This window comes from Schistosoma haematobium, chromosome 1, assembly GCF_000699445.3.
Source record: "Schistosoma haematobium chromosome 1, whole genome shotgun sequence".
In the NCBI taxonomy this organism is placed as follows: domain Eukaryota; kingdom Metazoa; phylum Platyhelminthes; class Trematoda; order Strigeidida; family Schistosomatidae; genus Schistosoma; species Schistosoma haematobium.
The window spans coordinates 75,716,017-76,004,374 of NC_067196.1; the positions used below are offsets into that span (position 1 = coordinate 75,716,017).

The following is a 288,358-nucleotide window of genomic DNA, read 5'->3' on the forward strand; positions in this document are numbered from 1 at the left end:
TGGTTGGAGGTAGTCGACAGGAAACCCTGGACCCGGGTTTTGTGCTACCTGGCACTCGTCAGCAAGGTGTACCTGTAATCTTGAGGGAACTGGTGCTCCCCGGCGGATTCGATCCCGCGTCGCCCAGTGGTAACGTCTCTGACTGTGAAGGTGGGTGACACGGGATCGGATCCGCCTGGGAGCACCAGTTCCGTCAAGATTACAGGTACACCTTGCTGACGAGTACCGAGTAGCACGAAACCCGGGTCCAGGGTTTGCTGTCGACTACCTCCAACCACCATCTAATACTCGAGTAGTTCACTTTGGTTATTTAAGTTTGATCTCACTGAATCGATTATAAAAAGATAGCTATCACTATAGAGGTTGTGGAGATCACTACGTTTTTAATTGAGATCATGAACTGATTGATGTTAGACCACCAGTGAAAACGTAGAAGCATTGGACGGCCATTTCGTCCTATTGTGGGACTCCTCAGCAGTGCAGTGGGTTCGAATTGCGCGAGCGGGATCATGCAAAATGTTAAATGAGTGTGTAGTTGCATTTTAAGTTAATCTATGAAATGTAAAGCTCAAATTATTTAACATAGCTTAATTTAAATGTTCTAAATCAAGTCAAGTGAAAAAACGCCTATGAGTTAATTTCTCTGTTGATTATATATAAAAAAGAACGTTAATTAGGAAATATTTTATAATTTAACAAACTGTGTGGGATTTTTCAACAATTTCGGTAATTGCTAATTCCACTTATTCCATAGTGGGGAGTCAATCTATACATTTTAATTTTTATTGGAAGAAGATTTAATTTTCAATCTTATTAGCAGTTTGAAATTATTAAATTCAGGTACATGAAGTATAATTTCACCGATTGAAATCATGAGTCAATTGAATCTAGACCACCATGGAAAACCTGAAAGCACTGAACGGCCGTTTCGTCCCAGTATGGGAATCCTCAGCAGTGCACATCCACGATCCCGCACCCCACGAGATTCGAAACCGGGACCTATCAGTCTCGCACTAGGCGCTTAACCAACCAGACCATTGAGCCGGCTGGCATCCAACCGTGTTAATGTCTTACTTCAATCAATCCACGAAGTTGCGCCACCATACACCATTGTCTTTAGTGAGCTGATATCTCACAACAGACCTGGTTGAACTCCATTGGTAACGGCTTCTCACCAGAACTCCAGGAGTATCTCTTGAAGTCAGTCATTAGTGAGCAGATGATTATTATCAGAATGGGTTTTTTGGAGATTTTAGAAATTCCACAGATTGAAATCATGAGTTGTTTGAATCTAGACCACCATGGAAAACCTGAAAGCACTGGACGGCCGTTTCGTCTTAGTATGGGATTCCTCAGCAGTGTGCATCCACGATCCCACATGAAGTATAACCCATAATCTCTGTTATGTAAAAGAACTTTTCATTAGTACGTAACCTCATTTGTTATTTATTCTCGAATCCATTTCTTTATGCGATCTTTTCTATTCTCCTATAGACATATATTTTCCATATAACTATATATATATATACGAATGTACAGCTTAAGTAAATGATTTCTTCGAAAAGAAAATTTTCTTCGATGAATTCTCTTTTTCTTATTCAATGACACTGTGGGTTATTCTAATCATCGAAAGTACTTTTCATTATTATAAACACATCATAACTTGAGATAATTAATAATTTATAACATAGGTGTCATCAACATATCTTACAGATGATTTTTTTGTCTACATTCTTATATTTACACTGCTTTCAGTTGAAGAAATGTTAATTTGTGTGTAATTGTTCTTAGCTTTAAAAACAAGTTTACTAATGAATAGATCCAATAATGAAAACTGATCAAATAAAAAAATATTAGGCATATGGCCAAAATCAATATTTTGAACTATCTCTTACAATAGAATAGAATTAGAACCCTGTCTATTGTAATTAAAAACATAATTTTATGACAAGTTAGGAGAAAAAAATTCATGTTTTGTTATGGTCAAGAATGAACATGTAAAGTGTACAAACTACCATAAAACATATCAACACTCTAGACTATAAATTTATAATTATTTTATGGATGATAAAATAGTTTGGTAGAATTTATTAGCTAGTGAATTCATTGCGTGAGAACAACTAATCAATAAATGATTACTGAATTTTCTAGATAAAAAAATCCCAAAAATATATCAAGTCAGGAAATTACATTCACTGATGAATTTCTTAAATATAACATAGACTGTTAACCATTACATGTGTGTTGTTTGGCATTCCTGAAAAGTACTAATTTAGTCAAAAACCTATTTTGAATAGTCAGAAGGAAAACTAAGAAGATCAATGGTTAAGAACTTTTAAACGTTTAAAGATTATTCCCGTTTAATTTGTCTACAAACCTTATCAATGGGGTGATAGAAATAAATGGATTAATTAGCTTTAAAAAAATCACTCTTGATTTAAGAAGAAAAGATAAATACTAAAACAGAGATTTTGTTTGATGATCATCAGTTTTAAATACTTCCTAAAGATGTAAGACCTCAAATCTGACTACGTATATGTTCAAGGAAATCAGTTGAAAAATATTTACGGAGGAAATAAAAGACCAGACCTTGAGGAAAAAAGGTTTTGAGTGTTATATCCCGGCGAAAATTATGAATGATAACTTTTGAGAACTATTTATGGACCAATACGATATATATATTTTTATTATATAATTGTTAAGTACTTAAACTATGCATATTCATGTTATTTTGACCCATAGACTATTATTATTAAATGATTTACTGTTCTTGGGTTATGATCAGTCTATTAATTGCAGTCTCACACATTCATAGCCACTTTTGTCTAAATCTTGTACAAATGCTATGTACTATTTTATGATACGATATGGTCTGTTTGGTTTGTATATAAATCCCGTATGCTTGAAATAAATGATTCATATTGCAGAGGCTGAGATTGGTGTTCTGGACTCAATAGTCAGGGCTAGGCTGGAAGCATGGCCGGCAAAAACTGTAGACTGCTCTTACGGGTTTTACGTGTCATTAGTCCGGTCGATAAATCACTGTTCTCTAATTGGCAGTGTCATTATTTTATAGATGAATATGGCACAAGGCCACAATGTATAACATCGAGAAGTAAAGCTTGAGTGACTGTAGCACTAGTTAGATAGATAAATAATAGGAAACTTTTGCTGAGACAGTGCACGAAATATAATCAGACGAATTTCGAAAAAAACTACTTATTATAAATTTGATAATTCATTAACTATTCAGAAAGATTTCATTAAAGAGCGTTCAATTGTAAAGCAAATATATGTGCTGTAAATTATACAGTGAAGGACATTCTCTTTCAGTTTTTTTCTTCACTATTTTTCGAAAATTCAACGATTACTAGCAAAATGAATAAGTGTATTGACATTTACACACTTAAAAGTTTTATTTTCCGGAAACAAATTTGTAGATTAGTATCAGAAGGGGTTTTGTGGAGACCGTAATAATTCCAGTAGTTAAGATCATGAGTCAATTGAAGCTAGACAACTATGGAAAACCTGGAAGCACTGGACGGCCGTTTCGTCTCATTGTGGGACTCCTCGACAGTGTGCATCCACTATCCCACCTCACAGGATTCGAACCCAGTCTCGCGCGCGAGCGCCTGACCACTAGACCACTGAACGGATCGGCATCCAACGGTGTTAATATCTAAATTCAACTAATCCACGAAATTGAGCGACACATTCACCATTGTCATAAGTGAGTTACTATCTCACAACTGACCCGCTTGAACTCCACTGGTCACTGCTTCTCGCTAGAACTCCAGGATACACATCTTGAAGCCAGTCATTAGTGAGCACATACTGATTAGTACCAGAAGGGGTTTTGTGGATATTGTAGTAATTTGTAGATGTCATTTGTATCAAATTATTACTAAGTAAATAAGATCATCACATTATGTTTTATTTAAAATGATAAGTGAAACTATTCTATTAAAACACTGTGTATCTTGCGTTAAGGTAGTACAGTTTGTAATGGAAATATCACTTTTCGATAGAAGTTAGCGAGGTATCTAAATTTTTAAGATCATGATTTTAACAGTAGTTCAATTCAAAATATACTTATGAGTTCAAAAGTGTTATATATATATATAAACCTGATCAAGATAAGTACGAAATGAAACAAGAATGATTCAATAAATTGGTAACTTTCTAATGAATTGATCTTCATAAGGTACCATCCTTATATACAATAATTTAGCTGAGAAATACTAAGGTTTACCGTAAATATTTAAGAAATTCAGTCAGTCAGTAACAACATGGAACTTTGTACGTACGTACATCAGTTCGAGTTGCCATTCCACATTAGCACAGAGATGCAGTTATCGATTCGAATCCCGTAGTGGTAGAGGTAAACCATGATTTTATTCATATATATATATGCGGATCTACAAAATTACCATATTCAATATCTTTTTGTTGTTAGAATTAGTTTTGATATTAATCGATAAATGGGGATGTATAACAGTTAAAAACGTAATAAAATCTGTTTGTACTAAAATCTCGACAAGAAAAAAAATAAAAACAATCAAATATTTTACACCATATATAATCAGTAGGTATGTATTTGTGAGATATTTCCCTTTTGCTAATAATAATAATAATTATTATTATTATTACTATTATTATTATTATTATTATTATTATAACGATACAAGTCTGATCACATATGTAATACATTGTATCTGTAAAAATAGTCAAGAGTTTATCTAACAAAATATAATAAGAAATCCATAAATAATTAGGATATTAAAACTAAATACAGAGAATGTTGCATCATCCTACTTTTGGTATAGAGAAAAGAGATTTTGTTATTGAATATTTCTATTTCGTGACCAGAGTACAGCAGCATCTCTCCAGAATTTATCCTTTTATGTCCAGTTTGGTTCCAACGGATTTCATTTATTCTGAGCAGCGCCAAATTGTATCGCCTGGTTTATGTAACTATTTGATTGATCCTCTCGGTCTTACACATTGTCCGGATATTCCATATATCTACATTAATTGTTGATCTGGTTGTTAGAAGGGGCATCGATCTTATGACTTCCGAAGAATCTCGACTTTCATCATGAGGCTTCATAATTCTTTCTTGAACTCCTTGGACAGAATATAAATGGTTTAAATTGTTTATTCCGGTTAGCGTTTTTTAGCAATGTTGTTTTCTACGACTGGAAATGCTGAACAAAAACAAAAATGAGGAAGACGAAGGAATACATTGCATCGGGAATTGGAAGCAGACATCAAAAGAATGAATAGCAGCTGCAAACAATTGGAAAGGATTATCAAGGACAGAGTTCGATAAAGAATGATGGTGGGTGGCCCATACTCCTCCACGAGAGATAACTGGAGTAAGTAAGTATGTAAGTTATATATTATTTCTGGAAATATAAGGGTAACTAACTACAGTTTCAACAATAAATTTAAAAGCCGATTATTGGTTTATGCTATGGTCAATTTCTGGTTTTAGAAGAATGTTTACTACCTTAACCTGAGGAAATACTAGACTTAAGATTGTTTTAAAACCAATTATGTGCTTGTTCCATATTCTTAATATAAATATATAAATTACTTTTCAGCAGATATGTATAACAAGTTCATGTTAGCCATAACATTCATCAATATGTTACACAAATCATTGATCCGTAATAACTTTCCCTATCAAACAAAGAATTTTACAAACTCTATCCTGTTTAAAGTTCTCTCATAAAACCAAATTATGTTGATTCTTCATTATATTATTATACAACTAATTTTAGTGGTAAATAATAATTGGTTTGTTTAATCTGATCTTTAAGCTTGGGGTTATTTAATTTTCTATACTGGATGAATCTTCCCCAATACCTTTCGGTTTATCTCTCTTTTCTTTATTTTTTCTTTTTTTTTGAACATAAATTTATGTTTATCTTTTCATTTTATTTAGGCGGAATTACAATGCTTTCCCAGTATAATTCACTTATGAAATTAACCATATACATTGATTGATATACGACAGAAAATATCTTATGATCTTTAAACACCAGTAAATCATTCCAAAAATCAATGTTTTTATTGTTATATACACTAAACCTTGGGAACTATTCTTTACATCCAGTCAAGTAATTCAGTATGCAAAAACTTCTAATTGCGATATCCGTAACTCTTTGTTACTAGTGAAACAAACCTATTCTAAATCATCCCTCTATATGAATTACTTTACCTGTAAAGTTTCCAGACTCTGAAATAATCTATCACAATCTATCTGTACAATAAAATCACTCCTATTCTTTGTTCTCTGCATTGATGCATATTGATCCTCTAAAAATACATTAAATGTTCTAGCACCTGTAAGTGTATCTTCTTTCACAAGTGTGATTATAGGAACTTTAAATGCTTAACCATTCTTGTTACTGAATTCAGTAAGTATGCCACCTACTCGCTGTTACTTTACGTTAACACCGTCCCTGGCAACCCTAACTAATTTAAATAATATCTATCACAAACAGTATATCACTGAGTCACATAACACATGCATTCTGGTAGACCAAATTGACATATTTTCGTAATTGTTACTTTGTTGTTTCGTGCTCTCCATTTTCATTTTTCTTTCTCTAGTTGTAGTTAATTATCATTAATTCGTTCTGGTACAAGAAATAATCTTAAATACACTTTTCATAAATCAACAGTCTTTCCACCTAAGAAAGATTAAAAGTTCCCGGCCGATGCATTGGATAATACATGTCATAAATGTACTACCTAAACAATTATTGCATTAGTGAACTTAAAACAATCTTCTATCAAATGTTTGTCCTCTACATCTAATGTTACCATTTATATCAAATTGATCATGCCTGTAAACTGGCAATTATTATTTTCAGAATATATATATATTCAATGTTTATTATTGAATGGTGTTCAACAGAATGTTTAGGTGTTGAACAAACATTTTACTTTCAATGTTTGAACATTTTTTATATTAACAAAGTTTATTATACTTGGAACTGTCCTATTTACCTGTCAGTTAGTTTCTAAAATTAGCTCTAAATATCCGGAAATTACGCATATAAACAAATAAAATATACAAAGTACTTTTGAAGAAATCTAATAGCTGAAATCATTGTTGCATGGAACTAATATTTTAGTGTTGAAAAGCAGATAGACAATATTATTAGTGGTTAATTGATAAGAAGTTAATGATCCAAGTTTACGAACTTAAATAAAAAGGAGATGAATAAAGGATTATTCGTCAGGAATAAGATGTATAACCTCTATCCTTTGCTCTCCAAAATTTTATTCGATTATAAATTAAAATGATACATATCAAACTTTTCTTGTAATTCCTCATTACTAAATACTAAATATTTGTCTAAATGATGAATATGCTTTTCAAGGAATTGATGAAACTGGCAGTTTTAAGAATTAACAAATATGCTGGACAAAAGTTTGACAGTCAAAACAATTTATGAGGATGATTATTTTTCTGAATTTGCTTCGTTTTTTTCCATAAAAATTAGTAAACAGAGTTGCCTTAAGAATGAAACTATTAAATTACTATTTAACTTTAATATTTAAGATCATGAGACAATTGAAGCTAGACCATTATGGAAAACCTGGAAGCACTGGACGGCCGTTTCGTCTTACTGTAGGACTCCTCAGCAATAATCATCCACGATCTCGCCTCGCGAGATTCGAAATCAGGACCTATCAGTCTCGTACGCGTGCGCTTAACTTCTGGACCAATGAGCCGGCATCCAACGAAACGGCTGTCCAGTGCTTTCAGATTTTCCATGGTGATCCAGCCTCAGTTGACTCATGATCTTAACTATTAAAATTATTATAGTATCCACAAAACCCCTTCTGATACTAGTTAACGTTCAAAGATTTGTGGATTTCTCTGAAAGTATAATTTTTTCTCACTAATTAAAATAATCTTTTAAAATTCACGATTATATCAGAAAGTTTAATCTAGGAATAGAATAACATTTTCATCAGTTTTGTATCAGTTTTGCAGCTCTTTAGCATTATATACTTATGTATGCAGTTAGAGGTCAAACTCATGGCCTTCGAATAAAAATACCACCATATAATTGTTTGACTAGAGTTAAAACCTTATGGTTTATATTTCTAGCTTGATTCAATTAGAGATCTGGATGACTAATTATTATATACTGAAGAATCAAATCTATTGCTTGAGAAACTTTGCTTATCAAACTCAATATATATATATATATATATATATATATATATATATATTTGTTTTAGGAATCACTAGTGTTGTAATTACTCTCACGACTTCAGAATAAATTATATTGACATGCTAAACTCCTGTTGTAGAAGCTATAATGTCCAGGAGCCCAGAATAGGTTCATTCACTGTACTTTGGGTCCTAGTTCTGGTGTGTGTTGTGTGTTTTGGTGTTTTTTTTACCAAGATTCACTTTTATGGGATGGGATAGCCAACACTGTTATAATAAGCACGTGATTTGCTCAAAAAATCTTTTATCGTTTCATTTTTCAACTATTTTGTACATGTATTTCAGTATTTCAGACCTCTATTTTATATCAGTGAACTTACTCCTGTTACCTCTTATGCAGTAGAATAGGCAACTCACCAGCATTTTCCATCTAACTCTATCCTCGACAATCGTTTTCATTAGTTTTCAGTTCCTACTCATCCTCCTGATATCTGCTTCCAATTCTCAGCACAGTGTGTTCTTTGGTTTTTCTCTTTTCTGTTTCTATTCTGCATTCCAAGTTACTTCAATTATACCATCAAAGTCAAATATCATGAAAAATTGTTGGAAATTTATTACTCAAGGGATTCAATTTTTAAAAAAGTGTAATAAAACAATGAATTTATTTTCTAAAAGTATCCTTCAACTCTAAACACCAACGAATTATTCGGAGGGAAGAGATTTTCTGAATTTTTCAGACAAAAAAAGGAGCATACACAACTTGTCAATATTGAAATTTCGCTCTATTACACGATGTGAATATTTTTTTTCCGCATCATTAATTTAACATACATTTTGAAAGAAAATCAATTGATACCTATGAATTATAACGCCTGTCATTCTCTTCCATTTTTGTGGTCAACCTGTCAAAACAACCACTAACAAACATAGAAGAACACCTACTTCGAAAAGTATTAAACTACAACACAAGCGACGTCTCAAACCTGAAATTCTTCCCAACGCCTGTCATTGAAATATTAAACTGATCATTAGCAATAGGTGTAAGTAGTTCAAATTCAGATAATCATTTTAGGAAGTCACGTAATATTATTAAATAAATAAAATACAGGAAAATACTGTTTTCGTATTAACTAGTGAAAGATGAATGTATAAATATTAAACTGTTGTAATGTTTGTTGCTAATATACTTGAAAAAAAATTAGATGAAACACACAAAAAAAATCAGTCAAGTAGCTGTAAAACCTTGCGAATTTTCATGCAGAAATATAACTAAACCTGTTCTTCATAAATGTATAATGAATCTTTTCTAGACATCAGATATACATTGAGAGGTTATTAAAGTTAACTTGATCACATATCAGTGTTCGAAAACCACATTATTCATCACAGATTGATCATGATTAAGCGACCATAGAGAACTAAGAAGCACTGGACAGTAGTTTTATTCGATCACGAGACTCCTAAGCAGTGTGAATCCGCAACTGCATAAAAGGTCGAATCCAAGCCCAATCTCTAGACCACCGAGCCAATATCCAATAGTGTATATCATTAACTTTAATCAATTCATAATATCATGGAACCATTTGTCGATATACCTGTTGCTTTACTGCCTCACACTCAAAGGGGTTGAAGTTTGCTTATCATGGCTTCGTACCAGAATGTATTATGGAAGTTTCATGAAACGTAATTAGTACCTCTGAAGTAACAGAGTAAGAAAACATCAAGCGTGCGCAGAAATATTTAGAAAATATCTGCTATCAATTAACAGTTTGTTCACTAAAGGCTTTACCTTACAAGAGTTCAATATAATCTCAATTGAATGTTAACTACATATTACAGTATAGTAATGTATAACTAATTCATGTCACGTTGAAACGGCCAACTGAAATATGATTAAGATTTCAAATACTGCCTACTGTTCAAAAGTGAACAAATAAACAGTAAATAAAAATAATAAATTTAATATAGTTAAGACATATGAATTGTATATAGGGACCATTATATTTTGGATATCGTAGCCTAAGCACAAGTGTAGTGTATGCTACTGATGTCTATAGATATAAGTAGTATGTATCATCAATGGAAAGTGAAATGCTTAGAGGCAGAATGTTAAGAAGATCGAAGAAAAAAGAACGAGAACAGAGAATAATTGGTGTGAAAATGAAGGAACAATGAAATCTGAGACGGCTGATTGAAATTTTGCAATTGAAGTATTTATTGTATGGTTCCCGGATTTTAGTAAGAAATTCTGTTATTTTGTATTTACATACATTTAATTGTCCCCACCATTGTTTTCGTTCACTATACAAGTATTAACAAAGTATTACTCCATAGAATATGACCAGTTAACGGTTTTACTAAAAATAAATTGCAATAATTTCATCCATCAATTTTACTTTTAACAGTAGATGGTTCTCAAATCACTTTGATATCACTATTCATTATTAACAGCAAAAGGATAAGCTATTTGTTAGTATCTTAGTATGAAATCTTAAAATACTACTCTTAAATGCTACTAATTGAAATAATATAACAAGCAGTTAGTAGTATTATCAACGTTGACAGAATTAAAGTTAATAACTTGAACGATTTATACAGTTTAGTTCAAATGAATGAATACTTTCATCGTAGATTACAATTTAACGGAATCCAAATAATTCGTGAAGACTATAAAATATCTTTATTAAAGCGATTATTAAAATCTCATAATTAAACTAAAGATAATATCATCAAAGAAATAAAAATTCTCATATAATTCAATAGATCCTATCAACGTTCACTGAATTTTGTTTAGATATTGTTTAAAAGTGTATCGATTGATCATTGAAACTTAAAAAATGCACTTTTTAAATTGTTAACTCGTGTGTATATATGAACTCCAGGATTATTTATTCCATTCGTATATTCATTTATCAAGCATATATGTACATACATTAACATCGGAAAGATCACATAAATAGCTTCTCAATATACTTCTGTAAAAATACACTATAGCTTGTATTACAACGCTTTGATGAGAATAAATTATTCGATTTTACAAATATTTGTACTCAATTTCCTTTTTTTTTATATTTAATTTATAGCAGCTCACGTGGAATTGAGTTTGTTCACATTTAATTTGGTTAAGCTCTTTTGTTAACTTATTTAACGGATAGAGTCATTCAAACAATAACAACTTATCTATATTATTGTACCTTTATTATTGTTACACTTGTATGAATATGTATGCTTGAGCATTGCTTACTGCCTACGCATATATTCATTCTGATAGCTTTACTGTTAGTTGTTTAATTGACTCTATGATTCACTCATTTCCCTATGTATATATATGTACATTTTAATCCTGTTCATCTACTCGCTCATTCGCCTGGCTGCTAGCTTTTCGTCACTACTATTTCATGCTTCTTTATAGTACTTGTAATTTTGGTTATCTATGCGTGGTGCAATAATAAACTTAATCAACACTTCGTATTCGCTTTCCGATTAATACACCGTTTGGAGAGTCATCTAGTGACGGTTATCAGGACGAACTGTGTACAAAGTTTAAGGATTATATTGAATACCGACTAGCACAAATTTTACTAACGAATAATAACAAATGCAATAAGCTTTTTTCAGATATAACCTATGTCATTATGATTTTACAATGAAGATGGTTCAATGACTGAAATTTTCTTTTTGATGATATCATTTACTTGAACTATAAAATCGTAATCACAATGAATATAGTAAATATAGTAAACAGTCTAATGGAAAATAGGAGGGTTGTGTCGTTCAACAAAGAGACCAACAATTATTTAATATTGGATAGAAGTTATGTAATAAGAAATCGTAAATCTTAGGAAAAAAATATTAAAGATAATTGTTCACTTATTGATTAGAATAAGTATAAATAACAAGAGAATAGTTGACAATTATAATCCCTAATAATCGAAAAGATGATAAATTAAGATACTGAACACGTCAATTTTATACACAAATGTCAAGTTGAATTGATGAACTGTTACTTTTACGATGTTTAAATGGACTAGATAAATCAGACGTTACTGATTTGTTTTTTTCCCATTAATGAAAGCATTTATTTACTTAACTTATCATAAAGTTAGTTCATTTCCATAATCGTTATTCTCAGTTTGTATTTGATAACCGTTGTTTATTTACATGTGATTTAAAACAAGTGTATTTTATTTACTAATTTTGGTTCAAGTCAGTTTCCCTTCTAATTCACTTTCTCTGTTTACCGTGAATTATTTTTATCGGGTTGCATTTATGATGTATTATTGTTTGTGTAAACATCATTTCCTGACCTTATAATTGACTTGAGAAAAAGATATATCCGCAAGTTTTTTTAAATAACTTTACAGGACAGAGATTTAACTATCTAGTGAGAAATATGGCTAGATTTGATAAATGTTAAAGTTTCTACGAAGCATTTCACATAAATGTGTATTTAGAAATTGTGTATAATTTATCAAGACCTGACTTATTTGGTTAGTCGGTAATATTGATCTGAAACTCATGAATAAACAGATGGAGCTATGTTGATTTTTGAAATCGTAAAGAAATTCTAAACTTCACATTTACCGTGTAAACCAATGAGATGAAGATGATAAGACAATATGTTATCTAACAAATGTCTTCGTCTTTCTGTCGTCTGTGGTTGGGGAAAAATGGTTTAAGGCAACATAACTGAAGATACTGAATAAAAAATAATTATATAAATAAATTAAATAAGGCTCTACTTATCACAATTGATGTGCTTAGAAGAAGTATGAGGGTTGAGATTGAATCGCTCCATCACTTATATATATATATGTTCTCTATGAACAACAGTTTTTAGTTTTAAGAGAATTAACAACACAGTTAGATGCAGCAAAGTCTGTATAACAATTTGAAATTTTTCGAAAAATGTTGGTGTTGGTTTTCACTTCTAACTAGGATAAAAATACAATGGACATTGATGTAATGTTACCATAATTTACTTTATTTCAGAATCACTTATGCAACTGATTTTTGTAATGTCTCTGGGTTTTCATAGACTTGTTTAAATAGACAAAACATTAATTAAAATTCCCCACATATATTGAACATCAGTTTTTAGTGTGACTCATGATTCGGATGCGAAGCAGGAATACTAGAAGTAAATAAGAGAAATGTAAATAAACTACAGGGATCTGTTGTCCATTTTCAAGTTATTTTAAAAAATTCTAAAGAGGACTAGAACAAAATGAGATGAATCATTAATACTATTTAATGTGGATTTAAATATGGAAATCACTTAAAGTCAGTTAATATGAATCACTATTCTTAGATGTTTATTTTTCTCCCTAATTACTAAAATGTATTCTTACATAGCTTATTTTACGTTGTTTAATGTTAACTCGGAGACTTGGATATCTTAACTAAGCTTCACAAATAGGAGTACTAATAATCACTTATGAGCCAACAATTAATATCACTAAGCAATGATAAAGCATTAATTCCTGGGGAGAATACTTACAGAATGAATCCTTATAGAATGGCTTTCATAAATGGCTTTCATGTATGATATATTTCCTTAAATACAATGATTTAACTTTCAATAAAACATTTTAAAATATCAGATGGGTTTCGTGGATATTATAGTAATTTCAATGGTTAAGATCACGAGTCAGTTTAATTCTATATTGTACCAAAATATAATATTGAATAAATTTACTTACTTACGCCTGTTACTACTCGTGAAGGAGCATAAACCGCTCACCAGCATTCTCCATTCAACCCCGTCCTGGACAATCCTTTCCAGCTCCTTCCAGTTCTTATTCATTCTTTTAATATCTGCTTCTATTATCCGACGTAATGTGTTCTTTGGCCTTCCTCTTTTCCGCTTCCCTTCAGGATTCCAAGTTAGGGCTTGTCTCGTGATGCAGTTTGACGATTTGCGTAATGTATGTCCTATCCATTTCCATCGTCTTTTCCTAATTTCCTCTTCAGCTGGAAGCTAGTTTGTTCTCTCTCACAGTAGGCTGTTGCTGATGGTATCCGACCAATGTATGTTGAGTATGTTGCGCAGACAACTATTTATAAATACTTGTATCTTCTTGATGATGATTGTAGACGTTCTCGTAGTTTCATCTCCGTAAAGTAGAACTGACTGTCATGACGTTCGAATTGAAGATTGTGAATTTGATATTGGTTGGCAGACAGTTGACTTTGAGTTCCATATGTTCTTCAATTGCAAGAATGTGGCCCTTGCTTTTCCAACCCTCGCCTTTACGTCTGCATCTGAACCTCCATGTCTATCGACGATGCTTCCCAGATATGTGAAGGATTCTACATCTTCCAGAGTTTCGCCATCAAGGGTGATTGGATTGCTGTTCTCCGCTTTGAATTTGAGGACCTTGGTTTTCCCTTTGTGTATGCTGAGGCCTACTGATGCAGAGACTGCTGCTACATTGGCTGTCTTCATCTGAATCTGTTCACGTGTACGTGATAGGAGGGCTAGGTCATCTGCGAAGTCCAGATCGTCTAATTGATTCTGAGCTGTCCATTGTATTCCGTGTTTTCCTTCAGATGTCGAGGTCCTCATAATCCAGTCGACCACCAGAAGAAAGAGGAAGGGAGAGAGTAAACAGCTTTGTCTGACTCCGGTAGTTACCTGGAATGCATTTGTCAGCTGTCCTCCATGCACTACTTTGCACTGTAGTCCGTCGTATGAGTTCCGGATAATATTGACAATCTTCTCAGGAACTCCGTAGTGTCGAAGAAGTTTCCATAACGTTCTCCTATCTACACTGTCGAATGCCTTTTCATAATCAATGAAGTTGATGTATAGTGAAGAGTTCCACTCAACTGATTGTTCGACAATGATCCGTAGTGTTGCAATTTGGTCTGTGCACGATCGATCCTTTCGGAATCCAGCTTGTTGATCTCGAAGTTGGGCATCTACTGCATCCTTCATCCGGTTCAGCAACACTCTGTTGAAGACTTTCCCTGTTATTGACAGTAGTGTAATGCCTCTGTAGTTTTCACATTTGCTCAGATCTCCTTTCTTTGGAATCTTGATGAGGTGTCCTTCTTTCCAGTCCATTGGCACTTGTTCCTCCTCCCAAATCTTTTTGAATAGAAGGTAAAGCATGCTTGTGGTTACTTCGACGTCTGATTTCAGTGCTTTAGCTGGTATGTTGTCGGGTCCTGCTGCTTTCCCGTTCTTGATTTGTCTGACGGCCATTCTAATTTCTTCCGTCGTTGGTGGGTTGACATCTATAGGAAGATCTGTGTGTGCTGCTTCGATGTTCGGTGGATTCATTGGAGCCGGCCTATTCAGGAGTTCCTCGAAGTATTCTACCCATCTGTTTCGCTGTTGTTGAATTTCAGTGATTGGCCTGCCTTCTTTGTCCTTGACCGGTCTCTCTGGTTTACTATATTTCCCTGATAGTTTCTTCGTTGTGTCGTAAAGCTGTTCCATATTTCCTTCTCTAGCAGCTTTTTCCGCCGACGTTGCTAGTTCTTCCACGTATTTCTTCTTGTCGGCTCTAGTGCTCTTCTTCACTTGCTTGTTTGCTTCTATGTACTCAGCTTGTGCTTGAACTTTCTCTGCTCGTGTTCGGTTGTTGTTAATTGCTGTCTTCTAGTTCTTCCTTTCTTCGATCCTGTCCAGTGTTTCTTTAGAGATCCATTCCTTATGATAATGCTTCTTGAGACCCAGAACCTCTTGACACGTTGAAGTTAATGCTTCTTTGATACCTTTCCAGTTGTCCTTCATAGTAGTTTCTTCTTCCTGCAGTAGATCTTGTAAGTCTCGGAACCTGTTGTTGAGTGCTATCTTGAATTCATTGAGTTTGTCAGTATCTCGAAGGAAGGCTGTATTGAACCTTTGTAGTTCTGTTTGTCCACTTGTCCAGTCCTTTTTCAGCTTTAGTTTTAAATTAGCCACAACTAGGTGATGATCTGAAGCTATGTCGACTCCTCTCCTGGTTCTCACATCTTCAATTGTCCTTCGGAACTTTTATTGATGCAAATATAATCTATCTGATTCTCTATGGTGTGGTTCGGTGAGATCCATGTAGCCTTGTGTATACGTTTTTGTGGAAATATTGTGCCTCCTATGACCAATTTGTTGAATGCACACAGATTTGTAAATCTTCCCCCATTTTTGTTTCTCTCCCCCAGTCAATCCATGTCGTCCCATGATATATCCATATCCAGTGTTGTCTATTCCAACTTTGGCGTTTAGATCTCCCATCAGAATGGTGAGGTCTTTTCTTCTCTATGATTGATTGCAGCCTCTCATAGAATTGATCTTGAGTGTCGTCATTGGTATCATTGTTGGGTGCATAACATTGGATAATATTCATTGTGATCCCCTCCTTCTTTGTTTTGAATGATGCTTTGATGATTCTGGATCCGTGAGATTCCCATCCTACAAGTGCGTTTCGTGCTACTTTGGGCAGTATTAGAGCAACTCCCTGAGTGTGTGAAGCAATTTCCTCTTCGTGACCGGAGTATAGCAGCATCTCTCCCGTAGCTAGCCTTTTCTGTCCAGCTTGGGTCCAGTGGGTTTCGCTGATTCCCAGTACTGCCAAATTGTATCTCCTCATTTCCGTTGCTATTTGACTGGTCTTCCCGGTTTCCCACATTGTTCTAACGTTCCATGTACCTATAAAAATTTTTGCTCTGGTTGTTAGAAGGGGCATCGGCCTCGTGGCTTCCGAAGGAATTCGGCTTTCACCATGAAGCGTCATAATTCTTCTAAATGAAGACCTTCTAACTCTCAGGGCAGAGTTAAAATGGTTTGAATTATTTTTTCTGGTAAGCGTTTTTTTAGCGAGTTAGTTTTCTACGGGATGGGGACGCTAACCCCATGCACAACCCTCATCCTTTACCCGGGCTTGGGTTCGGCAGTAACTCTAGAAGAGCTACAGGCGGAGTTAATATTGAATAAAGCCATTAATAATTATAATAGTAATAAGCTAGACCACCATGGAAAACCTGGAAGTACTGGACGGTCAGTTCGTCTTATCGTTGGACTCCTCAGCAGTGTGCAGCCACGACCTTGCCTCCTGCGAGATGGTGGGGGTCATGGATGTACACTGCTGAGGAGTCCCACAATAAGGTTTTCCATGGTGGTCTAGCTTCAACGGACTCATGATCTCAACCATTTTAAAATAATTAATTCATTAGATTTTTATAATAAAAATAGTTGACGTCATTTATTCACTCCTTTTCATTCACTTAATTACCAGCTTTATAACAAGATCGACATCGAATAAAAGTGTACCAAGAAATAGTTCAGAAATACAAATCAATATTCGGATAAACAAAATTGTCAGTTAGGCAATAACAACAGTTGATTTTTATAATGATAATAATAATAATTACTATTACTATTATCATTATTGAACTTTGAATGACAGGATGTTATTCTAATAGAGTTTCTTCTGAAATTTAAGAAGTAATTTATTAAATGTATTTGTGTTCACGGTAAGATAAAAAAAATCTGAAAGTGAATGAATAGATTATTTTAATGTAAAACTACATTTATTATGTAACAACTTTATAATGATCAGTTTAATACACTTATTATAAAGCCGATTAGTCCCTTTACTAAATTTCGATAGTGTAATAAGACAAAGATTATCAGAACTATGTGATATATTAGCGTAATACATTTCGAACAATCTGATCATACATTGCTTACTTGTGAAGAACATTTATATTTAAAAATAAAAGGTCAACTAGACTAGAAATGGTGGGTAAGAAGAGATAAGGATAATAAAGAAGAAAACCCAAAACATACCCATTAAGGAAATTAGGGCCAACGAAAGATGAGAGGTTGGACGAATAGTTTCTGAACACAAAGTTCAGGTTTCAGTTCGTGAATTGCCAATGCTTCAGCAGTGCATAAAATATTGATTCGACAGACCTTCGATCCAATCCCTTTGACTCTGTAGATTACATTAAAAAAAGAATCCTTTGGAGTGATGTGTCCACAGTTGATTAAATGCCGAAGACAATTTGAAACCTTATCATTCTGGATAATAAGCTAATATTACCAGGGTAGGTTTAAGGTGAGAACAAAGTGTTTTTGAATACACAAAGGGGGTTTGAATTTTCATATTGCTAAGGCTTCAATAAACCTTAGTATACACCCTTTTATACTTTTATACAACACCACAAAAGCCGAGTTAACTCCGCCTGTAGCTCTTCTAGAGTTACTGCCGAACCCAAGCCCGGGTAAAGGAGGAGGGTTGGGCATGGGGTTAGCGTCCCCATCCCGTAGAAAACTAACTCGCTAAAAAACGCTTACCAGAAAAAATAATTCAAACCATTTTAACTCTGCCCTGAGAGTTAGAAGGTCTTCATTTAGAAGAATTATGACGCTTCATGGTGAAAGCCGAATTCCTTCGGAAGCCACGAGGCCGATGCCCCTTCTAACAACCAGAGCAAAAATTTTTATAGGTACATGGAACGTTAGAACAATGTGGGAGACCGGAAAGACCAGTCAAATAGCAACGGAAATGAGGAGATACAACTTGGCAGTACTGGGAATCAGCGAAACCCACTGGACCCAAGCTGGACAGAAAAGGCTAGCTACGGGAGAGATGCTGCTATACTCCGGTCACGAAGAGGAAATTGCTCCACACACTCAGGGAGTTGCTCTAATGCTGTCCAAAGTAGCACGAAATGCACTTGTAGGATGGGAATCTCACGGATCCAGAATCATCAAAGCATCATTCAAAACAAAGAAGGAGGGATCACAATGAATATTATCCAATGTTATGCACCCAACAATGATACCAATGACGACACTCAAGATCAATTCTACGAGCGGCTGCAGTCAATCATAGAGAAATGCTCAAGAAAGGACCTCACCATTCTGATGGGAGATCTAAACGCCAAAGTTGGAATAGACAACACTGGATATGGATATATCATGGGACGACATGGATTGACTGGGGGAGAGAAACAAAAATGGGGGAAGATTTACAAATCTGTGTGCATTCAACAAATTGGTCATAGGAGGCACAATATTTCCACAAAAACGTATACACAAGGCTACATGGATCTCACCGAACCACACCATAGAGAATCAGATAGATTATATTTGCATCAATAAAAGTTCCGAAGGACAATTGAAGATGTGAGAACCAGGAGAGGAGTCGACATAGCTTCAGATCATCACCTAGTTGTGGCTAATTTAAAACTAAAGCTGAAAAAGGACTGGACAAGTGGACAAACAGAACTACAAAGGTTCAATACAGCCTTCCTTCGAGATACTGACAAACTCAATGAATTCAAGATAGCACTCAACAACAGGTTCCGAGACTTACAAGATCTACTGCAGGAAGAAGAAACTACTATGAAGGACAACTGGAAAGGTATCAAAGAAGCATTAACTTCAACGTGTCAAGAGGTTCTGGGTCTCAAGAAGCATTATCATAAGGAATGGATCTCTAAAGAAACACTGGACAGGATCGAAGAAAGGAAGAACTAGAAGACAGCAATTAACAACAACCGAACACGAGCAGAGAAAGTTCAAGCACAAGCCGAGTACATAGAAGCAAACAAGCAAGTGAAGAAGAGCACTAGAGCCGACAAGAAGAAATACGTGGAAGAACTAGCAACGTCGGCGGAAAAAGCTGCTAGAGAAGGAAATATGGAACAGCTTTACGACACAACGAAGAAACTATCAGGGAAATATAGTAAACCAGAGAGACCGGTCAAGGACAAAGAAGGCAGGCCAATCACTGAAATTCAACAACAGCGAAACAGATGGGTAGAATACTTCGAGGAACTCCTGAATAGGCCGGCTCCAATGAATCCACCGAACATCGAAGCAGCACACACAGATCTTCCTATAGATGTCAACCCACCAACGACGGAAGAAATTAGAATGGCCGTCAGACAAATCAAGAACGGGAAAGCAGCAGGACCCGACAACATACCAGCTAAAGCACTGAAATCAGACGTCGAAGTAACCACAAGCATGCTTTACCTTCTATTCAAAAAGATTTGGGAGGAGGAACAAGTGCCAATGGACTGGAAAGAAGGACACCTCATCAAGATTCCAAAGAAAGGAGATCTGAGCAAATGTGAAAACTACAGAGGCATTACACTACTGTCAATAACAGGGAAAGTCTTCAACAGAGTGTTGCTGAACCGGATGAAGGATGCAGTAGATGCCCAACTTCGAGATCAACAAGCTGGATTCCGAAAGGATCGATCGTGCACAGACCAAATTGCAACACTACGGATCATTGTCGAACAATCAGTTGAGTGGAACTCTTCACTGTACATCAACTCCATTGATTATGAAAAGGCATTCGACAGTGTAGATGGGAGAACGTTATGGAAACTTCTTCGACACTACGGAGTTCCTGAGAAGATTGTCAATATTATCCGGAACTCATACGACGGACTACAGTGCAAAGTAGTGCATGGAGGACAGCTGACAAATGCATTCCAGGTAACTACCGGAGTCAGACAAAGCTGTTTACTCTCTCCCTTCCTCTTTCTTCTGGTGGTCGACTGGATTATGAAGACCTCGACATCTGAAGGAAAACACGGAATACAATGGACAGCTCAGAATCAATTAGACGATCTGGACTTCGCAGATGACCTAGCCCTCCTATCACGTACACGTGAACAGATTCAGATGAAGACAGCCAATGTAGCAGCAGTCTCTGCATCAGTAGGCCTCAGCATACACAAAGGGAAAACCAAGGTCCTCAAATTCAAAGCGGAGAACAGCAATCCAATCACCCTTGATGGCGAAACTCTGGAAGATGTAGAATCCTTCACATATCTGGGAAGCATCGTCGATAGACATGGAGGTTCAGATGCAGACGTAAAGGCGAGGGTTGGAAAAGCAAGGGCCGTATTCCTACAATTGAAGAACATATGGAACTCAAAACAACTTTCAACCAATATCAAAGTGAGAATCTTCAATACGAACGTCAAGGCAATTCTACTGTATGGAGCTGAAACTTGGAGAACTACAACAACCACAATCAAGAAAGTACAAGTATTTATAAATAGCTGTCTACGCAAGATACTCAACATCCATTGGCCGGATACCATCAGCAATAGCCTTCTGTGGGAGAGAACAAACCAACTTCCAGCTGAAGAGGAAATTAGGAAAAGACGATGGAAATGGATAGGACATACATTACGCAAATCGTCAAACTGCATCACGAGGCAAGCTCTAACTTGGAATCCTGAAGGGAAGCGGAAAAGAGGAAGGCCAAAGAACACATTACGTCGGATAATAGAAGCAGATATGAAAAGGATGAATTACAACTGGAAGGAGCTGGAAAGGATTGCCCAGGACAGGGTTGGATGGAGAATGCTGGTGAGCGACCTATGCTCCTTCACGAGGAGTAACAGGTGTAAGTAAGTACAAAAGCCGAGTTAACATCAATCTTATGCCCTGTTTCAATCATGTGTTTGGCAATAATGATGGATCTTTATCGTCTACTCTTATTAGGCCATTTGATTCTGTTTGTTTCTGCAACCACTTAGGTACATGTTCACACACCCTAATTTTTAGATCACGATTAATCCTCTCTATGTATATGTGACCACACATACACTTAAATTGGTAAACACAGTGAAATGTGATGCAATCGTTTTCTTGTCTTTTAGGTTTTCGATGAAGCATAAACCTTGTTGTTTCCTTGTTAATAAACTTTTCTGCGCAATACGTTTTGTTGATGACTGATTCAAGCCTTTGTTTCAATAAAAGGCTATTTAAATCACTTATAAATGGTAAGGTGATGTAGACAAGCTTTTTCTCTGCTAAAGCTATACTAGGTCTCACTGTACTATCTATTTATGAACTTAAGATGATAGCCATTTGTCATTAATGTTTTATTTAACCGCCTAACACCATCATTTGTAGGTACGAAATTGAAAGATTACATATATACTTCTATGAAATTCTTGTGTTTATTGTTATTAAGTAAATTTCATAGATTTAAATAAACAATTTTGTTTCCAATGATTTACTTTTATTCCGTTTTCATCAATATCGACTATTTCTTAGTTAGTTATCATGTCCTCATTATAATTAGGACTTGATTAGAAATTAGAAACTATTTATTTAAAACACAGTTGTATGAACGAAGAATATTCTTTTTAATTTCACTAGGCGTTTATGGAGTGGTTTCGAAACGGTTACTAACCACTTTGCTACAGTATGATATGGGGAATCGTATATGTCCAAAATTGGCCTTAATAGGATATCCGGTTCATGTATCTTCGGCAGTTCATATAACCTAGGTAAACAGTTTATATCGAATTTTCATAGTTAAGAATTTCATGAGTGCCATGTAATGAATTATATAATCATATAAATAATTAAACTGGTCAAAGCATGTTAACTGTTTATGTCAAATTATCTAATCAGTAATGTATTTAATGTACTGTGCACCAGTCTAAATATTAGCTATGGTACTGTGACAGTTCTAAAAATCAATATATTTAGATTCCATAAGGGGAGAGAAATGAAGTTATCTGTTCAGTCACATATTTTGATATTTTATGCCATAATTATTATATCAAAACAATTTGCACAGAATGCACATATGCCAACGAAGAATGATTGATTTTAGATCAAAATCATAACAACGGGACCATTCAAATTATTTTAAAGTGGAGGTAAAATTCATACCTGTTGCACAGGTCGGTGTCTGTCTGGACTCAATAACCAAGTGAGTAACTTATCGGTGATTGTAGCAAAAAATACAAGGTTTTAATTCTGAAGGGAACATCAACTCTGTGTTACAGGTACACTCAACTGATGAGTTCTAAATATGACGAAAAGCTTGTCCTGGATTTCACTACAAGTCAAATTCCATCTGTTTTACGTAAATTAATAATAATGACTAATTTACTTTGTGCTAAAGTGTGATTTCTCACCATACACGTGATTTCTATCCAAAATAAAAAAATACCAATAAAGACTATCTGATAAATTATCATCCATTCAGTTTCTGTGTAGCCGTTTTTATATAAGCACATTATGAAGTAGTTAAAGGTAACACAAAAATCAGTTTTATTATTATTTGCTAATCCAAATAGTGAACGACTCTGATTAAAATAAATTCATACTGGAAAATTTCTGGGAAGTTTGATACTCAATATGTAAGTTTGTTTCAAAAGACGTTTACAATAATTATTATTAACAAATTGCCAAACATCAGTTACATTTTGCATATATTTCGATCGCTGTATCATTGATAACATGGTGTCATGAAAACTTCTTACAAATTTGTCGTATTACATTAACATGAAAGATACATTACTACAAATATTACCTTAATGTTTTATCTACATTTGTAACCCTTCAAAGATTAGTGAAAGCCCAAGTGTTCAGTGTTATCAAGTGTATTCAGAATAATTGATGGCAGTGTTAATTAAACTGTAAATGTAATATTATATTAGAATACAAAAATGAATAGTAATAAAGCATGATAACTGAATTAATTTATTCATAAGATTGTGGTTATTACTAGTGAAATGTTACTTCTTAAAGGAAAATAGTCGAAAGAATCACCTGGAAAAGCAGAACGTTATCCATAGTATCACTGGAATCTTCCATTTCGGAAGCCAAATCAAAAGATAGAATTGGATTACTGGAATAACACACATTCACCATATAAGAACATATCACGCTTCAATTAACTCGAACGCGTCAGATTTTATCGTCCTTGTAATATCAAGACTAAGAAAATTGACTATGTACAAGGATGATAACATGAGTGGAAAACTATGATTTCATGAGCTATACTTAATCATATCAAATTTTGTACTAGCTGAACTATTCATCAACACTAAAAAATAATCATACATTATTCATAGAAATGTTAACTTTTGTTTTAGAATTACCATTATAATCTTTTTACACACTTTTTTGTCAGGGTTGAAGTTAAGATATGTAGTGTAATAGATGTTTGGTATAGTTATACTCATCAGACTACCCAACTTAATATGGTAAGAATTTAATGTATATCCCTGCATTAGGGCATATATAATGAATTTAAAGAAGAATACAGACGTAACTGGCACTTCTTACGAGCGGTTTTTGATGGACAATATATTAAATAAAAAATAAGAACAGAATGTTTATTATTGATTGTTTTTTTATCGAATCCATTTCTAATACATTTGATCAATATGACTCATTCGCGTTGCCTCGTTGAATAAATGTTTAGTTGGCAAATAAATCCTGGGTTCAAGTTTCACTTGCGGAATGATGGTTTAAGACAAAATGACCTTCTAGTGCTTCTATGTTTTCAATGGTGGTCTAACATTGATCGGTTCATGATCTCAAAAAAATAAATGAATAATAATTCCTGTTTAAATCATTTTTAGACATTGTTGAAATCATGAACTAACCAATGTTACTAATTGCTGATCCCATTTTTAAATTAACATGTAAATGTGAATATCATGCCTCTATAGTATAAATTCAATCGAAAGATTCTAGCTTATGGTATTGATTGCAAATGATAAATGTTGAAAGCTTATTATCAATTTATCCATACGACTATAAATACTTTCTTTTCTCTTTGTTATAAGTTTATACTACTAGCAAGATTGTTACGAGAAACAAGTTGAGTATTATATTAAGGTCTAAGTAACCTTTTTTCTTCGAGAGTCTCTTGGGACTTTACAGGTTTTTCAGTACCGGTAATGATAGAGGAACATTTTTCGTTTCTAATATTTATCGTTGTGTTTAGAATTAATCCCTTAGAATTACAAGAATAATTACGTTCCAGGCATGTTCCATAAGTTAAAGCCGAATTGTACTGTGTATATGCAATAAGATAAAGAGTTATCTCCGAAGCCCAACAATTCTTTAACATATCATTGGATGTTTTAATTTTTAAGTTGAGAATCCCACCATTTTTTTATCAATTTGACGAGATATTCTTGAACATAGTCAAGTGTGAAAAACTAGTTGTTCAGTATAACGTAATGTAACTAAAGCTAAATCTTTCTTACTCTGCTTCTAGACTTACTTCTGGTAGTAACATAAAATACTTTTTTGACAAATGAAATATAATAATTAACGCAAGTAAACGATCGTATGCATCAGCGGTTCATGAGTAAGGCTTTCACTTTATTTCTAAATTGCGTTGTTGAGTCTAACTGTGCTTTTGTGGTACCGTGCTTACCAAAGCTTAAACGTCATTCCACTAGACTAAAATTTAATATCATCTAAAATACATTGAATTAATATCGCATTTCTCCTCTTAAGTGGTTATTTGAAATAATTACAATGGAAAATGTTCCATAGAACATATACATTGTGAATCACATTACTGGGCACTAAGCAATATCATCAAACATAGTAATAAAATAATTAATCAGAACTAAATACGTTCAGATTGTAAATGGAATAGAATAGAATATATTAAGCATTTGTTCGACAGATAAAAATACTTTGATGACAATGATGAGAATTATATCAGGTACCATTAAATAATACGCTTTAGCAAGTCAATAATAACCTATGAGTCAAGTATTATCAAACAAAATATTTATACGAAAAGTTCACATTTCTAAACTTTTCATAAATATAATCAGAGAGGGGTTTTGTGGATATTATAGTCATTTAATAGTTGAATTCACGAATCAATTGAAGCTAGACAACCATAGAAAATCTGGAAGCACTGGACGGCGGTTTTGCCATATCGTGGGACTCCTCATCAGTGCACATCTATGATCCCACCGCGCGAGATTCGAACACAGGACTTATCGGTCTCACATGAGAACCCTTAACTTCTAGACCACTGAGCCGGCTGGCATCCAATCGTGTTAATGTCTAACTTCGACCAATTCACAAAATTGCGCCACTGTCCACCATTGTCTTCAGTGAGTTACTATCTCACGACAGACCCTGTTGAACCCTACCGATCTCTACTTCTCACTAGAACTCCAGGAAATACCTTTTGGAGACCGTCACTAGCGAATTTATGATGATGAGTTCTAGTGAGAAGCCATGACCAATGGAGCCCATGGTGGTCTAGCTTTAGTTAACTCATGAATTCAACTATTAAATTTTCATAAATACTTCACGGGTGAACTATCTGCCCTCGTATATCAAAGTGGCAAAATAAAGAATCCTTAAACACATTACTTAGTAAACATGTCATTCTTGTTGAGAAACAAGTAACGGATATTATTCTTTTCCTGTTTACTTGTCTATTCATATATTAATAAATTTTCATTTTCTGGAAATGTTGATATCTTTACATTTTTTTATATATGAAGCATCATCCTTGGAAGTATACCAGAAAATGGTTTACACCCAAACAAGAGGAAAAAAATAAACAGAAAATAAAATGAATGCAATGAGTGTGACAAGAATCTTAATTAGTGAATAGATACTTTGTAATTGCTATGATACGATTTTTTTTCAATCATCAATACAATTGATAAAAACTCATGATAAATAATGATTTATTTATTCAGATTAAATGACCCTATCACATAAGAGTAGCAAAATGTATGTCATAAATTAGTTAGTATTGTGATGTGTACTACTAATGTCGATAGATATGAGTAGTATGTATCATCGATAGAAAGTGAAATACCTGCAGACAGAAGATCAAGAAGAGCAAAGAAAAGAGAACGAGAACAGAGAATGATTGGTGTGGAAATAAAAGGAAAATAAAGTCTGAAACGATAGACTGACATTTTGCAAGTGAAGTATTTATTATATGATTCTCAAATTTTAGTAAGTAATGTTGTATTAAAATACGATCGATTGCCCCCACTTATGTTCTCGTTTATTACAGTATAGCATATGACATAGTATATCTAACATTATGATCAATCTTTAAATGTATAGCATTCTAGTGATAATTTTAACAAGATTTCAATGTGTATCTAGTCAATGAAAAGCATTTGAATGTGCTATGAACAGATTTAAAATGTTGATAAACTTACATTCTTAATATGTTAATAATTAAAGGGAATTCCCTTATCCAATTTTACCATAATTTTAATGCTTGTTAAAAAATGAACTCAATTTTCTATTCACTTAAGACATATTTTTAATACAATGCTATCAAACTGATCGTATGTCATTTACTTGACTATGTTTATTAAGATAGAAAAAGTGTTTTTGTAGTTGAATTCACATGCCGATCTAAGCTAGATCACCATTAAAAACCTGGAAGTACTGGATGGCCGTTTCGTCCTAGTATGGAACTCCTCAGCATATGTTGAATTATTATATATTTATTATGTTTGTTAATTTATTTCTTCTATATCTTCGTTAGGACACTTATATATGATTACATGGTATAATTGTTAACCAATCAGATAATTTCTTAATTACTGAAAGCCAATCAAAATTTAATAAAATGTCTAATTATTACTTTGTTTTATGACTTGTCAAATTATGAACTGTATACACAGAATAATACTTTACATGATGTTATTCAATAATGAATTTGATGAGTTATGGGTTTATAAGAGAATATATCAATAAATTAATAGAACAATAGTTATTATCATTGTGAATATCATTTTTAAAAATCGAAATATGAATATGAAATATGTCCCAGCATAAAGGATTATCTACACCACAGAATAAGTTTCTTGAAACTATAGTTGCACGCTCAGATGCATTACGTAAGTAATTTTTAAAACAATATTGATAAGTAATGCCACTTTTATTATAAAATATAACTGTTTTATAGGTTTTCTTTATGTTATATGAATAGATGGATGTAGAAATTAGATGCTACGAATTCAATATTAGTTACTTCATGATTAGTCAACAGATTTATTTAATATTTTTTTAAACAGCCCGTTTTTCCAAGGCATAACAAAATATATTAACCATACATTTATTGCTGTATTCATGATGGTGACAAAAGAATTACATAAATGATCCAACTTTTATATTGTTACTGTGTTATCCATAAGGAAAATTGTGAATCGGTTAATTTTATAAAATTTAGATTATGATAAAATTATACAGTGAAGAAGTTGCTCAACATTTGAATCGATCAGTGAAAGTGAGTAGAAAACGTGGATTTGGTAGTTTTAGCATTCAGTTTATTTAGCCTAAAACTAAATACACCTTGCTACGATCTATGCGAAAACAGTGACTATAAACCCTTTCTTTTTAATTAGTCAAGTTTCCTTTGACAACAAAATGTACTCCTACTTAGTGTTTTAATTTTGTATTACAAGTAGACTTTTTACATTTGCAATGAATATTTTCTCATTTTGTTTGAACAAAGATCTCAAATATTAACATATCAGGGTGCCTAAATGTGATTGCATTCATTCATGACTTTGCTCATATCAAAGTGATCATTTCGTTATTGAATAAAATTTCTCCTCTGTATCATAGAAAATTTAACTATACATGAAACTCAACCAATTTGAAAATCCGCAACCTTTGTTGCTCCAGTTTTGGTCATGGTAACATTCTAGATTGAGTGACTTTATTCGAATAGAATATATAACATTTTATAAAATTTATTCTTGAAGAATAAACTATTCTAAATATTCGGAAGTGTGCATAATATAGTTTATTGTGTTTAAATGTATTTTAAATCTACTTTCATTATCTTCCACTCTCATATTCAACTCGATAGGTCTGTATTTTTATTTTGTATTAGATATACCATGTGGTTTGATCATTTTAATTTGAGTACCCTGAAAACAAAAAGGATATACTAATATCTTTTGTGTTCAAAAAAAATTAGTAACAGTTATTACGTAAGATTTAATTAGACATTAAGATGATCAGTTATGCCAATTGTTGGGTTTTGAAGACTTGACAAATCAAACCATATATCAAAAAGCTAACACATGTTACATTTAGAGCACGTTTTAGTGGAAAATCCCCCACTCACCTAAGCCCTACTGATTGTTTTGAGAAGTATAGCTGCTGGGAGAATGCGATCTTCATAGATTACCTTTTGGCTTGAGCTGAAATTTCTACTTATTTTGTAAACGCTGCCTTTAAATGATTAAATTCTTATAAGCAACATAATTATTTCACATGCTCAAAAAGATATAAAATATATTTTAGTCATGCATTTTTCCAAATAACTGAATCTAGGGTCAGTAATGGACCTGGAAATGCTCCCCGGCTGTTGTCTTTGAGGTAAATTCATCAAATTACAATTCAAAACTAATCTAGTCTAAACACATTAGTAGTGAAACATCAAATCTTCTACAGCATTGTATGATCATCTTTCGACATTGCGATTTGCATAGATTATTACTTTATGGTTTAGAAATAATTATCTGACTAGACTTCAAGGATCTATGTTTAGTATATGTGGTACTGTATATGCTCATTTGGACAAATTCTTAAACTATGAGAACACAAATCTTTAATGTTTCTTGTTATTTTGTGATAAAGATATACTAAACTATATTACTCGTCTTCACCTTTAAGTCATATATAAACCTATTTATAAAAGAAACGTTCTGATATTTTCATCATGAGATTTCTTTCAAATCTACAAAACATGACAACTTAATCGGTTGTTTCTATGTTAATTCACCGATTAACAATTTATATTCAATTCTCATTTTCATTTCGATCTTAGCTGATTTTAAGTTTTACTAGATTGTTCTGTTGATTCGAAACACCCCTTTCAATCAAAACAGTAAAACAAAAAAACAACAACAATCACTCAAATCTTTCTTCAGAAATTTAATTTTTATAGAATCTACTGTTCAATTTAATTTTTGTTTTGTTTAAATTTAAATTAAATTTCAGCTGTTACCATATTGTTTTAACATTAAGAAAACAATTTGTTTTATTTATTTTTTTTTTGAAAAAAAAACAACATTTGAAGCTATTTAAGGCGTACCTTTTAAGTATTTTGTTATATAACTAAGTACTTTGTTTCATTATAAATAATCAATCAGTAAAAATTTTAATCACCATGGTGACAGTTCCTAGAAATCAATCCATTTGTAATACATTAAAATATTTTTAAGAAATAAATAAACGAAATTGTTAAATTAGTATTTATATCAGATGGATTTTGTGGATATTACAGTAATTTCAATGGTTAAGATCATGAGTCAGGTGGTCTAGCTTCAACTGACTCATGATCTTAACCATTGAAATTACTGTAATATCCACAAAATCCATCTGATATGAATCAATATATGCTCACTAGTGACTGGCTTCAAGAGGTTTATCCTGGAGTTCTAGTGAGAAGTAGTGACCAGTGAAGTTCAACCAGGTCCGTTATGAGATAGTAACTCACTGAAGACAATGGTGGATATGTCGCGCAATTTTGTGAATTAGTTGAAGTTTGACATTAACACCGTTGGATGATAGCCGGCTCAGTGGTCCAGTGGTTGAGTGCTCGCACGCGAAACCAAGTGGTCCTGGGTTCGAATTTAGCAGGGGACGAGGTCGTGGATGTGCACTGGCGAGGAGTCCCACAATAGGACGAAACGGCCGTCCAGTTCTTCCAGGTTCTCCATGATGGTCTGGCTTCAACTGACTCATGATCTTAACCATTAAAATTGGTGTTCGTTTTTGTCATAAGTGGTCTAATAAAAACTCTTTCAAATTCTTTGATCTGTTTAGATAATATCAAATCACTTGAACTCGTATTTTTATATTAAAACTTGACCAGTTTACTTTGTTCAACATTTGAGGGACTAGATAAACATGACATTAGTTACTATTCAATCATCAGTCAATTGTAAATATGTATATGAAAATAGGAATAATTTCTTTTTCTGATTAGCGTTTTCTTTGGCGAGTTAGTTTTCTACGGGATAGGGTCGCTAATCCCATGCCCAACCCTCCTCGTTTATCCAGGCTTGCGTCCAGCAGAAGCCCCCGGAGGGACTCCAGGCGGAGTTATATAAAAATAACTACAGTATTAATAAATTTAAAACATTATAATCTTTCAAAGAGGAAGAATGTATTTGTAAAATCTCAGCGAATGAATTTGAAGTAAATCTAACGTTTCGCTTAGCAATCTGGTTCAAGCTTTCTCAAAGGAAATACAATCAAACATCTAAATTATCAAATATAAATAGGTACATGCTTCTCTGTATACTGAATAGGTCATCCAATCAACGTTAACAATGTTTAAAGTAGTTATTTGCATTATTGTACCATGTACCTATTTATATTCGATAATTTTGATGCTTGATTATATTTCCTTGAAAACGTTTGATCCAGATTGCCAGGCAAAACGTTAGATTTACTTCATATTCATTCTCCGAGATTTTACAAATCCATTTTTCCTCTTTAATGTCTCACATCAACTCGGTGCCCAAATACTGTGAAACTATTCGATCGAATTAGGCGAAAGTTCTTATTTATTATAATGTTTCGTACACACCTAGCACTTAGTCATATATCTTCTTTATTTTTGACATAGACTTAAATTTAATCAAATAAAATGATTTATTTAAGTACGATAAACTATGCTTTTATCACATAATGGTTATAGCTGATTAAAACACATTATTATCGAATGACAACTGGCTCATTTGACAATGTTATTGTTATGAATCCCATTATCAGTCCATCATGAAAAATCATCATACAGATTATCAACAATCTATTGGTTAAAAATTATCTATTTAGGTTCTTCATTATTTTTAGAGATTTTTTATTGGATCACATTCGCTACTCATATATGATATGTACATATAACGTTGAATAGGTAATGAATATTTTATTATTATGTTTTCATTTTATAATAACTGGCATCGAAATATTTTATTTACATAACTTGGTGGATTTTTTTGTTGTTGATTTATTCTAGTCGAGATTTCTCAAATATATTTTGATAGTGGGGGGGGAGGTGAGTAAGAGGAGAAAGTAGGATTTATTTCCCTTTCTAATTGATAAATTTCCTTAAAAGTGAACTATGAATTATCATTTTAATGAGAATAAAATCAGTTTAATCCATCATGAGATAAATCGTCTAATTTATTTTTGTGAAAATATGTAGTTGCATCTTTCTAACTAAAAATAAATAAACCAAAGTTAATGATATGGATGGTTTGTTATTACCTTTAAGACCCCAATAAATCAAGTGCTGATCTCAAAAAAGGATTAATATTTTTTTTAAAAAATAACAACTAGTATTTGGAGTTTTGAGAGGTAATTTAAATAGAACTTAAATCTTCTAAATACATTGCCAACAAATTTTTCATCACGTGTAAAGCACCAGTGACAATTTATATTGAATAAATTAAAAATTTCTTACATAATTCATTTACAAAGTGGTTGATAGAAAATATTCAAGAGGAATACTATTATAGGTCATAACTGAATACTTCACAAATCGTCATTGAGAATTTACTTTTAATCATAATGAGTTCGTGTAAAACTTGAAGGTGAAGGTCATTTGAACTCGAGGGAATAGTTCTTTATTTATTACTCAGTTTCTCTTGAATGGTTCCTAATCCCTATTGTGATGATTATCATAAGTATTCCGAAAAAATTTATTACATCACAAATTTTAAGCGGTTATACAAAGCATTCTACTATGTTTGATGGCTTATAGTTTGAGGTAAAATGACAAATTTATTTTGAAAGGGAAAAGGATATTTATTTTATTCATCTTGTATTGGTTGTTTGAATGTTCCCATTGATGTTTAAGACTGAAATCGATTAGTCTCTTATTGGCATATGTACGTCCCGTGAGGATCACCTAGATATTGTTCCAAGTCATATTCATTATAAGCAGAGGTGGATAGTGGTTAGTGTGGTGTGTGCTACTTATATCGACATAAGTAGCATAAAACGCTAGTCAGGAATATAATGTCTAGCAGTAGAAGCTCGAGAAGATCAAGGAGGAAAGAATGGGAACAAAAAGCAATTGGTATGGAAGTGCAGGAACATTGAAGTCTGAGACGATTGACTGATATTTGTAAAAAGAACAGTCAAGCTTGAAACAGTTGATTGACATTTAGCAAACTAAGTATTTACTGTATGGTTCTTGGATTTTACCAACATGTTCTGTAACTTTGTGTTCGAATACATTCAACTGTCCTCAATTGTGTTCTCGTTCACTACATTAGCAGTGGTATTCAGCCATCTCGAGTTTGTCCTATTTGGAATTCGTCACCCCATTAAACAAGCTAATGGCTGTCTGGACTCGGCAACTAAGTGGATGAAGCGATGGCGTTCAAGGCGAACGGTACTGGCTTCGAGTTCTAAAATAAACATCAACTCTGGAATGCAGGTATACCGGGCTGAAGAGTGCAAATCAGGACGAAACTAGCGTCATAAATTCTAGTGCCAGCTGCCATTCATCTCTGCTTACTTGTTCTAATTTTTATTCGGAATGAACTGGGATTTCTGAAAAAAAAACAATAATTATTTCTTTAGCTTCTAAGTAACAATGACAGTAAGAAATCTCAGTTACATAAACTTGATGATTTCTCTAGTACCAGTTCATGAATATTCTTTTGAAGAAATGGCGTATTCATAGGTAACAAGTTGGACTGTTGTCAATTTAAAGCTGAAAGTTAGTGTGATTCTATCTCGATGAAGACGTTTATTGAATTCAGAGTTCTTTGGACGCCTTAATGTATAATATTTGGATGTGCAATGTGATTCTAAAATGATTCATAGTTTTACAATAAAAATAAACATAGTTATCTACTTATTACCTAATAATATATCCCATTTGCATGAAAAAATCTCGCTGTAAATACAAAAAGATATATGTGATTCGCAAATAACGACTATTTAAATTACATAGACGTCTGCATGCAGGTCTCTTAGGGTACCCTGTCGGTGCGAAGCCCGGGTAACGAAGAAGGGCTGGACATTGAGTTAGCAGCCTGATCTTGTGAAAGAAAACCCTGATTAAAAACGCTTACCAGAAAAAGTAATTTATACCACTTGAACGCTCCCCTCAGAATCGAAGAGTCTTCATTTAGAAGAAATATGACAACTAATGGTAAAAACTGAGATTCTTAAGAAGGTACGTGAACGATGATTCTTCAGACAACCAGAGAGACAGTTAACATAGGTAAATGCATTCGATTATGAGTAACTATGAAGTAATACATTCACATGTTAGAAACATAGGTTGAGCAATACTAACGAAACGTGAAAAATACCAAAATAATATATTTTTATTCAGTTGATAAAGCCATATGTTCAAACATCTAGAGTTTATTTATATGTGTATTACACAACATTCACTGGTCAACCAGGTATGACATATTAGCTTGACTAAAAGCATAAGTGATAATGAAGTTAAGAACAAAACGTTATCTAGTAGGGTCCGTTGATGAAGTCATCAAAGGTTATTTTGAATAATTCAAACATGTGTAAACATCTTGAGTTACTAATTGTAATACTTACTTACTTAGTTACGCCTGTTACCCCTCATGGAGGAACATAGGCCGCTCACCAGCATTCTCCATCCAATTCTGTCCCACACAATCCTTTCCAGCACCTTCTAGTTGTTATTCATCCTTTTCATATCTAACTCTATTTCCCGATGTAATGTGTTTTTGGGACTTCCACTTTTCCACTTCCCTTCACGATTCCCAGTTACGGCTTACGTCGTGATGCAGTTTGATGATTTCCTCAATGTATGTCCTATCCACCAACTCCATCGTCTCTCCCTAATTTCCTCTTCAACTGGAAGATGGTTTGTTCTCTCTCACAGAAGGCTGTTTCCGATTATATCCGACCAATGTATGTTGAGTATGTTGCGCAGACAACTATTTATAAATACTTGTATCTTCTTGATGATGATTGTAGACGTTCTCGTAGTTTCATCTCCGTACAGTAGAACTGACTGTCATGACGTTCGAATTGAAGATTATGACTTTGATATTGGTTGATAGACAATCGTTTTTGAGTTCCATATGTTTTCCAATTGTAGGAATGCGGCCCTTTCGAACTGTATGACTGAATCTATTTGATGAAATAACTTGAAGTTAATGATAAAAGTTTTATATAACAGCTTGAATGAACTATTATTTTATTCATTCTTTTCTTCTTTCTGATTGATAACAAGTTTTTTCTTGTTATAGTTTTATACAACTATGAATATGATTTAGTCTATTCATACATTTTTCTTATGTTTGTTTTTACTTCCTTAACTAAAGTAAACTATTTTGATTTGAACCAATACATATTTATGCTAATTACTTTATCATTAAATGATAATATTATTCTCACCTTCTTTTCATCCATTTTATAATTGACCTAACTATTCCGAATGTTTTTACCACTAAATATTCGTTTTATAGTTAACTAACAGTTAGCATAACTATAATATGAACTATACATATATCTTATTTATCTAGACAATATAAGATTAGGCTAATAAGTAACGTATAAACAAACAATTTATAACTTTTAAGACTAAACATTCATAATCTGTGAATATACATTAGAATTTAATGTATCCAATTGGTGAAAGTTATAAACATTATAGACATATGTAGATTGTGTTCCTGAATAAATACTTCATTAAAAAAAATGGTTAGCTACATTAAATACCAATGAAAATATTTGGCTTAATTTTATTGAATTGTGTGTCAATGAATAATAAAATACTTTTATGGTGATTTAGTATCATGTGTTCTGATTACTGAAATCTCAAAGTATATTGATTTATTCTACCTTAAAAGAAATTACAAGAATTGAATATATTCCCCCATCAATAGTAAAAGAGTATCATTTATACCACTGATGTTTATAGAAAAAATCATTTTACGATCATGTTCTTAAATAATATTATAGTTATCATAATATTTTCTTCCCATTATTGTTTTAAATGTTATAAATGAAAAAAAGCTGATTGATTTCCCATCAAAATATAATTAATGTTGTTACATTTTTTTTTCGAAATTTTGAATGGGGGTGTTTTTGTTTACAAAATCTAATTACATCGTTTTAATGTACTTGGTAACAAAAAAAGTCATTGAAATTATTTAATGTAACAGTGTTAACTATTATTTGAAACAAAAAAAACGCAGTTTATAGTTGATAAGTTCATCTGAATTGTTCTTCTCTGAGATTAAGATGCATTATAGAATTGATCCCTTAAGTACTGTTAACCTTCACTTATGTCCATTTTGAAATGACTTGATGGTAATAGTAAATCTTTGATTGATTTCAAGATATCTATATACTTTTTTCTAATTTAGAAAATAAATTATAATTCTTAGATATGGATTATCGATGTAGAATATTGACCCAATGATTTTATACGTCCAGTGCTTCCAGGTTTTCCATGGTGGTCTAGCTTCAAATGACTAATAATCTTAACCATTGAAATATATATATATATATCACAAATATGTACCGAACGATTAGGTTGCATGATTATAAAGATGGTTTAATTTTAAAAGATGGATGGATTTCTTTTTTAGTGAGTCGCGTTTATAAAACACGTTGATGTATACAGTTTTAATGTCCAGATTAACGTCCACTCTGAATTATATTGTTTTATTCTTATACAGTTAATCTAAAAGTAACCGAACATTTGAAAAAAGAAAGTATTTTCTTAGTGTGCGACTCCACTTTTCTTTTGGTTTCATTGTTTTTTTAATATGCATTTTCATTGGTTATTCATACATGACAGATATATTTCATCATCGAATGACAACAATAAGAAAAACCTTTAAAACGAGATAGTTTTAGACAGCTAATTAAAATTTTCATATCACATTGGATTATTATTATTATTATCATTATTATTATTTGAACACACAAATATTGTTACAAGAGTGCTTCAAATATATATGCGCCACACAAAACAATGAGAATTTAAAGAGAAGGAAAAAGAAAAAAGGTAAGGAGCGTAAAAAATACCCTGGTATGGCCGAGAGTGGGGTGGGTTTGCCCACCCTCTCGAAATACTCTCACATGATCACGCGTATATAGCCTCTGCCAGGAAATTCCTACTCACTGCCTTATCGTGGCGGGGGTGTTGGTTACGAAAATGAGAGGACGAAAAGCGAATGTTCGGCGCTTTAACCGGATCCCAAACCAATGGTGCACATGGGCTCCAGTATCCTGAAGGAACAAATGGCGTATGAACCAATCGTTGGTCACAGGCTACCATGGGACTGCATCTCCTCACGATGCTCCATTGCCTTGTGGGTTAGACCTTTAGGTCAAAGGCTTGGGGTGTGGCCCCCTAAGATAACCACCTGCTTCGGTCTGGGCACCCGGGCAGTATCACAGCTCACACACAAATGATGAACTGTTTATATTTATGGAAACTACTTTTCTTGAACAGTGGATTAATGACTATAGAAAGTATTTAACCATGAAAATTTAGTTAATACAAAAACCATGTAGCCATTAAATTATATTTTAACTGCAATTAATCTGTGCTAAAATATGATACTTAATTTACGTGATCAATGAGTAAACTTTTTTGATTTGAATCATTATGGTATCTCACTAGAATTTTGAGGTGAGACTATAGTTTATGAACGAACCAATTAGATATAAGATAATGAGTCTTGGATTTTGACACCAAATTTATACATACATTTGGCAAAATATCATTTTGGCATTATAACTGATGTCAGTTGGTGATGAAAATCATGAATATTATTCCTAACCCTAACCATCAACTGTAAATCCTAATTCTAGTTCCTCACCCTAGTTTATAACCCTCATTTGGTCCTAGTTAGTAGGTGGACATTATCAAGGTCACTTTGGCGTCGCTCAAAAGTCATTCATAAATTGTAGCCTCATCAATGTTTGCTTAAAAGACTTCGAATTTATTCGTCATTGAGAGAAAGATTATTTTATTTTAGCTGTTTTTTTATAAGCACATATTTACAATTTGCAGATGAATTATGAAACAAACTGACCAACCAGAGAATGTGTTGATTGAAGTTAGTTTACGAAAAATCTACCTTTAATTGTTTGATGTTAGTTGTCATAAGCACCTAGGTTCTTATCTGTTCTAATGGGAACACTTATTTAAAATTTATTACCCAAATATCCGATAAAGTATTAGTGACAGTAAATATTGTAATCCCTTAAAATATAATCAAATTAAATCAAAACATGAGACTATTTTATTGTTATTTGTTAGCATACAAATACCTAAGAATAGTTGCTATCAGAAAGCTTAGAGTTAGTTGCAGATTAATACACTTTGACAATATGTACTCAATTTTTACTTTGTCGTCTTACTACAAGCAAAAATTAAAGATTAAATACTATTTATTCAATCATGGTGTTTGTTTTTAATGCAACTATGAGCTTGTTTCACTTTGAAAGATTGAAAAACTATGTTTTACAGTTTTTTGTAAAACAATCACATTTAATAGTTGAATTCATCAGTTAATTGAAGCTAGGCCACTATGAAAAATCCTGGAAGTACTGAACAGCCGTTTTGTTCTAGTATGGGGTTCCTCAGCAGTGCGCATACTAGGATAAAACGGCTGTCCAGTACTTCCAGGTTTTTCATGTTGGTCCAGCTTTAATTGACGCATGAAGTCAATTATTTACTTACTAAAATCTCCACAAAACCCTCTTCTGATAACAATCACATTTATTTCTAAAAAAAATAAATATTTCAAGTTATATAAAACTGTCTGAATGGTTGTTATGAGTTCTCCACCTTAAGAAATAGTGGCTCCTTAAGAAAAAATTCGTGGTCTCTAATATCTAACTGAATATATATATATATATATATATATATATATATATATCAGTTGATGAAGCTACCATGGTAGTTCGATTCAGTCATTAGATTGAAAATGACGTACAATTATCTGCTTCCAAAAGCTAGGTTCCAATTCTTCTCACATTTTTCCTATATAAAATAAATAGGAAAACGATGATAACAAGTTTACAAATATTCCAGTAACTTTTTTCTTGGTAACATTTATCAAAACCAGTTACTTTTTTTTACCTCGGTTTAACTATGTCATGAAAATTCAATTTGGTATCTAACGTACAGTGTACACCATTTAACTTTGTTGGCAGTTCATATTTATTGATTATTTCATGAACAATAATGAAAATACTTACTACTTACTTTCGCCTATTACTCCTCGTGGAGGAGCATAGGCCGCTCACCAGCATTCTCCATCCAATTCTGTCCCACACACTCCTTTCCAGCACCTTCTAGTTGTTATTCATCCTTTTCATATCTAACTCTATTTCCCGATGTAATGTGTTTTTGGGACTTCCACTTTTCCACTTCCCTTCACGATTCCCAGTTACGGCTTACGTCGTGATGCAGTTTGATGATTTCCTCAATGTATGTCCTATCCACCAACTCCATCGTCTCTTCACAATTTCCTCTTCAACTGGAAGATGGTTTGTTCTCTCTCACAGAAGGCTGTTTCCGATTATATCCGACCAATGTATGTTGAGTATGTTGCGCAGACAACTATTTATAAATACTTGTATCTTCTTGATGATGATTGTAGACGTTCTCGTAGTTTCATCTCCGTACAGTAGAACTGACTGTCATGACGTTCAAATTGAAGATTGTGACTTTGATATTGGTCGACAGGCAATTGTTTTTTAGTTCCATATGCTCTTCAATTGGAAGAATGTAGCCCTTGCTTTTCCAATCCTCCCATTTACGTCTGCATCTAATCCTCCTTGTTCATCGATGATGCTTCTCAGGTATGTGAAGGATTCTCCATCTTCCAGAGTTTCTCCATCAAGTGAGATTTGGTTATTGCTCTGTGTTGTATTTGAGGATCTTGTTTCTTCCCTTGTGCATGTTGAGGCCTACTGATTCACAGGCTTCACCTATACTAGTTGTATTCATCTGCATTTGTTCGCGTGTATGAGATAGAAGGGCTAGGTCATCTGCGAAGTCCAGATCGTCTAATCGGTTCTGAGCTATCGATTGTATTCCGTGTTTTCCCTCAAATGTCGAGGTCTTCATAATCTAGTTGACCACCAGAAGACAGTTGAAGAGGGAGAGTAGACAGCGTTGTCTGACTCCGGTCCTTACTTGGAATGCATCTGTCAGCTGTCATCCATGCACCACTTTGCATTGTAGTCCGTCGTATGAGTTCCGGATAATGTTGACAATCTTCTCAGGAACTTAAAACAATGATGAAGACAGATATGATAATAGCAGCATGATACATTTAATAACATGATAATTATTTTCTAATTGAACTAACACAAATACTTTCTAACCTTTAATATACTTCAAATATTTGATTATTTGTGTAAAACACTATCAAGTATATATTTAAATCTAATACACAATCCCATGATCCACACTGTATATCTTGTTATTCACCTTAACAATAATAGTCTGGATAAAATGATAGGTTTATTGATAAAGTTAGTATTTAGTTAACCGTATGTATTAAACAACTTGATTTGGATACAACTTAATATGTAACTATAATAATAGAAAACATTATTGGGTAAATGTTTTACTCGAGTTTATGTATAGTAAATGTTTATTGTACTTAACATTAATAAATGGTAAATACTCTCATGAGAGTGTCTTTTTATTCACTTTCTGGTTGTTGTTGTCTGACTGATATTTCTAGTTTTAGATTAATAGTCAAATCATGTCACGATATCAACAATACTTAATAACTTAGTAATATGATGAGGTGAAAAGACAAAGTTACATTCCTTTACTTATTGTGTTATTTGTCCAATATGATTTCCGTTTTTAATTCAATGTAATTATTACTATTAAGAGTAGTATTTGTCTTCTTTATTTTGTTATTCAGTGTAATATTTAATGTATGATATACTTTGTATTAAACTGACATTGTCAACATAATATGCAACATGTGATTTGTTATAATTCTGGGCAATGCTGATATATGTGACTTTTCTAATATGTAATTAAACAAGTGTACAAATTGATAGGTGAAACTATAATTTATGGACGACCTTTGAGCGACACCAAAATGACCTTGAGAGTGTACACCTGATAACTAGGACCAAATGAGGGTTAAAAACCTGTGTGAGGACTTTGAAATGTAATTTACAGTTGACATTTAAGGTTAAGAATAATATTTATGGTTTTCATCGCGAACTGACATCAGTTATAATGCGAAAACTCTATTTTGGCAAATTAATGAATGAGACCTGTTATCTTATACCTAATTGGTTCGTCCATAAATTATAGTCTCGTCAATCGATATAAATGAATACATTTTCCACTAGACTCAATTTCGTGTTTTTGGGGTTAATAAATCTTCACTTGTACCAGTAATGGTGTTTGTACTTCACATTGTGGAAATCGCAGTGGTTATTCCTGTTTTCAATTATTAATAATAAGCTAAACAGATACGAAACTTCTTTGTTATAGTCCACCTTTATAATGCAATGACTGTATTTTGAAAAATGTAAAAAAAGAAATCGTAGTTCATGCCATCTTCATTGACTACCAAATCAATATTAAAAACGTCAAAACAATTCTTAAAGGCTTTTCCAAGTATAAATAAAGGTGAACCGTGTTGCCTTTCACATATTTCATAGTTGATGTCAGAGAATGATCCTAGCTTAACAGCCAATTAAAACTATGAATCATTTGACATCTGTTTCGTCCTGCAGGGATTGATCCCAAACGCCTTACTTCAATATCTCTGGACTGCCAACTTATGGTATACAAGTTTAATTTCAATGAATTTTTAATACAATGGGATTATCTTCCTATGTACTTGGTGAGTAATTGCCTCATGTAAATAGGTATACTCCATTGGTCACGTCCTCTCACTAGGACTCCGGAATCACTTCTCATAGTTGGTCACGAATAATCATATAGACAGCCATTATAGTACTTAATGGAGACTCTTCATATATTTTTCATATACTCCTAAATTCTGCTTCCTTCAGTAGAAAAGACAGTACCTAACTAGCACCACTAATCGAAGATTCCATACTTATTTGCATTTACATCTCACGCCATTAACACACTCAAACTCAACTTCAATTTTCACATTAAAAATATAACTTTATTCATACCTAGTAGCATTCACATAAATGCCAAAAAATTATCTCACAAAAATTGTTTTTACACTAATAACATCAAAACAACTTGATTAGATTTGCTTTTGATTGTACCGATTATAATTCTGTTTTGTTTCATAGATCTATTCAATTTAATTCATTTACACTAAATTGTAAAATGTTAGAAATTTGTAATCATTTTTGTTATCACCAACCTACTTTGTGTTTTTTGACTAAGATTATGAACCGATTAATGTTAGATCCCCATTGAAAACCTGTAAGCACTGAACGACCGTTTCGTCCTATTACGGGGCTCCTCAGCACTGTGCATCCACAATCTACTTAATGAACAACTTATTTGAAATTATCAAGTCAAACCTTATTGAAATATCTGTAATCTTGACTCGTTTTTTACAAGTACAAATAGCCGTATATAATAGTTAAACTTTCATTGCTGATCCTATTTAATCATAAACAGGAATAAAATGGAAAAATATAAGTTGATCTTAGGGATTGTTTTATAAAACAACTTGTTTAGAAACTTAAACAAAAAAATGATTATGGATTAATCAATATCATAATATTTACCATTGCGACCAACATATTCGAATAAAGCCAGAACAATAATTGAGTTAGAATAACATGAATTCATTATATATCTCGGTTTCTCATCAGCTGCTTACAATCAAACATATATTGAAAGGAAACATTCAGATATGATGTAAAACTATTGACACACAGGATTGTCAATAATAATTATATTTATAGATGGTAAGTTATTTGTCTGCTAATAATTTTGAAGGATTGTGGAATCCCAATTGTCAGCAGTCGAGAAACGGTTAAATTACAAGGAATACTAAACAGTCAGTTTGTTTTAAAATAGATCTATTGAGTATTGTCAAATGTGGATCACATGAAGTTTTGTACATTAGGCCTTCATTACAAAATTTAACTTTTCATTATCATTTCAATAGTCAACATTTTCTCACTTGAAATAATTTGTGAAGCTTAAGTTTAATCATTTCATCATCTTTCAAAGGAGGGGGAATATCTAATTCTCTTTTTAACTGGGCCAATTCTGAATTATAATTGATTTCATTCAGACAACAATCATAAAATAAATTTGACGTTGATGGATGTATAGACATATTCAGGATTGAATTTCGTCAAGAATAAATGGTTGAGATGGTAAAGATAGAATTACCAGTTTGTATCAATATTTTGGAACGTGAAATAGTTTTGTCAGTCAGCCATGGTTAATTACAATTAAAATTGGTCTTTAAAAATTCTATACTTTACATTAAACTTGTGGTTTTTGAGAATGATAATGGTTGCAAGTTTTTAATGAGGAAATTTATTTAGCATCAAATGAAAAGGAAAAATTCATGATATAATCAACCAGAAAAAAACATTTATTAATTTCAACTGATTTTCAAGTGATGATCTTCGTCTTAAACTAACATCAATTTAGAAGTAGTCGGCAACCAAGGGGCATGAACAGTTAGCTTCTATTTTGGAGAGTCTATAATATTTATTTAAAATCACATCAAAAATTAAACTTACGATAAAGAAGTTTCATAGAAGACAGATGGAATCTTGTGGTTCATACTTCAAACTTTGGTTTGTTTTGAGATATGTTACGATGACCGTCCAGTTTCAGTGACCCCATCTCGAGCACTAATCGAAGACTAAACCAACTATCATTCAAGTTGATCTCTGCAAACCACCAAACCAAAATTTAGCAGTTATTGGGTGTGATTACTTCTACTTTAATTTAGGTTCTCAATACACCGACCAATGTTTTAATTAGTCAAATATAACTTAATAATAATATGTTCTGTTTAGTATTAGAATTAATAGGTTACCTTGATTTCAATAAAAACTAAATTATATATAGCTGCTTTCGGTTCTACAACTCCACTGAATAAGTTATCATCACTGCATTACCTAGTATAGGTTCTGGGTTTATATGCCACACCTATTCTAAAATGTATTAGTAATCTTGTTATAACTGTCAACATGTCCTTCATAAATGGTAGGAGTTTCTATTCGTTAGTTCCCATGTTTTTATTACATGAAGGCTTGTATTTTGGACGGTTTGTATCATTAGTAAAGAACAGGGATAAGCTATTCTTTATCGGATTTGGTTTGATTGAGGTGAATAAGGCGCTTCTATCGATATATTATTTTAGTTCATCGTCGTTAATTCAAACATCCTCAATCTAACCCAAGAACTATATCAGAGATCTAATGGAGTAAGCGGATAAATCTACCAAATATTTCAATGGCTTCGAGATTCCTCTCGACAGATTGCATTTGGGAGTTCCTGGGAGTGACCGTGAAAATCTAGGGACAATTGGTTTATTAAAATTTAATTCAACATTGATGATAGTGGATTAAAACCTAATAAAGTCAGTGTTTTTATAATAACACAAATTATTTTTTTAGAAATAATTACACATTCAATAAAGCGAAATTTCCTAGTCACTCTAAATGTTATATAATAATAAAATTATCTTTTTCTTCTAATCAAAATCAGTATTTATTCACTAATTAATGAGCCAAAAATAAAACATTATTCAAATAAAACATGGAATCAAGGATGGTGGCTAGCAGTGGAATTCAGGACACGAGTTTCGTCTTATTCGAATGTAAGTGCATCCCAGAGTTTATGTTCACTCCAGGAATCTAATCCGGCCCCCTTCGTTCCAAATGCCATCACGTTATCCACTTAGCTACCGGGTCATGAAGATCAACTCTGGGAATCAGGTACACACAGCTGACGAGTCCCAAATAGGACGAAATGCACATCTTGCATTCCATTGCTAGCCCCATCTATCTTGGACCATAATACTTGTGAATTAAGACAATATCGATGCACATATACCATTAAGAGACTAATCAATTTCACTTCCAAACACTAATGAGAAGAATCAAATAAACCAAACAAAATCAATTTAAAACTTAATATCAGTTTGTCATAGAAAAAGTATAATATTATTTTAATATTATGGCATGGACATATATAGACATATTAGGGAAACATATTCAATTTCTTCATTTATTATTTATTGATCTCAGGGAAAGGAAAATAAAAATACACAAATTTATCCATATCGTGAATTTGACGTATATTTATGAAGAGAACAAAAAAAAAGAGAAGTGAATACACAATTTAATATTCAATAATGAATAACCTTTATCATTAAGAGTTTATCAATTTCCCATAATGATTTGTCTGGTCTCTTTGTTAAAAAGCTAAACAATATATGTATGTAGGTATGTGTGTATATCGTAAGTGAGTGAAGAACATTTATGTAAATATCTGATCCCACATGAATTATTTCAGTATTAAGTCATATGTCATCATTTATTTATTTAATCAGATAGTTAAACGTTAGTCAATATATAAATATTGGAAAGTGACAGAAAAGTGATCATTTATTTATTATATATATTTGGACAAGGAAAATATTTTTCTATACATTTTAGTCGGAAGGGGTTTTGTGGAGACTGTGGTAATTTCAACAGTTGAGATCATGAGTCAATTGAATTCAGGACTGATAAGTTCTGGGTTAGAATCCCACGAGCGGAATCGTGGTTGAGCACTGGTGATGTGTCCCACAATAGGACGAAACGGCCGTCCGGTGTTTCCAGGGTTTCCATAGTGGTCTCGCTTCAATTGACTAATGATCTCAACTATTGACATTTTAATCACTTTATAACTAATTTTCAATAATCGTTTAGACGTATAAGAACTTTCGTCTAAATTTGAACGAATAGTTTCACAGTATTTGGGCGTCGAGTTAATGTGAGACGTTAAAGAGGAAGAATGTATTTGTCAAATCTCAACGAAAGAAAAAGCTTGGACCAGATTGCCAGACGAAACGTTGGATTTACTTCAAATTTTTTTCGCTGAGATTTTACAAATACATTCTTCCTCTTCATTGTCTTATTTAGACTAATAATTGGCGAAATTATAATTTGCTGATGAGCCGATCAGAGGCGTCTGAGGGATTTCAAGGTCATGGCGCCAGTCTCGGTACCTGATACTAACTTACGATCGGTTCACAACGGATTTTAGACAAAAATTGATAACTGAGCGGTTACAACAAATGAGACTACTAAGAAGTTCCTTTATTTGTGATTGTGGTAATCTAATAACTTGTGGACCTTGTAGAGACAACCGTGATGATGTCTTTTGGTGTAATATGTATTGAAGGAAGAAGACTGCTAGAATATAATTTTTTCGCTCGATTGGAATTGAGACTAAGGCAAATTATGACAATTGTTGCAAACTGGATAATAAAAGCATCAGTAATACTGGCTGCAGCCAGGTACTACAATATATACAGATGATTGGAGAGCGTACAGACGCCTACATCGTGTCGTCGTACATAAGTGGAATTTTGTGAATCCAACAATCGGAGTGCACACAAACAATACTGAAGCTATGTAGTTGGGACTGAAAGAGGTTTTGAGATCTTATCATGGCTCCAGAGGCCGACTATTATAGATGATCTCCTCTACCGTATGCATTACGATTTTAGAACCTCTGAACCTTGACAAGTTTTTGAACCATGTAAAAGAAATGCATTCACTTTATTTCTTTGGTTTTGTATAATATGTATTTACTCTATACTGATTATTTTCTGATTGGTTAATATTTCACAAGATCACTGGTCGTCCATAAATTATAGTTTCGCCTTTCACTCTAACAGCTTCAATTGTCTAACAATCCTGTGACTAGAAAATGATTAAATATAACTAATATACATATGTCATTACATTCTGAATTTGTCGAATCTATATTCCTATAACTCACTTATTTAATTCCTATACATTTAAGCAATTTACTCAGTGTTCACGCGATTATTTTCTATCTCTTACTTTATTGATATTAGTTCATTCATCAGTAAATATTTGACTTATTAATTATATGACTTTTCCTCTCTTTCTATGTCATAGGTATTTATTCTCTTAATCTACAATCTGATTCAAGTGTATACTGACTGATAGTTATTCTCATACTTACAAAAATCCTTAAATTCCTGAAATTATTGATTGAAAATATATGCCTCATAAAATTGGCTATTTTTCCCAATTATTAATTTTGACCTATAATTGTAGAAAGTGATGATAACTAATTGTAATATATATATAATGGAAATTTGTAAACAAATAATATGTAGGGAGACATTTGTTTTGGGTTCGAACCCTGTGCGCGAAATTGTGAATGTGCTCTTCTGAAGAGTTCTGTACTAGGACGAAACGACCGTCCAGTGCTCTAGCTCAGATAGACTCGAGAATTCAACTATAAAAAGTATCATGTAAATTAAAATTATAATTTACTGTTCATTAGAGTATTACAAATAGATAATTATTAGCATATTGCCTAATTTATTTCAAATGAAAAGAGATGGATGGACCAAACCATCCAACCCAGAGAATAAATCTCTATCAGAATCATTTACCTGAGCTACAAAACTCCACCATCTCAAAATCATATGAGCGTAGTACGCTTTTCGTTGTTCGAAAATGGGGGAATTTCTCTAAGATGCAGGCTTCCACTCGAGAATAACTGTATTTTCTACATGAGTGTCTTCGTCAGCATATTCTACCAAAAAGTGTAAGATACAGACCTCCAATCAACTGCTCATTGGGATGGAGAATAGCTGAACAAAGTGGAAGAAAATTGGTACACCTAATGATAACAGATGCAGATTACAGGATCCGCAAATCCTGTTGTTTCACGTGTATTCTTATTTCAAACTAGAAAAAAGATCTCACAGTACACACTAATATTTGTCTGGTAATATAAATAATTCATTTTGACATTTATTTAAAATATAAAGACGCACAGTTAACTGATCTTCTTGAAGCATTTCAATCTGATTGTTTAGAAATTAATGACATTAGATGTTGCCGAGTGACATGTGCTATGAGAAATTGCATAGTTAAACTAAATTCAGTGATTCATTTGTTCATAAAAAGCAGAGAATGATGATATTCACTAGGGTCGATTTGAACGTTACTTTCATTTGTCGTCATTGTCAATGTACTTATTAAGATCGTATTTAATATATGAAATGTTTATTAAAAATAACAAAAATTTTGCTTAAATAATATGCTTAATAAATGTAAATTAACGTTGAAAAATTCATTACCATTCTAGCTAGGTGTGAACTAAAGGTATCAAATAGTTAATCACGACGACCATTTAATCCGAAAGAGTTGATTATCACTTGAGTGGACTCTAAACAACCATAAAAGGATATTTATTGAACATGAACTCTTTCGACCTAGTTGACAAATAGTAAGTACAAAACATAACTTTCAGTACAAATAAGGCATGAATTTAATACACTCTCAACAAACAGACTAGGGGACGTGTTCATGATAATAAACTAGAGATGTTATTTGTCTTCATAGTCAGTTATGTAATTAGAAGTATTCATTTAGTGAAGGTCATCAAAAGTGTACAAGATATTTGTTAAACAATATAAACCATCTTTGATCTCGATGTCTGATATTTGATTCGAACAACAGAAATGAATACATTAATTATTACGTTACCGATGTTTAAATCATTGATTTTTAAAAAAAATAAATTATACTACTTTTGCTGAGTGTATTTGTAATGAAAGGCAATACAGAACTACCAAATAATTTGTAAATATTTATTCACTTGGGGGAGGGGGTTGTTCTAACTTTGGTAAGTTATTAGGTCAAGATCGGTTTTGTTGGGAAAGTAACAATTTGAGTTAATCAAATATACCAATGTTGAACTAGAAAATATGTTAAGACTGTAATAATCAATGATAATGAAGAAAAACTATTCAGAAAGATACGATCAGGAAGTGTTTTTATATTAATTACGTTGTTGATACACTAGTCACTCTTTTAATGAATAAATATAATGAAAAACCCAAATACTTTGCTTGAATTCTTCACTAGACAAACGTTAGCCCAAGTATTTCTTCTTTTCGTGTTCTTCTAAGATGCTTAGAATGGTTTGTGAAAAACTATGATCTCTGCTCTTTAAATAAGTTGTCCAGTTTAAAAATTGCTGTATACTTTACGATAAGTATATCATTTCCAAGAGAGGGTGTAGTAAACGAAAGTAGCGACAGAATTGAAATCAAATAAATGTAAGTTCAGTCATTATTAAGCTAATCGATGTGAATTATTCTTCAGTAAAGTACGGTTACTATTTACGCAAACAAATAGGAATTTCAATTTAATACTTAATAATGAGTGGTATACTAAGTTACAAATTCTGTTCATAATTCGCAAGCCAATAACTCTACCTTACGCTAAAGTGGATCAATAATCCACTGTTGACAACTACATGGTAAGATTAGCATTTTTAGTGAACTTAGTTGTACTGCAGTAAACGCGAACACAACTGGGGACAGTCGAACATTTTCTAATACATCATTACAGAATATCCTTGTAAAATCTGAGAACCATACAGTAAATACTTAATTTGCAAAATGCAAATCAATCGTCTCAGAACTGATTTTTCTTTCATTTCCACACCAATCATTCCTTGTTCTCATTCTCTTTTCGTTGATCTTCTTCACCTTCTGACTCCAAGAATTTCACTTTCAATTGATGATACATACTACTCATGTCTACCGACATCGGTAGCACACACCACAATACACTTTTGAAAATATCTACAGAACATGCTTTGGTTTCAAATATTTTATTATTTTAAACAGTGAATGCTTTCAATCACTTTCAAGAGTATAATTTGATAAAATTATCATTAAAATGTGTTTATATATGTACAATAATCAAAGGGAGACAATTTTCAGTCATGAACATTTGTAATAAACAGAAACATGCAAAGTATTATTATCAGTATGGTGGTTGTGGGGATTGCTAAGTTTTTGATTGAGATCATGAACCGATTGATGTTAGACCACCATTGAAAACCTGGAAGCACTAGACGGCCATTTCGTCCAATCCTTTTTAGCTACTTCCAGTTGTTATTCATCCTTTTCATATCTAATTCTATTTTCCAACGTAATGTGTTCATTACCCATCCACTTTTCCACTTCCCTTCACGATTCCCAGTTAGGGCTTACGTCGTGAGGCAGTTTGATGATTTCCTCAATGTATGTCCTATCCACCAACTTACCAATCTCCACAACCACTATACTGATAATTACCATGTGCTCACTAGTGACTAGCTTCGTGATAAAAGTCTCGGAGTTCTGATGGGAAGCTGTGACCAGTGGAGCTAATCCGTGTCGGGTAGAAACAGGTGTCTACCTCAGTACAATGGAAGATGGTCGCGCAATTTCGTGGATTGATTGAGGTTAGACATTAACACCATTGGTTGCCGGCTCAGTGGTTCAGTAGGTTAAGCGTTCGCGCGCGAGACTGGAGGCCCCGGGTTCGAATCCCGCGGGTGGGGCCGTCGGTGCGCACTGCTGAGGAGTCCCACGGTGGGACGAAACGGCCGTCCAGTGCTTCCAGGTTTTCAATGGTGGTCTAACATCAATCGGTTCATGATCTCAATCAAGAGATATTATTATGTTTACGTTCCATTTTTCAACTAAGTAGTCATAGTTTCTAAAAACTTGAAATGAATAAAATTTTACAATTGGACCTAGAACTAACTTATTCATCGGTTCACAACCACTAAAAAAGGAATTTATAACATAGTATTGTTCATTACTGCGTGACCAGTAATTTTAACCATAACAGTATTACCGAATACCACATATGTTTCAAATAGCTCAGCCCTAATGAAGTTAACTATTGTAACAGGTGATATGGAAATAGATCACCATAGGAACATAAATTACTTCACATATTCTGATCAATTAAAAGACCTTGACCCAAACTTCCTACTGATTATAACCATCCATCTAGTGACAAAAAATATTTATTTCATGTCGAGATTACTGAGTATACATAATATATGTTATTCATAAAGTTACATCGATACTTAAATTTGGAAAGCATATAATTGATAGCTGATATATAATCAACAATCATAGATTATGTGCACTTGCTTCCATAAGGATGTAATCAGTTATTTAAATAGTACCACATGTAGATACTAATTAGCTTCAAATAAAAAACATCGTACTAGCAATAAATACCATATTGTCAAGGGAATCTATATTCCATGGAAATGGCATACTTTTACTATTCGGACTAAAGTTCCTATATTATTTGATTACTTCACAATCTATTCGATTATCTAACTGAAATTATTCTAAAGACATTTAAAACTGATCAGCTATTAACGAATTCAACACCATTTAGTTGCTTACCTTTGTAACTTTTAATGTCAATTTTTCATTTCAATCTGATGATCTGAATACCATTTCATAGCCCAATGTAAGAAGTATAAAGTGTTATTTTGCATAGATTTCATATTAAATCTTACTGCACAATATAAATCTATTTAGTCTAATCATTTAAATCTCTTGAGAATAATCAAATCGGTGACTGTGTCATTGTTTCAATGAATCCATATATTCTGTACGCTGTTGTAGTTTTGGTATTTTCCGACGGCATTATGCTACATTTTGTTTGTTACATAAATATACGAAAAGACGTTATGCCTCTGCTTGTATACTGATTGATATTTTTCAAATTAATTATATTTTCTGAAGCGTAAATAAAGAAAAATCTAATTTGTGCCTTAGAAATTGACATTGCGAATACAAAAAAGGAAAAAGAAGCGACCATAATTTGTAGACATTTTCTTTTACAAGTCGATTTGTTCAGAAAACTCAAAGAAAAACCATAGATTAGTGAATAGTAACTAATTTAGATAATTTTCAGTGATCACTAATCAGTGAATAGAATATTTTATGAATTAAATATTTAGTACTTACGTACTTACGCTTGTTGCCTCCAATAGAGCATAGGCCGCCAACCAGCAATCTCCAATCCATTCTGTCCTGGATCGTCTTTTCTAGTTTTATCCACGTTTTGATCATCCTTCTCGTGTCTGTCTCCATTCCTCAGCGTAATGTGTCCTTTAGTCTTCCTCATCTCCTCTGGCCTCTAGGACTCCATGTGAGGGCTTGCCTCCTGACACAGTTCGGTGATTTCCTCAATGTATTTCCTATCCACTTCCAGCGCTTCTTCCTGATTTCTTCCTCCACTGGAATCTCGTTTGTTCTCTCCCACAATAGGCTGTTTCTGATAGTGTCTGGCCAACGGATCCGAAGTATTTTGTGAAGACAATTGTTAATAACCATCTGTATATTCTGGATGATGGATTTCGTAGTTCTCCAAGTTTCCGCCCCATACAGTAGAACTGTCTTGACATTTGTATTAAAAATTCTGACCTTGGTGTTGGCTTGTGTACAGTTGTTTTGAGTTCCAGATATTCTTCAATTATAGATATGCCGCTCTTGCTTTTCTGATTCGCGCTTTCACATCTGCATCAAACTCACCATATTCATCAATGATGCTGCCCAGATATGTGAAGGATTTTACATCCTGTTAAGCACTTTCGTCAGTTGTGATTCCATTGGTGTATGTTGTGTTGCATCGGAGAATCTTGCTTTTCCCTCTGTGTATATTGCGACCTACTGCTGCTGAGGCTGCCGCTACACTGGTCGTCTTCTCCTGCATTTGTTGTTGCGATTGCGATAGAGCCAGATCATCTGCGAATTCCAGATCATCCAGCTGCATCCTAGATGTCCACTGTATCCCGTGTTTCCCTTGAGATTTTGACGTCTTCATGATCCAGTCGATGACCAGGAGAAAGAGAAAGTGTGAGAGTAAGCAACCTTGCCTGACACCGGTCTTTAATTCGAACGAGTCCGTGGCCTTTTCGCCATGCACGATTTTGTTTTCCTTCAGATGTCGAGGTCTTCATGATCTAGCCAACCACCAGAAGAAAAAGGAAGGGGAAGAGTAGACAGCCTTGTCTAACTCCGGTAGTTACTTGGAATGCATCTGTCATCTGTCTTCCATGCACGACTTTGCACTGTAGTTCATCGTATAAGTTCCGGACAATGTTGACAATCTTTTCAGGAACTCCGTAGTGTCGAAGAAGTTTCCATAACGTTCTCCCATCTACACTGTCGAATGCCTTTTCATAATCAATGGAGTTGATGTACAGTGAAGAGTTCCACTCAACTGATTGTTCGACAATGATCCGTAGTGTCGCAATTTGGTCTGTTCACGACCGATCCTTACGGAATCCAGCTTGTTGACCTCGAAGTTGGGCGTCTACTGTATCTTTCATCCGGTTCAGCAACACTCTGTTGAAGACTTTCCCTGGTACTGACAGTAGTGTAATGCCTCTGTAGTTTTCACATTTGCTCAGGTCTCCTTTCTTTGGAATCTTGACGAGGTGTCCTTCTTTCCAGTCCATCGGCACTTGTTCCTCCTCCCAAATCTTTTTGAATAGAAGGTAAAGCATGTTTGTAGTTACTTCGATGTCTGACTTCAGTGCTTCAGCTGGTATGTTGTCGGGTCCTGCTGCTTTCCCGTTCTTGATTTGTCTGACGGCCATTCTGATTTCTTCCGTCGTTGGTGGGTTGACATCTATAGTAAGATCTGTGTGTGCTGCTTCGATGTCCGTTGGATTCATTGGAGCCGGCCTATTCAGGAGTTCCTCGAAGTATTCTACCCATCTGTTTCGCTGTTGTTGAATTTCAGTGATTGGCCTGCCTTCTTTGTCCTTGACCGGTCTCTCTGGTTTACTATATTTCCCTGATAGTTTCTTCGTTGTGTCGTAAAGCTGTTCCATATTTCCTTCTCTAGCAGCTTTTTCCGCCGACGTTGCTAGTTCTTCCACGTATTTCTTCTTGTCGGCTCTAGTGCTCTTCTTCACTTGCTTGTTTGCTTCTATGTACTCAGCTTGTGCTTGAACTTTCTCTGCTCGTGTTCGGTTGTTGTTAATTGCTGTCTTCTAGTTCTTCCTTTCTTCGATCCTGTCCAGTGTTTCTTTAGAGATCCATTCCTTATGATAATGCTTCTTGAGACCCAGAACCTCTTGACACGTTGAAGTTAATGCTTCTTTGATACCTTTCCAGTTGTCCTTCATAGTAGTTTCTTCTTCCTGCAGTAGATCTTGTAAGTCTCGGAACCTGTTGTTGAGTGCTATCTTGAATTCATTGAGTTTGTCAGTATCTCGAAGGAAGGCTGTATTGAACCTTTGTAGTTCTGTTTGTCCACTTGTCCAGTCCTTTTTCAGCTTTAGTTTTAAATTAGCCACAACTAGGTGATGATCTGAAGCTATGTCGACTCCTCTCCTGGTTCTCACATCTTCAATTGTCCTTCGGAACTTTTATTGATGCAAATATAATCTATCTGATTCTCTATGGTGTGGTTCGGTGAGATCCATGTAGCCTTGTGTATACGTTTTTGTGGAAATATTGTGCCTCCTATGACCAATTTGTTGAATGCACACAGATTTGTAAATCTTCCCCCATTTTTGTTTCTCTCCCCCAGTCAATCCATGTCGTCCCATGATATATCCATATCCGGTGTTGTCTATTCCAACTTTGGCGTTTAGATCTCCCATCAGAATGGTGAGGTCTTTTCTTGGGCACTTCGCTATGACTGATTGCAGCCTCTCATAGAGTTGATCTTGAATGTCGTCATTGATATCATTGTTGGGTGCATAACATTGGATAATATTCATTGTGATCCCCTTCTTCTTTGTTTTGAATGATGCTTTGATGATTCTGGATCCGTGAGATTCCCATCCTATAAGTGCATTTTGTGCTATTTTGGATAGCATTAGAACAACTTCCTGAGTGTGTGGAGCATTTTCCTCCTTGTGGCCGAAGTATAGCAGCATCTCTCCCGTATTTAGCCTTTGTTGTCCACCTTGAGTACAATGGGTTTTGCTGATTTCCAGTACTGCCAAATTGTATCTCCTCATTTCCGTTGCTATTTGACTGGTCTTCTCGGTTTCCCACATTGTGCGGACGTTCCATGTACCTATAAAAATTGTTGCTCTGGTTGTTCCGATAAAAGATGACATTGTATGTATTAAAGCAGAAACAGATTGATATATTCCAGATAATCTTATTATAGATCATTTAACTGTTTAACATTATGACTCTTAATCATATAAAATTAAACACTACCACTGAGATATAATAAAAGAGATTAATAGTCCATATTCTGTATGATAACAATTTAGTTAAAATGAATAATAATTATTCTCTTTACAAACAACTAATTTATTTACTTTTGTATCCCCTGATTTCAATAAAATTTGATAAGAACATAGAAATTAAATAAACGAAAGAATTTACCATTTCAGGTACTATGAAAAATAAGTTACATTCATGTAAAGATATACAACTTAAATCACTAAAATATTGATCAAGTACATCGAATTTAAAAGTGTTAGAATAAACTATGTTTTAAAAAAAAATGAAATTAAGCATTTGATTTTGTCTGTTTTCATATCCACAAGGCAAGAAAGAAGTAGAAGGTTTAGTCTATGAAAGTTGTGAAATCTTTTGTATGAACGTTGAGCAAGTTAAACTTTAAATACAAGGGCCTATTGTCTTTTACGAGCTAGGACTCAATGTTTTCCAATAAATAGAACGCATTTTACTTTATGTGCACTTAAACTTCACAAATATTATGATTTTATAATGAGTAAGTGGTAAAAAGGAAAATGTAATCTAGTTTATTATGTATACTAATTTGAGAGGTTGTAATAGTTGTAGTGCCCAGTTTTTCTTATCAAGTTACGAAAGATTATCTTAAATCAATGCTTAATAAATTAAAAAAACACAATATAAATGGAAATGCTGGTAAATGACAGTATACAATTCAGTATAGTTTAATGTCTGTCCACTCATCGTTCACATTCACTCAATAGATTTAGTCAGTTTTCCTCATTGAAAGTAACGAGATAAAGTATTTAATCGGTTTAGGAAAACTGATGTACTTCTAGGTTTTGAAAAAGAAAGATTTTAGACTTTTGAGGGTACAATGCAGTATCTGTTTTCCAACGTACATTTAAAATTAAAAAAATCTCACTCTACCTTTTATCAGAAACATAGGTAACAAACGTAACTCGTTGTATAAGATACTTCATACACTCAAAGAATATACACAAGACTCGACCTATGATATGATATACTATAACTGAGTTAAAAATACGTATAATGTAATATTCACTTTGATGTCTGGGCAATACATTATACATAATTGTTCAATATGCTCTTATATATAAGTTTTAATGTAAATATATTTATATAGATGAGTTTTATTTTAATTCCTTAACAGACATTTAGTTATTAAGTGAAATATGTTATTAGGAAATAAAAAAGATAAATTATTGTTATTTGAGAGAACGAAATCTCAAGATGTCATCAATATGTAAGTAAATATTATCATTACAGCATGAGTGAATAGAAACTTAATAATTCACTTTAAATATTGACAGATAACTCTAAAGTTACTCATTAGTTCTAATGTAATAACGTCTGATAATATCGCCTGTAATTATTTTTGAAGGTCATTATATGTAATCATTGATATTTAGTAAAAACATTTATTACTGGATCCTCTGGTTTTTCGAGATCTAATAAACAAATGAATGTTCAATTTGAGATGGTGGAGATTTTTAGCTCAGGTGGATGATTTGGATAGTTTTGTTCTCTGAGCTGGATGGTTTGGTCGTGGAGCTTTCATCGTTCTTCTGAACGATGAAAGCTCCACGACCAAACCATCCAGCTCAGAGAACAAAACTCCATCCGAATGTTCAATTTACTTGTATTGAGGATCCGTTAAAAATGAATCATTTTACAAAATAGACTTTTAAATAATTAATGTTGATTTTTTCCTAAATCATTTGTATACTGCCATAATAGTAACCTGATATATAATCTTATAAAATAAATTGTATCCAAGAGATTTAAAATGTAAAAGCAAATACGTATCAATCTTTTTGTTTGGGTTTGTATAAGAATGAGATTAAACCTATGAAACTAATATATTTAATCGAATTAGTAGATGAAATGTTAGTGAAAACATAGTTAATTGAATTCATTGAATATATCCTATAGTAGTATATATTATTTTACGTAATTCCAAATATTCCTAAGCACAAATTTTGAATTGTTATAAATTCCTCTTTTGAGATGTTTTTTGGCGTATGTTAAATGCCTGAGTTTTTATGAAATTACATCTCCTTTATATGCAAAGATGGATTGCGGCTAACAGTGGAATCAGGAACGTGCGTTTCGTCTCATTTGAGACTCATCAGCTGGATGTACCTGCATCCCAGAGTTGATATTTACTCCAGGAATCAAACTCAGAACCATTCGTTCCAAATGCCATGATGTTATTCACTTAGCTACTGAATCCTGTTAGCCACATGCTTGTGCAATGAAGTGGACTTTTAAATTCACTTGGTGTTGTTTACTTGAATTTTTCTGTTGTTGTTTAGAACTGTATCCCATTTAACTTCAATAATAGGTTGTTAACTTTAATAAAAAATATAAGCACAGTATATAGAAAACATAATTTATTGATTAAAACAAATCGAAAACAATCTAAAATTCGTAACAATATTTTCATGGTTGGAAAATACATTCCTAAGACTTTTCAAATAAACTATTAAATGATTACATTGAAACATGTTTTGATAACTTTCTAAAATCGTTACACAATTGATAAATTTCATAAATAAATATGGGTTAATCATTTGTAACTAAGCGTATAAAAAGTACACATTTAAGAGTTTTACTTTATATCAATAAGATTATTTTTTTATATGTTCATTCCACAATGAAAAAAAAGGTACAATAGCAACCATACTCGTCTTTTATTTGCCTATAGGCGGCTTGTTCAAACTTAATAGTATCTTATCTCATTTTTTACTTTATTATAGTAACAAAAAGTACAGTAACTATATTTCCAACTAAATAAAGTTTATGACATAACATACAATTATATGTAAAAAGTTTTCTTTACAAATCACAAATTATAACTTTCGTATCCAATGGCTAAATATTAAAGTATCAAAGTCCATCCATTAAAGAAAACATCATGTTATACAAATTATTTTATGATAATTTATATATAAACAAATTCTACGTTTCACTTGGCAACTTGATTCAAGCTTTTTTCAAAGAAATATGATCAAACATCAAAATTATTGAATATAAATAGATACATGATTCTCTAGTAACTGTGTATTAAACTGATTATTCAATCATGTTAACAATATTGAAAGTAAGAATTTGCTGTAGTATGTATGAGACAACTGGTGTGCAATGGAAAACGAGTTAATATAACAGATTGTATGTATGTGTAAGTGGATCTCAGTTGTGAGAAGAAATTTCATTGACAATCTATCCCTTCTGATCGGTGAACTTTTGAAGAAAATAGACATTTTTTTAGATGATATGAGTCAAACATGTCACAGACTGCAAAAATGAAAGTAAATGAACAAAATGAAGATAAGTGTTTGTGTTATTATGACGATCAAGTTGGAAGTAATGGTTGTTCAGACAATATGTGATAGATGAAATGAAATAAAGAGTTTAGGTTTACTTAATAATTATTAGCTGCCATGAGACAGTTTGAATAATTTCTTCTGGTTAGCGTTTTTTAGCGAGTTAGTTTTCTAAAGGATGTGGCCACTAACCCCATGACAATCCCTTCCCCTTTATCCGGGCTTGGGACTGGCAGTAGCCCCCGGAGGGACTCCATGCGGAACCAACTGTGGGAAAGATCCCAGCGGAGGAAGAAATTAGGAAGAAGAGCTGGAAGTGGATAGGACATACATTGAGGAAATCACCAAACCGCGTCACGAGGCAAGCCCTCACATGGAATCCTCAAGGCCAAAGGAGGAGTAGAGGAAGACCAAAGAACACATTACGCCAGGAAATGGAAATAGACATGAGAAAAATGAACAAGAATTGAATGGAATTAGAAAGGAAGGCCCAAGACAGAGTGGGTTGGAGAATGCTGGTCGGTGGCCTATGCTCCATCAGGAGTAACAGGCGTAATTAAGTAAGTAAATAAGCCATGAGACAGATAAATGTATTCTATCTGTCCTATTAGTATTGTTTGTATTTGCCTGTATGTGTAGGGCTTCGGCTGTCAGTCCCTTTTTGTATTAACTAGATTTTCTTTTGAGATTCTTTTGCCATTGAAGTCAATTGCATGGTCCGACTTTACGTAGTGTAATGCTATCGTTTACCTGTTTTTGACTTTTTCATATGATCTTAGGATTTAGGGATGTGTTTCAAACTAAGTTTGTGTTCCTTCATCCCCACATCCAGTTGTCATAATGTCTCATTTACATATATAATATTAGTCTGGAATAATAAACTGTTTCGGACGTTTTTCCTAAGAACTCTACTGAACTGGAAAAGATAAGAAAAACAATTTAGCTAAGGTAATGAACAAAACCATACTATATCTACAAATAGACTAAAAAGAATTTCTTTAATCACGTACATGTACTTCATATTGTCATTTTTTGATTGTCCTTTAAATGTTTTCTTTAGGCAAAAACAAAATTCTCTGCTGTTTTACTTCAGTTTGGCTATGAAATGAATAGTTCGATAGTTTTAATCCGTGGGTATTACATAATGAGAAATCTTAGTAAAAAAACTGGATTTCTCTTTGTATCTATTTGGTTACAGGTCATGAATACACAGATGTATGGTTTAGAAGTGAAATACCAAAACACCATAATTATCACTTCTTTCCGGATATACCACTAACATTTATGATCTTAAGTTAATCACTGATAAAACAACATTATTGATTGAAATTTTCCAATGTCATCAACAGTCAGTATTTTGAAATCCTTTTTGCTGAATATTATTTCCACGGGATATAGCAATTAATAGTTAAGTATGTTCAAATCACGAATGGATAGGACAGATGATGATAGAACCTTCGATAAAGAAGTTTTACATTTTAAAAAAAATACTTATTCCACGTTTGTCCATGTAGTCAAAATCTTCATGAAATATACTTCACACGACTAACAAAAAATAAAAACTACATTTTGTTGAAATCAAAAACAAATATACTGTGAGAATCACTTTTATTATTTAGAAGTGAGAATACTTATAAAAAGTCTAAACTACAAATTGTATATGTTCAGAGGTAGCTAAGTCTGTTGATGTACGTAACTACATGGGATCGAATCCTTCAAGGAGCATCAGTTCCTTCAAGATTACAGGTACATCTTACTGACAAGTGCCAAGTAGCACAAAACCTAGGTTCAGGGTTTCCTGTTGACTAACTCCAACCACAATTTTATCTAAGCAGTATATTATTACGACCAGCCTAGATATGAAGTTGAATAGTGTAATTGTTTTAATAAAATGTATATGATCAAAAACAGAGTAGTACATAGATAGAAGAAATCTCAGATGTATTCGAATGTACCTTGGTTTAATAATCAACGTCTAGACAATCAGTTTATGCAAATCATTCAATTAAACAATCAATTTGAACTTATAATTCAATATTTAAAAATTCTCTAATCTCAAATTTATTTCATCATATTGAATTTCACTTGTACTTTGGTTATACGCTACATAATATACCGTTACTGCTATTAATACACATGATCTCAGTATAATGTTGTTTTTATATTTATAACCGGAAGGAAATACTTATGCTTAAATTACATAATGTATGAGAATAAAGAGGATATTATTTATTTGTGCAAAACTAACCAATCAATTAATCATTAATCTCGATGATTTTCAAAGTAAAAGCTTCATTTTTTCGGGAACAAAACTGAACATAGACTTATGAATACAAGACTATTTAGTTAATTATTTATCTAATTTCAATCATTGAAATTTCTAAAATCTCCACAAAACCCCTTCTGATAATAATCATCTCATTAGTGACTAACTTCAAGAGATACTCCTGGAGTTCTAGTGAGAAGCCAAAACCAGTGGAGTTCAACCAGGTCTGTTGTGAGATATCAACTCACTGAAGACAATGGTGTACAGTGGCGTAACTTCGTGGATTGGTTAAAGTTAAACATTAACACCATTGGATGCCGGCCAGCTCAGTGGTCTAAATGTTAAGGGCCTGACGCGAGACTGATAGGTCCTGGGTTCGAATCTCGTGGGGTGCGGGATCGTGGATGTGCACTACTGAAGAGTTCCATACTAAGACGAAACGGCCATTCAGTGCTTCCAGGTTTTTCATGGTGATCTAGCTTCAATTGACTCATGATTTCAATCAGTGTAATTTGAAAATGTTTATTATATACTAATAGACGAATAATATTTCTGTCCCATAATTGACTTTTCATTTAGATACCTAATTGAATAGAATAAACGAGTGACTGACTACTTAATTCAATGAATTAATTCTTTATTGAATAACTTTAATTGATTCGTAATAAAATATGAATTATGCTACAAAAAATATTGTTTATTTGTCACAAATTAATAAACTTCCGAAACTGTATAAAAACATTTCTATAAATAGAAATTGATAGGATACTGATGACATTGTTATGTTCTATGATAAAGCCATATACATTAAAATACATCAATTCAATGTCATAATAAATGAGCATTATTATAATTTATCTAAAAGAATAAACTTTTAATAGTCTATTTGCTATGTAATCATTTATATATTACATCATTATATCTAATATTTAAAAGATAGCTTCTTACTTAATTCATTAGCTGTCATTTTTTTTCGAAACTTATACGAAGTCAATGATTAACGCATTTTAGTATCAACACTATAGGTGTAGTTCAAATAGTTATAATGTTAGCATGGATATACACAGTTGATTTCTGATGTAAAAGCCTGAAATGACTATGTTTTCTATAAAAAAGCTATGAAATGTGTATTACGTAAACATTTAATAATTAGTCGAACATTTTCTCGTTTCTTCTGTTTTTCTTTCTTATCTTTCAACAATTGTGAAAAAAACGGATTAAAATATATATATATATATATATATATATATATATATATATATATATATATATATCATTAAATATAGTATACTACACTATAGAAAGTGATTGTTATCCTAGTGATTATATTATTTTCTTCATATTAGGTATAAAGTAATAATACTTACTTAGTTACTTATTTACGCCTGTTACTTCTAATGGAGCATAGGCCACCGACCAGCATTCTCCAACCCACTCTGTCCTGGGCCTTCCTTTCTAATTCCATTCAATTCTTGTTCATTTTTCTCATGTCTATTTCCATTTCCTGGCGTAATGTGTTCTTTGATCTTCCTCTTCTCTTCCTTTGGTCTTGAGGATTCCATGTGAGGGCTTGCCTCGTGACGCGGTTTGGTGATTTCCTCAATGTATGTCCTATCCACTTCCAGCTCTTCTTCCTAATTTCTTCCTCCACTGGAATCTCGTTTGTTCTCCCCCACAGTTGGTTGTTGCTAATAGTGTCCGGCCAACGGATCCGAAGTATTTCGCCTAGACAACTGGTAATACACACTTGTATCTTCTGGATGATGGGTTTCGTAGTTCTCCAAGTTTCCTCCCTATACAGTAGAACTGTGTTGACATTTGTATTAAAAATCCTGACCTTGATGTAAAGTAATCATAGGTAATTGAAAATAATGATATTTTTATCTGAAATTAAGATCTATTGAATAAATCTGTAAACCAAATCATAATATCATTATAAGCAAAGATGGTTGCTTGTGAATTAAAGTAATATCGAAGCAATACGTATATTATGCACATATGCCAATAAGAGAATGATCAATTGCAGTCCTAAAGATCAATAGGAAGATTTAAGTAAACAGTATCAAGTGTATTTAATAGTATCATTAATTTTGTAATCTTCATATAATGAAAGGAATTTTAAAGTAAACGTTAGATTTATTTAACTATACAATCGACTTAAGTATTTGATTCCAAATTCACTTTCCAATTATTTGTTTAATTAGGGTAACTCACGTAGTTATCTTTCATATCCCACGTCAAACGTGAGCACTTACGTTAAATATATGAAAAAAACCTAATCCTCTTATATAATAGAATAATGGTGTGCGATGAATTCAGTTCGACTAAGCCAGATACTAATTTTTAAGCTGATTACTTATCTTTTTCTAGCAACTCAAGATTTTCAATAGTTGAGATCATGAGTCAATTGAAGTTAGACCACCATGGAAAACCTGGAGGCACTGGAAGTTTGTTTCATCCTATTGTGGGACCCCTGAAAAATGCGCATCCACGATCCCACCTCGCGAGATTCGAACACGGGACCTATCGGTCTCGCGTGCAAACGCTCAACCTCTGGGTGACCTCTAGACTTTCTGAGGAGTCCCTCAATAATAAGAAACGAACGTCCAGTGCTTCCAGGTTTTCCATGATGTTCTAGCTTCAATAGACTCATGATCTCAACTATTGAAATTGCTATAGTATCCACAAAACCCCTTGTGATACTAATTCAAGTTTCATTAAGCGTGAAATTTATAATATCTGGTCTACTGCTGTATTATGTGAAACAAGTGGTAATTTAGTTAGATCTATGAATAAATGGCTACTAGTATAGGGGTTGTGGAGATTATTAAGTTTTTGATTGAGATCATGAACCGATTGATGTTAGACCATCACAATTGAAAACCTGTAGGCACTGGACGGCCGTTTCGTCCTATTGTGGGACTCCTCAGCAGTGCGCATCCACGATCCCGCGAGCGGGATTCGAACCCAGGGACTTCGGTCTCGCGCGCGAACGCTTAACCAACTGGACCACTGATATTCTTTCCGTCTTGATCTTTATCTCTGAGTTACAATTTATCTTTTGTATTGCTTCTTATATAGACAAACGTATTTTTAATGAAGACAGAATGAAATATTATATATGAATACGAATCATATGTAAAATGTCTTTTAATCAATATTAGCCTAGTTTTGTAGACAATAACACAGAATCAAAATATTCTGTTAAAGAAACCAGACACTTGAAAATGTTTTAGTTTGAATAAAAAGATTAAATCTTTTTTATGTCGATACAAAACTACATTTGTAATTTGAGATGTGTCAATTGTGAAGCATCGTATCTAAAAGTTTCCAAATGAAATATTCACCTGTGTTGGGGAATTTGTTAGGTGCCCAACAATAATTGACAATTATGTACAACTTAAAAATAACCAAATCAAACCAGCGACAGTATTATACGTTATACTTAATAACTACTAAGCTTTAAAAAAATGAAAAGTATTCGAAATATTTTACATAACCGATAATGTAATCAATGTAAGGCAACGCCTCACTATTCAATCATTTGAGAGAATATTTTAAACTGTTAGACTGAACCTAAACAAAAATGTCATTCGATTTTTATGGTTTTAACTATTGGATCCACTGAATTCATAATTTTTTTGATTGATTAAAAAAATGAAACGATATTGTCTAAAGGAATACTGTAATAACGTATCCGAATAAAATTCAAATCATAAAAGGTATAATTTATTCAAGTAAACATAAATAGATAAACGGAAATAACTTTAGGGTGAGATGTGAAATAGATGAACAATTCATCTGACATAGATTTCTATCTACTTGAGCGTCTTCCAAGTTAACAAAGTAGCTTTCAAAAATATTTTTTTTGAAAATTTTTACACTCATGGTCTACTAAACGTTTTCTTATGGTTACAATTTTGCCAACAGATTATTGAAATTAAAACTGAGATAATTTTGCTTTAAGTAGAAGGATTCCCTGAGTACTTACTTACCTACTTACTTATTTACTTACGCTGATTATCCCTCGTGGATTAGAGACTTGAAGAATATTGTTCTATATTAAATATAATTATCTTGAATATTCGCTTAATTTATTGACCATACATTTTGAAAAACAACATTAAAATAATACACAAGCAATACATTATCTAGTAATATATTCAAGCTTATTTTCTTTGTAAACATTTAAATTCTACTATGTATAAATATTTTCATAAATACAGGTGTCAGTAGAACATGTAAATGTATATCTTCTAGAAAACTTCACCAAATTTAGTACGACAAGTACAAACATCCATCTGACGAGTCCTAAATAGGACGATACGCACGTCCTGAATTCCACTGTTAGCCATTATCCATCTTTGCTTAAAAAGCTTATGACATAAGGCTGTATCGAAACAATCGGCACAGGATGCACATATGCCAACAAGAGACTGATAAATTGACGTCTTAAATAACAATAGGAAGATACAAGTAAAACAACATCAAGTGAAGATACAAGCATTACTTCAGTATAATAGGTAAAGAAGTATTTGATAGAAATGCCTATAAAACTAGTCCATATTAAACTATAGTCATAAGTTTAATCTAATTTCACTTCCATGCAAGATTTATTTTAAGCTTTTTTCTGAATTAAAACTATCAACAACAATGCTTGAGAACAATTGACTATTTTTAAAATTGTTAAGGATATGATTATGAATAAGGTAAGCATAACAATAGTAGGTCATTTATATGCATTTATCCTGCTTGAATATCTGGGTTATCTGTTCCTGCCATCTAATATTTCAACAAGTTATTTGTTTCCTTGTTTTTTTTAACAGATCATCATGTTTATTAAGCGCATAATTTATTCAGGTGTTTTTGTGAAACGTTTACGACTTTTCGCTGTACAAAATACAAAAATATACAATCGGAGACATCGTGATGGCTGGCAATGTGCATTGAAAAAAAATTAATAATATTCAAATGTCGACTTTTGAAATGCTTATATCTAACCGGCGATCACTCAGTATTTATTGTCAATAACGGTCAAGTAATAAGAAACGCAATCGCGCTGAAATGCTTTGTGCTAAGAATTTTATATTGTATCAAAAATATAATACTGAATATAGCTAATAATAATAATGAGTGATCACACGATTTTAAAGCATATTGAAATGGTCGCCACTGATATATTTACTAGGGAACAATATTTAGGATCTAGAAATAGACTTTCCCTAGATTTCACACACTGAAATCACACTAAATTAATAAGACATGAAGTCATTTTTGTTGATCAAATACAAATGACTCTCAAAATTACACTTTATTTATCAATAGCAGATGTGTTATATCTAGAAGGTTGTTCTTGACATACCGTGTATAACGTGAGCACTAGAATGCCAGAACCCTTCCAAGTCGCAATGAGAAGACTAATGAAAGGAATATTATTCCCAGGTAGTGTCAATTATAGTACAAAACTGAGCCTCTTACAGCTTCCTCTAGTTCACCCGTGGTCCGTCGTCACAAGATGAGTCTTGAAGTTTTCGTTGATAAAAGTCAATTTACATTAAAGAAAAGCATCCTAGTGCTATCTAGTTGATATTGTTCACCAGACAAATACAGATACTTATCCTAGCCAAAAATTCATAAAACTAAATCGCATAGATTTTAAATTTCAAGTCGATTTCGTATCTAATTACCGTTTTATTGATTCAAACGCATTCTACGTCTTGACTTTTTTAAAACTCAATAACCTGTATTTTTGTCATATTTCAGAATACCTTAACGAAAGACTGTGACTAAAGATTAATATTTTAGAAGTCTTTCAAGTAGTTTATATAATATGCATCTACATATAAAAAGTCCCTTTTACATAAGAAAAATCTTTGTCTTAATCCATATGTATTTGACGACTGATTCATTTTAGGGTTATAAATATGGTTAGGACACCTCTTTTCTGCTCTTTTTCATTTAACATTTCTGCTACTAATTTTGACATACTACTGAAATAATTTTTAAATATTGATTATCGACACAAATTATTTAGTTTACAAACTTAAATACTGGTAGCATGTATATGAGTTTATTTCTCTAAATGCATAAAGCTGCTTATTTTGTAGTGAACAAAATGTTGGTGAAAAAAACTAACTTATCATTTAGAACGAAATTACAGTTTCTTCGTAAATTATGGGAACCATATATTATATACTTTATTTGCATATCTTCCATCAATTGTCCTTTACATCCTTCATGATTTTTTTCGAATGCTCAATTCTTTTACGTTTCCTTCTCACTTTTTTTGCAGTTCAATCTTCTCAACCTTCTTTTTGCAGGCATCCTTTTTCTGATCGGTTTCACATACTACTCATATCTATAGTATGCACCATAGTTTTATCAACAAATACATCAATTTTATCTACATCGTAATAGTGATATTTATTGACAATGTTTTTCACTTTAAGATATATTTATGATGAAGAAGTAACAATAACTTAATAAACTCTCTATCTAACGTTTTAGATTCTTTTTAAAAGTAAAAATGTAGATTTAGTTTGTACCACAGATATTCTATAACTAAACGTCAAAATTAAATTACTTGCATGAAATTGAATAATCAAAGAGTATAAATTTGTGATTGAGATTATGAGACGTTAGACCACTATTGAAAACCTCGAAGCACTGGAAGGCCGTTTCATCCTATTGTGGGACTCCTCACCAGTGCGTATCCATGATCCCGCTCGCGGGATTCAAACACAGGACCTAACATCTAGACCACTGAGACGGCTATCATCCAACGGTGTTAATGTCTAACTTCAAATAGTCCATGAAGTTTCGCCACTGTCCACCATTGTCATCAGTGAGTTACTATCTCACAACAGATCCAGCTGAACTCCACTGGTCACTATTTCTCTCTAGAACTTTAGGAAATACCTCTTGAAGCCAGTCACTAGTGAGCATATAATGAATATTATCAGAAGGGGCTTTGTGAATGTCATAGTAAATCCGATAGTTGAGATCATGAGTTAATTGAAGCTAGTGATTGTAATTGGGCACTGTTGAGAAATCACACAATAGAACGTAACGCTCGTCCAGTGCTTCCAGTTTTTCCATGGTGGTATAGCTTCAATCGACTCATGAATTCACCTATTAAAAAACTACAAAAATCTCCACAAAACCTCTTCTGATATAAACCTTCAATCTTAAATTAAAATCGATTGTTTGATTTTCATTAGTTACTGTCTGTGAGTGGACGAGTTTTAGTTTGCATTTAACATTATTAATTAATTCTAAAATAATGTTTTAATCAAACACTGAATTTGAAATTTGAAATATTTTCAAATTATTTCAGTCAAGAGATGCATCCATGAAAACGAAAAATGTTTCTAATGGCTTATTTAACCCCTTAATAACTATAGAGGAAAAACCTTATAACATTTTAAACACTGAAATTGGAAAATATTATACAATTTTCCGAATATATATTCACTGATCTCTATTAAACACTCATTCCCATATTTAATAATCCATTCATTATATATTGAAATACTATGTGAAATAACGTATGATTCTCGGTTGATTGTATAAGAATATTTATAAAACTGTATATTTTATAGGCATATTATGTCATTCTATGATTCATTTTAAAAACAATTTATTTATTTACTTATTTCAACACATAAATATTTGATACAAGAGGGCACCGGATATATATGCGCCACACAAAACAATCAGAATGGGAAGAGAAAAAAGAAGGCAAGGTGCGTACAAGGAAAAAAGAACAATAACGACAAATTAGTGTAAGGTAGTGTATTAATAATAATAATAATAATCGGGGAAACGGAAAGGTACAACCAGAAGAATTCTTTCGGTTAAGGAAGATACAACCACTTTTTATGAAGAAATTAAGAAAAGGTTACAGCAGGATCGCCACTGGCTTCTATTCTGAGCCATATCTGATAACGTCTCTAGCCACTGTGTTGCACCACCTCTCGGACCCCAGCCAGGGAGTCGTGAAGGACCGACAGAAGCCAGCTCTTTTTAGCTTTCTTTCATACCAAGACACTGAGCATTTCTCCGCTTTTTTCAACCAGTCCCAGCGTCCGCAAATAATGCACGACGAGGAATTCTCTGGGACGACATTCGTAGAACAAGTCTAAGCCACCGAAGATAGTGACAACGATTGGATTATCGTCGCTGTGTCCGAACACACAATGCCGAACCTCTGCATTACTAACATGGTGTTGCCACCGGATGTCAGCAATCCTACGGAGACAACGATGATCAAACACAGAGAGTCGTCTCACATCTTAAAAACAAAAAATTACAGTTTCGTAATTATACTATATAGATTATCAATTTGTTCTTTTGATATTATGAGCATTATTACGTAATCATCCGACCTTGAAATGGTGGTATTTTCAAGAGTTTGTAGTGTCGGTTTATTATATCAAGCCCATATACCTTATTCTGGCTTTCGGAAAGGTCAATCTACTCATTCTGATTGAGTCAGATTTTGACCTTGTTAATTAGTCACCTATCGATCTTGGCTGTTTTTATATGAGCGTATGTGTTTGTGCACTTCTTATCACATGTCTGTAACTTTTGTTTAACTACAAATATTGATTGACTCTTGGGTAAATGGGAGTTGGCTTACCCGCCAACTTCACTGCGCGTCGTTTAGCTTCTCCCTATTCCATTCGGTTCATATACAAAATAAATGTATTCAAAAGTCCATTCTCGTTATTTGACTTATTTAATTCCATTATTGACTAACGCGATTTAAGTGGATGATTATATACGAGGATAGGCGACATATATATTTCAATGACGATCATTCATACGATCTAAATGGAGTCAGATCGTGGGCGAGTAAAGTGGAGAGCCCGTCAAGAAACATCGTCCCATCTAAATGACGACAAAATAAAAGGCCCCACTAAAAGTTTTCCGTGTAAAATGTATATTTAAATTTTCTACAATCCAAACGTTATATAAAGCTAATTGTATTTTATAGTGCTGGTTTCTTCATTTAAAAAACAACTTTTTTTATCAAAATAAACTTTGTTATGAAAATTACAAAATTGTTACATGAAATGGTCTTGTAAACATTTTGTATTGTTACCAACTTGAAGATATTGTGTATTGCAAAACGATTAGATTACAAATAAGATGCTTGTGAACTATTGAAAATTTCCCAATCACAATGAAGTAATTCAATACGGTTTGATTTTAAACACTTTCTTGGAATTCACTCAATTTGTTAACAAACAATAGTTATTTTTAATTCATTTGATATTGTTTTACTTGAATCTTCCCATTGATGTTTTAGGACTGAAATTGATCAGTCTCTTATTGACATATGTGCATACTGTGCGTATGCCAGAGTGAACATCAACTCTGAGATTCAGGTACATCCAGCTGACGAGTCCCAAACAGGACGAAACGCGCGTCCTGGATTCCACTGCTAGCCACTATCCATCTTTGCTTATAATAGTTATTTTTGTTTTATGATAGGAATATATTATCATTTAAATTGTGTCAGAAACATGGATATAGTTAAATATAATTAAAATGTTAAGTATAATCTGCATTTTATGTATTTACATGGGTTTGGATTATCATGTTGTTGATATTAAGGATGGCATTCCATTAGAGGGACTCAAGATTATAATTATGTATGTATAACTTCATGCTAATTAAATAAGTTTGTGACTTTCTGTATTTGGTAGCCTCGATTTGAAAATCAACACTACAAGTATGTCCGACTGGTGAGTCCAAAATAAATCAAAAAATCCTTTTCCTGTAATCCACCACAGTCATAATTCAACGTTTTTCCCTATCATCCTCATTCTAATCATGAAAACACTATCATTGAACTTTTGCACTTCTGATACACTTGATATTTACATGACATTATAAATTACGCCTGTCACTCCCAATAGAGCATAGGCCACTCTCCAACCCACTCTGTCCTGGGCCTTCCTTTCTAGTTTTATCCAAGTGTTGTTCATTCTTCTTATGTCTTTCTCCATTTCTCGGCGTAATGTGCTCTTTGATCTTCCTCTCCTCCGTCTTCGGCCTCTAGGATTCAAAGTGAGCGCTTGCCTTGTAACACAGTTGGGTGATTTCCTAAATATGTGTCCCATCCATTTCCAGCACTTCTTCATGATTTCTCCCTCAATTGTCTCATGTTTCCTTCTTTTGCAGCCTTTTCCGCCGTCATTTCTAAATCTTCCACATAATTACGTTTGTCAGTTCTGATGCCCCTCTTCACTTGCTTGTTTGCTTCTGTGTATTCAGCTTGTGCCTTGGTTTTCTCTGCAATTGTTCAGCTGATATTGATTGTTGTCTTCTTGTTTCTCCTTTTTTAGATTTTATCCAATGTATCAACAGTGATCCATTCTTTGTGATGGTGTTTCTTGTGACCCAGAACCTCATGACATGTTGAAGTGATTGCTTCTTTGATCTCATTTCAATTGTTCTCCAAAGTAGTTCTCTCTTCATTGAGTAGATCGTGAAAGGCCTGAAATCTTTTGCTGAGGGCTATCTTGAATTCGTTGAGTTTGCCAGTACCCCGAAGTAAGGACATATTAAACTTTTATGATGTTGTCCACCCTGTTGTTCAGTGCTTCTTGAGTTTCAACTTCATGTTGGTCACCAGCAAGTGATGATCTGAGGCTATAACAACTCTCTTTATTCTCACATCTTCCATCGTCCTCCCGAACTTTTTGTTGATGCAGATATAGTCAATTTGGTTTTGCGTATTGAGATCCGGTGAAGTCCATGTGGTTCTGTGAATGCGTATATGTGGAAATATAGTGCCGCCTATGATCACTTTATTGAAGGCACATAGGTTTGCAAATATCTCACCATTTTCGTTTCTTTCTCCCAGTCCGTGTCGTCCCACGATGTCTTCATATCCAGTGTTGTCCATCCCAACCTTGGCATTTAAATCTCCCATCAGAATGGTCAGGTCCTTTGTTGAGTACTTCTCGGCGATTGACTGCAGCCTATCGTACAACTGGTCTTTAACGTTTTTATTGTAGTCGTTGGTAGGCGCATGGCATTGGATGACGTCCATTGAAATGCCCTGTTTCTTCATTTTGAAGGATGCTTTGATGATCCTTGGTCCATAAAATTCCCATCCTATAAGTGCTTTTTGTGCTTGTTTGGAAAGCATCAATGCAACTCCTTGTTTAAGTGGGGCATTTTTTCTTCATGACTGGAGTTTATCAGGAGCTAGTCGTTGTTGTCCAACTTGCGTCCAGTGTGTTTCAGTGGTTCTAAGTACCTCCATTTTGAATCTTTTTATTTCTTCATCACCTTAGATTACTTCCTCAGTTTCCCACATTTTACAAACATTTCATGTACCTAAATTAACTGTTGCTGTGGTTGTCAGAAGGAGCACCAGCCTAGTGACTTGCAAAAGAACTCGGCTTTCATCATGAGTCGTCATAACTCTTCTAAATGAAGACCTTCTAACTCCCAGAGTAGAGTTTAAATGGTTTTAATTACGTTTCATGGTTAGCGTTTTTTCAGGGAGTTAGTTTTCTACGGGATGGGGTCTCTAATCCCATGCCGAACTTTCCTCCTTTATCCGGGCTTGGGACCGGCAGTAGCCCCCAGAGGGGCTCCAGGCGGAGTTATATATTTGATATACAAAGCGACATTTAATGTATATAATTTTTGAAACTGCAAATATAATCAATCTATGAATATACTGTTCTATGTATCTGAACAGTTCTTCCTTGACAATAACGTATGACTAATATACATACTGGTAATGAAATCTGTCTAAACTATCGTATTACATATTAGGGTTCTAGTTTATTTTATCATTTAGAGAAATTCCACAATCTTTTGAACTGAATAAATATGAAGTGTTTGAAAAATGTGGAAAAATTATGCAAAATATGAATACACAAAGGGGACTTTGTTGTTCTTGTTTGAATAGGTAAACTTTAAACTCATAAGCTGAATTTCATGATTCAGTCTTACTAAAACGTTTTTTTTAACGACAAAATCTAAGCTGACGTTTGACATTTACAACATACTAAAGTATGTTTAAATGGAAAATACGTAAAATCAATTTAAATTATCTGAAAAATCTACATAATGTGAAGTATAAAGTATGTCGCCTCACAGTTTACTTAAAATTACTATTGTCGGTTATTTTTTCAAGGAAATTCAACGGACATTCCACAAACCGCAAGTAATAATAAACACGGTAGTAAGAAACAATATGATATAATGAAATTTTTTCTTGATCACAGTGATAGATTAAAAGTTAGTCACATTTTTATATTGTCAAATGAAATTACGTAAACGTCTTAAAGAAACAATATATATGTACACTGTTCAAATCGGAAACGCTTCTTTGATGAAATTTTTTTTTCTTACTAGTACAAAAATCATTATAAGCAAAGATGGATGGCAGTTAGCAGTATAATCCAAGGTGCGCGTTTCATTGCATTTCGGAATCGTCAGCCAGATGTACCTGCATTCGATGTTCACTCCGGGTCCTGGATTCCACTGCTAATCACCAACCATCTTTGCTCATAATGCTTGTGACTTAAAGCAATATCAAGGTAATCTGCACAGGACACATATATGTCAATAAGAGACTAATCAGTTGTAATCTTAAACATCAATGGAAACATTCAAACAAGTAACACCAAATGAATTTAATACATAAATCTTCCATTGTTTTATTCCGACCAGTTTATTTTTATTTACTCAGTTACGTAACTGCTCAGGGTCGGTTCAGCAGTCTTTTGTATCAGTTTATTTTACATCCAATATGTCATTGTTAAAAAAAAGAAAAAAATGCGCATAAATCCCTCTGAGGAAATATCAAAAAACCATGCAACTATGTTCATTTAATTAAAAGTATACTTGAAAATTTTCAAGATTCAGTTCAATTGATTATCAATAAACGCAAGTACAAATCTGTTTAATTATTTCACTAATCATACGAATAAAAACAATATTCATCCCTACTTAGATGACTTAATAAGTTTACATAAACCAAGAATGACTATTCACTTGGTATTATTTACTTGAATTTTCCCATTGATGTTTAGGATTACAGTTGATCAGTCACTTATTGGCATCTGTACATACTATGCGAACTGCCTCGATATTGCTTTATTACACAAGCATTATAAGCAAAGATAGATGCAGGTACATCCAACTGACAAGTCCCAAATAGGACGAAACGCACGTCGTGGATTTCACTGCTAGCCACTATCCATCAAAAATGACAATATTTTAAGAATTCAGTGAACTTCTTGTATTCAGTTAGTTTTTCGTCAACTTAGTACTGACGAATAAGTTTAGTTATTTCAAACTTTTAATACAATTTGAATTTCGAAGAAATTAATTAATAAAGAATAAATTGGAAAAAGTACGAATAAAAAGATTGAACAAAATAGCATAAATTCATTTTGTTTCATTAAGTTCTTATCATCTGCTTAAAACCTACAATGTGGAAATGTACTGACACAAAAGAGGGACGATTCAGATAAATATAATCAAATTGAAAAGATCGAAAATGTTGTGAATGCTCTACGACCAAATCATCCAGCTCAGAGAACAAAACTCCATCAACATTAGGGAAGATTCTATATTGTCATACATAATAATAAGAGAGCATAAAGATAGGAAGTTAACTAATTTCAAAATTGTTATATTCCTATGAGTATAATGAATGGTAACTTTTGGGATCCATTTATGAACCAATACTATGCGTATATTTTTTATCCTATAATCGTTGAATAACTAAATTATGCATATTCATGTCCCTCTTATTATGAGCTTTATTTTGACCTATTAACTATTATTATACGATTTACCATTCTTGCGTTACTCCCAGTCTATCAATTACTACCTCCCACATTTGACCAAATCTCGTACAACCGTTTTTTCCTATTTTATGATACGATGTGATCTGTTTGGTTGGTATATAAACCCAGTGTGTTTGGAATAAATGATTCATATAGCAGATGCTGAGATTGGTGTTCTGGACCTAACAGGCAGGGTTAGGCAGGAATTAGGTCCGATAAGGACTCTAGACTGCAATTACGGGTTTTATGCGTCATTGGTCCGATCGATAATTCACTATTCTCTAACTGGCGTTATCATTATATATGAATAGGACACAGGGCACAAGTTATAATATTGATGAAGTAAATAAAAATAAATTATGAGTAACCTAAGTTGAGATCAGTCAATTGCAAAAAGATTATGAATTTGAGAAAAGTGATCTAATCAACGTGAAAGTTGTTCAGAATGTAAATCAATTTAAGAATAAAACTTTTCATTATTGAAGATCATGAGTCAATTATAGTTAGAACACTGTGGAAAACCTGGAAGCACTGGAGAGTCGGTTCGTCCTATTATGGGACTCCTTACCAGTGCGCATCCACGACCCGCCTCGCGGGATTCGAACACAGGACCTATCAGTCTCGCGCGCGAGAGCTTAACCACTAGACCACTGAGCCGGTATCCAACAGTGTTAATGTCTGTCTTCAACTAATCCACTAAATCGAGCGACATATTCACCATTGTCATCAATGAGTTACTATCTCATAACTCACCCAGTTGAACTCCACTGGTCACTGCTTTTCACTAAAACTCCAGGATATATATCTTGAAGCCAGTCACTAGTGATTAGTGTCAACAGTCTCGCATGCGGGACTGATATGTCCTCGGTTCGAATTCCGCGGGGCGGGGTCGTGGATACGCACTGCTGAAGAGTCCCACAATAGGACGAAGTGGCCGTCTAGTGCTTCCAGGTTTTCCATGGTGGTCTAGCTTCAAGTGACTCATGTTTTTAACTATTGAAACTACTAAAATCTCCACAAAACCCCTAGTGATGCTAATAAAAATTTTGACAGTTTTTTTACTACTTAAAACGATAATATGATAAACACGTAAGAGATCTAAGGAGAACAAGACTCATAAGTTCAACATTAGATTATAATTCTGATCAGTTAAAAAACAAAACCCGGAAAATGTGTAAATGGTCAAAGTGGTTCATTTGTTTTTGGATAACGACTTAGATGAAAATTAACCGACTGATGTTTAAGCTTTCTAATTGCTGAGGTTCGGGGAATTTTTCTTGGCCAGAATTAGATCCTTTGTTCATCACTTTGGATCCTTTCTCTCCATTTACCTTGGATTCCATTTTTAGCAGGTAGCATGCTATTGAACTACGAAGACTATCTTGTCCTCAGTGACTGAGATTCTTGAGAATATACTTGATAAAGAAATTATGAGTCATATCGTCAATCGGACAATGCAGGGGAATTGAAAATTTTAAGAAAGAAAATGCAAAAGATCGAATTTACACTGTTGGAAATTACAAACACGATCATAATAAAAAATATATCAAGATCGCTCGTCACTTTATGGTATGCACCATGAGAAGAGTGGTCCTAGTTTACACAAAGATGTCTAGATAACATTTTTGCCATGATTTTACTGGAAGAAATATAAGGTTAATTTTACTTTCGGGTAACATGAAATTACTGTTGACGTATAAGCTTCGGAATATTTTTAACATTTTCCTTTCTTTAAGCCTATCAATCTGTAAGATGTATTCAATTGTCCCATTTGACATTCGGGTTGTCAATGGCGTAAGAAAACCTTTTTTTCAGAATATTACAGGTGTGAGTGAAAAGTCAAATTCTGGGTATTTTTATTTAAAAATTATTCTTATTATTATGCATAATGTGTCAAATTCTATGCCAGTTATTTTCTTGGTTGGTTCTTTCTTGTCTAAAAGATAATTTAGATCAACAGAAGTTTACCTATGACATGTATCTGACTAAAAGTTTTACATATAGGAGCAGTAAATAAGAATAAATAATTCTCAGCATATTTCTAGAGAGTTTTCAACGGCTGATATAAAATCATGGCAATGGCTTAGACTAGTATCATATATCAACTAATTACCAGAGAATGCTCAATAACCTAACACACAGAGAGATTTTTGAAAACGGAAACTGTAGAATTGTACAATTTTAACTTTTAAAAATGTCATCTCAGGCTCAGCACTAAACAGATATATTTAATGTGATTATTTATTAGATAATGTGGAAATTTTGTCCAAAAGGATCATGTATATAATTAGAAGACCTGCATACAAGGTTCATAATAGTGCAAAGCAATAAATAACCTTTAACACTGAGATCAATAACTTTTATGGTAACTCTATTACTTTCAGAGTTTGTACTCAGTAATTAAAGATTAACCTTTCGTATACATTTGCTACATAATGGTTATCAGAACTATCATGACGTAATATGTACAATGAATAAATTTAAAATTCGATAGTATTATTTTATGGAATGATATCAGTAATCTTGAATGGCTAATAGAGATTAGTGTGATTTTTTGTTGAATAAATACAAATAATTTAATTTTGCTTAACTCTTGAAGAGATCTTGAAATTACGCAAGAATTTTATATGTTTGTCAGAGTCAAAGAATCAACTAACTCAGTAGGCATCCATAAGAACACAAAAACAATGTCATTTCCGCTCTTTTTAAATTTTTATTTCTATTGTTAGAGACTTTATTGAATATACAATATTTGGCACAATATAGGATTCTCAGTACAAAGTATTTAAAGAAGTTGCCTTTCCTAATTTCTTGATCGAACTTGAAAACTAATATTGGGTGATTGCCCGTTAAATGTTAACAGTTTAAGAATTAACTTCTAAATAATGTTCATTCCTTTCAATAAATATTACTAACCATCTGTGATTGAACATTTTCATAGATTGTACTGCGAAAGATCATAAACATTTCAAAAACACACTTGAATAAATTATGCATTTATTAGATATAATGATCTGTGAAAACAAACAAGGTAACATATAACTTATTGAAATATCTAGATGGTAAGAACATGTAGCCCAGATATTCAGTCAAACCGCTAGGTATTTAACTGTTCATTGACACAGAGATGATAAACAAAGATTATATCCACAAGAATATTTTATATTTTTTGTTTTAGTTTCCCATATTAGAATTCGTTGAATTCCTTTATTTTAAATTTCAACTTTATGAGAAGCAACAATTTCGATTTTTTTTGTTTGGTTTCTAGTTTACAATTTTCATTTGTCCTAGTCAAATCATACTAGCTTTTGGAACTGTTATCAACGTGCTTTAATTAGTCTTTTAAAGTTCTGGATTCAGTTCTCAACGAATTGTTGGCAAAAAATTACTGTGGAGTTCAGTGCTAAAATGAAAACGATCGTCAGCGCTTCCTGGTCTTTAATACATTTTTAACCAAAATGAGTTATAATTTAAATTATCTTCAGAAAAAATATTTCACATATATCGATACAAATTCATGGTTAAATAGCTGAGAACTGTGAATATAGTCCTATCGACTTCAGTCAAACATTAGCCATCTAAATCATCCTGATGAATCCCGAGGATTATTTAATATTGTGACGTAACCAATCGTCTTGATGTTTTAGAAAAAAAATAACTCTGGTTTTTAATAAAATAATTTTTTTATATGACTAACTTCAGTTTGGATTAATTGAATGTGATTAGTTGGCTTATTGAAGGATTATGTTGTTTCTCATGGCTGTTAATACACAAGAACAAAATATAAAGTTTACTTTCATTATTTCTCAATATTGCCTATCATTTGCCATTTTACTAACCTCTTTTTTTATTTTTTTTGGGGGGGAGATTATACGTTTGTATGGTATATTGAGAAAAAAATGCGTAGTTCGAAAGTATTTATCACTATTCATTTAATGCATAACATAAAACTTGACAAACTGACAATTTATAAGCGCTGCCTACTATATAATTCTAGTTGTTTGCGGCTTACATTATTTATTTGGATAGAGCTTATGCGATTAAAGTCATTACACTTGGATACACATTTTAACATTAATACGTTTGAGATACTTAGATCTTGTTAATACTTTATTTTTTTGTCTAGCTGATAAAATATCTAATTGGTATTGGGAAAATACAGGATTTTATGTATTTGCAATTAAGAAACTGAAACCGGACTTATGCATCCAAAAAGGGACTTTAATAAACTTATCACTACCCTGGTAATCTTTTTGTTTCTGTTTGTTTTGCGTTTTGGTTATTTTATTCATTTACTTATTCTAAGATAATTTATACTCCCCCCCTATTACCTAATTCTTAAAGTAAATTTTATTCACACATTTCCGTCACCTGATCCTCTTAAATCATCTTAACTTTCCAAACCCTATTTAATTATTATTACGTAGTCTACCTTATCATTATTTAATTCCATTAATCTCTACAATTATCACACAATTTATGAACTTCACTAAATTATTACACCACCCACCCTGGATTAACCCCCCTCTTTTGACCTCTGACCTGTTTCTAGCATATATATATATAGTTATTATTGTAATCACGTTATTTACACTCATGTCAATTGTTTCACACTATCTCCATGTAAAAATTCTATCACAATTTTGGTTTGTAAGCAGCTGACGAGAAACCTCGAAATAATATGAATTCATACTATTCTGCATCAATGTTTGTTCTTGCTCTATTTAAATTTTATGTAATTGTTCTGCATTAGTGTGATAAAACAAAACTCGGTATTTATCTTTGTAACTAGATCTTATCATGTTATGTATGTCGGTTAATTACTAAGAGTTATTGTCGTAAACATCTTCATATGTGTAAAACAGTTGGTTAAGTGACAGTTAAATTTAATTAAATATAAATGACAAAGATGTATCAATCCAGCCATATATGTTCTGGTTAGTAGGAAATAAATATTGAAAATCATTCCGATCAGTCCAATTCTCCTTAAATATTTGTTGATATAATACAATGTTTCACTTTCATCCATAATTATCTGTTATCTATTCTAATTTATTTATTGTTTCAGATGCAAACTTTGTACTTGGTAATGCACAAAGAAAGTATTATCCTATTGTTTATTGTTCTGATGGATTTTTACTGTTAACTCATTATTCAAGAGCGAATGTTATGTCACGTAGTAGTATATGCCAATTTTTATGGGGTTCTGAAACAACACCAACAGTTCGTATGGAAATCAATCAAGCATTTCATAATCATTATGAATATAGAAATAGAGCTGTATTTTATACACGTACTGGTAAGCGAATCAACCTATATATGGTTATACATTTTTTGTAGATAAAATGTTAGTAATGCATTGATACTATATTCATATAATATTAAGAACAAAGTTGATTGCGTGTATTTTTCAAACAGTGAACAAAAACAATAAAATCAATGTATTTTCTGTGGAACTGCCTCTCTGATGTATTGAAGAGATTCATAATGCTGCTGAAAATAACATATTTTTATTCCAGGTTGAAAATAATTAGACGACAGCAAACGAATGATCAGATTATTACATCGTCCTTGTGGGATTTTGAATTAAAATTTTCTTTGTTATTAATCAAAAGAATGGAATCAAATGTTTAGTTAAACGAAATCAAGATTTACTGAATAATAAAACAAATGAGAAGCAATCAATCATAAGAAAAACGTATACTATCATTCTCACAATCTAAAAGGATATAAGTCAAACATTCGCTTCAACGTTAAGTGAATACGATTTGCTTGACATTAATAAAACATACACAAGAGATAAAACTGCTGATTGAATACCCTTTATATATAAAATATTTTTACATGCAGAAGACATGAAGTTTTGAAGATTAGACTGTAATTTATAGACGACCTTTGAACTACTCTAGACTGACTTTGAGAGTGTCCACCTAATAACCAGGACCAAAAGAAGGTTATAAACAAGTGTGTGGAATTAAAACTGTGATTTACAGCTGATGATTAAGGTAAGGAATTATATTTCGGGTTTTCATCACAAACTGATGGATGAGTGAATTTTGCACCAAAACCCGAGACCTTTTATCTTATACGTGACTGGTTTGTTCATAAATTACAGTCTCGCTGTTTTGAGTCAAACGGAAAATATATTTTTCATTGAAGTCATACAGACAAGGCAAGTGTACAAAATTGACCGCTGTACATAGGTGATTGAATCTAAATGTTTGCTCTTACATTGGCTGAAGTTATTGCAAGAACTCTAGGAGATGTTCAATGACATCTGATTCCCTTACAGTTCAATAAATCAAAGAAGTCGGTATTAGGTTAAAAACAATTCAAAGTCTAAAAAGTCTCATTGTAAAAGTCTTCAGAATACAAATTAAGACTGTTTCTGTGAGAGGGTTATTCTAAAAATAAAACAGATTGGAATAACAACTTTCAGAGAAATATCTGGAGGTACCTATTTTGAAAAATATAGGTCAATTCTCAATGTACAACCTAAAACATGTCTAGCAATTCATCATAATCTACCACCGTTTAGGAATTTAAATTATTCATTGTCTTGAACAAAATATAATAATAATAACACAATAAAAAGTTAATAATATTTGTTATGACTTTGAACATTGACCATTTACTTAGTGACATCTGACTGCCTGCTCAGATCAACGAGTGTATAAAATATATGTATTCGTAAATCCATTCTCGAATTTGACTTATATAATCCCGCTATTCACCAACGCAGATTATTACATACGATGATAGACGACGTGTGTACTTCAATAATATCCATACGATATAACTGGAGTCCGATCACGGACCACGAAAGTTTACAAGATTTTTTCTGTTTTCTTTTCGTGAGCATTTGAATTTAATCATTTAGATAGGTCAATAACTCATCCTGCCAATACCATCAGTATCATCGATATATAAAGCCGAAATTATTCTTTCAAATCTATACAACTAAAAGTTCAAATGGAAGTCAACATCAAATGTATCACTTGGAAATATAAATAAATTAGATGGGAAACAAAATGTTTTCAAATGGATATAAATAATTAAAGTTAAACTGGGATAATTCTCGTTTATGAGGTCAAATAAATCGATAGTTACTCACTGATGACAATGGTGGATGTGTCGCTCAATTTCGTGGATTAGTCGAAGTTAGAAATTAACACCATTGGATACAGGCTCAGTGGTCTAGTGGTTATGCTCTCGCGCGCAGGACTGATCGGTTCTTTGTCCGGCGGAGTCGTGGGTGCGCACTGCCGAGGAGTCCCAGTGCTTACAGGTTTTCCATGGTGTTCTAGCTTCAACTGACTCATGATCTCAACTATTGAAATATTCACTAAAATGTCGCTTGAAATCAATAGCGATGAGCAAATAATATTAATAATATTGTTCACCATTTTTGGAAAGGACTGTTGTTTACTGTGACACTAATGACTAAGTACACGTATCTTCAGAGTGTACATTACAAAGTCATACCTAATATAATAAAAAAAAACTCCTGGAGAGCAAAATTAAAATGCATATTTAATAAATTTGTGATGTTGCATTGTTTTAGTTTTTGAAATTTCCAAGGTTATATTTATACCACATATGTACATAAGTGAAGATGTATGGTAACACTTGATTCAAATCGAAGATGTGCAGTATGTGACGCCTGACTGTCTTACATTTAATCCCTAGTAAGGACGTGAGTGAATATGTCTTATTGACTCATTCAATACTCTATCGAAATAGCTGTCCTGTGTATCCTAATTTTCGATAGTTGTTTAGCAAAGATTCTGTAAACTATAACATTTCGAAATCTTCAGGACACAATTTCTCATTTCATTTTCAGATTATCTCCGTTTTCTTATTGCGCTGTCAAATTTATAAAAAAGGATTAATTGTTTCAAAATTAATTAATTCAATTTGCCTTTACAAATGTATACAGCTATTAAAGTATACTCTTACTGCTCAATTTTCTGCACGCAAACCTATTACTGAATAGCATTAAAAATTGTTTATTGCATATATATATTTAAGGTTAACATTAATTTAAACTGTCAGTAACCCAAATGAACAAAAATATATTTTTACTATCATTATATAAGACACTGGGATTGTTATTACATTAACTTATATAAGTAATATTAATAGTAATATGATGTTATAGCAACTCTCCTACAATGTCAATTATGGTTTATTCAGGCTAAGCCCTTTTATTAACTTAATAGACAATGTTATTCTAACACTAACAACTCTCATATTTCTTTGTACTATTATGATCACTACCATATCTGTTTAAACATGTACGCTTCGTGACATGACAGACTCTAGCTAAAATGTCAATCGCTCAAATAACGCCCGATGATTCATTCTCTTGCCCGTGTACTCGAATCCTAATATTAGCCTTTGCTTCACTGTGCCTTGATTCGATTTCACAATAAATTCACATCTGTTTTTGCTCGCACCTTTGAACATTCGCCTCTCGGCTTCAAATTTTCTCGGTGTGCCTGTAGCTTTGTTATCCGTCCTATACTCTAATAAACTGATATCTCGAGTCTATTTTATTTATTATCCTATCTTATTAACGTTCTCTGAAAATTTTTTCTTAAGTGTTGAGAATGGGTTTTATGAACTTGAGTCATTACATTAACAGTGTAAAATGTATCTATGATACTGCTAAACACTTAATCACATTTTAATGTCAGATAGCTAGCTTGAACTAATGGATTAAGACACTTGTTAACTATATATTTATTTGTCTTGATCAATGGTAAATCTGTAGTGTTAGTCATTAATTTTAGCCCATAATATATCTTATTCTAGTTTTCGGACATTCCATTCTATTCATTCTACTCGAGTCATATTTTGACCTTGTTAATTATTCGCTTATTAACCTTGGCTGTTTTCACATGAGCGTATATGTGTGTACACTTATGTCCCATGACTCATTGTATGTCTGTAGCTTATTTTGTTTGCCTATAAATACTGAGTAACGCTTGATTAAAATGGAGTTGGCTTCCCAGCCATCTTCCATACGTGTCATTTTGCTTTGCTGTGCTTCATTCACTTCATGTACGAAATATATGTATTCTCAAGTCAATTCTCGTTATTCGACTTATTTAATTCCGTTATTGGATAACGCGATTTAAGTCGACGATTATATACGAGAATCAGCGATAACAATCATTCGTACATTCTAAATTGGAGTCAGATTAATGGGCCGCCACAAATCTTAGAATAAAGTTAATATTCTGAAGTTTTTTGTAGGAAAAAGTAGCATTCATGTCTATATGAAGAAACCTAGATCCTTTTATCTGTTAATCTGTTCAGTAAGACATAAAATTACTGCATTGAAATTCTATCCAGGAAGCCATTAAGTTTAAATAACCGCTACAAATTTGATGAATAATGATATGCAGAAAATAGTCAAAACATTGTATAAAATGTTTCTTTTGTTTTTTACGATTTATTTGTTTGTAATGTAAGAATTTTTTGTAGATTATTGAATGCTGTTGATATTACAAAATTACTTAAGTTAGACGTTCGGTGTAAATCAGGGACCATTAGATAGCTGTTTCGTCCTAGTAGGAAGCATCATAACAATGAGCATCCACAACCCACCAGGCATTGAACCCAAAACATTCAGCTATTTCTGCGAATGACTTTAATTTTGACCAATAATACTATGCATACTTGACATCAATAAACTTAGGACATCGAGCAACCATCGTAGATTATCTTTAGTGGATGTTTACCTTGCAGTTCATATGGTTTTAACCCATTTATCGTGACTTCGATACTAAAAGTTGGTTAGAAACAGATTTGTAACGGTTTACCTGTCGAAATTATAGGCACTCGCTGAAAAGTTTGAATATCTTGGGTTCGACACCTGATTTGTTGTGGACGCCCATTTTGTGAAGCATCATATTAAGACGAAATAAATGCTTATTGTTTTCTGATCGTCAACAAGTGTCTAACTTTGGTTGATTCATAACATACTGAGAATTTATTATTATATAAACAATCAGATAATGTTTGATTTCATCATGTATTTTGACATTTCACATTTGTTTTCCTTTTGTCTTTTTTATAGGTGAGCCATTTACTTGTGATTTTACAGTTACACCAATAAGAAATGAAAGATCTGAAGTTGTTCTTTTTCTCTGTTCATATCAACAAGTAAGACAAGATTTAATACATCCCAATGTGTATCAATCAGGCTTCAAAATGAATCATTCAAAAACTCATTCTATACTTTCATGGGCATCAGAATTACCATTTTCTAAAAGTTATCTACATCTGAGAAATAATATTTTTAGTAAGTCACAATTAATGCTTTAGAAATTTAGTCTATTTTACAATACATTTAATATATTAAGATTAAAATAAGAAAACAATAGGTGAGGCTATAATTTATGGACGAACCAATCACGTGTAGGATAACAGGTCTCGGATTTTGGCGCGAAATTCACTCATCCATTTGGATAAATACAGTTTTGACATAATAACTTATGTCAGTTTGTGATGAAAACGTTAAATCTAATTCCTAACCTTCGTCATCAACTGATGACTGAAACATTTGGTCCTAGTTGTTAGGTGGATAGTCGCAAGGTCAGTCTAGAGTCGTTCAAAGGTCGTCTATAAATTATAGTCTCGTCGAACAATATACTGTTTATTATTTTAACTTTTTATCTGTATTATGGATGAATAATTGATAGTTGTGTTATTACTTACGCGTGATATGTCGAATATTTTATTGAGTGTTAAAATAGAAATTAGTTATAATCCTTTCAAGTGAATATTTGACCTGATTATAACTAGTGGAATATGGGAATATTTAAGGTACATTGAATTTACGTTACTCAATACGGACATATGACGTAAAGTATTTTATTTGGTTGGTAAAAACATTAAAATGTCTTCGATTTAAATCAACTGATATTATAGCAACTATCCTATAACTAATTTCGAGTATGATTAATTCAGGTTATGTACTTTTATTTATTAACTTAATCAACAGACAATCTTATTGGAAAAGTAACAATTCGCATATTTCTTTAAACCGTTATGATCACTAGATCACATGACAGACTCCAGTTAAAATGTTCATTGCTTAAATATCATCACTCAATGATTCATCCTACTCTCCATATATGTATGCACTCAAATTCTATTATTAATCCTTGCTTTACCTTGCTGTGTTGTGCCCTTATACCATTTCACCATTAAATTTTCCTATGTAATTGCTCGTATATATTTACTTGTTTGCCTCTCTGCTTTAAATGCGATCGATGTGCTTATAGCTTTGTGACCTGCTCTACTAATACACTGTAGTTGTCGCTTCTCATTACGTTTTGATTTGAAACACCGTTGAGATTTATATGATAGTGTTTATCGAGATGATTGATAAACGAAGCAAAAGCACTATATTATTATCTTTCGAAAAAATTTAAGGGTACATCTAAATAATGTAACTGTCCTCAATTTCATATACTGGTTAACATTTTTTTAGTAAGTTATTTTTCTACAGGATAGGGTCTCTAACCCCATGCCCAACCCTCCTCCTTTATCCGGGCTTGCGATCGGCAGTAACCCAGAGGGGCTCCAGGCGGAGTTCCGTCTCATATAGATTGTACTTAAATCTGAGTTCTTTAAATTATAAACATATCCTAATGAGCTTAATTTATAAAAGAGCTACAACATTATTCCTCCTATATGCGTATCAAACCAAATTGATTGTTTAACTACTCGGAATCGTCGAAAAGAAAAGTTCCAATTGTCTCTTCTAATTGATAATGTACTTCTTTTTGTGGATTTGTGAGAATTTTTTTAATTGAACAAAATCATTGCATATTTTAATAAGATATACAGTCGTGAAACTGAAACGACAATTTTTTTTAAAATGGAAAATTACATTTTTTCACATGGTTAACACACAGTAAAAGAAACCCTAGTGAAATTTATACATTTAACAATAAACATGTGAAATCTTTTGGAAAAAAAGATACAAACTAAAAACCCAAATAAGCAAAGATGGATAGTGGCCAGCAGTGGAATCCAGGATGCTCATTTCTTCCTATTTACGACTCATCAGATAGGTATACCTATATCTAAAGGTTGATGTTCACCCTGGGACTCGAACCCAGTACCGTCCGCCCCAAACGCCATCACTTTTACTAATTTACTGAAAGTAATTCAGATAAGAATGATATTGATAAGTTACAATCGATAGACTTAATTATGAATAAATTGATTATGATACTAATATAAATGGTCTTATTCTAAAGGAATTGTAAAATAAAGTTAGACGACTAGATTACTTATAAAATATATTCGTCAATAAATGATGTTTACTGAAGTTGTTTAACTGTGAATATTCCGTTATTTAAATTCAGCTGAAACTGCTGAAAATGATGATGCACATCTACAACGTTCCTATTCCAAAGTCAACCTTACTCAAACAAGTATTTTAAGTGGTTTTCCAGAAGAAAACGATCCATATGAGGAATCACCTACATCAACAACTACTTCACAGTCAATAAGCAAACATTACCTTAATATCACTGGAGCCGTCAGTGCAACCCCATTATCTACATCTTACAGTAATCAGGATCTTCTAAAAGAATCCCAGATCAATATTAAAAGAAATTCGTATGATTTGCCATCAGATTTTTATAGTGAAACCAAACTACATTATCCTAAAGAGTACTACCTACCTTCATATTGTCAGTCAACAACATTTGTAGATGTCCTACATAATCCTTCGTGCACTACAATACCCCAAAACATCCCTCGTAAATTTAATGCATGTATTCATAGAAATTTGAGTATATTGTCATTACCTCAAATAAAATCACAACTGAGAAAATTCAGTCGAAGAAAAAGTATAACGAAAACTTCTGAAGAAATCAATAATAAAAGAATTCATGAGTTCACATTAACTTCACCTGCAAAATCTCCAGTTGTCAGTTACGCTAAATTACAATCTACTACTTGTAATTATTCACCTATCAAAACAGACAAAATTATAACGGTAAATGAAGTAAGTTAGTAGTTAGATAACAGTTAGACTTATTATTAAACCCTATGACTTAAATAAATTTTGAAATTACGACCGATGAATACCATCTCAATGGTCTTGAAAAAGTGAAAGGTTCTATGCTACGATTTGTTTTAAAGTAGTGAATAGAAACTATTGACGAGATTTATGTCCGGACGAAATAGGTATTTAGATTTCACTGGTTTCTTTGTTGGCTGGAATGTCTGTTAGTAACTTTTGAACTAAATCAGTCGAACATTTATCATACAGTACCTCCAACAACTGCCTGAATCCATAACATTAAGTTCTACTCATTCATTAATTAGTTCTCTTGGAAATTTGAATCTGTTTAATGAAACCAGATGACACATATATATTCCATTGTAACAGCGAGTAATTGTCAGTAGTTTACATAGTTGTAGAACATTTTGAATGTGTTTCCAAATATTAAGTTTATTCAGACCGTCTTTCCAAACAACTATAGAAATTTGAACAAGTATCGTTCAGTATTTCAGGTAGGTTACGTTCAAGCCATTATAATGAGTACTGAATAAACGTCAATTTTTATGATCCACTGGTGTTTAAATGAAAGAAACAGTTTATGACGGTTTACTGTCATTCATTTTTGTAACCATATTACAAGTAATTATAGACGGAAAATTAAATGGAAAGAAACACTTTTGACAGTCATTACTTCATTTCTGTATATAAAATCCAATTACTGCTGAAATTCTAAAGTTGGAATTCAATAATTAATTGAATTTCAAAAGTTTATACTCCAACTTCTTTAAGTTCATTTTAAAAAGATATTTTTTTATAAAATCTTCAAAGAAAACGTTTGATGTGTTAACTTTCATCAGTGTTAGTGTTAGATAACTCGAACAACAGATAACCAACATAAGTCATTCGACATACTCATTGGTCTTTATTACCTTGATTACTTACTTCCAGGAGGAACTCCTCCTGGAGTCCCTCCGGGGGCTACTGCCGGTCCCAAGCCCGGATAAAGGAGGAGGGTTGGGCATGGGGTTAGTGTCTCCATCCCGTAGAAAACTAACTCGCTAAAAAAACGTTAACCAGAAAAAAAATTTATTACCTAGATAACTACTTTTTATTTAATCGTATATTCATTTTGAATAGTCATTATTGTGATTCGTATACTCTATAATCATGATTATTATTTAAATAAAATGGTATTATACAAGTTTTTATAAACTTTGATTTCGCTTATAAACTGATCCAAGTTAACACTTTATATTAGTCAGCCTCTACATTACCGATCTGATTTGATTGTATATAACAAACTTGGATTTAAATAAAGATTTCTGTATACTTTAAGATTACATTATGATATGATCATTTTCAAATGCTTGAGAACGATTAAAATTTTTATGTTACATTAATGCAACCTACAACGTTAGTTCATGCACAATAGATGAAGTTTATTAATTAGTCATTCAACTGTATAATAATTTGCAATATGGATAATTTTAAATAAATGAATCATAGCTAAGGAGAAAGGTTTGTTGTCATGTCCTTTAAATGAAGTGATTTTTACCTAATTCAAAAGAAAGGGTTTCTGTTTATTGATAGGTAATGATTTCATAATGAAGTTGGTTGTTAAGAAAATTGGCACGCTTTGTCACTGTAATGAATGTTGAAACAATTCATGATCTCAATCCTGATGAAATAGGGTTGTTGTGGTGAAAAGGCACTCGTGGTCAAATGTTTTGCAGAGAAAGAGTTTACATCACGACTACATTTTTAGTACTACACTGTAGAAGATAAAATACATTTAACTAATTTTCATTGATACCTCACAAAAGTCAGTCAGTCAGTAACAACATAGAACTTTGTACGTACGTACATCAGTTCGAGTTGCCACAACACATTAGCACAGAGATGCAGTGGTCGATTCAAATCCCGTAGTGGTAGAGGCGGTAAGAGTATAAGCAGTAATCGGAAAGATTAGGGTTTGAAGATGTTATTTAAAGAGTATAATCCAGTGAAATAAATTTGGAAAGAGAAAAAAAGAGACAATGAGGATTCAGGAGATTAGAATTTGGGAGAACACAAAGAGTGGATGCACTTGCGCCATCGCAAACGATTTTGAGCCATGTCATTCAGGGTCTCTAACCATCGGTTGCTATGATCTCGCGTTCCCCAACCTGGTAGTCTACACCTACCAACATGGCCACAAAATCCGAATACTGTATTTAAATCCTATGAAGAAAACTGACGCTTTGACTTTTCCTTATGCAATAAATGTTACAGATGACTCATTACAAAATATATATGCAAATTAGCCCTGGTAAATTATCATAAGACCATAAGTATCAGAAATAGCCAGTACTTACTTTGTTTGACCCAGATACATTAAAAGGTACTGTGATAAACACAATTATTAACTTGTTGGACTTAAAAAAATACTTTTACTGAATCTGAAGGTATTAAATGACTATTTCAAGTTTTGCTTTGTAGATTAAGTTGTATAAGAGAATTAAAAATATTCGAATAGAGTCAATTGTTGAAGAATACAAACTGCATGATAAGTTGATATAGTCGTCATAATTAACTAAAAATGTGAACTTGGTAATTTTAAGTAACCTGGTTTTATAAAAGTTTCACTCTGACTGTGAAGCTGGGTGACACGGGATCGAATCCGTCAGGGGGCACCAGTCCTCTCAAGATTATAGGTACATCTTGCTAACGAGTGTCAAGTAGCACGAAACCCGGGTCCAGGGCTTCCTGTTGACTACCTCCAACCACCATCTAATCTCAACGTAGTGCACGTAATGTCGAGTCACCTAGACTAGCGGACACATTGCAACTTGGTTGATAGCATTTGATTTGCGCTAAGAAGGACTTGACACACATCACATTGATCACCACCAAGTGATAAATCAATTGTGCGTACACTTCATACATTTAACCTGTATGTGAAAATCTCCAGACTACGATGAAGCAACTATCTAGTATTTTATCTTCATTTCTACATAAGATTCTCAACTAATATAGATTTTTATGCAAAATATATTTAAAAGTTCGCCACAATTTATTCACATCATCTCCTTCTTTACATCACCGTTAGTTATCATTATTAGTTATATTTTATTTTCAATTCATAAAGTTTATGATGTCAATGTCTATTCAACAGAGAATTAGAAATTTTCTATCATTTAGTCTACTGTCTAGATATTATGTAGTTTATATTACAAAAATATTTATTACATCAAAAGACTAATTAAATGTGTTCAGGTGAATTAGATTTGTGCCTTTACAAACATCCATTTTACAAAACAATATAAATGTCTTTGTGTACATTTATCAATTTAGAGAATAGAATGGATAATTACATTACATGAATAAATTAAATTGACTAATTTACTAGACTGATAAAATCAAGATTTTCGTTTATCTCATCTCATTAGGACTTACGATAGGACGTTTACAATTTTATGTTGATGCATCCTTTTGAGATTTAACTTCAATTTGGAAAAAAAAATACCAAAATCTATAAGTAAACAATGTTGAAACTTTGTCACAAAGATACTTCTATGTTTATTAAGCTTTTTGATTATTCATTAGAAAAGGTAAATAGAATTTATCTTGAGAAATAAGAATAGAATATACACTAGTGAACCTGTTACATTTGTATGTTCGTATATAAATAAGTTTCGTAACCCATTCATCTGTTTACATTCATAAGATTAAAAAATAAATGAAACCATCAAAAGGTTATGATAGTAAAAAAACGCTGATTTATATATATACTTACTTACTTACTTGCTTACTTACTTACGCCTATTACTCCCAATGGAGCATGGGCCGTCAATCAGCAATCTCCAGTCCATTCTGTCCTGGATCTTCCTTTATAGTTTATACAAGTGCTGTTCATTCTTCTCATGTCTGTCTCCATTCCTCAGCGTAATGTGTTCTTTGATCTTCCTCATCTCCTTTGGCCTCGAGGATTCGAAGTGAGGGCTTGCCTAGTGACACAGTTCGGTGATTTCCTCAATATGTACCCTATCCACTTCCAGCGCTTCTTCATGATTTCTTCCTCCACTGGAATCTCGTTTGTTCTCTCCCACAGTTGGTTGTTGCTAATAGTGTCTGGCCAACGGATCTGGAGTATTTCGCCTAGACAACTGTTAATAAACACTTGTATATACTGGATGATGGCTTTCGTAATTCTCCAAGTTTCCGCCCCATACAGTAGAACTGTGTTGACATTTGTATTGAAAATCCTGACCTTGATGTTGGTTGACAGTTGCTTTGAGTTCCAGATGTCCTCCAATCGTAAATATGCTGCTCTTGCTTTGCTGGTTCGCGCTTTCACATCTGCATCAGACCCACCATGTTCATCAATGATCCTGCCCAAATATGTAAAGGTTTTTACATCCTCCAAAGCTTCTTCGTCAATTGTGATTGGATTGGTGCATGTTGTGTTATGTTGGAGAATCTTGCTGTTCCCTTTGTGTCTATTGAGACCTACTTCTACTCAGGCTGATGCTACACTAGTCGTCTTCTCCTTCATTTGTTTTTGCGTGTGCGATAGAAGGACCAGATCATCTGCGAAGTCTAGATCGTCCAGTTGCATCCTAGCTGTCCACTGTATCCTGTGTTTCCCTTCGGATGTTGACGTCTTCATGATCCAGTCGATGACCAAGAGAAAGAGAAAGAGTGAGAGTAAGCAAACTTGCCTGACACCGGTCTTTACTTCGAACGAGTCCGTCAGATGTCCGTCATGCACGACTTTTCAGTAACCCCAGGGGGTCTCCAGGCGGAGTTTTATTCGGATCCCAGTATATGTTTAACTCTATGCTTTTTACTATAATATCTGTCAAATATTAAAAACCCGTTTCTAACGAGTGATGTACCTCCCATATCAATAAACCAATACGTAAACCTTTTGATGAGTTATTTATCAAAGAATCTAATATGCTCAAACCTGAAGTGCTGTTAAACAAACTTTTATCAAGCCGGGACTTTTTTAGCATTTTGGTTTTCAGAAACACTACAAATTTTCAACGTTTAACCGAACAATGTTGTATTATAAACGGTACTCCCGACTGTGGATAATAAATTTATGTGACAATAAATGACATTAATTTCTATCAGTTCGATTATGTATGAAATTACTGAGTCTATGGTTGTGAAGGGACGCTTTCAAGTAGAAAGTTACATAAGGAGTTTTTGTGAAAATATTATCTGTAGGAGTTCAAAATACGATCTAGTTGTCAATGGTTAACCGAATGACATCTGTTTACGATTTAAGTGATCATCAACATACAGAAAGTTCTCACGAGCTGATCATGATAAATGTCTTCATAAAACTCCAAACAATAATCAAGCATATAGTAGTGAATAACTTTGTCATGATCGAAACGATTTCAATACATTTGCAACGTTATATAACGATCCAAAACAGTCATTTTGTTGACCCGATTGTTCGTCTAAAGCCAGTATATTCGAATATAAACCAACATAAATGTTGTTTTTTTGTTGAAAATAGTTGATTTTCAAACCAATTGATGAAGTATATAGTTGTGAAGAATCATATAATCAAATCAAAATCTTATCAATAATAATGGCAAAGCCCAAGTGCAGACAAGCTTTACATTAATGGTGAATTTCAATATATTTCAGATAACACACAATATGAAGTACTTTATAATTAAATAAACCTATTTTCTTATAAAAACAGTTTTCATGAATTCAATTGTCATTTATTTTAAATGTAACTCATAAGGTATCATGTTCAATGTAAGACTTAGTATATCGAAAGCTTTATTCAAACTTATTGATGAGTATATGCTTTCATTTATGATTATTCAATGGATGCTCTTCAAAGTTTGCTTTATCTAAATCAATTTGGAAATCAATCAGTGGAAACATGGAGGTTTTTGACAATGACAGTTATATTTATAAGTCGTGACATTTTTTTTCAATCATTAAACTTTTTAGTCTACAAACTAAATCTCACTCATTTATCTGAAGTAAGCATTCATGTGATTCTTACGTACCAGCATAAATGTTCGTTTTAGTTAAACCATCCTTTGTAAATGGAAGAAAACATCAGTGTATTTATTTATGTAATAATATTGTTAGTAATCCGAACAAAAAACTCCGCCTGGAGTCCCTCCGGGGGCTCCTGCCGGTCCCAAGCCCGGATAAAGGAGGAGGGTTGGGCATGGGGTTAGCGTCCCCATCCCGTAGAAAACTAACTCGCTAAAAAAAACGCTAACCAGAAAAAAATTATTCAAACCAACTTTGAATATACACTTCTTTATTCTTAATTCTCTTTATAATGCAGAATAACAAGAAAACTCATTTTTGGGAAAATTCTAATTATCTACCCTATTCAACTATTCTATCTAATCAATCAAAACGTGATCAACCTAAAACAGATAAAATAATACATTCTGATGAAATAAATTCACAACAAAGTAATTCAACTAATATAAATCAATTATCAAGTGCCTTGAAAACAGAATCAAGAAACAATAGCACACAATTAGATAATGTACTTATTGAAAATAAAATGAATAAAACTACCAATTGTTTCTCATTTATTTCACAACGTTTATCCGATAATCGATCATATTCATATGAAAATATTTCAAAAAGAATTTGTGAACCAGATCCAAAAAAATATTCTTATAAACGTCGAAAATCATTAGCTTTAATACATGGATTTGGATTTCGTGGGCGCAAAATTCAAAATAGCAATTCATCAAAACTTAATCAAGTAAGTTTTTATTAATTTATCAAATTAAATTATGAATTTGTTTTTTTTTCCTTTCATTAGTCAAGCATTTCTAATTAATATCAGTTTACATAAATAATTTCTGCACTAATGTTTAGGATGAAAGTTTTAGTATTTTATTATTATATTTATGGTGTTCAATAAATTAGCAGCTAGTATGTAGTAGCTCTGCTTCGTTAATCAATCATCTCGATAACCGTTATAAGATAATTCTCAACGGTGTTTCAGATCAAAACGTAATGAGAAGCGGTAACTGCAGTGTATTAGTGGATAGAACATATCACAAAGCTGTAAGTACATCGATCGCATTTAAAGCAGAGAGGCAAACAAGTAAATATATACGAGCAATTACATAGGGAAATTTAATGGTGAAATGGTATAAGGGCACAACACAGCAAGGTAAAGCAAGGATTAATAATAGAATTTGAGTACATACATATATGGAGAGTAGGATGAATCATTGAGTGATGATATTTAAGCAATGAACATTTTAACTGGAGTCTGTCATGTGATCTAGTGATCATAACGGTTTAAAGAAATATGCGAATTGTTACTTTTCCAATAAGATTGTCTGTTGATTAAGTTAATTAATCATAATCGACATTGGTTGCTGGATTGTTGCTATAGTTATTTGTTGACAAGATGGTATGAAAAATAAAGTTATATGAATAAATAATTATGCAGACCAATACTGTTATGAATTTTCTCAGCGTTCAAGCTTACGTAGACTGATTTTGACATAAATACTAGTTTGTAATACAATTTTGAATTTTAACCTAGTTGAATGATCTGATCATCTAAAAAAAATTTTTTCTTTAAATTCATATGAACTGGAATAAAGTATGACAGTTCATCATAATCTATTTCTGATCTTTATTGGGCATTTATATGTTTTCTTGAAGTTCATCAACTAGAGATAAAATTCAGTGAATGGAATCTCTTCTCACTTACGTATACATACATTATGTTATATTAACACTTCGTTTCACATCACCCCAACCGTTGTTGCTACCTTGACGTGGTGGTCGTGCTTGCCTAACGTGATGAAGCAACTGCTATAACTGTGAAAAATAATGCTGCTGATTAAGGGGTAGAGAATTATTGATCGGACCAAAGACGCACAAACACGTAGAACGACCTAGGGTTCTGATTGGTCTCGCTTCCCTGTCTAACCCAGCCAGTTGAGTCCAGAACACAAGTTTCAGCCTCGGATTTTATGAATCATTCTATTTCAAACATACTTTGTTTATATACCAGTCAAGCAGACCACAACGTACCATAAAATAGAAAATAACATTGTACAATAATGGCCAGTAGGAAAATGACACGTTAAACAAATATTGACCAATAAGATGATACCATTCCATGTCCAAGGATAGCATTAGGCTTAACAGGATAATTTTTGGGATATTTTCCTAAATATCCCAACAGCAACCGAGCTATACTGGCTGGGACAACCGTTCCTTAAGGTCCTACCATGTCAGACAGGTCGGTTGAAGAGCGGTAAGACTAAAAGCAACAAACCCAAGGTCCGAAGGCGGAGTCGTACTGCTGACTGTAGAGAGGTGTGACAGCAGTAAGGTGTTTCCTTCAGACAACCAGCATGACAGCGATGCTGCCTTCCCACAAGGAGGAGTGGGGTTAGAAAAGGTCGACCCTAAAAATGCACACCTCGCCTTATCCCACGGATATCCGTCTCCAGCGGTAGGGTCTCAACAAGTACGGAGCTAACACAAAAATTACCCATATAAAGGTCGTGTGTGACCGACCTCAAGCGGTTGTCCCTTGGGCATTTCGGTCACGCTCCCATGTCACTAAGACCACCTCTAATACGATTTTTGTTTCAAATACGTCTAGAACAACCCTTCCATGGTGTGGGCAACCGGGAAGTGATAACCGCCCTCATACTTCTGACAGCACTCAAGACCACTGTATTCATAATCAACCTCCGTCTTCACTTCCTATTATTCCTCTTACATCGAATTTCACCTCTAAACTTCCTCGTTCAGGTTCCCCCTCAAGTGTCACCATAGCCAACGATTCTAGTGCTCAAAACACTGTCCCAGGTCTACTGAAACCTCGCTCCAAACTACACATTGGAGCCTTCAACGTACGCACACTATGTCAAATCGGTCAACAGGCTTCCTTGGCTAGAACCCTAGAATCTCGTACCATTGATGTATGCTGTGTCTCTGAAACACGCATACAGGATCCCAGTGTGGTCATTCACTTGACCTCACCTCGGCAAAACGGATAGCCAACGAGATACACCCTCCGTGTATCTGGTGACTCGACGGCCAGCTCTCGTGGACTGGCAGGAGTAGGGATAGCACTAAACAGGAAGGCGGAACAAGCACAGTTAGAGTGGATCCCCGTTAACAGTCGTTTATGTGCTGTTCGGCTAAACGGCTCCGTAAGAACTTGGAAGGATAGGGACACACGTCGTTGCCTTTTCGTCGTTTCTGCCTACGCTGCCACCGACTGAAGCTCAGATGAAGTGAAAGATGAATTTTACAAATAGCCATCTGAACTTCTTGAGAAAGTTAAACGTTCAGACATGGTACTCGTAGCAGGTGACTTTAATGCCGAGATAGGTAGTTTAAACCAAACAGAAAGGCATTTAGGTGGGTATTTTAGTATTCCGGCACAACGAACAGATAATGGTGATCGTCTGCTGCAACTGTGCTCAGACAATCGTTTATTTTTAGCAAACACAAATTTTAAGCATAAGGAGAGACATCGTCTAACATGGCGATCCTCTACACCAAACCAACGATGGACTCAAATAGACCATATTGCCATCAGTCATCGTTGGAGAGGGTCGGTAGAAGATTGTCGCTCATTCTGGAGTACCTGCTTGGACTCCGACCACGCCCTAATACGGGCATGCATCTGCTTGCGCCTCACTGGACGCAGAAAGTCACAGTAAAAAAAGCCATTAGAATTGAATTGAGTAGCGAGAAAACCAAAAGTAGGTCCCAGGAACAACTGAGGTCACCATTAGATAGTTCTGAAAACGAGGTTGACCCAGATGTTGCTTGGAAAGATATACAAACAGCTGTGGAAACAGCAGTGACATCTATCAGTGATTTAAACCACAAGGTTACAAATAACCAGTGGATTTCCTCAAGGTCTATTGCAATGATGGATTCTCGTAAACTCATCCCATCAGGCTCTGAACACGATGAAGAGCGACAACAAATCAGATCTAGATTAAGCAAAAGTCTAAGGAACGACCGTGAGCAGTGGTGGGCAACGAAAGCAAAAGAGATGGAAAAGGCGGCGACTATAGGAAACACAAGACAGCTCTAAAGACTAATAAAAGAAACTGGAATTAATAAGTCAAGCGTAAGTCAGACTATTTTGGAAAAAGACGACACCCTCATCTGCTGTCAGTCCAGACGTTTAGAACGATGGGCGGAACATTTCAGAGAACAGTTCAGCTGGCCTTCAGCTACTCTACAACTACCCTCCATTCCCAGACAGTGTGAATGGAACATTAAAGTAGGTCCCCCAACTCTAGCAGAAGTCCAAAAGGCTATAGTTAATCTGAAACGAGGAAGGGCAGCTGGTCCAGATGGATTGGCTCCAGAGGTCTTTAAGAATGGTGGTCCAATTTTAGCGATTAGGTTGACTAATATTTTAGCTAAGATCTGGGAGTTAGAAGTTATTCTATCTGACTGGTCACAATCACTTATCGTTCCAATATATAAGAGAGGGTTAAAATCATCCTGTGACAACCACAGAGGGATTAGTTTAACTAATATAGTATCTAAAATACTAGCCTCGATAATTATCAGACGCCTAACTAAGACTCGTGAACTGCGAACACGAGAGAACCAAGCTGGCTTCAGATCTGGTCGTGGCTGCATCGACTACATCTTCACCATTCGTCAGGTTCTAGAACACAGGCATACTTATCGGCGTCCGACAATGGTGGTCTTTCTTGACTTAAAAGCAGCATTTGACTCGGTAGACCGCGAGATTCTGTGGCAGTGTCTGTCATTGAAAGGCGAACCCCAGAAGTACATAAACCTTGTGAAGGCTCTTTACTCGAACACTAATAGTCGAGTCAGAGCTTATGGCGAACTGTCATCTACTTTTGCAACCTCAAGTGGTGTTCGTCAAGGCTGTCCACTTTCCCCATTTTTGTTTAACTCCATCATAGATCTACTGATGGAAATAACTTTCTCGTCGACTGAATTCTCGGGTATTGATCTCCTTCCAGGAGGTCCACTTTTCGACTTAGAATACGCAGATGACATAGTCCTGTTTGGTGAAGACGCTGACAAAATGCAGAGTCTTTTGGTAGCACTAAGCAACAATGCCAGAATGTTTGGAATGCGCTTCTCTCCCTCGAAATGCAAGCTGCTGCTTCAGGACTGGTCTGCGTCAACACCTGAACTAAGGATAGGGGGTGAAGTAGTTGAACGCGTTGACAACTTCACTTATCTTGGAAGTCTGATCAGCCCTAATGGGTTGGTATCGGACGAAATCTCAGCACGGATTCGAAAAGCTCGTTTGGCTTTTGCCAACTTACGTCACCTTTGGCGAAGGCGAGATATCCGTCTATCAATAAATGGATGAGTATACTGCGCGGCAGTCCGTTCTGTTTTACTTTACGGCAGCGAAACATGGCCTTTGAGAGTAGAAGACACTCGTACGCTATTAGTATTTGACCACAGATACCTTAGAAATATTGCTGGCGTCTGCTGGAATCACCGGGTAAGTAATGGTGAGGTTAAACGCAGGGTATTAGGGAATGATGGTTAATCAGTTGATGAGGTTGTGAATCTTCATCGACTGAGATGGTTGGGAAACGTGTTACGTATGCATGAATACCGATTACCACGACGTGCAATGCTAACCGGTGTTGGGGATGGTTGGAAGAAAGTTAGGGGCGGCCAAACCAAAACATGGCATCAGTGTTTGAAGTCACTGACTTGTGATGTGAGCCATGTTGGTAGATGCAGACTATTTAGTTGGGGTCCGCGTGACTATCGTAATCAATGGATGGAGACTCTGGGTGACATGGCTCATAATCGGTCACAATGGCGTCGGTGTATACACACTCTGTCTTCTCTTAAACCAAGAGATTAAAATTACATCATATCTTTCCTTCTACGAACTAATTATTTCGTCCTGTACTATATCCTTATTGCAATCTTTCTTTTATATATAACCACCTCTGAATTAGCTACTTTTATGAATCCGGTGTCAATGAGGTTTGGCAACTTGGACCGATGCATGCATGTGTTTACGTTGATTGTATGACCTATTCAGTATAAAGTGAAACGGAGAATAATGTACCTAGTTATACTCGATAATTTTGATGTTTGATTATATTTCCTTTGAAAAAGCTTGAAGCAGATTGCTGGGCGAAACGTTGGATTTACTTTAGATTCATTCGTTGAGATTTTACAAAAACATTATTCTTCTTTAGTGTCTCATTTCAACTCAGTGCCCAAATACTGTGAAGCTAGTCAGTCAAATTCAGACGAAAGTTCGTACATACGCATTTGTCTTTGTTGTAAAGATTCATTGTAAAAAAACAAACAAAGCAAACTAAGCAAATTACATGTACACACAAAATACTTGACAATGAGTAACAATCCACTAAACTGTACATGGAATTTACTATATTCTTCATAAATTAATAAATTAAAACAGTTTCTTCTAAATGTTTATTATTTATCATTTTTTCCATAAAATAACATGAAAATCTCAATTACGTACTTACTTACTCCTGTTACTCCTCGTGGAGGAGCATAGGCCGCCCACCAGCACTCTCTATCCCACCCCGTCCTAAGCAATCTTTCCAGCTCCTTCCAGTTGTTATTCATCCTTTTCATATCTGCTTCTATTTCCCGACGTAATGTGTTCTTTGGGATCATCTCAGCTAAGACTAAAAAACTGTTAGTGTTAGCTTACTATTGAATAAACATTATGTATTGTTTTAAATTTTGTACAATTAAAACAAGAGATTGTTTAATAACATAATCAAAATTCACTTGGTGTTCATTTTTTATTGAGGAAAAAACTTGCTGTTATGTACACAACATCTGTTAATTTGAAGTGGTATACCTATCCCTTAAATTACCAGGTTGAAAATGCATATTGTTTTGATGGAAAACACTAGATAAATGTATATTATCTTAGATGTTATGTTTTTAGAAAAAATTCAAATGATCTTTAGTTATATATTCAAAAAATTACCGAAATCAATATAAACAATTTCGATGGAGGAAAGATGGATGGTGGCTAGCACTGGAATCCAGGACATGCGTGTTGTCCTGTTTTGAACTTGTCAGCTGGATGTGCCTGTATGTTTACTCCGAGACTCCAGCCTAACACCGTTCGTTTCAAACGCCATCGCGATATCCACTTACCTACTGAGTCCTGATAGCCACATGCTTGTGCAATGGGATGAAGTTTAAATCCACTTGTATCGTGACATTGTTGTTTAAGATTGCATCTGATCAGTCACTTGTTAGCGTATGTGGATTTTGCCTTAAGTTACAAACTATTCACCATCCATCTTTGCTGATAATGATTGTGAATTAAAGCAATGTTGGGATATTCCGTACAGGATGCACATATACCAACAAGAAACTGATCATTTGCAGTCCTAAACAACAATGGGAAGTTACATGTAAACAACACCACGTGAATTTCGATGTAGAATAGATGTATTATAAATAATATAAAAAATTAACGACTTATTAAAAACAGTTTCTTTTATGTAATTGTCTTGTAGTTACCATTATTTTTATTATCAAAATGATGAACTTGTACTTTTTTATTAAAACTACTAATTACCAAGAATGAAATAATCTATTTGAATCCCAAATGAAGTCATGTTGCAAAGTGGAAATAGTCTTTTAATGGATATTACTAACAAGTACAACCACTACGTTAAATTTCATACACATAGGTCCCTTTATCATTTTGGAAAGAGCAACAACAAAGATTCTAGCAGAATAGCATGAATTCATTTTATTTCTTAGGTTCTCGTCAGCTGCTTACAACCTGTGATATTACATAATGGGTTTAAATTACTTACATGCGAGGGTTTGGTTGGAAGTTATATGGAAGACATAGCAGTATAGTATAGTAGGGGTGTCGATAAATTTAATAGACTGAATATTGTAAATTTACACCTTATGTAAAAGAACATTCTACAACATAGGTTGTAACAACAGTTCAAACGGCCAGAAGCAAGTGATTACATAATAAGTAAGCATTGATAGGAATAATGTGAGTAGAGTTCAGTTGATAAAATAAAATAATTAATTTGGAAGATAGTTGAAATAAAAACTCAGTGATGTAATAAACGCAAGAAAGAGTTTAAAGAAAAAGAAAAAGAAATTAAGGTGCAGCGAAGGGATATTTGTCACCAAGGCAAGGAGAAATTAATAACCTTCTCTTTTTGAACACATAAATCAGGTTTTTGGCGTCTGATAGCGTTCTAATAGATGATAGTTTCTTACTTACCTACGCCTGTTACTCCCAATGGAGCATAGGCCTCCGACCAGCACTCTCCAACCCACTCTGTCCTGGGCCTTCGTTTCCAATTCTGACCATTTTTTGTTCATTTTTCTCATGTCTGTCTCCATTTTTCGGCGTAATGTGTCCTTTAGTCTTCCTCTCCCCTCCTTTGACCTCGAGGATTCAAAGTGAGGGCTTGGGTAGTGACGCAGTTCGATGATTTCCTCAATGTATGTCCTATCCACTTCCAACGCTTCTTCCTAATTTCTTCCTCCGCTGGGATCTGGTTTGTTCCTTCCCACAGTAGGTTGTTGCTTATAGTGTCCGGCCAACGGATCCAAAGTATTTCGCCTAGACAACTGGCAATACACACTTTCATATTCCGGATGATGGCTTTCGTAGTTCTCCAAGTTTCCTCCCCATACAGTAGAACTGTGTTGACATTTGTATTGAAAATTCTGATGTTGGTGTTGGTTGACAGTTGCTTTGAGTTCCAGATGTCCTCCAATAGTAAATATGCTGCTCTTGCTTTACCGATCCGCGCTTTCACATCTGCATCAGACCCACCATGTTCATCAATGATCCTGCCCAAATATGTAATGGTTTTTACATCTTCCAAATCTTCTCCGTCGACTGTGACTGGATTGTTGCATGCTGTGTTGTATCGGAGAATCTTGCTTTCCCCTTTGTGTATATTGAGACTTACTGCTGCTTATGCTGATGCTAGACAGGTCGTTTTCTCCTTCATTTGTTTTTGCGTGTGCGATAGAAGGGCCAGATCATCTGCGAAGTCTAGATGGTCCAGCTGCATCCTAGATGTCCACTATATCCTGTGTTTCCCTTCGGATGTTGACGTCTTCATGATCCAGTCGATGACCAGGAGAAAGAGAAAGAGTGAGAGTAAGCAACCTTGCCTGACACCGGTCTTTATAATCTTATAATAGATTATAGTTAATTATTGAATATAATCTACATTATTTTAACAGATATACATACATTACTCGTGATACTGGTGGTTTTTCAAGATACCACACGTGTGTTAACCATATATGTTTACAACCCTTATCAGGAAAGTTATGTACATTCTATCTAAAGTATTAAATATTGAACAGAATCTGTAAAACTCATGGAATCCCCGTATTACACTTTGTTAATATCATGACCTGATAAGTCTACCATCTACAATATAAATTGCATTGAACCACTATATGATGTTGATATATGTATTCATGTGTAGTTTATCAATCAGTAATATAATGCAACACATATGTAAAACGTTTTTCTTTCCTTTCTTTTTTTTTCATTTTTTTTTCAAAGCAAATTAAAAATTTCAGCGTTAAAAATGTCCCAGAATATAAAATACAAAAATTAACGAAATCAAACTTTGTTCTTCTACATTATGGTCTTTTTCATATAATATGGGACTGGTTACTTTTGATATTAACATTCTACATAGCATTTATTGTACCATATAATGTAACATTTGAAAGCCATTCAACACATTCTGGTCGATGTAGAATTATTGATTTAATGGTAGAAATTTTTCTAATTGTTGGTAAGTTTGAAGAAAAAAATTTATGATGGATTGTCTACTTCTTCATATGATGTAATATATTATCCTACACATTACATTTGAAATTGTAGATATTTCTTTAAAGCAAACGTTTGAATGATGACTTACATAATATTAACTGAGAGTTAAAGATTTTCCTTATTCCAGATGGCAATCATAGAATAAACCCATTTACATATATATATATATATATATATATATATATATATATATATATATATATATATATATAGTGTAAGCTCTTTCCTACATGAATGTTAAACACTTATCAATGAATCTCTTAATTAGTTATTCCTCCTTTACGACATATCCGTAACATAGTTAATGCTTTTTCATTACTGTATGTATATTAGACTAAGAGTAAAAATTGTTTTATTATTACTTGTCAAGATTTGTATCTTCTCATTATTGATAATAACAACTTTAGTTTGCTAATCGCATTCCAGGTGTCATTCAGGGGATCCATATATACTGTATGTGACTAAAACTCAATGAGATATTTAAATAATTTCTAGGATTGAAATAAAAGAACTGTGTTTTACTCTATTTTAGATACATATAAACCCAACTGCTAATTTCGAAACAATAAAAAAACGTGTCTTACATTCCATAACAATCCATCATTTAAATATTTATTCTGTCTATTTGTTTAATATCACGAATACGTTTATAGTTGAGACATTCCAACATACAGTTTAGCTTTAAAACGTAATTACAATTGTTAATTCCTCTCTCATGTATTGATTTTCATGGAAATGGGATTATGTTAAATGTGTTTTTTTTTACTTTGTTAACCGTCATGTAAGTTGTGTAAATAACATGTTGGTCTCTTGATGTATTCGATTTGATGTAATTCGAAAAAAAGAAACAAGCTAAGTGATAAAATGTTTCTTTTCAATTATTTCTTCATCAGGGCTCTATACTAATATATATGTATTACAAATGCGTAGCAAGTCGATATTAATTAGATGGTGTTGAGTCAATGTAATCATATAATAATCACTTATTTATACAACGTTTGAAAAATTAAAAGTAGGATGAAATTTTATAATCAATAGATGATTATAAGTGGTTACATAAGAGTAGGAGTTGGAATCGATATTGGATGTAAATATAAACCATGAATCGATCAATGTTAGACAACCATTGAAAACCTGTAAGCACTGAACAGCCGTTTCATCTTAGTACGGAAGACCTCAGCAATGCACATCAACGATCCTACAAGTAAAACCCTAAAGGTTTTAAAACATGTAATATTGTCAGAGTACAATTTTGTTTAGTAAACATGGGTTACGTTATTTTAGTCGTATTCCTATGGCTTCTGATATGGGTAGGAGTCCGATTTCTGAAATATAAAGTAAATTTGATGAGATATTGTAAATAACTTTAAATGGTGACGTTATACCTATGGAATGACCAGTATTGATTAGATGAACCCATATAAAGATTCTTATTTAAATTTTACATTTACATTGTGCACCGTCAGGAGTACTTGATAAAATACCAAAAAAAAACTATGAAACTAGTGACCATAGTACTTATTTAATTCGATGCCACAATTGTGATTACAGTAAGAAGTTCTCAGCTCAAAATATGCAATACATTTCTAAAAATCCAAATCCAAACTTCATAAACGGTGGTTAATTACCATTAATATTTATCTGTAAATGTTTATGATCAGTTTTATCTTCTGTTATCACTTTTCATTGATCAATACATTTCATGCATGAATTTATGGGATTTAACTCGAGTTTCTCTAAAGGACCAAAAGAGAAGAGATGTATAACAGTTTACTTTGTACTATTTATAGTTGTGTTGGTTTTATTTCAGTTATTTATTTACTCTGAAAAAGTGGCTTACATTAAGTCACGAAACGTCAGAAATATAATTTTCTAATCCTTGGGATATAACAAAAAATATATTTATTATAGCACTGATAGTTATGATTTATCTTCGATCTTTAATAGGATTCATTGAACAAGTATGTGTATATGTTGTTGACTTTGAACAATATATCTTATTCTAATAAGTACTGATCATAATATATAAATGTACTAAAAATCATAATCCCATAACTGAAAGATAAACACCAGTTACTCTGTATTTACTGTATTGAAATAAGTACACCTCAGCAACCATGTACAACTTTATTCATTTGGTATTGATGGTTGATGTAACCAACTAGCTCTTTTTTTACGCTAAATCAGTAGATTAAGCTTTAAATTTGTATTTTGGTCCTGGCAAAATTAATTTTAGTTACCGTAACATGAGTTCTCTTTATTATTCGCAAAAATATGATGGAAATATAGTTTTCAGTGTCCAAGCTTTTATTTAGTAACCATGTAATTATGAGCTTTCAAGCGCTAAAATATTCTTTCGTCAGTTAATCACTTTCAGTCTTCACAATTTAACGAGATTTTAAGGTATTATATATATAGAGCTAATATATAAATTAGCCGATTATAGGTTGGTTATTTTATTGCTTGTTTACTTCATGAATCAACTAAATTTCACGATCTATAGAATCCCAATAAAGTCTCAAAATATATCAATTTACACAAGAGGATAAATACTTGTCTTCCATATAAGCAAACAATAATTTGTGCCAAATTATGGTCGTTAATTTCGAATCATAAAATTTCTTTGTTTCCCTGTGAGTTTTTTGTAATGGCATATAACAGAAGTAAAAATTTGGAAAGAAAAATCACTATGAAATGAAATATATTCAAAATAAATTGATATACATTTAGTGAACGAAAACTCAGGTGGGGGGAACCAATTTTATTATTTTAGGTATAGTCGAACAGTAGCTTTGTTAAATATAAAAATCATACATTGAATAGATCATTTACATGTCTTCCTTCGGTTGTCCTTTACATACTTCATCATTCCTCCTATCCTGTTGTTATTCGGATTGCTCTTCGTTTGGTTTCGTCTTATTTTTGTTTCACTCTGTTTCTGGTAAGCATTCTACTTCCGTTTCTTGCTACCTACTACTTTTACCTGTCCACATACTACATGCCTATGTTTATTATCTGTTAATACAATGAGCTGAAGTTTATTGCAATTCAAGTCTTTACTTTGTATGCATATAGATGGAAGCTAGCTTAAAGTGATTTACAGAGAATCTTTTATTGTGATGAATAGTAAGGACCATGACACGTGTTATATAAAAATCTTGATCATTCAAAACTTACATCTTTCACACCAATGTTAGATGAATGCTAATGACGTTGGCTGATGCTTTTCATTTTTCTTTTTCACTTACACCTGTCATCTCTCAAAGAGGAGCAAAAGCTGCACACTAGAATTCTCCATTGAACTCATCGTCAATCCTTTCCAGTTGTTTGTTGTTTGCTTCTAACTACCGACATATTGAGTTAGTTGGTCCTCCTCTTTTCTTTTTCTCTTCAGGATTCCAAGTTAGCGATTGCCTCTTCTTCATGAATACTCGGAAATGAGCTGTAGTTATTTCTAACTCAGTGGTTTGACATTATCATAACTTTTGAAGGATCTGTGTTTGCATAAGAATATCCTCCCATTACTTCTTGGTTGAAGTCATATCTAATAACCACGAATGCTGCCCTGTAACACCTAATGATTATTAAAAAGCGTCAAAATTTCTTATCCTTAGGCCATCTCAGAATATCTAATAATGTATATAAATGTTTTACAGTTTCATTAACTATATTTGACTATGTTGATTAAATGTCAGTCAACAGAAATTACTCAGTAACAGCTTCTATTTCGATAGTAAAACACCCTATATCAAATACCACAGCTAGTAAAAACATTTGATCGCTCATAATTTTCAAAGCAAAATACAAAAATTTGAAACCTAGATATAAAAAAAGAAACCTTTACTGATAATGCCTTTGAATGTGAAGCTGAATGAAACAGGATCGATTACAAGTACACTTCATTAATCACTATCAAAATAATATGAAACTTAAATTCATGATTTCTTGTCAACTACTTTTAACTTTCATTGAACATCTCAATAGTTTGTAATTAATGTTGATTCTGTTAGATTAATTTCTTCATTAACAACTTAGTCAGTCAGTTACAACGTAGGACCAGGCACATATACATCGGTTCAAGTTGCCACACCTTATTAGCACAACAAGACGAATACCAAATTTATTGAAGTATTTACTTCAAAAGTAGTAATATGTAAAAGAAGGGTTTCATACATGAATATGATACAGGAAGAAAGAATTAGTTAATAGAAAGAAAGATATAAAACAGTTATAATCTCTTAGTTTAAGGGAAGACAGACAGTGTATACACCGACGCCATTGTGATCGATTCTCAGCCATGTCACACAGAATCTCTAACCATTGGTTACGATAGTCACGCGGACCCCAACTATATAGTCTGCATCTACCAACATGGCTCACATCACAAGTTAGTGACTTCAAGCATTGATGCCATGTTTTGGTTTGGCCGCCCCTAATCTTCTTCCAATCATCTCGAACATCGGTTAGCATTGCACGTCGTGGTAATCGGTATTCATGCATACGTAACACGTTTCCCAACCATCTCAGTCGATGAAGATTTATAACCTCATCAACTGATTAACCATCATTCTCTAATACCCTGCGTCTAACCTCACTATTACTTACCCGGTGATCCCAGCAGACGCCAGCAATATGTCTAAGACATCTGTGATATATGTGATCAACTCTAAGAATGATTTAACATAAATAACATGATTTATTACCTTAAAGATCATATATTAAAATCTTCATAATTTAATAATTTCTTTTTTCTATTTTATTTTATTCTTAGATGTTATATTAAATTTTCATACAACATATGTGAATAAAAATGGTCAAATTATAAATGATCGTCATTTAATTGCTAAACATTATGCTAAAGGATGGTTAATATTAGATTTATTAGCTGCTTTACCAGTTGATTTTATATTAATTATTTGTCAAATTACATCCATTATTAATTTAAATGATGTGAATATGAATACGAATTTAATTGATAAATTAAATTATGTAAATGTTTCAATAAATGAAACAAATGGACCACATTTATATTATAATGATAATAAACATGATATAAGACCTATAGTGAATTTTAATTTGGTAAGAATAATAATTGTGTATTGATTATTATTATTTTTTTTATTTTTTTCAATTCCAGTTTCATATTTCCATGTTTACAAGGTAATAAGAAGAGAATTAATGTAAAAATTCAAAACAGAATGTCACTGATTGAAATCATGAGTCAATTAAAGCAGTGCTTCCAGGTTTTCCATGGTGGTCTAGCATCAATTGACTCATGATTTAAACTACTGAACTCACTAAATCTCCACAAAACCCATTCTGATAATAATCATCTGCTCACTAGTGACTAACTTCAAGAGATACTTCTGGAGTTCTAGTGAGAAGTCGTTGCCAGTGGAGTTCAACCAGGTCTGTTGTGAGATATCAACTCACTGGAGACAATGGTTAACGGTGGTGTAACTTCGTAGATTGGTTAAAGTTAAACATTAACACCGTTGGATGATAGCCGGCTAAGTGGTCTAGTTGGTTAAGCGCCTGGTGCGAGACTGATTGGCTCTGTGTTCGAATCTCGCGCTGTGCAGGATCGTGGATGTGCACTGCTGAGGAGTCCCATACTAAGACGAAACGGCCATCCAGTGCTTCCAGGTTTTTCATGGTGATCTAGTTTCAATTAACTCATGATTTTAATCAGTGAAATTTCTAAAATCTACACGAATCCCCTTCTCAAAACAGAATGATCTACTTTCTGTGAATCATCGTAAACATTCTCTCTCTCTATAAATATAACATTTTATTCGTGTTCAGATTAAAAATTAGACTATGATAATCAAATAATCTCTGAGGTTTTATTATTCAATCAGTTGTGGATACTATAGTAATTTCAATAGTTGAGATCTTGAGTCAGTTGAAACTAGACCATTGTGAGACTCCTCAACAGTGTGAATTCACGATCTCTAGCTTCAATTGTCTCGTGATCTTAACTATTAAAATTACTATATTAATTAACATATGCTCACTAGTGACTGGCCTTAAGAGGTGTTTCCTGGAGTTGTAGTGAGAAGCAGTGACCAACGGAGTTCAAATGGGTCATTTGTGAGATAGTAACTCATTGAAGACAATGGTGTATGTGTCACACAATTTCGTGGATTAGTTGAAGTTAGATATTCGCACCGTTGTATGCCAGCTCAGTGATCTAGATGTTAAGCGTTTGAGCGCGAGACAGATAGGTCCTGTGTTCGGATCTCGCGAGGCGGGATCGTGGATGTGCACTGCTAAGGAGTCTCACAATAGGACGAAACGCCTGTCCAGTGCTTCCAGGTTTTCCATTGTGGTCTAGCTTTTATTGACTCACAATCTCAATTATTGAAATTCTACTCTCTATAAAATCACATAATTTTGAGTTAAAATAATAAAATATTTGATCTAGTTTAAATAATATTTCATTAATGTAAAATCTTTCTAACGTTTCTGACTGATAACCTCAACTAAATGATGAAATATATACATAATTAATTATATTCTAATTATCTACAACTTAACTATTCGATTGACAAGCTTAATGAGAAGGAAAAGTGAATGAAAGTAAATTTTGACAGTGAAAACATAATGTAGATATTTCTATAAAAATTGCCACAGTAATAGATAAATTTTTAAATTCAAGACTAATTAACAAATAACTTATAGACCAGGAAAATATTTGAATGCCGCCTTCATATGCTTAATCGATTCTATGGTCTGTCTACATTTCTTACGCACCATTATTTATGGACAAAATTCTCAGTTTAGACCATAAGTATTACTTAGTGACGCACATGTATCTGACAAATTCCGGACGTTTAGTTTGAAATTATTGTAGTTTTTTCTACGTTTTCTACTTTTAATTATATGCGAGCCAAAAAGATTGTGTTCATTGCAATGACCATCTGTATTGTTTGCTGCCTATTTTCAAATGATTGTTTTGACTTTATAGTTGACAGTTACTAAAAGTAGATTCATTCTCATGCTGATTGAGGATATAAGTTGTATCTCAATATAAAGATTGGATGTAACCCAAGGAAATATTAACAAAACTTTTTAAACGTCACAATTCTTTGTAATTATATAATACCGTGTACACTTTTATATTTGCTTATTTCATTTTCTGCACTTGAAACGAAAAGATCTCGTGCACTAACCTAAATTCTTTCACGAAGTGTGCTTCCAGTTGTCATAGTTTAGGTGTCGTTATGCATTAACTGTCAATCTTTGTAGTCACATTATGTAAGAATTGTCTTCATCGCTCACGCTTTTAAAACGTACTCGTTGTAACAAAGTTTACCTGAATAAATTTAAAACTAGACAATTTCTAATTTCATCAGTGTTTTCTTAAGAATTATTCAGTGAAACACCAGTAATGTAGAGTAGAACGTCATTTCACATGGTAACAGTTGACATCAACATAAAAAACATTATACACTCAATAAAATTGTCATTTACACTATTTTGATTATATCACATTGATTATTAGTAACATTAAACTCTCCTGGAAAATCGTTTTTATTTAATAATCAAAACTCCGAAATTTTTAGTTCTAGGCAATTTTCAGATACTCAGTTCTAATTTTTTACTCATATTGTGGTGAACGAGAACATCAATGGGGATAACGCAATACATTTGAATACAGAATTACAGAACATTTTAGTAAAATCTGAGAACCATACAGTAAATGCTACATTCGCTAAATGTCACTCGATTGTCTCAGACTTGATTATTTCTTCGTTTTCACACCAATTATCCTCTGTTCTCATTCTCTTTTCTTCAATTTTCTTTATCTTCCGTCTCTAGGCATTTCACTTCCGATTGGTGGTACATAATACTTATATCTGTCAACATCAGTAGTACATACCACAATATCTTTAAACTTCGCTGATCATTTGAATTTGTTTAAATGTAACAGTGATATGCAGTAAAAATGACTAAGTTCTAGAAATGTTTTTATTGTTACTTCATGTTAAATAAAAATAAAAAATGAATAAGTTAAGGAAAAGATTCCTTGAAAATTGTATCCTTTCTCATAAATGAACTAGTCGATTTTTGCCTTTGAAATTTTTATCTCAATGCACTAAAGGGCATACTTCAGAACTATCCACATATAAAACTAATTGATTGCTGAACAATACCAAACCCAAATTATCTGGTACACTATACTGACCAAATTATATTATACAGCCATGATGCGATATTCAACTTAATTGACTACGCATAATTATGTATTATGTAGATGTTAGGTAGTAGGAAGAAGTTTTCATTGAACCATAAACCTAGTTTTCGTACTAAAATGTACAACAACGTGTATCTGTAATATTGAGAAATCAGGTTGTAATTCGTTAAATTGAGTATAAATAAGACTAAGGATTACAAATCGCAACACTGGTAACTACTCTGAGACAGATATTGTAAACATTGTTATCTTAAAAAGCATCACGCATTGTTCAGTGCTAAAATCTCTGAGTGTAAGTATTGGTGTAGTGGACTTGAATCTCAAGGTGAGCATCCTAAAAATGTTTGCCAGTGATTGATAACTTGGAAAATAATCACAGTTGAGTTCTTTTTGTCAACTACTTCTGGCTAACTGATATCGTGATCTTTTTACACCGCTATACTCTTTCATAAAACACTGGTAATAAATGTTTAAGTGTTGGTTGAATAAAATGCGAATATTTAAATCTGCCTAATTTCCCTAATGTTTCCAAGATTTATAACAAGAAATTCGACATAGCTCAGTTCAAAATCACACACTTTCATTCCAACTATCTTAAAGTAAACTCCTCAACTTGAAACGTTTTTATTCACTAACACTACTGGTCACATTGGCTTCTTTTAATTGATGATCAAATTAACTGAGTTACTATCTATTTTACAACACAACAAAATAAATCCTCCATAGATGAATTTCACCAGACATATCTACCTTCAACAGGATCAGATAAAAACTAGATTGAAACAAACATCACTAGTGGTCATCAAGCTTTTGATATTCACATAAATAACTTCAAATACCATGATGCATATTACCTTTTATTTGGTGTACATTCATCACTTAAATTAATACGTACAGTAGTTTTTAGGTTTCATATCTACAATTAACAATTTGATTATTTAAAAATAACTACTTTTTTGTTATTTTCATCTTTATAAATCTATTTATAGATATCATTGTTACAAATGATGAAACTTGCAAGGTTATTACGTTTAGCTCGTCTTATACAGAAAATAATTAGATTATCTCAGTACAGTGTAATTGTATTAGGATTACTTATGTTTAGTTTTGCATTAGTAGCACATTGGTGTGCTTGTATTTGGTATGTCATTGGTTTGTACGAAATTGATGGTTCAGATATTGGTAAGTTGTAATTTAACTAATCTACATTGATTAAGTTTTATATTTTGTATTTAGTATTATTATTCATATAAAAAGTAAATATAAAATAGGATAACTACTGTATTTATTGGTATCAGATTGTTAGATGATCAGTTTATGGAAATATTTCATTTTTGCAGGGAAGATATGAAGCTGATAATTACATGGTGCGTGACATAAAAGATACCGAACTTCAGGTGAAGTTCTGTTCTCTACGCTGAATGGTTTGCTCGTGGAGCTTTCATTGTATTTTAGAATACCATAATTAGCACAAACTATGATTGTCTAGGTAGACAATAACAGATCAAAAGCTAATAATAACCAATCAAGATTGAGGTCGATAGGATAAGCTGTAAATCGAATAAGGAGAAATTATAATTCTTAGATTCTACCTGAAGCTTGTGCGGATTATGTTGTTAAAATAACAATGAAAGCTCCACGACCAAATCATCAAACTTGCAAAACAAATCTTCACCTAAATTGTCAACCCGAGATATGAATTTTCTCCACCATCTCAATACCGAACTTAATGCCATTCCACAGGAGTATAATAACAAACAGTGTTACGAATCGTTCATATTAATATTGAAGATAACTTCAGGTTATCAGTTCGGTCATCACATTCAAAAGTTAGATAGATACGAGTCAATGACTCAACGGGAACATCGAAAACAGCTATTCGAATGATTTTATCTGAACAACATTATGTCCAATGTAGTTTCGGTTGCTATATCAAGACCGCTTAGCTTACTCTAGGCTCTGGACAGATCAATTTGTTCATTCTTTTGGAATCACATGCTTGTAACTTATTTTTGTTCGACTATAAATATTTATTCGTGCTTAGTTAAATCGAGTTGGCTCACACGCCTTCTCCATTGCGCATCATTTTGTTTTGCTTAGCTTTCCGATCAACGATTGTGCGAAATATATGTATTCAAAAATCCATTCTCGTATTTGACTTATTTAAACGCGTTATTCACCAACGCGATTTAAGTCGATGGTAATATACGAGGAATGACGACATGTATAATCCAATAACAATCAACATACGATCAAATTGAAGTCAGATATTCAGGTCCACTAAGCCAACATACTATATTGAATGAGCATCAAAGTACTTATCAACGTTCAATACTATTCTATTCTTAGTGATGAAAATGTCAGATGATAGTCTATGAGATCATAATCTTTTTTAATACATTTAAATAATTGGTACTGACAACACTCTTCCTCTCCTGCATAATTTCTACCGTTTTTTCTAAATAAATTATAATTGCGACACAAGATATTAAACAACTAATAACGAGTCGTAATTAATATTTTTGATAAATTATTTAGGTCTATGATATTTTATTTATATAGTTACTTAGATTCATGTGCTTCCTAAAAAAAATTTGGTTAATATTTCATCTGGGAAAATTAGTAGCTTGTCAAAGGCTTAGAAAAATAGAGTGAGGCATACAAATAATTCATGTCATAAGTGAAGACTTAATTTCGATTCACTGGTTACAATCGACACGTAAACGATCAATAACTGCCAATCGCTTTATTACACTGGGATGAAATATCTTATGACTGACTGGTAGCTTCATAAGTAAACTAATACTTGTTTGACATTTGCCTATTCGGTAACTAAAAAAGCAACTAGTTTATTTCTTTTCTAAAGAAGTAAAAAAGGCATTTTCATGCAGTCAATGACAAAATGAACATAAAAAAAGATATTAGATTTAAATATTTTGTATCTTCTTATTTTGGATTGAATATAACAGTCTACGTTTAGATTTGACCGAAATGTCTGAATGGCTTCATAATACCATTGGTTACATGCTTACATTATGTGTGTGACAGTGTCTATTAGTTATGTCCATGCAGTTCAGTTTGTTCTGCTTTACGTTTTTTTAGTGAGATTTATCCGCAAGTCAGTAGATTTTGCACCCGCTGGAGTTACGGTGCAACACAGTTCGTAAAACTTAATAGAAGGAAATAAGTATCTTGTATTTCTTTATGAAATACTAACAAATAAATAATTTTAGTGTGCGACTAGTAGTAGTCGTATGAGGATATCCAAATGCAGAGCGGAGCAAATAAACGGCAATACATCAAGATATCTAGCTAAAGGTTTTAAATTTTCTAGAAAATGAAGTGAAAATGAATAGTATGTTCATCAAAGTTCTGATATTTGAAATAACAGATAACAAGGTCAACATCCTGTGGAAATTAAAATTTAATTTCTACTCCCTTGTAGACAATCTTTAAGGTACTGCATGTGTCATTTGATAACTGACTGCTACCTTAATTTTATTTAACATACGTGTGTGTCAGTCGGAATCACTGCAAACCTGAATAACCTGTTTTGGGTTAAGACATGAAGCTAACCTCCTACGTCGATAACTAGTTTTATGCGAAATTAACGTTGCATAGTTTTTCTTTCAGCATAATAGCAAACAAATTTGGCTTGTAAGTTGACTGGTCAATAACATATTAGACGTTCTTTTAAAAGTTAATATTTTTATTACGAAGAGAAATCCAAATGGTGTCAGGATGGAGTTTGAGGAAAAATTTTAACAGTAAATTTAAATGAAAAAATTATATTTACTTGGTTTCGTCAAATTTAAATTATCAGTAAGGAGTTGTGGAGATCGTTGACACCATTGGACGCTGGATAAGTGGTGTAGAGGCTAAGTGGATCCAAATCTCTTGTACGGGATCGCGAGTGTGCACTGCTGAAGAGTCCCATGCTAGGACGAAACGACGGTCCAGTGGTCTGACATTGTTTGGTTCATGATCTCAATTAAAGATTAGATTAGTATAAAGATTTCTCCATTTCGTTACGTAAAACATTGAACAGAATACAAAATCCTTTTCAGGGTATAAGAAATTTCGCAAAACAGAAAATAAATGACTTAAGTCAGTTTATGTATATATCTGACATTTTATTCAGTCATTATTGTTTTGATACAAAGTTCAGCATAACCATTAGCGTTATCTGATTTTGCCTAAATAACAACTGTTAGCGATTTCATTTAGAAGTAAAACAGAAAATAATTAGTATCTTCTACTGATACCATTGTGTTGATTGTTTTGGGTTCATCAGTCTATTTTGTGTCTCTTTAAGCAAAATCAATAAAGACTGAAAAACGAACGTTTGAGGATATTCAATATTCCACTTAATAAAATAAAACTTGAGAGAAAGTAGTGAATCTATTTAACGAACAACTTTTGGTATTAGAATAGATTCCTGGATGAGAGATTAAAAATGTACACTGCTGAAAAGTCCCGTACTCGAAAAAAAAACAACCGCCTTTTGGAATATTAATCCTGATTCCTGTGCTCCGCGTCAGTAGTATAATGTTTGGCTTTTGAAATACCTAGGTCAACGATCTCATTGTCATGAGAGATTTTTTAAACTAACTAAATAAATACTTGGAAAATATCGGAAAATGTTGTTACGTAGCTCCATTTTATCGCGTTCGGTTGATATTAGCAATCTGGAAGCCAATATTTGGTCATTTTGAGTGATCCGTCGTATTCCTTCGCCGTTTTACAAAAAGTGTCCAACCTTATCTTCCTTACTCATAAAAAGTTATTGAAATTCAAATCTATAATCCTAACCATTCCTCTGTTTACCAAGACTTAAAAAACGATCTGGAAATTTTTTACCCCTCGTTTGCGCAATTTTCTCTACCTCTTTCTTGTATAAACTTTTTAGTAATCGGTCAATTGAAAACTTCGTAATACGCAATTTGGATAAAATTTGTTGATTTTTTAAATTGTCTAATTCACTCACCCACTTCCTATTTCGACACACTGATTCGGGCCTTTATTATTCTTATCATAACTACTAATATATCATCACAGTTCGTAACTTTTATATATGATTAGTTGTCTTGTCTATTTCATTGTTGTTTTTGATACATAAAATGTCTTGATTATTTAAACATTGTCTCAAACATCCATATAAACATTACTGTATCGTAGACTAAACCCTGAATGAATACCGATTGGTTGATCTATTCAAATTAAGGATAGTTATTAATTAAACGGAATTGGCTAAATTGTCGTTTTTAACATAGCTCACTGGAAGTCTGTACACTGAAGTGTTGTCGCAACTTTGAACGATTGACCATTCATATGTTACTGTATCACAAATGAAATAAAAAACATTTATGTATTCATAAGGTATTAAAATATACCAAATGGTTAATAATGAACACTAAATGTTATTTTATACATGACTAATATGTAACAAATAAATAAACAGTTGACTTTCATATTTAAACCAAAAAGTTGTCAAATAGATCCTTTACATTATTAAAAATGTTTTTTTTTTAATTTTCGTAAAGTAGTTTGCTAATAAAACTATTGTTTTTATTGAAATTATGTAGTGAACAATGATAGACCATTGTGGAATATCTGGAAGCTTTAAAAGACCGTTTCTTCTTAGCACATGACTCTTCAGCAATGAGCATCAACTATCCTGCATATAAAAATCGAACTCAGGAACTTCGGTTTCACACGCGAACGCTTAACCTACAGACCACTGAGTTAACCTATGTTCAACTTGTATCAACACACAACCACATAGTGATAATTATTATGTCCTTACTAATGACTAGCTTCGAAATGGAATTCTCGGAGTTCTAGTGAGAAGGCCAAGCCAGTGGAGTTCAACCGTGTCGAATGTGATGCAAATAACAACCAAGTACAAAGGAAGATGGTTGGGCGATATCGTTGTTTGATTGAAGTTAAACAATAATACCGTTGGATGACGATTCAGTGGTCCAGAGGTTAAGTGTTGGAATTTCACATTCAGAATCTTTGACGCACATTGTTGAGGAGTCCCTTGCTAGGACGAAACGGCCATCCAGTGCTTCCAGGTCGTGGGTGGTGGTCTAACATTGATCGACTCATGATTTTATTTAAACTCAGCATTCTCCACAATCCTATACTGATAACAGAACTATTATTAATAAGATGTGATGAAAGGAATATTTTATTATTTATTTTTAATGATTTGAAAAATGTTTCAAGAAATGAATTCACTCTGTCAAACACTTGGCAACATGAATGACATTTTGAAGATTTTATATTTTCTTTTCTTTATAAATCTTTCTTTTTGTTTGCTGAAAGTTAAGTAGTAAAATATTATGTCACAAGTTTCTGTTGCTAAGCAAATGAACAAAGGATAGATATATCTCATCAGTTAAATTACATAATTAAAGGGATTAAGAAATTTTAAAACAAATATTTCCTCTTAAGATACAAAATACAAAACTATTACCGTAGTGAAGGAGAACGCAGGTGAGGACAACCGAATTGTATTTAACACAAAATTACGGAGTTACTTGGTAAAATAGAAAAACCATACTATAATACTTAATTTGCAAAATGTTCAATAATTGTCTCGAACTCCATTGTTCTTGCATTTCCATACTAACTGCTTTCTATTCCCACTCTTCCTTTCTTGATCTTTCCCATCTTCTACCGCCAGACATTACATTTCTGACTCAAGTCACATACTGCTTATGTCAATATAAGTAGCACGCACCACATTACTACCACTAAGAAAATGAATTGTTAGGGTTTGTAAATTTTGAAATCGCTTGTATGTAATTTATTTCTTTTCATTATGAATGGCTGAATCATGATGAAAACTTATTCTAAAAAGGAATATTCTTTGACATTATATCTGTATTTTGATATAATGGAAATTTGGCAAGACTATAATTTATGGACAGACCAACCACGTATAAAATAACAGGTCTCGGATTTTGGCGTGAAATTCACTCATCCAATTGGATAAGTAGAGTTTTGGCATTATAGCTGATGTCATTTCGTGATGAAAAACCTATACCTAATTTCTAACCTTAATTATTAACTGTTAATCATAATTCTAATTCCTCATACAAGTTTGTAATCCTCATTCGGTCCTAGTTGTTATGTGGTCAATCTCAAAGTCAGTCTAGCGTCGCTCAAAGGCCGTTCATAAACTAGTCTCACCAGAAATTTTAGGATAACATACTATATATCATTATTCACAAGAATTTATGTCACCCCTTGCAAATATTCAGAACTGAAATCGTCAATATTGGCATATGGTTTGTTTGAGCTAATGACTGCGTTTTTCGTTTTATGCTTCTAAGTTTGCTATTCTTGATCACATCAATTTAATTTATCTTTAGCTAAAAGTTTCTTAATAGATTAGAAATCGAAAACCCCTTTCTTAGTAAAAACATACTATAGACAGTGTGACATCATGGTAATTAACATGTATTTAACAAAGAATTTGAATAAAAGTTTGGAAGGCAACAAAAAGCTCTTGTTGAATGTGAAACGAATGAATAAGAAGGTTGTCGATTATAGCTGAGGCAACCATATACTCTTTCATGATCTTTTTACGGAGATCTGAGGAAGTGTGGAAACTAAACGGTCATTACACTACTATCGGTATCAAGAAGAGTTTTCAACAGAGTTTTGTTGAACTGAATGAAAAATTCAGTAGACACACAAATTTGAGATCAATCGGTCGGATCCTGTAAGGACCAGTCGAGTACTAACCAAATCGCGACACTACGGATTATCGTTGAACAAACAATTCAATGAAATAAATCACTCTGCATCAACTTCCTTGATTATAATAAAGCGCTTGTTAGTGTGGACAAGAAAACATTTTGGAACTTTCTCCGACACTATGGTGTGCCAGTAAAGATTGTGAAAATCATACGAAGGACTACACTGCAAAGTCGTATATCGAGAACAGCTAACAGATGAATTACAAGTGAGAACCGGAGTCAGTCAAAACTGCTTCCTCTTTCTTCTGGTGGTTGACTGGAGGATTATGAAGACATTCACATCTGGGGGGAAGCACAGAATACAGTGGAAAGCATGGAATCAACTAAACGATTTGGACTTTCCAGATGACCTAGCTCTTCTATCTCATACACACAAACAAATGCAGATATAGACAACTAGTGTAGCAACTGCATCTGTATCAGTAGGTCTCGATATGTACAAAAAAGATCCTCAAATTCAATACGGAGAAATGATTTACCACATTGCGTAATTAGTTAGTGAACATTATTACGCAACAAAACTTTTAAAAAGCACATACTAAAAAACAAAACAGATCCCATTTTGCATTAAAGCTAAACTAACAAACGTGGCTTCACTTATAACAATAATTTGGTTTCTGAATTCATCTTTATTTTCAACAGATCACTGTTACCATACCTAAAATAAATTTGTTTACAATAACAATGTCTAATTTCATCAAACGAATAGGTTAGACAGAAAAAAAGCACTGTACATTTTTTTTATATGAGAACTGGTATTTTAGTCTTGCTTAACATTTATGCTTTAGGTTATTCCAATTTTATTCACTTGCACTAACTGAAATAAAATTCCCTAAATCTAATTAGGTAGTATTCTCTCATTTTTATGTCATACGTTTACACCGGATTCATTTGTGGGCAAAGTGTTACCAAACTTTCTTGACCCACATTTAAATGAGTTTTTAGGATAAATCATATTCATAGAAGTTTAGAAGATTTCTGATCCTACTGATAAAACTCAGTAGCTAGGAATTAATGTTGAATGAAATACCTAAGTAAGCGTTGAAAGTGGTGACAATGTCCCAATCTAAAGCACATGTTTTTAAATGTACTAACAGGATTATTTATCTACTTGCTAAGCAAGAAATTTAAAAGTGATTTACTTCATGTTATAACATGAATGAATTCAATATGGTTTGTCCAAATAAAAAAAATATTATAATGTCTAGTCAACTGACTTGAAAAATTTGTCGGTATTCAAACACGCACTACAGTGTATTTAACTAAAATTCGTGTTCCAATTAATAAAGTCTGAATATAACTGAAAATTAACTAACTCATTGTAGTTAAGTCAGGCAATGAAACTATCATTAACATTGATGGAGAAGATTTGTAGCTCAGGTGGGTGATTTTGATAGAGTTTTGTTGTCTGAGCTCAGACAACAAAACTCTATCAATATCATTACCAATAACAAAACTTTTTTTACGAAAAATTCACTGTCTGTAATCATGTTCAAATAAAGATGAAATTTTAATATTTGATTTCACTTCTAGTCATGCAGTGTCTATTTTTCAGCATTCAGACAATTTGAATACATATGGTTATGACACGGATGCGACGAACAAACAAATAAGCTCAATTACCAGTTTCATGCCCTTAATATCATGTTTTAATATATACTGATAAAATTACTGAAATGAACTCAATAAGGAAGTTTAAAATTGAGATGAGTAACTGATCTCCAAATCTTAACGAAACAGATATTTACAATACAGAACTATTGTATAGCTTAGCTTAGTTTGAATGCATTATATTATTCATACTATATTATTATACGTCATTAATCATTTCCTAATACAATCTCAGAAATACTTCGTGATCATTATGTAATTTAAGATTTCCATGGGTGATACATTTGTCAATAAAGGGTTGTGTAGATTGTTAAATTTTATTGAAATCATGACTCGATCTAAGACTATCAGTAAGAACCTGGTAGCTCTGGCCGGCCATTTTGTCATGGTATGGGACTTCTCAGTAGTGAAAATGTTGATTTGCACAATGAAACTAACATTTCCTTCATATTCATCTACCTGTTTAACATACAGTCTTTACTAATATATTTTTGTTTAACGGTAATTATTTGTAACCACGATTGACTGATCACTGGGTTGTGATCAATGTCATGCGTGTCAAGTCCTTATTTATTGCAGATCGAATGCTATCGACCATGTTGTAATGTGGCCACCAGTCTAGCTGATTTGACACTGCGTGCACTATATATTGAGATTAGATGGTGGATAGAGGTAGTCGACAGGAAACCCTTAACACGAGTTTCGTGCTACTTGGCACTCGTCAGCAAGGTGTACCTGTAATCTTGAGGGAACTGGTGCTCCCTGGCGGATTCGATCCCGTGTCACCCACGTTGCCACCGAGCTATCCGGGCCACAACTGACCTCCTGTACGAATTATACAGTGATTTATCTTAACTTTATGCCTTCTATAATCAGTATTTTAACTGATATATATATATATACTGCCGTAAAAATTGCATAAAATCACGTTACTATTAAGAGATCGGTCATCACATGTTAACAGAATTGTGTATCCGGCAATAGCGAATGATTCCTAGTTCATAAAATTCGTAAGTATTTCTTTTGAACATCATAAAATTAAGTAGACAAATTATGCCGACTTCAAATTTTTTTAAATATTGAATTCATAATATCTCCGTTTAAATGATCTGATAAAACAGTCATATGTACTTACTTTATATTCTGTTAATATTCTTTATCACGAAAACGGTTTTTCATTTCATACTACAAAAGTTTGTTTGATTGAATCATCTTTTAGGTAGTGAAATTTATAATTTAGATAAAGCAATATAAGTTATTCCATTAAATATATAGTATCAAAACACTGCTTTAGTATAATAGAACAATCTGATAAAAGCACCCCAGCTATGTTACATTATTCATAGTAGATACTTTAGTGGGTCAATTCATTATCTTTCACAGTATGTTTAGAGCATCGATGGCATAACCCGAACGAACTTAAATACTACTATCAGTTGATACTTACATTCCAATATATTCGAAAGAAGAGTATCCATTGTCAAATAGAATAAACTAAAATTTATAGAGTAACTGATTTCAGTTTTAACTGGTGAAGTGAAATGAACGCTTCATTGTGATATTCTATAAACCACAAGCTCGAACATTCCATCTGTAGCTTACTTTTGTCTGACTATAAATATTGAGTCACGCTTCACTTTCCTGCCTGTCATTCTGAATGTCTGTTCGGATAAATAAGTGCTTGAAACAAATCCATCAAACGCAACCCATATTTGGCTTCTTATTACCGCCGTCACACAAACGGAGTTAGCCTAGGTAATATACAGAGTTAAATAGATTTATATGTATAGCATATCCATACATCTATCAAATTGGAGTCAGACCACGCACTACTAAATATCTATACGTTTCAACTGTCTACGCAAGATTCTCCAGAATACGTAACATTCAAAAATGAATGAATTTCTTAATTGTTATGTATGTTTTTATTAGTATATAACAAGCATTGTCTACCTAGTAAAATATCTTCAATCCATTCAGTCCCACAAAATTAATTATTTAGTAAAGATAAATAAATTGCCTTTTTATTCACGGGGTGTTGAGGCTATATATTTCATCTGAAAAATGATTCAAATCAATAAATCTCTCGTTGTAATAGTAATAATTTACCAACTTAATCAGCTATTCATGTCCTCATTCTCTTGTAATAATTTATGTGAAAAACTGTATGTAATCGTCTAAAAAGCCATTCAATGCAATTTATTGACAGAATGCTTGCATAACTGGCTGAATTGTATCGATCAACTTGTAGTGTGTCTACTAGTGTAAGTGAATTAAAAACACAGTACACTCTGTTTGATGTTAGGTGCTGGTGGGGATTTGTTACTATGTCTATGAGAAACTGAGTCCTTTTCAGGATTTGATGCCGTTACATTGTGTTGTAACCAAACAAGTTACCTGTGAGCCTTTTGCACAACTACTGGTCTCTGGCTGTGATTAGGACTTAAATTTCATAAACCTCCATGTTCCTTTATGGTTGTAGATACATTTAACTAGTGAATACTGACGTTAGTCAACTCTTACAATTATCTTTTTCACAAGTAATCATTTGTTACCGAATTAAGGATTGATAATAAACGATCTTCAATACATAAACTGAAATCTAATATTTGATTTTTTGCGGAGGAAGAAACAAATGGGGTTATTAGAAACTTGCTTTATGTCATGCAATTGTCTGTTCTTTATACTGTTTTTCTATAGAAAATTCCATAAAATTATTAGCGGTTAATGAAAAAAACAACACAAAACTGGAGGCTTAGAAGCATTTTGTTTAGAGAAAACAAACTAAATGATATATTCTGACAGGAATCGTGATTAAGATGGAATAAATAGAGTTATCTTATTTCGAAAATATCTAATGATTTGAAGAATATTTTTTAAATTCTGTATCATAATCTGTTATGACTTATGTACTGCTTGTGGAATACATCACTCTTCTACCAAGTGTTGTTCGAAATAACCACTCAGCACCAGGAAAAAAGATAAGATGATTTTCACTGCGGTTGTAGGAAAAGGTTTCAGTTAGTTCCTTGACACTACTCGTTAAACGTAACCATAACACTAATTGTCCTTCTGCAACCAATTTCTGTAGATTGTAGTGGCTTAGGTTCGTTAATCAATCACCTTTGTAACCGTTATTATATAAATCTCAACGGTGTTTCAAATCAGAAAGCAATAAAAATTTGCGAATATGGTTTATTAGCAGATAGCACAGATAACAAATCTATAAGCACATCTAACAAATTTGAAGCAGAGGGGCGAATATGTATGCAAGTGAAAGAATACAGAGGCGAATTTATTAAGGGATCGAACCAAGGCTCAGCGAAGCAAAAGCTATTAATAGGATTCCAGTACATATATACATAGGGAAGAGAATGATTCATCGACCGATATTTAAGCCTTCAACATTTTAGCTAGAGAGAGATATGTACGTAGGCTGTCACACGTCTATACAGATATGATAGTGATCATAATTAATACAAAGAAATAGATGAGTTGTAATTTCCGAATAACATTGTTAAATAAGTTAATAAAAGAGGTTAACAAAAGCTAACTATAGTTGAAATTGATTGTGGGAAAGTTGTTATAATATAATTCTGTTTCAATAATGTGAATTGTAGTATGCCAATGTCACCAGGACTTTATTTGACGACATTATTAAGTGATGTTACATAAAGTATACTTCATTACGTTAGTGTTTTATTAATGACTTATTATAGTTACAATGTTTAGAGTTTCTGTTTAAGTGAATCTAAGAACGGAATTTACTTTTACTTAAATAGTGTAATCAGTTATTCTGTTACTCATTCACAACGGCATTGTTACCAAAAATGACAGTTGAAATTGGACAATAAAATCAAAGTTATTGAGAAGAAATTAACTGTAACTATAGATTCTTCAAACATTTTCCCAGAACGTTTAATGCTAACGATAATTATTCTGTTTTTATTCTCTTGGATGTCCTTCAGTAAATATACATTGGTATTATCCATACACATCCTAATACTTAATTTAAGTGAAGAAATCTAAATATTCTGGTTTAAATACTTGGCCACTACAAAGTGTAAGTAGGATTTGGTTACATAGCTTATCAACATATTCTTACAAGTAGTTTGTGCTATAGTACAAGGTTAGCAATTCAAACCCACAAGAATAAAATTATAACACAATAAAACCAAAATTATCTAGCTTTTGTTCCCAACACATTATGCTCTTTGAATCATCATTACAAAGAGATTTATCAACTAAGTAAGCTACAATATCTACTGTGTCGATAACAGAAAGCATAAAGTAGTATTTCTTTTTTGCCATTCTTAAGTTGTTGAGCGCCTAATTAAGAAAAAATAACTCTTATTAATATGAATAAGTTGCTTTAGTATTCGATAGTACTTTAACGAAAAAATATAAGGATTTTATGTATAGCGGATTTGTTTAAATGTATATTAAATATTAGGCTAGAAATCCAAAATCATATCAAGTTGAATTACAACAGAAGGTAAAACCACTAGGTTTAACGATAAAACTTGATAAATATGTGATCCGTTCCTCATTCTGATCATACAGTACAGGTAGCAGTATATCAGGCACTTTTTCTGTGATTCACTGGTTTTTGGCTTGAATACTCTCCAAAACTGTATTTTCATCAAATACGGTTTATCCTCTACAGTTAAATTATAAAATTATTAATTTGATAAAGCTTATTTTTAAAGGATATAAAGTATTAGGCAACTGATCAAATTAACAAGCGATTAAATATAAAGAATCGAACATTAAGTATGTTAATCTATATATTCTTGTATGATAAAAAGTGGAGTTTCAATTGGCTAGGACAACTGTAAATTAGGTATTCTCTTCTAAAGTTTAATATTTATCAATATTCTGATGATTAAACCACCATTTCATGAAAACATACGTATATTATTCATTTTGTTTAATATTAACAATCTTTGTCACCAATTAAAAAAATACAAAAAATTAGTCTCGTTCAGTTCATTTACTAAAAACATTAGTTCAGAAACTAAAAAGTACCATCCTTCTTAATTACAAAAACTATTACTAGGAACATACCCTAGAAAGATATAGATCAATCTAACAGCTTACTTAAATATTCTGAGTAGTAAAATATCAGTTTTATGAATACGAGTTATGTATTCTAGTATTAACATTCAGGTAAATCATAATTTCCTGTATTATAAACCGATTTTTTAAACACAATAAATATCATAAAGAGATGAATTCGTAGCCATTTAAGATATTAATAAAATATTGTATTCCATAGTTCTAGGTCATAAATGTTTAACTTTACTTGGAGTGTAAAATGATTGCTCTATGTAGATAAAATAAATGAAGAAATTTATAGTATCCCTAAAAGAATTTTAATTTTGTAGAATAACATGGAATAATTTAAAGATTCCATTGTATTTTATTTTCATTGAAAATTCTCATTCATATACAGTGTAAGTGAAAATCCATTTAAAATAACAAACTAGACATTTCCGGTTGTTTGTGTTGGGAATTTTAAGTTGATGAGACAAAACAAAATAAGAAATTCTGATTTATTAATGAATTTTCAGTTGTCACAAGTTTATGTTGGTAATTATACTCATTTGTAAAACTATTCATTATATAAAGTCATCTTCAAATGACATTAAGTAAAAATATGATAATTTATAGCAACTATCCTATAAACAATTTCGATTATTCAAAAACGAAGAATATTTGAGCGAACAATTGTTTTCAATAACTTCATCATCAAGCTCTACAGTTATAAGTTCATAATTATAATATTTTACAAAGGCCAAAAATAAGGCATGTTTTAATGAGTTTGACAATGTTATGTGTTAAAAATGGTGAACATTTGCATCTGTTACGATATATATATATATACTTCAAAAAATTGTAATATTTGCAAATTAGAAAGGTCATTCAATAAAGGTCAGTAAATTGTTCAGTCACAATAAGATAATAGTACTATTGCAAAATTGAAAATAATTTTGTCAACTGAGATAATAATAATATTGTTGTGTGAATATAATATGTAATAAGGGGGGGGGTGTTATCAAGGTAATTACGGTCAACAAATTGGGAATGATGGATATGAAGATTAAGAGATAATGACAAATAATGATAATAAGGAAAATAAATAAAATAAAGGAAGGGGTAAGAGGTTTCTAATATTCAGTCTAGGTATTCGGTGACCCAGTCGTAGGCCAGGGTAAACATAGAGTCTGGATATATTTTTTCTGGATGCATAAATTAGGTCTTCTGGAGTTGATCCAGAGGGCTTCGGCTGTGTAAAGCAGTCGTAATCTAGCTCCTTGAGGTAGATATTTTGGAACTTGATATAAAACAGAGGAAGCTTCCTCTATTTTGATATGATGTTCACTATCTACCAAGTGAGAAAGAATGGTGCTGTTAATCGATTTGGTGACTCCTTTTCCCAACCATGCTGGTACATCTTCACGAACACGCAAGGATAAAGTCCTCTGAGTACGTCTTATGATTAATTTTGGTTAAGTACTTTTATTTATTAACTTAATCAACAGACAATCTTATTGGAAAAGTAACAATTCGCATATTTCTTTGAACCGTTATGATCACTAGATCACATGACAGACTCTAGTTAAAATGTTCATTGCTTAAATATCATCACTCGATGATTCATCCTCCTCTCCATATATGTATGTACTCAAATCATATTATTAATCCTTGTTTTGCATTGCTGCGCCCTTATACAATTTGATTATAAATTTGCCTATGTGATTGCTTGTATATACTTGTTCGACTCTCCGCTTCAAATTTGGTCGACATACTTATAACTTTGTGATATGTTCTATCCACTAATACACTGTAGTTGTCGCTTCTCATTAAGTTTTGATTTGAAACACCGTTAAGATTTATATAATAGTGTTTATCGAGGTGATTGATTAACGAAGCTAAGCCACTATGAATTCATTCAAAAATTAAAGTATTTTCAAATGACTATGTAAAAATATTCTTTTTTCAAAATACCTATTTCCCAGCTTAATCTTGAAGACTGAAATGTTCTATCTGATATATTCATTTCATTAGGATGTCATTTATAACGAGTTTTGTGAAAAAAAGACATTTCTTCATGATGAAATTGCTACTCGTGTTCTTTGTTTTGCTTAATCCTTTCTCATCTTGAATTCAAAATCATTAGTCACAGTATCATTGGAATAATTATTAAAATGATCTTTTATTGTAACACATGTATTTGTTAAGGAAACAATTTAGACGAAGTCATATAACATAATTTACCACTGATAAACCTAAATGAAATAAATAATTATTTTCAGATAGGGGTTTTTGTGGAGATTATACTAATTTTAATATTTTAATTCATGAGTCAATTAAAGTTAGATCACCATAGAAAACCTAGAAGCACTCGATGGCCGTTTATTCCTAGTACGGGATTCATAAGCAGTGCGAATTCACGATCATGTACCAAGAAGACTCGAACCAAAGACATTCGGTCCCGTGCGCGATCACCTAACCTCGACACCACCGAGCCGGCATCCAATGGTGTTAATGTCTAACTTCAACCAATCTACGAAAGTGAGCCACCGTCCACCGATGGGTTCTAGGTTCGATCCCGCGAGAACAGTCGTGGATACGCATTGCTGAGGAGTCCCATACTGGAACGAAACGGCTGTCCAGTGCTTCCAGGTTTTCCACGGTGGTCTAGCTTCAATCGACTCATGAATTTAACTATTAAAATAATTGTTTATTCTGTAAAGTCAGGTGAAGCTCGAAAATAAATAGTGAAAATTGTTTATGTTAAATTCAGACCAATTGTATAAAAATAGTTATAATTGTTAACGAAACGTATGAATGGTAGAATGTTATGGACTAGATTAGATGAACAAATTTTAATGGATATAAATGAGAAAAATATTATGCAATTCCCTAATGTCGGTAACATTGTTAATTAAAGTAACAACAGTAGAATTGTCGTTTATTATAGATTGTGTGTTTAAAATTATTTCACAATTAAACTGTATCGTGTCTGTAATAACTTGACATTATACACAACTATTACGTGATTTTTTGTATTTTAATGCATAGGCTGGCTAGAAGATTTAGCAAGACGATTAAGGTCTCCTTTTCATTTAAATAGATCTGGTGGACCTACAGAAGGATCTAAATATTTTACTGCATTATATTTCACATGTAGCAGTCTAACATCCGTAGGATTTGGTAATGTTTCAGCAAATACACTAAATGAGAAGATATTTGCTATTTGTATCATGCTTCTTGGAGGTAAGTTTTTGTTGTAACTGTAACTATATTTATGTACTTTGAATTGTTTACATTATCATTTTATTTATCAATTCACTGATTTACACTAAAATTGAATTTCAAATCCAAACAAATCTACATAACCTCGAAAGAGATGAATACAATATCGTTTTTGGGTACTGTATATTAAAAAGTGGATTAAATCGAATCAATGTAAAGAAATCCAAAATTAATCCCATTAAACCTTCACTTCATGGAGAGCTTAGCAGAAAACTTTTTTTAAGCACTTTTAAAATGTTTAATTTTAGAAAGAAAAATTCTCTTCTATCATCATGGAGTGCAAGTGACGTATTGTGAAAGCAATCATACGAAAAATACGTGCTTTTTCGGTGTTGACTTGACGTAAATATAAATCAATAATAATAATGATAATAATAATAATAATAATCTTTCCTACTTTTCTTCAATGTAAGTCCAATATTAATCTGTGTTTACATATAAAATGCAAATGTTCATGGAGAAAAGAATAACTGTACATATTATCTTCAAATCCTTGAACTGTACTACTACTGCTTCCTTAAAGTTTTAACGAGTTTGCAAACAAAATCACAAAAGCTACAAGATATTTATGTAAACATTTCTTGATTCAGACTTTCTTGCATTCATAGTTTTAAATTTCAGTAATGAATGTATTCTGGGATTAAGGTAAGAAAATTAATTGTAAAATTTAAAGAGTGTAATTACAGATGTAAGGAAACTATAAATAAATGCATTTTATCCTCTATTTTATTAAGATATTCTTCATTTATACGCACTACTTGATTGTTAGGTAATAGGCGACATAAAAAGGTCAGAATCTCCATTGGTCATCAGTACGGTATAGTTTAACTCCATTCTATACCGTTATAAAATAAAAGGTTAGCTTCTACGTCAAGGAAATTTAATGGTATCAGCATTTAAATACAATCATTCAGTAACCAAATAATTAATATTACCACATCGAAAGTTCAAATATAAATAACTTTTAAGTGATAAGCCAATTAGAAGTTACTATTTTATTTTTTTATTTATTTGAACACATAAATATTGGTACAAAGAGACATATGTGTTACACAAGTCACTTGATTTGTATGTAAGCAATGATACTGCCCGTGTGCTCAGACCGAAACAGGTGGTTTTCTTAGGGATGCACACCCGGAGCCTTCGACCTAAAGCTCTGGCCCACAAGACAGTGGAGCAACGTAAGGAGGTGCAGTCCCATGGCAGCTGGTGACCAACGATAGGTTCATACGCCATATGTTCCTTCAGGATACTGGAGTCCATGTTTTCCAACTCCCCTAGATGAATCCTCCATGTCCACCAACCCGGTTTAAGCGCTGGATATCCGCTTTTGTCCTCTCAATTTCGTAAACAACACTCCCACAACGAGAGGGTAGTGAGATGGACTTCCCTGGAAGTGGCTGTATATGCGTGGATATGTGAGAGCATTTTGAGAGGAAGAGCTAACTTCTCCTCCCTCGGCCGTACCAGAGTATTTGGGGGCTCGATGTAAATAGTTTGCAACAATAAACTTTGTTCATAAATACCCAATTACAAACTTTTATATAAGTTGAAAGCAAGTAGTTTTGACGTTTTGATTGACATTGAAGATCCTCAGGCATGTTCAGAGAAATAATTAAGTTAGAAATTATTAGAGATAAATTAGTTCACATAAACATCTCTGTGTTAAACAATTTTCCAGTCATGGTTAAATGTTTACTTTAGTTATAGTATGACTGCAAAGTATTTAATTAGCTAAAATTGTGACTTGTGAAGATGTATGTGTACGTGTAAATGATTCTCAAAATGCTTGTAGATATAAACATAATTGACTAATCACTGGTGTTTATATACTATTACTTTCAACGTGGTTCAAAACACAACCAAAAAATAGATAATGGCTGAATATTAATTAAATATACATTGCTAATGTTTCGGATCCAATGTTTTTAGTAGGAATAAATTCACGAGTAGAAAATGATGCTTTATCATTTCGATAACTCACTTGTCATCCATCGGATTGATATGGCCAACTGTATTATTTCCCGTCTATTCAAATTATTTGAATTAAAATAAATCTTCAGGGCATTGGTTCTTGATTTTTATGGAATATATTTTGAAGAGTTTCATATTCTTAAAAGTTAACTTTATAAAAAGTTTTTATTAAATGTACCCTCTTAGATGATCTGTTCTTCATCTTCCTCTGGTTTACAAAGGAATTAGGAACTTTTTGAACATTTTTCGAGTTCTTATACATTTATATTTAACCGCCTCGATATAGATCCTGTCTACTGAGTACTGAAGTCAGTACATTGGATTAAGTAAAACCAGGTTGTTTTTCTTCGGCTATTGTATCATTGACGTTTGCTATTGACAAACTTAGTCAATTATTCATGTAGGCATATACTTTAAAACCATGAAGCATTGGACTTTCTCTCAAGTTTACCAATTTTTCTTCACTGTGTGGGATAATAATATCATTAATCAAAGAATGTGGATAGGCATTACTGTTTCAATCTATTTTTGCTTTTCATAATTCTTCTTGTTGAATTGGATTATTTATTAAATTTGAGTGTAATTCCGTTTCAATCTGTTTATCTTCCGTTTCCATGATACTCTAATGAGCTCTGTTTGCCAAATTATAACTGTTATAGTAACTGGTGAACGTGTGCCTAAATATCTCTGAATATTAGCAAACCTTCAATAAATATGATTTCAAGTCATCGTTCTGTCAACTTCCAACTAGACAGTCGAGAAACGTTACGCCTAAATATCTAGTAAATGGCTAAAAATATCTCAATAGCTTTGTGCGAAACTGAAAAATACCAGAGCCTAGTATTATTTTATCACTTTTAATATGCGTCGTACATATCGTACATTTTTTATATTTTCATCGAATATACTACACCATGTCTAACTTATTTGTAATAGGGTTCAATAATTCTGCAAATAAATTTCCTAAGCAGTATGTTTATCATCTAAATTATGATTATCCTACACAGTGTATAAAGTCTTCGTTGAAATTTTGAACAGATGTTATCACATTATTAACTATACAAACCATGTCTAAATCCTGATATAACTCATTTCACAGTAAACTTAAATTTACCACGAGTAATTAACTATACTTCCTTGACTAAGATATTTTCTTAAAAATAATTGTAATAATGAAGATTGTTTTATGCGGTTGTAGTTGATGAAAAGAAGAAGAATTGTTTACAGAATCCTGACCTATTGTTTGTGATGTCTTGCAAATTGAACGCTTTACTCGTTTCTTAAGCTATTCTGTAACCCCCAAGCTAGAACCATACAGCGACCTGAACAACGAGAGAGAAGACGCAAAGTATTCGAGAAGTAGTTTACTCCAAGGCTCATTTTAACACAGAAAATATAGGGTTTTTATAATATTTTTAAATGTCCTTGGGTTGCTCGAACATTCTGGAATGCCACTAAACATAGTAGCAGTAAAGCAATCAGCCAATCAGAACCTCTATGTGTGACGTTTCACTTCCTTGATACTTTTGGCTAAAACTTCAAGTGAACGCCGATTGGATGAAACGCTTCTTAGTGTTCCCTGATCCTTGCTTGTCTTTTGCAAGAAATTTTCTGGATCACAGTTTCTGGATCAACAGTTTGTTGAAAATTATTATTATATTTCAGACGTATGTTCAGTATACTTTGAGCAAAACAGAACTGCATTCATATCTATGTTATGATAACGAAAAGTAAATCAGTTCTCACTGTAAACTACATCACTATTTAATTGTTTATGAATTTAGAAAACTTTTGTGTCCCGGGATCTGACTCCAGCTAATATCATATGTTTGATTGTTATTGAAATATACATATCGCCAATCCTCGTATATAATTATCTACTTAACTCGCATCGGTGAATAACGGAATTAAATAAGTCAAATACCAGAATAAATGTTTGAATGAACATATTTTGTACATTCGTTGGTCGGAACAGACAATCAGAGAACCGCAGAGAATGAAGCAGAGAAATGAGAGCAAAGCAGATTTAAGGACTCACAGTGGAGAAAGCGTGTGAACCAACTCAATTTAATTAATTGTGAATCAATATCTATAGTCACAAAAAAATAAGTTACAGATATGTGATGAATGGGATAAGAAGTGCACACACATACGCTCATATAAAATCAATCAAGGTTGATAAATGAATAATTAACAAGGTGAAAACATGACCCAAGCGGTATGGATAAGTTGACCTGTCCAGAAGCTAGAATAAGTTATATGGGCTTAACGCAGTAACCGATACCATGAAATAATATGTAAATGATTTTACAACTATTTCTTTAAAACACATTTATATTCCGATGGTTGAGATCATGACTCAGTTGAAGCTAGATCACCATAGAAAACCTGAAAGCTTTGGACGGCTGTTTCGTCCTATTGTGCGACTTCTCAGAAATGCGCATCCACGATTCCAACACAGGACCTATCGTTCTCGTGCGCGAACGCCTAACCTCTAGACCACTGAGCCGGAATCCCATGGTGTTAATGTCTAACTTCAACTCATCCACGAAATTGAGCGTCACATATATTTCATAAAAATTGTTACACATTTGATCATTGTATTCAGATTTTCTTTTCTTTTCGATTTCCTGTGAATTTATTTGGAATTTGGAAATTTTTCGTTAGTTCAGAAACATATCAAATGTTTATAGACAATAAAATTGTCAGTCACTCGGTATGCAAAGTACTAATGTGTTTTTAAACCCAAACGTCCATACAGTTAATATTTTGTCAAAATAATTTCCTTCTGTATCTACCAAAAGGTGTCGATTATGTAAATTATGGGAATTTGCAGTTTACTTCTATAATGTACTAGCACATCTAACTATTTTCAGTTTGTTTGTTTGTTTTTAAATTATGCACATATACAATAAATACAAGTTAGAATAATCGCTTGCAAACGTTTTTCAGTAGTGTATTACCGAAAAAAAAGAAAATGTCAAAAGTTCATTCCCATCATCACTATCTTTAAAAAAGAAATTGACATAACAATTATAATTAACCCAAATGTTAATTAAATAAATTCAATTCTACTATTTACTTATTCAAGATTAGCGTAACCTTAAACACACAGCTAACGTATTCCAATTTTACAGCATTAAGGTTTCGTCCATTTGTAATAATATTAGAAACTACTTTAAAACATACTAGTTATCTATTAATAGGTCACTATCTATTTATGTAAGATAAAATTTCAAAGTATCACTTACAATTGACAGAATAATTAGGAAATCATTTCTGTTGAGTTGATTACTTAATTAATCAAATAGATGACCAAATACAAAGCTAAGATAAAGATATCGAATGGCTATTTAGTTCTTTTTGTTCAAATAATTCTTAAGAATCAAAAACCTCTTAGCTAATTCTTAATGTAAATTATTATTCGAACATTGATTGTTTTATATTGATGTAGTAGTAAATAATATCGATGGTCAATGTTATGAACTGACTTTAAAGCAAAAAAAAAAAGTATTATTTTTTTTCTAGAGGTCTCTCAGAATAACTCTCCGGTTAATAATGTATACAATTCGATTAAATATATTGATTTTAGGTGTGTTGTACAGTGAAGCCCAATCAATCACATAACTAGAGGACAACTGAGCATAACCATCCACAGGAATAAAGTAATCAACCTAACTAATAGAACATCTGAAAATAATTGATTACAAATAATCACATTAGAATATGTTGAAATAACGAATATGAAATAATTATAAAATTCACCCTTTGAATGAGCAAAACTTTTATTATGCTCAGAATGAGCAAAGAAGCTTCACAATCAAATCAGCTCACAAGAAAAAAACAAAAGCACATATGTGAGCTGAAAATCTCTTACACTTCATATTAAACCTGAGAATTTTATGATTCCTGATAAATAAACGTACTAAGAAACATGATAAAATTACATTACCCATGGTATCTAAGTTCATTTCATTGCATAACTTATTCAAAGATCTTACCATTGTATCACACTGAATAAGATATACGTAATCGCTAACATTAGTGAAATCATGTAAACATAGATTTTCCAGTTTATTAATATCCTGAGGAGAACAGAACAAAGTCAATGAGCACTGAACAGTAATTTATTTCGAATTTACGAATTATCAATAGTGGTCACTCACGAACTAACATATAATCTAACGCAAGAGATTCTGGTCTCGAACCCAGCACGATTCTCAATTGAAATTTAATGTTCTACCTTTTCAACTCTACTTAGTGTATGATACTGACTAGTCATCAACCTATTTCTCTGATTAGTTGTTTATTACCTTTTGATCTTCTCTATAGATTTTGAAAATTCATATTGATGCGAGTCTTTAGTAAATTAATGATATTATTTATTTAGTTGGTTTTGTGCAAATTCTAGTCTGGTTTCTGGATAGATTTATTCGTTAACTGTCGTTGTCGAAAGAATAATCTATATATGTATTCGGAAAATAAATAAGAATACTATAACAAATCTATTAAGACAGTTCATCCTACTTATTTAACTACGCTATGTTTTACAGTGTTGGATGATGAAATAAAACCAATGCACATTATCATTAATTTTAAATTAAAAAGAGTTATGTGGTATATTTTATATAAATAGCAGATGCCAGTACTTATATGTATCAAGATTAACGTGTCTTCAACTGTGTTATCACTGCCCAGATTCATATTGTTCATTTAAACCTACATTCTATCTGCTGATTATCTGTCGCATAATTTAATATTTCTGTAGTCACTCATTTCTTTTTATTTAAGCTAACTAATTTTTAAAGAAGCATTAGGATTCTACTTTATCCTTATCCATATTGTTTTTAACAAAATATAAAGATCTAATATCAGAAGGGGTTTTGTGGATAATATAGTAATTTTAATAGTTGAGATCATGAGGCAACTGAAGCTAGATCACCATGGTGGTCAAATGGTTAAGCGCTCGCACGAGGGGCTGAGAAGCCCAGGGTTCGAATCTTGAGAGGCATGACCGTGGATGCCTAATGCTGAGGAGTCGCACAATAGGACGAAACAACTGTCCAGTTTTTTCAGGTTTTCCATGGTGATCTAACTTCAATTGATTCATGATCTCTACTATTAAAATATACAGGTTTCGCAATCGTTGTTAAAATAAGTATTTTTGAAATAATGATTTATTGGTTACTGGTTAGCGTTTTTTTAGTATAGTTTCTTTTCTACAGGATGGGGATGCTAACCCCCTGTCCAACCTATCTCCTTTACCCTGTCTTAAGACTGACAGCATTCCTAGAAAAGCTACCGGCGGAATTAATGATTTATTGATAGTGAACAAAAAACCAATGAGCAGTTTTTTCATCTTATTTTTATTTCAATAATTTGATATCAAAGTCATGATGTATAGGTACTTTTAGTGATGAAAGATAATCAACTAATTTTTTCCGTAATTTATAATTGCACTGAATCAATCGTATAACTAAGAAAAACAACTAATCAATAAAGTTTCTCTTTTTTGATTCTCACATAAGTTTTAACATTTGTTAACAATAAATACTAAGGTTTTTAACACATATTGATTACCACCCAGTCCGACAGTTTTAAAAACATGTTTAATCCATTTAATAAGCTTCATCTTAACCTGTAACAAAACATTCAGTGATTATTGATTTTATAATAAATTCTTAGACGAAAATGATGCATCGATAATCAATGTTACATAGTACTTTAAATTACAAGTCTAATATGCATGAAGTTTATCATTCATTATAAGCAAAGATGGATATTGGCTAGTAGTAGAGTGGACATCAATTCTGAGATACAGGTTTCATCTAACTGATGAGTCCCAAATAGGATGAAACGCACGTTCTGGATTCTACTGCTGGCCACCAGCCATCTTTGCTTATAATGCTTGTGAATTTAGGCGATATCGAGGCAATCCGCACAGTATGCACATATGCCAATAAGCGACTGATCAATTTCAGTCCTATACATCAATGGGAAGAATAAAGTAAACAGTACTGAGTGGATTTATCAATCATCACTGTAAATATTGTAAATAAACTATTCTAATTTTCAGCCATGTTTAGACAAACTTTTTCAGTAAAACTCATCCTTATCTTTGAAGTAGTGAACAAATTGAAATGAGTAAATTTGTGTTTTTAAGGTTACTTAGTCAACTGCTGAAGTAACATAGTTTGGAACTTTCCACAAATTACAGCTTATATATATATAAGAGTTGCATTACTGAAGAGTAATATTCACAAACCAAAGACCTAAATATTTGTGGGTTACTTGAACTTATCGATTTTTAATTCTAGAAATCTCAGTTGATTTAGACTAACTGAAGGGAGTTTATTGCTATTTCTATATCCACTCATGAACAACTAGTAGGATTTTATTTCTGTTAAATATGAATTTTAATCTTATATTTTCTGTAAACAGTATAAATATGCTTATAGCAAATTGAATATCCCTATTCAGATATCAAAAATTCAAGCGCTGATATGAAATATTTATTTCAAAGTAGATTCATGGAGTGACACCTCACTAACCAAATGATGGCGAATTAAGATGAAAAGAAACCAAGATTCTAGGTCTTTTTAAATGATTTCTTATTGGCTTCTGATGATTTGAGACGACTTCTGTAAGCAATAACCAAAATGAGCACAATTTAGTATACTACATGAATGATATATCTGGATCTACTCTACATTATTCGTACCCATTCACTTATCTTTATTGTAATGAGGTCATAATGCGATAAATAGTAAACAGATAAATATTTATTAGTGTAAGGCTATACTATTTCTTTTTTTCAATCTATGATCATTTGTAACTGTAGTAATAGTAAAATACTCAAAATCTGACCTTTTTTTCTTGGACTCACTGCTGTGTAAAGGTGCTTGATCAAAAATCTTTACATGATCACGGTTAGATTAGCCATGCTGAGCATTTCATACAATAATCAGTCAGCTCAGATTTTATACATTACTTTACATCAACTTATAATTTGAATATATTTTTGAATCTTATCGTCGTTAACTTCTGGTTTCATTCGCTTTATGGTCGTTGCGTGTTGAAAGATTCGGACAACAGTTATGTCAACTTCTGAGGATCCTCTGCTCTTTTCATAACCACTGAACATAAATAACTGACACTCGAAACCAAGCTTACACTTACATATTTGGCATATTCACTCTTATGTAATTAGTTTAATTAATCAACTAAGTGAACTTTCTTTGCAATTCTCTTTCAAGATTATTCTCTGTAGTGAGTTTGTGTAAGCAGGCTGCTGGTCATTCGCATATTAGCGTGAAACAGCTATTCACCCCCTTGTTTTCAGTAATTATTTAACCAAAGCTATTTCGTGATATGAAATATTAAATTATTTACATGTTAGTGAACTGACCTCATTTGATTGCCATTGAACTTTATATTCCAATGTAAACTTAATAATTAATGTCAAGCCATAATGAGGAACTAATTAAAAAAAATATGTCTTCGTTGAAGTTGGATTTGTAATTAACTTGTTGTCATATTCCTTTACTCAACGAACGAATTTTACAACACTAACCCATATTTTGTAGTAGAGAGATATTTTTACGGAATTTCAGATCTATAAAGTAAATTCTACTAAATCGTTTCTTCACAATATTGCTCACAAAAACAAAAATTTTACCCCAAACCGAAAATTTTTTTCAGGACTCAGTAATTTCAATAAAGTGAGGAAAATCAACAAAATTATTTGGTAAAAAGTGAAAACTATACGTTCGGCACTTCATTTGGAAACCCTCCATGAATTGTCTTAAACAACCACATTCCCCAGTCTCTTCGATTCGATTTTCTCACCCTTCTGCTGCCAGGCATGCCACTTCTGATTGGTACTATATACTACTTCTGTAGACAAAAGTATCATGCACCACAAGACTACTTATTGCCAACAGTGATCTCAACCTTTTGAATGTATATGTTTTCATGTTTAACATTAAACACAATCCGATATTAATTACCTACTTTACACTTTATCAAACGTTGATAAAATAGAAAGTATTAGACTGTAGAATAGTTGGGATTATTACTATTTTGTCGTGATCTCACTTCATCATTATTACTTAACTTTTCCAACTTAAAGTTTCATATTTTTCATTACATTGAAAATAATTCAACAGAATAGCATTGTTAGCAATATTTTACTGCATAGAATAATTCTTAAACTCATTTTATATTGCTTGTTTAAATCTCCCCATTGATATTTATAACTGCAATTGATCGGTCTCTCATCGGCATATGCGCATACTGTGCATATCGCCTTGTTATTGTCCTAAGTCACAAGCATCACCAAACAAAAATCGTTGGTGACTGGCAGTGGAATACAAGACTCACGTTTCGTCCTATTTGGGACTAGTCAGCTAGACGTAACTGCATCCCAGAGCTGATGTTCACTTCGAGACTCGAACCTAGGACCATTCGCTTCAAATTTCATCACGTTATTCACTTAGCTACTGAGTCCAGATAGCCATCAGCTTGTCATTGGATGAAGTTTAAATTCATTCAGTATTGTTTGTTTGAACCTTCCGACTGATGTTGACGATGTTTAGGACGAATGTACTAGATGATATTTATTTCGTGTTGGCTTATAAGAATAAAATGAATGAGATTATATATACATATATAGTTATCATTGATAACCTTTTTCATTCCAATCCTTTACATCCACTTATGTCAACTTTTCGAAAATTATATTGTCTCTATAAACAAGTCAAATCTACTGTTCACTGAGTAGAGCTTGATTCATTCTAATGAGAAAGATAGGCTAAACAAAGAGTTCTCTTTTCGGCAAATTCATTTCCAAAGCTGTATAATTACAAATGTATTTACTTATTTTCATCCTGAAAAAATTATATATTCACAATTGTACAGCTTTGAAAATGAACTCGCCAAAAAGAGAACTCTTTGCTGAACCTATCTTTCTTATTTAAAATCGTAATAGGTGTATTCCGTTCATTTTTATAACTCTATTATTCATTGTTCACCATTGGTTTTATTTGATTATTTTTATCATGCTATAAATATGTTGTTAAAGATTGTTTTTGTTTTAAAATTTCTTGAGAAGGATTTGTTTCACTTCGTAAATATGACATTTTTTTACCGTAATTTGTAAATCTTCCCAACAAGAAAACTGTAATGTCTCGATAATGATTTATAAATATAGGGATGTTCTTATTTTTGAATCTGTTATCGTATTTTCATTGTACGTATTTCGTTAAGTCTATGATATATCTGTATGCATAGTCATTTACACTTTATACTGTAAAAAAGAAAAATTATAATTCTGTTATGTTTTCTTTCTATTTTAATTCAATCCGCTCTAATAAAAAGAATATTGCTTTGACTTCTTGATTTAGCAGTAATTGTTCTTCTCACATCTTAATAACGTTTGCCTAGTTTAATTATGAAGGGATAATTTTGTAAACTTTCTATAACCTATTTGATTTAAGATTGACAACTATAGTTGTCCTAACGATTAAGTAATGTGACCATGAAATGTCAACACCTTTCAAGTAAATATATCTAAGAAAAAGAGAAATCAGCGAAGAAAATTTTCTTTTCGACGAAATAATTTACTTAAGCTGTACATTCGTATATATAGTTATATATCTAAGGTTATATTCATCCAAAAAAAGTCTTTTTTTTAGAAAATTAAAGCACCTCAGTGCTTACAAATATTTATCAAAGCTAATCTAAATAAGTTAATGACGAGGTGGGGTCATGGATGAGCACTGCTGAGGAATCCCATTCTTGGATGAAGTGGCCGTTCAGGGCTTCTAGGTTTTTGCATGGTGGTCTAGCTTCAACTGACTCATGAATTCAACTACTAAAATTAATGACGAACAATTGATAGATCAAACAGAATTTTATGATCTCAGTAAACTTATTATTTCATTCGACAAATATAATTTTCTGTCTCAAACTGTGCAAATGTAATTAAACTATGTTGCACACTGATATAATTAGTAATAACGGACAATAAGTTTAGTTAACTAATTAATATAAACCTGTTGTATTTAGTCGAATTTTCATTTGCTAACACTGAACAGATCATAAATAATAATTAATGATGAATATATATCGTAATCATATGTCTCAGTATACTGGGTGATAGGAGTTTATTGACAAAAACTCCGGACCTATATTTCATGGTGGTTCCTGATAACTAGAATAATGTAACTCCATTTTCAATCTGGATGATGCTCCAGTAGAGTTCAGAACCGTTTTTATTCCAACTTATAGTGTCCGAAGTGGGTTCAAATTCCACCGTACACATCAAATCAATTAAAATTGCAGACCTTAAGATGTTGATAAATTTAGATTAGTGGCCGCATTATAACTTGATTTTTTGTCAGCACTTAAATCAGTAGATAAACATAATGTAATCATTACCCATTGATTAGTCAACTTAACACCCCAAAATAATTACTCGGGAGAGAACTAGGTCGACAAAAACCTTCTATTTCTCAATAACTTAAAGATGACTGAACAGAATGCTGTAGTCCCGAATATTTTTAGAAAATTGTACTGATATGAACATAATCTGTATGGTGGTATGGCGATTCTTAAATTTCTTCGAAGGCATGAAACGATCTAGGTCAGACTACTATTGAAAACCTGAAAGCGCTTGATGGGGGTTTTGTCCTCCTCAAAAGTGTGCATCTACAATCCCACATGTAGAAATCAAGTCAACAACCTTCGGTGTCCCGTGCGGTTGCTTGACCTCATGACCACCTCCTGTTAATTTCTGTGTCCACAGCTGTTTACATCCGGTGAAATGTGTCATAGCACTTTACGGTCTACTGACATTTACCCATATACAAACCGAAGAGGCAGTCACATTGTCGGATTTCGTGTTTCCCACAGTCTCTGATACAAATCTTGTCAACAAAATTCGGATTTTCATTTTATATACTTCGCTTCTTCTGTTTATATAGTGCGGATTGTAGATGTTTCATTTTCTAGTGAGTTACACCTAAAATCCAGAACAGCCTTGGTTTTATCCTCGAACTATCTTTTTCAATAAAACAAAAACATCTATTTTCTGGTTTTCACATTTTGTTTACTGTGAGCCTGATTACTGTTCTTTCATATTTGAAAGTGAATCTTTGAACTATTGGTTATACATTGTCATACACACTCAGCAAAGTGTTGAAACGAATAAATCGTCTTAACCGTGCATATAAAACATTTTTAGTACATTTCAACTTGTAACAAGTTTGTTGCATCAATTTGTTTAGCTCTTATGCATGCTGCAGTTTTTGGCAATGTCACTGCTATTATACAACGAATGTATGCACGTCGAACAACTTTTCAATCAAAAGTTCAGGATTTAAAAGAATTTATTGAAGTATATCGAATACCTAAAACACTTAAAAGTAGAATGGAAGATTTCTTCCAGACAACATGGGCGATTAATCGTGGAATTGATGTGCCAGAAGTACGTATTTTGCCTGCTATTATTTAAATTATTCTTAATTCATAAATTTTATTGCCATAAATTAGTTTAAACAAATGTAAAAGGTTTGCGCAAGATTATGGTTCGATTGAAGTTAAACATTAACACCACTGGACTCCAGCCCAGTGGTCCTGGTTTCGAGCCCCGTGTGGCGTCATGGATGAGTACTGCTGAGAAGTTCCATACTAGGATGGAACGACCGTCCAGTGCTTACACGTTTTCACTGATGTTCTAGCTTAGATCAACTCATGAACTTAACTATTAAAATATAAACCAATCATTATTAAATACACTTGGTAAATATTTTTCACCTTCAAATTCATTTAATTTGTTGATGTTGAACTCTATTGGACCAAACGTTTTGTTCGTTAGGTATATTCATTTCACTGTAGATATATCTATATATTTTGTATTATTAGTCTTAATAATTTTATCCAGTAGCACAGATTGTTTATCAAGAACTATTTGTATCAACATGGTGAAATACATAAATTAACTTGGAACACAAAATATAATTAATGGTTTCTCATTCACGCTGACTACTAAACAACTATCCCGATGATTTAGGAATTTACATTAAGTTAGATTCACTCTTATTGTTTATATAAATTAGTAAGTTAGTATAATTTAATACTACCTAATAAAATGTTATGAATAGTGTTCTGGCAATAAAAGAACAAGAATAAATCATAAGCTGTGTAAAGTCGAAAAAATATTTTTGATATATGCATACATTGATAAATGAGTAGGTTTACAGAGTTTTCAATAGCAGTTGTTAGATATCTAACAGTACCTAGTCGGATTTATTTACAGTTATAAATAATTAGCAACGAGTAAGTTAACTCTGTTCTTATCTCTGTCTCTAATATACATTTAATTATACCTTGTTTATGTTTAATTCGACAAATTGTTTTTTACCAAGACATAATTATTCAAATTACCGACTATCTTCCGATCTAGTTTATTTAATAGACCGATACTGGATGGTCTTATACAAGATATAAATAAGTATTTTAATTTAATACACTCCAGTAGTTTGGTACATGTAGATTTAAGTAATTTTTGAATCACAATATATTTTGAGGACTGTTATACTACATAACTGCTGAAACTTAAGTAGAGAGAGCAATATTCCAATCTGATAGTACCTAGAAGGTAACTAATTTAATCCTCAAGCTAGAGTTCTACAATGAAGTCATATATGAAATGACAGAGATGATTTAATAGAAAATTTAAATCACTATGTACATACACAATATTCAACTAAAATAATGTGACCAAATTATGTATCAGATGACGAACAAGTAATCAAGTATGGACATAACTGTTTCATAGAAGTTTCGTGGTTATTAATTATTATGAGAGGTTTACAAAGACTTTTAGATTTTTATAGTTGATATCATGGGATAATCTTAGTTAACCACGAATAACTGGACAGATGTTTTGTATTATACTGGGACTCCTAGGTATGGTGTATCCTCAAGTCCACTGCTAATCAAAGCCAGTACCTTTGGGTCTTGTTAGGAGCACTCACCATTTAGGCCACTGAGTCGGTATCGAATGATGCACACTTCTGACTTCAATCAATTCCCAATAATTAGTGAACGTCTCACATTTTCACTGGTGCGTAACGGTTCGACAATCAATATACTCAAAATAACATAGCTCTAGTGGGAAGCCATGGCCAAAAAGGTTAAAAATGTAGACCACTAGATACCGACTCACTGGTTCGTAGGTTAGACGCCACCAAACAGAAGTTAATCTAAAGAGCTCGATCTTCAAAATTCTGGTGTATAGTCTCTCCCTAGGGGTTTCATGCTAAGATGAAGCATCTGTCCAGCGTTTCCTAGCTTCAGTCAGTAATGTAAACGCAAATGTCACTACTCTTAGCTGCTATCCATTGTAATAAACTGGAAAAAAATTAACTAAGGCTTTTTCCTAATAACTTTCAACATTAAAAAGTTAGTATACATTTTCTTAAAAGCCACTTATTTATTTTTCTGAATGTAAATATTACCGCAGACTACATTTTACTATTTAAATAGGTGTTGAAAATTTATCCAGAAGAATTACAAGGTGACATTTATTTACATTTAAATCGTGAGGTACTTGGATTGAAAGTATTTGAAAAAGCCAGTCGTGATTGTTTAAAATCTTTAGCCATTAATTTTAAATTAATATTTTGTACACCTGGTGAATATTTAATACATACTGGAGATATTCTACGTCGTTTATATTTTGTATCAAACGGATCATTAGAAGTTTTAGAAACAGATGAAGTGGTTGCTTTACTTGGTAAGATAAAACATAAAATTTTGATATATTAGATAAATTGCATTCATTGTTACTGATTATGTAATATAATCATAGTGTTTGTCATTTGATAATTGCCAGTTTAATGTTCTATCAAGTATATAGTTTGATTAGTATTATTATTCAAATTCAAAGGATCAACTATTAATTTTGATGAGGTTTTGTTCTCTGAGCTGGATGGTTTGATCGTGGAGCTTTCTTCTACTTGAAGTTTGTGCCGATGATGTAGTTCCGAAAACCAATGAAAGCTCCACGACCAAACCATCCAGTTCAGAGAACAAATCTCCATCAAAATCATCCACCGGAGCTAAAAATCTTCTCCACCATCTCAAGATCTACTATCAAACAGATGTTTTGAAACAAAAATGAGTCTCATGAAAAATACTTTTAATATCACTGAGGGTTTCAATTAAGTGATATATTTGTATTCTGATTCATATTATATTTCCTGACTATATTTTGATCAGGGCGTTTAGGAAGATTCATTAAATTCGGTAACAGCTTACGACATGGAATGATCAGCCTTAGAATTATTGAATGAAAAGTATAAAGAAGCTGAAAGATTTATGAGATGGGAAGTATCTACAACTAGGAAACTGACAATAACAGTCACTTATAAGTTGTGAGGTTAAAATTTAGAGGGTTTATACGTTCCAAAGCATGAGAAAGTGGAAATTACATAATGAGGAATATGAACCCGTGAATATGCAAATAATCTGTTAAACAGCGGGACTGTAGAATGGCTGCACAACATTTTCAGATTATTTCCCACTACCTTAGTGCGCACGTTATTAAATTCATACTAATAAGCTATATGCTAAACAGATAACCATCTGTGTTAAATTCATTCTGATTGAGATCATGAACCGATTGATGTTACCATCGTTGGAAACCTGGAAGCACTGGACGGTCGTTTCATCCTATTGTTTGATGATGGGCTCTAACACCATTGAATGCCGGCTCAGTGGTTCAGTAGGCTAAGCGTTCGCGCCCGAGACTCAAGGCCCTTGGTTCGAATCCTGCGAGTGGGGTCGTGGATACGCACTGCTGAGGAGTCCCACAATAGGACGAAACGGGCATCCAATGCTTCCAGGTTTTCAACGGTGGTCTAACATCGATCGGTTCATTATCTCAATTGAAAACTTAATAATCTCCACAACCCCTATACTGATAATTACATTCATTCTGTTTGAATAACTTCAACACCTCTGAAATTGTGAAATGAAAAAAAAACGTTCACGGAGGTCTATTCCTCAAAAGTTATGGAATGCTTCTTACGGTATTTTTGGAGAAAACGTGTATACAACTGTACCATGACGTTTCCACAAAAACGGAGGGATTTAGTATTATTATAGCTATCAGTCATAATACGCATGCCATTTTAAATCTAAAGTTAAAGGTCTACAGGTTATTTTCATCTTTATTTTCTGAATATCTAGCTAAAATATATTTATGAAATCCATCCATGATTGAAGTGCGCTCCACAAGCGATCAATTGAAGGTTATATGGTTATATAATTTATCTTAGTTTTATCATAGCTACTAACCAATACAGATAGCAATATAAATACCTAAAACATAGGGCCTTTTGTTTTTCTCTTTTAGGTAAAAATGATTGGTTTGGTGCATTTTTAGAAACCGATGTATCAATAAATGGTACAACTAATAATATATCTTCATCATCGTTCCCAATTATACGTTCAAGATGTGATGTAAAATCATTAACTTATTGCGATCTACACTACATAGATTTAATTACATTAAGCGAAATATTAAATCAACATCCACGTTTTAAAGCTGAATTAAAAAGTTATTTATACGAAGATTTATCATTCAATATACAAGAAGGAGTTGTAAGTGTAAACTATTTAATCATTTTCTGTTATTTGAAAACTATATTTTCTCATGTATTGACATTATATGAATAATTAAGTTAATTTATTATAGTGTAGTGAACGTGAACACAAGCAAAGATACCCAGATGTGTTTTAATACAACATTACAGAATAAATATGATGGTAAAATTTGGGAACCATACAGTAATACTTCATTTGGAAAATGTCCATCAATTGTCTTAGACTTTGTTGTTTCTTCGTTTGTATACCAATCACTCTCAGGTCTCGATCTCTTCTCTTCGATTTTCTCAACCTGCTGCCACGAGGAATTCAGCTTCTGATTGAAAATACATACTATTTATGTCTGTAGGAGTCAGTAGCATACACCACAATAGTACTGGACAATTTTCAGCAACTTCACAATAGTTAACAATTTTAACTGCATACAGAAGTAAATTCCTATCTACGGGATCACATTCCATCAGCAAATAACTATTACTTTATCTTTAATTTGATATAATGAATGGGTCAATGTTAGGCCACCATTAAAAATAAGGAAACAACTGGCATCAACACCATTGGATGTCGGCTCAGTGGTCTAAAGGTCAAGAGTTTTTGCATGATAGCGAAAATCCTAGGTTTGGGTCCCGCGTGCGCGATCTTGAGTACTCACTGCTGAGTCCCATAATAGGAAGGAACGACCAACCAGTGCTTCCAGGTTTTTTTTTGGTGGTCTAACGTTGATCTATTGATTATGTCAATCTAATGTCAACAATCTCCACAACCCTATACTGATAACCATGTTTAATTAATATAAAAAATGTAGGGGAAACCCCAGTCAATAACTTAAATGATTAGCCCTTGCAGATTACTTTAAGATAAATGTTTTACAATGATATTCAAATGGTGTTGGATATTCATTGCATGTAATGTTGAAAGTTCTTTCTGCAACTTAATAAATAAATATTTCATGCGGAAGCGTGAACAAACTTATATAATTAAAGACGAATGTTTCGGACTATTGTTTTTGCTAAACATAAAAACTTCAATGTTTAGCTCATTTAAAAGTTTATCATTATTTAAAAATAGCTTTAACATAGACTTTTTGAGGGAATTGTTCAGTTTCAGGATAATTTACACAACCGACAGTTCTTAGTATCACAAAACGTTAAAACAAGTAATCAAAAACTTTATCAGCACACATTCATAACATCTGTAGGTATGGGACTCAGCCTCAATATTCAAGTGTAACCACCGAAATTCTGGTTCGAAGTCGTGACCGTTAGTGTCAAACTCAGTTAGTCATGAGACTGGTTTCGAGAAGCAATGAATGATGGCGAACCAGTGAACCAGTGAAGTTAACGACGAAACTCATTCGTCTTACAGAGTTTTAGTCACGAACTGATGAGTATTCTCATATTAAATCAAACTGCTATACAGTGCCCCGTAGTTTTTAGTGACTATCTATGATGTAAACTACTTTTTACAAAAGTGTATTTTTATTAGTGAACATCAGTCATCGTTGTAATGATGTTACATACTTACATTCACAGTTTGAAGATACAATGTTGTGTAGTAAATAGTTTAAATCAGATTTATTGGTGTTAAATATTAAGGAAATGACGTACTCAATTATTCAACTCTTACCACTAATTATATGAGAACAAGAAAAAGCCGAGAAAAGGTGTAATTTGAATATTCTTTGCAAATTAAGTACATTGTAAAAAACACGTTTTATCGATGAAGATGTAAGAGGGGAAAAAGCGATTTTGTGAAGTTTTTATAAATATATGAATTAGATAAATTTAGATGAACGAATATGGCTTATGTTCCACTGGCATGGTGAATGAAAGAAACCTAAATTATTTCCGATAAGATGTATAGACAAAAAGGACTTAATATTGGTAAATATACATAGATTCACCAAAATTTAATATATAAGCACTAAATGATAAGCATCCTACAAAAATGCTTAAAATTACAAATAAATAGGCCAACGACAAAAAAGTATAATAATTTTCCTATAAAGATTATTATTAAAACGAGACGTTTCACTGCTAAATAATAATTCGAATGAAATTCCATGGATTGATACTGCAGTTTTACCATACCGCCATGGTGCAACAGAAGAACTCCAAAGAATTTTAAAACAACACAGGATTAAAGTATATTACGAAACAACGAGCATACACAAAACTACATGGAGTTCACCGGATCACACTATACTGAACTAGATCGACCATATCTGCATCAACAAAAAAATCAGGAAGACGATGTAGCATGTGTGAATCAAGAAACTTCTATGGAGAGCAACTGGAACGGCATCAAGGAGGCAATCACTTCAACATATCATGAGGTTCTGGGCCACAAGAAGCTAGATTCCGTGACGATCGATCGTGTACAGACCAAATCGCAACTCTACGGATCATTTTGGAACAATCAATTGAATGGAATTCATCACGCTATATCAACTTCACTGACTTCGAGAAAGAATTTGGACAGGACAACACTATGCAGGCATCTGCGACACTACGGTGTGCCTCAGAAGATAGTCAATATCATACGGAATTACTACAACGAATTAAACTGCAAAAGCGTGCATGGTAGAAAACTGACAGACTCGTTCGAATTAAAGACCGGTGTCAGGCAAGGTTGCTTACTCTCACCCTTTCTATTTCTCCTGGTGATCGACTGGATCATGAAGACGCCAACATCTTGGAGGGAGCGTGAGATATAGGGGACAGCTTGGATGCAGTTGGACGATCTAGACTTAGAAGATGATCTGGCCCTTTATCCCAAACGCAACAACAAATTCAGGAGAAGACGAACAGTGTGGCAGCAGCCTCAGCAGCAGTAGGTCTCAATATACACTAAGGGAAAAGCAGGATTCTCCGATACAACACAGCATGCACCGATCCAATCACACATGATGGAGAAGCTTTGGAAGATGAAAAAGCCCTTACATATCTGGGCAGCATCGTTGATGAACATGGTGAGTTTGATGCAGATGTGAAGGCGCGGATCGGCAAAGCAAGAGCAGCATATTTACAACTGAAGAACGTCGGGAACTCAAAACAACTGTCTGTAAGCCAACACCAAGGTCAAAATTTTCATTACAAATGTCAAGACAGTTCTACTGTATGGGGCGGAAACTTAGAGAACTACGAAAGCCATCATCCAGAAGATACAAGTGTTTATTAACAGTTGTCTTCGCGAAATACTTTGGATCCGTTGGCCGGACACTATCAGCAACAACCTATTGCGGGAGTGAACAAACCAGATTCCAGTGGAGGAAGAAATCATGAAGAAGCGCTGGGAGTGGATAGGACACACATTGAGGAAAGCACCCAACTGCGTCACAAGACAAGCCCTCACATGGAATCCTCAAGGCCAAAGGAAAAGAGGAAGACTAAAGAACACATTACGCTGAGAAATTGAGAAAGATATGAGAAGAATGAGCAACAACTGTATAGAACTAGAAAGGCAGGCCAGGGTCAGAATGGATTGGAGAATGCTGGTCGACGGCCTATGTTCTTTTGGGGAGTAACAGCGTTAAGTAAGAAAGTACGAAACAACGAACACACTTCAAAATACTTTAGTTCGCTTAAAAAACAGACTCCCCATTGTGTCAACACAGAATGTTTTTACAAGTTAAGATGTGTAGATTGTGATGCCTTCTATATCAAAGGGTCATCTCACGAAATCGTGACTCGAGCCAAAGAACATATTAGGTACACAAAGAAACTACCTAACAATCCCGTAGAACTGGATAGACTTCAAATTAAATTGGCAATAGCAGTTCACGCCAATTTCAACAACAACCAAGTCTATATCAAAATTATCGAAATATTGCAAAAAGGCTTTCCCGACATCAAAGAAAGGAGAGTAACTGAAGCTTACCATATAATCCATTATCCTACTGCTCTCAATAGAAAAGAAGACCTCACTACCCATCCGACTTGGACTACCTATCCAAGGTGCTATGTTTGGTATGAATCACATCTCACACTGTTATCGTAACTACGAATTAAACTCTATCCTTTCTCACCACCAAGGTCACATTTTTTCACCCCTGACCCTGCACACACACACAAATTTACATACATGTCGCATATAAATCACCTTGACTGGAATGAGATGACATTGACTTGTTCAGATCTGTTTTTGATTATTCGTATCTAATATTCATTACATTCACTTATGTCAATTGTTTCACACTAGATCGTGTCCCAATGTTAAGTTCTAATATATATTCGGTTGTAAGCAGCTGACGAGAAACCAAGAATATATTGAATTCATACTATTCTGGTTTTGTTGAATATCTAGTATAAGGGTTGTGGAGATTATTAAGTTTTTGATTGAGATCATGAACCGATTGATGTTATATTCTTCCTTTGTTCCTTTTTATTATTTAAACTTGGGTTAATTTTGATTTGGTTACTTATTCTCTGAAGAAGTGGTTTATATTAAGTTACGAAACGTCATAAAATCTAATTTTTCTACTCACTGAGATATTACAATTATATTATTTCTATTTATAGAAATATTTGCATGTCATTCGAAACTATGTTATACAATCTATAAGTTAAAATCATGTTTGCAGTTGTTTCTTATCAAAACAGATTATTAACAAACATTTCTTTATTTAGGAAGATTTGCACTTTTGTATATTAATAGCATGAATAGTTTAAAATAAAGGCACAACTATTTTTGCGGTTATCCGCACATAAAAAAATTCGTTTACTTCTGTCGATAAAGTTATTGCTTACTAGTTTTACTAGAGAATAACTTTGATATATATTATGCAGTATTATGGCAATAATATAACGTTTTACTAAGCAAAGATAGATAGTGGCTGGTAGCAGAATCCAGGACTCATGTTTCATCCTATTTGGGACAAATCAACTGGATGTACCTGCATCTCAGAGTTGATGTTTGCTCCTAAACTCGAACCTAGTACCGACAGCTTTAAACGCCATCGAGTTATCTACTTAGCTACTGAGTCCAGATAGCCACCTGCATGTGCGGTGGGTTTACTAACTGTACCACACACTTATCAAGGTGTTTTGGAACTTTAATGTAAAAAGACAATTAAACGTTTTATTCTAGCATTGCTATTCGAACGTTCACGCACATAAACACTCGATAGAAAATAAGTCATCAGTTTAGGTGTTGCAGAGATTGTTAAGTTTTTGATTGAGATCATGAACCGATTAATGTTAGACCACCATTGAAAACCTGGAAGAACTGGACGACCGTTTCATCCTATTGTGGGACTCCTCAGCAGTGCGCATCCACGACCCCGCTCGCGGGATTCGAACCCAGGGTCTTCAGTCTCGGGCGCGAACGCTTAACCTACTGGACCACTGAGCCGGCATCCAGTGGTGATAGTGTCTAACATCAACCAATCCATGAAATTGTGCGACCATCTTTCATTGTACTGAGGTAGACACCTTTTTCTACCCGACGCGGATTAGCTCCACTGGTCACGGCTTCTCACCAGAACTCTGAGAATTTTCTCACAAAGCTAGTCATTAGTGAGCGCATGGTAATTATCAGTTTAGGGGTTAATCCTTTAAAATTATATTTTACTTTACTTTCACTTAGATTATAACTTATTGTATTGGTAAATGTATGTAAAACTGTTTATCTGAATTATTAAAAAAAGCTGAAAACTTTCAAGTTATGGGTTCAACAAGCAATAATAACTCTCACTTCTATATCTTTCTTCCTCGTTAACTACAAAATAGAAATCAACTCTCGTATTACTATTTAAAAATCATATTTAGCTAAGTTATTAGTATTAATGTCATAATTATGAATAACGTACATGTCTATTAAATAATGAATCCTACTTAATCATTGAATTATTTAACATAACCATGAATATGAACTGTCCAAAGTACTAAAAAGTTGAACAACATAACTTTATCTAATCCATATGTGGAGTATATCTGACTATCTGGTAATACTTGTTCATAATTTATGAATATCTAATAAATAAATAAAATGCAAAATATACTTTCTTGAAGTCAAAACTTCAACATCACAAGCATACAACATTGTTATTAGCATATTTCTATACTTTCAAATTTATTTGGATACTGTAAGCTTCAAAGAATTGAGTTTGTATTTTCTTCATTGATTTTTTAAAGAAAAAAACAACCCCGAAATAATGACGATTTATCTAAGATTAGAGGTGAATAGATATACCAATACTCATGTTTCTATGTAGACTGTCATGTTTCTTTATATATTAAGATGTTTATTTAAAAGAATTCCAAACTTGTCTGGTGTTTGATTAAGGTAAACCAAGAGGAAATTTCAAGTTGGATATCTGCCTTCAAACACTAAATGTTATATATTTTTAGTTTTTTTCCTTTATTAGTACCTCTTGTGGATTATTAATTAGTTTCTTTTAACTTATAAGGTAGATACATTTATTAATTTGTGTTCAATATTTCAATGTATTAGTTCCCCTTCATACTTTAACTCTAGAAGATAAGTATGAAACCTTAATATTGTAATAATATAAATATTATAAAAATATACATAAATCATGGAAACAATACAAGTATTGATTTTCTGAGGTGCCCCCAATGAAAATCAAATTGTTGACGTTTAGTCTCATAACGAACAGATGTCAGAATGTGAAACGATAAGACAGCATAATTATACTTCCACCAGTAAAATTAAACTTGAAGATGTTAAACAAATGAGAAGTGATTTGAATTTACAAACAGTTCATGATATCTAGGAGTGAGTAAACAGCCAATGAGTTTGTTACTCAGACTACTGGCCGCTTTTCTGGTCACTATGAAACGGACCCCTACAAAAAACGCAAGATCTTCTCTTGGAACTAAAACTGAAGCGTCAAATTTTATGAAATCGATTTCATTCACAGATTAAAAGTAATGTAATTCCATTAAACCAAAGAATTCTATCACTATCACAGTGGAAACATTTGAAGCGATTCAGTGAATGAATACGAACAAGCACAATAAGGCCACAACTGAAATTTCTAAACTTAGGATCCGTACAGAATTATGATAATGAGATATGCTTGACTTATTGTAAGCACTACAAAACCTTTCAAATAGCATCAATAAGCAAACTGTAGGAAAAGTTTAAGTTCATTTGCTAAATTACTGTTAAAATGACACAACTATGAATGAAATAAACAGAAAGGAACATTTTTATAAATGAAACCTAGCAACTACTTGTGACATAACCAACAAAAACTTTCACTACTCAGTAGTCATTCAAATAAATAAAAAAAAATCAAACTTTAATACATATGAATGAAAATTATAGTGGTATAACAAATCCTTACACTTTTTCGACATTTGACCACTACATTTTATGTGTTTCATATGCAAGAGAATCTTATTAACTGGTCACTCATTACTTATATATACATGATAGTGTAAGAAATTCCTTTAGACCTGGTGAAAGCCAATCACAAGCTACGTAATCATTATAAACTGACAGATCACTTTTAGAATCATTCTAAAAAGTTAATTTAGATTTAGGATAAAGTTTTCTTATGTTGCCTAGAATAACGGACAAACTTTTATCAACTAAACGATCTATTGCTTAAACTTCCCAGTAAGCGAAAATAAATAATAGATATAGTATAAAACTATACAAAATACTAAGGGATAAAATTAATTGACATTCTGTTCTTGTTTAAGATTGAAAATTGAATCCATATCAAGATAAATGATATTGTGTAGATTCTAGAAGTAGATCTATTCATGAACTGATATCATCTGGGAGGCCTCTGAAAACTAAGGAATACCGAACAGTTGTTTAGTTCTAGTTTGAGGCTTTTCAGTAGTGCATAGGTATCATCGAACTCATAAGCCTATAGATTCTTACACTTCTAAAACAAACGAAGAAATAATAAATACAAAAGTTAGTTCTTAAATTTGTAAATCCGGTTAATTATATTCATAAACAGTACACTATTTCTTAAATGTCACTCAATGGATGATATTCTTTGATGGGATAAAACAAATCAATGTATTATATAATTTGCATCGTAACTGATATTTGGCAGGCAACAAATGAAGACCAGGAAGCATTTGACACATATTTGATTCACGTATAGGGTCCTTCTGTGTTGGATGTAAGGCAACTATCTACATTTTACGTAATATTATGAACTAATTAGAATTGGCAATAAAGACCACTGGATCCCAGTTCATTGGCTTAAACATCCTGCATTAGTTCTTGATAGAATTGTAAGTACCCATTGCTGAGATACCCCATACTAGAATGAAACGTCTGTTCAAAGCTTCCTAGTTTTTAATGACTGGTTAATTAAACTTTGATTATTATGAATGATGTTTTCTGCTAAATACCTAATAGAGATTGCTTATTTCTCGTCACCATAATTACATGTAAGTTGAACAAATAATTTATCTCAGCATGTCATTACATCTAACAAACATAATATAACTTGATACGTTCGTGTAAATCTTAATTTAACGATCGTTATTCTTCATGTGAGTACCGTACAATGCGAATTAACAGATGAAGATTAATTGGATTCTACGTAATGAAAAAAACTACAGTTGTTTAAATTATGCATACCAAATCGAAACATATTGATTTTTTGTCATTAACCAGACAAACAAGATCACTGAAGAAGAAGAAGAAAGAGAGAACTTCGATGGTGGTTGGAGGTAGTCAACAGGAAACCCTGGACCCGGGTTTCGTGCTACTTGGCACTCGTCAGCAAGGTGTACCTGTAATCTTGAGGGAACTGGTGCTCCCTGGCGGATTCGATCTCGTGTCACCCAGCTTTACAGTCAGAGACGTTACCACTGAGCTATCCGAGCCGTGACTAACCTCCTGTAGGACTGAGATGTAATCACAATTGATTGATCACTGGGTGTCGAGTCACCTAGACTGGTGGCCACATTGCAACATGATCGATAGCATTCGATCTGCACTATTAAGGACTAGACAAGCATGAGATTGATCACCACCCAGTGATCAATCAATTGTGAAAGAGAACTTCCTTTAATAAGAATCCCTAGATATATAACAGTTAACCAAATTCATATCAATCTAACTTATAATGCATCTTAATGTAGAACAATTAATCAAATCATTCTTGTAAATATCATAGAACACATTAATCTGACTTGCAAGAATTCATTTTCAATGAATAACCACTGTAAAGAAAATACAAGAAGAAATTATTTAAGTTCATAAAATATGCTATTAGGTTTCACGTAAAACCTTGAGTTATACTACAGTTTATATAAAGATTACAATGTAAGCCAAATTTTTAACCATTATAAGCAAAGATGGATAGTGACTAGCAGTGAAATCTAGGACACGCTTTTCGTCCTATTTGGGACTCATCAGCCGAATGTACCTGCAATATCGAGGCAATCCGCACAGTATGCACATATTCCAATAAGAGACTGGTCAATTGCAATCTTAAACATCAAGTAAACAATACCAACTGAATTTAAATGTTCAATCCATGTGAATTCAGTAGCATAAAAATCATCTAGTTTATGATACCATGGCATTTATACTATTTTTCTCTCTATACTTTTCAAAGTATTTTTTTTCGAATATATAGGAAAATTGTCTGTCACATGATGTGATTACTGTTCCAGCTATTACATTACAATTAGCTAATGATGAAAAAGACTGGGAGGATAGTGAAACTAAATTGAATGTTATTAAAGATGTAGAAAGTTTGAAACCGCCTAAGTTTATATTTGACAATAAAGGAAGAAGTTGTAGTTTAACAACATATGATGAAGAGTCTGGCCTATTAATTCCTCATGCAAATGATCGATCAAATTCGGAAATATCAATAACTAAACCATTATCAACAATTACAAAGCCAAAAGTAACGGGAGCAAATCAAATTGCATGGCAATTTAGATCACCAACTCTTGGCACAAAATATTTATCTCATTATCCAAGGCGTTTGCAATCAACGGATAAGATTGTAACAAGACGAAGATTTTTTCTACTAAAATCATCTAAATCATCCGGTTGTTCAAGTAATCTAGACTTGACACAAAAGTCAAAAGAGAATAAGTCACCACCTTCTAATTATAAACCCATAGAAGAGCTAAACGAAACTATGAGTTATAAAACATTTACTTGTAATTTGAAATCATTTAGTCCTAAACAAAATCGTCGTCATACTATGCCAGCATTTGAAGCTCAAAATTCTGAATCAAAAGCAACAAGTTCTAGTGTGATGAATCCATACCGAAGATCTGATCGTCATACAGATGATACATGGATATTTTCAAATCATTCAAGTGGAACACAGTCAAATGACGAATTATGTTCATCAAGCATTGCATCACCACAGTGTTTATCATATAATTATGAAAAAACTCCTTTATTATCCAGTCAATGTCTTTCAATTCCAAATGTAAATTTTACAGAAAATACACAACCACAAATAGTATCTAGTAAGCCTATATGCGTATCTATGCAACTGACACAATTCAATTCACTTAATTGTGATATTAATACAATTTCAACATCTAATTTGTAAGTTGATTGTTAATTTACTTTGTTTATTTGTACATTGTTTAGTAAGAATATTGGATTTAAAGTTAATCTACGTCACAAGTGAGTAATTAATGAAAATTAGAGATCATTGAACAACCGTCTTGTCCTGAATTAAGACTCTTCATCAGTGTGTATCTATGACTTCATGCTAGAATAAATCAACAGTCTTTAGATGTTTACGTAAACTTTAATTTGATTTCTACTGCATGAAAATACTTTTTGAAGATAACAAAGTGTTGGGTGGTTATTATTTCAAAACTCATATGTGTCATTAAGATTTAGACGCCATTAGTTGACAGCATAAGAAATTACAAGAATTTTCCGATATCACTGATGTACAGTATGGAATTTGACATAGGAAATGTACTTAAATGAAAGAATTCTTAAACTTCCAGCTCTTTGAATGAAACTTTAATTCATCATGATTAATTATCATCATTACTGTTTTATACCCTAATATAATCGAAATTTCACCGTTTTTTCAACGATCATCCTAAATAGTATATTTAATCCCAATCGTTGTGACCGTGACTGCAGATTAGACGGCAGTGAATTATCGATCGAACCAAAAGACGCGTAAAACACGTGAGGAAAACCTAGAGTTCTGATTGGCCCTGCTCTGCTGTCTAGCCCAGCCAGTTGAGTCCAGAACGCAATTCTCAGCCTCTGAGATATGAATCGTTATATTTCAAACATACTCTGTTTATATACTAATCAAGCAGACCACATCGTACCATAAAATAGAAAATAACATTTGTACAATATTTGGCCAACAGGAAAATGACACCATCTCAAGTCCAAGGATAGCGTTAGACTTAACAGAATAATTTTTGGGATATTTTTCTGAATACCCCAACACCAACCACACAAGGTACTTAATTTATCTCGTATTTGGTTATGGTTACATACTGCTAAATATTTCAAGATGGTGAAAAACATCGATTTTATGTATCCTACCTGAAATAATCTTTAAACTGATGTCAGTTTTAACATAGAAGTTACTGAAATTTAACATTAGTTGTATGCCATATATTCAATTCGATTTTTTTTATTATTTCATTACATTTAGATGTTTATATACACCAAATACTTCTCCAGTCAATTCAATTTGGTCATGTACAAATGATTACAATCCTAATCGATGTACATTATCAAATCGTGTCTATCATTTACAAGGCAGCAATTTAAATGAAATTCATTTAATTAATGAATTACGTAATTTAAATAATCGTTTAGAATGTATAGAATTACAATTTACAAAAGTATTTAAATTAATAGAATCTAAGCAATTTTTATAAATCACAACAACAACAACAACAACAAAATTCCAATTTCATCAGTTTTATTTATATTTTCGTCTTTATTATTTTTTTGTTTGTTTGTTTCTAGATTTTGTCTATGTTTCGTTAGCCATAGCAACAACCTTAGAAAAAAAACAAAAAAAATTATTATTTACTTAGCATAATATGAACTAGAGAAAGAAAAAATAAACGATTCATCATAGACAAATATCATTCAGGTTCATATAAATGATTTTCAATAGTTTGTTATGTAATGACTATGACTACATATCAATATAATCTAAAGTAAATTCAAATATAAGTTATATACGATCAGGGAAATTATTTTAATGACTTTATTGATTAATTTATATCCTAATATGTTATATGAATTGAATCGGTTCGTTTTTGTTGTTGGGGGGGGGTGGAGTTTGTTTTAATGATTCAGATAATCAGTATATTTCATTGATAAATAATAAATAACAAAATATACATATAAACAATATTATACTGTATTATGTTAGATATTAGAATAAAAGTTAATATACATTAATCATTTATGATGTAATTGTATATACCTTTTTAGTCGCTAAGTGATTTCATAATATTTGCATGATTTAAAATAATTACCATGGATAAATATATTATTTTTCTCTTCTTTTTTTCCTAAAAATAATCTTTGAAACATCACAAATGATTCACATTTTTATGTTAATTTATAATTAATAGTCATGTACATCTAGTTTTCCATTGTAAATAAAATAGATTAAGATTTTAGTGTATTTTTTTAATTTTGGTTGACAATAGAATGTTTCTATCTGAGACTTATCAGCTGGATGTAACTTCAGACACTGTTATGCGAAAACCAAAAGTAATACAATAATAATCTTGAGGGAACTGATGCTTCTCGACGGATTCGACCTGATACATGTGGTATTGATCAACATTCAATGATTAATCAATTGTGATTACATCTCAGTTCTATAGGAACTCAGTTACGGCTCAGACAGCCCAGTGATAACGTCTCTGACTGTGAAGCTGAGTGACATGAGTTGACTCTTCAAAACTTTGTAAACACAATATTTAAAATGCATTCAGATATCGTATTTAGAAGACTAAGTAACCTACTGAATATTCAACGGTTTATAAATACCTGATATGTGAAAAACAATTCAAACAAGAAATGGTTTACTTGAGCCAAAATTCAGACAATGTTATGTTGATATTTTTAATTATCTTAGCAACATATCGTTTAGTCTGATACGAACTCCTAACTGTTTCACTCTAAAAAGCTTTTTTGAAATGTATATGATGTGATATCAGATATCAAATAGGAAACAACTTAAACATAGTATACTTCAATATATTAATAAAATATGTAGTGCTAAACAAGACAAAAAGACGCGTAATTTGCTTGGTTGCCTTTTTTTCAATCGAAAATCTCGGCTTAATCTTGAAATTGATCTAGCTGATTAGTATAGTTAATTTGTGTTGCTGCTGCTTTTTCAAAAGTAGATTTCAATCATTTTTGTTTAAATAATTTCAAGATTATAAGTACACCTTGCTGACGAGTGCTAAATAGCACAAAACCCGGATCCAGAATTTTCTGTTGACTATCTTTAACCATCATCTTCTGACTGTAAAACTAATCCTGAATAAATGTTTTTTCTCTCTCTCAAATATTCATCAGTATAATAATCTCTTTTTCTGAAAACTTTTTTCAAGTTTTAATATTTGAATTGTACTGTAGTGAACAGAACACGGGTGGGGACAATCGAATGCATTTAACACAAAATTACAGGACTTGTTAATAAACTCTAACAATCATAAAGTAAACGCTTAATTTGCAAAATGTCCACAAATTGTCTCAAAATGACTCAGACTTCATTGTTCTAGCATTTTCATACAAATTGCATCTGTGCTTCCATTCTTTACTTTCCGATCCTCTTGTTTCTCTGCTTCCAAATCTTCTGTCTACGACTAACATCATCTACTACTTATGTCAATATAAGTAGTACACATCAAAGTACTATCAATTGTTATTTACTACTTCATAATGAAATTTTTCAAACTCCTTTTGATGTATCGCTGTTGAATAATGGAATTACAACAAAATTATCTCATAACAAAATGATGAAAAGAATATAAATAGAAAAAAAAACATTTGAAAATAAGTTTTACAAATTGTAAATCAATTGATAGAATGATGAATGTTTTACCGACTAATGAAGGAAGGTTGTTTTACTTAATCACATAGAAAAGAAATAATCCACTGTTTATTGTTTATATATTAGTAGATTACATTATACTATTTTATCCTCTAATGTCTACTATACAGTGAATATAAATGAGTATAAAAAACATTAAACATTCATAATTTATAGTATTATTTTTATTAATGACACTAGGTTTACCCCTTTTATTAAACAATCTTTACAATAAGGAGAGAATATTAATGTTTAGAGTAAATATCTGTTGGTTAATTGATGTTGTATAAAGTAATACAATTTCCAGATCTATACAATCTGATACTAAAAGTATTTAATCTTTATGAAAAATATACAAAGATTTTGCCTAGAAAGAACAATTGTCTTCATGAATAGAATAATCAAAGTAATTCTTTCTTACAGTTAGGCTATGCATTTTAATAATTATTGTAAAACTATTGCTTTGGTGTTGTGTGTTTTTCATTGGGTAGTAAGAAAGTACACGTTAGTACATATTTTGCACCAAATTTACATGAACAAATTGGGTAAATGTTACGCTTTAGTAATATAAAATACTGAATATTAATACAAAGTTGGCTGCAAGCCAACCACGATTGTCAGTATTTAATATTATGAAAGAAGGAGGTGGGAAAATAATTACTGGAATGAAATAAAAGCTATGTATAATGGATATGTTGAACAAAATCAAATGCACACTGCAGCATACTGACATATATTCTGAGAAATTTCACTATCAAAGATATATATTTATTACCATATTTTCATCAACGTATATAGAAGGTCATTTGAACGATACTTTATGTCATCCTACATTCTAATGAAATATAAAGAAAAATGAAAGGATACACAATAGTTTTGAATTTTCAATTTACATGTAAATAATTATTAGTAACTTATGCAGAGCATGAAAATATCAAAGAATAAGCGTACAATTCATTAAACTTGATATTCAGTGCTCAATTAAGAAATGGTCAACTTCGCGACAATAAGGCTTAAAGACATTACTTCAATCTGATCTGATATATACTCAACAAAATGTAGGGCGTTAAAACCCTTAGACCCATACTTAAAACGATAGCAAACTGAGACGTACTTATATACTTGAGCTTTTTACCCCTCATGGAGGAGCATAGGCCGCCCATCATCATTCTTCTTCCAACACTGTACTCCTCCCTCCTTACAAGTTGTAACCATATGGTATTCATTCTTTAGATGTTTATCTCCAATTACCAACGCGTTACGTTTTTTGACCTGCCACGTTCCTCTTTGCCTCCAGGATTCCAAATCGACACTTGCCTTGTGATGCAGTTTGGTGATTTCTTCAACGTATGTCCTATCCACTTCTAGTGTCTTTTCTTTATTTTCTCCTCAGATGAAGGTTGGTTTGTCTTCCCTCACAATAGATCATTCCTTATTGTATCGGGTCAACAGACATCGAGTATTTTACATAGACAGTCTCTCATAAAAATGATCTTTATCGTCGTTGCTATCATTGGTGCGTGCATCGCATTGGATAATATTCATTGTGATTCCCTCCTTCTTTGCTTTGAAGGACGCTTTGAAGTTATTGATGACATTTCCTTTCAATAAGTGAGTTTCGTGATACTTTGGACAGCATGAGACAAACCTGCTGAGTGTATGGAGCATTTTCTTCTTCAAGACCATAGTACAGAAGCATCTCTCTTGAATCTGTGCTTTACTGTCTAGCTTAAGTCCTACGATTCTGAGAACCGTTAGGTTGTATCTCCCCATTTCCACAGCTACTTGACTGGTCCATACGGTCTCCTACATTGTTCGAACATTCCATGAACCTCTATTAGCTATTGCTTTTGTTTCTTCCGTTTGCCATTTAATTGATTCCATTAGTTACAAAATTAGGTTGACTTGAGAATCCACTTCCCGATCCATGAAAAAGAATGCGCATTGAGAACGAAATACGAAAAAAGTTATATTTTCAATAAGACAAAATCCCATAACAAAATAAATTTACTTGGAGATAACGATTGATAACAGCGTTAATCTCTTTCAATTGAGTTTATTCTGTCACTGATTTTGTGCGGCTGAATAGTTTTTATCATTGCATAAAGGCTTAGACATTTAGATCATCACTGATCACTGGATAAAATGGTTTAAATAAACATTTCATCGATAGCATATTGGTCTATTTCATGCACTAATATTCAGTTCAACAAACGAAAGGTTTGAGATTTTACAATTTTCATTAGTGATTTGAAAATGATACTCAATTAAAATGAAACTTGCACCAGCAAAAGTGTACGATATCCCTATAAGCATTTATGACTAGTTTCTGCACATATTTTGTCCGTCACAGAATGTGTAAACCAAGACTTAAAAACAATTTAATTCAGGAAGAGATGCATGCTCCCATGCTTTTGCTTGAGTGGACAATGGTGGATTGAGCAGTGAGACAAACATATGGTATTATCCCAAAAAAGCTGAGTTCAAAGTGATTCAAACTTACAGTTTACATATCTGCAATCATATACGCCACCGTTGAGTCATATACACTGTCATCTAGACTATTACTATTATACATAAATTCTTGCTCCTTCAAACATATTATTATTATTAAACTATCACTTTGTCCATTTGCTTGCTTAATATTAAACGAGGAACTGTCAACATAATACATATCTCATAAACAGTAGCCGTATAAATTAATCCATTACAAAAAAGGTACAGTTATATTTAATAATTAACCATATACTCAAACAATCATCCAAACTAGAAAGCAAATAAATAAATAAAAACTCCTAAAAATCATTCTTTTCTCAAAAGATTTAAATTACTGTAGCAAATCGGTTATAGTTTCACACTAAATCAAATCAAAATAAATTTTTTTTCTCGAATGTCTTCTATACTAATAATGAAAGCACTTCAACGAAATATGTCATAATCTGGCTAAGATCTAGCTATTTTCATTTATATGTATCATTAACAAACTTTGACTTGATAATTTCGAATAAATTGAGCATTGGGTAGATTATTATAAATAAAAGCAATATATTTGTAATACCTCAATGAGTAGAATAAATTAAATTTTCCGACGTTTCGTGACTCAGTGTAAGCCACTTCTTCAGAGAGTGAATAACCAAATCAAAATTAATTAAATAGTACAATGAAACAAGATCAAGAGTTTATTTAGTTTATCTATTCAGTAAATTCACTCGGCCCATATTATTAAAACGATAAACTTAAGAAAATAGAAAATGATTTATGTATCACATTTCATTGCAATACAAAAATGATGAATTCGAAAAACGATGGAATGGAGAAAGAAAAAAATGATAAAGTGGTCCAAACGTCAAATTTGCATTTTATAAACGGTTACAATTTATCAGTTATTCGACAACACTTGAAGGCAGACTACACAATCTCCTCAACTTTCTTCTTACCTTTCATGTCGTGTATAAAACGTTTTTCCAACACGATAGTACTCTGTAAAATTTATTCATTGGTCGTTTGATTTTGAAGGTTTTTCATTAATGACTTTTAAAAAAACTGCTTTATCTTTGTCTTTCAAGATTTTGGGACAAATAATTGATAATTTCAATTTAATTACATATTTTTTCAAAGAATCACTTCAATAAAAGAAAATGAATATAATCATAGTTAGCTCAGTTCTCAATCTTCACTTTTCACATTTATAACTGTAAATGGAAAAAAAGTTTCTTTGTCAATCTGATTATAGATAAACAATTGATAAGTAACCAACAAAACTATTTCGACTGAAATCTATTTACTGTGATAAAATTTACGAAGTAAATCTTCATGATATATTATTTTAGCTGAGAAGCAACTTATTCCTGTTTACAACTAAATACCGATGATTACACATTTACATAAACTAATTAAACAGTGTTAAGTAGAAAAAAACTAAGTGTTGGAATAGAATCCATGTTTGTACATTCATGTAATTAATTTTCTAGAAAGCTCCATCATGTTCTGATTAGATGGGAACTCTTCGGCTCTTTTGAGGCCTCTGGAGGCTCTGTCATAGTTCTCGGAAGCCGTTCCAACAATCATATAAAACATTCTCAAATTATAAAATTGTTGTCTACAGATCAAGCCTGTCAGTTAAATTCTGTCAATGGAAACAAAAGTATTGATCTATTTAAAAAAAGAAAATGGACTAACAAACATTAGCTAGCTAATCACTGATAGGAAAGCATGTAAACACATACGTAAACACTTAAAATAAATGCATATGTATGTTTTTCAAATAAGTAAACGTAATGCTCAATTTTTATTTGGAAGTAATTCTCATTAACTGGTAAGTGAATGAATGTACTTACTATTTCTCATTAAAGTTTGAAATAAACCAAGATGATTCACTTGAATTCTGTATTACGTACCTATAGATGAATATATTGACTATGTTAGGAAAAAAATAATCGACAGGATAGCTTGGACCTAGATTTCCTGCTATTTGATATTCGTTGTCTAAATATATATGTGTGATCTTGATAGGACTGATGCTTACTAGTGGGTTGGTGACTCAATGGTGATTAGTGTCATGTTTATCAAATCCTTCTTAATGCTAATCAATTTTAATCGATTAAGCTTCAATGTGGACTGTAGTATAAGTGACACAACAATGCATGCACTAGGCTGAGATATTATGTGGTTGAAGGAAGTTAAAAAAATGACATCATTCACTATTTGGAATCAATCAACTGTAAATAGTTTATTATTTATCTCATTTTAGCATTCCATTATTCTTGAAAGTGTAGTAATTACACATCTTGAAATGCCATTCCATCTCAAAGGATTAGCTTAAAATCCCTATCCTTTTATAATGAATGTAATTATCATAAGGAAAAATAACTTTATTGAATGAAGTAAACCAAGTATTAAATAAACTGTTAAGTTATTATCATAATATCTTAGTGTATTCAAGACACGTATTTACATTTAGTTATGAAAATGAGTAAAGACATTACATTTTAAGTCTCAGAAAAACAGTACGATTGTTTTCAATTATTTTCTTAACAAGAGTTGTAAAAGGTGTTTTAAGGCTAACTAGACTGAATGGATAATGAAATGATATTGGATTCGAGCCTCAATATAAACGTCAATACTGATGTTAGGATAGACCTAGCTGAAAAGTTCCCAATCGAACGAAATATACATGACGAACTCATGTACTATTAACAATCCAAAATGTTTTAGACATCCCATCTGAGATCCTGAATCGTAGATTACTGCTATTTAACAGACTTCGACAAATAAATCTATGCTTCAAATCATGATTCAGGTCAATGTTTAATAATTTTACGACATTCGTTTATCTCTCTCTTTAGTTTTCTAGTAAGATAACCTAATACTAACACTAAAACTGAACAGGATTGGAATGATTAGATGTCTATGACGCATGATTAATGTTAACATATTTCTCAGTCCATCAAGTTCTCCTACTTTTTATTTTGTGCCTAAACTTAAAATAAACCACAACAAACAATCAACACATTTTAAGCAAAGATGGACAGTGGCTGGCAGTGGTATCCAGAATGCGCGTTTCGTCCTGTCTGGGACTCGTCATCTGGTGTTAGGGTAAATCCAAATAACAAGCTCCAAACCGAACAAAATGCGCAAGCCGAATTTCTGTAACATTACCAATCCGCAGTGTTTGGCTTGTTTCGCTTATAATACTTGTGAATTAACACAATATCAAGGCAATCTGCACAGTATGCACATATGACAATAAGAGACTGATCAATTACAGTCCTAAACATCAATGCGACAATTCATGTAAACAATACCATGTGAACTTAATCAATAGATTTACATAAAGCATAAACTGAAATTGAAATTCATATGAATCTCATATTACATAGATACTATCTATTATTTATTTTTTAACAATACAACTCATAAAATAAACTAATTTCTATCATGCTACATATGAATGATTTTCTTTTATAGATTCTTTATTACAATAAATAAATATTTCATACTCAAAAACTCCATCTTTGAGATATGCTTTTGTTCTCTTAAATCTAAGTTAATTGAATACCTTTGACTAATTCCATTTTATTTTTATTTTTTTTATAATGATTAATCTTGGTAATAGTAGTAGTTTTGGTAGTAGTGATAGTAGTAATATTAGTAGTAGTAATAGCAGTAGTAATAGTGGTAGTAGTGGTAGTAGGGGTAGTAGTAGTAGTAGTAATAGTAGAAAGAATATTGATAATATAAACAAAATTGTATAGTAACTAAATTTTCATTCATCATATTTACGACAGAATGCTTTTGTAATTTATCACTTGATTAAATCATTGGGCTATTTGATTTTGTCATATTTATGTATTTGTTTATATTATTTGGTGAAATTGTATTAAGACTTAATACTTATTTAAACTATTTTCGACTGATTTGATAGGATTTCAGTTCCATTTCATTAATTAACAAGATTATCAATGATTTTACTAAACTAAATTCATAAAACGGATTAAATTTCCTCTTTAAAAGAAAAAAGGGAAAAATCAGTTTTTTAATTGTTTAATTGGTAAAAAAATTATATTAGAAGGTTGCCAAGTTCCTTTTTTTCATATTTACATGTAAATATAAATCAAAAGTGTGATCGTTTCATGTATCCTTATTGAAAGTTCTTTTAACTGGATAATATAACAATGAATGTTAGCTCTACTCATCAATGAATAGAGATCAACAGTTTAAATGATATGGTATCTTCTTTCAAATTGTTGAATATAGACAACTATGAAAATAAATCAGTAGATAGTGGCAAATTTTAGAACGTCTCGGATTCAGGTTTATAGATATATATAATGAGCATGTTTAAACTTCGGCCACTATCCCCAAGACTGTTTCTCGAATTAAAAGATTTAGAATAAAGTTAATTTTAGAGCACATCTTTTAGATATATAACGGAAATCATTCCTTCTGAATTGTCTCAATAATCAGATTTTTAAATATGCAGCTGATGAAATAACAACTAATACATGAAATATTTTCTTTATCAAATTAATCTCGACATTCTGTCTTACTTCAATTTTCTAAGTTTTATATACACAACAAACTAAATGACATGATCGTAATCACTGGGCAGTGATCAATCAGTTGTGATTACACTTCAGTCCTACAAGAGGTCGGTCGCGACCCGGATAGCCCAATGGTAACATCCCTGACTGTGAAGCTGGGTGACACGGGATCGAATTCGTAGGGAAGCACCAGTTCCCTCAAGATCACAGAAACACCTTGCTGATGAATGCCATGTAGCAAGAAATCCGGGTTCAGAATTTCCTGTTGACTATCTATAATATTTGAAAGTATTTGAATTATCGTATGAACTAGAAATCCCAGAATTAATGCAGTTAAATCAAGAATTACGACACAAGCACGAACGAATGTATTGTATTTAGAATTCGATATCGAGCATTCAGCAAGTACAAAGGTATCATTAGTTCATTCAAACACCACACTGTCTCCAACCACCATCTTATCTCGACATAAACGTAGATATATTTCAGAGAACCAGACTCGGATAAAGGAGTCAAGATTTATTCTTCATTTATCGTTTCAAAAAGTAAATTGTTTATATAGGAAATATATGACTTTTTCATTTAACCTCGCTAATTTTAGTTCCATACTTAACAACAATGTCGAAGCAAGATTAATTGATTGAATTCCAAATGTCAGTCTTTTAAGTATTATCGAACTAGTAATTTCAATCATAGTAAAACAGTAACTAACAAAATGAACGTTATCTGTAACTACATGACCCGAATATACTTAAGAATTCATTTTATCGCCAACTGGATAGTCTCAATAAATCCCCTTCAACATATTCTGTGCTTTAAACTAGATCGTAGAGAGTCTAAGATAAAAATGGAAACTCAGTGTATTTGTATAATATACTTCAATCCAAAGGCTTCCACATCATTCCCCATTTTTTTTACATTAAGGTAATTGGTGACAAATTGGATAAGTTTTCACCTATGCCACATCCCTATGAAATAAAACCTACATCTATTGGATTCTATTCATTCGCTTCACAATAAATTTCTGAAAACAACACCATTCAATATTTAATATTTATGAGTTGTTTACTACATTTTCTTCACATTCTTTACAATATAATATTTCCTTTTCGTATTGTCATACTCACTTTCTAAGTATATAGTCACATTGGTTTAACTCAACTGCTTTTTCCCACTTCTAATATCTTTTCAAATACTAAATTTAGAATTTTTAGTAATAAGAACAAATGACTGTTCAGCAAGAAAGTATACTGTTTATAGTTACGTTCTTATTATTTTACACTTGTAACTACATGTTGTAGATGGGTTTTTTTAGAAAACATCTTGTATATTATAATGTTTCTGTAGAATAGTGAAATATAAAAATAAGCTTAGTGCTTAGCGATAAATTGAATGATTTCACACACTAATTCTCACTGGTGCTTCATTTATCACTAATCAATGATTAGAACAATTTTCTAACAGTAATAAAATTACTTAACTGTTTGGAGTACAGAGACTTATTTTTGGAAACAAAAGAATAAAGAATCATATGACTCACAGGAGATATTTACTAGGTTTCATAATCTCAAATATTTGATAATGTAATGTGCATTTCACTCAGCATAGTGATAATAATAATAGCTTTATTTAGTACCATAAATTAATTTAAAGCAAAGAATTAACAGTTAATGCACAACATTATAACAGATATCTCGTTAGAATTAATTCGAACAGTTTATCTCTTCTATACGCATTCAGTCATCAAAGTTTCCTACCAATTCTCCCTCGAACATAAATAAGGTACTTGAATTTCAATATATTTTCAATACAAGGTGTTTTAGAGATCATATAATTCTAATTACGTTTTAATCCCGAAATGATTTTAATTGAACCATCACTCAAACCCTTAAAGCACTGGATAGCCGTCTTGCTCTAGTGTGCATCCAAACACTCACTCTCCGGAATCGAACTAAGAACCGTCGATCTTGTAAGCAAACGTCTGGCTAGCAGACGTTTGAGCTGGTATACAAACGGTTTTCAAAATTATGGTAATTCCGTAATCTCTACAGAACCTTTGACTGATAGTGGTCATTTTCCCGACAGTGACTAGCTTCGAGATGTAATTCTTAGAGATCTAGTAAGAAGCAGTGATCAATGGAGTTCAACCATACTGGACGCGAGATAGTTATCCACCACAGACGATTTATTGAGAGTTGAACAATATCGCGAAATGATTAGACATGTACATTATTGGACTGCTGCTCAGTGGTATATAGTTTAAGCATTTGCGCGAAATGTTGTATGTCGAAAGTTAGTTTCCTGGATGTGGAATAGCAAGTGAGCACTGCTGAGGAGGCCAAAATAACTGTCTAGTGCTTTCAGGTTCTCAAGTTGTCTGGTGGTTTTAAAACAAAATTAGAGACAAATTGCTAGTATATTTCTCATCATATTTCTACTTTCTATCGATAAACTTCGATTCAGTAATAATGAATATCACAATTTGTTTATCATAACAGAAGTTTGATTAAAATATTTAAAATATAAGTGAATAAATTCATGACGTAATCAACCGTAGAAAACATTGACATAATAAGATTAGTAAAAGTGAAGAACTGAATAAACTAATAAATAATTGTCAGGAGTTTTGTGAAGATTTTAGAAATTTCAATAGTTGAAATCATGAGTAAGTTGAAGCTAGGCCACCATAGAAAACTTGGAAGCACTGGACAGCCGTTTCGTCCTAGTATGGGATTCCATAGCACTGAGTATCCGCGACCTCGCCATCCACGAGGTCTGAAATCAGGACATATCAATCTCGCGTAGACACGCACTGCTGAGGAGTCCCATACTAGAACGAAATGGCCGTCCAGTGCTTCCAAGTTTTCCATGGTGATCTAACATCAATTAACTCATGATTTCAACTATTGAAATTATTAAGTAATGTCATGGAAAAATTGATTTCAAATTATGAACAGAATAATTGAACTTCATTTACCTCCTTATTTTTTAAAAAATTAACTCTATAAATTTTAATGATGTCACCTCTCAGTAATAGTAATAAAGGAAGTGAAAGTTATTCATTTCATTTATCTAAGTAAATCGCGGAAATTCATTTCCTATTAACTTGAACGACGTTCTGAATCTAATTTCGAGAAAGTGAATGTCAAACTTGATATTGGTTTTCCTTTTCCCCCACCTCACACAGAAAACGTAAGATCGATTGATAAAACCATAATAACAATTATAATGAAAAATCAAGGTTAGGTGGAAATATCTGAATGGAGGTTAATGATCCAGAAAGATGACATGAATTCATTTTTGCATTGGTTGTTTGGATATTCCCATTGATGACACTACGGATGAACGTTCAACAACCAACTGAAAGGAACTCCACTGACCATGAGAAATCGTTTGATAATCTGAACAGGAGAACCTTACCGAACCTTACTCGACACTGGAGTGGATAATTTAAAAGATCACCACTATCATACGGGATTCATTCGACGGATTACACTGCAAAGTCATATATGAAGGACAGCTGGTAGACGTATATGAAGTGAGGACCAGAATCAGACAAGTCTGATTACTCTCTATTTCTCTTTCTTCTGTTTGTCGACTGGATTATGAAGACCTTGATATCTAAGGGGATGCACGAAATACAATGAACAGTTTGAATGAGGCTAGGCGATTTGGATGGCACAAGTGGCCGGGCTCTTCTATCCCATACACATCAACAACTGCAGCTCAAGACAACCAGTGTAGCAGAAGCCTCTGTATCAGTAGGCCTTAATATACACAAGGGAAAAACAAACATCCTGAAATACGATGCAGTGAACACCAAATCCAATCACGCTTGAAATAGAGCTTTTGAGGAGGTGGGAACGTTCACATATTTGTGCATTATCATCGATGAACGTTGGGGATCTGAAGCAGATAAGAAGTCAAGGATCGGTAAGACAACGATAGCATTCCTACAGTTGATAAATATATGGAACTGAAAACAACTGTCAACCAAAATCGAATTTCTACTTTATGGAGCTGAAACTTGAAGAACTACTACAGCCGTCATTAAAAAAATATTGGTATTTAGGAACATTTGTGTACGCACTGAATGTTCGTTGACTCGATATCATCAGTAGCAACACACTATGGAAGAGAACAAACCAACGTCCACCTGAGGAAGACAGTTAAAATATTTTTACTTGTTGCTTTCTCAGATATTTCAGGACAAAATAGGCACAGTTCTAAGAATATATCTTTGATAAATTCTGGCTGTTAAAAAAGGCTTCATTCTTAAGTTTTTTATCGAAAGATATACAATATTAATCAATATTTTTAACATCCCTTTAAAAGAAAATTATCAGTAAAAATATGGAAGAACTTGTTTAATTATGCTACTCCATAAGGTAAATTTTCATAGAGTGGTTTTGTGGAGATTGTAGTAACTTGATAATTGAATTCATGAATCACTTGAGGCCCGAACACCATGGAAAACCTGGAAGCACTAGACGGCTGTTTCACCCTAGTATGGAACTCCTCAACAGTGAGCATTCACGATCCCACTCTCGAGATTCGAATCCAGGACCTAACAGTCTAGCACGCGAACGCTTAACATTTAGACCACTGAGCTGGCCGGCATCCAACGGTGTTAATGCCTAGCTTCAACTAATCCACTAAATTGTGCCACCGTCCACTATTTTCTTTTAACAAATATCTCATTGATTTTACAAATAAATGAATCAAAGATTAAGTAACTCGACAACAAACATAAAGTTTTGTAAATATGTGTAACCACTATTATTAAGGTGTTACCACAAGTATAATAAATATATTTTTAAATGTTATTTGTCCAATACAAGTACTTTCGATTCAACAAACGAACTTGTTGATAGACTATAATTTTAATACTATCTTGATAATTTGAAACCATTTCATATCAGTCTTAAGGACTTTACTATCGTGTTAACCAGCTTCAGATTGGATTCTTTTCAACACAAAGTTTATTATTGACATTCCATTTTACGGATCTTTGATAAGAGTTCGTCGATTACAGAACAGTATATTAAAATATTTTGACACTCCTATTATCTATTTGTTTTGACATGAATCTATAATTTGGTAAACTAGATTCTTGTATTTGAACAAATCATGTGTACTATAAGTATAAAGCGGTAAATTCTTTTTACATTATTCACGTGGTTATAAATTACAATACGATAAAATGATAGATATCATCCCATCTACATATTATACATTTTATTGACAAGACGAAACCCATGATGAGTTTTGTTGAAATGCATAAAATACACATAAGTGTGATCTACATTGATTAATTCTTTTTCTATACATTTGAAAGCGTTGATTCATAAACCATTTTGATTGAGCACATTTGTTAGTTAGTGAAATATACAAGAAAACATGAAGAGTCAGATATCAACTTCAACTTCGTCTACAATTATTTACAAGCTCTCATTACTAAATCAATGTAATTTCTAACCAGTGATCTTGATATGACTCGAAATGGACACTATCATTATATCTTTGGTCTGAAATTAAATGCCCTACATTTTTCCAACCATATTGTGATGTAAGAAAGCTCAATAGAATGAAAAATTGTATGACCTTTCTGTAAGGAATTAATCTGGTCACTTGGCTCCGGGAAAATCTAAAAATATTTGTCACATTATCAAGAGTGTAAAGTAGAAAGAATGTATGATCTTGTTCTTAGTAGTTTTCAGCTATTCCTTCAGTTTACCAAAAGGACAAAAGTTTTGAATATATATACCTGATAAGAGATAAGTAGTTCTTATTTTGTTATTTTTATCCATATAAAATAAATGTTTAACTTCTTTAAGTATCTATATCTTAGTGCTTTAGGATAATTAGCATTAAGCAATTGACAAACGTTAGGCCCTCAATTATCATCATTTTTAGGTAGTTAAATCTAAAAGGAACTTTAAATCCCAGTATTAATTGTCTTGAAAGGTATCATCAATAAATATTTCCCCTTATGACTGATATCAATAAGTGTGAATCAATATCCTAAAATGAACATAAGTTATTTATACACAAATTACAGTCCTAAAAATATTTATAAGGTATAGATAATTGAAGAAATGATTTCTAAGATTCTGTTGTTATCATAGGGAAATGTCCATTTAAAACAATTGGAAATTCATTTTATCATTCATTCTTTCTGATCACTATTTTTTAATATTCCATTTACAAGTTGCATATTAAATTATACTCTGAAAATAGTCTTAAGTTATCGGTCATAAATGTGCTGTGTTCATGATAAATGATTTCGGTAAATAAATAAATACTCAAACGCACTGGTTTTCATAGCTGTACATTTATGCTTATACAAATATATGTTAAGAATGACTCTTAGTTCATGGGATAAAGTTATAAGTGATAAAAAATACTTTACGAAGGTTTCCCGATAAAAGATTATCTAATGTAATAGCAGAACGAAAGATAAAACTTATTTACTTACTTACTTACGTCTGTTACTCCCCGTGGAGGAGCACAGGCCGCCCACCAGCACTCTCCACCCAACCTTGTCCTCGGCAATCCTTTCCAGTTCTTTCCAGTTGTTAATCATCCTTTTCATATCTGATTCAATTTTTCGACGTAATGTGTTCTTTGGCCTTCCTCTTCTCCGCTTAAATTCAGGATTCCAAGTTAGGGCTTGCCTCGCTATGCAGTTTGATGATTTGCGTAATATATACGAAAGATACGAGCAAACCAAAAAGGACCGGATCATAGTTTCATTATAGGATAAATATCTAAAAGCAAATGGATATCTGTAGTTTCACGCTATAATTAATATCAATGTAATCCAAGACATGCGTTTATCCTATCTGGTACTCATCAGATGGATATATTCAAACAACCAATATACATATAAAAAGTAACAATTGTTGATAATCGATGTACATACTTTATGTCATATCAGTGATGATTAGTAGAATAGCAACGACAAGTATGAAAGTATTAGAAAGCGATAAAGTGGATGAATGTTTACGTTATTATATGTGAAAATTTTAGAAGAATATTTTTAAAACACATGGAGACACGTTTGTATAAGAAAAGTATTGATGTTAATTTGTTAATCAGCCCACAATCAAATATATGGCTACGCTGATATATTTTATAACGGATGATTAACATACACCAATGAATTAACACTATTTAACTATTAAGTCATATAGAACCTTATATGATGGTATGTTCAAAAGTAAACTTATGAGGCATTATTTGCTATACTTAAAATTTTCATTCATTATCCTATATTTTAGATTCATATGAGACGTAAAAAGCAGAATAGTGATGCAGAAACTGAGATGACTGGAGTTCCATCGAATTATAGTAAGTGGAATCTTTTCTACATATGTCTAAGGATTTTGTACAACAAAATGTTTGTTATATTTTGTCTTTTGAACAAATTAACTCAATGAAATATATGATAATCCTCAATTAACGGTATAGAATAAATGAAGATATGAAGAAAGCGTATATACAACTACAGAAGTTGATACCCACTAAGTTAATATTGCATTATTTTTTTGTTCGGAGGGATTGACAATAATCTCTGAACTCAAGTCATATCAATGAATATATTTTTTGTTCAATACCAATGAGTAAAAAAATAATGTTTCTGGTGTGACTTACATTTAGTTACGAAACACCAGAAATACGACTTTTCTATTCATCTGTATATATTACAAAAAATATATGTATTATTAACTATCTACTCTGATGCTCAATTTATTTGAAACTATCAGGTTCAACCTTGGTATTATTACCTATAAACTCAATAAGTCTTATTAGTGGTAGAATTCATCATTAAGGCGGTGTATTTAATAATTTTCACACTATATGATGTCACAGTCAGTGTTGTCATCAGTAAGATATTTCAGCTGCTACTAAAACCAAACTGCTACACACTTAAACGTGAAACAAGTCAATTTATAAACAGAACACTGTACTGAACGTTAATTTTCATCAGACTGATAGTTGAAAATTATGGCTGCAAGTTAACATTCAGAATAATTAATTACTGCAATGAATCATGCTTTAAACAATAATGTAAGGATAAATGTTTTTGTTTTGTTACAAGTATGAAATCATAAAAGCTGTAATCTTTATATCCTTATCTTACTTACTTACGCCTGTTACTTCCAATGGAGCATAAGCCACTGACCAGCATTCTCCAAGCCAGTTTGTTTTTAGCCTTCCTTTCCAGTTCTGTCCAATTCTTGCTCATTTTTCTCATGTCTGTCTCCATTTCTAGGCGTAATGTGTTCTTTGGTCTTCTTCTTTTCCTTCGGCCTTCAGGATTCCAGGAAGGGCTTGTCTTGTGATGCAGTTGAGTGCTTTCCTCAATGTATGTTCTATCCACTTACAGAACTTCTTCATGATTTCTTACTCCTCTCGGATCTGGTTTGTTCCCTCCCGCAGTTGGTTTTTGCTGATAATGTCTGGCCAACGGATCCGAAGTACTTTGCCTAGAAAACTGTTAATAAACACCTGTATCTTCTTGTTCTCCATGTTTCCACCCATACAGTAGAACTGTCTTGACATTCGTATTGAAAATTCTGATCTTGGTGTTGGTTGACAGTTGTTTTGAGTTCCAGATATTCTTCCGTTTTAAATATACTGCTCTTGCTTTACGGATCCGCGCCTTCACATCTGCATCAGATCTACAGTGTTCATCAATGATGCTGCCCAAATCTTCTCCGCGGACTGTGATTGGATTGGTGCATGCTGTTTTGTATTGGAGAATTTTACTTTTCCCTTTATGTATATTGAGACCTACTGCTGCTGAGGCTGATGCTACACTGGTCTTCTTCTCCTGCATTTGTTATCGCGTGTGCGATAGAAGGGCGAGATCATCTGCTAAGTCTAGATCGTCCAACTGCATCCTAGATGTCCACTGTATCCCGGGCTTCCCCCCAGATGTTGACGTCTTCATGATCTAGTCGATCACCAGGATAAAGAGAAAGTGTGAGAGTAAGCAACCTTGCCTGACACCGGTCTTTACTTCGAACGAGTCTGTAACCTGTCCTCCATGCACGATTTTGCTTTATATCCTTATCACCGTAACCTAAATCAGAGAATACTGAAGTTCTCACTATTATTTCATGACTATTTTGAATAGATAACACTTTCATCAATGAACTATTTGTTTAAACACGATAATAATTAGACAGATATACTCTTATTAGGTACCTTATTTCTTTTATAGTTGATTGCACATTAGTTAACTTAATATTTACAAAACTGACAATCGAATTAAAAAATTATTATGTAACTTATATATGATTTAGGTTTCCTGAATTTAACCTCAATTGATAATGTGAATGAGTAACTTTGATGCATTTTAAATGAAGCTTTTACAACTTTCATATTAGTCCCTATTTCAAATAGATTATTTCAACTAATTCAAATATAGTAAATTTTATGAATCTGTAATTAAGTTCTTTCCATTTTGTTTTTCAACTTATAGTGGATATACTTAAACCAACATTAACAGAGAAAAGACTGCAATTTAATTTACATATACCATGGTCAATTACTCCGAAAGGTTATGCAAAGGTAAGTTAAATTGAAAACAATTAATTGATCGGATAATTAAAATAATCCATAGTGTCATTGAATATGAAAAAGAGAATTCATCGAAGAAAATTTTCTTTTCGACGAAATCATTTACTCAAGCTGTACATTCGTATATATATATGGTTAAATGGAAAATATATGTCTATAGGAGGATAGAAAAGATTGCATCACAAAAATGGATTCAAGATCAAATAATAATTGATCGGATCAAGAATTTGATATTTTTATTTAAATCCATAAAGTTCATTGACGTGAACAAAATTAAAATAGAATATGATAATAATTCAAGTCAAATAAATAAATTATCTTAAGCCATTGATAATTAGGAAAATAATAAATAAATGTATTTAGAAATTGCAATAGTTAAAATCATGAGTCAATTGAGGCTAGACCACCGTGGAAAACGGTGAGTTATTCAAACAGCAACAATATATATACAACATTGATTTATTTTAACAAAACATCTATGTTTACACTATCCTGACTTCAAATATGAAATATTTGTAAATGCATAACTTAAAAGCAGGGAGAAAAAGTTATCAAAGATGATTGTTTATCCAATTTAGTAATTGCCTTTGAATATTTAATCAGGATCCTTAAATCACCAAGAGATTATTATGACTGTACATTAAAATCAAGGCGATCCTCTCAGGAAGTACATATCCCAATACAAACTAATTAACTGCAGTTTTGAATAATAAGAACGTAAGATCATCAACTCGTACTAATATTGGCCAGTAAATTATTTACTTTCAACGGTTTTCTGACTTAATTGCTGTTTATCTAAATCACAACTTTAAATGATATTACCATTTAATTTTCTAATGATTTAGCTGCATGAGAAATTAACATCAACATGCATCCCTCATTCTGATGGAAAAGCTGATTCCATGGCTGGTCGTGTGTACAGACAGATATTTCTCGATCGTGCAAACAGTTCGAATGGTTTTACTCCTTGTTCGAAAAGTGAAACAACTTACGCAAGTGTAAGTTATTTATGATTAATTTATTTCGTTTAAAAATGATTGTTTACCTAGCTGAAATTATTTACAGAAAAGCATATATTCACTTTGGAGGCATAAACTTAGACGTTATTGTTGTCCTAATATTAACATACATCAATTTGATACACTTTCGACGGCATATCAAGCAATGTTTATGCCAGGCCATTTCATGTTGTATATACGTGTCTGTAGTCCATTATTTCAAGTCGGCCTTATGGTTTCTGAACAACTATTCTTGTTACATTAGTTATAATGCCGCATTACACTACAATTATGAAGTTCGATTCAATCACATACATTACATACGCATAAATATATATCAATCACCAATATACGGAATAAAAATGAATCTTAGATCTACCTTAACTCACTTGATATGCCTAGACAGTATGGTACACCAGGTCACAAAACATGAATAATCCATATCACCTTGGTATCAGTAGGCTGTTTGAAAACTGTGAGTGGAACAATTAGGTATATAACGAGTAAATCGAAAGAAACCTGGGTTAACATTTCCTGACCTACTCGCTCACTATACTTCAATGTTTAATAGAAACAGGTTATAATATACACTGGTGTATTTTAAGTTAATAAACGAGTATGAGATATGAGCTTCCAGATTGTGACGTTTACAACGTTTAATTTAAACTATCTAAAAATTCTTAAGCATCACGATGAATAAATCATTTGGAAACATTCTTTATTATCCTATATATAGCCTACTGAGATGAGAAACACAAAAATTAGTCAGTATGAAATTATTTCAGCCAAAATGACAGAAGCAAAACGACTTTATGAAGATCTTGATTTTCCCGCAAATAATAATTCAATTGGAGACTTGCAACAAGTCTTGGGCAAAATAGAATGGAAAAGACCTAAAGTATGTTCCTGTTTAGCCATTTCTAAATATATATATATATATATATATATATATATATATATATAACTAAATAAACTACAAATTGGATTATACCTATGTGGAAATCAATCTATATCGATCTCACCTAAGTGATCTATCTTCACTGAACTAATAACTAATTATAGTTTTAATTTCTTGGTAGGTTCGCAGTCTATCAAACATTCAGTAATCAGTCTACACATTCAATTGTTTCTCATAACTCTAAATCATCCTCTATGTTCTATAGGCAGCTTCACGAGATTTGCTTTATACCCAGTGTTAAGACGTTATAAGTAGACAACGAATCATAAAGTGACAAGGCAGCGGAAGATATCAACTCTTTAAGACATATAGGAATGTTTTAATCAATAGAAATGGAAATGAACAAGCATTTTGTCATAAATTTTTATGTGTTCTAAGGGAGACGAGATAAATGTACCCTGAGTTTTATAAAGTTTGCACTACATTATATCTTTTATTTATTGGACAAACCACATGTTCTTTTTAGTTGATTACTGTAAGGAAAATATATTTTAGTTCTAAAGAACAAAAAACGATTAGGTTGTTTCCCATTCTTTACAATCATTAAAACCCAAAAAGCTCCCATCCATTGAAATAAATGTTTAGACAAATGTGCACATATTTCAACCACTTTATTTATGGACTATTGAACGAACTCTGTACGATGTGAAGGACAACTCATCAAGATACCAAAGAAAGGAGATCTGAGCAAATGTGAGAAATACAGAGGCATCACAATACTGGCAGTATCAGAAAACGTTTTCAACAATGTTGCTGAACCAGATGAAAGATTCAGTAGATGCCCAACTTCTAGATCAAAAGGTTGGATTCTGTAAGGATCGGTCGTGCACAGACCAAATCGCTACACTACGAATCATCGTCGAACAATTAATTGAGTGAAACTCGTCACTATACATCAACTTCATTGATTATGAAAAGGCGTTTGACAGTGTAGACAGGAGAACATTATGGAAACTTCTTCGAACCTCTGAAGTGAGTAAATGAAAAGGTTGTCGACATCCTCCGGAATTTTTACGACGAACTGCACTGCAAAGTCGTGTTTGGAGAAAAGCTGACAGACGCATTTGATGGAACAACTGAAGATAAACAAAGTTTCTTACCCTTCCCCTTCCTCTTTCATCTGATGGTCAACTGGAGGATTATGAAGACCTGTTCATCTTAGAGGAAACACGGAATACAATGGACAGTTTGGATGCAACTAGACGATTTGGACTTCACAATTGACCTAGCTCTTCTATCCCATACATAGGAACAAATGCAGGTCAAAACAGATAGTGTAGCGGTAGTCTCTACATTGGTAAACCTCAACATACACATCGAAAAAAGCAAGATCCTCAAATACAACACTGAGAGAACCAAATCAATCAAACCGGATGGAGAGTCTTTGGAAGATGTGAAAGCGTCCACTTATCTGGGTAGCGTCATCTATGAACGAGGAGGATTGGATACAGGTGTGAAGTCACTGATTAGCAAGGCAAGGACAGTATTCCTACAGTTGAAGAATATATGGAACTCAAGACAACTGTCAATCAATATCGAAGTGAGAATCCTCAATATGAACGTGAAAACACTTTTACTGTGTTGAGCTGGAACATCGAGAACTACCTCAACCGTCATCGAAAATGTACAAGTATTTATAAACAATTGTCTACACAAGATACTGAATGATCGTTGGTCTGATACTATCAGCAACAGCCTACTATAGGAGAGGACAAACTACGTTCCAGATGCAGAGGAAGTTAGGAAAAGACTTTGGAATTGGATAGGACATATTTTGTGAAAATCGTCAAATTGCATCACGAAACAAGCTCCAGCTTGAAGTCCTAGAGGAAAACGAAAAGGAGGAAGGCCGAAAAACACACCACGTTGGGGATCAGAAGCAGAAAAGGATGAATGGGAACTGGAAACAACTGGATAGGAGAGTGGAGGACAAAGTTGGATGGAGAGTGCTGGTGGGCGACCTATACTCCCCCACGAGAGGTGACAGGTGTAAGTAAGTCTGTATGATATGGAATTCACAATAAAATCTGTTAATACGCTTTTAATCAGTTAATTCAAAATTATAAATATAAACTTCTTATATCTGATACCCAATAGCAGTCATTAAATTTACTTTATCAGGTTAACGATATCTACGATTGTTTCCTTCAAATGATCTAATTAATTTTTAATAAGATACGTAAATCACTAGCGTTATAGATTAATAAAACACCTCAGGAAGAAACTGTAATCTGATTCTACAAAAACATTGAATGTGGACTGGTTTGTTGAATGATGTAGATAGTTTGAATTGAACCTGTGATGTAAGCTTATCGTCATCAACTAACAACATAAATGTTAAGTTATTTTTGCAGTCATCCACTTTATATAAATGAGATGACAAATTTCATTTTAAACATTTAGGGTGTTTGTGTAATATATTAACTAAAATGCTGAGGATAAATTCTTTCATTACATTATTGTATATAAGAACAAACAAGGGTTAATTTAATGGGTAAATTGTGACAACTGCAAATATGAGAAGCAGAAAAAAGAAAGTATAACCCAATATGGTAGGAATAACTAATTACCACATCGCTCTTTCCATTATATTTATATCATCGATTATCAGAACAAATGTATAATGTGAACAAATCCTTGATTGGTAACGCATCACGATCAACAGACATATAAATCGGATTCAAACATTAGGAATACGAATTTTAGCTAAAGAATTTCTTTCCGACGACTTCATTATCAAGCTATACAATCATATATATAATAGCAATAAAAGATTATGCGTGAAAATAAAAAGCCTAGAAAAATTACTTAGTTAACAACGGATTATAATCAAAATCGATACTTCCAGACCACTAAATCTCCTAAACACCTCAGAAGGAAGTCTCGACAGTATTTGATGTAAAGATTAAAAGACATTTCTATGTTTAGTTTTATTAACACCATATTGAATTAAATAATCGGTTCATGATCTCAATTAAAACTCAAAAACCTTCGAAACACTATACAAATAATTATCATGTGCTCACTAGTGACTAACTTCAAGAGATAATTTTCAGAGTCCTAGTGATAAGCGTTTGACCAGTGTCGAATGAGAGGCATTTACTCACTGAGGACAATGGAGGATGGTTGCGTGACATCGTAGATTGGCTGAACACCGTCGGATCCCGGTTCACTGATGTAGAGGTCAAGCGTTGGCGCGCGAGACTGAGTTTAAATCTCACGTACGGGATCATGGATGCACAATGATGAGGAGTCTCAAACTAGGACAAAACAGCTAACTGATGCTTTCAGGTTTTCAGTGTTGTTCTAACATCGATCGGTTAATGATCTTAATTATAATTCAACAGCCTCTACAGCCATATACCATCGAGTGACTACTCCGGTCACCCTTCGTGGAAGAGCATAGGCCTTCCATCATCATTATTCATCCAACTCTGTCCTATGCAATCCATTACAGTAATTTCCAAGTGCTATTCATTCTCTTTATGTCTGTCTCAAAATCCTAGTTTGAGTTGTTCTTTGATCTGCCTATTTTCTCTTTGCCTTCAGGATTCCAAATTAAGATTTGCCTCGTTACTCAGTCTGGTGATTTCCACAATGTGTGTCCTATTCACCTTCGGTGTTTTACCAAGTCTCAGCTTCATCTAGAATTTAGTTTGCTCTCTCTCACAGTGGGTCATTGATTGTGGTACCGGGTCAACGGACATCGGGCATCTTGTGTAGACATTTGTTCACAAATACTCGGACTTCTTGATTATGGCTGCAGTAGTTCCCCGAGTTTCAGTTCCATACAACAGAACTATCCCGACTTTTGCCTTGAAGGTTCTGGCTATAATGTTGGCCTATCGTTGTAAAAAACTGCTGCCACATTGGCTGTCTTCACCTACATTTGTTTCGGTATATGGAATAGAAGAGCTAGGTCACGTGCGAAGTTCGAATCGCCTAGCTGCATCCAAGGAACATATATTATTCCATGCTTTCCCTGAGATCTGCAGGTTTTCATAATTCAGTCGACCACCAGAAAAGAGAGGAAGGGTGAGAGTAAACAATCTTATCTGACACAGTTCTTCACTTGGGATGCTATCCTTCAAGCACAACTTTTCGGTGCAATCCTTTATATTATATCCACATGATAGCGGCAATATTCTCGAGTGTAAAGTGTTGTCGAAAAGGGTTTCATATTATTTTGCTACTTAGACTGTCAAACGCCATCCCATATCCAAGGAAGTTTATGTATAGTGACGAGTTCCACTCAACTGATTGCACAATGATGATCCACAGTGTCGCCTTTAAGTCTGTGCACGGACTATCACTACGGAACCCAGCCTGTTGATATCGAAATTGGGCGTCCACTGAGTCCCCCATCCGGTTCAACAACACTCTGTTGAAAACTTCTTGGTACTGACAATAGTGTGATTCCTACGTGGATCTCATATTTGCCCAGATCTCCCTTCTTTGGTATCTTGATGAGGTATCCTTCCTTCAAATCTTTAGGCACTTATTTCTCCCACCAAATCTTCCTGAATAGAACGTGGAGGATGTTTGTAGCTACTTTCATATCTAACTTCATTGCTTCAGCTGATATGTCGTCTGGTCCTGCTGCTCTCCCACAATTGATTTGTCTGATGACCATCCTGATTTTTCCGATCGCTGGCAGGGTGAGATCTATAGGTAGGTCTGTGTATACTGCCTTGCTGTCCAGTAGGTTGAGTGCGGCTGATCCCTACGGGAATTCCTTAGTGTTCTACCCACGTGTTCATCTGTCCTTGAATGTCAGTGATTAGCTTGTCTTCTTAGTCCTTGTTCGATCTCTCTGGTTCACTAGATTTCCACACCAGTTTCTTCAATGTGTCATATAGGTGTTTCATACTTCCTTCTCTTACAGTTTTATCCTCTGTCCTCCATATATTTCTGCTCGCCAGCTCAAATGCTGCTATTCACTTACTTGTTTGCTCCAGTGTATTCAGATTGTGCCTTGAATCTCCCCGCTCTTGTTCGATTGTTGTTAATTGCTGTCTTCGTGTTCCTCCCTTCTTGAATCCTATCCTGTTTTTCGATAGAGATCCATTCCTTGTGATGATGCTTCTTGCGACCCAAAGTCTCCTGAACTATGAAGTTGGTGCTGCAGTAATCTCTTTCCCTTTGTTCTCCATCGTGGTTTCTTCTTATTTCAGAAGATCCTGTAAATCTTGGGACCTGTTGTTGAGATTTATCTTGAATTCGTTGAGTTTGTCAGTATGTTGAAAGAAGTCTGTATTGAACTTTAGTAATGCTGTTTCTCCTGTTTTCCAGTGCTTATTGAGCTTCAGTTTCATCTTGACAAATACCAGATGGTGGTCCGGAACTATGTCAGCCTCTCTCCTGGTTCTCATACCTTCCAATGATATTTTGAATCTTCCATGAATTGAATTATGTTCGATCTTGTTCTGTGTAGTGTGATGCGATGAGACCCATGTAGGTTTGTGTATGCGTTGGTGTCACCTATAACCAGGTTGTTAGATGCACATAAATCTGCAAATCTGTAACCAGTTTCGTCCCTTTTTCCCAGTCAGTCCATGTCCTCCCATGATATCTTGACACCTGGCGTTGTTCATTTCGACTTTGGAATTCAAGTCTCATATCAGGATGGTCAGGTCGTTTCCTGGACACTTTACTACGATCGACTCAAAACTCTCTTCACTGCTATCATTTATGGGTGCATAGAACTAGATAAAACTCATTTTATCAATGTAAATTTTATTTCGCTTGTTACATCGTAAGTTTTGTTGTTTTACATTTTAGGATATTAATCCTTATGCAGCTTTTTGTACAAAATCTTATTCTCGTTTTGATGTTGATCAAGGTGCTCTTGGTAAGATCATGTTTCCTGTTTACCTTTTTTGCCTTGGAAATGTCAGTAAGTAATTGAATTAATGAATGCAGTGACCATCAACTCAAGTGACATTCAGCCTTTTAAATAAAAACATCAGTTTCTTACACGCTTCAGACATTGCTTGTTAATCAGTTTTTACCAGATGAAAATTTTAAGAAAGTGTGGACGAATACTTGAAAAAATAATACTGAAACACGGAACAAACCAAATAAGCTAAGACAAATACGTATTTGATAACTTAGAAACGCATGTCATAATTCTTTTGATACACTTTGTTCCACTTTTGGCTATCTGAATATCAAACAGGTCATGATGTTGTATTTAACCAACCCAACATCGAAGAAGCACACATGGACCTCCCAATCGATGTTAGCCCACCAGAATGGCCATCAGACAAATCAAGAGCGGCAAAGCGGCAGGACCAGACAACATTCCAGCAAAGGCACTGGAAGCAGACGTAGTGGTAACTACAAGGATACTCTACATTCTCCTTGATAAGATTTGGGATGAGGAACAAGTACCAAGAGACTGGAAAGAAGTACTTCTGGTCAAAATACCAAAGAGAGGCGATCTCAGCAACTGTGATAACTACAGGGGCATCACTTTTCTCAATACCGGGAAAAGTCTTCAACAGGGTATTGTTTAAAAGAACGAGGGACTCCGTAGACGCCAAACTTCGAGACCAACATGCTGGATTCTGTAAGGATCGCGTAAAGACCAAATCGCAACTCCACAGATCATTGTGGAACAATCAATTGAATGGAATTCACTGCTCTATATCAACTTCAATGACTTCGAGAAAGCATTCGATGACGTAGAGAAGACAACACTAAGGAACTCTTATGATGTATTAAACTGCAAAATTGTGCACGGAGGACAGTTGACAAAGTCGTCCGAAGTAAAGACCGATGTCAGGCAAGGTTGCTTACTCTCACACTTTCTCTTTATCCTGGTGATCGACTAGATCATGAAGACGTCAACATCTGGGGGGAAGCCCGGGATACAGTGGACATCTAGGATGCAGTTGGACGATCTAGACTTAGCAGATGATCTCGCCCTTCTATCGCACACGCGATAACAAATGCAGGAGAAGAAGACCAGTGTAGCATCAGCCTCAGCAGCAGTAGGTCTCAATATACATAAAGGGAAAAGTAAAATTCTCCAATACAAAACAGCATGCACCAATTCAATCACAATTGATGGAGAAGATTTGGAAGATGTACAAACCTTTACATATTTGGGCAGCATCATTGATGAACACGGTGGATCTGATGCAGATGTGAAGGCGCGGATCCGTAAAGCAAGAGCAGCATATTTACAACTGAAGAATATTCAGAACTCAAAACAACTGTCAACCAACACCAAGATCAGAATTTTCAATACGAATGTCAAGACGGTTCTACTGTATGGGTGGAAACATGGAGAACAAGAAGATACAGGTGTTTATTAACAGTTTTCTAGGCAAAATACTTCGGATCCGTTGGCCAGACATTATCAGCAAAAACCAACTGCGGGAGGGAACAAACCAGATCCGAGAGGAGTAAGAAATCATGAAGAAGTTCTGTAAGTGGATAGAACATACATTGAGGAAAGCACTCAACTGCATCACAAGACAAGCCCTTCCTGGAATCCTGAAGGCCGAAGGAAAAGAAGAAGACCAAAGAACACATTACGCCTAGAAATGGAGACAGACATGAGAAAAATGAGCAAGAATTGGACAGAACTGGAAAGGAAGGCTAAAAACAAACTGGCTTGGAGAATGCTGGTCAGTGGCTTATGCTCCATTGGAAGTAACAGGCGTAAGTAAGTAAGCATGATGTTGTATTTATCCAAGATAACAACGTCGAATTATTTGTGAAAAATATCGAACTCTATGAATTTTTATTATGCAAGTGTTGAGTAGAGCCTAACTTGATCAATTCTTCTTGATTATCTGTAAGGTGACTGTTGGTTCAGTGCGGTTATGGCTACAATTACGAAATATCCTGCATTGATGAATAACATCATACCATCAAATCAAACTTTCAGAGGTACACTTTATACAGGAGCATTTGTGTTCAATTTTTGGTGTTTTGGAGAATGGGTGGAAGTTGTAATCGATGATCGTCTACCAGTTCTTAAGGGAACGTGTAACTTGGTATTCATGCATTCAACAGATACAAATGAGTTTTGGTCATGCCTACTGGAAAAAGCATATGCCAAGTAAGTTCAAGGAATAATACTAATCTTATATTTGCATTTGAACTACTTATTAGTAGCATGAAATTATAAACAAATAATTCAAAATTATTTTTGATTGAAATCATTAGTCATCTGAAGATAGACTACAATGGAAAACCTGGAAGCATTGGACGGACGTTTCGTCCTAGTATGGGACTCCTCAGCAGTGATCATCCGCGATCCCGCACTCCACGAGGTTCGAACCCAGGCCCTGTCAGCCTCCCGCCAGGCAATCAACCAACTAGACCCCTGAGCCGGCATCCAATGGTGTTAATGTCTAACCTCAATCAATCCACGAAATGGCGCAACCATCTTCCATTGTACTGAGGAAGACACCTGTTTCTACCCGATACGAATTAGCTCCACTGGCCACAGCTTCTCACGAGAACTCCGTCTCAGTTGTCTAGTTGGTTAAGCGCCTGGCGCGAGACTGATAGGTCCTGGGTTCGAATCTCGCGGGGTTCGGGATCGTGGATGCTTACTGATGAGGAGTCCCATACTAGAAAGAAACGGACGTCCAATGCTTCGAGGTTTTCTATGGTGGTTTAGCTTCAAATGACTAATGGTTTCAATCAAAATGTTAACAATCTCCACAACCCCTAAACTGATAATTCAAAATTAACCTGAAAAAATCTCCATTACTGTTTCCTACAATCACTGTATACATAATCCTATAAACTATTTCTATTAGCCTCGTTATAGTATCAAGGTGGCGGATTATCCTACACAATCCTAAAATATTTACAACATCGTTTTCATGTTGAAATCAAGTGCGATGTTTTTCAACTTCAAAATGATCACAAGTTATAGGCCAAATGTAAGTTTGTCCAGGAAATCAGAGTTATGCATTTTGTATCTGTCCCCTTTGTGATGAACAATATAAAATGGATGGCGTTAATTATCATTTTTTTATTTGTAATTTATGAATCACCTTCATTCTTAAATCTCAGTTTGTTACATATGATGAAGGGATTTATTAGCGAAATTAAGATATTTTCTGTAAATGATGGTCTGAAATATATTTAATAACGCATTTAACGTTCAGAATAATTAACAGATGAAACATTTAACAAATAAATCTTGTCAGAAGGGGTTTTGTGAAGATTTTAGTAATTTCAGTAGTTGAAATCATGAGCCAAATGAGGCTAGACCACCATGAGAAATCTGGAAGCACTGGACGGCCGTTTCGTCCTAGTGTAGGGCTCCTCAGCAGTGCGCACTCACGATCCCGCCCCCCGCGAGATTCGAGCCCAGGACGTCTCAGTCTCGCGTGCGAGCTCCTAACCACTAGATCACTGAGCCGGCCGGCGTGAATAAATAAAATCTTTCTTCGAAAATTGTCTTCCGTAACAAAATATTGTTTTAAAGCGATAGTATTATTCTAACATTCGAATTCATTAATCGATTTACAACTAGACCATCATTGAAAGCCTGGTGGTTTGGCTTAAATTGACTCATAAATTCAACTGTGAAAATTACTACAATCTCCACAAATCCCGATTCTGATAGTATTATTGCAAATTGTGATGAACATTACCATACATCAACACAAACACTTCACTTCTATTTCAAGTTTCTGTTAATGATGTCATTCAGAAGAACGAGGAAAGATCCGTAGCCAATTCATACGGCTCAAAGAACAAAATTCCAACATAAATCGATATTGTGATGATAGGTGTAGCAGTTATGATAACATTAACAAAAGCGTTCAATGTTTCATGATAGGAAGTTATTTTAAAAAGTGTAGAAAAGATAGACACTGAGATATTAGAACAACACATATGAGAAAACAATTATTTTCAATTAGATCGTCATCAGGCTTTACTCTAATAAACATGAATATTTATACGAAAATGTTAAACCAATCAAGGTAATTTGGGTCAATAATCGCAATGAAATAGAATAAGTCTCTACGCATAATAGGTAAAAGTACAAGTTCTAATTTTCACAATGGGAATCTTTAATATACTGAAATATTAACCATTAGAAATTATTAAAAGTAATCAGACAATAAACAATGGTAATAATTTGTGTATCTTTTATTATACCTTATGAGGTTCAATGTCATCTACATATAACAGAAGTGATAACGATTCGCGCTGCAAATTATAAGAAATTTGCAGCACCCTGACCTGTCCTTTAGGTAAATTAAACTGAACAAATAATTTTACCCAGTATTATTTTCCACATAATTTTTTTGTTTTTTTCAAGTTCCCTCTACCACTTATTTCAAATTGTGAAATATTCAATCTTTCTGTTCTTATAACAACTAGTACATCATTTTATATATCCTACATATTGTGTTTACCTGTGTAATATAATTGGACCTTTACCAAACTATATGATACAGATCAGCTTAATAAATTTCTAACAACCTGATCTGCTGGAATGATTAAAAGTTTAAAAATCGGTAGTTAAGATTAAAGTGGAAAACAGGGAATAATAATAAATCACATTACTATGGATTTTATATTTAAATTTCCTTTTTGTAAAGTGAAAACAAAGATCATTATGTGTTAATGTGATGTACTTTGAATTCTCTACATTTGCGCTAATTTTATGGGTAAAACGTTTTACAATAGTGGTAATATGAAAAACATATATTAGGTAATTTAGTTTATTGATGAGGAATAATTTAAATTGATTTCCACAATCATACAAGTTCATTTTATTCAAGAAATGAATAACTGCGATAGATTATATCGATTTTACATATTTTCACAATTGAAATCACAAGCCGATCCAAGCCAGACCAATATGAGAAACTTGGAAGCACAGGATGGTCGTTTCGTCCAAGCATGAGACTCCTCAGCAGCGCCCATTCACAATCAAGCCAAGGATATATATATATATATACATATATATATAGTGATATCCAGATTAGTAGAAAATTGTATTTTTGACGTTTCGTTACTTAATGTAAGCCACTTCTTCAGGGTAGATATATATATATATATACCCTTACTTCAAAGTTAAGCCACCTAATAAATTCATAGCCTATCCAACACCGACCACTTTGTCATGATATTCTTCTTCCTCAAATTTTCTATGTAAATTTATACACAGTGGTGAGTTATCTCAATATCAACGATGTTTAACTCTAAGGATTAACTTTCTTGACTTGACGAACCGGCCACTGAGACTGCAGGACCTCCCTGATAATTTATTATGTTTGCACTTTCCACCAACCTCACTGAGTAAAAACTTGATGAGATTGTAAATCTTAACGACTCTAGTGATTGAGATATGTATTATGTGTGTCAAACAACCGCCTCCCTCGACACACGATATCACATGTTGTTAGAGTAGGCTGAAAGAAAGCTAAAGGTGACCAAACCAAAATCTGTCACCAACTCATGAAGTCATTAACAGTTGATCTGAGTCATGTTACTAGATTTATACTACATGGTTAGGGTCGGCGAAAAAACCGCAATTAGTGGTTGGAGACTCTGGAAGAAAGTTCAAAATCAGTCGCAATTGTGTAAATTTACTTATTCTTTTTCATTCTCTAGAAAATAATTTCCAGTATTGCTACACAAATACCCCTTTATTCCACTTTCTTAGTACACACTCTCAAACCTCAATCTTTTTTACCATTACTACTTTATTTCGACTATTTAGTTATTCGTTTCATTAAGTTCATTTCGTCATGATCATTTGGTTTGTCATCTTGAGTTGACGTACTGCTTTTTCGGGCTTTAATTTGACGATAACTGGCGGACTGGTTAATATTTTCATTAATGTATGCGAAAGTGGATAAACTTTAGTGGGTTTATATTCAAGTCTGTAGTTTACCTCGATAATTCTTTTCTCAAACCACTTTTTCTCTAAAAATCTAGTTAATGTATTTTTCAGTTTTTCAAGTTTTTTTTTATAAAGCCATAGAATTTTAAAAGTTACCCTACAAAAGAAGGTGAATAATTAAAAGATATTGATTTATGACTTTACATCTGCTTTTTATGTCAATAGAAACTACCACTACAATATTGTGTTTAATGTGACTACTTACCATTCACATGAAATTTTATATTGTTTGTGATTTATCCTTAAAATTTTCTAAGGTTTAGAACCTTTTTTTCTCCCGTTCCCATACAGATTATGCGGTAGTTATGCACATCTAACTGGTGGATTTCAAAGTGAAGCGATGGAAGATTTTACTGGCGGAATATGTACTACTGTTATTTTGAATCAAAAAGAACGTCCACCAAACCTATTTAAAATGATGGAACACTACACAAAAACATGTTGTATTTTGGGTGCTGATGTTGGTGTTAGTTATTCTTTTGGGTAACTTAAGTCTGTAGCTGTCTTTTGACAACGGTTAGAAAAATTCTTATACAAGTGTTTGCAAATTAGGTACCTGACACAATTTAAGTATATCTGCTAAATTATTCTTCACGGGAGTTTTGATAAAATCAATACCAAACCACAGTAATTTACTATTTTTCAATAAATTATGTTCTGGTCGAGAATCCCAATAGTATATGAATCGATATGAGAAACGAAACTTGAGATGCAAACGATTCAATCTTGCCTTTGAGTTTTCTGAAAACCCAATCTTAGATGATTGGTTCTAAATATACAAAAAACAAGGACGCGTTATTCATCATTCAGTTAACGGCGAGTCAGTATCGGATCTCCTCAAAACCTATGTCGGATCGGAAAGATCGGCGCTGAACCCGTTCTAGTATATCCTCGCCATTTTTAAACATGAACCTATTATCTGGACTTCATATCCCAAATTACAACACGTATGAGTTGGGTAAAACATTCAGCAAATATATTCATCCAAGTGCCGAAAAGCTTCACAAATTACCTACAAGATCTAAAAGCCTGTGGCAACTGTACACCGTGGTTCTAAGATCATCACTTACTATGACTCCCAAATACTCAGAATCAATAAAACCAGGTGAAACAATTTCGTTTATTGTGTAGTTGTATAACTTGTCACAACTCCATTCGTGAAACAACACCTTGCTGGAATTCGCCTCTAACGACTATCTATCCCCCCACTTATTCAGAGCACTTATACCTCTCTGTAATCCTCTGTGACTGCTATGAATGAGTGTCTACACTCTAGTTTCGCTCATAAATGACGTTTTCACTCTCGATAGGTCATTTTCATAAAGAAAAAAATGAAACGACTTATAATCGTCCCCTGAAGAACTCTACTCTTTACAGTTACGCATGTAATTGAAATAGTTAGAAATCCTATTCCTAACTCTACCGTTAATACCAAAACCGATCTTTGTTCTAAGGACCATTTGAGTGGTTGATTGATTCCTACGAAAAGTACATTCATCGGAATATTTTTTAATCTTTTGCTACAATCTCCTCTTGTATTTGATTTATTTTAGGGAGATAAAAATAAAAGACGAGAAAAAATGGGACTGATAGGTTCTCATGCTTATAGTGTAACTGGGGTTGGGAAAGTAAGTTATGTTATAGTTAATCATCATAATAATTGTGATTGGAATGAATTAATCTTTATTTATTATTATTTATAGTAATGTAAACTCTATCCGTAATCGAAGGAAGCCTTATTTTATGCGAACTGTATAACTAAAGCACAAAAATCTCTAATCAGCCTAATCTGTGTTAAAAGTAAATAAAACCAAAAAATTAAGCAACTACTGATACATAAACTGCTTAGTTAAGAGTTTAGTGAAACCCTTCATTTTGACGTCAATTAGATCGGACGATGTTGTCGATGTACTCACCGCATTTGTGGCCCAGGATCTGACTCCATTTATATCGTATGAATGATTGTTATTGAAATACATATGTCGCCTATCGACTAAAATCACGTCGGTAGATAACGGAATTAAAATATGTGAAATATATCTTGTACAATCATTGATCCAGACAATCAAAAGAACAAGGCGAAACGAAACGATGCGCGGTGGAGAAGGCATATGAGCCAAATCAATTTAATCAAGCATCAATCAATATTTATATCCAGATAAAAATAAGTTACAGACATGTATTGAATAGAATACGAAGTGTACACACATATGTGCTCATGTAAAAATAGTCAAGGTTGATGAGTGAATAATCAACAAAGTCAAAATGTGACTCAAAAAGGATTAGAAAATCGGCATGTTCTGAAGCTAGTATGAGGTATATTGGATTAACATAGCAAGGGACCATACAAGAGGACTCACCAACGCTAAAAGCAATCACATGGGTTAGACAACTTTTCAGTCATCAAGTCTGGTAGTACACAGTCTCGTAACTTGAAAGAATGAACAACAAGTTTATATATCTAGCTCTTGATTTCTATTAGTTTTTTAGTGTCTCATTCTCTCTGAAGTAGATCATACTTTATTTAGAGTACATCAAAAATTGAAAATTGAGGTCAAAATTAAGCTGTAATTTTTTAAACAATCAATTTACAAGTATATACACTAATTATACTTCTAATCATGAAATAACCAAGTATTAAATTTTATTATTATTATCATCATCATTTCTTATTCTTTATTTATAATATATTAAAGGTTAATTATCTCGGTAAAGAAGTGCATTTAGTACGTTGTCGTAATCCTTGGGGAGAAAAACATGAATGGAAAGGATCTTGGTCAGATAATTCACCTGAATGGAAAAATGTTAAATCTAAAGATAAGAAAGCTTTACAGTATAAATCAAAAGAAGATGGAGAATTCTGGTAATATAAAATAAAACCTATTCATCATATTTCTATTTTGTTTAGTCTTTTATTAATTCATTATATTTTTTGTAATTTGTAATAGTCAGGTATCACATTCATAGTAAATTCAATGAACTATGTAGATCAAACCAATTTAAGTAAAGATTTGAATATATAAGTTTCTTGATGTTAGATCATTACAAAATATACATTCAGTAAAGATCCATTTTTTATAAGCTTGCCAAATCAATGTTAGGAGAAACAAAAATCTATAAATTGATTTATTTGATGATGATGATAATAATAATAAACTTCATTACTTTTATACTGAGTTACATTTAATAACAACCTGAACACTTCTTTATTAACTATATCAACTTTATGGCTTGTTCATCTTTCGATAATGTAATAAGAAGACGAAGATTATCAGAACTATGTGATATATTAGCGTAATACATTTCGAACAATCTGATCACACATATACGTGCTAAGAACATTTATATATAAAAATAAAAAGGTCAATTAAACTGGAAATGGGGTAAGAGGAGACAAGGATAATAATAATAATAATGTTTGATTTAAACTTAGAAGTAAACTAGTATAATATCAAATACCATTTTACTATTTAACATAATTACAGATTTATGTGTCAGTTAAATTGTCCCATTTTAACATTTTAGTAAATAAAGAAGGAATGAATCGAATCATAATGAAAAAACTAACTGAAAAGAAATTTCTTTGCTTGATTCGTTCCTCCTTTCATTAAATTGTCAATTTAATTTAAGGTTTTCTAAATTTTTTGGCTACATTCTTTTGAACTTTATCGAATGTTTTAATTCCAAATAACTTTTAAGTCTTTACAATTTGATAAAGGAGTTAACAATAGGAAATTACTTCATTCATTCTTGATAGTTGCATAAATGAGAACAGAATATTGATGCAACATAACTCGAAACCAGATAATTGATTCATTCCATTGTAATTTAATATATATGAAGCTATGAAGAAGAAGATTTAAGGAATCGAAAATCTTAGTGATCGTTACAAATGATAGTTATATTGTATACTGAAAGATTTGATGACTCTTCAGGTACTTGCAAAAAAGACTTTAATATTAAATTACACCAGGGTTATAACTTATTTGTTATAAATCTAAACTAATGATGTCTATAATTTGATTGTTTACAGTGACCTATTACTTAATTGTTACACAAAACAATTATATAAGAAACAGACTATGTCCGTTTTAAAACATTTTAATTAAAAAGAATTATTCAACTGAATCAATGTATTTTGGGACTGTTCGAGCTCCTTTTTATCGAAGAGTTATGCTTTCATTTTATTTAAAGTTATTCTGTAAATTGATGATATGTGTATCATACATTACTACGTATTTCTAATTATATAATAAATAGAAATTATTGATCTCAATGTTCTGAAATAATTGATACAATAAAAGAAAACGAGAGTAACGTTACCAATATACTGACGGAATGAGGCTAAATATATATATTTGATATGATACTGATAACGTACACTAACCAGCAAACATCAATTAGTTCGCAAGTTATTACACAGAAGAGATGCATGATTTTTATTGAGTATATTTATTTCTTCAAAGTAAGACATTCCTTTCTTGAGAAATGTAGCTTTTAGGAGTGCAATTATATGCGAAACTACGGATCATCGTCGAACAATCAGTTGAGTGGAACACGTCACTATACATCAGCTTCATTGATTATGAAAAGGTGTTTGACAGTGTAGATAACAGAATGTTATGAAACCTTCTTCGACACTATGGAGTTTCTGAGAAGATTATCAACATTATCCGGAACTCAGACGACGAACTACAGTGCAAAGTCGTGCATTAAGAACAGCTGACAGATGCATTCCAAATGACAAGAATGTCTACTCTTCCCCTTCTTCTTTCTTTTGGTGGTTGGCTGGAGGATTATGAAAACCTTGACATCTGAGGGAAAACACGGAATACAATGGACAGCTCAGAAACAATTAGACGATCCGAACATCGCAGATGGCCTAACTCTTCTATCCCATACACACGAACAAATGCAGATGAAGACAACTAGTATAACCGAAGCCTCTGAATCAGGAGGTCTCAACATACACATCGAAAAAAGCAAGATCCTCAAATAAAACACTGAGAACACCAACCCAATCTCACTTGATGGGGAAGCTCTGGAAGATGTGAAGACATTCACGTACCTGGACAGCATAGTCTATGAATGTAGAGGATCAGATACAGACGCAAAGGCGAGGATTGACAAAGCAAGGGCCGCATTCCTACAATTGAAGAACATATGAAACTAAAAACAACTTTCAACCAATATCAATACAGTCAGTTCTACTGTACGGAGCTGAAACTAGAACTAGAGAACTTCTACAACCATCATCAAGAAGATACAAGTATTTATAAATAGTTGTCTACGCAACAGACTCAACATCCACTGGTCGGATATCATCATTAGCAGCCTTCTTCGAGAGCGAACAGACCATCTTCCAGTTGAAGAAGAAATTAGGAAGAGACGATGGAGTTGGTGGATAGGACATACATTACTCAAATCATCAAACTGCATCACGATACAAACCTTAACTTGGAATCCTGAAGGGAAGCTGTAAATAGAAAAGGCAAAGAACACATTACGTCAGGAAATGGAAACAGATTTGAAAAGGATGAATAACAACTGGAAAGAGCTGGAAGGGATTGTCTGGGACAGAGTTGGACGGAGAATGCTGGTGGGTGGCTTATGCTACTCCACCTGGCGTAACAGGCGTAAGTATATATATATAGACCAATAATGCATTTTAATTGCTTAGTTTTGTGTTTTGGTTGTCGAAATGCCAACTACATTTTAGGATGTCGTTCGACGATTTTGAAAATAATTTCACTCTACTTGAAATATGTCATTTTGGATACGCAAGCTTAGACCATAGAGATGAAATCGACAAAAAGAAAAGATGTGAGGAAATATGTTTTGCTGGTGAATGGGTTGCGAATGTAAATGCTGGAGGATCATTTAACTATCCAGGTAATTTTGTTTATACCATTAAACAAGTTAGTGCATGACATCGATAAGTAAATATTATCAGTTTAACATTCATATACTATTCTTAAGTTACTAATATAGCCCAGTCAAGCAATCAAATTCAAAAGTTAACAGTATATATACAAACTACCTATATATGACTTCTTCATACATAAACTTCAATTTGAACACTATTTATTTCATATTAAAGCAGAAGCCTTTACATCAATAGGTTGTGGATTGAAAGTTAAATAACTAATTTTCCCAAATCTACCTTTACTTTTTTAAACAGTAGGTTCTAATGCTTATCACTATGCGTTTGATATTTAACTGCTGGTAACACATAATCATTGTAAACATTTGCTTAGTACTGAGTTCCAGGTTATCGATAGAACTTATATCGAAGTTATTAAAAATCTACCAGCCTCATATATGTATTCAACAGATAAAATTCTCAGCGAAATCTATCTTAATAATCCTGTCAAAAGTAGACTTAACTAAACACTTTTATCATACATGATCTATTTTGTTTCATGAGATGTACAAATGATGATTTATCAAAATAATTAAATACAAATTTATTATACAGAATCATTCTGTACAAATCCACAGTATTTATTTACAATTGGAGCTGACCACAATGCTAAAGTTACTAAAACACATATCATCGTAGGAGTTATGCAAGAATACAGAAGACTTTTTTATGGCGGAGATTATTTGGCTATAGGTTTTTCAATATATGAAGTAAGTAACAATAGAAATTTATAAAATACGCTTCCTGATGATACTTTCTTTTGTGTCGTAAAAGTTTTACAAAGATTATTAATAATGGTTAAAGATAATTTAATTTTATCTTCATTAAAACAGTTGACTCTCAAATAATTGGTCAAAAAATATAATAGTTGAGAGACTATAACCTATTATTATCGTTATTATTATTACTTGATGTGTGGTAGTGACAGTAAAGTACGATTGGTCGTTGAACATGGACAAACAGTCACAGCCTACGGAATATTCAATATATTTTTGATTGAGATCACAAATCGATGAATGTTAGATCACCATTGAAAACCTGGGAGCATTGGACGTCCGCTTCGTCCTAATATGAGACTCCTCAACAGTGTACATCCACAATCCCTCACGCGGGATTCAAAGTTAGACGTTGACACCATTTGATGCTGGCTCAATGACCTAGAGGTTAAGTATTCGCGCGCGAGACTAAAGACCCTGAGTTCGAATCCTATTTTAGGACGATTCGGCCACCCGGTGCTAGCAGGTTTTCAGTGGTGGTCTAATATTCATGGATTCCTGATCTTAATCAAAAACTTAGTTGTCTCCACAACCCCACACTGATATTAAGTATGCGATTATCCTTCCTCTCATTGATTTCTATTCTGAACTTACTGTGTGTGAGTGTTTGTGACTGTATTGAATAAAATACTCTCTTGTATTAATCTGGTTCTCTATTTTGTGGCATGAATTCTGGTTCTGATATAGCGTGATTAGTGTCATTTACGTGTTATCGTAATATACGTGTAAGGATGGTAAATATTACAACCATCTGTTATATCATTATTAATTATTTATGAGAACTTTTGTTTAAATCCGAACAGTTAAAGTAATGAAAGGGAAAGTTTACTACTTTCCACAGATTGTATGTATGATACTAATATTGCTGAGTATTTTATAACGGTCAATCCTAAATTCGATAAAGCTATACTCAGAGGTGCTAACAGTTTGTGGTGAATATCTATAAAGTGAAAGATTAAATGTAGAAGGATAAGATAATTAATTTGAAATTTGACTGATACCGTATTTGTTCTACATGGCCATAACTTTTAAATTCTCTTCTCATACAAATCAAATTGACAACATTCATTCATCTTAAGACCTTTCTTTTATAGGTTGAAATCATGAGTCGATTAAAGCTAGACCACCATGGAAAACCTGGAAGCACTTGACGGCCATTTCGTCCTAATATGGGACTCCTCAGCAGTGCACATCCACGATCCCGCACCACACGTTGTTCAAACCCAGGACCTACTGGCTTCGCGCGCGAGCACTTAACCACTAGACCACTGAACCGGCATCCAACGGTGTTAATGTCTAACTTCAACCAATCCACGAAGTTGCGCCACCGTACACCATTGTCTTCAGTGAGTTGTTATCTCACAACAAACCTGGTTGAACTCCACTGGTAACGGCTTCTAGTGGTTAAGTGCTCGCGCGCGAAGCCAGTAGGTCCTGGGTTTGAACAACGTGTGGTGCGGGATCGTGGATGTGCACTGCTGAGGAGTCCCATATTAGGACGAAATGGCCGTCAAGTGCTTCCAGGTTTTCCATGGTGGTCTAGCTTCAATCGAATCATGATTTCAACCTATGAAATTTCTAAAAAGAACTCCATAAAACCCATTCTGACCTTTCTTTTAATTCTTCATAGTTACGTCATGTTTTTGATTCGTGAAACGATGTAATTTTTTATTTATAAATAAACTAATTTTATAAATCACCGTGTATATAATTATACGGCTTAAGTGAATGAAATTTTCCTCGTTGAATTGCCCTTAAATTCACTTCTGTTTTATTTGTTCTTTGTAAAAGATAAATCCCATTTATTTGTATTAGTTTATGATTGTTTATGTTATTTTATTAATAACGATCATAATTATTGTCCAGTTTACGTTTTTACTTTGTTATAATATTTGCTTATATACATATACCTATTAATCAATGATCTATGACAACAAAACTAGAAATTAATGCAAACCCTTTTTTATGGTAATTAACTTGATAATACCCCCCTCTTATTACATATTATATTGTAAAATATCATAATTATGGACTTATAACTGTAAAGCCTGATGATGAAATGATTGAAAACAAATGTTTGCTCATATATAGTTTATTTATGCAAATATTTAACCAAAGGTGATAGGAAATATTATAAACCCTACTCTATTCCTATTTCTTGATAATTTTAAACTTTCTAGCAGAATAGCATGAATTCATCTTTATTTCGTTGCTTCTGGTCAGCTGCTTACAACCTGTGATATTTAAAAATCATAATTACATAATGGGTTTAAATTACTTACATGAAAGAGTTTGATTGGAAGTTATATTGAAGACATATTTGTATAGTATAGCAAGGGTGTAAATGAATTTAATAGACTGAATATTGTAAATATATACCTTATGTAAAAAACCAATAACTATAAATCTGAACTTCAAAGGTGATGATGTTGCAAGCACACTCAACAGGAGATTGAATACTGGGCTAGCCAGAAATTATCCGGCGGCCAAACTTCTAATTCTGTATAAAACAACATGTCCAATAACTCTATCAAAGGTTGATAAACATCCTTATCATGTTACCGCCAATTGTATTTATAAATTTACGTGTACCTGCCAAAACAGCTACATTGGCCGAACAGAAAGGAGGGAATATCTCAGATTTTTTGAATATGTTCCAAAACGTTTCAGAACAAGAGAAAGAAAGACTCTAAATAATGCAATCACCAAACATCTCCTTGATACAGGACATCAGGTCGATACTCTACAATCATTCAATATGATTAGTAAGCAGCCAAACTCCATTCTTCTGAAGTTTATTGAAGCAGTTGCTATCAGCCGCCAAAAACCTGATTTATGTGTTCAAAAGGAGAAGGTTATTAATTTCTCCTTACCTTGGTGACAAATATTCCTTCACCGTATCTTAATATATCTTTTTCTTTTCTTTAAACTCTTTCTTGCACTTATCACATAATTGAGTTTTACTCCAACAATCTTCCAAATTATTAATCTTATTTTATCAACTGAACTCTACTCATTTTATTTCTATCAATGTTTACTTGTTTCTAGCCTTTTGAACTGTTGTCACAATGTTCTTTTACATAAGGTATATATTTACAATATTCAGTCTATTAAATTCATTTACACCCTTGCTATACTATACAAATATGTCTTCAATATAACTTCCAACGAAACCCTCTCATGTAAGTAATTTAAACCCATTATGTAATTATGATTTTTAAATATCACAGGTTGTAAGCAGCTGACGAGAACCTAAGAAATATAATGAATTCATGCTATTCTGCTAGAATCTTTGTTGTTGCTCTTTCCAAAATGATAAAGGGAACTATGTGTATGGAATTTTAAGATTATGGGTGAATGGTATCTCCTATCGCAATTCACTTTATACTGACTAATAGATTCGGTATCTTGATTCTAATCAAATAATAAATGAATCTGCTGAAGGTATTGCTCTCATAAAATATTTGTTTAATTAAGAAAGAAAAAGAGGGTGATCGTATATCTTGTGTAAAGGTTGATGTTTATATTATGTACGATCATCTGTAATTATGTCCTCATATGATCAACGATTACTTCTAGTTATTATGGTATATCAACCAATGTAAGGGTGGATATCATGAAACACAAATAATAAATAACTATTGGAAAAAGATAGAGAGCACTCAGCAGTTTATTATTCTTTATTCAACATTACTTAACAAACTGTAACAATGACTTAGGGAAAAAAGCATGTTTTATAGCAAACTGTTTAAAAATTTAATGCATTATTCAGTAAAAACTATATTTAAATTAATTTTATGAAGAACAGTTAAAAATCTATTAACTTAGGTATCTGAACTGCAAAATACATGTCTTACAGCAGAAGAATTATTATGCCGAAAACCATTGTTAACATCAGACTACATTCCAAGACGTGAAGTAACATTAGAAGCTGACCTTTTTCCTGGAACATTTATTATAATACCATCAACATATAATCCAAATCAAGAAGCACGATTTATTTGTCGGGTATTCTCTACTGTAAAAATGAAACAATTGTAAGTTTCAGTTGAATAACTATAACTAAATGATTAAATTATGTTAATTTAATATCAAAACTAGTAACATTTATAACAAATCTGATTTTAAAAATATATTAAAAACTAGAGCTAACTAATGTAGTAAGTTTCGATAATGTAATAAGAAGACGAAGACTATCAGAATTATGTGATATATTAGCGGAATGTAGTAAGCCAATCAGAAGTAGCCAAACAAGAAGGTCAATTGATGGTAATCAAAGGTGACCTGAAGGGCAAGTGCATTTAATTAGTTAAGGAATAGATTGACTTCCTAAGCGGTATATATATACGAATATTCGTGCATTATATTTGGTATACAAATAAGCTACCTCATCTACTTTTGTTTTCTCGATCAAATAGTCAGGTGGGGGATTAGCACGTAGCACAACATGTATCAGTGACCGATTTCGGACACCGCCCACAATAATATTAACGCTCATAAAATGACTACTATTTTCTAAAAATAACAAGTAATCAGTTTGTGTTAGGATATGTACTAAGCATGTTTTGCTTTTATGAGAAGTAAACGATAAAGTGTACTGAAAAAATATGAATATTATATTGATTATAATTAATCAAAGTAAGAAAGAGAATCAAAATGTTTAATTTGTTTCTGTTACGAAGGGAGTTGATGATTAACTACTTACTATATTTAAAATGCGAAAGTCAGGTCTTAGCTGTTTAAATGAAATGTCTTACGCGAATTGGACTGTTTATTGTACATTTTGAATGTATTGAGTCAATGTTATGCCTCGAGTTTAGCAAGAGGTGAAATTGAACGAGCTCAAAACACTTTGCTTATACCTAATATTCATGTATGGACAGGTCAATGAAAACGAGATTTATCATATATCCGTGATTAAACTCTACTGAAATTAACAGGTACGATAGTTAGCTAACATAATTAGCCAACTTGTAAAGAAACCGCTATGTACTGTGTGAAGAACAATTTTCAGTTTGATAGATTGAGTAAATATATAATATAAACTTTTAATTTCCTATGTCATTTTTTCACAGTTTATCAATATCCCTTTGGAAGAAAGTATTGACATTAATGGTCGATACTCACAACAGATACTCCGACTACAACTCATACTCTTACTAAGATGATAGACTAAAACTTTCAATTTCAACTTAACAATGAATTTTATTATTAAGCAAATGGTATGACCCTTTAAGGCCAGTCTTTGAGAATGTATTCATTGTAAACTTGGAGTGAAAGGTAAGTATTCGTCACATGTCACCTGAAGTCGAATTATATGTATAAATAAAAAAAATTGCACCGAAAAGGCAGTAAGGAAAGCTTTCAATGAATTTTTAGTATAATCCCAGAAACTTGCACCTTGGAAGACAAAATGGTCTTCAAAGTTTGATTACACATCATCTGGTAAACTTAAGGCATAACATTGACTCAATACATTCAAAATGTACAATAAACAGTCCAATTCGCGTAAGACATTTCATTTAAACAGCTAAGACCTGACTTTCGCATTTTAAATATAGTAAGTAGTTAATCATCAACTCCCTTCGTAACAGAAACAAATTAGACATTTTGATTCTCTTTCTTACTTTGATTAATTATAATCATTGAGTTCAACTCAAACGTCTGACTTTTCTTTCTTTGTAAACTCCCTAAATCTTTATTGAATTGAGTCATAGTATTAATTATATTCTAGAATGACCACCTTAAACAATAAGAAAAAAATCTTTTTTAAGAAATCGGATTCTGAACGTATTTTAAATTCCAAACAATCTATTCGTAATTGTTGAACAATTAATTTATTGAGTGCTAAATTATGTTAGAAATTTAAATGGAATATACTTGTTTATTCGCTAAAAAGAACACAACTAATTATAATGAATTTATTGAATTCAGCAAATATTGTCAGTCTTACTTTGTCTATACATGTTAAAGGAATCCGATAATTGATAATTTCAATAGTTCAGATCATGCGTCAATTGAAACTAGACCACCATGGAAAACCTGGAAGTACTGAACGTCCTTTTAGTCCTATTTTCGGACTCCTCAGCATTGTGCATCCACGATCCTGCCTCTCAAGTTTCAAACCCAGGACCTATCGGTCTTGCGCGCAAACGCTTCACCTCTAATAAATGTTTAAAACAGATAGACTTCGGCTATCAGTAGAACTTAGGGTACCTTGTTTTCTTTATTTGAGTCTTATCAGCTAAATGCAGTGCATCCAAGTTTTCATATTTTAGTTAAAGTTACAATCCATATATTCTAAAGAACTTGTAAAAGTGATTGCATCAAGGCAGTCTACACAGGAACCATTCATGGAAATAGAGAACAACCAAAATTTAGTGAAGAAGAAGATCAATCAAACCTTATTTTATAACCATTAAGTGATTAGTTATGTTTGACCAGTAATGTGCTTTTTTTATTCACTATCCAGAGTAAGCATCAAATCGTGAATACATTCTTACGCTTGTATAACCATTAAATAAAGTTATATTAAGGGGTTTTATAATGCTACTTTAGTCTTGTGATATTTATGACAGAATAACCGTAGTTTAACTACTACTGAGAACTAGTGAGTTTTAGTGGAACGGGGTCTGACTCCAGGTAGATCGTATGAATGATTGTTATACATATCGCTAACTATTGTATATAATCACCGACTTAAATCGCGTTAGTGAATAACGGAATTATATACGTCAAATACGAGAATGAATTTTGAATACGTATATAATCTTTGATCGGAAAGCAAAGCAAGACAAAATGAAGCGCAACGGGGAAGTGAGTGAGTCAAGTTGATTTAACCAAGCGTAAATCGACATTTATAGCCGAACAAAAATAATTTACAGACATATGATGAACAGGGTAAGTAACTAACACACATGCAATCATTTAAAAACAGTCAGGAATGACAAGTGAATAAGTGACAGGGTTAAAATTTGGCTTGAGAAGAATGAATAGATTGGTCTTTCCAGGAGCTAGAATAAGCTAATATGGGCTCAACATAGTAACTGACGCTACAGAGTAATAAAACATAGTTTCAACCCTAACTCCTGACAATTGGTACCCATAATCCAACCATGGGTCAAACACAGAAGTTCCGGATCTTGAGTTAACCTCTTAATGTCTAGTGAAAACATATGACTAATTATAGTTTATGCATGTCTTGAGGTAACACTATTTTTATTGATTAATTAGCTGTTACTCTTTATTGGTGAAACATTTTAAGAAATATGTTTATTTTTCGTTTTATCTTAGAGAACTGGATGAGGAGAATCTATACGAAGGCTTTCCAAAGGTATGTTTACATGTTATCGTATAGTAACGACAGTTTACAATGTAAAGATAACTATTATTAATGATTTTATTCAATATTGTATATTTGGTGCAGTATAGATTTCTTAACACTAACTATTTCCTTTGCTTATTTCGTGATCGATCCTGGCGATATATATTGAGTGATCTCCAGTTAGATGTTAGCAGTTCAGGAATTGACATCTGAATAGTGTTTATTCTTTTCAATGCATATTGCCAGGCACCACAGTGTCTCTGATTATACGTTTTGTAACTTGTAGAGTGAAATGTCGTAAACTTTTCATAAAGTCACCTGAACAAGTTGTGCGAATAATAGACGTAGCAAAAAAAGGTGTCTCACTGAAATATATAAATGGCTGGAACAGATATCTCAGATATTCAAGCAAGCCGCTAATAACAACTATATATGTGTATTAATATTTTACAAAATGTTAGAAGTTTTAAATATGCTCAACAACAAGGATTTTGTGAAAATTCTCAGTTGGTGTATTCTTTTTGAAGTATCACGCCACATTCTAAAAATACAAATACTTTTGCATTGCATAAATATATTCACAAAAAAATTACTAAAGTTTTAATAATGGCATGGCATTTAGTTTTAAATATCGAACTGAACTATGCTACTATGACTTGAAATATGGTGTCTAAGTTGAATAACATAACAAGTCAATGCAATTTGTTACAAACCAATAGGTTGTACGGATGGCAATCTAATCCCGTGATTAAAAACATTTTTCCAAGATTCTAAAATTGCACCTCTCAGTATGCTAGGACTGATTATAGCTGAAAGTAATGAGTACTCAATTAGAGCCTCAGTGTGCATATCAAAACTAGGATGTTTAATAAATCTAGCTGATGAGTACTAAATAGGATAAAAGGCAGATCCCTTATTTCACTTTAAATCACTATTCACATCTGTACTGTATACTGCTTGACGGCTCATATACACCTACTCTTTGTAAAAATAACTCAGCTAAGTTATGTGAACTCTTAGAGTACCTCCATGATTAAAATTATCAAGCAGTAATTACAATTTTAAAGAACATACCATTACTGATAGCTTAATTCAAACTAAAGACGTACGTGTATACAGCTAGGTAAACTACATCATAAAACTCATCAAAAAATCATGTACCACTTCCAATCTTGTGTAAAGAATTGAAATGTAATTTATTCACTGAATAACTCCTACCACTTAGTGAAATTACAAGTCCTTTAAATTAAAGCTATCTAAACTATTCGACTGAATAATGTTAACTGAAATGTTTTCTTAATAACATTAGTTTAACCTACTTTATCGCCTGGTTTTCATTAGTTCCTCAGATGATATTGATATGGTAGAGAATATTTGTAGCTCAGGTGAAGGATTTTGATGGAGTTTTGTTCTCTGAGCTGGATGATTTGGTCGTGGAGCTTTCATCATTCTTCTGAACAATATCATCCAGCTCAGAGAACAAAACTCCATCAAAATCAGATGATATTAATTCGTGATGAAACATATTATAACTATGATGTTATTTACACAAAGTTGTGATAATAATTATATTTCATTGTAAATGTAACGAAATACTATCCATTATCAACTATTGTTGTTCATTAAAAATTTCAGTCAACAGTGGAAGTTCTTCAAAATATCATGTTAGTAAGTTTAACAATGTTTCTATTGATTTGATTCATTTTAATTGGAATTTTAAGTCTAGCAATCGATAAGTTTGTGTATTTAATAATAAAAAATTTGTGTTAGCCATAGTTATCACTGGATGATACACTTTTCCCATTTCTTAACTTTCAATATTAACAGGAATCGACCCAGCAACACATGGTCATCGTGTTTATTGATTTAATATCTCGAGTTGTAGTACTGAATATTTTGTCGAAAGAAACTGCCTCGTCATACGACAGCGTATGTGGAACTTTAATCATATATCTTTCTGCCTGAGAAACTTTAAGTTTATCTTAGTAACATACTGTAATAAGTACTCATGAAAGTATATCGCTGGTTATCGGTTTGTTTTAGCTCTTGGTTACAAAAACAAATACTTACTTTATGATAGGCTCAGATTTGCAAATCTGTTGATTAGTGACTACACTGAATATTGTATCATTATGAATGCTTTACTTAAAAGTGATACCCTAAAAAAGTCTACATCATTTAATTAGTTATAATTATCAAAATTTTAGTGTTATTTAAATTGAATAGATGCTTTATAAGACTAAATGATCATAGAAACGAATAATTTAGTGTTCTACTACCATTCTTATTTTGATATTGTGACTTCATTGAAAGAAGTTTTTAAAGCATGATCGAAATGATCATTTTGTTAAGTCAAACAACAGAATTTTTACTCATTCTTTTTCTTGTAGAAGGAACTTACTTCATTGGAATTAAATTTTAAGCAGTTATGTAATCCAATCACCGAAACAATCAATTCTAGAATATTAGGAACTATTCTGGATCAATATAATTTTCGAGGTGAGTGGACTCAACCTCCTACTTTTAACTCATACTTATCCATGCTTCGTGAAAATAGAATGATTAACTCATGCTAGTTTATTTATTTGTAGTACTATATAATCATACCATACTGCTTATTAATGAATATTTTAAACATGATCTTAAATCAAAGATATAATGCATTCCATTCGTCGGTTTCATTATTAGAGGATCTTTTAAATGTTTGAGAGTTTTAACTAAAAGGTAACTCATAATTTAATAGAGATTATTGAATTCTATTAAAAATATTATTAGTTACTAACGACGGAATTACAGAGATTCTTAATACAATTCAAAAATGATAAACTTTGAATTTCACTACACCATATAGTAGTTGGTAATTTTCTTTCCATATTTTTCTATTTCAGATTATATGATTGGTTTTACGGAATTTCCTAGTAACTTGTGTAGTAGTTTAATATCTTCAGCATCTGTATCCTTTATAAAAAAATATCATAACAGTAATCATGATTTGATTTGCTTAACAGTAAGTAAATTTAGGAATTACACAACAGAATTATTGATTTTTGGAATTGGTTATCTGAAAATGTGGTGAAAAAGTGTGACTGTTTGTATTGGTAACAATAAAGAATGGATTTGATTAGGTCTATATTTAATCAGTGTTAAAAATGTTCGATTTCTACTTATGGGTTTGTGTAGACACTCATATTTCGATGTGGGAAGAAAAAATAAAATCTTGTTTAAAACAGTTATTTCTTTTGACTAATTTATATGATGCAATTAGACGACAGAGATCTACGTAATTTGTGTTATTGCGGTGGGTTTGTAAGACTTCAGAAACGGTAACTATTTTCATAAAAGCTAATCGGTTTCAGCGGATAAGGTTTGATCAACCAAGGAACGATGAGTATCTTGCTTAGACAATTGTTTATAATTACTTGTACTATTTTGATGACGGTTGTGGTAGTTCTCGAAGTTTCAGCTCCGCACAACATAAATGTCTAGAAGTTCGTATTTAACATATTCACTTTGACATTAGTTACCAGTTGTCTTGAGTTCCATATGTTTTTCAATTGTAGGAATGCGGCTCTTGCTTTACCAATCCACTCCTTTACGTCTGCACCTGATCCTCCACGGTCATCGACGATGCTGTCCAAGTGCGTGAACGTCTTCATATCTTCCAGAGCTTCTCCATCAAGTGAGATCTGGTTGTTGTTCTTCGTGTTGTGCTTGAGGATCTTGCTTTTTCCTTTGTGTATGTTGAGGTCCACTGATTCAGAGGCTGAAGTTACACTAGTTGTCTTCATCTGTAAATGTTTGTGTGTCTGGGATAGGAGGGCTAGGTTCTCTGTGAAGTCCAAATCGTTTAATTGTTTCTGAGCTGTTCATTGTGTGCCATGTTTTCCCTCAGATATCGAGGTCTTCATAATCCAGTCGACCACCAGAAGAAAGAGGAAGGGATAGAGTAGACAGCCTTGTCTGACTCCGGTCCTTACTTGAAATGCATCTATCAGCTGTCCTCCATACACGATTTTGCAGTACAGTTCAACTTATGAATTTCGGATGATGTTGACGACATTTTCATTCACTCACTCCACAGTGTCGAAGAAGTCTCCATAAGGTTCTCCTATTCATACTTTTAAGCGCTTTCTCAAAATCAAAGAAGTTGATGTATAGTTGATTGATTGATCAACGATGTTCCGTAGTGTGGCGATTCGGTTTGTGCACGACAGATCCTTACGGAATCCAGCCTGTTTATCTCAAAGTTGAGCGTCTACTGAATCTTCCATTTGGTTCAACAACACTATTTTGTGAACTTTTCCTAGTTTAGATAATAGCATGGTTCTTTTCTATATCTCTTAGTAATCTCCTTTCTTTGGTATCTTGATGAGATATCCGTCTTTCCTGTCTGTTTGCACCTGTTCTTCCTAGCAACGTTTTCTGGATGGAATGTAGAACATTGTTGCAGTTACTTTTATGTTTGACTTCACTGCTTCAGCCGGTATGTTGTCTGGTCATTTTGCCTTCCCACTCTTGATTTGTCTGACAGCCTTCAGAATAAACCTGAATGATCAACTTATGATTAATCATATAACTCTTTTCAACTGTGTATTTGGCAATGGATGACTGTGAGATTGTAATAGACTGAAAATTAATTAGGGTAATTAGGATATTGCTTTTCCACTGTAGGCTTTCTGAAGATAGAATTCTAGATTACATCATACATTCATCTGTTAAACATCTTGATGTTGTGAACTTTTCTTAATATGAAAGAATAATGTGAATTTGAAGAGAATTATACTTTTTTCAACACATTACTTTCGCGTTCAGGCTTGTTAATTATGAATATGATTTCATTCGGATTTTGATCATGAAAACATACATCTTTGTTGTAGTCATTTGGTACATTTTCAACGTATGATATGCGAGATGTTAGTCAGCAATCGTCCTAATATATCATTCATAAAAACAATGATCGAGTTGTCATGGTTATCACCTGTAGATTTGAACTGGACTTTTTCAGCGCTTAGTAATAACTGGATCTAAAAAAATAGTTAATGAAAAATTATCCAAGACATAATCCTTTAGAACATCATTGGGCTTTCTTATAAATATGTATGCAATTTGCCTATTTTTAAATAAATATCTTAATTAGTTCGTTTGTAACCAGATTGTATTTTACTAATTGTTATAATTGATGATCGACTGTTATGACTGCGTTGCCAACCATTATATCTGGTCGTCGCTAATTGTTATGTCGGAATCGCTAATCACTTATACTTGAAAATGAGGAACCAGTACAATTCTCATGATGCGAAAAGTAAAAACACCAAGACTAGTACAAGTGAAGATTTATTAAACTCAAAACACGAAAATACACTCAATTATATATTGATTTGTACACCCATTTTGGTTAATAATTAGGATGAAATCACATATATGAAAGATACTTAATGTTATAACAAATCATATGCTGTGTGTCGTGTTAATTTAATACAAGAATATCGTATGTTATAACGAATGGAGTATTATGCAGGAAAACAAAACAATTACTACATTGCTTAATCATCACATTGAATTAAAACTGAAGTACTGTTGAACAGAAATCTCAATGAGTAAAAGAATGTAATTTTGCCTTATTTCATTTTCTCATTGTATTATATTTAAAAAGTTGTTATTTATTCTTAACAAATACTATGATATTCAGACAAACTTGACAGGTCAAATTGACTTAGAAGAGTTCCTATATCTCATGACTGATCTTATGGGATGGATGGTGGGTTTTCAATTCATTATAATCATAATTAATTCTAGTTTATATCATTAATTATAGGATATTATAAAATTATTTAAGTTAATCAGTGAAACATTATCTTTCTATGACTGAGTATTTAGACTAGCAAAAAGGATTATATATAATCAAAGAGGGGGGTTTTGTGGAGATTTTAGTAATTTAATAGTTAAATGCATGAGTTACTTGAAGCTAGAGCATCATAGAAATTATTCAACAATGTTATCCTGTGCAATTTTATCAGTAAACTGAATCTTATGCAAGTGACATCCATATAGTCAGAATTTATTGAATAAAACTATATGCAGAATAACTTTTGTGAGGACTTATGATAAACCGAGATAAACGGTCATAATATTCGTTCCTGATAAGTCTTTGTTATATCTTGTGGACTGCAGATCAGAGCGCAGCGAATTATCGATCGGACCAAAGACGCGTAAACACGTAAAAACGACCTAGAGTCCTGATTGGTCCTGCTTCCCTCTCTAGCCCAGCCAGTTGAGTCCAGAACGCAATTCTCAGCCTCTGAGATATGAATCGTTATATTTCAAACATACTCTGTTTATATACAAATCAAGCAGACCACATCGTACCATAAAATAGAAAATAACATTTGACAAGTGAAATAAGTATTGACCAGTAGGAAAACGATACCATCTCAAGTCCAAGAATAGTATTAGACTTAATAGAATAATTTTTGGGATTTATAGATGTTCACATTTGTTAAATCAACATCATATTTTGGCCAATCTGCTAAAAGACATATTATGCTACTGACCAATAGTAGCACCCCACGTTGATATTCTGGAAAGCCCCATCATGCTCTGATTGGCTAGGACTCTTAGGCTCCTTTAGGGCCTCTGGAGGCTCCGTTTCAGTTCTTGGAAAGCCGACTCAACAGTTCCACTATGACAATTTTTTGAGTAAACAGAAATAAATGACAACTCAATGTAATCGACTTCCCTCTAGCAAGTAAAACTAACTGGTATAATCTGATAGTTTAGCAAAAACCTTTATGACTTTTCTTGTGATTGATGTTAATTTCTACTCTCAATATAATTGTGATCATCGTAATCAAATAAATCTGGGCAACAGAAAGTGGCATGAAGGATGAATAAAGCAGAATACAATGAATTTATTAATTTCACGAATACATAAGTATGAATCACTTGAACACTATTATCAGTCTTCCACAGCTCTAGTGACCTGGGCATCGATCATTCAGTTATCTAATAGCTTATTTTGTGTTTGCAATTATAAATCCATTAACTTCATTTCTTTCCTACGTTTTATCTGACTTTCACTCATCCTAATCTTAATATCAGTCCTTTTAATAGTTTGTGTTACATAGTCCTTAACATCAGTTTTTATTTATAAGACTAGTCTCCATACTCTTTAAAAAGTTTTCTTCTAGAATATTCACAAAAAGTATATCAATATTTAACCACAGTGCATTTCTTAGGTTTCTTGCATGTTTATTGGCTTTTGTGCTAAATCTGATTGATGAGAATTTCTCTGATATTATGATGTGACCTATGTACATCTTTCTTTTCAAATGAATTATAGTAATATATATATAAGTCTCAAGTAGCTAATTAGAATTTGTAAAACAAATGAATCCATCTTATTCTGCCTCGTTTATTCTTCTTATTATCTTTCAATTGATCAATATGAAAAATTGTATGAAATAACAGGAAAGAGTTTTCATTATTATTCTACCGAATAATCAATAACTAATATTTACAGCTGAGCTGATTTTATCGAATTAAAACCTACCTTAGAAATCTGTTAAGGAAATACAATTACTAGTAGACACTTCTAATTGATGTGGCTGGCACTTAGGTATTCGTATTCTTGATCAGAGTATTTGGCTAGTTTATAACACGTTAATCCATCTCTAACTACTTACTTACACCTGTTACCAGTCGTGAAAGAGCGTAGGCCGCTCACCAGTATTCTCTATCCAACTTTGTCCTGGACAATCCTTTCCAGTTCTTTCCAGTTCCTGTTCGTTCTTTCCATGTCTGCTTCCAATTCCCAAAGCAATGCGCTCCTTGGTCTTCCTCGTTTCCCTTTCGCTTTAGGATTCCACATTAGTGCTTGCTTCGTGATCTAGTTTGATGTTTTCCTCAATGTGTGTCCTATCCACTTCTAGTGTCTTTTCCTAATTTTCTTTTCAGGTTGATTTTTGTTTGTTCTCTCCCACATTAGGTTGTTGCTGATGGTACCCAGTCAACGGACATTGAGTATCTTGCGTAGACAACTATTTATAAACCCTTGTACTATTTTGGTTATTGTTGTGGTAGTTTTTGAAGTTTCATCTCCGTTCATAGAACTGTCTTGACATTCGTATTGAGGATTCTCTAATTACAACATGATAAATTACAAAGAAGAGTGCCATCATAAATAATCGAAATAGTTATTAATTATTCAAACTGAACACTGTAATTTTGTTAACTATGATTCGTACCATACATTACAGCCTAGTTCTTTATTGAGTAAATTATTCTAGACAATACAGACCCTACTAAATTAAGTTTATCTGAGTACTACATCAACGAACTTAACGGTTAATCAATGGAACATGGGAACTTGAATTTCGCATCACAATAATCTAACTATAAAAAATTTTCAACTGACCAACTTATATGATAGCTATCTATTGTTCATGTTTAATATTTTAATTTATTGAACAATATTTCTTAGTTTGTCATTACTAACTTTATGACTTTATTGAAAATCTCAATATACAGTACGCTTTTAACAAACATGATGATCGGAAAGGATGTGTGAGTTCGTTCAAATTTCGTGATTTATTGAAAAGTGCAGGTAGGAATATTAAGAAAAAATACATGTATTTATTATTGTATTACTAGTCTGCCAATTTTGATTTGCCGGTATATAAATATCATTATTCACAATTGATTGATCACTAGGTGGTGATTAATGTCATGTATGTCAGGTCCTTCTTGGTGCAGATCGAATGCTATCAACCAAGTTGCAATGTGGTCAGTAGTCTAAGTGACTCAACATTGAGTGTACAATGTTGAGATAAGATGGTGGTTGGAAGTAGTTAACAGGAAACACTGGACTCAGAACCGGATCCGTCAGGGAGCATCAGTTCACTCAAGATTACAGGTATAACTTGCTGACGAGTGCCAAATAGCACGAAACCCGGGTCCAGGGTTTCTTGTTGACTACCTCCAACCATCCTGTTATCTCATATATCATTGCTAAATGGAGATTAATGCATTTAATCATTATTTTTGTGGTTTCATCAAAAACGTAACAATTTTGAGGCTTCAAAAGAAAACTCACGCATAAAACTACCATAATTTTAATTTCTAAACAGATAATTTTTATATATTGCAATGAATTCTTACAAACCTACATTTTGCAAACAAAACTAACCAGAAATATATCAAAAGACTTTCATAATATTCATTATTATATAATTTGTAGCCTAGAAATAACAAGCATTCGTTTCCGGCTTTACGTACTTGAAACTTGATTTACTTCGTTCTACTTCAAAAATATATCATTTATTAGAATGCCTAAAATGGAGTTTTGTGTTAGATAACTTAGCTATAGATCGTAACATGCTTGTGAAATATGAATCTGTGATTGATGTGGTCAATCGAGATTACTAATTGGAATATTTAAGATGATTTTATGACTCAATAAAATAAAATCCGAGGAAGCAAGATACATATGGGTTACATTCACGTGATTCTGACTACAATTAATCGGGGAAACAAACTGAGTTTAAATGCTTAGTTCACTTTGTTACCAAACCTGTTAAAGGTTAATCACCAACTCTTTTGTTGATGCAAAGTTCAAGTCGAAGCTGTCTAAATGATATGGTTCCTGCAAACTTTAATGAGGTACAGTTGTATTGTTTGTAGATCACTTCGAAGACGCTCATTTCATTTTTTGCTAAGACCATTATTTATCAGGTGATGTGCGATCAAACTACGAGTTTTTTTTTACCTTGTGGTGTATGTTCAAGGGAATGTACTGAGTGAGACGATTAGAAGACTGTCGTTTTATTCTTTTTATACGTATATGTAAATTAATATGAAAATTTGGATATGACATGCGATGTGTAATTACTTACCATTGTTTGTGTTGACGCGCATCAAGTTATGTGAAGCTTCTAGAATCATTATCGTCTTCTGTATATAATTAGATTTATTCAGTAATACAACCTCAGAAATTTTACCTGGTTTGATCATTGCTAGATAATCGTCGTCCCATACATTTTTGTATAGTATCATAATGGGCTTTCGTCATAGCTTGGGAATGAAGGGATGGTGTAGTGTAAAACTGGTTAACAATATCAACTAGCTTTGTTTTAAGCCAATCGTTTATCTTTACTTGATACCTTCGGTTCAGATACTTAGTTATGAAATTAATAACTCAAAAATCTGAACAGACCGACATCAGTTAAAAAAAACATAAGACATATTATTTTGTTATACGGTAATAAACTTAGAAATTACCCGAGTTGTAATTTATGAAGTAGACTAGATTGGATGTAGTAACCAATATACATAAATTCGTAGTGTTGGTTGACATGTTAAGCCTTTCGGACAGGCCAATGCATTCATTCTAGTTGAGTCGTATTTCGCCCTTGTTAATTATTCGCTTATCAACCTTGGCTATTTTTATATGAGCGTATGTGTGCGTACACATCTTATCCTATGCATCACATGTCTGTAACTTATTTTTGTGTGACCATAAATATTGATCAACGCTTGGCTAAATGGAGTTGGCTTACCTGCCACCTCCACTGCGCGTCGTTTCGCTTTGCTCTATTCCATTCGCTTCTCCGATATTTTGTCTGGATCAAAGATCGTATGAAATATACGTATTCGAAATCCGTTCTTGTATTTGACCTATTTAATTCCGTTATTGACTAACGCGATTTAAATCGATGGTTATATACGAGGATAGGCGACATATACATTTAGACAGCAATCATTCAATAACAGTCATTCATACGATCTATTTGGAGTCAGATCCCGGGCCACTAAAAATTACATTGAATTCCAGTGATGATGCATAGAGTGAAGATGGAAGATTTACTACTCCAAATGAACAGCCACTAACTCAACCATACAATCGATGAATTTAATTTTAGGTAGACTTTTAATTAATATCCGATAAGTAAGAAACCAGAGGCAGTAATCAATAGATTGCGTTTGGCGAACCATTATTATCTAAATAATGGTTAGATATTGTATCCATCAAGGTGCATGGTCATCATTTCCAACAATCTAATTACTTATGTCATGAATCTAGCCAGGAATTCTTCAAACGAATTAGACTTAATTTATGATGTTTCCAAACTAGTTCTTTTATATTCTTCTAGCATTAATACTTCTTATAAATTGCTGATCTCGAAAAAATAACTAATTATAATACCTTATATATTTTGCAATTTTTCAAATAGGTTATAGCGTCAGTAATAGAGTTCTCCATATTTTGACACATCGATATGTAGATCACAAACAAGGCCATATTAGCTTTGAAAGCTACCTACATTGTATGGCACACCTTAAACTTGCCTTTGATGTCATGTCGTATCACCCGAAAAACGATAAGGGTATTCTAAAGTTTAGTCGCGAAGATGTAAGTTTTCTACATCGAGAATTCATCATTTTAAAGTTTAAAATGTTTCTTCTTGACGGAGATTGCAGTTTTTCGACTTACTATTGTTAATCTGACTATTTTTTCAGTTAATGATTCCTATTGTTATTATACGTTTGTAATAAGAAAATTTTTGAATGTACCATATTCATTATTGGTATAATGTTGAATCATCATAGTGGCATATCATACATGTTCAATGAAAAAATTCTCGATTATTATTTGAGTAACTGTTGTATGTGATGTAGTCACGTTTTCCCAATTTCAGTCTATTCTTGTCAACACCGTCTTAGTATTAACTTCTTACTCATCTATTTTAATCTTAAAGAATGTCACTACATACAAATACGAGAACATGAAGAAAAAATAATAATTTACCATGGATTCTTTATAATATTTTAGAAGTATTGACTTATCGTAAACTTTTAACTGACTAGGAAAGAACATAATGAATGTAGGTTCGAAGGAAACAAATGAGTATAGTCGTATTATTATTATACAGTGCACTTAGATAGTTCTTCACCGAACGATTATCGGTCTGTTGAATACAGAAGAGCTGTATATCACAGGAATCTAATCCAGTCTATTTATTAGACTTAACAAGTGGATTGTGATCAAGTCAATCAAACAATATTATGCTAAGAAACTTTTGTTCCCTGAAGTCAGTCTAAATAATAGACAAGAAGGTTCTCTTTTAAATATTATGAAACATCAACGTTGCTAAGTTTCTTCTAAAATCCTGTAGTCCTTCACTTCATCTATACTGTTTTAACCTCCAAGAATCAATAAATGATGAACAAAAGAAAAACATTACCAAGACACCAATAAACATGATTTTCCAACAACAAAAAATTGTTATTTAATTTTAGAGTAGTTTTGATGTTTTATTATAATGATGCTTTATCAATAATAAATGTTTTCTTTCTTTCTTATCCTTTTTATTTCAAACCATAGTACCTACGTTTATCTCTTTCTACATAAACTGTCATGTATTATTGGGAACTCAATGAATGCATTATTCATAATAACTTGGACATAAATATTCATCCGATTAACTAAATAATTTAATCACTATGTAAATCAACCATGTTGATTAGTTTCACTAGTGTTTACTTTTTCTAGAATTTTGTGAATAGTTAATAAAATGTTTCTTTTTTTCACTGTTTTAACAATGACTATTAACTCTGTTATACAAATTAAAAAAAAGGAATGGAATGACACAAGTATGTTTATTTGTTTGTTTTTTTGTTTTTGTTCGATTTGTATTGATTTCATATTAGATATGATATTTACACAACAACTATTTGCACCATGTAAAATTATATCTGACTGTTTGTCAATATTATAAGTGTAAACAATACATCAATCTTCTAGAATATCAGCTCGACAAATTGACCATATAAATTCAGTTCTCATCAATTTCTTCTGAAGATATATATAATTTCATGAAAAAAATGTGATTAGTGAAGAGAATTAAACTGTTAGCTTCTAAATCTTTCTTACCTATTTACACCGGTTATTCCACGTGGAGGAGAATAGGCCGCCCACCAGCACTCTACATCTAGCCCTGTCCTGAGTAGTCCTTTCCAGCTCTTTCCAGTTGTTATTCATACTTTTCATATCTGCTTCTATTTCTCGACGTAATATGTTCTTTTGTCTTCCTCTTTTCTGCTTCCCTTCAGGATTCAAAGTTAGAGCATGCCTCATGATGTAGTTCGATGATTTCTTCAATACTTGATCTATCCACATCCAGTATCTTTTCCTAATTTCCTACCAAGCCTGACGTTTGTTTGTTCTCTCCTAAAGTAGACTCTTGCTGATGGGATCCGGTCGACAGACATTCAGTATCTCACATAGAAAATTGTTTATAAATGCACGTACATTTTTGATAATGGTTGTAGTAGATCTCAAAATCTCAGCTCCACGCAGTAGGACTAACTGTCTTGACGTTGGTATAGAAAGTTCTCACTTTGATGCTAGCTTGTAAGCGGTTGTTTTTAGTTTCATATGTTCTTCAATTGTTGAAATGCTGCTCTTTTACTTTACCAATCTTTACTTTCACATCTGCATCACATCCTCCTTGTTCATCGGTGATGCTACCCAGATACGTGAACGTTTCCACATCTTCTAGAGCTTTTCCATAAAGTGAGATTTGGTTATTGCTCTCAGTGTTGTATTTGATGATCTTGTTTCTTCCCTTGTGCATGCTGAGGCCTACTGATTCACAGGCTTCATCTATACTAGTTGTCTTCATCTGCATTTGTTCGTGTATATGGGATAGAAGAGTTAGGTCATCTGGGAAGTTAAAATCATCTAGTTGCATCGAAGCTGTTCATTGCATTCCGTGCTTACCCTCAGATGTCGTGGTCTTCATAATTCAGTCGACCACCAAAAAACTGAGGAAGGGGGAGAGTAGACAGCCTCGTCTGTCTCTAGTCCTTACTTTGCTTATAAATCACCAAGATAAAATTCTATAATCTAAACAATGAATAATAATTGTCAAATGGACTTTAGACTCACTTACGTCACCGAATATTATATCTCACTGTTGTTAAAGATTAGGTTAAAGATGTTTGTACAGAATACTAATTGGTTTGCTGTATTTTTATGTCAAAATCTAAAGATAGATAGAACGATTGACTGAATAATGACTGGATTACTAAAATAACACATTAGAATATTCAACACCGTTCAAATTAACAAACCAATTAGTGACTTTAAATTGAGATTGTTAAACTCTATAATCCTAACTTAAACACACGTAAAAATCCATAATCAATTCTTTTTCAATTGATAGATAATTCCCATTTAAACCTTGAAATCACGAAGTTCAGCGAAGGGATCTCTTTTCAACGAATCAAGCTGTACAGTCGTGTATATATACAAAAATTATTTTTTTGTTAAGGTACTAGTTCTGCGGGGAAAATTGAACACGAATAACCAAGATGACGCAATAGAAAGATTGTAATACTAGATTACGTATTAAGGCTCTAGTTATTATTAGTATTACGTAATCTTGTATTATAATCTTTTTATTACGTCATCTTGGTTATTCGTGTCCATGGAACTAGTACTTTAACAAAATAAATTTTCATATACATACGATTGTACATCTTGATAATAAATTTATTGAAAAGAGATCCCTTGTATGAACTTCGTGTTTTTAATTCCTTTTCAGTTTAACCTATACAAACAACCTACGTTTCATAATTGAATAAGAAATAGATAATTATTAAATTAGAATAACACTTATGAGAGAATAACGTGAAATTTATTAACACAATTAAAACAGTTCGTTAATTAATAATGATAATTAAACTGACTACTTAATTAGTTATAATATGTAGGAAGTACAAATTGATAGATGACAAGTTTAGTACTAAATCCAAATATAATTAAGAGCGTGACAAAATGGATATATACTTTGATAAAGGAATTGACCCAAAACATCGGAAAATAAACATACCAAAGATATTTAATAATAATAAAAAATGACAATTTGTGCTTTTCACATACAGTTTGGATAGGATGATGGTCGCGCAACTTCGTGGATTGGTTGAGGTTAGACATTAACAGCATTGGATGCCGGCTCAGTGGTCCAGAAGGTTAGGCGTTCGCGCGCGAGACTGAAGGCCCTGGGTCGAATCGAGCGAGTAAGACTGTGAGTGCGCACTGCTGAGGAGTCCCAAGATTGGACGAAACGGCTGTCCAGTGCTTTCAGGTTTTCAATGGTGATCTAACACCAATCGGTTCATGATCTCTATCAAAAATTCTCAATATGTTGTTGTAGTTATCGTTTTTTATTCTTAGGATTTAAGCTACTTATAAGTAAGCTAGTATTCAAACTTTAATTTTCATAAAGTGGATAAATTTTTTGTGTTTAACTCAAGTAAATTATTTCTATCCATAAGCAAGGATGGATAGTAGCTAGCAGTGGAATCCAGGACTCAGCAGCTAAGTGGATAATGCGATGGCGTTTGGAGCGGACGTTACTGAGTTGGAGTCCTAGAGTGAACATCACTTCTGAGATGCAGGCACATCCAGCTGACAAGTCCCAAATAGGACGAAACGCGCGTCCAGGATTCCACTGCTAGCCACTATCCACCTTTGCTTATAATGCTTGTGAATTAAGGCAATGTAGAGGCAATACGCACGGTATGCACATATGCCAATAAGAGACTGGCCACTTGCGGTCCTAAACAATAATTGGAAAATTCAAGTAAACAATACCAACTGAATTTATTTCTGTCCATGTTACATATATTCTAGTGAACTTAACGGAAAGATATTTAACCACTTTTTGTCTAATGTTTTTACCTACAGCAAGATAACCGAACACAATCTGAGTTGTCAATCGGTTTTTTTTGGGAACCTATATAAAATGAGTTCGATTTTATTCGAATGACTCAGATTGGACAACATTGTATTCAGCTAAATTAATTCTTGGGATGCTAATTCATATTGACTAGTGGTTTTTTCTTCAAAATGAAAAATTGTGTAGAACACAACTAGCTGGTAGCTAAACCTTGTCAAGTATTACATTTACAATACATGGAAATATGAAATAAATTTCCCCGAAAATGCCCTTTATTAATTTTTTATTACTCATTCATGTAACTTAATCTAATAGAATTTGTTAAAATGCTTTCCATTGTAAGAGGTTCCAATGAAACAGTTAGTAATCGATCTTAAACAGGTGTTTCTTCGAGACATGAAGTGGAATTAGATAAATTAGGGTATAAACGAATGTGCAATGAATGTCAAGTAAATTATCCACTTTTACAGGAAATAAAATAAATCAAACGAAACTAGATTGCTAAAATCTAAAGGATGAGAAAATTTCTACACTTTATAACCAACCAACTATATCACTATTAAATTATCTATGGTAAGGAAAAAGGGTGGATTTATTTCTTTTATTGCCGTACTCAGATAATTAAGTCGTAAAAGAATCGCTTCTGATGTTTAAAGGATTTGTAACCTAACTGCTTTTGTCAAGTTACTCTTAACATGATATACTGTTTATTGTTTATCTGAACCAGCTTGAGTAAAACAAAACAGTCGTAAATGCATTAAACCTAATATGATATCCTAGTTACTTAGAACTTTTTGAGAATTATCTATTATCCATATAATAGTAAATAATCTATCTTGAAAGTAATTACAAAATGTATACCAATTTACAGATATGATCAGGTCGATACATGAATCGATGTTACGTATAAAAATATAAGAAGTGTGAATTGAAATTGTTTGAAATGACAAAGTTTCGAAATTGTTTTGGGAGCAAATTATTCACATGTGTTACAATAATGTGATACATCAGTTGAGAATTATTAATTCTTGCACAAGAAATAGAGTCAATCAATTTCAACTTAGAACGTGTACGTATGTATATCGGTTCAAGTTACCATACTTCATTAAATGAAGTTATCAAGCCAAATTCCAGAATAATAGATATACTAAAAATATCAGTAGTGATGGAGAAGATTAGGTATAAAAGATACGATTCAAGAAAACATAAGTTAGCGAAATCAAAACACAAAAATATTATGAAGAATATAAAATCTTTAAATTTGAAGGAAGGTAAAAAGTGAATGCACTTGCACCATTCCAAATGATTTTGAGCCATGTCATTCAAAGTCTCTGATCATTGATTACATTAATCATGAAGACCCCAACCTGGTAGTCTGTACGTATTAACATGGCTAAGTCCCATTTTAAGTGACTTCATGGACTGATGTCATGTTTTAGTTTGGCTATCTCCAGATACTTTTTAGCCTACTCCTACACCAGAAAACATCACTTGTCGAGGTAGGCGGTGGTTGAATACACTTAACATATGTCCTAACAACCTCAGTTGATGACGATTCATTACCTCATCAACTGATTTGCTATCTCTACCTGGTACTTTATTCCTCAACCCTGGATCGCTTACTTTGTGGTCCCTCAATACACGAGCAGAGTTTCAAATACATGTGAGTGAACACCAATAAACTGATAATATCTCCCTACTCTTAAAAATAATGTTTCAGATCCATAAAGCAGAACGGAACGAACTGCTGTACAGTAATCTCACCCTTTGTTTGGATGTAGGATATCTCGCCCACGCTATAAGTGACGCGAGTTTGCAAAAGCCGATCGAGCATTTTGAATACGTGCCAAGATTTAGTCAGACTCCAGACCATTAGTACTGATGAGACTCCCAAGATAAATGAGGCAGTCGGTGAGTTTAACTACTTCACTCTCATTACTATTCCAGGTGGTGACACAAGCTGATTCTTAAGTAACATTTTATATTAGCAGATAGAGAACCGCATCCCAAATACATCTGTGCTGTTGTCTAAAGTTGTCTGAAGACTCTGAGTTTTCTTTCAGCGTATTCAACAAACACGACTATATGGTCTGCTCATTCTAACTGAACAAGTGAATCTCCTAGTAGATCAATTGCTGAAAATTCAGATGATGAAAGTTTTATCTCTAAGTGCATGTCTATGGCACAGTTAAATAAAAATGGAGAAAAAAAATATGTAAAGTCTTTTTATCATTAGCTTTCGTTAGACTTATTAACTATTATTATATGATTTACTATTCTTAATTTATTTTCAAATTATTAGTTACAGTCTCCAATACTCACAGCCACATCTAACTTGATTTTGTACGACTATTTTTTATACTTTGTGATGTGATGCGGTCTGGTCTGCTTGTACATAAAATACGTATGTCCGAAATATATTATTCATACAGCGAAGGCGGATATTGTGTTCTGGACTCAATGGTCTGGGCTAAAAATGAAGCTACTATACCAGGGACTAATAATTAATCAGAGTTGCCTCGAGGTTACTAGTCCTAGTCGACGTGCCATCGGTTTGCCTCAGGGACAAAATTGTGGTAGTCGATATTTGGAATGCAGATTTTGTCACGTGATGATTGAGGGAGTATAAGTTATGACAACTACTTAAAGATCATCTGCATATAAAACGGGCTTGCCCAACCAAAGATATGGTTTATGTAGGCGATAAAGACCAACGTTCCTATGACGCTACTGTATATTACTCCTCTTGTTGTCAGGACTTCATCCAACAAGGAGATCACTTGAATTAGTTGCTACAGGTGACTAAGAAACGAATTAACCCAAGCGAGTAAGTGGTCGCTGGTTCCACAAAAATGGGTTCAGTTATGAAGAGCTGGTGGATAATCATGTCAAAAGCTTTCAGTGACACGAGATATGACTCCATGTAGATCGTTTGCTGATTGCTATCGAAATATACATCCCGAAAAGGGCGAAGCGAAATGAAATTCTGCGCAAGGAAGAAGGTATGTGAGCCAATTCGTTTTTATCAAAAGTGAATCAATATTTATAGTCAAACAAAAATAAGTTACAGACAAATGATGAATAGGGTGAGTAATTAACACACATACGATCATATAAAGACAACCACAGTGAGTGTTATCCAATGTTATGTACCTACCACTGATAACAATGACGACGATAAAAATCTGTTTTATGGGAGGCTGAGATCGATCGTTGAGAAGTGACCAGGAAACGGCCTAACCATCCTCATGGCAGAAATAAACACCTATGTCGGAATGAACAACACCGGGTACCAAGATATCATGCAACAACATGGACTGACCGGGACAAAAGGACAAGAATGGTTACAGATTTTCAGATTCATGTACCTCGAACAAAATAGTTATAGATGACACAATATTCCTACACAAACACATGCACGAAGCTAAATGGATCTCATCGGACCACACTACACAGAACCAGATCGATCATATTTGTATCAGTAAAATATTCAGAACCAGGAGAGGAACTGACAAAGCTTTAGATCACCACCTGGTGGTTGCCAAAATGAAACTGAAGCTAAGGAGGCAATTGGAGAAACTGTATTGGAAAGGTTTAACACAGCCTTCCTGACAAACTCAACGAATTCAAGATAAATCTCAATAAATGGTTCCAGGTCACACAAGATCTACTGAAAGAAGAAACACGATGAAGGACAACTGAAAAGGAATCACAGTAGCACTAATTTTAACTTGTCAGGATGTGCTGGACCTAAAGAAGCGTCACCATAAGTAATAGATCATTACTGAAACTCAGGACAGGATTGAAGAAAAGGAAGAACAAGATGACACAATTAACAACAGTCGAACAAGAACAGAGAATGTCAAGGCACAAGCTGAGCAAACAAGCAAGTGAAAACGAGAAGTAGGAAGACAAGAAGAGATATGTAGAAGATCTAGTAGTGATAGCGCAAAAGGCTGCAATATAAGGAAACATGAGACAAATATATGATCCTATACGGAGAATAACAGGCGCACGTAAGTATGATACAACGAAGAAATTAGTAGGGAAATCTAGTAAAGCATAGAGACTGGTGGAGTACTAACAAGGCAAGCCAATCAGTGCAAATCAAGAACTATGGTACAGATGCGTAGAACACTTCGAGTAACTCCTGAACAGGCCAGCCGCACTTAACCCATCGGACATCGAAGCAGCAGACACAGACCTTCCAATGTCTGTCACTCCAACAACCATCGAAGAAATTAGGATAGCCATCAGACAAATCAAGATAGGGAGAAGCAGCAGAACCTGACAATATATCATTTGAAGAACTGGAATCAGGCACAAAAGTAGTTGCAAACGTGCTCCACGTTCTATTCAGGAAGGTTTGGTAAGACCAAGAAGTGCCGACAGACTGGAAAGAACGACAACTCATCAAGATACAAAAGGAAATCTGCTAAAGTGTGGGAACTACACCGTCATTACACTACTATCGGTACCAAAAATAGTTTTTAACAGTGTTGTTAAACCGGATGAAAGATGCATTAGATAACAAATTCGAGATCAGCAGGCTGGATTCTGTAAGGCTTGGTCGTTCATAGACCGAATCGCCACACTACGAAACATTGTTGAGCAACCAATTGAATGGAACTTGTCATTACTCATCAACTTCCTTGATTATGAGAAGGCGTTTGACAGTGAGAACAGGAGAACATTATGGAAACTTCTTCGACACTATGGAGTGAGTAAATGAAAATGTTGTCAACATCATCCGAGATTCATACGACGAATTACACTGCAAAATCGTGTATGGAGGACAGCTGACAGACGCATTTGTAGTGAGGGCCGAACACAGACAGGACTACTTACTCTCCTCCTTGCTCTTTCTTTTGGTGGTCGACTGAATTATGAAGACCACGACATCTGAGGGTAAGCACGGAATGCAATGAACAGCTTCGATGCAACTAGATGATTTTAACTTCCCAGATGACCTAACTCTTCTATCCCATATACACGAACAAATGCAGATGAAGACAACTAGTATAGATGAAGCCTGTGAATCAGTAGGCCTCAGCATGCACAAGGGAAGAAACAAGATCATCAAATACAACACTGAGAGCAATAACCAAATCTCACTTTATGGAAAAGCTCTAGAAGATGTGGAAACGTTCACGTATCTGGGTAGCATCACCGATGAACAAGGAGGATGTGATGCAGATGTGAAAGTAAAGATTGGTAAAGTAAAAGAGCAGCATTTCAACAATTGAAGAACATATGAAACTAAAAACAACCGCTTACAAGCTAGCATCAAAGTGAGAACTTTCTATACCAACGTCAAGACAGTTAGTCCTACTGCGTGGAGCTGAGATTTTGAGATCTACTACAACCATTATCAAAAATGTACGTGCATTTATAAACAATTTTCTATGTGAGATACTGAATGTCTGTCGACCGGATCCCATCAGCAAGAGTCTACTTTAGGAGAGAACAAACAAACGTCAGGCTTGGTAGGAAATTAGGAAAAGATACTGGATGTGGATAGATCAAGTATTGAAGAAATCATCGAACTACATCATGAGGCATGCTCTAACTTTGAATCCTGAAGGGAAGCAGAAAAGAGGAAGGCAAAAGAACACACTGCTTTAGGAATTGAAAGTGGACATCAAAAAAATGAGTAAGAACTGTAAAGAACTGGAAAGGTTTTTTCAGGATAATGTTGGATAAAGCATGCTTGTGAATGGCCTATTCTTATTCACAAGATGTAACTGGTATAATTAAGTAAGTAATTCTATCTTTAATAGTTCACTAAATAATTAAAATCCTGTCAATGTTAACCATCAATAAATAACTTGTAATAAGAATAGACATACAAACTACCATACAATATAACTAAATTATACCGCTGAATATTCATTTACACAATGGGGTGATATATATATATATATATATTCAGTAAAGTATACATCATAACCATTATTTATGTAAAATATATTTTACAAAGATGATATCATATTTTATGTTGTAATGACAACTTTATATTATTACAGTCTTAAGGTTTTACAACTATTTTTTAAATAAAAGAATTCTAATCAATAAATTAAAGTACAAACTGAGTTACCTTTATTACTATGATGGAATGTAATGGTCGATCAAAATTTATGCTGATTTTCATAATAATGATCATTAGTTGATGAGTAAGGTTGCGTTATTTAATTTTTTTGGCGGATTTTGAATTTTATATTCCTTTATCTAGTTACACTAGGTCAAGTTACAATTTTGTTGTTGTTAAGGATCAGTAGTAATGTTCTATTGAATAAAACTGATTGTAATAAACAAAAGGAGAAAAACTCTTTAATGTTCACTATATATATATATGTGTATGAAATTATCAATGTTGGATTTCGTGGAGATTGTAGAATGTTCAAAGTTTTTATATTATGAACTGGTCTTAACTAGACCTCGTCGGAAAATCAAAATTCATTGGATAGCTCAGTGTTAAAGCGGTTAGGCTTTCATGAACAAGACTGAAATTTTCAGGTTCGATTCCCTGTGATGGATTGTGGATGTGATCCACCGAGGTGTCCCATACTAGGACGAAATGTCTGTTCAATGCTTCTTGCTTTTCAGAATGTAAAGTTGTTACAAAGTCCCCTTCACATATCGATAAACTCTTTTCAAGTTCAACAGTTACATATGTAAATTAATAAACTAAAAAATGGTCAACTAAAAAACTAAAACGTGATCTAAAATCAAACCATGGAAAATTAGTATTGTCTTTAATATAAAACCAATTTGTTAGTGTTGAGATGTTGAAAATGAAATGTCAACTTGAATGACTTTATATGATAAATAATGTTGTGTAGATTAATAATCAGGGTAAATATAAGTAACATGAGGTGAGAAGGGAACAATGATGTCATTACAAATCAGATCAGTTGGTTGATAGATGACTATATAGCGTATAAGGTTATATAAATTCAATAAGAAATAATAAAGTGAGGTGATTGCTAACTAGATTATTCGTGTGTTTGAATGACAAATCACTAATAGGAAGCAAAATGCTAGTTACAGTTACTGTACGCATATTTATGATGGCTAAGGATGATTCAACTTGAAATATTTAGATTTTGTGATTAAAAAGAACTTGGTTCAGTAAATTATCTTTCTACTAACAATTTAGAATTCTAGTAAAGATTGACTAGTCCTACTTGTTCATGCAACAACCAAACAGATGTTCAACTCAAGAGGCAGATGTTTATTGGAGAAGGAAAAACAATTAGGACCGATATCAAAATTTGATAGATGAATATTGGATCTCATGTATGTATTCAAAATTGCTTAGTTTGTATTACTGTTCATCGCTTTAACAAATGATTTAAGAGTAATATATTCTTAGTATAAACTTTTCATTACTCTGAAAACTGTCTACAGGCAGCTTTTCATTACAGTTTAGAGGCTCGAGATCTGACTCCAGCTAGAATGGGCGATGATTACTATCGAAATATGCATCTTGACTATTCTCGTATATAATTATTGACTTAACTCGCGTTGGCGAATAACGGAATCAAATAAGTCAAATACGAGAATAAAGTTTGAATGTGTGTATTTCATGCTATCGTTGATCTGGACAGATAATCGAGTAAACGAAGTAAAGGAAGAGAAGAGGAGAGAAGCAAAACGAAATGATGCGCGGGGAAGACGGTATGTGAACCAACTCGTTTTTATCAAACGTAAATCAATATAGTCAGAAAAAAAACGTTACAGACAAATAATGAACAGGATGAGTAATTAACACACATACGTCATATAAAAACAGTCAGGATTGATAAGTGAATAAATGACAGAGTAAAAATGTGGCTTGAGAAGAATGAATAGATTGATCTTTCCTGAAGGTCGAATAACTTATGTGGGCTTGATATAGCACCAGCTACTACAACGGTTGACAGACATCAGGAATATCATCTCAATATCATGTAGATTATTTCAAAACATGAAAACTTTAATAGAAATAAATAATGAACCATTTAAACATTGATTGAATTCATCAAATGGTTAAATAAATTTAGCAGCTGATTATCGAATTACGTATTAAATCATTCTATTTGATTTACAGTATTCATCTATGACTTCGTATACAATAAAGTAAGCCATTTCTAGGATTCAGTCACGTATTACTAATTTCTTAGAGACGACTATATCGATCCATCTACTCGACATCAAAAATCAGGATAATATAAAGATAATCCACAATATAATGAGTTAGTTCTCATTATAGCCAAGAGAATTATATAAATAATTATGTCTAAACAACGTACTATTCGCTATCACTATTTATTAATTGACTATCAGTTCATATTTAAAAATACACGTTCAATGTATTTCCATATTATCATCAATCATAAATTTCATGGCATCTCATAGTAACTAGGATATTTTTTTAAAAACTTGAAATAAATAGTGAATCTTTGGAACATTATTAGATATCTTAGAGATTTAATCAATGATTATAGAATATATACAAGTATAACAGTAAAATATCTACTCATAGAAATGAATCATTCATTTATCTACAGTACATTTACACACACTTTATAAACTTTTAAGATCAGAACAAATGTTTATTCAAGTATACCTGTCTATATAACCATATAGATAATTTCACTAAAGTGCTATTTTTTTTTCTCTTTTCAGTCTTTTTCTCTGTTTCGTTTTTCTCTCTTATTGTACCTATATACTCAATGAATAATGAACCAATCTATACTTATTTCATTCTTTACACATACAAACATCAATTTCTTTTTATTACATTTATGCACATAGATCGATAAAAGTAAATTTTCCATTGTTTTTGATAAAAAAAAAGAGACTTATGTGAAAAGATCTATAATATCTATGATGGATACAACATATTTATTAGTAGTATATAAGTATGAGTGTATGTATGCACATATAAGTGTATTTGAGAGAAAAGTAGTAGAAAGTGTGCGTCAGTATTGAATTCAAATAATTTTATATATTATTAGTACTTATTATTATTCAAATCAGTTTAGTGTACGATTACAGTTGGTGTACAAAGTTTGAAACATTTCAATTTATTCATTATCATTATAAATAACAATAATGGGACGAATACAAATTGTAAGTGATGATACTTTATTATTCACTATTTATAAGTATTTCCATGTTTAAATAATAATAATCATTGATTTTTGGATTTATACAATCAATCATTATGTTACTTACTTACTTACTTACTTACTTACTTACTTACTTACTTACTTACTTACTTACGCCTGTTACTCCTCGTGAAGGAGCATAGGTCGCTTACCAGCATAACCATTATGTTAGTAGTAGTTTGATAAATGTTCATTTTTTTAAAATTTTCATGTCATTAGATATTCATGCTCTGATTCATAAGACTATCCCGTGTAAACTACAATTTGTTTAGGTATATATATTACTGCCTAATTTTACATTTTTTTTAAAAAAAAAAAAAGAAAAATAACCGTTTTAAAATGAGATACTATGATCATTATTATTCTTCAACATCGTCATCATCTACATCTTCGGATATTGATCAAAACAGTGATGACGTTCGTTATTCCTGTTATTGTATTAATTCTTATAAATGAACAAAAAATATTCTTAAATAATATATTTGTAATAACCTAATGAGTAAAGAAATTAGGTTTTCTGAGGTTTCATGATTTAGTGGTTATTTATTCTCCGAAGAAGTGGCTTACACTCAGTCACAAAACGTCAGAAAATCTAATTTTTCTATTCATTGCGGTATTACAAATATATTATTTATTAATTTATAACAATCTACCTAATGCTCAATTTATTGGAAATTATCAAATCAAACCTTGGTAATGATCAAAACAGTGAAAACGTTCATTATTCCTGCTATTGTGTTAAGGCTTATATATGAACAAAGAAAATTCTTTTCAATAAATCCCCTTCATGTTCTACAATGATATATCGAAATTCTGATCTGATCTGATTACTCCTCTTACTCCTCGTGAAGGAACATAGGCCGCTCACATATATCGAAATTAGTAATCTAAAAAAAATTGGTCAGGTTTAGAGTAAATTGCATCGTTTAAAGTTATAGTATGTAAATTTAAGATTGTTATGTTGAGATGACTCAAATGCAAAGTTAACTTGAATTGGCTTATACGTGAAGTGAAATTTTTTTAGATTCGTGATCCGAATATATATGAGTCAGATAGGATGAGAGAAATAATGATGCAATTACAAATCCTCATAGTTATTATACTTATTTTATGGCTGCTATTAATTTCACTCTTATCTGTTTTTTTATGTTTAATAATAGGTTTATTCACCTGATGAAAATGTATCTGGACGAACTAACCATCCTGGTAAACAAGTAGTGGATCCACGTACTGGTAGGGTAATCAAAGTGAAACGAGAAACTCCGGATGATTACTGTAAGTATCATTTAAAAAAAACTCAATTCATATTATAGCATAATACTGTTTATTATTAAGCTAAAGACATCATTGAATAAATAATGAAAAGAAATGTGTACTCAAACATTTTTTGAATTGAGCACATATATTTTATTCATAATGTTCTTATAGTTTTAAAATGCTCAGGTATTCATACGTATGATATTGACAAATTACCTTTAAATGAAATAGGATTCATTTAAAATGATTTTGAATGTTAACTGGTGAATAACTAAAACACTAAATAGCACTAAGAAACTTCTTTATCCACGTTTATGAATACTTAGAATAATACACTTTGAAGCTTAAATACTATCGAACTTGAGGTCTTCTACAAATTGTAGTATGATATGATTGTCTGAAATGATTACAATAAGATAGAAAAATATTATTTCAATCTAATTATATTACTAACAAGATTTTAATAGAATGATATTATATATACTGATATGAGATATACTACTAATTAATAATTACTAATCCTAAAATGTCACTTGAATTTATTCTATCCCATTTTACAACTAAGTATAAAGTAAAACAATAAAGCTTGATGGAATGAACAAGTTTTCTCTTGTTTTTACTCCCTACTTCCTTCCTTCTAATTCAAATTCAAATAGAAATATGTTGTAATATGCCATTCCTTTTATATGTTGAATGTTTATTCAGTTTTATTGATCTCAGATAAGTAAACTAAATGCACAGAACTTTTTGTCTGAATTGATGAATCAGAATTCCTGAAGATGTGCAGGAATATAAAGATCGTTAACCAAAAGAATTTAATATAGTAGATACATTCACAATACAATCCTGAATTAGTTCTTAGCTATATTTTGGTCAATTGCAATTTTTTTTACTAGTGGTTTAAAAGAGTACTGTATTCTTACTTTAATATACAGAATTTTGAATATCCATACTTAGTTTACCTTACCTTCTATCATAACCATAAAAGAAATGTACCACCATGATACTAGACATGATTTGGAAAATCAATAATACTCCAGAACGTTGTGCACACACCCGTACACAAGAACTCTAATCCAAATTTATAAAACATCATCCTAGGAACTACGTAACTTAATCGTTAGGTAAAAATATTATTATTTCATTTTCGTCTTCGCCTACTCAACTGTTCATCTGTTTGTAGGGTTAAGAAGGAATTTATCTAGATCTAGTTAATTTCAAACAGTTCTCTAAGTCTCTCCTTGGTGCATTCCGGAAACTAGGTTTACCGACTGACCACTTGAAAGAATTATTGTTACGTTGTACTTTTAGTGTCCAGTTCAGCTTCAACAATGAAATATATAGACAAAGAGATGGGCTGACAATAGGGTCCGCATTGTGTCCAATTTTACCAGACTGCTTCATGAAAAAACTAGTAAACGACCAACTCAGTTCGATGATTAATCATTTTGATCTATACATAAGATACATGGAAGACACATTTGTCGTTTGTGACGATAATAATGAATTAGAAAATATATTAAAAACGTTTCTGGAAGGCATTAAGGCGAAACCATATTCATCCCAATCAAAAAAATGTTCTCTATATGATATCAGTCATTAGTTAACATAACCCATAAAAACTTCATACACCCATAAACCGATAGTACACTAGTATGTGTGTGCAAAGAAAAGAAAAAAAACAAACTAACGAACCTGAGATTAAGTCATTTTGACCAAGTTCATTTACTTTCCTCTTATTTTTCTTTCTTTTTTTTCTGCACATTTTTTCTCATTAACTTAGACAATTGGTTTCACGGACCAATTCTTTGATTAAATCTTATTAAACGAATAAATTTTATTAGAATATTCATTTGTTAGTAAAAACTAATTAATGTCTAATCAGCTGGATATCAGTGTATAGTTATTATTTGATCATGTACTAATTAATTTAAGCTTTGAATAATTCACGAGTATTATTACATAACATGTGAATAGTATAATAGAGGTAAAAATGATAAGTAAATGTTTTATTAAAGTTACATATATCAAATAAAAAACCATTCTAAGACTTATTAAGCAAATATGGATAGTGGCTGGCAATGTAATCCAGTAAGACGCGCGTTTCGTCTTATTTGAGACTCGTCAACTGGATGTACCTGCATCTCAGGGTTGAAGTTAACTCGAACCCAGTACCGTTCGATTTAAATATCATCGCGTTATCCACTTAAGTGTTCAATGTCTTCATCAAACGTAAAATAACAAACATGTTGTTCATTGAAAAAGTCCTTACCACACATCGTGAAGCTACCAAAAAATATGACTCATTGATTAGAATCCTAAAACGAAAGTCATTTAGCATGAATTTAATGACTTGTTGACATTTGAGCATTACACTGTGTATATGGTTTTTTGGCTAACAACTTAGGGCTGTGAGAACTTTTAAAACAAACAACCAATGGTTTCTCTCTTTTTTTGATAAATTTTTGGCACAATTATTATAATTAATTATCAAGTTAACCGACTATTAAAGTTCACTAAACGAATTATAAGAAAGACAAGTATCTTGATATGATCAATTCCAGACTAACGAAAAGAGATTCAGTATCAAAGAGTTAACTTTAAAGAAAAAAACATAGATAGAACTTAACGACATTGGACGAATGAGTATAATTTGAGTGCGTACATTTTAGTGAATTTGGTTAATGTATAGCGTTGAAATCAAGAAAAGGTTTTTCATATTATTTGAAGTAATTTAGCCCATTGCACTTAAATCCCCATGTTGATGTTCACACTGAACCACACCAGTGTTTAAAGCTATAGGTATAAGGTTTTGATCGTAGTGTGAAAATCAACACCGTTACTCTGATACATCCAACTGACAGGATCGAAATTGGACGAAGTACTAATCCGAAATCCCAGTACTAGCCACCTTTCAAATATTCCATAATGTATGATAAATAGTCTGTATTAACCCAAATTGCTTATGATCTACACATATCAATAAAAATTGGTCAAAGTTCAGTTCCGATCGTCAAAAACAAGATGATACAAACCCTTACAAACTTCGGCATTTATTTAATCTTATGTTCAATAAATGGACTAATATCGAAGAAAATGTCAATCCAAACACAAGTTTTATCTACTCAAATCAATCTTTATGGATATGAATTGAGTTCCTATGACCACCTGAAAATCTAGCAGATATCGAGAAAGCTCAAAAAATCCGGACGACTGTTTAAGTTAAAATGGTATCAAGCGACGATGAAAGAATAAAATTGCTCAGTAGAAATTTTAAGGACTACTAATTGAAATCCCATAGCTGCAAGTCCAACCCATGAAATAGATTAATTCAATCCAATCATTACCCCATTACAAATCAGTGATATCGACATACACACATACTCATAGATCATGGATTGATTAATGTTAAACATCAATACCGTTAAATGCCGACTCAGTGGTCTACAGGTTAAACGTTCGCGCATGTGATCTAGGGTTCTGGGTTCGAGTTCCGCGTGCGGGACTGTGAATACGTACTGCTGAATCCCATACTGGGACGAAACGTCTGTCCAATACTTCCAGGTTTTCAATGATGGTCTGGCTTATATCGACTCATGAATTCAATTATTAAAATAGAATTAAATTTAGAATTTAGATTTCCTTGAATGAGTGGCTTTAAAATTATTCATTTTGAAAGGCCTAAAGAAAATTCAAAAAGTTAAACATTCGACATCTACTTGATGTCTGAACGGTATCTGATGCTAAATCATTCATATGTAGACAATCTTTTAACATTATTAAAGCGATTCTTATACATTAATATTATTATTATCATCATTTTTATTCAATATTATATTTTTGGTACAATATACAATTCTCAACGTAAGGTATTTCAACAAGTTTCCGTTCCTTTCTTCTTGGTCGGTCCTGGCGATAAATATTGAGTGATCGCCAGTTAGATGTTAGCAGTTCAGTAAATGAACATCTGAATAATGTACATTCTCTTCGTTGTATATTGCCAGCAACCACATTCTCTCTTATTGAGTTTTTTGTAACTTTGACAACGAAAGGTTGTACACTTTTCAGAAACGCAGCAGAATAGGTTATGCAATTAATAAACACAATGATATATTAAAACAAACAAAAATAGATAACTTGTTGAAATATCTAGATGGCAGGAACGGGTAGCTCAGATGCTCAAGCAGGCCGCCCTTTACATCATTTATCTACTCATTTAAATATGAACTAAATAGTGTTGTTCAGCATACAAAACGTCTTTTTTTGTTAACATTTTAGTGAATGTATTAAAACCTGTCAAAGGTCCAAAGCGTATGGAATTTAATCCATATCTTCCTAAAACACTTACTCCGAAAGGATATGCCAAGGTATGTATTCTGTTACTGATGTCAACTATTCGACTTTTCTGTGTAAAAAAAACTTTAAACTTATCTAAAGGTTTGTCTACACTATATGTTGTCAAGGATTGATTATTCCGATTGAGATTAGAATGACCTTCAGTATTTATAACAAAAGATCCTGTACCTCAAGATCATTTGAAATGCCAAAACTTTAAGTAGCATAAATTAGGAATAAAAATGCATCTTTGTTTAATCACTACTCATTACAAAAGTAAAAACTTAGTAATCTAAATTTACAATAGAAAATAAACTACTTAGATTCAGATTAAATAACAAGAAACAGCTATTATAAATCACCAATTCAATTGGTAACAGTAATTATTCGTAAAATTATTTTTCTATGGACTGAGACAATGATCAAAAGTTAAATGGAAATTTAATCAACAGAGAACTCTGGTCAAATGTAACTAAACGAATTCACTTGTTTTTAATATATGATAGTGATAGTTTAAAAATGGGGAATGAATATCCCTAAATTTTGTTTAGAAATTTCAATATATTCAGTGATCCCTGTTTCGCAGTTATCCTTCAAATGAAATCAGTTCCTGGAGAAAGTTATCTTTAAACTGTGTTAATCATACCAAAGTACCAGTACCATGCCAAAAGTGAAAACAGTTAACCAAAAAACAAACAACAAAGGTTATTATCAAAGATATATGAATTGGAAATATGTTATCACAGTTATTGTTATTCATACTAACTATTATTTAGTAACAAAATACTGGAGCAACTGAAGTCTCCCTGACAATATGAGTACTATAACATATAATTATTCAATAAAATACTTTGACCATTATTTTTGTACAAGATAGAAGAAATAGCATTCCATGAAATAATGTTAGAAAATCGTCGTATACCACCACAAGCTTAAGGCGAAGATAGTGCTGATAAAATACCGACTAACTACATACTATTTGGTCTACTTAAAACACTTTGAATGAATACACTTCGTTTTTTTTTTAAATAACATTTATACATCATATTTATTATTTGAATTTAGTATAAACTAATGATGAGTGTTGCAAGTAAACAATACGAAACATTAGTTAAACGTTTAAAAACTGAACGAACACTTTGGGAAGATCCTGACTTTCCAGCTAACGATTATGCAATTGGGAATATACCAAATTTCAGAGAGAAAATTGAATGGAAACGACCACATGTAAGTATAATGTTCATTTTTTGGTTACTTATAATAACTTTGAAATTACAGTCCTATGAAATCCGCCATTGCTTGGACATTCACACAATAAAGTTGGTATAATGTACTGCACCATAGAATAGTTCATAATATTATTACAATGAAGAAATAATTGACGCAAACATTTTAATAACCCTACCATCTACACCCGTCACAGAAAGAATTTATGATTACTAAGTAAATAGTTAGAGATCAAAACCAATCCAATGAGAAGGATATTTTCAAGAAAGAGATTAAATCTTTTCCTCGAGAGTTCATTAGTTTTATTTTACATATAAAGTCTCATCTTAAAATGATTGTTTTCAGTTTAAATATTTTCTATTAATCAGTTTAATAGTTAAAAGATTGTTTTGCGATGTTATATATAAGTTGAGATGGTGGAGAAGTTTTGTAGTTCAAGTGGCTGGATGATTTTAATGGAGTTTTGTTCTCAGAGCTGGATGGTTTGGTCGTGGAGCTTTCATCATTCTTCTGAACAATATCACCGGCACAAACTTATACCTTATACTTATAACTTTTTTAGCGCACTTTTCAAACTAACATCCCTTTGATCAAATTATTTTTTTAATATCAGCTGTCAAACAAATACTTTTGTTTAGAATTGTTTTCGTACTTCATTGTTACAATTATCTGTTACCAATTAGAATTTTAATTAAGCAGATATTTCATCATATCGAAACCGTAACATACATCAAAATGTCATTTTACTTCATTCTTACTGAATAAATTATAAAAAGTATTAGTTAAGCTTACGCTTAATAATGATCTTGAATCATGCACAATTTAACACATTTTTACTTAACTGAGTGAAGAAGAAATCAGCACATACTACTTTGTTGAGGATGTTAGATCCCCAGAATTCACTTGTAAAGGTTCCGAATTTTGTAATTTTGTTCTGAAAATTTGAATTTTATGTTTTTGCGCCAAGAGACGTTTAGTTGACCCACAGCTTACATTTCCCACTCGGAAATCTTTGACTGTCATTAGTTGACAGATTTTTTTAGTACGCTATTTTGTGGCTCTCCCAAGGGCGTTTCTATCATTGTATAAATAAGCTTGATTTGTGAGCTTAGTGTCCTCGTATTTTCTCGGTGCTTGTAGAATAAATTCTCTACGCCTCATCAAGACTTCTTAATCTAGTTAGCAGAACCAGGAACAACGAATTAGAATAGCTAATCGTGTCACTGTATATTTGACTTTCGTTCTGTTTACCGAGTAAGGTGAACTCGTAATAGCATTCAAGTATATCATACCTACAAATAAAATAAGGGAATAAAACAAGCGATATTTCAAGTAGATAACAAAAATGAACTTGAAGTCGAAATATTTTTTTTATCAAGAACCATTTCTAGATTAAAACAAAATTGACCAATGATATTCATACATTTCAATAAATATCAATAAACATACATTTTAAATATTCCATGGACATCATTGGAAAAGTGCTTGATAAATTTACTGTCTATTAAGATGTCTAAAATATTCCGTCAAAGAAGAATGTTTTTCGTTAGGATAATATATAGTATGGTTATAACATTTCGGATTGTAATATGGACCTAAATCCTAGATATTCCTTAATATTGTATTCTGATTATCATGAAAATTAGGTTTAAAGTTTTCATTCTATTTCTTTCAACCATCTAGCTTATTAGTTTGCAAATTACATTACATTTAAGAGATATCATAATGAATCATACCAAATTTTTAAATATCTCGCAATACATTTTCTCAATATCACATATAAGTGAATAGATCTGATGTATTCGTCTGGAATTCGTACGGGTATTTGAACACATATGGCATTTTTAAGCTTATCAGTGGAAGTAATATAAGTAACTTATAATAATTCTACTACATAAGACGGTTCACATCGGTAAACCAAGAGTAGTTTTTTTCTCAGTGTCAGTGAATCTAATCTGAATTAAATTTCAAAATCGATGACCGGAAAGTAACTAGTTTTCTGCTAAAGGTTTCAACATAAACAATCTACGAAATAATCCGACTGTTTTTCTCAAACGTTTACTGGTTTGAATAAAGCGGTGCATTGTGTGTTCAAGTATGTTCAAGTAGGTAGATTTTAGGATTTACTACTAAGTATTTTGTATGCACTTTAATAGGTTCATGTTTATATTTGAGACTGTTCATTTCAATTAAGTTCAAACTAGAGTTTAAACTTTTTGATGAATCAGTTTGACATTTTATATTATACCGATATGATATCTTCGCATAAAATTATGAACTTAAGACACTAAATTGTCTACTATACCTTTTTTAAAATTATCAATATTTTGTGATACAAGAGAATTTTGCTGAATCCCTTTCTGTTTTCACCTTTTTAAAGGAAATTAATCCAAATGCTAAATTTTTTGCCGGTGGTGCAAGTCGTTTTGATATTGAACAAGGGGCACTTGGTAAGATAACTATCTTTCACAATTTGAGATTTGATTATAGTTACCTACAAAACATACAATTCATATAACTAGACATAGATATTCAGAATTTTGAATTAATAGTTAAATCGTAAAATTAACAGTAATAAGTGTTTCTTCTCGAAATTATAGGAAGACATTTTATTCTTAGTTATAATAGAAATGTATTACAAATGTATTTAAAGCTATTGCCCATCATGGGTTGACATTATTTAGGGAATTGATAGAGACCACAAACCACTAGATTACTGTTTCACCTTCTTGTAGAATTGATCATCACTGAACACTGAAGACCTCTTCCTTGATCAAGCTTAAAACGTTCAAGAATCGTCTTAACCACAAAGCTGATACATGGTTTTAGAATCAATGAGTTCACGATTTAATGCAATAATAATCTTTTTGAATTTACCAATGGAGTTCAATATTGTTGTAAATGAGATATATATCAATAAGGGAATTCGTCACTCAGAATGAAAAAAATAACTGAATTTAAAAACATTTACTACTAGATAATGAGTCATTCTTAGAGAAGCTCGGAATTTTTGGGTTGATTCTTGTTAGCAAATTACTGACTAAAATGAGATTTTTCCCTAGTACCACCATTTTTAAACAGGTTCCTACTTGATATATATAAACAATGACGATTGAAGCTAAATACAAAGCATCAGTTATCTGACTTATTATTTCCAGTATTTTATTATCTAGTGGATTTAAGATAAGAGAAAATATTATTATAAAATGTAATCATAACACTGTCAACCGATTACAGAAGTCACTAGTTAGTAACGTCTTTTCCATATAGGTGGAATTACTATGATAAATGTTAACTTAAATATCTTTCTTCTATAGTGTACTTGAATATAATAAGTTTTACTTTGCCCCTAATCATTTTAATCCTAATAATAAACTAATTGTTCAGACCCCACACTCTAATCACCAAGGAATTATCAGATAATTCATAGGAATTTATCACTGTGATAAGGTAATATACAAAACGTTTCCCATTTATAAATTTAAAAAAAGGAACAGATATTGTAACAGATTAACATGAATTCAAAGTACGTAATCATTAAAATGAAACAAGTGTACATACTTTATATTGTAGAGGTTAATTCCTCCATATCTGACTCTAGTAAATAGTATCCCATTAATTGAGTATTTACGCAGGCTAAATCACCTAGTAGTATTATGAATTTACTCATGATTATTCAAAAGCCCGGGCACCAGTTGTAGAGGTAGTTTATTGTTAATGATTAGTAAAAAATCTGCAAGCACTTAGAAAGCAAGCACAAAGGGAAAACAGTGAGAGTGCGTGTGTGAGTGAGAGAGTATTAAAAATCCATATTTTTTATATTAGTGAGTGGTAATCGTTTGTGGATAAATTATTATTGATTGTCTGTGTTTGCAACCAATCGGAGAATAGATAAATATCAATGTGCAGAAATGCGCTCAATCAGTCTGATACATAATTTTATACAGAGCGGGTTAGTTGTCTAAATTAAAGCAAGTAGACAGGTAATAAAATAGTTGAATGGGTTTACTACAATATCAGAAGCGTCTAGAGTTATAATGTAAACATTGAATAACATTTTGTAAGATTACTTACATAAGACTATTTTTATTTTTCGACAAAATTTAATCAAAATCCTAATATATTAATTCTTACCTCTGTGTTTCACTCAACTACTCTATACTGTCATAAGAAGGGGGTTTTGTGAAAATTTTAGTAATTTAATAGTTGAATTCACGAGTCAATTGAAACTAGACCACTTCTGAAGAGTTCCATACTAGGACGAAACGGTCATCCAGTGCATTCATGATGATCTAACTTTAATTGACTCATGAATTCAACTATTAATCTATATTACACAGTCTATTTTCTATTTCTAGAAGAAAAACATCTTTCATTTTTATGATCTAAAATATTGAAAAATTTCTATTCTTCCATATTATGATCACTTAATATTATTCTATCACCACATTTCAACTTAGTTTATTCTAAACCTTTCTGATGTAAAGTATGTATATCCATTCGTTTTAATGATCAATACTGTGGTTATAGGTTGTAAGCAGATGGGGATAATCCACTAAATAATTAAAAAAGAAAAAGAACTCATGTTGTTCTGCTACGACATTTGTTCTTTCTGTATTAGTTGACAGATATACAGGAGTAGATTAAATGTATGCATAAATCAAGAGATTGATCCAACTTATTAAACCTCAAAAAAAGTTTCACTATGGTTAAATATTCTTCATCAAAACTATTAGGTTATGAATTTAGTCCAAACTACAGAAGTTCATCCGTTTGTCATATTACTAATTACTCTTCAAGTAAACAATAGAAAAAAAACAAAACAATAAAACATTAATATCAGATGGGTTTTGTGGAGATTGTATTAATTTCAATGGTTAAGATCAGGATTCAGTTGAAGCTAGACCACCATGGAAAACCTGGAAGCACTGGACGGCCGTTTCGTCCTATTGTGGGACTCCTCAACAGTGCGCATCCACGACCTCGCCCTCTGCGAGATTCGAACCCAGGACCTATTGGTTTCGCGCGCGAGTGTTAATGTCTAACTTCAACTAATCCACGAAATTGAGCGCCACATCTCGACACTATCTCACTTGTAGTACAGGAAACTACATGAAATAATGATATTGGCTAGTTAATTTATCGATATAAGGTAACAGATGAAGTGTTTATCATAGCATATATCTTGATGACCTTAATTATTACGCATAAATTTAACAATACTTTAAACATAAAATGATGGAAAACTTCTACCGTAGACTGTTTTAATAGAAGTGTTTGCATTAATAAAATAAGTAGTAATCGGCATATAATTACCAAGAACAATAACATTAGAAATAGTAAACAGATTTTTCTCATACTCGGTTACCTAAATATACATATGTAAGTATCATTATTCCATGAAATAGTAATATTTTATGTTGTTGAAAATAAGTTTTTTTTCAACATTATAACTCAAAGTCTCATCTATTAATCTGTACTTGGTCATTGAGTTTATTATATTCTGTATTATCTGAAAATTTACATATAGAACTTTGCAAATTCAACTAAACAAAAAAAATTGCGAGTTAAGTAACAGACATGTTCGAGGAATGGAATATAAACTTTAAAATACAGTATGGGAAATGTAATGCAAGTTTGTGCTAAGTGTTTCAATTTAGAAATAAAAAGTATTTTTAAAAATACTTGCTATAGGAAAGAAGTTAGACTATTAATATGGATAGGTGGTATCGTTCATCAAGTAATCAAAGAATCTTACTTGGATAAGTCAAAAAACATTCCTTTTAATTGGGTTTTATTCTCTGAGCTGGATGGTTTGGTCGTGGTGTCCCAATGGTATCACCAATATCAGGACTGATCGCAGAAGCAGTGATGCAAAGACTAGAAGCCGCGATATTACCAGTGACCAAGCCAAAAATTTGGATTCACTATGTAGACGACACATTCGTCATCGTCAAAAAGAATGAACTGCAAAACACTTAAAAGATGATCAACAACGTCTTCGATGACATCAAGTTCACAATGGAACAGGAGTCAAACAACAAACTATCATTCTTGGATATACTAATCACTAGAACTGACACAGGAAAACTGGAAACTCAGGTGTATAGGAAACCGACCCATACAGATCAAATTCTCATCTACAATAGCAACAACCAAGAGCTCACAAAATCAACTGCGTACACACATTGTTCAAGAGGGCGAGGACACACTGCAGCACACTGGCAGCACGAAAAACTGAAGAGAAATACCTGAGGGACATATTTCAAAAGAACGGCTACCCAATCAACTTCATCAAAAAGCACCAACGGCACACAGCATCAGAACCCAAGTCAAGCATAAAAATCAACAAAAGGATCACCCTACCGTACATACAAGGAATATGAGAAACCGCAACGAGACTGCTGAAAACCTTCGGGATAGGTGTGGCGCACAAACCGACAAAATCACTACAATCAATCCTATGCAAACCAAAGGATGAAATAACAAAGGAAGACAAATCAAACATCATCTACAAAATAAATTGTGCCAACTGCGAAAAACACTACATCGGACAAAGCGGACGCCCCTTCACCTTCGCCTACATGAACATCAGTTAGCAGTCAAACGCCATGATACACGTGGACAACGGCGGACACTCATTCGATTGGAAAAATGTGGAAATCTTGGATAGAGGAAATTCCAAAAACATCAGAGAATGTTTTGAAGCCTTGCACTCAGGTCAATCAGCAATCAACGAGCACATTGAAATCGATCCAATTTATCAACCAATGTACAAATATAGGAACAAAAATCAAACTAATGGAAGGCACAACCAAAACAAAGAAGTAAATAATGACAAATTTAAGGTCAATAAGAACCAATCAACATCGAGGTATACAGAACAAGCTGTGAAACGCATATGGAGAAATTCGAACACTTCACTTCTATCTGAAGTTTGTGCTGATGATGTCGTTCAGAAGAACGATGAAAGCTCCACGACCAAACCATCCAGCTCAGAGAACAAAACCCCATCAAAATCATCCACCCGAGCTACAAATCGTCTCCACCATCTCTTATCTTTTTTAATCTAAATGTGACTGTATGGTTTTTAGCACGTCTGCTGCGAACTGTTTAATACAATTTTTTAAAAAATTACTGACTCAAAGAATGTTAAAACCAAATTGGCTAATAAACTGACTGTGAACTTCTCTTTACTTTGTAAATCGTCTAGGTGATTGCTGGTTACTTGCAGTAGTGGCTTCCATATCAGGATACCCACAGCTATTTGATCAAGTGGTGCCTAAAGATCAAGAATTAAAAGGACCAGATTATGTTGGTGTTATACGTTTTCGATTTTGGAATTTTGGTCATTGGGTAGAAGTACTTATAGATGATCGTCTTCCAGTTCGTCAAGGACGTAATACACTCACTTTTATGCATTCTAGTGATCCTACGGAATTTTGGTCAGCCCTGTTAGAAAAAGCTTATGCAAAGTAAATCTGAAAGTTTTTTTAAACAAAAATTTACATCTTTATTAAAACATGAATTCAGTTAATTATACTCTGAATAAATGTCTCACTGTTGTCTATTCCAGCCAACGAATAGTGGTTTATGTTGAACCATCTAGTCTTTAAAACCAAAGGAATTAAATCATTTATTTTCTCATCTACTTACCGAATTATTTAAACTAAATATATCAGAGCGTACTTTATTTCGTCATTGCAACGTCTGAAAGTATCAAAAGGAGGCCCTGAAACTCCTCAGAAAAACTTTTCTTAATTCTCTTACTATTATTATCAATATATTTGTCTAAAATTACATTTTATTTCAGCGTGGAATCCCCGGTGTACAATATTACATCTGATGTCTCTTATTCAGTTTATACTACACAAAAAAATCAACAGTTGCATACACATATACGTGGAATAAGTGAAATTAAGTGAAATTAAGAATCTATACAACTGTTAATTAACAACATGTTCAAACACAAGCTTTTGACCAGGTCAGCTCTCAAAACCTGCTCGTCGTATATGTACGGTATGGTAGAACTTTTATATTCTTGCTTGCTTTCATGGATTCTAATGTATCGGCATGCCGTTCCACCGGTAGATATGTAGAGAGAAAAATGCAAGTATAGTGGATGGTTACTATCTGATACAATAACACTTGGCAACAGTTTGCAAGATATCAAATTTCTGTCCACAATCGCATTCAAGATGTCATCAAAGATTCAACACACATATTACTAACTGCCTTCAGTACTCCTTATGGTCGAAGCCTAAGTTATTTGCCACTAAATCGATCAGGTTAAATTAACACTATACTTCGAGCATCATTTGACTCTTGCGGTAAACGCCCGTGCTATTTTATCTTTCTTAGTAAATTCAATGATAACAAGAACGGACACAGTGTTTACTGAAATTGGAAAAAGTTGTTCACGTAAAGTGTTGTTTCTATTTGGTAGGATTATTTTGTTAAAAGACTATGATTTCCTCCCCCTTTGAATTAAGTTGAATGTCCGCCTTTTCTAGTAATCGTAAATTATTGTACTGAATCATGAAATTTACCAAAAATATCAGTCATAGGAGACAAAAAATTCCATCTCAAATGGTTTAATGCACACATGAAACACTTATAATTCAAGTTTATGACCTACTTATTATCATGATCCTCAATTGCGAAATACTCTAGATGATTTTAGCTGGTAAATGATGGAGTATTTGTTCAGTTAAGCCTTAATACAGCTGATAACCCAGAGAATTTCTAACGGTTAGTTCAACGTCATATCCACTATAACACATAGTAATATGACTGCCCAAACTCAATATAAACACTTCTAATAGCGTGACTGTTATCGTTCTATAACACAATACTTATCTTTGGTATCACACTTAATAATGACAAACGCCCTATCATCAAAACAGTATTATGACATCAACCAAACAGTAAATATCTTCAAATAACTCACGTATACTAACAACAATATGTTAGCTAAACGACTTAACCATTAAGTCATCACTACACATATACCTATCAACAAAATCAATGGCCATACTGAATTTGAATAATTGTAAAGTAAATTTTCTACATTTGCCTACCTGGACATTTGATACATATTAGATGAATTTTAACAAATAAATAATAATATTTCTCTTTTTTGTCAAAGTTTAAATGTTTGATTTCAGACAACCTCAGTGTTCCACTTTCTTATGAAGTATACTCAACAAAGTAACTTATGTTTGCTTTCTTAAGATGTCCGATCATTACTTAGATTATTAAAATATACGTAAAAGGATCATTATTATAAAGAAATACGGAATATCAAAATATTTTTTAAAAATCTTTTATTCGATTTCTTGAACGGATAGATTGAACGGTTGTTATGCTCATCTGTCTGGAGGAACACAAAGTGAAGCTATGGAAGATTTAACTGGTGGAATTTGTTTATCTATTGAACTGAACCAAAAAGAACGTCCACAAGATCTTGTAGAACAGCTTAAAATTTATGCTCAACGTTGTTGCCTTATGGGTTGTAGTATTGATGTAAGTTAGTGTTTGATATGAAATGTTGTTATAAATTCTAAAAAAAAATAATTTTATAAATAATTCATATTAACAAATTTTCCATCAAGTTTACCGTTGCACATAACGAACAAAGACAATAAGCTGGTAATCAGAACTAGATTTCATTAAATATAGTTCATCATTCATTAGTGAATATTTAACTGTTTCCCCAAACTTTCAACACAACTACTGCCTAATGTAAATAAAAACACTGAATATCACTGTTATATAAAATTATATTTATGTAAAGGACTGTCTTAAATTTTATGATATGAATTTCCCCAACAGTAAAGTATTTAGGAAGAAGTGAAATATTCGGACACTGTACCATATGCAAAACGTAAATCCGTGTACATGAACTCAGTTGTTTATCGTAATATCAATAGATATATCTTGATATGAATAACTTGGTTCTTATTAAACAAATATCGGTCAAAATACAGTGATACATGGTAAATTTAGCTTAGATAGAGAAGTGCTTTAAATCACTTCAATATGACGAAAATATTTTTATTACCTTCTGAGTACATTGTAAGCCTCGAACGTAAGCATTCATTATCGATACTATTTTGTTTTAACTGGCAAATGCTCATATTCACGTAGATTTTTCAACATCTAGACTTACATAATCGTGTGACTATAGTCAATGCCGAAACATTTTAAACGTATTAAATATTTTTAGTTTAAAATAGATTTCAGAATTGAAATAACAAATAAGTCTTTCAAATTCATGTTAAACTGAGATTATTATGTAATATACAATCCATCAGGATCACAAAGATACTAAATGGGTTCTGCATTTTCTTTTGAAGTACAATATTTTTTAATGTACACTCATCATCTGTTCAATAAAATAGTTCTTTGTAACCCAATATAGTACGTTAGCATAACAACATGATGATTAAACTCATTTTTCTAGAAACATGAATGATTTATGTCATAAATATCGATTTTATTAATGAAAGAATTGTGATCTTGATTTGAATACAATATTGATTGAGCATTAATGTTACCCATTTTTCAGTTGTGAAAATATTACGATTAACTTTCCTGTTTTAGATTTGTTTAAACGGAGTAATTACGAATACCGATTGTGTATATTTACACACGATTAAAAAATCGCAACTTATTCCAATGCTAAATATTGCATAACTCAAATAGAAGTACTTCACATTTTGGCACACTTTCCTTTTCATTCATCTTTTGATAAGAGGAGAGGCGAATGTATTTGAATTCAGTCACTTTATATATGGTCAGTTGAGAACTGGCAGAAAACTCTGATAATCGAATAGGTGGTAGATACTAAATTTTGGAAACATTTATGAAATATGTTTAAAATAATTACAATTTATGGAGATGTTAAAAATAGATTTGTTGTAATATTGCATAATTGAAATTAGAAAGTCTTTACTGCAACGAAATTTATACTATTCAATAAGGTTATTATTATTATTATTATTATTATTATTATTATTATTATTATTATTATTATTATTATTATTATTAAATCAGTCACGAATGATCCCAATCTTTTGTCTTTCTAGTCGTCAGTTATGGAACAAAAAATGGATAATGGACTTATAGCTGGTCACGCATACAGTTTAACAGGTGTATATCCTGTAAGTTAAATTTGATATTAAATTATTAAAACTTAATAGTTTAATAATAGAAACAATTTACTTTACGATGTAACTTGTAACGTTTGTTTTATATTCAGTTCATTCTTACTTTTAGAAATGTGTATGTAGTATTATAGACATGAAGTCTAATGGTAAGAATGTGAAATTTCTAGTAAAAACAATTCATCTAACGAGTTTGTAAGTGTCATTCATTACCAAGGTTTGACTTGATAATTGCATATAAACTGAGCATTGGGTGGATCGCTACTGATTAAAACAATCTATTTGTAATATCCCAATGAGTAGGAAATTTAAGTTCATAAACTTTTCGACGTTTTGCTATTCTGTGTAAGCCACTTCTTTAGAGAATGAAAAAAAGAAGTGACTTACATGGAGTCACGAGATGGTTTTTACGACTTAAGTAGTATCCAAGTCATTAATCAGCAAAATGGATAGCATGAATTTATTTTATTTGTCACTAAGACTACCAATAAAACATAATAAAAATAACATCAACGGTCAGATCACAATGAGAATTGATAGGACTGTATTTTTAAATAAAGATAACAATGACACTTCAATGTAAATTAATGCATATCATAGTTCATATTTGACGATTACCATCCATTAGTTTGTTACAAACCATCTTTTAGCCTGTAATATCTTACTCGATAGTTTTATCATACATCTTAATTTCATAAATTTTGATATTTACTGGCCTACGCATATATTCATTCTGCTAGATTTGTTGTTAGTCATTTAATTGATTCGATGATTCATTCATTTCACTACGTATATGTATATATGTACATTTTAATCCTGTTCATTTACTCTCCGACTAGCTTATTCGACTCACTCGCTTTCCAGCTTGCTTTTCGGCACTATTTTTTCATGCTTGCTTAACGTACCTGTAAATTTGGTTATATGTGCGTGGTACAGTAACAAACTTAATTAACACTTCGTATTCGCGTTCCGATTAATATACCGCTGTGGCATTATCTAGCGACGGTTATAAGGACGAACTGTATACGAAGTTTAAGGATTATATTGAATACCAACCACCACAAGCCATTATTTTCTCGAAAAAAATTCTATATTCATTCGTTTTATCATATTATCTAATCCATTCCTACTTAAGATATAGTTCAATATTTCCAACTATATGTTCATGTACATTTTCTATAGGTCAACTACCGAGGTCGCACTCAATGGTTAATGCGTTTACGTAATCCATGGGGTGATAGTCATGAATGGAAAGGTGCATGGTGTGATGGTTCACCTCAGTGGCGTGAAATAAGTGAACAAGAAAAGAAAAATATTAACTTGAGCTTTACTGCAGATGGAGAATTTTGGTAAAGCAATATACTTACGTAAAATGGAAACGTTATTCTACAGAGTATCTATAAACAAAAAATACTTTATGATTCTATAAAACGAGTTTTCGTCACCAATATTCAGTTTCATGAAATCTTCACTGAATACTTAATTTTAAGATAATTTGGTGATAATTTATTGATCCACTTCTAGACAATTGTCATAAAGTTCTATGAGAAACCACAAATATGAATATAGTTGACACTGTTTGTGATACCTCTTTATATTATTGAAATTAAGCATTATAGACTATTGGGCATCAGACTAGCCAGGAGACTTTTGAAGTCCTAAATTCAATAAGATGTAAGATTGAATTCAGTAACCACCAAAAAACAACTATTACCTACTTTCAAACTTTTCTGTACTTTAACTAGTATTAATTCAAGTTAAGATTAAGTACGATTACACACAATATTATCATTTAATATAAGCCTATCTCAAATCAGAGGTCAAAATCTCTCTCACTTTTATTACCAATATCAAATTTAGTCCCAAGAAGATTTTGGTTAACAGCACATAATCACAACTAAGATTACAACCTTCTTCAATGTAAATTTAACCAGTCTGATAACGGTTGGTAGGTTTCTTGATTTGAAATGAAATAATTTTCACAGTTTGGTATTTTAAGTCAAATCAGACGGACTGAACCAATGGTGACCATTTCACCAGAAAATCATTAACATTGTTTAGTATTTCCACACTTCTTGTCAGTTAGTCATTAGTTTTGACTGGTATGGAAAACACCTTTCCAGTCTTATCTCACCCTATTTCGACCACTTTTCCAGTGAAGGTTTTTAAATAGGGGTTTTGTGGAGACTTGCTTTGGTGACTTACATTGTAGTAGGTACCAGAATTCCTTGTGAGAAGCAGTTGTCGGTGTGGTCCAACATCATCGAGAGTGAGACATGCATCACCAACCGAATTAAATGATGTTCACGTGCTATTACAAACTGACTGAGATTCCAAATGTAATTCCAACGCCATATCCTTTGGATTTGATCCTGTGGGGATCCGTGAATGCATGATTGGTGAGTCAAAAAATAATGGGGAATTAATCTCCAGTGACCCAAAGTTCATAATTATCTTTTGGCTCATAGAACTTCGTCACGAAAAATCAACAATTGTGGTTATTAACAATTGTCCGCTTAATCACATGGCAATTAAACATTTTCTAATCATTAGATGATGACGACAGCAGCATTTCCGCAAAACGAAATAAATTCTTTCATATAAACGATATTAAGTACTACAATAGTATTCATTGATATAAAAATTATATTTGACAAGTAATCGATAGTGAATTGATATTCAAGTAATATTATCTGCTTCAACTCCTTTCTTTTTTATTTGTTTTTGTTTATAATCAGGATGTCATATGAAGATTTTGTTACTTGTTTTACACGAGTGGAAGTATGTCATTTAGGTCTTGAAAGTTTAGAGTATAATGAAAATTTCCGTGGGAAAAGACGATTAGACGAAGCTATATTCTCTGGTCAGTGGCAACGTAACGTTAATGCTGGTGGTTGTATTAATAATCGCTGTAAGTTTCACTTGTATCCGAACTATACATTTGCCACTCGTTAATATAGTTATGATAACCAAACCATTTTATTCCTATGAGAAAAGCTAAACAACTTATCTAAACACAATCTTTGCTTCAACAAATAAAATCTGTGGAGAGAAACAGATTCGTTTATTAAAGAATATTTCGACAAATCTGACTTTAAATCGCTATTGTTCGAGATAACTTTGTAGCTCTTAATTTTCCAAACACTACTGATCCAAATTTTGTCAGTGTATAAAAAATCAGGAGTCAGTTACCAAGAGAGTAATCAAATCATGCACTTAGTATCGTTAAACCAGATAAGAAATTTCCAACCATTAGAATTCCAGACAAAGAAAACAAAAATATATATTCATTAAGAGTTATTTAAGAGTTAATAGTAGTTACCATTCACTTGATTAGTTCATATATTAATAACAGTTAATATTAATAATTTCTATACCATTTATAAACAAATAACATTGAAATATAGATAAAAGTAATATTGGATTATTCTTCAATATTTTAATAAAACTTTTGACAAATTTAAACACAAATAATATAACTATGTTGAATTGGTTTTTTCAACTAATTTAAAAGCTACCTTTTGGACGAATCCACAATTTCGCATTACTGTTGAAGATCCAGATCCTGATGACGATGATAATAAATGTTCAGTGCTTATTGGTTTAATGCAAAAAGATATCAGGAAGAAAGTTGGAGCAGATTTTCAACCTATGGGTTTTATGGTTTATAATGTAAGTTATCTGGTGCATTCACATTAAATATACTGTTAACCTTAAGAATGGTTTATGTTATAGGTCAATATTTATAAGTCAGGTTAATGTTATATCATAGCGAAGAATAAATTATGGGGAACTTCTGAGAACGACAAATGGACTAATATTATACATATGTTCTTATTGTATATTTATTAAGTGACTAGATTATGCATATTTATATTCCTCTCATTGATAAGCTTTATTTTGACTTATAGACTATTATTATATGACCTACTATTCCTCAGTTATACCCAATTTAGTGCTTGCAGTCACTCATAATCGCAGTCACTTTTTGGTTTGATCTTGTAAAATTGTTATTTTTCATTTTATGTTATGATGTGATCTGATATGTTTGCATATAAACCAAGTATGTTTGATATAAATGATTCGTATAGTGGAGGTTGACATTGGTGTTCTAAACTAAACAGGCGGGGCTAGGCAGAAAATCGACCATTAAGGCTCTAGGATGCTCATACCGGTCAATATGTCAGTGTTGTGGCACAGTGTTAAGATTGTATAAAACGTGTTCTGATTGGCTACCTTGTCACGTGATAATTGACAAGCCATAATTCACCACAGTTAATTTCTTTCTAGTTGAATTCATGAGTCTATCCAAGTTAAACCACCATTGAAAGCCTGGAAGCACTACAATCTCAGCAAATCTCAGTTCCGATCATAATCATCATGTGCTCACTAGTGACTAGCTTCAAGATGATTTCCTGGAGTTGTAACGAGAAGCCGTGACTAGTAGAGCCCAATCCGTATCAGCTGTAAGACAGTTATACACCGCAGACATTGGGTCGCTCAAGATCATGGATCGATTGAAGTTAGACAATAATACCGTTGGATGCTGGCTTAGTGGTCTAGAGGTTAAGTGTTCGCGCGTGAGTCGAGTCCTGTGTACGGGATCGTGGAGGTGCACCGCAGAGGGGTCTCGTGGTAGAATGAAACGGCCATTCAGTGCTTCCAGATTTTGAGTGGTTGTCTAGATTACATCAAGTCGTGAATTCAAGTATCAAAATTACTTCAATCTCCATAAATCCCCATTTTGATCAAAATTCCTCTCCATATGTATAGTCAGATAAAAATTATTTATGGACATGTATTGAATAGAGCAAGTACTTAACATACATAGGAGAACATAGGAAATAAGGGTTAATTAGCGAATAATCAATAACATTAAAGTGGGGCTAGAGAAAAATGAACAAACTGGTCTGTTCGGAAGCTTGAATAACCTATGAGGGCTTGACATAGTACCAGCTACTACAATACTATGCTAGTTGAATTTCGAAAGTTTACAAAAACAAATGAAATAGAATAGCCATGACAAGAAATAGATGAAATACATACACTATCCACTATATTACTTATATAGAATACTTTTATTTCAGTTAAGTGTTAGAGGTAATATTCGGAATTAGACATTGACTCAAAGAATAGATTGATCCATTCTAGAAACTTTTTTACCAGAAGTCAGTTATACATCATATTTGCTGTGTATTTAATAGCTATGTAATCAAAAACATAGTTAATGGCAAGAATATACATGTGTAAACTAATCTGTTTTAATGAAATGAGTTTATTATACAGAGAGAAGAAGAAATAAATCAGTTTTATCGCAAACATTATTCACTTAAAATATCCCAGTGATTCCTTTTTGAAAAAACCCTTTTCTCCAAACTATGTAAATATATGCATCCATTTTTTAATACAAAACACAGGTTTGTAGAATATTATCATCAGTATTGGGTTGTGGAGATTATTAGGCTTTTGGTTGAGACGATGAACCGATTGATGTTAGACCACCTTTGAAAACCTGGAAGCTTTGGACGGTTGTTTCGTTCTATTGTTGGACTCCTCAACAGTGCCCATCCACAATCCTGCCTCGCGGGGTTCGAACCCAGAGCCTTCGGTCTCGCGCGTGAACGCTTAACCTTTAGACCACTAAGCTTACATCCAATGGGTTTAATGTCTGACCTTAACCAAACCACAAAATTTCGCGACCACCTTCCATTGAACTGAGGCAGATACCCATCTCTAGTTGACATGGATTAGCTCTACTGGTCACAGTTTCTCACTAGAACTTCAGTGCTTCCAGGTTTTCAACGGTGATTCATGATCTTAATCTAAAAATATTATTATAACAAGAACTTCACCAAGATACAAATTCAAGTAGCCCAGTATCTTGTAATACACAAACCAAAACATTTATGTTAAAAACAATCATTACAAAAGAGAAAACCACAACTATACTGACAACAAACGACTAAAATTAATTTTTCTTATACATTTTACTACAAAAATGATGTTTGGATGACAATAGGAGAAAAGTCTATCACGTGGAATATTTACATAATATACATAAATGTAGTATCCAAAACATCTTATGATGTAAAAAAATAAACAACAAATGGTAATTAGTAATGTATTACTATTATTTAATCTTCATTACACATTCTAAATATCATCCAAAATGAATAGATTAAACAAATGAATCGAATTCAACCGACTATACAATTAATTATAATTTAATTCATTTTCTTTTTTAAAGGCACCTGATGATTTAAACACTTTATTATCACGTGCACAACTTTTAACTAAATCTCCAATAGCTAAATCACAATTTATTAATACACGTGAAGTTACTGCACAATTTCGTGTACCACCAGGATCATATGTTATTATTCCAAGTACATTCGATCCAAATATTGAAGCCAATTTTGTATTACGTGTATTCTCACAAACAAGTATTACAGAACAGTAAGTAATGCTGATTTATTAAGAAAATATAGATGATTTATTCATTGTGAAGATAATTAAATTTGTAAACATTTCAACTTTTAAATCCTTTCACTACAATGGTACATGAAAATGTAACTTAAAAATCCATATCATTATAGAATATACATTCAAAAAAGTAAATGCAACTTTCATAGGTACTAACTGAACTATCACTGGTTGAAATTATGAGTCAGTTGAAGCTAGACCACCATGGAAAACCTGAAAGCACTGAACGGCCGTTTCGTCCCAGTATGGGACTCCTCAACAGTGCGCACCCACGATCCCGCCACCCGCGAGATTCGAACCCAGAACTTGTCAGTCTTGCGCCATGCGCCTAACCAACTAGACCACTAAGCCGGCATTCAACAGTGTTAATGTCTAACTTCATGTATAATAAGTAAAACCTGTTAACATCTGAAATCATTATTTAACTTTGATTGTTACAAACTCACTCGATTCGAAATTTCGGGGTCTGAAACTGTAATTACAACAGTGATTTATGTACACCTGTACAAACCTCTCTAGTTATTAACGTGTAAGCACCGAGATGATGAATAAATGTTGTATTCAACCTATAATCGACAAATTCATTTTAAAAAAAAACAATTCTATAAATATGAATCCGCAAAAATAATTTGATGTTGGAAGTTTCGTTGAAAATCGATTCATTAGATGTTTTGGCCATTAAACCCTCATCCTCATATTCTATAAGGAGATTATTATCAACAACTAGCTTCATGTACTGAATGCTTTAAGTAACAAAGCATTACATACTTCTTCAGTTTTGTGTGATTCAAACTATGATCATATACTTTAGATCATAAAATGTCTATTTCTTATGATTAAAATCCCGATCGATGTAATCAATTACTGTTATGTTTCATACAAACAATCATCTTCATTCTTCAGGGAGATTTCATCATTATTTCACTTGATTCTATACCATCAAACACAATATAAGAATGATTTTGATCTCAAGAATTTAGTGATTTAAATAATAGTTAACATTTAACGTTATCTCTATTAATGAGTATAAGACATTAAATACTCGATTCAGATAATTAGATTAGTTTATGTAAAATAGATTACGTAATAACAATAACTTACTTTTAGTGATTAAAGATTGTATAATATTACTGGTTAGCGGTTTTTAGCGAGTTAGTTTTCTACGGGATGGGGTCGATAACCCCATGCCCAACCCTCCTCCTTTACCCGGGCTTGAGACCGGTAGTAATTCTAGATGAGCTACAGGCGGAGTTATTGTATAATATTATAATGAATAATTTTCGTATTACAAACCAATTTGTTTTATGTGGCCTCTAAAAATAATCTTGGAAGTTTAAATTTATTTTAAATATATTCATTTACAATTAGCGTGAATGATCTTTATTGTGAACCTTGTTTAATTTACGATACAAATATAATATAAAGATAATTTTTACCATTGTCTAGTACCACATGAATCTTCCCTAAAAATCAAGAAGCAGTACATAATTCTTTTAGGATTGTCTAGTTTTTATAACAATCTATATTCTATAACTCTAGAAGGATGGGATACACAGATTTGAATTTGAGGTAACTACGATGCTCTAAGACCAATGAGAGACTGATCAATTGCAGTTCTAAACAACAATGGGAAGATATAAGCAGTCAACACCAAATGAATTTAAACTTCACCCCCACTGCACAAGCAGGTGGCTATCAGGACTCAATAGCTAATTAAATAACGCGATGGTATTTAAAGCGGGCGGTACTGCGTTCTGCGATGCAGGCACATCCAGCTGACGAGTCCCAAATAGGACGAAACGCACATCCTGTATTCCTCTGTCCATGTTTGCTTATATTTCTACTGTTATAAAATCCTGTTAGCTATTAAATAGTATAGGTTCATTGTTTGCTCTCTATCCATCCATTAATTATTACTTTATTTTCCAGAGAACTTGATGAAGACAATACTAACAAAGGTCTACCAGACGTAAGTTAGTGAAATGTTGTAACACAATGTATACAAAAGTTTGTTTTGGATACATTTTATAACAACCATTAACAGAATTTACTAAGGCCTATTAGTTTATTTCATAGTAGTCCAGAAATATTGACTTTAAAATGAGCAATGCTACTAACTGACGACTTTAGTGAACCTAAATAATAAAATTACTTCATATCTGGTCAAGTACCATTAAGAAAAATGGCAGTACATTTATCCAAATGAATGGAGCTGGATAAGGCTGGTCTTAAAACTATTAGACTTTTCTCTGGACCTGATCAAACACTTGACTGAATTTCATGTTGCATAATTCCTTTGAAGTGAATGACCGAACTGAAAGAACTTCACGAGTTTAGTTACAGATACGTTATCGATACTTTCCTCCGTGAACTCGAAAATTACCAGTCAATGCTCAGATCATCTTCATTAATTAGACAATCCTAATAGAAAGCTTGATTGACTAGCAAATAATTATTCACTCAGGAGATGTATATCTTGTTCATGTTTCATCATTAATTTCAAATATAGCACTTTGAATCCAATAGAAATTTTGTTTACCCATATTTATTAACCTTTATGTGAAATAGTATGAATGAAGAATTAAAGCCGACTGAACTTAGCATTTATTTAATTCTCAACAATCATAATCTCTTAGTTGAGTCCATTTAACACATTTATTCCTATACCTACAAAGAATATCGATTCAAGCCATATAAGATTTCAGTTTATCTAAATACATTCATTTGTAATCTAGTATAAATGTTTTTTTAAACATTCCAATCTATGTTTGTTGCAATTAATGTAGCGTAATTCGAGAAGTAAAATGATTATTGTATAATAGATTTCACTACAAATTGTCTGCATATAAACTAATGTACATTGATTTCAATTACTGTCAATTAATTTGCAATGATTATTTATATTAATGTTGTCTAACTCACAAAATACCTGTCTATTTACTGTTTACTTGTCTAGGATGTTATTGAAGCTTTGAAATTAGAAGATACTTTATTAGTAAGTCAACATTATTCTCTTCATTGAAATATTTTGACAACATTTTACTCAGATCACATTTACAGAAAATCATGAAACATTGAAAATTATTGAAGAATTCCTTCCATATTAGGATTAAGCAACTCTTTACTGATCCTTTTTTTTGAAATTTCTCTATGTGGTATAACTCAGTGTGTTCACAGATGTTTAGATTTTCAAAATCCATAAGGTATTTAAACTTCACCTGTTCTTTAATCCTCAAGGAATATGTTTTCAAGTCATTTGGGCGTAATCATTTGTTTCTAGTTCTGTGTAGTGTAAACAACTTCTGTTGTTTTGATGATGAAATGTTCCTAATTTTCAATCAATATAAATCGAGGTGTAATCCGTTCATACATTAAAATGTAGATGATATTTATTTTAAACAGATGTTGTTAATAATATAAATCATTTGTAAGACATTTGAGTCATAAAAACCAGTAAATTACTGATAATCACACTTGGAAACAGCTCAGCGGAGTACTTCGTAACACAGTACAAACAATAGAAATTTTAACTGAGAATTTCAATTTTATGCTACTATACTATGGATATTACATAGTTTATTTTATTATATTTATGATAATACTATGACGTAATAATATGTGCTCTCATATTAATTACCTCTCGAAGGATCAATAAAACTGATTGGTGATCTAACTCTAATTATTATCTCTTACCCTTAATATGTAAATTATTTAAATAATGAAATAGGTTATTTTTCAGTAAAATCATGAACCGATAAATGTTATACCAGTAATAAAAATCTGGAGGCACTGGATGCTCATCTCGTTTTAGTATGGGACATCACAGCAGTACGCATCCACTACACTGAGCGTGACAACAGAACCCAAGAACTTCGGTCTTGCGCGCAAACACTTAGCTTCTAGACCACAGAGCAAGCCTATGTCGGTATTATTGTCTGACTTCAATCAATCTATGATACTGAGCGATCATCTTTCATTGCCTTGAGTGCGTAACTGCCTCACATCCAACACGATTGAACTTCATTGGTCACAGCTTCTCGCTAAAACTCTTAGAGTCTTTCTCGAAGCTAGTTACCAGTGACTACATGATAATCTTTGGTATAGTGTTGGGGAGATTGTTGAATTTTGTTAAATTCATGAACCTATCATTGGTGGCTTAACATTGATGAAAAAAACTCAACAATCTCCACAACCTTATGCCGAAACAGATTATAATAAGAAAGATAATTTTTGGTAAACAATGAAAAATGATCACAAAACATCATTATTTCATTGATTATGGAAATCATTGGCAATTTGTTTCAAAATACTCTATTATTATGTATTATTTATTTATTTTAACACATAGATATTTGTACAAGTAGGCACCAAATACAAATATGCACCACACAGATCTCATTTGATATGTGTGAGGGCTGTGATACTGCCCGGGTGCCCAAACCAAGGCAGGTGGTTTTCTCAGGATGCCACACCCGGAACCTTCGACCTGAAGGTCTGATCCACAAAGAAGTGGAGCATCGTGAGGAGATGCAGTCCTATGTTAACCGGTGACCAACTATTGGTTCACACGCCATTTGTTCTTTCAGGGTACTGGAGCCCATGTGCACCATTGGTTTGGAATCAGGGTTTTCCAACTCCCCTAGGTGGACTCTCCATGTCCACCAACCCGGTTAAAGCGCCAGACATTCGCTTTTCGTCCTCTCAATTTCGTAACCAACACCCCCGCCACAAGAAGGTAGTGAGTAGGACTTCCCTGGCAGAGGCTATATACGCGTGGCCATTTGAGAGCATTTCGAGAGGGAGAACGAACTCTCCCCACTCTCGGCCGTACCAGGGCATTTGGGGGCTCACAATACTCTACATTTACTTGATGTACACAAGTATACAGACAAGCTGTTTCAAACTTCATTTATCTGATTTCAGTAGATGTTGTCAAGTGGCCGTATAAAACAAACTAAAACTCTATATATTAGCCCAACCTAAAGAAACACTTATCCAACTCATTAAAAACCTATAAAATATAATTAAAATCGTCCTAGGAACTCTAGAAAATAAATCTAAAGTCACCCATATAACTATGTACATCAAATGACATTTTAATTTGTAACTTTTAAACCTCACTTAATATTCTATTCCAATCATAATATTTGAATAAGGTCACAATTTAAGTACTTTAATATCATTCACATTCATTATTATTGACATTTGAATAACATTCTTTCAACCTTCTTTTATTTAATTAAATCATAGTTATCTATCATAAGTACAAAAGTGTTTTACCAATTATATGATTAATGATATTGTTATTTTTCTTTAGTAAACTATAAAAAATATTGTACTTTCAGAAGGGGTTTTGTGTATTTTGTTGTTTCTTTTACATTTTGTTTTTTTATAAATAAACAAATTACACATAGGATGAAGATCAAGAAATTGAAAAAAAATTTATGGCTATCCGTGATCCAAAAACTAAAGCTATAAATGCTGTTAAATTGGGTGAACTTTTAAATAATAGTACATTACAAGGTATGTATAAAAGTATTTTTCACTTCAGTAACATATACTGATGATTCATCTTGTTGAGGATAGGTAGTTCTTAAGAGAATTTTAAGAAATTGAGCTACTTACTTCTTTATGATATAACAGTTCACTTTTTCATAATATAGTCTAGTCATCACGAAATATTATAGGAGAATACCTACCCTATCGTTGAATTAACTTTTAAAGGCAGATTACAACTTATACCTATAATTAGTACTGACTTCAATGCTGGTAGCATAAATGGGATATTGTAGTGTCGGTTATTATGTTAAGCCCATATACCTTATTCTAGCTTTCGGACAGCCCATTCTATTCATTCTACTTGAGTCACGTTCTGACCTTGTTATTTATTCGCTTATCAATCTTGATTGTTTTTATATGAGCTTGTAGGTGTGTGTACATTTCTTATCCCATTACTCATCACATGTCTGTAACTTACATTTGTGTAACTATAACTATTGATTAACGCTTGGTTAAATGGGAGTCGGCTTACCCGCCATCTCCACTGCGCGTCGTTTTGCTTTGTTCTATTCCATTCGCTCTATGTACAAAATATATGTATTCAGAAGTTCATTCTCATTATTTGACTTATTTAATTCCGTTATTGACTAACGTGATTTAAGTCAATGATTATATACGAGGATAGACGATATATATATTTCAATAACAATCATTCATACGATCGAATTAAAGTCAGAACTCGGGCCACTAAAGTGGAGAGTCCGTCAACAAACATCGTCCGATTTAAACGACGACAAGACGACGGGCCTCACAATATAATCGCTCGATTTTCGATTAAGATATTCATGTGTAACAGATTGAGCTACAGTTTCAAATGATTAATCTGAAATGACGGTAGTGCGGTCACTTTTCATGATGATTTTAAAAAATCAGAAATCATCCACAACCCCCTATTATGAAATTGAACATAATTTTCAAACTATTTAAATTCCCTACAGTATTATTACTGCTTTTCGTTAAACAAATATTACTAAATTTGTCTATTGATGTTGTGTGGTCAAAGACCTGAATATGGATTGTAAATTTGGTGAAACCCGTCAGTAACATGTACTCATAACCTTGAAAACAACTGGTAAAAGTCCAAAATTCACTATTCGAATAATTTAGCTTAGGAATTATAACCTTAATCTCTGATGATAAATTGATCAAGTAACTTTGATACAGCTTCAATACGATACCATCATACTAAAGTACCTTAGTAACCAAGAAGCAGATGTTAGCTATTTAGTTATACGTTATAAATGTATTTTATGATAAACTTTGCACATTTTTAGTGCGGTCAACTTTATAATTCTTATTCTTTCTAACCGGTATCATCTTTCATACAGTTAAGTATAATATAATATAGAATTCAAACTTCATCAACACAGTATCCCAACGATGTCTAGTAATTTAAAATGGGAAAGTATTCGTACAAAATAATATTGAAAGTAGAATAAATAAATTAATATAATTATCTTCTATCCTAAATTTTCGAGTTTATATTAGAAATTCGTTTAAAACAATAAAATACTTTATAATAAACATTCTAAATCAATTCATTCATCAACTTTAGATATGAAAGTTTGATTTCAACCAAACAATCAGCTTTCAAACATACTATTCATAAATTTAACATTTATTTCTTCTTTTCTTTTCCTTTCTTTATAGATATCCCTAACTTTCAAGGATTTAATAAAGAATTATGTCGTAGTATGGTTGCATCTGTAGATGTATCCTTCATCACGTTTTACTATGATTCTATTTTAAATCAGTATAATCTTGATCATTTTAGAGGAAATATATACCTCTATAAGAATCTAGTATAATATAATTATCAGAAGGGTTTTGTGGAGATTTTAATAATTTCAATAGTTCAAATCATGAGTCAATTGAAGCTAGACCATTATGGAAAACCTGAAAGCCCTGGACGGCCGTTTCGTCCTAGTATGGGACTCCTCAGCAGTGCGCATCCGTGACCAGTGGAGTTCAACCAGGTCTGTTGTGAGATATCAGCTCACTGAAGTCAATGGTGACAGTGGTGCGATTTCGTGGATTGGTTGAAGTTAGACATTAACACCGTTGGATGCCATCCGGCTCAGTGGTTTAATGGTCAAGTGCTCGCGTGTGAGACTGATAGGTCCTGGGTTTGAATCCCGTAGGGGACGGGATCGTGGATGTGCACTGTTGAGGAGTCCCACACTAGGACGAAACAGCCGTCCAGTGCTCCCAGGTTTTCCATGGTGGTCTAGCTTCAATCGACTCATGATTTCAACTATTGATATAATACAATTGTTCATTGATACTCACCTGTAAAACAAAGAGTACTAGGAATGCTTTTTATAGTTGCTTATCAAAGAAAAAGAAACAATACTTGAAATAACATTCATTTTAAAAATGTCAAATTATAATACTATGTAACATATTCTTAAGTATGAGTGCTATGCCTACTTTAACAGAAAATATGGTTTAAGATCAAAACCATGCATTCTGAAACTAAAATTATTCGTAAGAATTAGCAACTAGTTTTAGAAAAAGAATGTAAGATGATTTTCAGTTGAATAGCTACTGAAAAAAAACTAATCGATATATATGTGTTAGCAAAATGTTTGCCAAAACGCCTACAGATGTGTGAGCTAACTACTTATATCTGGATGCTGAATTGAATTCCACTTTGTATCACATCTATATCAAATAAATTGAAAACAAATAACCAAGTGATAAAATACCCAGCAAAATACCGTTCGCACACAGAAGTGTTTACGATATTCTTGTAATTTAACTGAGAGGTACATTTCTTTTACAGTAGATACTATGTGTCCGTCAATCATTTTTGTAGAAAGAAAATATATCTCTTAAATAAAATGAATAGTTATATGGTAAAATTTCTCTCCATTGATATTACTCATCGGAAAAAGATCACTAATGATGTAATTACTAAGACAAAATCATTATTATTATAACACAGGATACATTTAACAAACTTTAAATGTTAGAATTCTATAGTGTAGATTAGAACAATCCATATGGGTGAAAAATAGTGTTTAAAAGTAAAGCTTCATTAGAATTTACTTTAATATACAGTAATATTTATGTGTATGTATGGAAATATTCAAACAATCCTTCCTCGAGGCTACAGTCCGACTGAGATATGGTTAGTGATTTACTACTGGATAAACTGACTAGAACAGTTAAGAGGACCTCATATGCATCATGTCTCTGTCTATTATTTTCTAGTCAACCTTAATCGGTTCTTCAAATAAAGAGTAAGTGACCTAATTTTACCACATACAGGTGTATTTACAAATTCTGCTGTCCTTGTAGAGAAAGCTTCACATGATTTAAAACCAGAAAATTAGCCTATGAGTTTGAAAGCACTTACCTTCATGGTTGGCGAATGGTGTGAAAAAAAATCAATAATCAGCTCAACTCTATCACAATTGGTTGATAGCGGTCATTTTATAGAAAAGACTAAATCATTCCGAGTAATGTATTTTATGTTTTGAGATTCGATTTCGTATTCTGCATATAGTGGAAGCTATAGGGATTCGAGCCAAAACCTTTAGCCTCTATATTTGAATAGAATTTAAGATACTCTTATTTCTTGGCGGACCAGAAAACGTTCAACAAATAATTTTCTATGTTAGTTTTTCTCCACTCAATTTTGTGTACATATTCTTCTCTGCCTAATTGTTTCAACACTTTTTATCACATGATTTAACGATCTTTAATTAATGTTATTTCAATGTCTGTTTTTCTAAGTCATTGCCCTACTTCCTGTTATGAAACAGTGATTCAAACCTTTATTTTTCCTATCACAACTAGTACACCTGTCATCAAACTATCAGTTTTATTTTTGCGTCGACTGTCTTGATAGTTCAAGTACTTTTGTATATGCTGCTTTAAGTCTGGTGAAAATCTAATTGGAAACAATATTGTTTGCATATATATGCTGTTCAGAGTTTCAACAGTGATACGCTTTTTGGGACAGGGAATAAGTAAAATTAGAAATGCGAATGTGTCAAAAATACTACTTATAACTTAGTTTGTCAAAGCTAACACCTTTATACTGAACGAATATGTGATATTCAATGTAGTATTCAATGATTAGCCCATGATATTATAAATGAATATATTACAACCTTCATAAACCTCAATCAGTGAAATAGCATCATGACGCTTAATTTACTAACAAATCTCATTAAAGTTAATTCCGTAAACTGTTGATTGTATGAAAATTACGTCAACAATGATGCAGAAGTTTATCGAATGGAGCTATTTGGTTTAAACTATGTTATAATAATCGAATCCACCTGAAGCATTCAGTAAGCATAAACTTTAATATTTCAACCCAAAGATAAAAATTTACTTAACATCGGTGCGTGCAAATCGAAATTTACATTATGCTTAAGTTTGAGATCCTCAAAGCTGTTTACCACAAGTGTTCCCATAATTTCTAATCAATCTTTCTTTCCGCTGAAAAATACCTTAACCTATGGTCGTTTATTTAGAATAACTTAACAGGTCAAGTTGAATTAAACGAATTTATGGATCTTTGGATACAAGCTAAAGGATGGAAAGTAAGTGATTTGTAAATGATTTACAGAATAATAAAATAAACTTCTTAAACTTATTCAACCATAAAAAACATGGAAAACAATGAAAGCAGTTTTAAATTCTTTCCTTAAAACGTTTCCAAGCTCAAATTATTAGTGTTATTATCAACAATGAGCTTCAGTAAATAACTCTAGCTTGGTTTACAACATTTAGCATACTTAACCTTGGGTTTTTTCATAAACTAGCATTCATATCATATTCAATGAAATGAGCCTTAACTAACTTCATTTTCTTGTGCAACAGCGCTAAATATAGTCTTTATGTTGTGACACCTATGCTTTTATACATAAAATCCTAGTTATAAGAATAAAGCATAATTATTCAAACGTAACATCGTAGATTCGTGCAAACATTTAGATGGAGTTATTTGAGACTGAAGACAAACAATATAAGTCATTTATTGTGAAATTTCTACAACTGAATTATCACTGAGTAGTGACCGATATTTTTTACTTTAATTCCGTCTTAGTGCTGATTGAATTTTAAAGACCAAGTTGTCGTCTGCTTCTAACCACCACTTTACTTTGAAATGTGTTCAAATTGTGGTATGTTTTGTATGTTAAACGTTGATGAAATTCATGGTGTCACCTGAGAAAAATTTGCGTATGGTAGCTAACGTTGATTACTTCATTTATTAGTCCACTTATTCACTTTAGTCTATTCATATTACTTAAACTCACTCGACTGTCGCGATTTCCCACTCACAAAAACAGTATTACAGTCCGGACATTTTATTTTGTAAACTCAGTTTTGCTTTTCATATATTGATGATATGATCTTCACTTTCCCTAATGATGAACAAGGAAAATTATTCATTCGAAAGTGCACCTATACACAACGATTACTTATGTTCCATTCTACCTGTTTCATTGTGTTTTACCGTACGGAATGGCAGCAGCATCAACTCAATTTACGATAGACAGTTCGACTCCCTTATACCCTTATTCTTAGTGATTATCTTTATAAAATATCACAGCATTAGTTCATCAAGACACTTTACTCGAAGTGCCGTATTTTTTCATTGGTAACTGGAGCGTACGTTAAAGAACTCATTGTACCGTCATTCTTTATTTGGCTGTAGATCAATCATCAATGACTTCATATATCTCTAACATAATTTCCAGAAGTGACTACTATTTCCATTTCTCCTTGTTTTTAAAACTTCTAGCATATTTTCATAAAACATGATGTTGATGAAAGTGGTTATTTCAGTGCATATGAATTCCGTGAAGCATTGAATGATGCAGGTATATTTATGTAATAATTTATATCTTTTTTTAATGTCCTCTCATTGTTGATAATAAGAACAGCAAGTGATTAGTCTCTTTTAAGGTATGTGTATCCTAAGCTAATAAAAAACTAAATGAGACAAGAAAACGACCCGCTTGATTTCACTATCAATCACAATCCAACGTTGCCAAAAAAAAGTATTTTTCACTAAAACATTTTAAGATATTTCTTATACCACAATGAACGCATTTTATCTTTGTAACATTTCATGAATAAATAAATTTAACATTTTTAATCTATGTAATAACAAAATAATTAGTCTTTTTTATAAATTTCCATTGTGTAATAAAAAGATGGAGTTACTCAAATCAACTCTGTCTTCTCATTACTCTATCAAAATATGTGTAATCGACTAATTAAAAAGCTAGAGATTACTGTCTTTGTTAATACTACACTTACTTAGTTACTTACGCCTGTTACTCCTCATAAAGGAGCATAGGCCGCTCATCAGCATTCTCCATCCAACCCTGTCCTGGGCAATCCTTTCTAACTCCTTTCAGTTGTTATTCATCCTTTCCATATCTGCTTTCATTTCCCGACATAATGTGTTATTTGGCCTTCCTCTTTTCCACTTCCCTTCAGGATTCCAAGTCAGGGCTTGCCTAGTGATGCAGTTTGATGATTCGCGTAATGTATGTTCTATCCATTTCCATCGTCTTTTCCTAATTTCTTCTTCAACTGGAAGCTGGTTTGTTCTCTCCCACAGTAGGGGCTGCTGCTGATGGTATTCGGCAATGGATGTTGAGTATCTTGCGTAGACAGCTATTTATAAATACTTGTACTTTCTTGATTGTGGTTGTTGTAGTTCTCCACGTTTCAGCTCCGTACAGTAGAACTGACTGTTTTGATGTTCTCATTGAAGATTCTGACTTTGATATAGGTTGACAGACAGTTGTTTTGAGTTCCATTTGTTATTCAATAATAAGAATGTGTCCCTTGCTTTGTCAATCCTCGCCTTTACTTCTGCACCTGAACCTCCTTGTTCATCGATTATGCTTCCCAGGTATGTGAAGGATTCTACATCTTCCGGAGTTTCGACATCAAGAGTGATTGGATTGCTGTTCTCCGTGTTGAATTTGAGGACCTTGGTTTTCCCTTTATGTATGCTGAGGCCTACTGATGCAGAGACTGCTGCTACACTAACTGTCTTTATCTGTATCTGTTCGTAAGTATGCGATAGGAGGGCTAGGTCATCTGCGAAGTCCAAATCGTCTAATTGGTTCTGAGCTGTCCATTGTATTCCGTGTTTTCTCTCAGATTTCGAAGTCTTCATAATCCAGTCGACCACCAAAAGAAAGAGGAAGGGAGAGAGTAGACAGCCTTGTCTGACTCCGATCTTTACTTGGAATGCGTCTGTTAGCTGTCCTCCATGCACGACCTTGCACTGTAGTCCGTCATATGGGTTCCGAATAATGTTGACAATCTTCTCAGGAACTCCATAGTGTCGAAGATGTTTCCATAACGTCCTCCTATCTACACTGTCAAACCCCTTTTCATAATCAATGAAGTTAATGTAAAGTGACGTGTTCCACACAAATGATCGTTCGACGATGATCCGTACTGTCGCAATTTAGATAATATAACTAGTCAAAACAGTTTGTTAACGCAATAATATTATTACATACAATCAGAAAGATTAACTTTAACCTCAACTGACAATAACTCCGAACTTTTTCGTTTACAATTATACTTGAAAATAACTTTAACACACGATCAAAACAATCTTCCAACTAAAAATTTAATACATTTATTTATATAAATAAATGCCAAGTATATTATATCTAAAATGAAGAATATTTGAGCGAACAATTGTTTTCAATAACTTCATCATCAGGCTCTACAGTTATAAGTCCATAATTATGATATTTTACAAAGGTCAAAAATAAGGCATGTAATAATGAATTTGACAATGTTATGTGTTAAAAATGGTGCACATTTGCATCTGTTACGATATATATATATACTTCAAAATTTTATTATTTGACAAATTGGAAAGGTCATTCAATAAAGGTCAGGATGATTTGGAGTAAAGTGTTCAGTCATATGTGTTATATTAAATCTAACTAAACTTAAATAGTTTCAAACATATCTCATTGAATATTATAACAATTCAATTGAAATGATACAAAATCAATAAAGAATTATTGAATAACAATATAATCGATACTATAAAGTATTGATAATTATCATTATAATTTACATTTTATAGTCTGTAAACATTTTATTACCATTTGAAATACCGCTGTTTCTAAATCATTTTTTTTCATACAATTAAATCCAGGTTTTCAATTGTGATGGTCTAACATCAATCGGTTCATGATCTCAATCAAAAACTTAATAATCTCCACAACCCCTATACTAGTAATCAACATGTGATCACTAGTGACTAGCTTCGTGAGGGAATTCTCGGAGTTCTAGTGAGAAGCCGTGACCAGTGGAGCTAATCCTTGTCGGGTAGAGACAGGTATCTACCTCAGTACAACGGAAGTTGGTCGCGCAATTGGATTGGTTGATGTTAGAAACTATCACCATTGGGTGCCGGCTCAGTGGTCTAGTTGGTTAGGCGTTCGCGCGCGAGACCGAAGGCCCTGGGTTCGAATCCCGCGAGCGGGATCGTGGATGCGCACTGCTGAGAAGTCCCATGATAAGACGAAACGGCCGTCCAGTGCTCCCAGGTTTTCAATTGTGATGGTCTAACATCAATCGGTTTATGATCTCAATCAAAAAATTAAATTCTATTTGATTATTTAAACAAATACTTGATATGAAATATTCTTTTTCATGAATTGAACTACTTTTTTTCTCTTAATTTCTAGGTTATCATGTGAGTAATCGATTAATCAATGCCATTATAAATCGATATCAAGATCCTGGAACAGATAAAATCAGTTTTGAAGATTTTATGTTATGTATGGTACGACTTAAAACTGCTTTTGAAACAATTGAAGCACATCCAAAAAATCTTGAAGGTACATCACTATTCAGTGCTGAAGATGTAAGTTACAGAATTTTTTTTTTTTTAAGGTAAACTAGTAGTTTTTTCTATATACATAGGATTGTAGTTATTCAAATTAGTTTTAAGTCTTTGATTGAACCTATTTGCCAGACAGATAATGTTATTTTAGTCCATAATAATTCGCCTATATTATATATATAATACTTGTCTTAATGAGTAAATAAGACTGGGATGTATGTGGCAGTCTATATATCACGCGCTTAAGTGTTATAATTACTGGGAGGTTTAATGTCGCGTTAGCGAACATACAAATATCTGCTTCTAAAACTACATTAATACACTAAGTTTCTCGTTTTGCTGTATTCTGATAGTACAATGTAAGCTTTGTTCTGAAATAAAAATTTTTGAAAAATTTGCTATGGCTTCTTGAAACTATACACTGTCGAAGAATTAGAATGATTATGGTTGTCCGGTCGTTCGATCCACGAAGTATAAGAATGGTTGCACGGGTATTCACAATAATATGTTTTTATATAATTTTACCACAATTCAACGAAATTATATGTATACAAAACCAAGCTGATCACCAAAATTATTTGACTGAACTGATGATCTATAAATATTACTAAGACTTACTTACATAAGCCTGCTACCCCACATGGAGTAATATAGGCCGCTCACCAGGATTCTCCACCTAACTCTGTCCTCAACAATCATTCGCAGTTGTTTTCAGATGCTATCCATTATTTTGATGTCTGCTTTCAGTTCCTACAACAATGTGTTCCTTGGTCATACATTTTTTCTTTTTTCCTTCAAGATTTCATGTTAAAAAGTTTACATACAAATAATTAAGTTTAAATTTGATCAGTTAGTATTCAGATATTGATGGGTTAAGAGTTTAAACTACTACAAAATGTAAAAGTCTACGACGATTGGGGTGCAAACGATGTCTTTGCTTTTGAAAACTATTTAATTAATGTTAAATCTTTTCTGGTTATTATGCCACAAAACTGAACAATTCTAATGACATGAAGTCCTTGAAATCATCCAATCAGTTTGAAAACAAAGTGGAAGATTAAATTTATTTCATATATGATGAACTGCCTAAATTAATATGATAATAAATTATTTAAAAAAAATAATGTCATTCAATAGTGTTGGCCTCTCTATTCAGCACGTTCTAGTTAAAAACCTTCCATTATCCCTCTTGATAATATAGTCAGTGCCTATGTCAAGTAAAAATAATCTCTTCATTTATGTCACAAGTACCTTGACGTTCTTTTAGAAGATAATAGTAAATTTGATATATTTCGAAATGTCTAATGATTGTAGATCAAATTAATTGTCATTTTCTTTACAAACCTCTACGACACTCAGATTTTACCTAATCTGGAATTAAGTTCTCATAATAATATTGTCCAGAATGATGTTGGAAGATTAACAACTTATCCATCCAACTAAAAGACCATCCGAGCTATAAATTTCTATATCAATTTAACAATAATTTCCCTTTATCATATCACTATGAATTGATGATCAAAGTGAAAGCAGACGTTTTCTCCCCAGAATTCATAGAGATGCTACTCTAATAAATATTAAATTCAGTATTTTAAACCATCTAACTTATCAAAAACATCACTATTCTCGATTGACAGAGTCTAACTTAAACAGAAGACTGAAACGTGAAATTGTTTTTGCAATATAACTTAAAAAGTCTTCTTTATTTTTTTAAATAACCAGATCTATTAAATTCTCAGCATTTAACAGATACTACTTAAGTCAATAAGTATAACTAATAAATTATATTTGTTTATGATTGAGATCATGAACCGATTGTTAGACCACCATTGGAAACCTGGAAGCACTGGATGGCCGTTTCGTCCTATTGGTTGATGTTAGACACTAACACCATTGGATACCGGCTTAGTGGTCCAGTAGGTTAAGCGTTCGTGCGCGAGACCGAAGGCCCCGGGTTTGAATCCCGCGAGCGGGATCGTGGATGCGCACTGCTAAGGAGTCCTATAATAGCACGAAACGGCCGTCCAATGCTTCCAGGTCTCCGACGGTGGTTTAGCATCAATCGGTTCATGATCTCAATCAAAAACTTAATAATCTCCACAACCCCTATACTGATGTATTTGTTTAGTTTAATCTATATACGTCTGTTTAATTTACTATGAATAACTAATGAAAAAGAACAACAATTAATAATCTATTTCTGTTTATGTTGACCAACATTTTTTCCACATTTTAGTATCTACGATTTTCAGTTTATATTTGATTCTGTCGAAAAAAAAACATTTACGGAATTGGACGAACCCACTGACAATTTACTTCTCACTATCTTTTCTCGTTACAATCATATGTTTATTTATTTTTATTCAATTTAGAAATCTATATATTTAGACAAAGAAGCATATCATGCCTTTTTGTTCAAACAATGGAACTTTTAATATAACAATAATAATATATCATATTAATTTAGTTTTTACAAATATTATTACCAATATGATATTTTATACTAGTTCCAACTAGTTTTGTGAATTCACTGTTTGGAATTAGTTGGGGGATCATATTATGCAATGTTTAAACTTCATTTACTTGTTCTTTTGCAAGGAACCGGATAAACAGCCTTCAAGTCTTGTTATGAGTCTAATGACTACAGACTACTGAGTTAAAATCCAGTGATCCATATTTTCATCAACATTCACTTCTCAATACTGCAAGTCTATCATCCATTATTATCAGTAGGTATTTAGATGGTTTACTTACAAATTCAAAGACTTCATAGTTTACAACATTTTATTAAAACTTCACAAAAGTGTCGTCATTTGGTCTGGGAATGATTATATTATAAGTTATATATAACCCTGTAAGGTATTGTGATCTTTCAGAATAGCATTGGTTTAATCAGTCAAAGGTGTAGTCCCCTCCCCCAAACTTGTTGCTCTCATCTGATTTTAAGCTTTTATATGATGATACCCAAGGTTTTTATGAAAATGGATTACGCAATATATACTCATGTCGGCATTGAAAAGCCAAAAAATGAAACCATTTCTGTTAAAGCATCAGACCTTTGAGTACCAAACTTTATGAAAAAACGATATACACAACTAAGTAAACGACTTGGAGAGAAAGCGTTATTCATAAATCTAGTTAGATTAATGGAAGATTATTTTAAAATCATGTAGTGAAGACTAACTTTACATTTCCCAGCATTCAAAGAATAATTTGATCAATGGAATTTTAACATTTTTGACTAGAACTTTTTACTAAAGACAAGGAGATAGAAGCTGAATGAAGAATGACATCATAAACTAGACATGTAACGAAAAGAAACCGTGTTAATCGGAAGCTCATGATGAAAGGGTTGTATATAATTATATGCATGTAATTTAGTTAAATAATAATTATACAATAATGATATGTACATAATAGTGGCCCATAAATTAACTCTGGCAGTTACTATTCATTTAGTCATTGTCGGATACTACATAACTAGGTTTTATTTTACAAATATTTTCGAATTACGTTATATGATTTGTCCTGTTTTATCCAAATGTCATAATTTTGTGTTAAAATGTACACTACTTACAAATTCACAAGTAGAGCAAATTACTAAGAAAATCACTAGCTCTGACCACGTGCATACAAACACTCAGTCTCAATCATTTTATCAGAGTAATGAACACGTGGCATAGATAATTTGTTTTTATTTGTTTGAGGAAACCAGGAAGAGGGTTAATAACCCAGACTGTATTTCTTATTTTCATCCATAATGAGAGAAACGCCCTCTGTTCCTCTGAGATTCTAATCCAATCATCATCTGTATCCCAAGTTGATAGAGTGAACTAAGGACCACACGTACAGCAGTTCTAAACATTTACATTTAAGTTTGTACTGATATTATTTCCTAGAAAGGTAATGAAAGAATCACAATTATATCGTTCAGGATCATAAATACGACACCATAAAACACCTTTTTAAGCTAGAGAATTTCTTTCCCACTTCAAAATATTCCTTTGTAAATAAATAGAATTATCTTTAGCGTAATTATCGTTATCCATACAAATAACATATGTCTAATGAAGTCCATTGGCTGATTAACCTACTTGAATATCTAATTAATACATGAACTCTCAAATACACAAGAAGACAAAATGCATGAAAGATGAAGGAGAAACCACACAGCTTGTTTCTGATACAGTGTGTTACTATAAGTATCGTAAGTCGTAATTTAACTGTTAATATCTGTCCTTTATGAGAAATCAGTTCATTGTAGCACATTAATAAAGATAGACCACTACTACAGACTGTGGATTACATATAACTTGGAAATTAATAGAGACTACTGACTTAAATTTGACTACTATTTAGTTAATTTCTCAGAAACTAAAACGACTACCGGTTTTTTCGGCTGATATAATTACGAATTATTGGCATTAGAACTAAGAACTAAGGGACTTTGATTCAGCGGTCCAAAGGTAATGCACTTGCCACAAGAAATGACAGTCCTAAGTTCAGTAAGGTGTTAGTCGTAGATTAAGAGTAATAAGAAGAAGCGTCTATCTGGTGATCAGTGGTTCTCAACAAAGATAACGTATGTATATATTTCGATTAACCTACATTGGAAGTTAAAATGTTCCTGAGTGCTTGAAAACCTAAATACCTAACTACAAATGCATAAGAATTGTTTCTAGTTTATCAACTCAATTGAGTAGCTCTCCTAATTATGCGTCCGCTTAACAATCTGTTGTCAGTCAGATGTGGTTTTTGAAGGTAGAATTTTTGAAGAAACCGTGTCATTGCACTATCAATATGCCACTAAAACAGTATTTTCGACTAGTGCTGGAGATAAATTTGGTGGATTCAGAGGATAAAGTGATTTAATGTTTGATCCTGATACTTTTGCGTGTCATAGGCTGATCATCTCATACCAAGAAATATGACAAATTAAGTCAGACTGAAAGATTAACTGAGCCATCTATAATATGCGAACAGCCTGACCACAAAGAACTATAAATCTTTGAATTTATTCATCAATAAATATTATACCAATGTACATTACAAATTAACCTATGGGCGCAAGATTCATGGTTTTTCTCATAGGTGTCAGATCCACTATCAGTCAGAGCAGTCATTTAATTACATCTGTCCTGACATAAGATAAGTTTGACTAACTAGACGGGCAAATAACACTTTACCACGGTCGATGAAAGAAAACTAAGACAAGTATCAAATAACTCATCCAATTTTAATTCGTGTAAAACAAATAAACTGCATAAATATTCTCGTAACTGTAGAGCTACTGAAATAGATTAAAGTAGTCCGAATCGTAAACACAAAGTTTACTCGAAAGATTTAAGTTTTCCGTAGCCTGTAATGGATTCAATCCAATCCAAATAGGGATATAATGGTGTATAGATTGATGGGATCCCATTCAAACCACACTGAATTCCTGATGACGCGATACCAACAACGAACCATTTCTAAGGGTTAAAAAGAATATTTTGAAAATGACACTATCAATTCACACAATAATGCAACACTTAAAAACAAACTGGTATTACTTTACGTTTCTGGTGACAATAATCAGATAAGATATGTGTACTTCAGCTCCTTACACTTCTTCCCATAACCACTAGCTTGACTCAACAGTAGTTTATAAGCTACAAGGATATTGAGCATCGAAGATCGTCACTGTTGAAAATTCTTGGCGTTTTCCGATTTCTAATTTCTTAATTTCATTATATTATTGCGATTAATGTTATTTCAATGTTAAAAGATCCATTTTTCTGTTGCATTCCTTGATAAATTATGTCAACAAGAAGCCATTTTCATTTCACCTGTGATAATTTTCCGTACCGTACTTTTTCAATTGTATTACATCCATAATTAAACATAAAACAACTTTCATTAAAGCCTCATGGACATGACATCAGTTACTCATCAGTAGTGTATGTTTATCCTAGATTTCCTTTGAAAAACAATTCCTTCTTCCTATTAAAAAGAACTTCAACATAAAGACATATACACAAAAATGAATTAGTCAAGATACTAAAATCATGTATTAAGCAATGTAACCTTTCATTATGCTTTTCCTACTTATGCCTACTTAATTTCCTAGAGTCAAATTATATGTATGAGCATACCTAAACATATACAAATAAATATTGATGTGGTAAATAATAATATTCAAGGCATGAATGAGATATTTCGAATGATAGTTATCGCTTGAATTATTTCGAATTCAATAATACAAATTACAGTAATCGCTGTTAAACTTCGTTAACTAGTTCATACTTAATAATAATAGTAATAAAGGGAGTTTGTCTTAGGCTTTTCTGATAATTGGTTCTCTTACGTTTATTGAACACACTCAATGCTATATTGAATGGTAAGACAATCTATTCATATTCCCATAAAAGTTATAAGAGAGAGAGAGAAGGAAGCAATCAAAAAGGATATAATATACAATTAATGAATAGAAAAAAGACATTGTTGTCTCATATCCAGTTTGTGGATAAGTGAAAATAATAATTTTGCTTTTCTCAACAACAACAAAAGCACTGATGATTATTTTAGGAAATGACCTTATTTCTACCGAATGGTAAATAGGTTAAAAGAAACTATCTATAAATATTTATGTATATATAATTAAAGGATATTTCGTTTGTAATAAAACGAAGTTAGAAATAAAAGAGGATCAGAATATGAAACAAAACTATTTATGTTTACCTGGTGTTGTTTTAATTGTAACTTCCCATTGTTATTTAGAACTGCAAGTGATCAGTCTCATGTTGGCATATGTGCATCCTGTGCGGATTGCCTCGATATAGCCTTAAGTCACAAGCTTTTCTCTAAGCAAAGATGGATAGTGGCTAGCAGTGAACTCCAATTTGACTCGCATATCGTCCAATTTGAGACTTATCAGCTGGACGTACCTGCATCTCAGATTTGATGTTCACTCGGGTACTCGAACCCAGTACCGTTCACTTCAAACGCCATCGCATTATCCATTTAGCTACTGAGTCCTGATTGAATTAATTGGTCATTTATTAAAAACATCTTAATACATTTTCGCCGCTAAATTATTTGAAACAATCCACTTCAAAACGTTTAAAATAAACCTCTCACCTTTATAAATTTCGAATAATTTTTTGATTCAATGCATAAAAGTGGTCCACCACTATCTCCTTGACATGTATCACCATCTACATATCTTCCACCAGCGCATAAATAACTAAAAGGACACTTTTGACCAATAGAATTATCAATGAAACTTTGTTTACAAATATTTATCCATTCATATTCTTGTTGTTGTTCATAACTTTTGATTTGTTTTATTTCTGTTTCTAATTGTAATTTCTTCCATAATCCATTACAGGATTCAAGATGTACAAATGCAACATGAAAATCTATACTAAATAAAATGAATCAATTATATATTTATCTTAATTAGAAACTTATACAATTATTAGAATTTGTATTCTTTATATCGCGATATTTTAAATGACCAACACCTGAAACTATACATATATATTCTTGACTACTTATTAGTAGTTTATCATTTATTAATAAAAAATGTTTCAATTCTTCATAATTATAAATTTCATTGGTAAGTGAATCAAGAATAGAGTGTTTTAATTTAATTAAACCAATATCTGGTGATAAACTTTGACCTTGTGTAAAATTTGGATGAAGAATTAATGCATCAATCGATTTTGCTTTATCATTAGGTTTAAAATGAATTGATGATTTATCCATGTATTGACGTAGTTTTGATATTTGAAGACTTTTAATACTACTATTATATAGTGAGAAAAATATAAGTAAAAAAATACTGGAATACCTTTGAAATGGACTAATACAATGAGCTGCAGTTAATACCCATTCATTACTAATAAGTAGACCACCGCATAAATGCCTTGGTTTTACTGTTCTAAATCCATGAAGTGTATAACTTATTGAAACAAATCGATCAAGAAGAAATTGTATTAAACTTTCTGGAATTTGTACGCTATGAAAAAAGTAATTCTGTGCTATTTGTCTTTTGTCTTCTGAAATATCTCCTACTGATTGTTTAAATTCAGGAGTCTTATGAGGTGGAATGGTTTGTGATTGACTACTGATACTAATAATTTCTGGTTTCATAAAATCCACTTTTCCATTCTGATTCACTATTAACTGATGACCTCCATAAATGACGGGTTGAATGACGCTTGAATAATTACAATTCACATTATCTGTAAGATGCAAAAAAGATCTGAACTTTATTTTGCTTAAAAAAAAAGAGAATACCTTAAGTTGGCCAACTTACAATCAAACCATCACCTTAAAATCGATACTACAAAGAATTTACATCTACGGTGAATCAGGAATTACCTATTACATTTAGATCATTTGGATTCTGAGACTTGATAAGAGCGTACAACTGAAACCAATGGATAACACAGGACTAGTTTCCAAACTGATTTATTTCTTTTATGAGAGCTGTTTTCCAGTTTACCTAATCTCTGTCAAGCCATTAAAAGGAATAATGATTAACTCGCAACTATATTAGCAGACTAAGAGGAACGATGCTTTTCAAATTCTAGACCCTGAGATAGGATAGTGTTAACCATTCGTCATATCATAAAATGACAGCATCTGTAAAAGGTACCACTATCAAATCTGAACCTGTTAATTCAATAAATACTACCCTCACTAAAGAGTCGTAAACAAGAAACAATCATTTGTTTGTGATCGCCCTTTGAATTTAACAATGAGATCTACCCTTAAAGTAGTTATTTCTTTTAAATCCATAGTCAACGTATCGTCTTATCATCATACAGCCAATAGCACTAATAATATCATATCACTAACAAAGTAATACCACTAAACCATGATTCAGGTGGCCTAAATGTAAGTACAGAATTCCAAATAAAGTATTACTAAAAACATACAATACAGTTATTCGACTAAAAGAATTGCACATAAACACTAAAGTTTATTAATCGTGAGTCAGTCTGTTTAAACCCAATAGACTAGACGCTTGTAACAAAACTGTAATTTCAAAAACCAGGGAAATTACAGAATTTCGTGTCATTTAGGTAAAACAAATACAACTTGAACACCTGTTCAAAAAGAATTGATCACAGTTGCTACACTAAAGTCGTTATGAATGATACCCTCTAAAAGGTCAATGAAAGCTTGGCGATTAAATCACCGTTCTCAGAGGATGTAAGTCAAACAGAATTATCATCCTAAAAGCTACAAATACACTTCATAATCTCACAAAATATGATAGTGGTCTTTGAAAAGTTATTTTTGAACTATTATTGATACTGAGTTCAAAATACTTTATTTCCTATAAAACCAAATTAAAGCTGACGAATCAAGCTTCAAATTTTATGCGACAAAAAGACGAATTCACACTTACATATAAAACGATAGAAAGAACGTGCCCACGATCTCCTTACAAAATAAAAATTCTTTAAGATTTCTGACCATGCTGATTTTAATAAGCTTAGAAGAAACCATTTTACTTCTGTCTAAAGCTTTAAAAAATCATGTATGTTTCGAATATATCAAGGACTTTCACGTAACCGAAAAGAATGAAGCCCTAGAAAATCTTGGTCCAGTGTTCCAAGTTTTCAATGATGGTCTACTATTAATCGGTTCATCATCCCACTGAAATATCATATTCACAAACAAATAGTTCAAATAATCATCTTTACTACTGTCTGTAGTCAGAATAATAAAACTAAATATAAGTCAAAAAGCGAACACCCAAATCTTAATACCTTAGATAAATTTCTTGCAATTTTGAGTGCAACAACAATGTCTAAGAAACATACCTTAAACTATAGTGACATCTGTTTTAGAACATAAAATCACTTATGTGTACCGGGGGAAACAACTTTAAGTACACTAAACAAGATTGAATATGCTAAATATATATATATATCATATTGATATATAATAAGTAGTCAAATATATTAGATAAATTACCTAGTTACTAGACTAATGAAGATAATGTGAATATGGTTAAAATGTATGTGTTTCTAATGTTTTAAGTAACGGTATAATTTTTTCAAATTCCGCTTACCTTTCACTGATGAATATTAACAAGCTATGAAAACAATAATAAAAGCCTCTAAAAACTGTCTGTTATACATTATTCTGATAGCTTGCGTAATGATCAATAATTAACAAATAATTATAATGTCGTTTTAAGTGGTGGATTTCACTTTTTCCTTTAACTAATAGTCGTTACTAGTCTTTATTTAGTCATTCTTCAACGAGAGTTTATAGATTTGAAAATTTTAGTCTGTAGATCATTATTATAGTTCTTTGAAAGAAGAAAAGACTTTGATATTAGCTTTCATACGATATTTGCAGATACTATTGGGAAGATATTCTGGAATGTAATAGATTTGCTGCCCATAAATATTTTACAAAAAACAAACATTGGAAAAGTATTTGAACATTTGCAAGACCCAGTAGAATCCTTCACTGAAAAATCTTAGATATATTGATAGCACTGTTATAACTTGTGGCCTTGTGCCCTATAAATATATAACATAATGATACCGCCAATTAAAGAATAGTGATTTATCGATCGGACCAATGATGCATAAACCCTTACGCGCAGTCCTTATAGATCCTTCTTCCTGTCTAGCCCTCTCTGTTGAGTCCAGAATACCAATCCCAGCCTCTGCGATATGAATAATGTATTTCAAAACATATTGGGTTTATATGCAAACCAAGCAGACCACATCGTACTACAAAATAGAAAACAACCTTTGTACAAGATTAAGCCAAGAGTGACTATGAATGTGAGAGACTGTAATTAATAGACTGGGCACAACTCAATAACGGTAAATCGTATAATAATAGTCTATGAGTCAAAATAAAGCTTATAATAAGAGGAACATGAATATGCATAGTATAGTCATTTGAGAATTATATAATAAAAATGTATGTATCGTATTAGTCCATAAATAGTTCTTAAAAGTTACCATGCATAATTCTCGTCGGGATATAACAAGTGCTTAGTGAGATCAGTTTAGCTTGGAATTAGAAAAAAATTCTGATAATATTAAATACAGTTAAATAGATTTTACTCAATGTACATTTGTATTTCACTTGAATGAAATTTCCCATCCGTCAATGTTCTCATTTAAGCCAACACCATAAATCTAAACAGCAATTCAATTTTCATTAATAACATTTCTAGGTCTTGTCTATTACATTATTATTTTTAAATACACTTTTCAGCACTAACGAAAAGCAAACTTATAATCAGACTAATAAAAATCAAGAAATGTTGAATAGACGTTCCATAACAATTATAAAAACATATAATCAGTATGAAACTTAAACGATACATCAGAAACCCCAGTTGCATTGTTGCATGAGTTGTATTGTCCATTTATGAATTCTAACTAAATTCTATCAATCAACTTTGATATGTGACTAATAAAGTTAATAACTTGATTCTGTAGTTCATTGTATGAGATGAGGAATAACAAAAGATAATCGACACAAAAAGCCTACTTGAACTAAGTAACGTGTAAAAAAGCAAGTGGATGATACGATTTAAGTCATGTTAGGTTTTTCACCTTGTACTTCAATTAATGATTGTTCGCCTACGTTACACAGAGGATAGTAGATAGGCTTAAATACAAAACACCATGAATCAGGCTTTCTAGTAATCAATACTGACTATAATCTCTAGATCAAATCGTTCACCATGATTGTCAAAATAAATAAATCTTTGCCAATGATATTCCAAGGGATGTTGGATAGATAAGATCAACAGATATAAAGTCATTTAAACTCACTGATATCCCCTACAATTATCGGGTCCTAAACATGTATCATTCAGTGAAGTAGTTGGTAAAATTGATGCCTAAGAAGAAGAAGAAGAACCGACTATGCTCAGGACTTAACACTTGTTATGAATAAACTTAAGTCAACTACATTACATTAAAACATATTAATTACTATCCAAAATTGGTTTAATTTACTAAACTAAATTCAATCTAATAAATAAGAACTTTTGTCTAAATTTGATCGAATAGTTTCACAGTATTTAAGCGCTGAGTTGATGTGAGACATTAAAAAGAAAGAATGTATTTGTAAAATCTCAATGAAAGAATTTGAAGTAAATCCAACATTTCACCTGGCAGTCTGATCCAAGCTTTTTCAAGGAAATATATTTCCTTTTTACAAATACATTCTTTCTCTTTAAATTCAATCTAATCCTAAAAGTCAATTAAACACAAGGGGAAAACCAAGGTCCTCAAATACAACACGGAGAACACCAATCCAATCACTCTTGATGGCAAAACTCTGGAAGATGTAGAATCCTTTACATACCTGGGAAGCATCATCGATGAACAAGGAGGTTAAGATGCAGACGTAAAGTCGAGGATTGGAAAAGCAAGGGCTGCATTCCTACAGTTGAAGAACATATGCAACTGAAAACAACTGTCTGTCAACCTATATCAAAGTCACAATCTTCAATACGAACGTCAAGGCAGTTCTACTTTATGGAGCTGGAACTTGGAGAACTACAAAAACCAGCATCAAGAAGGCACAAGTATTTATAAATGGTTATGTACGCAAGATACTCAACATCCATTGACCGGATACGATCATCAACAGCCTTCTCTGGGAGAGAACAAACCATCTCCCAGCTGAAGAAGAAATTAGGAAAAGACGATGGAAATGGATAGAACATATATTACGCAAATCATAAAACTGCATCACGATACAAGCCGTAACTGGGATTCCTGAAGTGAAGCGGAAAAGAGGAAGGCCAAAGAGCACATTACGTTGGGAAATAGAAGCAGATATGAAAAGGACGAATAACAACTGCAAGGAGCTAGAAGGGATTGCCCAGAACAGGGTTGGATGGAGAATGCTGGTGAGTGGCCTATGCTCCTTTACGAGGAGTAACAGCCGTAAATAACTAAGTAATAATTCTCCTCTTTCAATGTTTCAGAACTTTTCGAAAAAAAAACCAATAAATTTCATTTGTACAAAATAATAAATTAAATGGACTGACAACAAGAAAATCAATTTATAATTGACATTAATGCTCTAATAATCTCAGTTTTATTTATTCATGAATTCATGAATGAATACTATTTATAGGATATACCTAATGATATTTACATAGGGTAATATATACGTTAAAATACTTTTCTATGGGAAGATTTACGCCAAATCATTTATAAACGTATTCATTCAATATAATTACATGCGTTATGTTGTGATACATTACCTGTCTCGTTTACAATACAAATATATATGTCATTCTCATTTCTTTATCATGTCACTATTATATTGATGTCAAATAGATAATGAAACTAAATATATAGAATGAAATATAAAGTTGACAAACTGCCTGAGGTCTCTATTAGTCACAAATGTTTTTCTTTGTTTTGTGTTGTTTTCTTTTTTAATTATTCGACAATTAAATTGAAATTTATGTAACTTATTTTAAGAACAATGCTAATAAAGCAATTAGTTTATGGATTTAATATACTGAATATTATTCTAAAGAAAATGCACTCATCCTGATAGTAATTATTAGAATAGAAATTAGGTTATATTATTGATTAGTTACAACATAATATGTATTATCAATGGTTAAGATCATGAGTCAGTTGAAGCTAGATCACGATGGAAAACCTGGAAGCAACGGACGGCTGTTTCGTCCTATTGTGGGACGCCTCAGCAGTGCGCATCCACGACCTCGCTCCCTGCGAGATTTGAATCTAGGACCTACTGGTTTCGCGCACGAGCACTTAACCACTAGACTACTGAGCTGGCCGGTATCCAACGGTGTTAATGTCTAACTTCTAATCCACGATACTATGTTAGTGGTTGATGGATCATATTTTCTCTTTTTTTGATAAACGTTTTAACTCTTTCACACACACATATACATATTGATACTTAATTTCAAATTGATTATCTTAAATAAGATACTGATTATAGAGATTGTATATCATGAAAATTATGCATGTCATGATATGAAATGAATATTTTATACATTTCAAGAACTGATATAGATTGATATCTTAAAGAATAAATAAATTTTACAGTTTCTTTAAAGAACTGATAGGTTTCTAAAATGTTATATGTCAAAAATTGGTTTGTCTATTCAAATGGGGTTTAATTTGTTTGTTTTTTTAAATTTATTTATTCCTTATCTAATCTCTTTACTTGACTCATGATCTCAACTATTAAAATTACCATAATATTCACAAAACCCCTTCTGATGCTAATCAATATATGCTCACTAGTAACTAGCTTCAAGGTGTATATCCTGAAGTTCTAGTGAGAAGCAGTGACCAATGGAGTTCAACTAAATTTGTTGTGAGATAGTAAATCACTGATGACAATGGTGGATATTTCACTCAATTTCGTGGATTAGTTGAAGTTAGACATTAAAACCGTTGAATACTGGCCGGATCAGTGGTCTAATGGTTAAGCCTTCGCGCGCTAGACTGATAGGTCCTGAGTTCAAATCCCTCAAGATGAGGTTGTGGATGCGCACTATTGAGGAATCTTACAATTGGACGAAACGACCTTCTAGTGCTTCCAGGTTTTTCATGGTGATCTATCTTCAATTGACTCATGATCTCAACTATTGAGATTAAAGAATCATTGAATAACTGTTTACAGTATATACTTAATTTATTGATTTATATAAACATAGATAAAATCCATATAATAAAACTGAAGTTGTTTTAATAAATTCATTGAGTTGATTTTTGACTCATATATATATATATATTATAAGATTTTAAAGCTTAACAGATTATCATCATCAACAACAACAAGATTCAGTAAAGTATAATAATCACAATTGATTGATCACTGGGTAGTGATCAATGTCATGTGTGTCAAGTTCTTATTTAGTGCAGATCGAATTGTAATTACATCTCAGTCCTACAGGAGGTTATTCGCGGCCCGGATAACCCAGTGGTAACGTCTCTGACTGTGAAACTGGGTGACACGGGATCGAATCCGCCAGGGGGCACCAGTTCCCTCAAGGTTACAGGTACACCTTGCTTACGAATGTCAAGTAGCACGAAACTTGGGTCCAGGGTTTCCTGTTGACTACCTCCAACCACCATCCAATCTCAAAGTATAATAAAGTTGTACTTTTGAAAGATATTCATAAATAGATTCGAGGAAGTCTTATCTTACAAATAATTCTTATAAATTATTGTTTTTATTTATAATGTTAGAATGATGTATTTCGTTGAAATTTAGTGCTTCTTAATTTCACAGATTGAAATCATGAGTCAATTGAAGCTTGACCACCATGGAAAACCTGGAAGCACTGGACGGCCGTTTCGTCCTAGTATGGGACTCCTCAGCAGTGCGCATCCACGATCCCGCACTCCGCGAGATTCGAACCCAGAACCCATCAGTCTCGCGCCAGGCTCTTAACCAACTAGACCACTGAGCTGGCATCCAACGGTGTTAATGTGTAACTTCAACCAATCCACGAAGTTGCGCCACCGTATACCATTGTCTTCAGTGAGCTGATATCTCACCACAGACCTGGTTGAACTCCACTGGTAACAGCTTCTCATGATTTCAATCTGTGAAATTTCTAAAATCTCCACAAACAGCTTAATTGTTTATAATGATAAAATTCAAAACACATTCGGAATTACTAGTTTTGATTACTACAGTTAATGTTTCTTATGTAAATCAATCTGAATATTTAGTTAATCATTCAAATAAATCTTCATGAAATAGTCAATAATAATCATTAATATGAAATTGAAGATGAATGATTTAGGAATTTCCGGGGTTTTGTTTGAGAAGAATAAAAAAAGATGATGTAATCATACTATACTGATTTAATGTTTACAGTGAAATATTTTAAACTTACATACTAAATTTATTATTGTTATAATATTGTATAATATAATCATTGTTATATTTTTTTGTTTATTATGATACTACTATTATAACTACTATTTAATTAATCTCTATGCACTTTTACCAAATTTCATATTTTATCAATTCACTGACATCATAATTATTTTCATATTCATCAATAATAACCCAATAACTATGTACTCAAATACATAAACAAATATGTTTAAACATGTACACACACATGCACACACACACACACACTGGTAAGTACATACATATACAAAGAGACATTTAAAAATCAACAATTCATAATAAAGTACAAATATATATATATGGATATAATACTTGAAAAGAGATAAATTGATTTTCTTTTACACATTTATACTGTTTCGTAATTCTACAAATCAAAATCAAATGAATCTTAATGTAGCTATTAAATTATGAATCCATTGAATGTTTTATTATTCATCTAGTAAATAACTGTTAATTATCAAGTATCCATTTATCTTAGATATTCTATAATTAGAAGAGATAAAATATTAGGTGTCCAATGTGTTTACATCCCAGAATTTACTCCAGAGATCATATGGATACGTATATATATATATATATATATATATATATATATATATATATACTGTTATATTTTGAAACTATGTTGTAATCAAAAAAAGCATACCACAAGTTGTTTGCCAATTTCATCCTGTTTTTTTTGTGTGTGACTAATCAAATGTTATTGTTATTGTTTTCATTTGAGGTATTTATTCACATTCCGTAGTTTATTATAATCCTAGAAGAGTAAAAAACAGAAGTATATATATATTGGCCAATTTATTTTATACTGATGTATTGATTATTCGATGTTTTTATGTAGTGTATCGTCATTATTGTCCATGAGAATGAGTTAAATAATAACTGTACAGTTAAGGAGGAAGAATGTATTTGTAAAATCTGGTCCAAACTTTTTCAAGGAAAAAGATTGCCAGGTGAAATGTCGAATTTACTTTAAATTCATTCGTTGAAATTTTACAAATACATTCTTCCTCATTAATTTCTCACATCAACTCAGCGCTTAAATACTGTGAAACTATTCGAACAACTGGACAATTTTACAGCTAATTTTGAAATATGATCATTTAAATGAATTTGATTTTAGAAATATACTGGGTTTGTAAACATTATTAAACTATAAACTAGTTTTAATGTTGAGTAGTTAGAGGAAATTCGATAGGAAGCAGCCAACACAAGATTCATGCTAGTTGGAATAAGTCATTCAAGTGATTTGAATAAGTTATTGATAATTTTCATACTGTGATATTGGTAACTTTAGTTGCCTCAAGGTTACAGATATACCACGTTGATATGTCCTAACTAGCAGGAAACCTTTGTTCACAACATCCTACTGTTTGCTTCGTTCTACTTTATATAGAAAAATTGCATTATTTTGTTGAGTCATTAAGACTCATGAATACATTGCATCTTTTTGAATAGAATTTAATAAGGTGCCATAACACTGGTTACTACAAAATGCTCAAGTAATTTAGAGTAGGTTACTTCATATTTCTGAGGAATGAATAAAGGACAAACATTCTATTTTTGTTACATATCATTCTAAATATCCCTTTGTATAATTTTTTATTAGAGTTAAAATCAGGTAAGAAAAGTACCACTGACTGACCAATTCAAAATATAATGTCTCATTCAATATAAAAATTCAAAGCTTCTAAGCTTAATTCTGTTTGAGTTAGTTAAAACAGAAAAAGTTTATCCTAGTTTTCAGAACTCCATCTGGAACATTAGTCGGATAATTAATTCTAAATCATAATACAAATTATTTCTGTGTAGACCTATCATGCTGCCTACTTATTGGTTTTCTCTGATTCTTAAAAATGACTGCACACAAGTCATGATGTCATTTTACTTATTGATTTGTTCAATTATAAATGTAAGTTTAATCATAGAGAGAAAACTGAATATGAAAATTGTTGATAGATTTTAGATAGGTCATTTAATTTTACGGTTAAATTGAATATAAATATTTCCTGGAGTTCTAGTAATAAGCAGTGACCAATGGAGTTCAACCGGGTCTATTGTGAGATAGTAACTTACTGATGACAACAGTGGATGTGTCGCTCAATTTCATGAATTAGTTGAAGTTAGACATTAATACCATTGGATACCGGCCGACCCAGTGGTCTAGTGGTTAAGCGTTCGTACACGAGACTGATAGGTCCTGAATTCTAATTTCGCAAGGTGGGGTTGTGGATGTGCACTATTGAGGAGTCTCACACTAGGACAGATTGGCCGTCCAATGATTCCAGCTTTTTCATGGTGATCTAGCTTCAATGGACTAATGAATTCAACTATAAACAAATAACTTAAAATATAAAATAAGTGTCAATATTAACATTTTAATGTTCATGATATAATATTCTTCATTATCTATAAATAATAATTTCCTTATTAATACATATTATTATATCAACATATTTAAGTAGTTACTTAAAGTATCAGGAATTTGTATGAATCATACATAGATATCAGTTTACTTATTCTCTCAAATGGTAAAATTTATATTCATACAATCATATTCTATAACAACACTATACAATGAATGAAATAGGAGAATTATATTTTCTTTCAGTACTATAAATAAGAATAAGAAGTGAATGAATTACTGGTCAATTAGAAAAATAATGATTAATCATTTTAATATTGGACTTGTCAACGCCTATACTTATTATTTATAAATACTACTACTACTAATAATAATAATAAAGAAGGTAATGATCAATATTTTGAAATCAATACTATTGCACCAGAAATGTAAACATATCATATTCAAGAAGCAAACATGAAAGAAAAATAGTAATATTTAATCTTCTTAACAAAACGAGTTACAGAATATCTGAATTACTTCTTTTTTTTCGATTAATACATTAAGATAGTGTCGATTTACTATTAGCTTTAAGTGTTCTATTGATAATGTGTCAGTTTTAAGATTTGACTAGATTATTAGACGAATATGTATTGGTTTATAGTTGTCCAACCTCTCATAATAATAATAATAATAAAAGGGTAAAATTAACAAACTG

General features: G+C 32.6%; 3 protein-coding genes across 5 annotated transcripts; 2 read left to right on the forward strand and 1 right to left on the reverse strand.

Moving 5' to 3' along the window:
* Positions 1 to 27,753: 27,753 nt before the first annotated feature.
* KCNH8_2 (Potassium voltage-gated channel sub H member 8) lies at positions 27,754 to 208,673 on the forward strand (the record flags this gene model as incomplete). The annotated part of the gene is made up of 28 exons (XM_051218581.1): positions 27,754 to 27,829; positions 79,691 to 79,921; positions 84,710 to 84,934; positions 87,012 to 87,658; positions 93,972 to 94,406; positions 103,230 to 103,467; positions 108,277 to 108,584; positions 112,695 to 112,887; positions 129,177 to 129,371; positions 142,673 to 142,872; positions 144,936 to 145,185; positions 146,809 to 147,056; positions 156,643 to 157,580; positions 158,671 to 158,863; positions 175,415 to 175,484; positions 177,625 to 177,713; positions 178,568 to 178,720; positions 179,457 to 179,618; positions 185,460 to 185,529; positions 187,491 to 187,752; positions 191,866 to 192,040; positions 193,128 to 193,202; positions 194,271 to 194,437; positions 197,294 to 197,492; positions 202,102 to 202,310; positions 205,567 to 205,606; positions 207,988 to 208,096; positions 208,486 to 208,673. The coding sequence occupies 28 exons, from the start codon at positions 27,754 to 27,756 to the stop codon at positions 208,671 to 208,673; spliced, it is 6,345 nt and encodes a 2,114-aa protein (XP_051075163.1).
* Positions 208,674 to 230,371: 21,698 nt separating this feature from the next.
* Positions 230,372 to 271,888, forward strand: MS3_00010223 (uncharacterized protein). Its single transcript, XM_012938124.2, has 20 exons — positions 230,372 to 230,454; positions 231,653 to 231,767; positions 236,028 to 236,116; positions 237,150 to 237,311; positions 239,692 to 239,761; positions 244,525 to 244,786; positions 246,662 to 246,836; positions 248,402 to 248,476; positions 249,662 to 249,828; positions 251,218 to 251,390; positions 251,994 to 252,151; positions 254,727 to 254,935; positions 256,892 to 256,931; positions 257,919 to 257,957; positions 260,377 to 260,485; positions 262,172 to 262,233; positions 265,012 to 265,080; positions 266,286 to 266,364; positions 269,224 to 269,402; positions 271,618 to 271,888. The coding sequence occupies exons 1-20, from the start codon at positions 230,437 to 230,439 to the stop codon at positions 271,642 to 271,644; spliced, it is 2,277 nt and encodes a 758-aa protein (XP_012793578.2). The 5' UTR covers positions 230,372 to 230,436; the 3' UTR covers positions 271,645 to 271,888.
* A 2,609-nt stretch (positions 271,889 to 274,497) lies between these two features.
* Positions 274,498 to 285,352, reverse strand: CELA2A_1 (Chymotrypsin-like elastase member 2A). Of its 3 annotated transcripts, XM_051209706.1 has the most exons (6): positions 285,274 to 285,352; positions 277,216 to 277,609; positions 276,836 to 277,170; positions 276,656 to 276,786; positions 276,501 to 276,617; positions 274,498 to 274,852 (listed from the first exon to the last, which is right to left on the reverse strand). In XM_051209706.1, the coding sequence occupies exons 1-4, from the start codon at positions 285,314 to 285,316 to the stop codon at positions 276,782 to 276,784; spliced, it is 777 nt and encodes a 258-aa protein (XP_051075165.1). In that variant the 5' UTR covers positions 285,317 to 285,352; the 3' UTR covers positions 274,498 to 274,852; positions 276,501 to 276,617; positions 276,656 to 276,781. The 3 variants fall into 3 exon arrangements, with proteins under 3 accessions (XP_051075165.1, XP_051075164.1, XP_051075166.1); XM_051209707.1 differs by having other exon boundaries at positions 274,597 to 274,852; positions 276,102 to 276,786; positions 276,836 to 277,609; XM_051209705.1 differs by having other exon boundaries at positions 274,498 to 277,170.
* Between the last annotated feature and the right edge of the window lie 3,006 nt (positions 285,353 to 288,358).

What these genes read in the sequence shown, in the direction of transcription:
- CELA2A_1 (XM_051209707.1), bottom strand. Translation starts at nt 285,316, where the DNA reads ATGATTATATTATACAATATTATAACAATAATAAATTTAGTAT. An exon ending in AACAATAATAAATTTAGTAT is followed by an intron (nt 277,610 to 285,273) that starts GTAAGTTTAAAA and finishes TGCATCTTACAG; the next exon opens with ATAATGTGAATTGTAATTAT.
- MS3_00010223 (XM_012938124.2), top strand. An exon ending in CAAACAAGTATTACAGAACA is followed by an intron (nt 254,936 to 256,891) that starts GTAAGTAATGCT and finishes TTTATTTTCCAG; the next exon opens with AGAACTTGATGAAGACAATA. An exon ending in CTAACAAAGGTCTACCAGAC is followed by an intron (nt 256,932 to 257,918) that starts GTAAGTTAGTGA and finishes TTACTTGTCTAG; the next exon opens with GATGTTATTGAAGCTTTGAA.